The 288358-nt window shown below is 40.0% G+C and overlaps 3 protein-coding genes and 1 pseudogene across 4 annotated transcripts; 2 read left to right on the forward strand and 2 right to left on the reverse strand.

The window, feature by feature from the left end:
• Nucleotides 1-316: 316 nt before the first annotated feature.
• Nucleotides 317-20487, forward strand: TMEM263 (transmembrane protein 263). Its single transcript, XM_049884270.1, has 3 exons — nucleotides 317-596; nucleotides 8299-8368; nucleotides 12944-20487. Exons 2-3 carry the CDS (start codon nucleotides 8305-8307, stop codon nucleotides 13228-13230), a joined length of 351 nt encoding a protein of 116 aa, XP_049740227.1. The 5' UTR covers nucleotides 317-596; nucleotides 8299-8304; the 3' UTR covers nucleotides 13231-20487.
• Nucleotides 20488-20491: 4 nt separating this feature from the next.
• On the reverse strand, nucleotides 20492-31675 carry MTERF2 (mitochondrial transcription termination factor 2). The gene is made up of 2 exons (XM_049884269.1): nucleotides 31513-31675; nucleotides 20492-23425 (listed from the first exon to the last, which is right to left on the reverse strand). Exon 2 carries the CDS (start codon nucleotides 23363-23365, stop codon nucleotides 22214-22216), a length of 1152 nt encoding a protein of 383 aa, XP_049740226.1. The 5' UTR covers nucleotides 23366-23425; nucleotides 31513-31675; the 3' UTR covers nucleotides 20492-22213.
• Nucleotides 31676-36325: 4650 nt separating this feature from the next.
• On the reverse strand, nucleotides 36326-145043 carry CRY1 (cryptochrome circadian regulator 1). 2 transcript variants are annotated; one of them, XM_049884262.1, is made up of 13 exons: nucleotides 144014-145043; nucleotides 66957-67065; nucleotides 57907-58049; nucleotides 55397-55581; nucleotides 54896-54984; nucleotides 53622-53762; nucleotides 53231-53542; nucleotides 51708-51859; nucleotides 51246-51448; nucleotides 51044-51139; nucleotides 37903-37974; nucleotides 37723-37825; nucleotides 36326-36964 (listed from the first exon to the last, which is right to left on the reverse strand). In XM_049884262.1, coding segments are annotated over exons 1-13 (1764 nt in total). In that variant the 5' UTR covers nucleotides 144172-145043; the 3' UTR covers nucleotides 36326-36963. The 2 variants fall into 2 exon arrangements, with proteins under 2 accessions (XP_049740219.1, XP_049740218.1); XM_049884261.1 differs by having other exon boundaries at nucleotides 36327-36963; nucleotides 37718-37825.
• LOC126074805 (TLC domain-containing protein 3A-like) lies at nucleotides 123462-128307 on the forward strand (annotated as a pseudogene).
• Nucleotides 145044-288358: the final 143315 nt, after the last annotated feature.

The raw sequence follows: 288358 nt of genomic DNA on the forward strand, positions 1-288358 counted from the left end.
CAAGCTTCGAGAAGCCGCCGTGACTCTCGCGCAGGGGCCAAGGCCTGGGCCAAAACGTTCCCCGGCTTCACGCCCCTCGCTCGATCTGATTGGACAGTGGGGAAGGGGGTGGGGCGACCCCGGAAGACGACGCGTGCGCAGGGAGGCTGGGGGTGCCCGTGGAGGCACCCAGGGGGCGAAGGGGAGGGAGCTGGGCTCGGAGGAGTGGGGGGCGTCGCGCGTGCGCACGGGGGGAGGCGGTGGGCCGGAGGCTGCTGGGAGGGCTGGGCAGTTCGAGAAACCGGTGGGCGTGTGCGGGGTCCGGGTGTGCGAGTGCGCGTGCGCGTCGGAGCTGGAGCGTCGGAGCCGGAGCCGCGGGAGTAGGCGGGAGCTGAGGAGGCGGCGGAGGGGGCGGGTCGCTTGGGGCGCCACGTCCGCAGCCAGAGGCAGCCGCCGCCGCCGCCGCCAACGGAGTCTCCTGGCTCCACAGCCTGCGGAGGCGTCTCCTGAGTCCGCGACTACCGCCCCAGGCCGCCTCAGGCCGCCTCAGCCCTCGTTGGTGCTGCCCACTCCCTCCTCTCGGCCCCAGCCCCAGGCTCCGGCCCGCGGCCCCGGCGGTGAGTAAAGCCGACTAGGAAGGCGGGGGGCGCCGGCCGGGCTTCCTGCCCTCCTCTCTCTCCTTCTTCCGCCAACCTTCGTGCGCTGCGTCTCCTCGCTCCGCAGGCCTCGTGCCCTGAGCGGGGCCTTTTGGGGGAACTGAGCGGGAAAGGGGGGGCGGGGCGACTTTGGGGGCGGATGGAGGTTTGCTGGCGGGGCTACTCTTCTTCCCACGTCCCTGATCCCCCTGTCATGGTTTGGGACTGGGGGCTTCCTTGGAGCCTGACTTCGTAGCTCTTTCGGGGTCGGGGCTGGGGTCGGGTGTCAGGCGCCTGGAAGAGGAATGTAGCGGGGTGACTTGTGTTCTGGGCTTCCCCGGCCCGCTAACTCCTGACCTGTTGATAAGCCGCTCTCTTGGGCGCACAAGACTTGGCTCTCTGTGGACTTCCCAGGTGGGAAGGTCTTACCCCACTCCTACCCTGAACCTGAAAATGTGGGAATGGAGAGGACGCTGGTGGCACCAAGGGGCGACTGGGGAGCGCAGGAGCACTCATCAGTGCCATCCCTGTCTCCTCTGTCTAAATAAAAACTGCCTGCTCTGCACACGCAGCTCCAAGGCTGGTCCCCAGGCTCCCACTTCCAACCAGATCGCCTCTCCTAAACCCTTCTTACATAGACGTTCTCTCACTCCACGGAGTGGGGGTGCGCTGGGTGTACACCGTGCAGCCGAGGGAGGAGGTGCCAAGTTCAGCGCTAGCCATGGCTTCTCCCGGGTCATTTTCTGCCTATCCTGCCACGTCACTCCCTCTGCTAAAGAGGAAAAAAAAAAAAAAAAAAAAGACTTGCTAGTGCCTAAAGGGATCAGTTGGGGGAGAAAAGGCCTCCAGAAAGGGTTTAGAAACACCTAGAGAAAGAGAGTTATTGTTTATTTAGTACTCCCTCAGCTGTGAAACGATTTCAAGTGAACATTTGTGCAAATTTCAGATGAAGAGACGTTATTTGCTATTTATGAGTACTTACTATATACTGTTGTTTTATCCTTTAGAACTTCCATGGGTGCGCGTGCTTTTTAAAGGGCTGTCCAGGAATATTGATATTACCCAGCAGCTATATAGGGTGTGTGTGTGTGTGTGTGTACAGGCCTGTTTTTACAAAAAAAGAGAGAAGTAACCTTTAAAAACCCATATGCATCCTGTTTTGCTTTTTTGTACTTTCATTTCTTTAGCTTTTGTTACAGCAGATTTACCAGAAACCAAGTAAAAATTTTTCCACATATAGAAAACATTAAAAACATATATAGAAAAACGTTAGAAAAGTTAAAGTTGTTACCACATTAGACAAATAAATAATGCAGGTCGTGTGTGTGTGTGTGTGTGTGTGTGTTCTAGAGCTTTACCTTTTTTGTTTTTTTCAGTCACTGAATGTTTGCTGTTTCCCTACTGCCTGAAGATGCCTCACTGGATAATTTATAAACTCCTTCTGAGTGGGACCTTTGTTGTTACACTGAAAGCTCAGTGCCTAACAGAGTGTCCAACGCACCGTAGGGATGCAAATATGTGTTCAACTAATGAGGTACAATTTAGTGGAGATGGCTGGTATAGTGGTTCTCTGGTTTGACAGAGTGTTGTAATTCTGCTTAAGGTTTAAGGACAACATCTACAAATTGTCACTAGGTATGCACTTACAAGTTTTACTGGCAGATTACTTTTTCTTCCCTGTCCCAGAGCACTTCCCTGCCAGATTCAGTGCATTTCTCATTGTCTATTTGTTGATGTAATGTAGGTGCCATCTTTAAAAGCAGCCTTTTCAGGATGGTTAACTAAACCAAAAACCAAACTCGTTGCCATTGAGTCGATTCCAACTCATGGCGACCCTATAGGACGGAGTAGAACGGCCCAGTAGGGTTTCCAAGGAGTGGTCGGTGGATTCAAACTTCCAACCTGAATGCTTAACCACAACACCACTAGGGCTCTTTGTTGTTATTATTGTCAGGTGCTGTCGAGTCGGTTCCGACTCATAGTGACCCTATAGGACTGCTCCATAGGGTTCCCAAGGAGCGACTGGTGGATTTGAACTGCTGATCTTTTGGTTAGCAGCAGAGCTCTTAACCACTACACCACCAGGGCTCCACCAGGGCTCCTAAAGAAGCCTAAAAACAGTAAGCTGGTGTTTTCGTATACACTGCTTTTTGATGCAGGTGTGCATTGAAGCTCTATATAAATGTATTTTTAAACTCTGTAGTTTGGCAAAGAAGCAGAAACGTGAGGGAGGATGTGGCAAAGTTCCTATATATAGAAGACTTGGAAGAGTTTAACTAATTCATTTAGTCTTCTTTTCCTTACACAGGGAAATTGGCACTTACTGTTTAATAACAGGTATTTTGAAGAGGCTTTTAAAGTAAATTGGTGTGCACTGTATTTTGTAGTTAGGTTTTGTATAACTTGTTCGTGTTATTTAACTTCATTTGGCGTAAGGAGAGTGGTATCCACAGGCAAGTATGGGAGTTCTTTTCAGACTTGGTTTCAATTATGAATTAAAACTTTGTGTATAAGATGTTACTGAAATCCACAAACAACATTGATTCATCTGTTTTCCTTAAAAAAAAAAAAAAAAGCTCCCTAAATGCATTTGTTTACTTATTTCTATTAGTGGAATAAATTACCCTCTAGGGAATAGTTATTAGTCTTTGGTCAGTGTATTTGCCACCTGCGGTGGTTCAGTGGTTAAAAGCTTGGCTGCTAACCAAAAGGTCAGCAGTTCGAAACCCCAGCTGCTCCTCGGAAACCCTATGGGGCAGCTCTTTGTCGTACAGGGTCATTATGAGTTGGAACCAACTCTACTGCAATGGGTTTTTTATAGCTATGATGTAGGAGCTCTGGTGGTACAATGGTTAAGTGCTCGGCTGCTAACTGAAAGGTCAATGGTTCAGTCCCACCAGCGGCTCTGTGGGAAAAAAGATGTGGCAGTCTGCTTCCATAAAGATTTACAGCCTTGGAGACCCTGTGGGGTAGTTCTACACTGTCCTATAGGGTCGCTATGAGTTGGAATTGACTCGATGGCAGTGGGTTTTGTTTGGTGAAAAATGCTTAAAGTAACTGCTAATAAATTTGCAGTCGTGATAAATAGTCTACAGTTAAGCAGTTGTTCACAATTCAGTATTTTCTAAAAAACTCACTTTTAACTGATTTTATTTAGTACTGTAATTTGTTCACATATCAAGACAAAAAGGTAGGATTGATTTATGTCCGTAGAATAAGTTAAATCCTTGTGCTCATAGAAGATTTTTCTTTTGTTTTTATTACTTTCTTTAAGAATACATTTTATTAAAAACTTGTATGTGTTATGAGATCCTAGAAAGCAGATATTTTTTATTTTTTGAATGAATGATGTCACAAACTGTTAAGTGCCCGGCAAGTTTATTCCCACTGGATCGTAAACTTTGGCTTAGAGAAGAACTTGTATATGGTTAATCACACAGAAATCTCAAACCCTAACAGGGTACCTGGCACATAGCAGGGACTCAGGTATATGTTGAACTAATGTCTCAGTGAATTTAATGAAGATGATGCGTCTGATGCATCACTTAAGGGTCATACTTGAAAATTGTGATTTTGACACTTTTTTTTGTCTGTTTTTACTTGTCTCTGTGGGTGTACTTTTAAATTTTACTAGCAAGTTATTTACCTTTCCCAGTTTTAGGAGATAAGGGGTGAGTTTGTCTTCATGATTCCCAATTTAAGAGAACAGGCCTCCTGTAGTGATGGTAGTGAATAGGAGATGCTGTCGCAGGGGAAATGGGAGTTGGATGATATCAGGCTCGAAGCCAAGGTAAAGTCTCTGAGTTTTATTGTGAGCACAATAGGAAGCAGTTGGAGGATTTTAAACAGAGGAATGACATGGTTAAACTGAAGCGAGGGCAAGGATGGAAGCTCGGAGACCAGTTAAGAGATTTTGCAGTATTTTAAGTAAAAGATTATGATGGTTTATTAGACTGAAGTGGTGGCAGTACAGGTGGTCAGAAGTGGTCGTATTTTGGGTTTACTCAGACAACAGAATTTACTGATGATTATGTGAGGATATAAAAAAGAGCAAGTCAAGGCCGACTCCTAGTGTTTGGCCTGAGCGTTCGTTGAGATAGAAAAAACTGGCAAAGTTCAAACCAGCACTCCATTTCACTGGATTACTGAAGTAGCCATTTACTGGATTTAATCGCCGTCCATCCATCTGTTTTTGCTTTAGTTAGCTTCTTAAATCTCAGATCTGACAAATGGTACTCTGCTCAGAAATCCTTCATGGCTTTTCATTGTCTACCCACAGAAGGATGAAGTCAGTTCATACCTGGATTAATTTGCATATATTTTGTATGCTATTGTGATATAAAGCAGCTCTAATCTTTTAAAGTGGTGGTCTTTTTTTTAATTACAAGATACAGTGCGGAAAAATTAAAAGCTTTTTTTTTTTTTTCTTCTCCCTAAGAGATTCTGTATTAGGAGGAGAGGGTAAGACTTTTAGTAGGGATTTGTAGGCTAGGAACCAGAAAGGCAGTTTTGAAATGTATACAGTTACTATTGTAATCATATTTGTTTTTAAACTCCAGCTAAACCGTGCAAGATGTTAGTGTTCATATAATTTCACCATATTTCTGTATAGAGTATGGTAGCTTCTGTTGACTGGTTGATCAGGTAGCTGGGCTCCTGGATCTGTGTGTGTGTATATGGTATGTAGATACTGGGATTACAGTGTTGAACAAGTTAGACAAAGGTCCTTACCCTCTTGGAATTTCTAGAGGGGAAAGACAGTGGCTCGAAAATAGTCGTATACTGTTGTGGAATTTATTAAATAGGCTTCTAATCTTAGAGGTGGGGCCAGAATATCTTTAATGTATATTTTAAATTTCTGGACAGTGAGGATCTGATGAAGTTTTTGTTCTCAGCCATATAGTTTATGGTTGAGTTGGAATTCAGGCCCAGGCTTTCTGATCGCAGAGCCTTAACCACTATGCTGTATAATTTGTCATGATCTTACCATGATGATATATCAAAGAAAATCGAAATATGAGTGGAAGTAAATGTAACTTTCTAGTTTGAGGGAGTTTAAACGTTAAGACAAATCAGTCAAAAAAGAACTCCTTGTCTTAATAATGCACCAGCTGACACTTTTTTTTGGTCAGAGATTATATATTTTATTACTTTTTAAACCTTAAGTGTGTATGGGATGACAAACTAGACCAGGATAAGATACGTGCTCTTGAGCCAGAGTTTTCGACTGTTGTTGTTAGTTACTGTTGAGCCCATTTCAACTCATGGCAACCCCACATGGGCAGCGTAGAACTGCTTCACGGGGTTTTCAACTAGAGCAACTAAAAGATATTTACTAAACACATGGCATGTGCTGCTGGACTCCTGTGGAGTACAGTGAAGTCCCATTTTACACAGGATTTAGGTTTTAAAGACATTGCAAGATGAATTACATGAGTTAAAAATCACCCTTGAAAATCCGTACTTTCTCGTGACCTCTACCTCTACCAGTCTCATCCGTGCCACCAACATTTTTCGCCTGGATTACTGAAATAGTGTCCTGACAGGTCTTTATGCCTTTATGCTTGCCCTCTTACCTGTTTTCCTCAAGTAGCCGGAATGATCTTTTAAAAATGTAAATCAGAGCATGCTAGTCCCCTTTTGAATGCTTTTCGCTGACTTCCTGTCCCAGAGTAAGTGTCAGACTCTCCATTTGGATCTCCCTCTGACCTCCTCTCCTGCGCCCTTTAAAATGGGCCAGCCATACTCTTCGCTGTTTCTAGAACTCCCCAGGCAGGCCCCCACCTTGGCCTTTGCTCTTGCTGTTTCTTCTCCCTTGAGGGTCTTCACCCAGATGTCTTGTTTCCTTACCTCCTTTGAGATATCGCATCACGGACCTCACTACATCCTCTTTGCTGCCATCCCTCTTAGTGAATTGTTTTCTCTGTGGCATTTGGACATCATCTGACATATAGTATAAACCAATTGCCGTCAAGTCGAATTCCGACTCCTGCGCCCCTATAGGACAGCATAGAACTGCCTCATATGACTTCCAAGGCTGTAAATCTTTACGGAAGCCACGTCTTTCTCCCACGGAGTGGATGGTGTTTTTGAACTGCTGATCTTTACGTTAGCAGCTAAGTGCTTAACCTCTGTGCCATTAGGGCTCATCACAGTCTTTGTATATTTGTTTGGAGTCCCTGGGTGGTGCAGAGGGTTAACATGCTCAGTTGCTAACCCAAAGGTAGGAGGTTTGACTCCACCCAGGGGTACCTCAGAAGAAAGGCCTGGGGATCTATTTCTGAAAAATCAGCCATTGTAAACGCTATAGAGCACAGTTCTACCCTGATATTTATGAGGTTACCATGAGCCCGAGTCAGTGTCAACTGGTTGTATTTGTTTATTGTTTGTTTTCTCCCACTAGAGTGTCCATTACATGATTGTAGGGATTTTTTTTTGATCTGTATCGATCACTGTAACATCCTGTACACCCCAAAACATTGCCTGGTCCATATAGATACTCAGTGTTTGTTAATTAACGTATTGAAGTATTTGTCAAAAAATTAATCATTAGTTTTTACAATAGCCTTCTTAATCTCTGTTGTATATCGAGAAATAAAGTAACTTAGGCTTCAAGTTTATGTGACCAGGAGATACTAGATGATTGCTGGGATCACAGCCGTAGAGTTCTCCCAAGACAGTGTATGATAAAGAACACTTTTAGACTTTTTAATCTTAACTTAGTCAAGTGAATTTAAAACCAAATGTATTAAGACAGTAAAAGAAATTGAGAAAAGAAAGTTTAACCATATTTTCTTCATCTCAACATACCTTACTTAAAAACTAGTTGCCATGGAGTCAGTTTTGACTTATGGTGACCCTGGGAACTCTTGCTTCCTTCTTAAAAACAAAAAAACCAAACCCACTGCCATCAAGTCAATTCCAACTCCCAGTGACCCTATAGGACAGAGTAGAACTGCCCCATAGTGTTTCCTAGGCTGAAATCTTTATGGAAGTAGACTGCAACATCTTTTTCCCATGGAGTGGCTGGTGGATTCCAACCACAGACCTTCCAGTTAGCAGCTGAGCACTTCACCACTGTGCCACCAGGACTCCTTCCTTCTTAGGTGCCCTTATTATTTTATATAGAGGTAATCATAGAACATATTTTCTTTCATAGAAAATGTTTGAATTCTGTTGTTGATTCTGTTCCTAAAGGTCTAACTAAAAACAACAACAAAAAAGTCATCAGAACTCATCTCTCATTGATTCATGTTGGTGGTAATCATCTTCAGAGGTGAAGGATGTCATTTTTTTAGTTACGGTGTAGGCCCGTCTTTAAGCCTATTATGAAGTAAATTGTGATTAAGTTAACTAACATCCTGTAGGAGGACTCACTTAAAGTTGTAGCCAGCTAACCCCAGCCTTCCAATTCTCTTTCAATTAGTAATTTTCAGTTTAAGTTGAAGCTCTCTGCTTAATGTTTCAGCTCAGATTTTTATGTCCACTGGTGTAACTTAAAGTATTTCATAAATGCCACAATATGATCTAGAGAGAAATAAGATGAAGTAGCCTTTTGGTAGGTGTTTTAAAATGTTGTTTACCTGAATAAAGTTGATTAAGCCTTAAATCAGCTTGTGATAAAAGCTGGTCTCACAGGTTGAGGTTAAAGTGAAATATAAATTTTTTTTTTTTTTTTTTTAAGGAAATCATGGATCAGGCAGATAAAAACCAACAAGAAATCCCATCATACCTTAGTGATGAACCACCAGAAGGTAAGAATACATCTACAATAGTAAGAATGGAAAAAATATCCTGGTGAATTAAAGCTCCGATTGTTTTTATTAAATTTAAAGTAATGTAACTCATTTAACTTGTCAGTAACTATATTGCAGAAAATAATTGAAGATAAACATTTTAAGCCTGTAATAAGAAAACACAAATATCGATAACTATTTTATTGTATAAGATCTATTTTCCACCACTCTTTTATTCTTTTAAGGCCATTTCATGAGTAAGAGAGTATCCTTTTACTTGTGTAGGGTAGGGTAGGGAGGAAGGATGAACTATGTTTAGTTTTAATGTAGTGTGTATAAAAAAAATCACTTAAGATTTATTGATAAACTCATTATTCATTACAATATAGTTGTATTTCTATTTCTGCATGGTCTTGGGGTCTGCTTAATTTGTTTTTCTAAATTATAGTTCTCTTTCACTTTGAAAATTGTGACATCATGAATCATTTTATTCTTACCTTTACTTCAAAAAATACTTGGAAACACTAACTGCACACACAGTGTCCTGACTCTATATATAAGGTTATTACAGGCATTTTTATTTATGGTTTTGGTGTAGAATATTACTAACATTGATCCATATTGTGATCTCCTTGGAGAATTGCATGTTTATACAGGATAGTTATAAAACTGAAGAAAGAAATTGGGAAATAAGGTATGAAGTGGTTGACTGCTGGAAATAGGGTAGCAGACAGACTTAGGATGTCTCTGGGAAGAGGCTAGGGCTAGAAGTGGTGACTTTAGGTATTGGATTTTCTTCCTAGCTCTGTTACAGACTTGTATAAACTTTTCTTCATATACTTCTTCTTATGTTGGTAGGCAAAAATGAAATTGCTAGGAAACATACATAATGAAAAGTGCATACTTATGCCAAAAGAAGATGGAGGTAACTAATTAGGGTTTGTTTAGCTTTTTGGTTTTTGTGGAAATTTTTTTTTTTTTTTGGTGGAGGAAGAGCCTGGAATATTATTGGCTCAGCTCTTTTTCTTTATTTTTTTTTAGGACTAGAACCATGACGTTTTGAAAAGAAAAGTTAGGCCTCTTTGAGAAAGTTAACCAGGACTTTGTGAGAAAAAAGTGAGAAAAGTGATAAATAAAGGCTATCCAGGAGCATGATTGTCAACGAAGAGAACAAAGCCACAGGAATGTCTATATGTCAACCTGCTAAATAAAAATAATCTACAAAGCAGTTAATTTATATGGTGGTAATCATAAGGGGAGGTCCCTGGGTGGCACAAATGGTTGCGGTTGTCTACTAACCTAAAGGTTGGTGGTTCAAACCCACCAGTGATACCATGAAAAGAGAGGTAGGGTGACCTGCTTCCATAAAGTTTACAGCTAAGAATACCCTGTGGAGCAGTTCTGCTCTGTAATACATGGGGTCCCCATGAGCCGGACTCACAGCAATGGGTTTGGTTTGGTAGTCTGCAACTAAAGACATGAACGGCGTTAATATTCATCTGCTTAAAAAAAATTTTTTTTTTTTTATTAGGAATAGTTACTTGTCTTCATTAAATGCATGTACACAAAATTTGATATGACAGAATTTTATAAGTATTCAGCATGAGGCAGTTACCTTATTTCTCAAATCAGAATTTTCCCCCTTTTCCTTGTGCCATCGACCTGTATTAGAAAAGAATTACCAATTACATAATCCTTTCCATCATAATTTCATAATAGTTCAAATGTTTGCCTATATCTTCAGTCTAGTAATGCATCCTCAGCCATTTCCATTTTAAGATTTATATTAACTATGATTATTACTGAAATAATTTTAATAAGAAAATGTTTGGTTTTTATAAATCCAGCTATTTGTATGCATGTGTGTGCTCTTTCTGTGTACATGCACACACAAAGTTTTCCCACTTGTGATAGGATGTAAAATCTTCAAACAATGAAAAGAGAAAACTATCTTGGTAAATTTGTGCCTTATATATTAGAAAAACTCAATTTTCAGAATTTTTTCTTTTTGTATAGGATAGTCATATATTTATACATTTTTCGGGTTCAAAAAAATTTATTTATTTATTTTTAGATGAAAGCTTACAGAGCAAATTAGTTTCTCTTTAAACAATTAATACACATGTTTGTGACACTGGTTACCAACCCCACTATGTGTCACTACTCTCCCCTTCTCAATCTTGGGTTCCGCATTAGCGGCTTCCCTGTCTCCTCTTGCCTTCTTGTCTTTGCCCCTGCGCTGGTGTACCCCTTAGTTTTGTTTTATGGGCCTGTCTAATCTTCGGTTGAAGGGTTAACCTCAGGAGTGACTTGAGTACTGAGTCAGGATAGTCATATATTGACAGCATGGTCAAATGTTTTCAGTTTCCCACTGCTACCTTCTCTGGTAACCTCATTCTGCTATAATTACCAGTGGCTTCGGTGATCTTAGTTGGACTTATGTGTCCAAGAATTTACCTTTATTTGTGTGAGATTGTGTTTTCTCAGTGGTTAAAACCTGAATTGTATGGTTTACCAAATATTTTCCCATGAAGTTTAGAAAAACACCATTGTTCACTTGGTGTTGCCTAAGTCATTACATTATAAAGAGACAAAAGGCATGTGCTCATTTGAGGCTGGGACAAGCAAATTTTTATGAAATCTTTTGCCAGTCATTTTGTGCTTGAGTTTGAGGTTACGTGCCAGTTTGAGTGGTTCCTTTAAAAAAAAAAAAACCCACCAAATACAACAAAACACCCAAACAAATAAACCAAAGAGACTCAATGATTTAGATAAATCTGAATTTTTCATATTGATGTTACCTTTCTGTGGGGTATCTGTGGAGTTTTTTTTAAAATTAGATGCTTAAAGTAGACCGTGTTCCATAAGAATTACTGGGACAGTGATTTAAGAACTAATCTTACAGTTTGTCAGTACTTACTTACATCCAAATATAAATAATTTCAAGTAGGGAACAAGACTTTAAATGATGAATAGTTTTCCTATTTTCACATAGCATTATCTTTTTAAATTCATCATTAAGGAGCACATAGAGCAGAAACCCAAATATTTAAATCAATGGTTCTCAAACTTGTTGGTCTCAGGGCTCTTTTACACTCTAAAAAATAGAAGACCCCGAAGAGCTTGTACCTTTGTGGGTTATATTTAATATTTACTATATTAAGAATAAAAACTGAAAAGTTTACATATTTAGTTCATTTAAAAAACACACTAAACCCACTACAGTTAACATGACTGGCATATTTTTATGTAAAGTAACTATTTTCCAGGAAAAAAAAAATTGTCAGAAGGGTGGCATGGTTCTTATATTTTTGCAAATCTCTTTAATGTCTGGATTAATGAGAAGACAACTAGATCTCAAAGCTGCTCCTGCATTCGGTCTGTTTTGTTATCACATGTCACGTAGCCTCTGGAAAACTATTGTACACTTGTGACAGAATGAAATTGAAAAGGCAAAATGATATCTTAGTATTATTTTGGTAATAAATTTTACCTCGTGGAACCTCTGAAATGGTCTCATGGATTCCCAGAGGCCCCAGACCAGACCTTGAGAACCACTGCTCTCAATTAAAAGAGTTGTTTCAGTAATGACTGAATTTTTTTATATCAAGGAAATGAAGGCTAAATAATTTATCTTTTTATTCCTTCATGTTCCTCTTTTTAAAAATTGTGTTGAAATATATACATAACAAAATATTTGCCATTTTGACCATTTTTGTGTACAATTCAGTGACATTATGTTGTGCATCCGTCACTACTATCCAAATTTTTCATCACCCTTAAGCAATACCTCCCCATCTCGCTCTCCCACCCATCTCGGTGACTGCTAAGAAGCTTTGATCTCTGTGCATTTGCCTGTTCTGGATATTTCATATAAATTGGATCATGTAATATTTGTCCTTTTGTGTCTGAGTTATTTAACTCAGCATGTTTTCAAGGTTCATAATGTTGTATCGTGTAGCAGGTAGCAAAGCGTCCTTTCTCTTATGCCTGAATAATAATCCCATTTCATGTATATGCCACATTTTGTATTGGTCTACAAGTATCTGTTTGAGTCCCTGCTTTCAAATCCTTGGGGTATGTATGTAGGAGTGAAATTGCTGGGTAATATGGTAGTTCTAAGTTTAACTTTTTAAGGAGCCACCAAAATGTTTTCCACAGTGATAGTACCATTTTATGATCCCACAGCAGTGGATGAGGGTTCTGGTATCCCTACATCCTTGTCAACATTTGTTATTTTCCTTTTAGGATATAATATAAAGGTAGTTTATTAACAATTACAAAGGTACATCAAAGAAACATTTAAAATAGAATTCTGTTTTATAAAAGTTGTCTTCTCTGAAGCATTTCTTATAATACATACTCAGATATTTTAAAAGCGTGTGTACAACTGTAAATTGTTATGTATGTATTAACGGAAGAGCTATTCTTTTGATTTTATGTGATTGGCCTTATCAAATCAACCTGCTGATGGTTAGAAAGTCAGGTTACTTAGTGATTTGTAGTGCTCTTTTTATTTATTTAAAAAAATTTTTTCTGTAGTGCTTTTTAAAGTCTCGTATTTGACTTTCTCATAATATTTTCTTTCATTAGGTTCAATGAAGGATCACCCACAGCAGCAGCCAGGCATGTTGTCCCGTGTGACTGGAGGTATCTTCAGTGTTACAAAGGGAGCCGTTGGTGCCACCATTGGTGGTGTGGCTTGGATTGGTGGAAAGAGTCTGGAGGTGACCAAAACAGCTGTTACAACTGTACCTTCCATGGGAATAGGGCTGGTGAAAGGGGGCGTGTCTGCTGTGGCTGGAGGTGTTACAGCTGTTGGGTCTGCTGTTGTAAACAAAGTGCCCTTAACAGGAAAGAAAAAAGACAAATCGGACTAAAATTTGGAGATACATGTGATCTCCACAGCATTATGATGCCAGTGGCATTGAATTGCTAAATTATGGACTACAACCAAGTCACCTATTTTGGACGTTTATCTTCTAAACTGCTGTGTTGAAAGTATTGATGACTGGCATTCATCTAAAAAGAAGAGACCAATACTAGCACAGTGTATGAAGGTTTCTCATACTTAAACTCCAGCTTTTTATCTGGTAAAATGTTACATTTATTCACTTGTAACTGAAGATACGGTATGTTTGCATATTTACTATAAGTCTTTCGGTTTGACTAAAAATGTGAAAGTTGAATTCCGTGGGTGATCTTTACAGTTCCATATGTGTGATGTGCCAGGTAACTCGTCTGCCCCTTAAGAAGGGAACCTTGAACTACATAAACTATACCTTTGATGTGCCTAATAGTTTCAGATGTCTTAGTTTTTTTTTTATAACCATAGTTGATTAGGCCAAGGGGCCTTCTTTTCTTATTTAAGCTGGTAAAAGTAGAGGGAATTAGAGAGTTTTAAAAGATAAATGGCTTTATGATACCAAGTGCTAACCATCTTATGTTAGGTATGCATTCTGTTCATCTATAATTGATGCCTTACAAAAGAAAACATTTTTTTTAATACCCTGTATGTGTAGTTCTTAGAATTACCTATATGGATTCTTTTAAAGATTGCGAAATTAGTTTTCCCTCTTAAGAATCTCAGGAGTAGTGGGGTAAAGGCATTTCTTGCTGTCTGCGGCTAAGATAACGTTTAACTGTTGGTAGTTATAAGCAGATTGTACACTTCAACCTGGATTCATGCTCCATTGTTAATACACCTCCCAGTGCCTAAGGAATATTTCTTTACTGGTCAGAAGCTATGTGGGAAGAGTTTCATATTAAGAACAAATAATTAATAAATAATTTTAAGTTCTTAAGAATTACCTAAAGCATCCAAGACAGAAAAAAAATTCCTATTTTATATCTCCAGGATGGCGTAAATTGGTAAAAAACACAGTAAAAGCAACTACAAAATATGTGAGGACTATTTTATATGGAAGAAAAGGGGCTCCATAGATTAGTTTCAAATGTAAAATATGTATAAGTGCTTTCAAAAAGTTTATCTAGGTTTTTAAAATATAAGTGATCTTATATTTCTTAAAGGCAGTTGTAGATGTTGTACCAAGTCCGTTTCAGGAAATTGAGGTTTTTGATTGTGAGTGGAAGTGTGCGCCACGTCTCAGCATGTCTCATCATGTCTCATTCAGTCTCACAAAGTATGCTTAGCTCAAATTCATTTTTTTGTTTCATGTTCCATGTTCAATATTATAAAAATTTAACAACTGGCGTATATATTTGGCATTCCTCTTAAACAAAGGGTTATAATCCAAGCCTGAAAAATCGCAGAATTTTATACTTAATATGGAAATTTGCCTCCACTCCAAAGAGGGCAGTGGTGATGCAGTAATAAGTCAAGACAGCCTTCCTGACACAGCCACATTATAATGTGGACCCAGCAAATGGGTAAGAATATAACTGAATTTTTAAAAGCTTTCAAAATACCCACAGGGATTTTAAGGAATTCATTAAGGAGTTCTGTCTAGTTCATGAGGAATTAAATGGTCATTTGTTTCATGCAGTAGGATTTAAGGTTTATTTGTTGGTATATCTTGTCAAATGCCACAGTTAGCAAGGAGATTAAAAAAAAAAACTACAAAAATAATAGATGAACACTAAATAATGATCTAAATAATGGAATTGGAGAACTTGTTCCTAATTGGAAGAGATTATTGCTTCACTGCTAGTTTATATTTCTAATTTATCTTCTACAGTTAGGCTTTGCTTTGCTTGCATATTTATTTTAAACTTTGTCTTTAAAATTGCTCGAGTAAAAATGGTTGTAATTAATTTTTGCTACAGAAGAGCCACCTGTTACTTTATCTCATCAAGTTTCTTCTAAATTCTAAACTATAGCTTTGTTCCGGAGGGACTTTTGCAGTGAGGGCAGAGAACCGTTCAGATGTTTGCTTGGTTATAGAGGTTTCTGTTGAAATGAACTTGCCATTTGATGGTACGTACAGCTGCACACTTCATCCTTTCCCAGTTTATTTACGTAGACTAGCGGTTTGACCTGTTAAGCAGGACTACTTCACTTCAAAAAACTAAAAGTTGTTATATATACCTGGAGGCATCTACTATTCAACTTATCTTTTGAGTGGGTATTTGGCACAATGAGGATAAACACATGTGGACCCACTTAAATGACTGATCTAATAATGTTGACATTATGAATCCTGTACTTAGTGAAATGTCAGATGAAAATAACTGAATAATTTTTTTTGTTTTTGTATTTGTATTAAGGGGATAGGAAAAGAACACAGGAATCTGTTATAAAGCACTATGACCTGCAAAGATGAAATGTTTCATAAGGATCTAAGGAAATAAAGGACATTTTAAAACAGGGTAATCTTCTTAAAATTTTTAGTTACATAGCAGTTCAGAGAATCCTGTAGCCAAATAGAACAAACATGGCTAAACATCCCCAAATATGTATATTGGTGCCCTCATGACAGTGAAATACAAAAATATTTTACACTTTAATAAAGATTAAAAATGTAGATTTCTAGGTTTTACCTGAACTTGAATCTCTGTAGGGTGGGGCCCAGGACTTTGCATTTTAACAAGCTTTGCAGGTGATTCTTGTACACAGTGAAGTTTGAGAACTGATGGAGGAGCTATAAAATAGGGAGCACATCTCTCTGCCCAAGCTGCTGTGGAACCAACCTAGACTTCCCACACCAAAAGATTCAAAGGGATGGGGACTTGTAGGGGGAGGACGGAAAATTGTTATCTTTTGGGGCATCTACATACCTGCCAGGTACTGTCCATATAGTATCTAATGTAATCAATATGAAGGAAGTGCCTTTATTTCCTTTTTACAAATAAGGAACTGACTTTCAATGTTAGTTGAATTTCACATATCACTTTTGAATTAGTGTAAGTCACAGCCTCTCCAACTCATGTCCAGAAACAGAAGTGGAGCTACTTAATAACTACTATATACGCTGTTGACATTCAGGGCTGCCTGCATGCTTGATTTACCAGGCTAGAACTTGAGCTCGCTGGAAGTTTTCCAAATGTTCATATTTACTTGGAGAGCTAATTTACATTTTGCTACAGAAAGAGTTTAGTGTAATAACACATAAAACCTATGTGGGAAATAATTTGATTTTATTAGATAATTTTGTTAGAGCTGTTTTTCACAGGGAACATACAATTTGACTGTAGCATATTATGCCAGGATATCTCCCTGTCCTATGTTTTTAAAATTCTGTTTCATAATATCTGAGTGAGAATGTAAGAATGTTGGGAAAGTTAAAGCAGAACTATCTTAGAGGTTCAGGAGCTAAAATAAATGGAATGGAATCTGGCTTAAAAAAAAAAAATGTATACAGCATATTTGAGCATGAAGGTGGATTAAAACAATTAAAAAAAAAACTTTTAGATTGTTAGAAATGTATTTCTGTACCTCTGGTTCTCTGTGTCTGGACACGAGCAGCTGAATTTTGCAGTGGTACTAACTAGTCTCTATAAATTAATGGCCACAGATCACACACAGCCAGACATTCCTAATATTCCCTCTTACGTGTTCACTTTCTTACTTCTCAAAATGACTGTTTCATCCCTTCTAGCCCTTTTGCTATGCTTCCTCCCTTCCGTTCTTCAGTTCTTTTTGGGCGGTGTGGGAGCTGGGGGACAAGACAGCAACTCCCTGGCCTCTCGTACCACTCAGTCCAACAACCGCCTGTGTGTGTTTCCATGTTCTGTGCCTTCCCTCTTTACAGTGGACCAGGACCGCTATCTGGGCTCTTCTTCACTTCCCCGAGAATAGGCATCCTGCTGTTTTTCCATCTCTTACCAGTTTCTTTTGGGTCAGAACCATCAAGCACATAAGCATGTTCTAGTATTTGCTTTCTCCATTTCTCTGCTTCCCTCTGCAGCAAAAATTCTTGAAAAAGTTTGCAGCCTTATCTTTCTCTTCGGCTCACTCCAGTTGCCTTTCTACCTAGTCTATTCCACCAGAATTACCCAGTAAGGCCAACCGTGATTTATTCTTTGCCAGATCCCTTGGTTACATCTCTGTATTACAGTTTGCTGATGTGGCATGACTCAAAATGAGAAGAAACAGCTACAAACATCCCTTAACAACTAGAACATGGAATGTACAAAGTCTGAGTCTACGAAAACTGGAAATCATCAAAAAGTAAATGGAATTGCATAAACATCAATTTCCTAGGCATTAGTGAGCTGAAATGGACCGGGTATTGGCCATTTTGAATCAGACAATGATAGGTCTGCTATGCTGGGAATGACAAATTGGGGAATGGTGTTGCATTCGTCGTCAAAAAGAACATTTCAAGATCTATCCTGAAGTACAACATTGTGAGTGATAGGATATCACTACGCCTACAATGAACACCAGTTAATATGACTGTTATTCAAATATGCACTAAGGCCAAAGAAGAAGAAATTGAAGATTTTTACCAACTTCTGCAGTCTGAAATTGATCGAACATTGCAGTCAGGATGCATTGATAATTTCTAGTGACTGGAATGCGAAAGTTGGAAACAAAGAAGGATCAGTAGTTGGAAAGTATGGCCTTGGTGATAGAAACGATGTTGGAGATCGAATGATAGAATTTTGCAAAGACCAATGACTTCTTCATTCCAAATACTTTTTTTCAGCAACACGAATGATGACTGTACACATGGACCTCACCAGATGGCATACACAGGCATCAAATCAACTACATCTGTGGAAAGAGACAGTGGAAAAGCTCAGTATCATCAGAATAAGGCCAGGGGCGAACTGTGGAACAGACCAACAATGGCTCATATACAAGTTCAAGTTGAAGCTGAAGAAAATTAGAACAAGTCAACAAGAGCCAAAGCACAACCTTGAGGATATCCCACCTGAATTTAGAGACCATTTCAAGAGTAGATTTGATGAGTTGAACACTAATGACCAAAGACCAGATGATTTGTTGAATGACATCAAGGACACCATACATGAAGAAAGCAAAAAGTCATTAAAAAGACAGGAAAGAAAGACTAAAATGGATGTCAGAAGAGACTCTGAAACTTGCTCTTCAACGTCGAGTAGCTAAAGTGGATGGAGGAAATGATGACGTAAAAGAGCAGAAAAGAATTATTTCAAAGGGCACCTTAAGAAGACGAAGTAAAGTATTATAATGGCGTGTGCAAAGACCAAAAGGCAAGAACATGCTCTGCATTTCTCAAGCTAAAAGAACTGAAGAAAAAATGCAAGCCTAAAGTTGCAATACTGAAGAATTCTACAGAGAAAATACCAAATGAATGCAGGAAGCATCAAAAGAAGATGGAAGGAGTACACAGAGTCACTGTACCAAAAAGAATTGGTCGACATTCAACCATTTCAGGAGATAACATATGACCAGGAACCAATTGTACTGAAGGAAGAGGTCCAAATTGCATTGAAAAAGGGACTGGCAAAAACCAAGGCTCCAGGAATTGACGGAATAACAATTGAGATGTTTTAACAAACGGATGCAGTGCTGGAAGTGCTCAGTTTTCTATGTCAAGAAATTTGGAAGACAGCTACCTGGCCCACGGACTCGAAGAGATCCACATTTAGGCCTATCTCAAAGAAAGGTGATCCAGGGGAATTTGCAGATTATCAAACAATATCATTAATATCACAGGCAAGTAAAATTTTTGGAGATCATTCAAAAGCAGCTGCAGCAGTACATCGACAGGGAACTACCAGAAATTTAAGGCAGATTCAGAAGAGGACGTGGAGCCAGGGATATCACTGCTGATGTCAGATGGATCCTGGCTGAAAGCAGAGAATACCAGAAAGATGTTTACCTGTGTTTCAGTGACTATGCAAAAGCGTTTGCATGCATCTTATATTAGGGATAACATTTCAGAGAATGTGAATCCCAGAACACTTAATTATTGTGCTCGTGAAGAACCTGTACATAGATCAAGAGGCAGTTGTTTGAACAGAACAAGGGGATACTGCATGGATTAAAGTCAGGGAAGGTTTGTGTCAGGGTTGTATCCATACTTATTCAATCTGTATGCTGAGCAAATAATCTAAGAAGCTGGATTTGGTATTAGGATTGGAGGAAGACTCAAAACAACCTGTTAACGCAGATGACACGACCTTGCGTGCTGAAAGTGAAGAGGACTTGAAGCACTTACTAATGAAGATCAAAGACCACAGCCTTCAGTATGGATTACACCTCAACATAAAGAAAACAAAAATCCTCACCACTGGATGAATAAGCAACATCATGATAAATGGAGAAAAGACTGAAGTTGCCACAAATTTGATCTTACTTGAATTCACAATCAGCACCCATGGAAGCAGCAGTCAAGAAATCCAATGATGCACTGCATTGAGCAGATCTGCAAAAACCACTTTAAAGTGTTAAAAAGCAAAGATAGCACCTTGAAGACAAGGTGCGCCTGACTCAAACCATGGTTTTCAGTCGCCTTGTGTGCAGAAGCTGGACAATGAATAAGGAAGACTGAAGAAGAATTGATGCCTTTGAATTACGGTGTTGTCAAAGAATATTGAATATACCACAGACTGCCAAAAGAAAGAAACCTGTCTAGGAAGAAGCCCAGGCAGAATGCTCCTTAGAAGGTAGGATGGTGAGATGACTTCTCACATACTGTGGACATGTTATCAGGAAGTACCAGTCCCTGGAGAAGGACATGCTTGGTAGAGGGTCTGTGAAAAAGAGGAAGACCCTCAAGGAGAGGGATTGACACAGGGGCTCCAACAATGGGCTCAAGCAGAATGATTGTGAGGATGGCGCAGGGCTAGGCAGTATTTTATTCTGTTGTACTTAGGGTTGCTATGAGTCAGAAGTGACTTGATGGCACCTAACAACTGAATCCTAGTTGGCCTATCAGTGGCATTCACTGCTGACCACGCCCTCTTCTTGGCTGACTTTTTCCTCTGCTCAGCCTTTTCCAGGCGTGGGCAGCCACCCTACTTCAAATCTACATTCTTTTTTTCAGGCAGTGTCATCTAGATCCATGGCTTTAAATACCATAGAGATGCAGATGACTCCCAAATATATATCTCCAGTCCTGATTTCTCAATTCCAGACTTAGCCATTTGCTTGTCATCTCTACTTGTATGTCTAGTAGGCATGTCAAAATTGACATCTAAAATAGAAGTAAGGTGACCATATACCACAGAATGTACTCTAAATTGATACTTTAGAAATTAGTGTTAGCACCACTAATGTCTGGACAACCGGTAGAAACTACTTCTGTAAACCTTAAAGGCAATCCTACTTAAAGTCTCCAAGGGTTTCCCACTGCACTTACAAAGAGATCCTCCTCCTTAGATGGACCTGACGAGTTAGATGGCACAAGATGAGTTGAACCATGCTTAACTCATCTTGTGCCAGTCTCCTGCTCCAGTCCTACTGGCTAGCAGTTTTTCTTGAACAGTATCAGGTGACCTTGGGTAAATTATTTGCCCTCATTGTAGAAAAGTAAATAATGGTACTTAGCTCTTAGGATTATAAACCACTTACAACATATGCTTGGCACTTAGTAGGTGCTACATACAGGTATCTCTCACTATCCAAATTAAGTGACTGGGCAGATTTGTATCGAAAGGGCTACTTTATTTGCTGAATAGTGAGGACACTGCCTGCAGTATTCAGAATTTTTTCATTACTTAAAAGACCATGCACAAACAGTACACAGATGTTTGAGTGACAGTCAACTGTTTGCTTGTATTTGTTACAAAGTTCAGACTTTGAAGCTGAAAGTGAGCCAGTCTTTACCGGTAATGTTTACCTTGGAACAAGATTCAAAAACAGAAACTTGGAACTCTACCACTAGATTCAGTTCTATCACACATTTTCCCTTATAGGCAGACTTAGATGTTAAGCTTTCTGAAAAGCTATGTTTACTTCAAATGTGTATAAATTAGATAATTTCAAATTTAAGGAATTTTACACACGTTTTCATAAAATTCCCTAAATTTATTATTAGTACTCACTCTTTTTTGGCATGTTAGGTAGGGGGTGACTTCTCTTGTGCCAACTCATAAGCAATTATTCCTATTCACAAGGTTTGAAAAGGAGCCAGATCTTAGTAAACCTGGTCTCTGCCACTTTGCAGCTGAGTGACCTAAGCTTCAGTTTCCCCGTCTGTAACGCACATAGAAGCATTTTGTGATACACTGCTACGTAAGTACGCTCTAATCAAAGTCGTCCAGTAGAACGTATTTTTGGGTAATACTTGGTTCTCAAAGATACACATTTACTCCAATATTATAAGTTTGCACGTTTCCTTTGACACTTAGAGAATTCAGGTCATGGTGCAGTGATGTTTCAGGGCTGGTGGTGAGGAAGAAGACTGGGTGTGCATAGCAGCTGAAACGTCTTATGTAAGTAAAAATGTATTCATACTTTTAAGGGAGCATGCTTGTCAGTTTCTTAGATATTACTAACTTATATAAAACATCATAAGCCATTTAATAATAATAAAAAAAAAACCCAATGCTGTCGAGTTGATTCCGATTCATAGTGACCCCATAGGGTTTTCAAGGCTGTAAATCTCTATGGAAGCAGACTGCCACATCTTTATTCTGCGTAGTCGCTGGTGGTCTCGAACCTCTGAACCCTCAGTTAACAGTCAATTGCTTTAATCATTGCACCACCAGGGCTCCTTTTAATAGTACATTTAATAGTACATGTGTTCTTTAAACAGCTCAAGGTAAAGGTTACCAGCTTTATTTAAATGCAGTTACTTACGTTTTCAGATACAGTACCAGTGAGATTATTTAGAGCTAATTTAAATACAACTCCGAAGCTAAACAGGTCTGTACAATTATTGGTGCCTACAAACTGCCTAAACTGCTTAAGTTTTTGCTAATGTTTCACTTTGCACTGTTAAAAAGCAGCACCGTAAATCAGTTAAATTACTCTTCAACATTTAACGGTGCCACAGGGTTAAATAACGGCCTTCCTTTTTTAGCTTGAATTTTACCAAAGTTAGCCTCAAACTCTTTTTTTGTTCCATTTAGATGAGCTAGATGTCCATCCTTTATCCTATAGCCTAAAGAATTTAGTTTCTTTATCCTGTACTGTACTATCTGTGGTGTTAATTCAAGAACCATTGGCATCTCTCTTATCTGAGGTATGGTAATCCCTTCTCTCAGTAATCCCTGAATTCGTTCTTCCAAAACCGGAACAGAATAATATAAAAGAGCAGGGCATTTCAAAATTAATTGCTTTAGGTCCCAGTCTGTGCATTTAAAAGCTTGTTTAGAGAAGGAAATACTGTTCTGTATACTTCTTGGGCAAAGTTGAAAAAGGAATCCTTTGAGTTTGGACAGAAGTTGGAGAACTTCAGAGTTTGTGAAACCTTGCTCCTGGAGAAATTCCAGTGTTCCCTTTATAGATGCAGAAGAATTTAACAAAATAAATGGGTTTTGGCTTAACAATTTCAGTAGCCAAACTTTCATGTTGGCTTCAGAGCCACCTAAATTTAGATAACTTTCTTGGAGAATCCTTATCATTTGCTTATTCTTCTCAACAGGATTATGAAAAATATTAGGTGCGGTTGTTAAAAATCTGCTAATGATGACATTCTTGAGTCCCAACTCTTGAAAGAACTGAACATTCAGCTTCCGGTTTTCCTGGTCTTTAACAGTAAAGAAAGATTCTGGAAATTGTTCTATTAACTTAACTAACTCTTCATTTTTGCAGACCAACTGCCAGAGTTCTTTCTGGGTGTTAACAGCGGTTGGACTACAGACAATTGCTTCTGGGCAGTGTTCCAAAATGCTGGCTATAGCAGTTTCATCAGCTCCTAGTTCTTGTAAAATATTTACAATTTCTTCAACATAGGTGTCATCTTCCAAAAGTACCCATCCTTTTAGTCTGCGAATTTTCCTTACGTCAACCGAAAATTGATAGAGCTTTTCCAATGTTCTTTTATTTTCTTTGTTTGACTGTCTATCAGTTGTATAGGTGCAGCATGCTGTAAAAGGTCTGTATTTTGAAGTTTGTAACATCTTCCTGACAGAACACAGTCTGCAGGGCTGAGATCTCATCAATAACATCCACATCCTGCCTCTAGTCCACTGGCTGTTCCCACTGTCCTGGGATTCAGAATGTACTCATCCAACCTGCAAGAAAAAAAAATGTCGGTTTTATATAAGATGTGTCGCCATTTAGAATACATACACATACAAATGTGAGATGTGATTAGTTAAGGATGCATACAAAATGGATTTAAATTACCAAAGAGGAAAACTACTTGGGTGGAGTATTAAATATATCTTCTTAAAAATTTACTGAAGACTCCATCAGCCTCAGACCAGAACTAGATGGTGCCAGCTACCACCAGTGGCTGCCCTGACAGGGAACACAACAGAGAGTCCCTGACGAAGCAGGAGAAAAGTGTGGTGCAGAGCTCAAATTCACGTAAAAAGACCAGACTTAATGGTCTGAGGCTAGAAGAACCCCAGATGACGTGGCCCCTGGACGTTAAGCCAGAACTAAAACGATTCCCGAAGCCAACTCTTCGGACAAAGATTAGACTGGACTATAAAACAAAAAATTCTACTCGCGAAGAGTGTACTGCTCAGTTCAAATAGATACATGAGACTAATGGGCAGCTCCTGCCCAGAGGCGGGATGCGAAGTCGGAAAGGGACAGGAGCTGGTTGAATGGATAGGGAAAACCCGTGGTGGAAGCAGGGAGTGTGCTGTCACATTATAGAGATTGCAGCTGGGGTCACATAACAGTATGTGTATACATTTTTGTATGAGAAATTAACTTGAGCTGTAAATTTTCACCTAAAGCACAATTAAAAAAAAATCACTGAATTGTAATATCCAGTCTTCACAACTTAGACATCTTATAATTTAATTATCTGTTTGAGCTTTGCAGCAATCTTGTAGTTATCTGCATTTTACAGCTCATAAGAGGTCAAAGGCTCACAGATCTCAAACGTTCTTTTGACAGACTCCCTTTCCTACACTGTTTCGATTTCATTTAGGAGACATGTATTACATACACACACATAAAATCCAGAATGAGAGTCTTAGCCAGGTAAGATGGGAAATGCCACATGACTGGTCCAGGGGAAACTGCTCCACAGAGCCAGGGGAAATCAGGTTAGCTGTGGATAGTGAACATACCTTTAACATGGTCCAACCAGCCATCCTAGCTTGATAATCTTCAGGTGCCTTGAGAAAGCTAGACTGTGCCTACTGCATTATATCCTTTGCCACTAATTTCTTTTGTTTTTTGGTAGTGAAAACACACCCAGTTTTTTTGTTTTTTAACTATTAGTATCCAAAGAGTATTCTTAATGTGTTTCAGCCTTGCCACATAAGTGTTCAGTACTGGGCTGGCTAGTTAATTAACAGCCTTCCCTTATTATTTGTGCCTTTGAAGGGAAAACAAATACAGCCATTTCCAGTCTCGGCCTCTAATAATGCCCTTGCTATTATTTTGACAAATCAAATCAATGATTATAAGGAAAAGTAACGAGTACCAGCTTTCTCATTTTGGTTTATCATTTGTAATGACAGCTCACTGTTAGTGCCTGTGGAGACTAAAACCTCTGTAGACACAGATTCTATTTCTAGTGGCTCAACCAGAGTCTTCTTCAGATAATTTCTAATACCATTAGCCAAGATGACAATAATGAAGTATTTTTTAAAAAATTTGAAGACCATGAATTATAACAGGAAGAAGTATGTCTTAGTCATCCAGTGCTGCTATAAGTGAAATACCACAAGTGAATGGATTTAACAAGGAGAAGTTTATTTCTTTGCAGTAAAGTAGGCTAAAAGTCCAAATTCAAGGCATCAGCGTCAGGGGAAGGGGACATGACCTTAGTAAGGGTGTTGTAATCCTCTTTAACATAAAATTACAATCATAAAATGGAGGACAACCACACAATACTGGGGCTCATGGCCCAGCCAAATGGATACACACATTTTTGCGGGGGACATAATTCAATCCATGACAAGGTACAACAATGATGAAGAGCATGGGCAGATCCACGTATGAGCCTCTTGAACTGACCCCACAAGCTTGGGCTCCACGTGTATAGCACATGCTGAGGAAGAGTGTGGGCTCTGCAGCCAAAGTGCCCACACCCAGTCCTGGCTCTAACTCCTGGGTGATCTTGGGAAAGTTACTTAGCCTTTTTGTGCCTTGGATAAAATAAGATGGCTCACAGTTTGTGTTCAATAAATGTTAATAGCATCTATCTGTAAAATAGAACAGCATCTAGATCTTACAGGCATACTGTGAGGGTTAAAATGGCATGCTAAGTACTTTGCACAGTGCCTGGCGCACAGTAAGTACTCAATAAATGGCAGCCACTATTCAGAAATATCTAGATCTAAGTATCTTGTAGTATGACTTTAAATTTCACTTCAGACAGAAGTATATTACGAAGAGTAATTGAAAAATGTCCAAACTGTATTTTAAGTGGTTCAGTTTTCCTGTAAAAGCAATACATGCTTAAAACCAAAACAAAACCTGTTGCCATCTAGTCAATTCTGACTCATAGTGACCCTATAGGACAGAGAAGAACCGCCCCATAGAGTTTCCAAGGAGCGGCTGGTGGATTCGTACTGCTGACCTTTTGGTTAGCAGTTGAGGTCCTACCCACTATCCACCAGGGCTCCCATACCTGCTTACTGCAGAGAATTTGCCAAATGCTGAAAAGTATAAGGAAGCAGAAAAAGTCTCTCACAATCCTACCACTTAGAGACAACTGTTTAGATTGTGACTTAAATATTTTTTTTCTGTTTCTTTCCTCATTTATTATTATTTTCAAATACATGAAGTGGGGCTGCCTTATACATGAGAGTTAGGTTCTAAACTCAGCCTATAAAGTGAAAATTACATAGACTCAGAATTTTCCTTGAAAATCTCTTTAAGCAGACACCATGCTGGAGACGAACATACTGTGTCTTCCATTAAGTCCAACAACGAGGGGTTCCTTGCTGGAACAGACAGCAGTGTCTGGCTGAGCGTGAGATGAAGTAGTTCACTTGGATTGAGGGTTACGTTATACAAAATGACAGATCATTAAACATTAGAACCACACATTCACCGTGGTGAGACACTTAACGCTGACAGAGGCTCCTGCCAAATGAGGCGAAGGGAACAGCAGGTTGTCTCATTTCCTGTTTACACCATGGCGTACTATGATGTGGAGAGTCGGGTGAGTTGCCTGAACAATTAAACTACCTGTGGTGGTTTGTCTCTCTCTGATGAGTAAACACAGCTGACTGCAAAAATGAAAAGCACGAATGTTATGATTCCTCTGTAATTAACTCACATTACACATGATTTATTTTCTGCTGCTTTTCCTATATACAATAAATATCAAACCTTTCCATTAAAAACTCTGTAAACACTTAAAATGAGTGTGTGATATTACATGGGATGGATATACTATACAGTACTTGGGTAACTCATCCCCTAATACTGGGCATTTAGGCCATTGGTAATTTTTGCTCTATGCTAAATAGCTGTCCACACTTCCTATTATTTCCTTACGATAGATTCCTAGAAATCTATCCGGAGAGAATATGTGTGAACATTTTAAAGGCTGAGTTGCTAAATTTATTCTCCAGAAAAACTCAGTTGACATTTGCACAAGCAGAGTGAGTCCTTCTCTCGTCAGTTTTTATTTTGCTATGTGAAAAATGACACATCAATTTAATTTCATTTTCCTTTATTACTAGTGAGGGAGACTGAGCTTCTCTTAAACTATTTAGACCAACTTTAGTTCCTTTTGTGAATCTACTATTCCTGTCTTTGCCTTTTTAAAACTAATCTCTCTGCTTTTTAAAAACTGACCTGTGTAAACTTTTTATTAAGAAAAAATCTCATTTTGGGAAATTTCCTCAGTTCATTTTTAGGTGTTAATGGCATATAGTAGTTCTCCCTTACCAACGGTTTCAGTTACCCGGGGTCAACCGAGGTCTGAAAATGTTAAATGAGTATGTGATCTGAGGAAATCTTGCACCGTCTCGCTCCTTCATTCACATAACTTTTATTACAGTATATTGTTATAATTGTTCTATGTTGTTATTAATTATTGTTGTTAATGTCTTACTGTGGATAATTTATAAATTAAACTTTATCACCGGTATGTATGCAGAGGACAAAATATAGTATATGTAGGGTTTGGTACTCTGCGGTTTCAGGCATCCCCGGGGTGTCTTGGAATGTATCCCCCGTGTATAAGAGAAATTACTATATTTCCGCATAACAAAGTGGTTAATTTTAAATGGTCAAACTTTCCTTTTCTTTATGATTCCTACTACTTGTAGGCACCAGGTGATCAGATAATTTCGCCCATATTTCCTCCTATATTTTTGTTTGAATTTTAAAATTCAAACAAAAATATAACTTAACTGAAATTTCTGAGTATAAACTGAGAATCTAAATAGATTTTATCCATAGTTTAGCAATCTCAAAGCACCATTTTTTGAACAACCCTTTCCTTTCCCATGCTTGTGATGCCTCCTTTGTCATATATTAAATTTAGGTTTTATTTCTAGCTAGCCTCCTTTCCCACCCCCCTCACCAGTTTTCAATTCCTAGAATAAGCCAGGAAGCTCATTTCTGGCCTTTGCTGCAAACTTAGCTCCCTCTGCCCAGCATCCCAAAACATTTCTCTGGTCAGCTGACTCTTCCATTCACCCCATAACTATGCCAAATCATTGCAACTCTGACCTTTAACACCCTTCCTCAGTCTATCCTCTACTCTCAACCAATGCCTGTCCCTCTTAACCTGTTAAAAGAAAGGAGAGCAACTCATCATACCAAATATAAAACCACCCCTTCCCTCCAGGGGTAGATTTATTATTCCTGGGTAATCCCAATCCTGTGCTGACTTGCCAACCCCCTTGGCCTGACAACTCTAGGGCCATTCTTTCTCATGTAGTAGCTCCTTCAGCTACGTCCTTCTCTGACACTCCTACCCTTCACTTCAATGGCTCTTAAACGCTTTTAGGCCTCTTCCTTTAAAACAACCAGTCTCTCTCTTCCTCTCATTGCCCCTCCAACTGAAACCCTATCTTTTCCCTCCTCGCAGCTAATTCTTGCAGATCCTCTTCTCTCCACTTCTTCTCCTCCTACCTAAATAGCTCTCAGTAAGGACAACTTTAAATGTTGTCAGAACCAATGAATAGCTTTAGTTCTCATCTCTTTGACTCTTTGCAGTTTTCAGCACAGCTGACCACTTTCTTCTTGAAACACCTTATGTTTCTTCCAAGACATTCTACTCTCCTCCTTAGTTCTCCTCCTTCCTTTTTACACTTCTGGCCACCCTTTATTGGTCTCCTTTGCAAGCTCACCTTCTTCAAGGCTTGGTTCTAGACCCTCTCCTTATATTCTAGTCTCTCCCCAAAGATCTTGTCCTCATCCAGGTCTTCAGTTAATCTACCTGGGCTCCTCTCCAGCATCTTCTTAAAACGTGATCTTGTTAACTCTCTGCAATAAACTTTTCAATGGCACTTTAAGATAAAGACAAAAATTAAATTGAAACACAAAAATGCCTTACCATGGCCTACAAGACCTTGTCTGGGCTCTGCCACCACCCCAACCTCGCTGTCTCCCTCTCCCTACAACTAGCCATAAACACCTGCCTCCTTTCAACCCCTGGTGCTCCACCTATTCCCACCACATGGTCTCTGGAGATGTTTTCTATGCCTGAAACAACCATCTAGTTAACTCCTAAGGAGTCCTGGTAGCGTAGTGGTCAAGTGCTTGGATGCTGACTGAAAGGCTGGTGGTTCGAACCCACCCAGCAGCTCAGTGGGAGAAAGATCTGGGGATCTGCTCCCATGAAGACTACAGCCTAGAAAACCCTATAAGGCAGTTCTACTCTGTCACCTGGGGTTGAAACAACAGTTATCTCCCAGGGCTAAGTGTCACTTTCTCAGACCTTCAGGGATAAAGCCCCCATCCCCATTAGAGACTTTTCATGGAACCATGGTACACTCCTCTATACGATTTGTCATAGCTGCAGCTGTTCACATGTTGTGTATTTGTCTCACCTATTAGTTGGCTACCAATGGGCAGGGACTGTTGTCTTTTTGTTCACCATTGTTTTCCAATGAATGAATGAGTTGCTGCCCTACTCTTCACCTGGCTGGCATTACTGACTCTAGGAGGCATTCTTGGGCAGGTGATGGTCCTGTGTGTTCTCCCATAGCACTCTGTCCTTGACCCTACCGTAGCACTTATCCACTCTTTATTCATTCAGCGTTTTTTTTTTTTTTTAGCTTATACTATGTGTCAGGCATTATGTTGGTCACTATTAGCTTTTCTGCTAAAATCATACTTCCTGATCTTTCTTCGGCTCATAGACCCATCTGAGAACCTGATGAGAGCCACAGACTCTCATTCCAGAAAAAAACATCCACACTCACAACATTTTGCAAATGATTTCAGCAGGATTCAGGGACGCCCGGCAGCCCAGCCATGAACAACCTACCCTAGATTGCTCATGCTGGGAGGGCAAGAACTAAGTCCTGTTCTGTTTTATCCCCGGTGCCCAGCAAAGAACTTGGTCCACAGAGGAACAAAATCATGAACAAATTGTGGGCTATTGGAACTAGTCTGCCTGGGCTTAATTCCTGGACATTAGTTGTGGTGTGACTTGAGAAAGGTACTTCACCTTTCTGTGCCTCAGTATGATCATCAGGAAAATGGGGACACTAACTCACTGAGTGATGGTGCTGAGTTAACAATAATGCCATACTAACTTATTAAATCATTACAGAGCCCTTTTAAAGATGAGGAAAGAGATGCAGATAAGGTAACTTGCCCAAGGTCGCACAGCTAAGAAATGGTATATCTTAGTTTCAAATCCAACAGCCTGGCTCCAGAGCTCTGCTCTTAATCACTATGGTATACTGCCTAAAACATGTAAGGTGCTTATTAGAACAGTACGTGGCACTCAGTAAACATCACAACTATTATTCCAAAGAAAGCTAAAATCACATTTTGTTAAGAATAAGTTAGCTCAAGAATTCAGCTTAAAATATATATATATTTTTACAACTTTCCAAATGCACCATGGTTTTCCGATTTTACCTACATTTCCATGCATCCTACACAAAGATTCAAGAATGGCAGGATACATCTGCACGCACAAATAAGCAACAAATATCAAAACTCACTTGCTGGTGATAACTAACTTATAAACATATTACCTTCCCCTATATGTCCATTTCTTCTGTTGTTGTTATGTGCCGCTGAGTGGATGCCGACTCACAGCAACCCCATAGGACAGAGGAGAACTGCCCCATAGAGTTTTGGTGGCTGTTATGATGACAGATCACCAGATCTTTCTCTGAGCGCTGGGTGGGTTCCAACTGCAGACCTTTCAGCGAGCATTCAAGAGCTTCCCCCCTGTGCAATCTCTTCTAAACCAAACCCAAAACCAAACCCACTGCTGTTGAGTGAATTTCGACCCTATGAGGACAGATGAGAATTGCTCCAAGGAGTGGCTGGTGGATTCCAACTGCCGACCTTTTTGGTTAGCAGCCGAGTTCTTAACCACCGCGCCAGCAGGGCTCCTCATCTGTTCTACTAGACTCTAAGTTCTTTGAGGGCGGGACTATAGTTCCTCTTCACACCTGTATCCCACTAACCAAGAAAGCTCAATTTTTGTTTGTTCGCATGTTTCAGAGGAAAAAAAAATTAAAAAAAAATAATTTCTGCATTCCAGGACTAAAATAATAGGCACCTGGACTACTGGAAAGAGTTTAGCTTACAAACTTCACAAGACTCCGCTAAATACATGCCCTGTGCCCAACAGATAGTAAAGCTCTTGGTAAATGTTTGTTAAATCACCACGTGAGCTATTCTCTGATACGTCATGTTTCTTAAACATTTTAGCGGAGCAAAATCCACTTCTGCAATACGCACAATTTTCATCCTTAATTCAGTCTCCTCTACAGCATCATTAATTTTAACTATGTTCCTCTTTTATAACATGTACGATCAGCTGACAGATTCAAATTAGTCCCAATGTTTATGAGCAAGGAAAAACATGGGTCCAGGGCTCTCCGGGACCCCCCGAAAGGCAGTAATTATGCGGGGTCTTGGCTTTTCCAGAGCAACGTCCGACCGCGGCGCCCCGACGTCCGCCCCGTCCGGATGGCAGGCGAAGGGTGGCCCGCCCCGGCCCGCGGCCGCTCTGCGGGGGAGGAGAGATGCTCACCTACGGCGTCGGTCCGCGCAGGGCGCGGCGCGTCCCGGGGGCCTGGCTCCGTCCTCCCTCCCTCCCTCCTCCGGCGGAGGCTCCCGGCGGCCCGCAACGCCCGAGCGCCTGGGGTCCCGGTCCCCGCGCTCAGGAATTTCTCAGAGCCGCGCCGACCGGCGCCTCGCCGGCAGCCAATCAGGGCACAGGAAACGGGTGCGCGCGCGGAAACTCCCCCAGCGCAACCAATCAGGGCACAGGACACAGGGGACATGACCTTCGACGCCGCGGGGACGTGGCAGGGCTGGGCGACGGAGGCGAGCCAGCGTGGGAATCGGCTTTCCAGAAAGCAGCCTTTAGTGTCCGCACTGAGTGCCCCTAGCAATCCCTCATTCTTTCCTTCCCAGCGTTTTAGGCAACGTGGAGTTCCAGTCTCTGCGCCTCGGGGAATGTCACAAGCCCGTCAGGAAAAAGGTAGAAGGAACTGAGAAACCCTTTAACATACATTCAGCATTCCCAAAATAAACCAACAGGCACTGGGTTTTTGGGTTTTTTAAGACCAAATTTACAAAAAAAATGCAGTGAAAAACAAAACTTCTTTGGAATACAGGCAGCAACCCTCCTTCCCACCCCCAGCCGTCAGCGACAATGTCTGCTTCGCCTTTAAAAGCTTCTCTTTTCCCCTCCCTGCCGCTTTCACTTTTGTGGGTGTGTCATCCTGTCTTTTCTGATAAACTATGAACCCGACTCACAGGTTGGCGGTTGAATCCACCAGCCGCTCTGAGTAAATAGCTCCGCGATCTGCTCCCGTAAAGATTACAGACTAGCAAACCCTATGGGGGCAATTCTACTCTGTCCTATAGATAGGGTCGCTGAGTTGGAATCCACTTGATTGCACACCAGCACCAGCAGCACCACCGACGATGAGTCTTTACCAGAGCAGATCAAACAAAAAACCAAACTTGCCATCGAGTCGATTCTGACTCATAGCGACCCTATAGGACTGAGTAGAACTGTCTGGTGCGGCTGGTGGATTCTAACTGCCTACCTTTTGGTTAGCAGCCCAATGCTTAACCACGGAGCCACCAGAGCTCCACAGGAACAGATAGCCAGGTCTCTCCTCCTGGGAAGAAGCTGGTGGGTTCCTACCAAGGATCCTTCTGTTAGCAGCCAGCCAAACACTTAACTGTTGCACCACTAAACTGTTTATATTTCAATTATTACCTGTGATGCCCTACCTCAGAAAATAAACACCAGTTAATTTCTCCTGAAAGCCAGGGTCAATGTGTCTCATTTATTTTTATCCATCCAATCAACAAATATTAATGGCATGCCTATTAAGTGCCAAGCATGAGAAGCAGCAATGAGAAGACAACAGTGGAGGAGACTATGGAGAATAAGATACGTTCCCTGCCCTCATGGCACTTGGCTGGGGAGAAAGGCAACAACTAACATGATTAATCACAACTAGAGTTCTGTTTTCCAAGGACAAGGTGCCCTGACCCTGGCCTGGTTGCCCTGTGTTTGTGTGTGGGTTGGAATAAGGAAAGCTGTGGTTTACACAGGCTAGTATAGTGGTCCCTTCCTTTGGGTGTTCACAGTACATTTCTAACATGACCCTTAACACACAGCACTGTAATGCTTCTAGACTTCCCTCTCACCTTCTGAGGTGAGCTCCTTGTAGATACTGCTTAATTTATTTTGCTATGCACAATGCCTGGCACACATTAGGGACTCAGGAAATGTTAACCAAACCTTTGACTATTCTACCCAGCTTGTGCTCAACAGGCTTTGTTGAGAATGGAACGACACTCGCACTTTAACTGCCAAGAATAGCAGCAGGAATCCTGGCTCTTCATCTCAAGATCAACTCATCCTCCGGGATATCTATAATTAATTGAACAGTTAATATACAGGGCAGGTGGGTTCTAGTCCAGTAACCCTTATCCTTCTATGAAGTCACCCTTATAAAAACAATCTATTATTTATGGGCTTAAAACCGGCTTTTTCCTAAAATACAAGAATTTGGGGACTAACCAAAGTGTGTCACTTGCATTTAAGAAAAGTGAAGTAGGAGGAGGATACAGAAAAGAGATGGATGTCAGGGAATGTAAATTCAGGCCTCAGAGGTGCTGCCACAGTGATTAGGAGGGAGGGGAGCAGGGATGTGCACTAGAGAGCCTGTACCAGGGCTCCAGATAACCACTTGAGGAATGACAACTACATATGACCCTGTGCATTGTAATTGTGACCCTAATACCTCGCAGCATGTTTTCTCCTTTTCAAAACGGGCAATTGAGAGCTTGACGTAACTAACGCCACGATGATACTCTAAGTAACCTATAAGTTTTTTTGCTTGGTATTTTGTAGGCTCTCACTTTCAATGTCCTTTTTTATTACAGCAGCTGTAATGGTCTCTTTCCAAAGGGGTGTGGGGCCTTCTCGGCTCTTGCAGCTTTGGTCTCCCTCCTTTTCTTTGTTCTCTTGGGAGATGGCCTTCAGCCTGCAAGGCAGCATCTAGGAAGGCTGTCCAGGGCTTGGGTCTATAACATTCTCTCTTTCTTGCTCCTTATCTTGGTCAGAGTAAACTTGGCAGGCCAGTTCCACTAGCCAAGAGATTTTTATGTAAGTTTTTTTTTGCCTGTTACAAAAATACAGATTAGAGTCCAGATGTCTGGCATGCGTATCTTTAGTCTAATAGAGGGTTTCTTGTAATTGCCTTGTGATGTATACTCATCCAACCATCTGTGGGCTAAGTATGTGAAGACACTATGTAATCCTTGCCAAAACAATATATATACTCTTAATATAGAATGCCTTTTGGGACTCCATAAAGACAGCCTGTGTTGCTGCCAGACTGCCCGCTGGTGTCACCTCCTAATAAACCTTCTCTCTTTTTCTGACTTGGAGTACGTTTCAAGGGCTTGACTGTTCCAGGGCATGAACCCCAATTGGGTCACATAATCAAAACCGGAAACTGACCAACTCAGCTATGCCAATTGTATTAAATAAATGCTGCTCTCTGTTTTTTTCCATCCCAGGTATTTAAACAGTAGTACATTGCTAGAACCACACAATCAGAAAAAACTTTTGTGGATGGAGAAATGGGGGAAAGAAACTACCATTATGCACATTATCTACAAGAAATTTAAAAAATTACAAACATATGTTTGAAGCTGTGGGAAAACCCTAATGTTTCCAGTATGTAGGATGTATTAAAAATGATACTAATATCATTGTCTTTTATATCCCAAATTTACTATTTAAGTGAACATGAAAAACTTACGGACTTTTCATAGGTCCATTCAACTGATTTCCTCAGGTTTTCGAAGTTACTCAGCACAGTTTTTGGTAAGAGTTCAAGAAGTGTTTGCTGAACGAATAAAAGGTCTCAAATCCTTTAACCATCGATTCTCCTACCCTGGAGGGTTTTTAGGACACTAGCCTTTCTAGAGATGGTGAGAATACTGTATTCAAACATACTGTATCTGCTTAATTGATTTCTCTCTTTCCCTTTTAGTGCGGCTTCTTCACCATATTTTAGACCAAACTAAAAAAAGCTTAAAAAAACAAAAACACTACACACTTGTAAGTAACATAGCAGTGCCTATCCTGAAATGATTTTTATTAAAATGCTTATTTATTGACTCTATAACTGAACCTTCCCCCCACCCCATGGGGATGATAAATCCCAGGCCTATCAATTTTTCAAGTCTGTACATTATAATCAGGTTGAAAGAATAGGATGTCAATTGTAAATATTATGAAAAACAAAGTATTACTTCTTATTAACAGTGGTGAAAAAAGATAAGGCACAGTTTTTTCTTTTCTCAGTAATGGAATCTATTGATCATTGTTAATTCATTATCCAGTATGTCTAAAAAAATGTGTATCATCTAATGTTACCATTTCTGAATTTTTGACTCAAGTTCATCTTAACAGTTAATTTAAATACAAATGTCACACTGAATATCTGTTATCAGTGGAGATGGAAAAACAAAAAGCCACTGGCTATAATCTAGAATGCCAAGACAGTAGTAATGGGGTAATAATATTAGTAGTAACAATAATGGCACCTAATCAGAGCTGCTACATACAGCTACACAGACTGTGTACTGCACAATCTGGGGAGCTGTGTAACTTGGTGGTCCGGGAGCTAACATTTATCAAGTACCCTTCCACATGCCAGGCACTGTTATAGGCACTTTACACGGACCTGTACTAAGAAACAGGGTCTACTCTCATCAGCATTTTACAGATGAGAAACAGGAAGGCACAGAAAGTTAAGAATTTGCCCAAGATCTTAAAGCTAATGAGTGGCAGAGCTAGGTATTTGACTCTAGAGCCCATATTCTTAACTGTTATATTGTACTGCCTAACTCACAGTACGAGCCCTGTCACTTGAAAATATCACTGGATTTAAATCTCTCTTCCAGAAAATTTTACATTAAAAAAGTAAAAAGTATTTGGAAGACAATATTCTTATTTGGAGTAATTTTGAAAAATACAGTTTTTCTAAATACATCATAGCTATTCCTTCATTCAGAGCCCTGGTGGCACAGTGGTTAAGAGCTCAGCTGCTAACCAAAAGGTCGGCAGTTTGAATCTACACAGCCACTCCTTGGAAACCCTACAGAGCAGTTCTACTCTGTCCCACAGGGTCACTATGAGTCGGAATCGACTCAATGGCAACGTGTTATTCCTTCATTCAGAGTAGTGACTTGTGGTTTACACAATCTGTTTCTGGTAATTTATAATTACATCTCACATACCAATCAATGCTCTTCCATTTCCCAAAAAACAAACCAAGAAAGAAAAGATAAACCACTACCAAATACACAAAGATTCCATATTTGTACATACTTTAATAACAAGGTCACTTTAGCCGTAAACAAACAAACAGAGACAAGAACTTAACACGTGATTATTTTTACAAGTCTGGGTTAAAATAAGCATATATGAAGCTTTAAAACACAGTCTATGTCAACAGAGGCTACAACTACCAATTTTGATTACATATGTTTTCTAATATGTTATTATCAAAGGGTGCAAAGTTAGATCAAACAATGATGTCAAGAAAATTCTGTCCTAAAATTTTGACAGTCTTTTAAGAAAGTCTAAAAACCAACTATTTTCCTACATTGACTCACAAAACTATGATTTTATATCAGAATATCAGTTTGCAACTTTAACTTTTGCCATACATGAAAAATTATCAAAAATATATTGATGAGTCTATACTAATTGTGACTATTTATATTTACATTAACCAAATTCTTTTACTAAGTTCCTTATATACAAATCACCATTTGTCCTATGTGAAATCCATTAAAAAGTTAAAAACCACAGAATTGTCATTAGAAACAATGCATTTCAATGTAACTGGTTTCCATCAATGAATTAAACTGAAAAAGCACTGAACTCCCCACCAGTTTCAGCTGCGTCGGTATTCCTCCTGAATGTTTTCTGTGGCTTAAGGGGGAAACAAAACAAAACAAAACTAAGTAAAGCTTGATTGCAGGAAATTAGTAAAAATTTCAGGTGTGTTTACCAATCTGATCCTCAAGGAATTTACAATCTAAGTAGGCATAAAAAACTGATAAAAAATATAGTTTAAGATAACTGAAGAAATAAGAAGTCTTTAAAAACTGGCAAACGTACTGTATAAATATTTTTCATATTCATTTAATAACAAAATATTATCCCAAACCCAATTAAATCTGAATACAGGCATGAATTTTTTATACTTTTGAACAGTGCCAGCACTTTCAAAAATTTAGACTATTCTCAAACTGGGAAGAATTTAGAAGCATCACAGAAGATAAATGAAATTTAGAAACATTTATGAGGCAACATTTTGGGGCAAAGTTCACAAAGAGATTATATGAATCCCACTAAAATAAAAAGGCGGCTTTAACTGTTTTAGACCCATGGTCACAGGGTAAGAAAATGAAAAAGATACCTTTTTAAGAAAAAACTTGAGCACAAAATTAAAAGCTTTTCCAATTTAAAGATCATGGATTCGGGATGACCAGAAAACTGAGTGCAGCACTTTCTCCAGTCCAGGTCCACTTCTCTTGTCAATAACTACCTGGTTTTATAACAACTACTTAAAAATTTATGCCTCAGATTCTGTTTTGAAAATAGAGATTAATTTTATTTTGGAAATCATCTTAATTTACATTAACTGGACATAAAGCAAGAAATTAAGCTTTAAAACACTTACCTAATTAATTAGTGCTCTGCCGCTGGACTTTGGGACCCAGGGTCTGTGTCTCCTCATCTTGACTAGGACGCTTCCCACTGCTGACGCCAGTGCCTGTGGGACTTCTTCCTACACATTTAAAAATGTCCGTTTAATATAGAGAAGGTGAGAAGAATAGCAAGCATGCTCGAATGCTTCCTTCTTACCTTGCTTTAAAAGGTGAGCCTGCTGGCTGTCTCCATGCACATAATGTAAAATACCACTCCCTTGGGAACAACCTGAGGATTAAAAACACATAAAATAACTTCAACTACATGCCAACTTGTATGTAGTAAAACTTTATATTTGATTTTTAGTATTTACATTTAAGGTCATTTATGCTTTTAGGACTAAACCTCAATTCTCCATATAAACCAAAAACCACATGCCCAAACCAGGAAATTTAGGTTCATGGAAAGGTTGACAGTTCAAAGGCAAAAACACTGAAAATCATTTTCTAAAAAACATTTTACTGAATGACAACTATTAGAAACTGAACCATGAAGGCAAAAACAGGGGAAACAGTGAGATATACCTCCCGTTCCTTCCTTCTACAGTCTTCCTTCATAACCCCTTGGAGAAAAGGAATAAGCACCTGCCAGATAAGAGTTAGACAATGCAAATCCCATAGCTGGGAGGAGACACACACTATCTGGAAGTTTCCTAGCCTGATCAGTTACAGCAACCTTCCTAAAAGGAAATAATATAAAAGGAGAATGGGTTGGCTAGCACAGAAAAATAGGTTTTAGAGAAACATTTTTTGTCACTGTGTCCAGATTATGGGAAAATATGAGCATTCTAGTCCCCCAGAAAGGCCACCTCATGGCCTGGGAAAGTAGATGCCCCGGGTCAGGGATGAGGCCTTTTATCACTGGGAAGGGATCCCCCCACCATAACTTAATAACCTAGTGAGAGCGCTGCTGACCAATTGGCCTGTCACTAGCTTAGCCATTCACAAAACTTCCAAGTCCCCATATTCATGTGGCTTCAGAACCATCACAGGAGTTAAATTTCAGAGCACCGAGAGTATATAATAGGGGAGCCCTAGAGTGAAAGCAACTTGTTTTAAAAAGGTATTTCTTGTTTAAAATAAAAAAAGTTTTTTAAGGGCAAAAAGTTTATGTGATCACTTTTCCCTCTTGTTATGCTGTCAATAGCGCTAAAAGAATTTTTGACTTAAAAAATTCTGACTTAAACTTACTATGGGGGAAATATATCAAAAGGAAATATACCAAAGTTTCATTAGTGACTGTCTCTATTGGATAGAATTGTGGTGATTTCTGTTTTTCTTCTATTTTTTCTGAGTTTTCTAAATTCTCTATAGTGACCAGGTATTTTCTGAAACAGCTTTGTGGTATAATTTAACAAGCATAAAATTCACCCATTTTAAGTGTTCAATTCAATGATTTTTAGTAAATTTACAGAGTTGTGCAACCGTCAACACAATCCAGTCTCAGAACATCTCCATCAACCCCAAAAGATCCCTCATGTCCATCTGCATTCAATCCCTATTGCTACCCCAAGCATCAGGACACCAGTAACCTACTTTGTCTCTAAAGATTTACCTTTTCTAGACATTTCATATAAATGTGGTCTTTTGTATCTGGCTTCTGTTTTTGAGGTTCATCTATGTTGCAGCATGTATCAGTATTTCGTTCTCTTTTGTAGCTGAATAATATCTCACTGTATGACTATGCCACATTTTGTGTTCTGCTGCTAACCAAAAGGTTGGTAGTTCGAATCCACCAGCCACTCCTTGGAAATGCTATGGGGTGGTTCTACTCTTGTCCATAGAGTCACTATGAGTTGGAATTGACTCGACAGCCGTGGGTTTGGGTTTGGTTTTTGGTTATTCACCAGCTGATAAGATATATAAATTGTTTCTACTTTTTATGAGTAAAGCTGCAATGAACATTCATGTACAAGTGTCTGTGTAAACATATTTTCATTTCTCTTGGATAACCAAAAAACCAACCCCACTGCCATCAAGTCAATTTCGACATACAGCGACCCTATGGGACAGAGTAGAACTGCCCCACAGGGTTTCTACAAGTGGGTGGTGGATTCAAACCGCCAACCTTTTCGGTTAGCAGCTGATCTCTTAACCACTGCACCACCTAGGGATTCCGGATTCGCTAGGTGGTGCAAACTTGGTTGCTAACCAAAAGGTTGGTGGTTTGAGTCCACCCAGAGATACCTTGAGAGAAAGGCCTGGTGATGTACTTACAAAAAATCAGCCCGAGAAAACCTTATAGAGCACAGTGCTACTCTGACACACATGGGTTCACCATGAAATGGAATAAGCTCAACTTTTTTTTTTTATAATGGTTAAAACAGGAGGAGAAAAATGTAATTTGTACTGCAGAGATTAGGAATTTTCCAGACCTTTAGAAGTCTAAGAAAAGTAGTACAGAATCTTGCCCTTTGATGTGTCCTGTATTGTTGTTGTTTGTTGTTCACTGCTATTGCGTTGGTTCTAATTCATAGTGACCCTATGTACAACAGAACAAAACACTGCCTGGTCCTGTGCCATCCTCACAATCACTGTTATGCTTAACCCCACTGATGCAGCCACTGTGTCAATATATTTCATTGAGGGTCTTCCTCTTTTTTGATGACCCTCCGCTTTACTAAGCATGATGTCCTTCTCCAGGGACTGATCCCTCCTGATAACATGTCCAAAGTATGTGAGACGTGGTCACGCCATTTCGCTTCTAAGGAGCATTCTGGTCGTACTTCTTTCAAGACAGATTTGTTCGTTCTTTTGGCAGTCCGTGGTATATTCAATATTCTGCAACAACACCATAATTCAAAGGTGTCAATTCTTCTTTGGTCTTCCTTATTCATCATCCAGCTTTCACATGCATATGAGGCAGCTGAAAACACCATGGCTTGGGTCAGGCGCACCTTAGTCTTTAAGGTGACATATTTGCTTTTCAACACTTTGAAGAGGTCTTTGTAGCAGATTTACCCAATGCAATGAGTCTTTTGATTTCTTGACTGCTGCTTCCATGGCTGTTGATTGTGGATCCAAGGGAAATGAAATCCTTGACAACTTCAATCTTTCCTCCATTGATCATGATGTTGCTCATTGGTCCAGTTGTGAGGATTTTTGTTTTCTTTAAGTTGAGGTGTAATCCATACTGAAGGCTGTGGTCTTTGAGGCACTATAAAATAAAAGCCTACAAGTCTCGGGGAACATCTAGATCAACTGGCCTAACATAGTTCATAAAGAAAATGTTCTACATCCTCATTTGGTGAGTAGCGTCTGGGGTCTTAAAAGCTTAAGAGTGGCCATCTAAGATCATCTATTGATCCCATCCTGTCCAGAACAAAGGAGAATGGAAAAAACCAAAGACACAGGAAAATATTAGCCCATAGGACTAATGGACCACATGAACCACAGCCTCCACCAGTCTGAGCCCAGAAAAACTAGATGGTGCCCAGCTACCACCACTGACTGCTCTGACAGGGATCACAATAGACAGTCCTGGACAGAGCGGGAGAAAAACATTAAACAAGATTCAAATTCACAAAAAAGACCAGACTTGCTGGTCTGACAGACAGGAGGAACCCCTGAGACTGTGGCCCCTAATACCCTGTTAACTTAGAACTGAAGCCACTCCCGGAGTCCAACTTTCAACCAAAGATTTGACAGGCCTATAAAACAAACAATAATACATGTGAGGAATATGCTTTTAAGTTCAGTAAGTATACGAGACAAAATGGGTGTTACCTGCCCAAAAGCAAAGACAAAGGAAGGAAGGGACGGGAAAACAGGACAAATGGACATGGGGAACCAGGGGTAAAAAGGGGGAGAGTGCTGACACACTTTGGGGACTGCAACCAATGTCACAAAACAATTTGTGTATAAATTTTTGAATGAGAAACTAATCTGTGTTGTAAACTTTCACTTAAAACACAGTAAAATTAAGCACAGGGCATAAAGGAATATGCCTTAGAAGTAAATAAGTCCTTTCAAAAGGGGCAGAAACCTGAGAGGAGAAATGTTTAACAGCTTAGTCCAAATCCTACAGGTCTTTCCACAATTACTGCCATTTCCAGGTCTAGAATGCTCTTTTCCTCATCTGCCTACCCAAAGGCTACTCAAACTCATCATCCAAGAAAACTTCCCTAGTTCCTTCAGACCTCAGTGATCTTTCTTTTTTCTCCAAGTGCATGCAGAGAAAATACCTTAAAATGTATCCCTTTTTTTCACACCTCATTTAGATTGTAAGCTTTATGTGGCTTTTCTATCTTCTATGTCTTTTGAAAGCCTCAGAGTGAAAGTCTCAGAGTGCCTAGCTACACTGTGTTACAAATAGTTACATGATTAATTTTGAGATTTTTGAATTCTTCTATTATATATAAACTACCGTATGTTTATAAATTTGTGAAGAAAAAATTTTGCAACTTCAAATGAAGGATATGGAATAGACTGGAATAAGAAACAGTACGTGCCATCGTTGGCCATTAGCCAGGCATTTGAAAAGCCTGTTGCTTTCCATCCCTCTGCTGCCTGCCTCTTAGTGCTTCATAGAGCTCCTGCGCGTCCCACTCCTGCGTGGGCTGACAAGGGAGTCTGTGAGTTGAACAGGAGACTTGAAAGAACTTTTGAAATAATGCCTTGTTGGATTTTACTTCAAACTGTAGGAGACACTGAGAAAGAACATTTCTGAAGTATAGGTGTTATATTTGCAAAGAAGGCTCAGTGATACAGAGGAACAACATGAACTTTGAGGTTAGTCAGATGTGGGTCTGAACGTCAGCTAAACTCCCTAGTAACTATGGGGCTTTGGTTAAGTTACCTGACTTTTCCATGCTAATTTTTCCCGCCATGAAATGAGAATTTTACTACCACCTCAGAAGGTTATTATAAGAATGTGAGAAAGTTATTATGAGAAAGTACCATGAAAACATATTAAGAAATCTTCTAGTACCTAGCACAAGATAGGCAGTTGAAATGTGAGTGCCTTTATTCTTTTCTCCGTAAACTAATTCTTGGAGGATAAAATATATGCTCCCATAAGAATGCAGGATATTTCTGAATTCAAAAAAGTTCAATTTTTTAAAAGGTTTTATTCTTAATACCAATTTAGAACATCTGATTTTTTCTTAATAAGCATTCCTCGAATGCTGCCTTGTTTTTAACTAATTAATTAGCCTCATGCTATTTTTGCTTAGAGCCTTAGAAAACTGATATAATGATTTAACTTCCCAAAATACACTGCCTTCTTAGACATTATTAATATCACACGTACTAAGAACTTATGTGGTAACACAAAACCATCACAGACCAGACTTCGTAAGAAAAAAGTCATATGCAGAAGGACTAGAGGCCCCATGCCTGTGTATGACAAATCTTTTGGCTGTTTTCATAGGGCCACTGGCCTTCTTAACCAACCACGGGTGATGTGTACCTGAAGAAAGTAAAAACTAATATTGCTGTTGTTCAGTGACGTCGAGTGGTTCCGACTAATAGTGACCCTATATACAACAGAATGAAACACTGCCCGGTCCTGTGCCATCCTCACAATCATTGTTTTGTTTGAGCCCACTGTTGCAGACACTGTGTCAATGTCAATTCATCTTGAGAGTCTTTCCTCTCTTTTGCTAACTCTCTACTTTTTTTTCCCTTCTCCAGGGACTGGTCTTCAGTAATTAGTGTTCAGTGCATCAGAGATGGTCTCTAAATTCAGGTGGGATATAATCAAGGTCGTACTTTGGCTCTCATGGACTCGTTCTAATTTTCTTCAGCTTCAGGTTGAACTTGCATATGAGCAACTGATGGTCTGTTGTGTAACTGGACCCTGGACTTGTTCTGATGGATGATATTGAGCTTTTCCATCGTCTCTTTCCACAGATATAGTCAATTTGATTCCTGTGTATTCCCTCTGATGAGGTCCGTGTGTATAGACACTGTCTAGGTTGTTGAAAAAAGGTTATTTGCAATAAAGAAGTCATTGATCTTGCAAAATTATCATGTAATCTCCAGCACTGTTTCTATTACCAAGGTCATATTTTTCAACTACTGATCCTTTTTTGTTTCCAACTTTCACATTCTAATCACCAGTATTTACCAATGCATCCTGATCACATGTTTGATCAATTTCAGACTGCAGAAGTTGGTAAAAATCTTCAATTTCTTCATCTTTGGCCTTAGTGGTTTGTGTGTAAATTTGAGTAACAGTGGTATTAGCTGGTGTTCCTTGTAGGCATACGTACATTATCCTATCACTGACAGCACTGTACTTCTGGATAGATCTCAAAATGTTTTTTTTTGACAATGAACGCAACACCATTCCTCTTCAAGTTGTCATTTCCAGCATAGTAGACCATACGATTGTCCAGTTTGAAATGGACAATACCAATCCATTTCAGCTCACAATTCCTAGGATCTTGATGTTTATATGTTCCATTTCATTTTTTTTTTTACTATGCTTTAAGTGAAAGTTTACAAATCAAGTCAGTCTCTCATACAAAAATTCACATACATCTTGCTATATACTCCTAGTTGCTTTCCACCTAGTGAGACAGCATACTCCTTCCCTCCATTCTCACTTTTTGTGTCCATTCGGCCAGCTTCTGAACCCCTCTGCCCTCTCATCTCCCCTCCAGACAGGAGATATCCACATAGTCTCATGTGTCTACTTGATCCAAGAAACTCACTCTTCACCGGCATTATTTTCTATCCCATAGTCCAGTCCAATCCCTGTCTGAAGAGTTGGCTTGGGAATGGTTCCTGTATTGGGCTAACAGAAGGTTTCGGGGGCGGGGGAGGTGGGGACCATGACCTCCAGGGTCCTTCTAGTCTCAGTCAGACCATTAAGTCTGGTCTTTTTATAAAAATTTGGGGTCTGCATCCCACTGCTCTCCTGTTCCCACAGGGGTTCTCTGTTGTGTTCCCTGTCAGGGCAGTCATCCGTTGTAGCCAGGCACCATCCAGTTCTTCTGGTGTCAGGCTAATGTAATCTCTGGTTTATGTGGCCCTTTCTGTCTCTTGGGCTCATAATTACTTTGTGTCTTTGGTGTTCTTCACTCTCCTTTGCTCCAGGTGGGTTGAGACCAATTGATGAAACTTACATGGCCACTTGCTAGCGTTTAAGACCCCAGACGCCACTCTCCAAAGTGGGATGCTGAATGTTTTCTTAATAGATTTTTTTATGCCAATTGACTTAGATGTCCCTGAAACCATTGTTCCCCAAACCCCTGCCCCTGCTATGCTGGCCTTTGAAGCATTCAGTTTACTCAGGAAACTTCTTTGCTTTTGGCTTAGTCCAGTTGTGCTGACCTTTCCTGTATTATGTTGCCTTTCCCTTCACCTAAAATAGTTCTTATCTACTATCTAATTAGTGAATACCCCTCTCCCTTGCTCCCTCTTTCTCCACTCTCATAACCATCAAAGAATATTTTCTTCTCTGTTTAAAGTATTTCTCGAGTTCTTATAATAGTGGTCTCATACAATATTTGTGTCCTTTTGCAACTAATTTTACTCAGCATAATGCCTTCCAGATTCCTCCATGTTATGAAATCTTCCACAGATTCATCACTGTTCTTTATCGATGCATAGTATTCCACTGTGTGAATATACCATAATTTATTTATCCATTCATCCGTTGATGGGCACCTTGGTTGCTTCCATCTTTTTGCTATTGTAAACAGTGCTGCAACGAACATGGGTGTGCACAATATCTGTTCTTTTGGGGGCTCTTATTTCTCTAGGATATATTCCAAGGAGTGAGATTGCTGGATCATGTGGTAATTCTATTTATAGTTTTTTAATGAAGGGCCAAATCGATTTCCAAAGTGGTTATACCATTTCACATTCCCACCAGCAGTGTATAAGTGTTCCACTCTCTCCACGATTTATTATTTTCTGTTTTTTGGATTAATGCCAGCCTTGTTGAAGTGAGATGGAATCTCATTGCAATTTTGATTTGCATTTCTCTAATGGCTAATGATAGTGAGCATTTCTTCATGTATCTGTTAGCTTCCTGAATGTGTTCTTTAGTGAAGTGCCTGTTCATATCCTTTGCCCATTTTTGAATTGGGTTGTTTTGTAGTTGAGTTTTTATAGTATCATATAGATTTGAGAGATCAGCTGCTGATCGGAAATATCACAACTAAAAGCTTTTTCCCAGTCTGTATGTAATCTTTTTACTCTTTTAGTGAAGTCTTTGGATGATCATAGGTGTTTGATTTTAGGGGCTCCCAGTTGTCTAGTTTCTCTTCTGCATTGTTAGTAATGTTTTGTATACTGTTTATGCCATGTATTAGGGCTCTTAGTGTTGTCCCTATTTTTTCTTCCATGATTGTTATAGTTGTAGACTTTATATTTAGGTCTTTGATCCATTTTGAGCTGGTTTTTGTGCATGGTTTGAGGTATGGGTCTTGTTTCATTTTTTTGCAGATGGATATCCAGTTATGCCAGCACCATTTGTTAAAAAGGCTATCTTTTCCCCATTTAGCTGACTTTGGGCCTTTGTCAAGTATCAGCTGCTCATATGTGAATGGATTTATGTCTGGATTCTCAATTCGGTTCCACTGGTCTATGTATCTGTTGTGGTACCAGTACCAGGCTGTTTTGACTACTATGGCATTATAATAGGCTCTAAAATCAGGTAAAGTAAGGCCTCCCACTTTGTTCTTCTTCTTCAGTAATGCTTTACTTATCTGGGGCCTCTTGCCCTTCCATACGAAGTTGGTGATTTGTTTCTCCATCTCATTAAAAAATGTCATTGGAATTTGGATTGGAATTGCATTGTATCTATAGATGGCTTTTGGTAGAATAGACATTTTTGCAATGTTAAGTCATCCTATCCATGAGCAAGGTATGTTTTTCCACTTACGTAGGTCTCTTTTGGTTTTTTGCAGTAGTGTCTTGTAGTTTTCTTTGTATAGGCCTTTTACATCTCTGGTAAGATTTATTCCTAAGTATTTTATCTTCTTAGGGGCTACTGTAAATGGTATTGATTTGGTGATTTCCTCTTTGATGTTCTTTTTGCTGGTGTAGAGGAATCTAACTGATTTTTGTATGTTTATCTTGTATCCTGACATTCTGCTAAACTCTTCTATTAGTTTCAGTAGTTTTCTTGAGGGTTCTTCAGGGTTTTCTGTGTGTAAGATCATGTCATCTGCAAACAGAGATATTTTTACTTCTTCCTTACCAATCTGGATGTGCTGTATTTCTTAATCTAGCCTAACTGCTCTGGCTAGGACCTCCAGCACAATGTTGAATAAGAGTGATGATAAAGGGCATCCTTGTCTAGTTCCCGATCTCAAGGGGGAATGCTTTCAGACTCACTCCATTTAGGATGATGTTGGCTATTGGCCTTGTATAAATACGCTTTATTTTGTTGAGGAATTTTCCTCCTATTCCTATTTTGCTGAGAGTTTTTATCATTAATGGGTGTTGAACTTTGTCAAATGCCGTTTCTGCATTAATTGATAAGATCATGTGGTTCTTGTCTTTTGTTTTATTTATGTGATGGATTACATTGTTTTTCTAATGTTGAACCATCCCTGCATAGCTGGTATGAATCCCATTTGGTCATGGTGAATTATTTTTTTAATATGTTGTTCAATTGTATTGGCTAGAATTTTGTTGACAATTTCTGCATCAAAGTTCATGAGGGATATAGGTCTGTAATTTTCTTTTTCTGTGGTGTCTTTACCTGGTTTTGGTATCAGGGATATGCTGGCTTCATAGAATGAGTTTGGGAGTATTCCATTCTTTTCTATGCTCTGAAATACCTTTAGTAGTAGCAGTGTTAACTCTTCTCTGAAAGTTTCATAGAACTCTGCAGTGAAGCTGTCTGGGGTGCATCTTTTTTTTGTTGGGAATTTTTTGACTACCTTTTCAATCTCTTCTTTTGTTATGGGTTTATTTAGTTGTTCTACCTCTCATGAGGAACCTTTACATAGATCAAGAGGCAGTTGTTCGGACACAATAAGGGGAAACTGATTGGTTTAAAGTCAGGAAAGCTGTGCATCAGGGTTGTATTCTTTCACCATACCTATTCAATCTGTATGCTGGGCAAATAATGCGAGAAACTGGACTATATGAAGAAGAATGGGGCATCAGGATTGGAGGAAGACTCATTAACAACCTGTGTTACGCAGATGACACAACCTTCCTTGCTGAAAGTGAAAAGGACTTGAAGCACTTACTAATGAAGATCAAAGACCACAGCCCTCAGTACAGATTATACGTCAACATAAAGAAAACAAAAATCCTCAGAACTGGACCAATGAGCAACATCATGATAAACAGAGAGAAGACTGAAGTTTGTCAAGGATTTCATTTTACTTGTAACCACAATCAACACCCATGGAAGCAGCAGTCAAGAAATCAAAAGATGCGTCGCATTGGGTAAATCTGCTGCAAAGGACCTCTTTAAAGTGTTGAAGAGCAAAGATGTCACCTTGAAGACTAAGGTGCGCCTGACCCAAGCCAAGGTATTTTCAATTGCATCACATGCATTTGAAAGCTGGACAATGAATAAGGAAGACCAAAGAATTGACACCCTTGAATTATGGTGCTGACGAAGAATATTGAATACACCACGGACTGCAAAAAGAATGAGCGACTCTGTCTTAGAAGAAGCGCAACCAGAATACTCCTTAGAAGCAAAGATAGCGAGACTGCGTCTTACACACTTTGGACATGTTGTCAGGAGAAATCAGTCTCTGGAGAAGGACATCATGCTTGGCGAAGTACAGGGTCAGCGGAAAAGAGGAAGTCCCTCAACGAGGTGGATTGACACAGTGGCTGCAACAATGAGCTCAAGCATAACAACGATTGTAAGGATGGCGCAGGACCGGGCAGTGTTTTGTTCTGTTGTGCACAGGGTCACTATGAGTCACAACCGACTCAACGGCACCTAACAACGACAACCTCTGTTTGTATTGGTTTAGGTAGGTAGTGTGTTTCTAGGAATTAATCCATCTCTTCTAGGTTTCAAATTTGTTAGAGTACAATTTTTCATAGTCATCTGATATGATTAATTTCAGTTGGGTCTGTTGTAATATCGCCCACTTCATTTCTTATTCCAGTTATTTGCTTCCTCTCCTGTTTTTCTTTTGTCAGTTTGGCCAATGGTTTATCGATTTTCTTAATTTTTTCAAAGAACCAGCTTTTGGTCTTGTTAACTCTTTCAATTGTTTTTCTGTTTTCTATTTCATGTAATTCTGCTCTAATTTTTATTTTTTGCTTTCTTGTGGTGCCTGAGGGTTTTATTTGTTGCTTTCTTTCTATTTGTTCAAGTTGTAGGGATAATTCTTTGACTTTGGCCCTTTCTTCTTTTTGTATGTGTGCATTTATTGATATAAGTTGACCTCTGAGCACTGCTTTCTCCGTGTCCCAAACATTCTGATAGGAAGTGTTTTCATTCTTATTGGATTCTATGAATTTCTTCATTCCATCCTTGATGTCTTCTATACCCCAGTCGTTTCTGAGCAGGGTACTGTTCAGTTTCCAAGTGTTTGATTTCTTTTCCCTCGTTTTTCTGTTACTGATTTCTACTTTTATGGCCAGAGAAGATGCTTTGTAATATTTCGATGCTTTGGATTCTGCTAAGGCTTGCTTTATGACCTAATATGTGGCCTATTCTAGAGAATGTTTCATGTGCACTAGGAAAGGAAGTATACTCGGCTGCTGTTGGGTGGAGTGTTCTGTGTATGTCTATGAGGTCAAGTTGGTTGATTGTGGCACTTGGATCTTTTGTGTCTTTATCGAGCTTCTTTCTGGATGTCCTTTTCTTCACCAAAAGCGGTGCGTTGAAGTCTCCTACTAAAATTAGGGAGCTGTCTATCTCACTTTTCAATGCTGTTAGAGTTTGTTTTATCTATCTTGCAGCCTTGTCATTGGGTGCACAAATATTTAATATGGTTTTATCCTTCTGGTATACTGTCCCTTTAATCATTACATAGTGTCCTTCCTTAGCAAGACTGTCCTACAGTCTTAGAGAGACAGGGGTGATTGGTGTAGGTACCAGTATCTGGTTGCAGCCGCAGGTCACAACCTTAACAAGGCAGGTGGCTGACAACCGACGACCCCCCCAGTGTCTGTGAGGAAAGTGCGTCCCTTTTCCCTAAAGTATACAGGTGGGTGGGTTCTGCAGATGCACCATGGGCACCCAATGCTTTTGGTTGGGCAGACTAGGAGGTACCAGTTATCCCCGGACCCCTGCTGCGGGTGGCTGGGTTACCTGAGTGTAGCCACCACTCCTTAGGCCCACAGTACGCTGCCTGAGGAAACTGTGGCCGAACGGTACTGCCAGCCCGGCACAGTTGCTCCCGGGAATGGTGCCTGAGGGATCCTGGTGATTCCGGTCTGGTAACTCCTCTCCACTTCTGAACTGTCTCTTCCTGTCTCCGCCGCTCAGTCTGTTTTCTAACTTTGCCTTTGATGTTCAGGGCTCCTAGCTTGTCATAAATATAATTGTTTCACTTGTTTTTTCAGGTCTTTCTTTTAAGAGCGTTCACCAGAAGAGTCTGGCTCTTCCGCCATCTTGGCCCCACCTCCTCCATTTCATTTTTGACGATTTCCAATTTTCCTAGATACACACTTCATACAGTCCACGTTCTGATTAATGGGTGTTTGTGGCTGTTTCTTCTCATTTTGAGTCATGCCACATCAGCAAATGAAGGTCCCAAAAGCTTGACTCCATCCACATGATTAAGGTCGACTCTTTGAGAAGGCAGCTCTTCCCCAGGCACCGTTGGAGTGCCTTCCAACCTGAGGGACTTGTCTTCCGGCACTGTTATCAGACTATGTTCCGCTGCTATTCTTAAGGTTTTCACTGGCTCCTTCTTTTCAGAAGCAGACCTCCAAGTCCTTCTTCCTAATCTTAGTCTGGAAGCTCAGCTGAAACCCGTCCACTGTGGGTGACCCTGCTGGTATTTGAATACTGGTGGCATAGCGTCCAGCATCATAACAACATACAAGCCCCCACAGTATGACAAACTGACAGACACATGGGGGAAAAACAAGCCTTCTGGAAATATGAAATCTGAATTTCATTTTATCCTTTAAAAATTTGCTCTCTTCATTCAGTTTACAGTATCTCTAACTTGATGTAAATTCTACTATATGTAATGATGCTTTTCATCTCTAAAATGTCAGTAATGGATTAAGAAGATGTGTATGTATGTGTGTGTGAGCGTGTATGCATTTTTACCAAAATAACCTTGCATACTCATTTTACAGATAGACTTTCGAAAACATATTATTACAATGAAGTTCAATAAACAACATATCTGATTATCATTTGTGTGAGAAAGCACATAAAGTTCCTTTTCGCTTACTTCCACTGCTGTTACAACCTGGGGTGTTTTCTCCTGGAGAATAGCCCATGAGACCTCCATTTCCATTAGGATTAGAAGGCACTGATGCAAGAAGACCTAAAGGGAAAAAACATCCTATTAAATTATGATCAAGATAGAACTCAAGAATACATATATAACCAGCTGCCAAAGAAACACAGACTAAAGACAGTTACTGACATACCTAGTCCTCTGTATCGTGAAAGCTGCTGATATATTTGCTTCATCCTTTCAATATTCAAACGGCTTGCCTCAGCATGGTTCACCATTGGTTTAGGGTAATTAACTCCTATCAAACATTTGGCTACCTTCTGGATACCTTCTGGTGCATTCCAGGGATCATAGATATATTTTGCAGGGAAGCCTCTCAGGACAGGCAAATAACGCCTTTTAGGATAAGGAAGAAAAATCATTATTATAAGGTACTGTAAGCAAATTATAACAAACTACAGGGTCGCTATGAGTTGGAATTGACTTGATGGCATGGGGTTATTAGCTATGTACAACCAAAATCAAATCAGTATCATTAAAGTGATCTGTTTACCCTTCTCCTGCTGCCCATCAGGAATATTTTAAGTGTTGCTTAAACAGGAAAGCTCTTCCAGGATTTGCTATTCCAAACTGAATAACAATCACCCTTATTTACCTGATATAGTCTCCATTGGGATCTGTTCTTCTACCAAAACCAACAGGACAGTAGCAGTGAAAAAACTGTTGGAAAAAGGAACTACAAGACAGCCACATCCAACTTCCAGCATTTATGCTCCAATCTGCATCAAGGAGTAATTCTTCAAATACCTTAAGAAGTAACAGTAACGAATTAGTTTGCATACACATAATTTCAAAGCAAGCATTTTCAGGTCATCAAAGATCAAAAGTCAAGGCAAAGAAAATCTGGCACAGAATTCTAAAATATTCCAAGATTAGTTTCCTTGTCTATGTTCTGTTGCACAGAATTTTATAATAAGTCATTTTAAGGAAAGAAGCATATTGGTAATATGAGTAGATTTCTGAATAAAATTTACCTTTCTAACGTTTGCAGTGTTATGGGGTGAAGGGACAGGTAAAAATAATTACTCAAGTCACTGATTTAAAAAGAGTAAGATGGGATACAAAGAGATTTGAAAAAAAATTTGAAAAAAAAAAAACAATAAAACACTTTCAAGAAAGCAAAAATGCTACCAAATAAATAACATCAAAACTTAGAGGCTTGTACAGTGGCTACATAAGCCTACATTAAGGAGCACCCAAATATAAATGATCTTTAAAACTTTATTAGTGCCATATAGTTTAAATTTGGAATTCCTTGATCCAAAAAGGAAAACAGAATTAAAATAAACTATTTTTAATAAATTCATAAAGTGTGTGCTGTATTGCTATGTATCTACTTCATGTACAACTTTGTACCAGCAAATATAAGAGATGCAAAATAACACAGAATCAAGAAATGGTCCTCAGATAGGGAAAATTAATAATATAGCCAAGAGAGTAAAACACATACATAAGTCCTGTTACATATAACCCTAAGATGATGTTACAAAATGTAGCACGCTTCATTTTAAAACCAGAAAACCAAATCGTTGTGGTCAAGTCCATTTCGACTCCCAGCAACCTTACAGGAGAGTAGATTTCCAAGGCTGTAAATCTTTGTGGAAGCAGACCTCCAAATCTTCCTCCTGTGGAGCGGTTGGTGGGTTCAAACTACTGACTGTCTGGTTAGCAGCCCAGTGCGTAACCACTGCACCACTAGAAACGTTCCTAAAAAGCTGTGGTGGTAAAGTAAGGTGAAATGATTTATATTTAAATTTATAATAAGAATTCACTATTTTTAAGAACTCTTGGGCGAATCCTTCTTGGTGACAGAAATGATCACCTATGAAGATTTCTATCCAATAAGCCCAGAGTGTTAATCTTAGAGTTCCCTTGACGGGCTAGGCTGGTTTATGCCACTGAAATGACTTTAGGTTAATCAATTTAATCAGTTTTCAGCACTCTTCCTGTCTGACAGTACCATCATGTGCTGCAAAAATGTGGGAATTAAATGCTTTATCCACTAAAAAAACTAGACTATAAATGAATCTACATAATATACAACTTCTAGGATTTGTTTCAATAAGGTAGGATTCCTTCAAAATAAGACCGTGCTACATTAGCTAGAAGAACACTTACCTTCATTCCTTCTTCCCAACTAATCCACAGGTCACCTCGTGTCAAGAAGCAAGCAACTGCATGTCTGGCTAAATGGTGAATCCAACCCTCTTGACGAAGTTGTGTCATAATGGCATCAATCCAGGGAAAACCTGTTCGGCCTTCTGCCCATTTGGCTAATGCCTCAGGATTCTTATCCCAAGGAATCTGAACACAGATAGGGTTTCCTTCCATTTTATCAAAGCGTGGATTATTTGTTGCTGCTGTGTAGAAAAATTCACGCCATAATAGCTGCCCATAAAGAGAAAGGGGAGGGGAACTGTTCTTCTTTACCTAAGATTCAAAAGCAAAGTGTGATCAGGCAATTTTTAAAAACTTATTTTGAAAAATATGCTCTAGTTTTAGATAATACCTTTTTGTAGAGATCTGTTAATTTGAAGTAAAATAATCGACATGACAAACAACCAAATCGGAGATAAGGACTGAGTCCAGTAGGACTTGCAAGCAGGGAATTTGCATTCATACGAGGTCTTTCAAAGTTTGCCACCCAAGCCTGAAAACACACATAAAGAATTACATTAGCTAACTGCTTTTTCCATTTTACAAAAGTGGTCAAAATTGAAATTTGTTTTTAAAATTATGTAGTTCTTGGAGAATAAAATTTTATTATTATCCCAGCCACAAATGGCATATTTTAATACAAAATAAGAACGGATTAAAAAAAGTGTGCATTCTTTTGTTTCAGCCATCCCCGTATAGCACACAGCCATGTGAAACAAAACCCAAACCCACTGCCGTTGAGTCGATTCTGACTCATAGTGACCCTATAGGACAGAGTAAAACTGCCCCATAGTTTCCAAGGAGCAGTGGGTAGATTGGAATTGCTGACCTTCTAATTAGCAGCCATAGCACTTAACCACTACACCACCAGGGTTTCCCATGTGAAACAAGTTACCTTCAAATTCCCAACACAAGGCTGACAGTGCCTTCAGTCTGTCTCACTGACACTCTTACATCAGATGAGGTAAAAGTGAAAGAGAAGAACTCTATCCTAGCTTCAAAATTACAGTCATCAGATACCACATAGGTAGAAAGAAATAGATGGTATGGGTAGTAGCTAAAGGGGAAATAATTAGAAGGGGATGGTGTAGGGTACTTAAATGAGGAGATGAAGTTGTTCAGTTAGGTTTGCCTTTGACTTAAGGTGTTGGAGAAGAATGTTGAATATACAATGGACTTCCAGAAGAACACACAAATCTGTCTTGAAAGAAGTACAGCCAGAACACTCCTTAGAAGGATGGTGAGACTTCATCTCAAATACTTTGGATATGTTATCAGAAGGAACCAATCCCTGGAGGAGGATATCATGCCTGCTAACGTAGAAGGTCATTGAAAAAGAGGAAGACCCTTAACGAGATGGACTGAGACAGGGGCTGCAACAATGGGCTGAAGTATAAACGTGATTGTGAGGATGGCGCAGGACCAGGCAGTGTTTCATTCTATTGTATGTGGGGTTGCGTTGAGTTGGAACTAACTTGACAGCACCTAACAACAAGAACACAACTATTTCCCTCAGTTCGCCTTCTTCCCCAGTATAGTTTTTATTTCATTAAAAATAGTGAAACATTATCTTCAAAATGTCACTTTGGAAATATGAGCATGGCTATATTCTTTATATTATCTTACTTTTCTTTCCAAATGCCTTTCCAAACGTGTAAGTGCTTCAGTTTCTCCACCTGGCCACACTGCAGAGGGTAAGCCATCTGTATCAAAACCTAAAAAAAGAAAAAAAAATCATTCTTCTGGAGCTAAAATGATTTTTACTTAACTGCAATAATTGGGAAAACAAATTACTTTGCAGAAAAATTATGGGAGTAGCATAAAATTTATTTGAGGGCTCTGGATAGGCTCTCATATATAGAGTATTTGACATAAGTCTCTATTATTTAGGACCTACATCTTAGAACCTCCGCCTTAAGGTGATAATGATAGATCACATGTTTACAGAACACATGACTAAGGTACAGATTTAGCACTTCTTAGTTTTAGTTTAAGGGCGTCTTTTTTCTTTTTCTTCTTTTAGTATTTGGCTGTAAATACTTTACATGGCAGAAGCAGAAGTGGGCTTTTCTGAGTGATTTGTGATTTATTAACTCAAGTTCCACATTTATCACAGTTTACACTCACCAAGTTCTTCTAGTGACGGGACTCCATATTTCTCATCATGGTCATCAGACAGAGGAGTCGTGCACTTTCCTATTACTTCTGAAGTAATTGTCTCTACTGGTATCTCTAGTGGTTCCATTTTGCTGATGAGAGTCTGGAATCTTTTATAAGTTAGAGGCGGCTGTCCACCATTGAGTTCTATGATCCTATTATAAGAGTTAGTAAAATGCTGTTAGTATAAAAAAATAACAATATATCTTGGTTGATAAGCTCTGAAAGGCTTAAAATCAGAACATAAGTTTAATCACTTAAACTTCTAAGAGAATGTTAGCTTCTTATATGATGAGGCAACCGGTTCAAAATGATTAATGAGTCTAAAAATCACTCTCTTCATTTTCCAAACATCTAAGTATAAAAAACACACAGTATGCAAATACCAGAAACTTTTACGATAAAGGGTGTTAAGCACTTATGGGTGAAAAAACAACAAAGTGGTTAAATTTGCCTAAACGCAGAAACAAAAAATTAGGGACATGTAAAAAACATACTAGACTCAGGTCAAAGAATCTCTCAATCATCAATAAAAACAAAACCAGGCCAATAATTACACCAAGGAGCAATTAGCAGGTCTCATTTGTTAGGACTCTGTATTATTATAGTGACAATTACTTGCTAATTGCATTCATGCCTTCATCAGAGATGTCAACAAATGTATCTTGTGTCACACAAGTACTTAGGACATGTAAGTCCCCAAATTTCAAATTATTTAAATTTAAGCACCTTTTGTATTTACTAATGATCACTAATTGCCACAATTAATTCATATTTCAAAAGAATAATTAGCCTTGCCAATCATACTTTAGATTAGATGCTCTTTTGGAATAACTAACTATTCTTTTTCACTAAGGCCATTTACTAGCATCTGGGCTTAATAAAGAATTACTGGTAAAATCCAACCCTCTCATTTTATAGATGAGGAAATTGAAGTCTACCAGGAGTATTAACTTGGAAAAGGTCTCATAATGGGTAAATGGCAAATCAAGATTTTCTTTATCCAAAGCTATCATATGTTCATAATACCATGTAAAACTATCCATCAAATGTAGGTACAGAAAGTAATCACCATAAAAGCTATTCCTCTGCCTTTAGTGAATTTTGCTTTGGTGTGATATTTTGAATTTATACACAGAGTCATAATGAAATTTGTTGATTGCAGTAACACTGCAATGATACTGTTTCGGACACTGCTAATTAAGCAACACAGTTACAAAATGAGAACCTTTGGAAAAACATTTTCTATGTGTTACACTTTCACATGTATATATTCAAATTCAATACAGTGAACACTAATTTTGTGCTTAATACTGAGTCTTCCACTTAGAATCCACTGCTCGTATCCTGTTTTGTCTCCTTGCTATCAGTTCCCTAACGTTAAGCAAACTGGTAAACCAGAAGGCAAGTTTATTGTCAAAGGATATATAATTTCTAGCTTAATTTCAAGTAAGATCCTTGCCTTAATCAAATCATAACTTTTTGATACCTGGAAAAGTGGAATAAAATTAACTAGTTTGTCACGTTACTTATAGATTTAGCTTCATCAATTTGATGAAATATGTATACCCCATTCCCATTGCTGTCGAGCTGATTCCGACTCTTAGCAACCCTATAGGACAGAAGAGAACTGCTCCATAGAGTTTCCAAGGCTGTAAATCTTTACAGAAGCAGGCTGCCACATCTTTCTCCCGGGGAGCAGCCGCTGAGTTCTAAACTTGCAACCTTTTGGTTGGCAGCCAAGCAGCAACCAAGTGTTTTACCACTGTGCCACCAGGGCTCCTGAAATGTGTATATAAATAAAAAAAAAAATAATAATTTAAAAGGTACATGAATTATGAGATTCCGGCACTCCAAGAGTGACTGTATGCCGAAAGTTTTAATAAGTTAACAAACCTTATGAACTTCCAAAACTCGCTCATCGTATGTAATACTTCCTGAACTTAAATTTGACCACGAAATCTTTGGTTGATAAAGCATCACCAGGATCTGGGGTTCCAAGGAATATACGTTAGGAGCTATGGTATTATGTCATTGTTCAGAGGACCAGGTGTGCAAAGCAATATTATACACAATTTGCATCTGGATTTAAAATCCAGGTAGGGAGAAAAGATATATACATGTGAAATAAAATAACAGAAGACAATCATACAAAATATCAAGCCGGTTTATGGCTATATATCACATAAACTATAAAATGCTAAGAACCCAGAAAGGCAAACCACAGTAGGCTGTTAGACCTGTCAAGGAAAATTCTGACAGTCCAATTAACAGTTTTGAAAATGAAATGCTAAGTATTTTTATCTTTTGCACTATGCCTGTAATTTTGATGGGATGCCTGTCATTGGGTGTATAAAAATCAGAGCAGCTAAATTAAATGCTAAGGATTTGACATATGCTCATTTAATTTTCCCACAACTCTATGAAGTACATACTGTTCTTTTCATTTCACAGACTTAGTCCCAGATGTTAAAACTTACTTGTCCAGGTCATATAATGTATGTGAAATTCGTACAATGACCTCTACTCCAGCTTCTGTAGCCAGTTTCTTAATGGCTGCATCTCGTTCCTTTCCAAAGGGCTCAGAATCATACTCAATTGAAAGTTTAGTAATGTCCCATTCCTAAGAGTATGGGGCGAAAAAGTACATAAATTTTAATAATTTTTTTTCTGTCATAACAAAGGATGGTAAAAAGTGAAAAGTTCAAAATCTACGTATCAATGATTATACATAAATTAACCTTTTTTTAAAGTAATAGTTCATTGTGTTTTAGGTGAAAGTTTACACATAAATTTTGAATATGCAGAAACAAAATGTACATTTTATCAATTCAAAAATATGTATATACAAATGTGTACTTAATACATTCCAGGCACTGAGCTAGGCATTAGACCCTCTAGCAATCTGCTTAAAACCAGCTTCCTACACTAAATGTGTTTGTATAGCACTTTATTTTTTCAAATTACTTATACATACATTATCTCCTGTGATTCTCAAAACAACCCTCAGAGTCTGGCATGTCGGTTGGTATCGCCATTTTGGAGATAAGGTTATTTAAAAATTTCAGGATTTGCCCAGATTCACAGACAGCCAAAACTGGAATTTATGTGTCTGCTGACTCTAAGACCTGGTCCTTAACAACCTTTTGACCATTGACATGGTATAAGTTGCTCTGCTAAGGATACAAAGTATTTCATTTCTGAGTGTCAAAAAAATGTTAACTGGAAAATTTGGAGGTAGTAACCATAACAGCAGCTACTTACTGAGTGCCTGGTGCTATATTAATGTGTTCTTTACATATATCATCTCTTTATAGTGATTTTCATGAGGAGACTGTAACTTAAGGGAATTAAGTAATTTTCCAAGGAGCTAGTGAAGATTTTTTTAATTTTAAAATCTACTTTGATATCAAAGAATCCGTAATGTCTCCAAACCTTTACAGACTGGACAAAGGGTGTTCTGAATTTTTTTTCAAGCACTACTATAACCGTGCAGTATACATCTTTATGCATACATCTGAAACATTTTAGGGCATTTGTCCCATTATTTCCAGAAATAATTCCTTGAAAAAACAATCGATGGATCAAAGATAAGCACATTTAAAATTCTGATGCTGCTGAGTGCTTTCGAGTTGATTCCAACTCATAGCAACCCTATTGGACAGGATTTTCACAGAGTGGCTGGTGGATCTGAACTGCTGACCTTTCCGTTAGCAGCCTGAGCAATTAATCACTTCACCACCAGGGGTCTGACAGACACTGCCAAATTTTCCACCAGGTATCTTGTACCAATTTATGCCCCTGTCAGTAGTACCCTGGAGTGCTTGCTCCTCACACTCTTGGCAATAACATGTATTAGTGATCTTTTTAAATCTCTACTAAACTACCAGGAGAAAAATAGTATCTTATTGTTTTAGTTTTCCTTTCTTCAAAGTCTTGAAGAATGCACACCAAGCTCTTACTAGCTGTTACCTTGGAGGAATTTAATTTGGAAGTGTAAATAATTTTTGTTTTAATGCACTCTGCATTGTTCAGATTTGTTAGTACACGTAAACTTTTCAAAGTTAAAGATTAATTAAAATGAAAAGAGAAAGCATCATATTTGTTTTATAGTGAGGCAATACAGACTAGTAGTTAATAAACACAGAATCTAAAGTCAGACTTCTTGAGTTCAAAGGCTGGCTCGACTATTTAGGCAAGTTGCTAAACTCCCATACCTGTTTCCTAACCTATAAAAAGGTGATAATGTTAAGTGCTTAGAATAGTGTGTGTCTAGCACATAGTAAATGCTATGTTAAGTATCTGCTACAGTAAAATGAAACAAAACAAAAAAACAATATTAGGTTATTGGGTTGCTGAAGGGTTAAATGAGACAATGCATTTAAAGTGTTTAAGACAGAGCACAGTACATAGTAAGCCCTCGATAAATGACAGCTATTATTTTTACTTCTTGTTATTAGCTGCTGTCCAATCGACTCTGACTTACGGCGAACTAATGTACAAAAGAACAGAACGATCAACAACAACAAAATAAATAAAATTAAGGAAAAAAAAGAAGGAACAAAACGTTGCCTGGGCCTGCCTCATCTTCATAACTGTTGTTGTTAGGTGCTGTCCAGTTGGTTCTGACTCACAGCCACCCTGTGTACAACAGAACGAAACACTGCCCAGTTTTGTACCATCCTCACAATCATAGTTGTGTTTGAGCTCATTGTTGGAGCCACTGTGTCAATCCATCTTGTTGAGGGTTTTCCTCTCTTTTGCTGGCCCTCTACCAAGTATGATGTCTTTTTCCAAGAACTGGTTCCTCCTGATAACATGTCCAAAATACGTGAGATGAAGTCTCACCGTCCTCGCTTCTAAGGAGCATTCTGGCTGTACTTCTCCCAAGGCAGATTCATTTGTTCTCCTGGCAGTCCACGGTATATTCAATATTCTCCAACGACACCATAATTCAAAGGTGTCAATTCTTCTTCGGTCTTCCCTATTCACTGCCCAGCTTTCACATGCATATGAGGCAACTGAAAACCCCACGGCTTGGGTCAGGTGCACCTTGGTCCTTAGAGTGACATCTTTGCTTTTTAACACCTTAAACAGGTCTTTTACAGCAGATGTGTCCAACGCAATATGCTGTTTGATTTCTTGACTGCTGCTTCCAGGGTTGTTGATTGTGGATTCAAGTAAAATGAAATCCTTGACAACTTCAATCTTTTCTCTGTTTATCATAATGTTGCTTATTGGTCCAGTTGTGAGGATTTTTGTTTTCTTTATGTTGAGGTGTAATCCATAGTGAAGGCTGTAGTCTTTGGTCTTCATCAGTAAGTGCTTCAAGTCTTCCTCACTTTCAGCAAGCAAGGTTGTGTCACCTGCATAACGCAGGTTGTTACTAAGTCTGCCTCTAATCCTGATGCTGTATTTTTCTTCATATAGTTCAGCTTCTTGAATTATTTGCTCAACATACAGATTGAATAGGTAAGGTGAAGATACAACCCTGACACACACCTTTCCTGGCTTTAAACCATAGAGTATCTCCTTGTTCTGTTTGAAAGAGTGCCTCTTGATAAATGTACAGGTTCTTCATGAGCACAGCTAAGTGCTCTAGAATTCCCATTCTTCTCAATGTTATCCAAAATTTGTTATGATCCACAGAGTCGAATGCCTTAGCAAAGTCAGTAAAACACAGGTAAACATTTTTCTGGTTTTCTCTGCTTTTAGCCAGAACCCATGTGACATCAACAATGATATCCCTCGTTCCCTGTCCCCTCCTGAGTCCGTCTTGAATTTCTGGCAGTTCCCTGTCCATGTACTGCTGCAACTGCTTTTGGATGATCTTTAGTAAAAATTTACTTGCATGTGATATTAATGATGTTGTTCGATAATTCCACATTTGGTTAGATCCTCTTTCTTGGGAATAGGCATAAATAGGGATCTCTTCCAGTCGGTTGGCCAGGTAGCTGTCTTCCAAATTTCTTGGCATAGACAATTGAGCACTTCCAGTGCTGCATCCCTTTGTTGAAACATTTCAATTGGTATTCTGTCAGTTCCTGGAGCCTTGTTTTTCACCAATGCCCTCAGCGCAGCTTAGACCTCGTCCTTCAGTAACATAGGCTCCTGATCATATGATACCTCCTGAAATGGCTGAAAGTCGACCAATTCTTTTTGGTATAATAACTCTGTGTCTTTCTTCTATATTCTTTTTATGTGTCCTGCATCATTTAATATTTTCCCCATAGAATCCTTCAATACTGCAACTCAAGGTTTGAATTTTTTCTTCAGTTTTTTCAGCTTGAGAAATGCTGAGCATGCTCCTTCCCTTTTGGTTTTCTAACGCCAGGTCTTTGCACTTGTCTTTATAATGCTTTGTCTTTTCGAGCTATCCTTTGAAATCTTCTGTTCAGCTCTTTTACTTCATCATTTCTTTGTTTGCTTTAGCTACTCTATGTTCAAGAGCCAGTTTCAGAGTCTCTTGCGATATCCATTTTGGTCTTTTCTTTCTTTCCTGTCTTTTTAATGATCTCTTGCTTTCTTCACGTATGATGTCTTTCCACAACTCGTCTGGTCTTTGGTCATTAGTGTTCAACGGATCAAGTCTATTCTTGAGATAGTCTCTAAATTCAGGTGGAATATACTCAAGGTTGTAGCTCTAGTAGGCTAAATGTCCGAATTCAGGGCATCACCTCCAGGGCAAGACTTTTTCTCTCTCTGTCAGCTCTGGAGGAAAATTCTCATCATCAATCTTCCCCTGGTCTAGGAGCTTCTCCATGCAGGAACCTCAGGTCTAAAGGATGTGCTCTGCTCCTGGTGCTGCTTTCTTGGTGGTATGAGTTCCCCATGCTCCTAGTCCATCCAAATGGCGACTCCACCCTTTGAGACAAAGTCAGTTCTGTTTCCTCTGTTCCTTGTCTCTTCAGTTTCTGCTTCCTGGTTCCTTAGCCTCTTGGCCCGTAAGGCCTCACCGCCTGTGTATGCCCTGCTCAGTCAAGTGTTCTAAAGCTCTTCAATTCCACTGATAAGTACCCGGGGGCACCCCACTCTGCCAGGAAGCCTCCTGCCAAAGGCACTCAGCTCTCTTGCTTCATGGGTTAGCTCTTGCGCTGTCTTGTACTGGTCTCCTAGTTCGGCTGCTGCCATTTCTCTGCTGCTGCTTCTTGCCCTGTGCACCATCTCCAGTGTAACTACTCTCCTCATTTCCTTCTGAGACCTCTATCCATCCACAGTTGCAAAATCACTTCCACATTTTAGGTATCTGTTAGAGTAGCACCCCACTCTCAGTACCAAATGTCTTAGGCTGGGTTCTTTAGAAAGCAAAACCAGTAAAGCATATAAATATATATATAAAAAAAAAAAACAAAAAACAACTAATTCCAACTCATAGTGACCTTATAGGACAGAGTAGAACTGCCCCATAGGGTTTCCAAGGAGTGCCTGGTTGATTCAAACTGCTGACCTTTTGGTTAGCAGCCAAAGCTTTTAACCACTATGCATCCAGGGTTTCCAAACATATATATAGAGAGATTCATATTACAAAATGATTCATGTGGCTGTTGAGGCTGGAATGTTCCAAGTCCATGCGTTAGGACAGAGGCTTCTCCTAATTTATGTAGCTGCAAGGGCTGGCGAACCCAAGACCAACAGGTCAGAGAGCAGGGCTCTTGCTCACAGGCTGCAAAGACTGACATATCCCAAGATTGGCAGGCAAACTCCAGGTAAGCTGCTAGCTCAAGTCCAAAGAACCAGAGGTCACATGAACAGGAGCCAGCGCAGGATCCAGCTTGAGTAAAAGCCCATAAGACTTGCCAGAATGTCCACTTACATTCAGTGCAGGCCACACGCCCAAAGAAACTCTCTTTCAACTGACTGGCTACTTACAGCAGATCCCATTATAGAGGTGATCACAACGGCATACAACTGGCAAACCACTGAGAATCATGGCCCAGCCAAGTTGACACATAACCTTAACTAACACAGTCAGCTAATTATCTACTCTTTTTCTTGCGAGATTGCACTGGCTAGGACTTACAGTAAGTGGTCAAAATGAATATCCTTGCTTTGTTCTCTATCTTGGGTGGAAAACATTCAGTGATCCACTGTAAGGTATAATGTTAGTTGTGTTTTTTTGTAGACATCTTTTATAAACTGAGGGAAGTCTCTTTCTATTCCTAGTATTCTAAAAGTTCTTAAAAAAAAAACATGAATGGGTGTTGAATTTTGTCAAATGCTTTTTCTACATCTATTGAGGTAGTCGTAATTTTCTCCCTTTATTAATAGGACATAATACATTAACTGATTTTTTAAATGTTGAACCAACTTTGTATTCCTAGTATGATCCCCATTTGATCATGATATATCATTATTTTAAAATACTGCAAGATTCAATTTGTTAATATATTGTTAAGGATTTCTAGGTCTTTGTTTATGAGCAATATTGGGTTATACACTTTTTTTTTTTCTTAAAATTTATCAGGTTTTGGTATCAGGGTTATGCTGGTTTCATAAGAATGAGTTGGAAAGGGTTCCCAATCTCCTCCTTTGTTTTCTGAAAGTTTTATAATACTGGCATTATAATTCATGAGTGAAGTGATCTTAGGCCTGGAGTTTTATTTATGGAAGGAAAAGCTTCTGATTACAAATTCAATTCCTTTAGAGATATAGGGATATTCGGAGCCCTGGTGGTACAGTTGTCAAGAACTCGGCTGCTAACCAAAAGGTCAGCAGTTTGAATCTGCCAGCAGCTCCTTGGAAACCCTATGGGCAGTTCTATTTTGTCCTATAGGGTCGCTATACAGTCAGAATCGACTCAATGGCAATGGGTTTGTTTTTTTTTGTTTATAGGGATGTTCAGTCTTTCTTCTTATGAGAGTTTTAGTAACTTGTGTTTTTCCATTTCACCTAAGTTTGCAGAACTTATTTGCCTTATGGTTTTTATAGTATCCTTTATCATCCTTTTAAGGTCTGGGGACTCTCTAGTGATATTTCCTTTTTTTTATTCCTGATATAGATAATTTGTGTTTTTCTCCCTCTTTTGCCCTCATCAGTATTGCTTGGAATTTATCAACTTTGTTAATCTTTTCAAAGAAGCAGTTTCAGTTTCATTGACTGAATCAATCAGGGTTCAGTCAGGAGATAGAAACCACATCAGCAATTTGAACAGGAAAAATTTTAACGTAGTAAAGCTTAATTATTAGCTATTAAAAGGTGGTTGACAATGGCAAGGGGTAAAACAGAAGCCAAGGCTATACTGTCCAATATGGTAGCCACTACCCACATGTGGCTTCTGAGCACTTCAAATGTGACTAGTCTGAGTTGAGCTGTGTTGTCAGGTATAGAATATACACTGCATTTCAAAGACTTCATAAGAAAAAAAAGTAAAATATCTTATCAGCAATTTTATATTGATTATGTGCTGAAATATTTTAAATGCACTGGTTAAATAAAATATATTATTAAAATGAATTTCACCTGTTTCATTTTACTTTTTTTAAATGTGGCTATTAGAAAATTTAAAATTACATATGGGCTTCTGTTGGATGGTACTACTCTGAAGAGTCCAAAATAGCCAACACCATCTCTAAGTGGAGGAGATATAAGCAAGGAATGAATTCAGTACTCAGAGCGCTCCCTTCCTCCCCACTGCTGAGATTCACACCTATACTGGCAGAATTTAACTAAGTTACATGGAAAAGTTCTAAGTAGGATTCATCTCAGAAAAAATGACAAAGGTTTATCGGACATACGTGTGTATATATTTGTGTGTACATAAAAAATCTGACATCAATCTTAAACATACTTGATATAAATCAAGCACAATGAATGAGTGCTATAGAGGGGAGAAGATATCTACTAGAGGAGACATTAGTATCAGAGTGACTGCCAATCATCCCAATAAACTAAAGGTACCTCTATCAAGTCTAAACCCCAGCTTACCTCTAATGTGGGTGATGACAGGATTAATTATCTATTAAAAATTCTCACTATTTGTTGCACTTAAAATAATAAAACTAGAAACACTAATTTGAGTCAGTCAGCTAGTTACTGACAAAAGGAACATGCTCCCTCAGAGAAACTGGGTGTATGAGGGTTAGGAGTGGGAGGGTGGCCTGCTTGTTATTGTATATACTTTTGGACTGTTTTGATTTCTTTGTTTTACTTATACCAAATGGATTTAGATTTATCCACACACACACACTCTTAAATTTCTGAGTTGCTAATAAATTCTTGCCACTGTTTCCGATACGCTTTCTGATCAGAATTTTTCCATGTACCTAAGCTAAATTATGACTATAAGTAGCTGCAGTAGTGAACGAATTTTAATAAAAGAGAAGTTTTCACAAGCAAGTGTGATCCATTAGCTAAACCTTAAACATTAACCAAAAAACCCCACTGCCATCTCATAGCCACCCCACAGGGTTCCAAGGCTGTAAACCTCTATGGAAGCAAACTGCCACATCTTTCTCCCATGGAACTGCTAGTGACTTTGAATAGCCAAACTTTCAGTTAGCAGCTGACCACTTTAACCACTGGCTTCTTCTAAACCCATGGAAAAAGGAACTGGTCATCATTGGAAAACAGAAATATTGCAATTATAACAATTTGATGGCTCAAACAGTTTCAAGAAAAAGCAGATATACAGTTAGGAATTCTAATGGTAGCCAACAGGAAGACCTAAGTATAAAGGACAGTTTAGACACTTGACTTCTGATCTGAGCACTTCCATGAGGTAGGTGTATGACCTTGGGTAACCCATTTAATCTATCTAGGTCTAATTTTTTCATACACAAAAAAGGGGAAGGCTAGGAGATTTTTAAGAAGCTATCAAGTTAAAAAACAAAACAAAACAACTACAGTTTTATATTAACGACGGCATGCCAATCATTACAATCCTTTGACCCAGAGAGTCCTCATCTAAGAATTATCCCACAAATATGCTGGCACATGTGAGCAAGGATACATTTATGTGGTCAAGGATGTTCACTGGCAGCAACATTTGTATTAACAAAGGGCCTGGGGAAAAATAATAGATATTCAATAGAAAGTCAGTTAAAGAAACTACGGTAAATCTACACAATGGAATACTATGGAGACGGAAGAAGTTAACTTGTGTTGATATGGAAAAATCTCTAAAATACACGGTTATGTGAACAAAGCAAGGCACAGAGTGGTGTACGTAATGTGAGATTCAATGGCAATGAGCTTTCATTGTGGTTTTAAAAAAAAGGGACTGTATATATATATATACATACACAAATGTTTTTTATACAAAGGATATTTCTAATGGATACACAAGAAACTGTGTAGGATTTGGTTGCTTCTAGAAGGGGGACTAATGGTTAAGGTAGACATAAAATTTAAATTTTCATCATAAATAATTTTTTCACTGTCTTTTACCATGTTTATTTAAAAATTTGCCACATTTAATTTAAAAATTCTTTAAAAAATTCGCCACATTTTAGATTACCCCAAATGCCTTATTTACAAATGTTATTTTCTCTGACAAAAAATTATTATTTTTTGCTAAGGTTTTTTAAATTACCTTGAAAAGCCTGGGAAACACATCTGCTGGTTGTCCACGAATCACAAACAAACGAGAGTTTAATTTTCGCAGATTAGCATCAAGATCCTCAAGACACTGAAGCAAAAATCTAGAGAAAATAAAATATTAAAACACTTAAAAACATCTATTTGGAAGATATAGAAAGTACCGCAAAATTGTGGCATTCCAAAAGTTGAGACAGCAACCCAACATCTTCCTTTTATCATCTTTTCTTTTACTGGTATATAAAAATTCCTGCTTCCAGAAACCATACTTAAAAATTAAAAAAAATTACTGTGCAAGTTTCCCAATATTTGAATGTGGTTCCTAAATTTAAAAATCACAAGTTTTCATTAAATGACTATTAGCAAAAGTTTGTTTTGATCATAAAAATTATGGAGAAAAATAGCAAAGCCATTAAATAACTTGTCCTTTTGTTTAAACCTGATGAAATGAAGTTCACATAGAAAGTCCACAATAAAAAATCTAGAACTTTGTTAGAAAAAAAATTGAAACATCCCATTGAATCACTCTGGCCAAGTGAGTAACTTAAGAATTTTAGTACTTGGTGATACCGTAAACATCTAAGAGAGAGAAAATATAATACCCACTTTTCAGCTTATAATTTAAAGAAAAAGAAATAATAAATAGATGTTAAAAAAAAAAAAAAAGTCTGTTGCCATCAAGTTGATTCTGACTCACAGCAACCTACAGGATAGAGCAGAACTGCTCCATTGGGTTTCCAAGGAGCGGCTAGTGGATTTGAACTGCCAACCTTTTGATTAGCAGCCGTAGTTCTTCATCACTGCATCATTACAAACCAAAACCAAACCCGTTGCCACTGAGTTGATTCCGACTCACAGTCACCTTACAGGACAGAGTAGAACTGCCACATAGGGTTTCCAAGGAGTGGCTGGTGGATTTGAACTGCTGACCTTTTGGTTAGCGGCCAAGCACTAATTTTCTGAGTGTAGAGAATACCACATCATTCAACAAGTTTCATGGAGCACGTGGGAATACAGATTTTTTCAATGAAATAAGTACTAACAAGGCTTACACATGATAAGTATCTGGGGGAAATTAAGAGGCAGTGCTGGATGATGTCTTACTGTGAAGAAATGGAGCATTCAAGAGCTAAAATGAAAGACATGCCACCCCTAAAAGGTTCAATCTCGTTGTCTCATGCTAACTTTCTCTACTATTTCATCTAAATTCTGTTCCACTTTTTATGTTCTGTTCTTAAGGTTAATATTTGTCAGGCCTTTCCACAGGCTATGTGCTCTTTGAGAACAGTGACTATGTCTTAATTGTGAGGAGGAGTGGTTAGGGTCAGGGAAAGGCATATTCCATAACTGCAATGTCTGATATGGTAACCACTAGCCACACACAGCCATTTAAATTTAGATTTAAATTAATTAAAATTAAGTCAGTTGCTCAGTCACACTAGTCACATTTCAAATCCTAAACAATCATATATTACTAGTGGCTACCATACTGAGCAGCACAGATATAAAACATTTCCATCACTGCAGAAAGGCTTATTGAACAGCACTGTCTAGGAGGTTGTTCAGTCTAGATCATTCTACCAAAAGTCTTGTTAATTTTTTTTAACAACTGTAATTATTAGTGACATCAGTATACCTAGTCAAGCTTGAAAGTCTTTCCCTGTTAGGAGTTACCATCTCTATTGCTTGGGGAATCACACAGTTATCTATACTCCTGAGGATGTTACAGATATCTCACCATTTCACCTTAGGAAGTCTCACAATTGCCTTTACACAAATAAGGGGAAAACAAAACAAAAACACCTTTTCTATTTCCACATTTATATTTATCACATCACCATTCTGCGTTGGCTTGGACTCACCTCCTAAACATTTCCACGTGCCCCCAATCCACCACTACCATTGTACAAGTACTTTAGGGGTAAGATTTTTGTTGTTGTCATTGTTATAACAATGTTAGAACAACTAAGTTTCATAAAATTATCCACAACTATGAATAATTTATCATGTCTAGAGACAGCACTGGGCGGGGGGGGGGAGTGACAAACATTTACTGGGAAGGATCTTGCTTTACGTATTTGCTTGGCAAGAACATTTTTTTTTTTTTTTTTTAAATCTGACTACACTGTAGTGCCACAATGGTTAAGAGCTTGGCTGCTAACCAAAAGGTCAGCAGTTCAAATTCACTAGCTGCTCCTTGGAAACCCTACAAGGCAGTTTCACTCTGTCCTATAGGGTCGCCATGAGTCGGGATCAACTAGACGGACATGGGTATGGTACACTATAGTAGTCAGATAAAAAATTAATAACTTGAACAAACAAGCAATTCTAAGCTTCCTTATATTTAAACAGCACTAAACTAAAATGACCTGAGGGGAAATCTAGGGCAGAGGAAACCCCGAAGTCTCTTTTGTACCACTGGTTTCAGCATCTTCTGTACCAGAGCTGATAGTGAGCGAGCGGCAGGAGTTCTCCATATTAAAAGTTTTGGTGGAAATGTTTCTATGTAATACAAACAGCTCAATGATGGAAAATAAGATGGGAAAAGACAAAAACTAAATGTCCCGATTAACTGATAAAATGAAAATTAAGTTTGAGTTAATTAATAATTGACCCTGTTATGTTTTCCTTTCCTGTTCATAGAATGAATAAGCAATCTTAGTGCTTTTCAACAAACACCCTATGTTTACTGAAAACAAACAAAAATAAAGAATATGAACTGAAGTACTGTGTTATAATGGGAAGTTTTGCTACCTAAATAGAATTTTGTTTTGGCACTCCATGAAACAAAGGAATAGAAGCTGCATTTAATTATGGTGTTTTTTCTTCCACAGACGTTATTGATGGTATTTTTCTTCCATTGTTGTTGTTGTGTACCCTACCCTGTGGTCAATTTCTACTCTTAATTACCCCCATGGGACTCTATAGAGTAGAACTCACCTATAGGGTTTCCTAGGTTGTAATCTTTACGGAAGCAGATTGCCACACCTTTCTTGGAGCGGCTGGTGGTTTCAAACCACTAACCTTTTAATTGGCAGCCCAGGGCTTAGCCATTATGCGACCAGATGTTATCGTTTACATCTCTATGATTTCACATAAAAATGACAAAAGTACAGTGGACTCAAGTACAGGTACTTTGTACTCAAACATTTTAATTAAAAGCAAAAAAGATTTGTGAAGAAAGAGAAGGAGAACACGTGTTGTCCAACGGAACAGACTGTCCTTTGCACTATGACTTTTAAAGCTGTATGCATATATTAGTTTGATAAAATAAAATTTAAATACATTTATTTATGCTTATATGCACACACGAAAATATCTGAAAGGATACTTACCGAACTATTAATAATAGTTGCCCTCATGACTGGGAGTTTGTAGTTGAGAATGAAGAAGAGAGAAACATACATTTTTATTTGTTTCCTAAAAACGTTTAAAATAATTTGTATACATTCCTTCTAAGTAGAACAAAAATGAGATATACCGTACCTACTGTAAACCTGGTTTTTTACATGGTGAATATTTTTTGCAAGGCAGTAAACATTTTTTAAACATAGTTCTGTGGCATCAATTTGCATGGTTCCATACTATTCCATTGCATAGATGCCCTGTAATTTAACAAGTCTATCAACCCATTACTATCCTTCAATCAATCCTGAAAAGTCCTGTCTAATTTCCTCATCAGTAAAATTGGAAAGTAATTGGACTTATTTCATGGATTGTTGCAAGAATTAAAAAAAAAAAATATATGTGAAGCTCTTAGAACAGTGCCTGGCTTATAGTACACGCTATTATGTAAGTGTTATTATTTTTTAGTCCCCTTCTTCTTACCACTTCTGTTTGTGACAATAATTTTAGTCCTTGTTATCCCTTGCTTGTTTTATTGCAATGCCTTAAAATAGCTCTGCCTATCAACAGTCTGTCTCCACTCTAATCCATCTTATATAATATCAAAATCTTCCTGAGGCACACTCTCCTGAACAAAGGTCTCTAAAGACTCATTCCCTACAGAATAAAGAATAATTATTTTGCTTGGCCACTAACGTAGGGTTCTAGGTTCATTTCCTACCACTCCCCCTTCTGCCTGCCAAACCAAACTACTTCTCTTTCCCCCACATATTTAATCTCTAAGAATTTGTTCCACGCTATTCCCTCTACCTGGAATGCCTTTCCCAATTCTCATCTCTTCAAGTTCACATCCTACTGACCTTTAGTCTTCCAGCTGAAAGCAATTTTTCTATCCACTGAACTGTCATAGGACATTAGAGAAACTTCCAGTTGTACCTCATATTAAGGCTTATATATGTCTTACATTGCCTCCTGATGGATTTCAAAATGAAGAAGTCTGTATCTGATTCCTAACTAGACAATTTTCTTAACTTTGGTTTCTACATTTGAAAAACAAATCTCATCATGTGCCTTGTACAATTGTTGAAGATTAGAAATAGGATAAAATCACCTACTAGGGTTGTCTTGTATGGCTGTCAAAAGGCTTAGAAACAGCGTAAAATTACCTAATAGAGTCTCCAGCTCTTGGCAGATATTCATGAAGCAGATGTTATTATTATTCTCCATTGAGAATAATTTGTGTTTTTTTTTAAGTGACATGTACTTCTACATGTCACTTGGCATGTCTACTTGGCATGACACCATGAGACAATGAATTGGCTGAATGCCTACACCTATCACAAAATCGCCTTAAACTCATAACTTCATTTGAATGTGACAATGAACTAAGGCTCACAGTGATAAGGAAAGTATGAATATATATATTCATGTATAAGTGGATACTGTGCGGTTTAAAGTCTGGCAAGGTGTGCGTAAGGGTTGTATCTTTTCACCATACTTATTCAATCTGTATGCTGAGCAAATAATCTGAGAAGCTAGACTATATGACGAAGAACATGGCATCAGGATTGGAGGAAGACTCATTAACAACCTGTATTATACAGATGATACAACCTTGCTTGCTGAAACTGAAGAAGGCTTGAAGCACTTATTGATGAAGACCAAAGACTACAGCCTTCGCTATGGATTATGCCTCAACATGAAGAAAACAAAAATCCTCACAACTGCATCAATAAGCAACATCATGATAAATGGAGAAAGACTGAAGTTATCAAGGATTTCATTTTACTTGGATCCACAATCAACACACATGGAAGGAGCTGTCAAGAAATCAAAAGGTGCACTGCATTGGGCAAATATGCTGCCAAAGGCCTCTTTAAAATGTTAAAAAGCAAAGATGTCACCTTGAAGACTAAGGTGCACCTGACCCAAGCCATGGTGTTTTCAACTGCCTCCTATGCATGCCAAAGCTGGACAATGAATAAGGAAGATCGGAGAATTATTGATGTCTTTGAATTATGGTGTTGGTGAAGAATATGGAATATAGCATGGACTGCCAAAAGAATGAAAAATTCTATCTTGGAAGTACAGCCAGAATTCTCCTTAGAAGTAAGAATGACGAGACTTCATCTCACATACTTTGCACATGTTATCTGGAGGGATCAATCCCTGGAGAAAGACAACATGCTTGGTAAAGTAGAGGGTCAGCGAAAAAGAGGAAGACCCTCAACGAGATGGACTGACACAGTAGCTGCAACAATGGGCTTAAGCATAAAAACGATTGTGAAGATGATGCAGTACCGGGCAGTGTTTTGTTCTGTTGTGCACCGGGTTGCTATGAGTTTGGACTGACTCAATGGCACCTAACAACAACGACAACATTTATATACACACACACACACACACCCCAAAGGAAACCCTGGTGGCGTAGTGGTTAAGTGCTATGGCTGCCAACCAAAGGGGTCGGCAGTTCAAATCCGCCAGGAGCTCCTTGGGGCAGTTCTACTCTGTCCTGTAGGGTTGCTATGAGTCAGAATCGACTCGACGGCACTGGGATTTTTTTTGTTTTTTTTTTTATATACCAAACCAAAAACCAAAACCCAGTGCTGTCGAGTCGATTCCAACTCATAGCGACCCTACAAGACAGAGTAGAACTGCCCCATAGAGTTTCCAAGGAGCACCTGGTAGATTCGAACTGCTGACCTTTTGTTTGGCAGCCGTAGCACTTAACCACTACGCCACCAGGGTTTCCATATATACATATATATATAAAACTAGGAACAGAGCAATTGAGAACCTGAATCAACTCATCTCTAAATACGTAATTCTTTCTTGAAAGATCTTCTCAATATTTATAAAAATAGGAAGTTAATACCATAAAACAAAAAATTCCAACATCTCAAATTCAAAGCATCAACTCACTGACAGGTGTGATTTCTTTTTGTGCTGAGTGAATAAAGTTATTTGAAAACCTGCTATGCAAAGTCTAACCTTTCATCCTTTAGCCTCAACTGAGAAGAGAGATCTTCAAGAGTTCAGCTTCAGTGTGTTCCAGCAAACACACTAATTTTAACCTTTATGAGTGAGAATCAACTCAACAGCACACAATAACAACAACATATTACAAATACATATGTCTTAGAACAGGCATTGAGTATTGGATAAATGATTTCACCTATGCTACTGACAATATATAGGGTATACGTTTTTACCAGGAACATATTTTTAGAGCTTCTCCAATTCGACATAGATACTGTTCTCATAAACCTACATACACCTATTTGAAGGCTCAGTTAATAATGCCATTAACTACATACAACAGACTGGTTTTTAAACAGGACAAATGACAGTAACACTCACTACATCCCTTTGCATAATTGTACTCCCAGCACAGAAACACAGCTCTTATGCTATTTAATTACAACACTGATTGCACTACTTTAAACTGAAGAGGCATTGGGCGAGAAAATACGTATCTTCACTTTAAACGTTTTTAGAATTTTTTCTCTTCTAGAGATCACTACCTTATTGGTAGCTTAAAAAAAAGTAACACGGAGCAAGCTTCCTCATACCGTTTCCAAAAGATGATTTCAACATGAATCAACAGAAATAGTTTCTTAAAGTAGGTCATTGCCATGGCAACCAGAGAGTGGTTTGGTGTACTCCAGTCACAATGACCTACTTTACAGCCTGTGCTAGAACAGCTTATATAACTAGATTTTCTACTTCTGTCTATAAAATAGTCTAAAAAAGGCAATGGTAAGATACAACATAATCCTACTGCTGCTGAAAACAAAGCATTAAAAATTAACAAGTATCTTTACCAGAATAAAGCCATCTGCTTCTGCACTTCAGTTTATAAAAAATACACATGCGCAATGAAAATTTCACACTTCAAATAAACCAAACAATTCATCGCTGACCTTAAACAACTAGTGTAAAGAATATAAACTAAGACCATTAAAACCATGTGGAGAATATTTCTTCTATTCTTTGCACGAAATAACAACAGAATTAGATTAAAAAATCAAACAGTTAAGTTTTGGCTATACTACCATAAAGGAGTCCCGATGGTGCAGACGGTTAAGTGCTTGGCTGTGAACCAAAAGGTTTGTGGTTCAAACCCACACAGCGGCTCCTCAGGAGAAAAACCTGCAGATCTGCTCCCATAAAGATTACAGCAAAGAAAAGCCCACAGGGCAGTTCTACTCTGTCACATGGGGTCGCCATGAGTCAGAATCAACTCGACAGCACCCAACAACAACTATCATAAAGAAAAAAAAGTGGAGATTCTCAATCATTAACCATAGTTTATAGAGTTTCATTATAAATTAAAAAATTGTAAATAGAAATTTCCCTCTACAAATTGAATAAAGTTTATATATACTACTTTTCTGGTTTGGAACAAAGGTTTCACGCTTTCATCAAACTTAACCACTATTCATATTATCAGAGTATTTGTGATAAAAATTTTCCCTGAAGAGAACAGTTAGTATTCAATCAAGTATATATTTTGAAAAGCAAATTTTGCATTTTGACAGGTTCTAACGGTCATACGGTCATAAATCACTGGCTCTATACTCTGTTGCTTACTACTGCAAATATTTTGTAACGCCCTCTTTTAAATCCTGATATGAAAATTCATAGATAATTTATTCATATGTGAAATTTTTAAATATTAATTTTCTGCTATATACAGGAGAAATGAGAGCGAGGTAATTTATATTTTACAAAAAGTAACATGACTTCTGTATGTAAATACCTGGGCGTGTCACCAGAGGACAACAAATCAGTTGATGCCTACACCTACACACAGAACCATGTTAAATTCAACACCTACAAAAACAGACTGACACGGTTGTGTTTGCTGGTCACTCAAGCACCGTAAGTCATACTGCCTTTGGTAGCGTGATTTTCTGAAATGTTGAGCAAAACTTTGCAATGTTCTGAACAAAACAAAGCACAATGCTTACTTGATTTATATAGGTGATAAACGCACTCCAGTAACAGTACATTTTAAAATTGTCCATAAAATACCCAGTATTTATACATAAAAATGGTCTTAGGCTCTAGATTCAGAAAATTATGAGTAAGTTTTTCACTTACATGAAATCTCTGGTAAAAGAGATATGAGTTATGTGGGACGTGGAATAATTATTTATTTTTAGGGACACTATCGTCATCTTGGGAGTTCCTGGGTGGTGCAAATGATTAACGTGCTCAGCTGCTTACCAAAAGTTTGGAGGTTTGAGTGTACCCAGAGGCACCTCAGAATAAAGGCCTGGCTATCTACATCTAAAAAAAATCAGTCACTGAAAACCCTATGGAACACAGTTCTGCTCTGACACACTTGGGGTTGCCATAAGTCAGCACCAACTGGATAGCAACTGTTTTTTTTTTTTTAATCTCCATTCTTGAAACCAAAGAAAAACAAAACAAAACAAACCCGTTACCGTCGCGTCAATTCTGACTCATAGCAACCCTATAGGACAGAGCAGAGCTGCCCCATAGGGTTTCCAAGGAGCAGCTGGTGGATTTGAACTGCTGACCTTTTGGTTAGCAGCCTGAGCTCTTAATCACTGTGCCACCAGGGCTCCAAGTTCTTGGCTCCTCCTAATTCCACTAACAATTCCCAATCATTGTGATAACCAAAAATGACTCCCTAAATTTCTAAAACACTTTTTAAGGGGATATATTTTTCATTATTTATATAATTTCATTCACTGATCTAGGTTCCAGTACTGAGAGGGCTTAAAATCTAGAAAGGTACTTGAACGTGTACATGATGTACATGATGTACATGAATATAACAAAATCTGTTATGGTAGAGGAAACCCTGGTGGCCTAGTGATTAAGAGCTACGGCTGCTAACCAAAAGGTCAGCAGTTCGAATCCATCAGGCGCTCCTTGGCAACTCTATGGGGCAGTTCTACTCTGTCTTACAGGTTCGCTATGAGTTGGAATTGACTGCAACAGGTTTGTTTGTTTTTTGGTTATGGTAAAATGCAACATGTAAGAGACACACGGATCATTAACGTGCTGTGAAAAATCAGGAGAAATCACTTCTGGATTTTTTCCTTGGGATAGTGAGGAAATTAGGCAAAATTTCAAGGATGTCATTATAGAGAGAGGCCTTGGTGCATTACTATGATTTTAATAGCTGGTGAGATGAGGGAGAATGATTGGCCACCGGACTGTAACCTCCTTAAAGACTGGGAATAGGCCCTATTCACCGCATCCCAGTGCCTAGACAACGACTGACATATAGGAGGAGTTTCAGTAAGTATTTAATGACCAACCTTATCAGTAAATTAATGAAAGCAAGAAAAAGAGATATTAAAGACTTGATTCAATAGTCAATGGAGAAACAAGAAAGGTAAAGGGGAGAGAACATTTTCTGGCTGTCTTTTTTGCTATGTACTTTAAAAACGATGCATATGAAACTCATCAAGGAGAAGTATGTTTTCTAAGGTAAATCAGCTAAGCAATCAAGTAAGAATTTTAATCTGGATGTAGCTTACTCCAAACCTGTGCTCTTTGCATTGTTATCATGTGACTTCCTATGCCGCTGCCGTCCAGTCAGCCCCCAACTAGGGGGACCCCACGTGTTACAGAATAGCACTGCTCCATAGGGTTTTCTTGGCTTTAGTCTTTACAGTCTTACAGTAGCAGTTCACCATGCCTTTCTTCCGGAGAGCTGCTGGGTGGGTTTGAACTGCCAACCTTTAGGTTAGCAGCCCATCACAAATCACTTATGCCACCCAGGCTCCTCTACGTAATAATCTAAAATGTTTTAGGAAAACTAATCTGATAGCTTTAAGGACATAAAGATGACTGGAACATAGTTTTTGCACTCAAGGTGGAGGACAGGAATGTGTTAGTTAAAACAGAATAGATTAACTTATACTGTAAGTTAATACTGTAAGTTACAAATAATCTCTATGTCTTAAAATAATAAAATTTGCTTCTCACTCATGCTCTACTGCAGATCAGCTAAGGCATTTCTGTTCACATTCACTCAGTCAGGCGCCAAACATGACTTCAAGAAGACAAGAAAGCATAAACTTCCTCCAAGGAGGAACACTGAATGATGTTAAACAGTAATAACATTTACCATAATATGTTAGCCAATATCAACATATATGTACCATGGGTGAATTCGTAGCCTTGGTGGCACGCTGGTTAAGTGTTTGGCTGCTAACCAAAGGATCAGCTGTTCAAATCTACCAGCCGCTCCTTGGAAACCCTATGGGGCAGTTCTACTCCGTCTTATGGGGTCACTATGAGTTGGAATCAACTCGAAGGCAATGGGTCAATGGGTTTTTTGGGTGAATTTTATAATAAAGGGATATTATGGCAGTACAGAAGAATCCTAACTCAAGGTGGGGGGGGGGTCAGGAGAAGACACAAGGAAGAAAACATTTGAGCCAATCAATAGGAAACATTGCAATGAATACTTTATCTAGAAGAAAAAATAGGAAAGGGCAATCAAAACCAAATAAAGGAAACACATAAAAAGTAGTGTGTGTGTTGTGGGGGATTGGGAGTATGACTACAGTTATCATACCTTCTATACTAAGATGTGTATTCCCAATCCGAATTTTAATATTTCAAAATACACTCAAAATCAATGTCAAAAGGAATCTGCCAGCAACTTCTGACATATGTTGCATTATGCTGCCCTAATAACTGTTGTGTGCCATGGAGTCCATCCTGACTCATAGTGACCCTATATGACAGAGTAGAACTGCTCAACAGGGATTCCTAGGCCGTAATATTTATGGGAGCGGATTGCCAGGTCTTTTCTTCTGAGAAGTGGATGGTGATTTTGAACCACCAACCTTTTGGTTAATAGCTGAGCACTTAACCATTGTGCTACCAGGGCTCCTTAGGATTTCTGTAGAGCCTTGGTAACCCTGAGCTTCATCCAGGTTGGAGAGGACAGGAGATAAAACCCAAACTCCAACCAAGGTGAGAAAGCTAATTACAGACCCTCAAAATAAAGCCTGTATGTATAAGACACAAATCTTAAGTCACAGAATCAGACAAGGAGACTGCCCATGTCTATGCAGTTTGAGTTGAAATATAGATGGAAAGAGAAAAACGGTAAGTTTACAGTGGAGAAACTTGGCCAACACTTTAACCACACGATCAAAGTATCATGTATGATGTGGTAAAAAGAGTACTTCTGATATTTCCCCCAAAAGTCTATAACTATGAGAAAACATCAGTTAAGCCCAAATTGAAGGCCATTCTCCAAATACTTGACCAGTACTCAAAACTGTCAAGGTCATGAAAAACAGGGAAAGCCTGAGAAACAATAATAGACTAGAGGAGATTAAAAAGGCATACAACTAAATGCAACGTGGTATCCTGGGTGGGATCCTGGAACAGAAGAGGAACTTTAGTGGATATCTGAGTAAAGTCTGGACTTCAGTTAGTAGTATGGTTTCTGAGTTTTGATGAATGTGCCATGGTAACGTAAAATGTTAAACTTAGTGGAAACTGGGTAAGGAGTATACAGGAACTCTATGTCTTTTCTTTGCAAATCTTTTGAAAATCCAAAATTATTCAAAAATAAAATATTAAAAAAAGAAAAAGAAAGAAATCCTCCCTGAGAATGCATATCATCAATGGAGACTAGGGGAACTTACATGGTACCAAGCACCTCAAATGTAACATTGCATTTGAAGTGGTGCCAGGTTGGTTGAGACCTGAGATATGTTTACAAAAATCATAAATCCTTTCTGGATGCTCAATTTCAACCCATGCCTCAAAGAATTTCCACAAAAAAAAGTTCCACCAGAAATCAACAATGATGGACTTTATCAATAAAGTGAAGAGACAACCTACAGATTGGGGGAAAATTTTGAGGAACCATATATCTAATAAGGGTCTAGTCTAATATCTAAAAAATATATAAAGCTTCTACAACTTAACAACAAAATGATAAACAACCAATCAAAAAATAGGCAAAAGGCTTAAACAGACATTTCACCAGAGGATATTCAAATGGCAAACAAGCACATGAAAAGATGCTCAACATCATTAGCCATTAGAGAGCTGCAAATCAAAACTACAATGAGATGCCACTTCACCCCTATTAGTAGAATGGCAATGATAAAAAACAAAACCACCCAGAAAACAGGTGCTGGTGAGGTTATGGAGAAAGAGGAACGCTTATCCATTGCTGGTGGGAATATAAAATGTATAGTCACTGTGAGAAACAGTTTGGTGGTTCTTCAAAAAGCCAAACATGGGACTACCATGTGACCCAAAAATTCTAATCCTAGGTATACACCCAGAAGTAGTGAAGCCAGGAATGCAAACAGAAACCTGTACACCAATTTCACTGCAGTACTTTCACAATAAGCAAAGGTGGAAAATAATCAATCAATCAATCATAAAATACACAGGAAACAAGAACTTAATTTTACCTGCAGAATGAAACACATGAAAATGACCAAGAATTTTCCAAAACTTATGAAAGATAACAACTTATCAATTCAAGAAGCTCAATGAATCCCAAGCTAGGTAAGAAAGAAGAGAGAGATAATAGGGCAGAGGATAAGGGGTGATATGGGGAGGGGAGAGGTAAAGACAGAAACGAAAAAATAAAAATAGAAATATAGAGAAGACAAGGGCGAGTCAAAGAGAAAGCTCACCCCTAGAAAAATCATATTAAAACTCACAAAACCGAAGACAAAGAGATAACCTATAAGCAGTCAGAGAACATAGTACCCAACAATTGAAGAATATTTATCCTTTCAAGTACATACGAAAACTAACCCTGAATTATGCAGTAACACTGTAGTTACCAAATTTAAAGAAATTAGTATCATTCATATATTTTGAAATAAAAAAATACCTTTCTAAACAACTTATAGGACAAAGAACATCATAAGCAAATTTTATAAAATACATCAACTGAATAATAATGCAACTAACGTGTATTTAGAAGGAAACTGAGAGGTGTAAATTAGAAAAGACAGCTTGAAATTAAGTAGAAAGGCAGCATAATACATGCTAAAAAAGCAGAAACAAGGAAATAATAAAAAACAAACCAAACCTGATGCAGTCAAGTCGATTCTGACTCATAGTGATCCTATAGGACAGAGTAGAACTGCCCCATAGTTTCCAAAAGGCAGTTGTTCAAACAGAACAAAGGGGATACTGCACGGTTTAAAGTCTGGAAAGGTGTGCATCAGGGTTGTGTTTTCACCATACACATTCGATCTGTATGCTGAGCAAACAATCTGAGAAACTGGACTATATGAAGAAGAATACAGCATCAGGACTGGAGGAAGACTTGTTAACAACCTCCGATATACAGACGACAAAACTGTGCCTGCTGAAGTGAGGAGGACTTGAAGTACTTACCCATGAAGATCAAAGACTACAGCCTTCAGTATGGTTTGTATTTTAACATAAAGAAAACAAAAATCCTCACAACTGGACTAAGAAGCAACATCATGGTAAATGGAGAAAAGACTGAAGTCACCAAGGATTATCATTTTAGACTGAACAGGTATGGTGAAAGGATACAACCGTGACACACACCTTTCCTGATTTTAAACTATGCAGTATCCCCTTGCTCTGTCTGAATGACTGCCATGGTATTTTCAGTTGCCTCGTATGCATGTGAAAGCTAGACAATGAATAAGAAAGAGCAAAGAAAAATCAATGCATTTGAATTACGGTGCTGGCAAACAACACTGAATACACCATGGACTGCCTGAAGGAACAAATCAGTCTTGGAAGAAGTACAGACAGAATGTTCCTCAGAAGCGAAGATGTTGAGAGCTCGTCTCACGTACTTTGGACGTGTGATCAGAAGGGACCTGTCCCTGGAGAAGGACATCATGCTTGGTAAAGTAGAGGATCAGCGAAAAAGAGGAAGACCCTCAACGAGATGGACTGACACAATGGGTTACAACAACGGACTCCAACACATACAGCAACGATTGTCAGGATGGGGTGGGACCGGGCAGCGTTTCATTCAGCTGCACATAGATAGGGTTGCTATGAGTTGGAACCGACTTGACGGCACCTAACAACAACAACTTCTGGAATCAATTTACATTAATACCATCTATGAAATGCATGCCTCCCTGATCTCAACATAACAGAAAGCTATTTATAACCTAGAAATCTTTTTAATCCTGTCTAATTTTAGAAACCATTGCAGTTCGACTATACCAGGTTAGGCCAAAATCAAATATGAGATGTACTTCTAGGCTTTAAGGGATTTACATACAACTAAAAAAAAAAAAAAATTTTTTTTTTCAATAAAATCTGTCCATGTTTTCAAAGGCATGCTGTTTCAGATCTATGTGCAATACTTTTCTGTAGTCTAACAGCCCTATCTGAAATTTCTCTCCTCCAGAAAGAGACTAATAATGCTGAAAAATTATTGTTGTAATGTATGACCTAACACATGTACCTTATTCAGGTCTGTCTGAGGTTTGGCCAATGGTTAAGATCTTTCCCATACTGACGTTACTGCCACAAATGATAGCAACATAATGCAATGTATCCATGTATCTATCCACCAAATATTGATTTATGAAGTGCCTACTCTGGACTAGACATTGTTCTTGGCACTGGGGATAAAGTAGAGAACAAAATAAAGTCAGGAAGTTTGCATGTTAGATGATATGATCTTAGTGATAATGTCTGCAAACATTTATAGAATATATACACTGCCCCAATTACTTTATACATATGCTCAACAACCCTTTAATATAGATTTCTTCACCATTTTAAAAAAAGGAAATTGAGGCATAGAGAGGTTAACTTGCCCAAGGATTCACAAATGGTATAAAAGAGGCAGAGCCAGGATTTTAAACCCAGGTAGCCTGGCTCCAGAGTTCAAGCTCTTTAACCAATATACTATATTTTCAGAGGTGATCATGTCTATGGAGAAAATGAAAACATGGTTGCAGGATATTGGAGGGGGGTATAATTGTACAAACTTTTCTGTCCCATGTGTCACTGTATCTTTATACTGTTCACCTGTCCTCCCTCCCTCCCTTCCTTCCATCAGTCATTCCATCTATCTTTCCTTTTTTCTACCATCTATACATTTATCCTTCTTTGCAGGACTAGGCAGTCTTTCATTCTGTTGTGCACAGGGTAGCTATAAGTTGGAAATGACTGAACGACATCTAACAACAACAACATAATTTTATATAGAGTGGCCATGGACAGATTCATTGATATCCTACTGCCTCTTCAACATCTCCCTCTGGAGATCCCTCAAACTTTCTCCTCTCACAGTTTTCGAATCTCAGTTAAAGATGATTCTATCCTTCAAGTTACTCAGGCTAAAAATTCATCTGTTTGGCCAAGATAGGATAGCTTATGCTGCCGTAAAATAACCCCAAAATCAGTGACATGACACAACAAAGGTTTTTATTTTGCTCATACGGAGTCCACAGCAGCTCCGGGATATCCAAGGTAGTTATCCTCTACACAGTAACTTTACTATCCCAGCTGATTTGACCTTGTGGCCCTGTAGTTTCATCATAAGGCCTTCTCCACAGCAGGGGAAAAACAGGAGAAGTATGCTGGGGCTTTGTGCTGCCTTAGCCCAACACTTCCTCACACAATTTACTGGCCAGAACTAGCCACATGGCCTTGCCAAACTGCAAAGGGAGCTAGGAGTGAAATATGTCATATGCCCAGGTAAGAAAGAAGAACTGTGTATTGGTGGACACTAGTAATATCCACCTATCATCCTTGATCCCTCTTTCTTTCACACCCCACATCTAAAACTCTTGACAAACCTTATCAGCTCTACCTTTAAAGTATATCTAGAATCTGACTTACTTACTACCTTCACCTCTAACACTCTGGTTCAGTTCTCCATCATTTCTCATCTAGATCACTGCACTGGCGTTCTATCTGATTTCACTGCTTCCATCCTATGGGGCAGTTCTACTCTATCCTACAGGGTTGCTATGAGTCGAAATTGACTCCACAGCAACGTTTTTTTTTTTTTTAAGTCCTTGCCTCCACTGCTCCGTAGTCTAATCTTCACCCAGATGCCAAATGTCATGTCACCTCTCTAAACAAATCCTCCAATCACAACAGCTTCCCATTCCATTCAAAGTAAAAAAACAAAGTCCTTAAAATGGCTCTAAAGAATGATTAGGGGAACCATATCCTACTACTAAGCCCCTCATTTTGTTCTAGTCACACACCCTTCTCACGACCCCTTCAACATGCCAGAAATGCTCCTACCTCAGTGCCTTGGCACAAGCTGTCTTTGTTCAAATGCCATCTTCTCAGTGAGGCCCTAACTACCCTATTTAAAACTGATCTTCCCCCCATTGCTGGCCCTTGACATTCCTGATCCTCCTTCCTTGCTATATTTTTCTCTTTAGTGTCATCATCTTACATGCTATATATATTTTATTTATTTATTTTCTGTCCCCACCTCTACCCAGAATATAAGCTCCATAACAGTGACATTTTTGTCTTTTTTGTTCACTGCATTCAGTAATCTTTTTAAGTGAATGAATGAAGATGGCATGTGAGCAGAAAAGGACACCTAAGTTAGTAAACAACCTATGCATATACCTGAGCAAGAGAGTATCACATAAAATGCAAAGGCCCACGCACATGAGATGTTGTACTTGTTTGAGGGGGAAAAAAGAGGCTAATACGCTTGGAGGTCAATTAGTAACGGAAAATAATAATTAAAAAACAACGGTAAAGATGTATTGGGAGTCAAATTACACGTCGCCATGTAAGCCATTATAGGGACTTTTGAGCAGAAGTGGAACATGATGTGACTTAGTTTTTAAAAGTATCACTGACTGTGGGGCGCATAAAATGGGTATCAGGCAAAGGGCAGAAATAAGAAGACAAGTTTAGGAGGCTACTGTAGTTCCCCAGGGGAAAGATAATAGTAGCATGGGCAAGAGCACTAATAGTGAAGATGAGAATAACAGCTGCAGTCTGGATAGGCATTCAAAAGGTAATATAGCAAAGGAAGTGTCATTACTAATCTGAAGTCCAAGGTAAAGGTCTGGGTTGAAGATATAAAACTGGGAGTCATCAGTACACAGGTGGTATGGATTTAAACTAACAAGGTTAGATATAAGAAAAGGACTGATGGAAGGAATGACCTTCACTTTGAAGGGACAGAAAGAATGATAGATTGAAAAGCAGAAAGAAGGCTGAATAAAGGGTAAATGTATAGATGATAGGAGAGAAGAAAAGATAGGTGAAATGACTGTTGGAAGGAAGGGAGGGAGGAAGGACAGATGAACCGGATAAAGACGCAATGACACACAGGACAGAGAAGGTTGCACAATACAGAGAAGAAAGGGCAAAGAGCGACAGTGTAGGGTGTAAGATGGTAAGAGAGTCAGGAACAAAAAGAAGGAGGTAGGAAGGACTAGACGACAAAACCAAAATTTTAGAATCCTTAGTCTGACACGATTTTCAGCAATATATTAAAAGTCGATTTTATTTAAACACTGCCTTAAAAACCCTATGGAGCAGTTCCATTTTGCACACGTGCAGTTGCCATGAGTCTGAACTGACTTGATGGCAACAACAGCAAAGTGAGTTCTGAACCTGTCATGGACCTCAAACACAATGCATACTTGATTTAATATTTGAAAATGAGACATGTCTCCTGACTTTATGGATGCTACATAACTGGAGAAGGACACCACGCTTGGCAAAGTTACAGGGTCAGTGGAAAAGAGGAGGACCCTCAATGAGGAGGATTGACACAGTGGCTGCAACAATGTCCTCAGGCATAACAATGATTGTAAGGAGGGCACAGGACCAGGCAGTGTTTTGTTCTGTTGTGCATAGGGTCGCTATGAGTCAGAACTGACTTGATGACACTTAACAACAATATATAACTATATCATGGAACATGGTCTATGTTCAGAGAGAGAAATGTAAGAGGTGAAGCTAAATGAACCCAAGGTATTAACCCAAAATTTCTTATTTGGCAAAAAGACTCATCTAAATTCACATTAATTTTTACTACTTTGAGATATTTTTGCATCGATTATTAGTACTCCAATAACATACAGAGCTGCATATTCTGAGGTACTTTCTTTCATTTATACAACCAATATTTTGGTATCTACTTGGGATACAACGTATAAATCCAGAATTCCAGTCCTTGGTTCTCCACGGTTTAATGAGATTAAGATATGCTAATAATACAGTAATCATATTGTAGTATTCAAATCCATAGTGTTAAAGGAACATATAACAGAAAGCAACCACACTGAGAAAGATTGCTAGGAAAATGGTCTACCTCTATGCCTCCCATTTGGGCCATCCAAGTAAAAGCCTTGGACCCAGAACATTCTCTGATAAGTTGGCTGGGACTTGGGTCACCTCTTCTCTCGTAGTTCCTTCTCATTATCAGAGAAGGCTTCTCCCTGTTCTGGGCACAGAGGAGCTTTTCTACCTCTTGCATATGTGTAGGTACCATACCGTACCTGGCCTATCCCACTTCTATCTATTCCTGGCAGGGAAGGAATAGGATCTCTGTGCTGAACTGCTCATATACAGGATGAGCCTGCTGGCCATGGGAGGCCAGTGCCCACTAGTGAAGCTGATCTCACTGGCTCTTTTCTATGTGAGTGAAGTGTTTACTCATGCACTGACAGACCACATTCCTGGTCTTCTGCTGGCTCCTACAAACCCTGGCATGACAAAGATCCCTAAGGTATTACAAAGACGATGACTGATTTGAGGCTTTTTGTATCTGTCACAGCACTGTGTGGCAGCAGCTTAAGTCTGTCTTTAAGTATCTTTTAACTTCTCAGGTTGAATTACACTAGCATGTAATTTATACCTCCCTGATCCCCAAATCCCATAAAGGTATTTAAAATCTAGGACTTTTACTAGTCCATCTGTATTTTTAGAAATCAGTGGTTGTGTCTCAATGAAGATAGGCCAAAATCATGTACAAAATCTACTTCTAGGCTTTAGAGGATTAATATGGAACTAAATTTAGTCTATCTAACACGTGTATAAAAGAAAATGATAGAGCTATGTATACTGCTTTTCTGATAATGTTCCTGATGGAAAATTATCTTTTCCCAATAATGCTAATTTTAATCTAGGTATAATTCATGTTTTACAGAGGCTTTCACAGGGACTGTCAAGAAAAAAAAAAAAATTATAAAGGATGATTCAAGCACCTAGATCTTGGTTTCTAAATATCCTTCTCCATTACGACAAGCTAAGGCTCTATAAAGCCATAGATGATTCTAGCGCTGGGGCAGAGGAGGAGCAGGGAGTTATCTCATGATGCCAGAAAGTAAGAAAGTGCTTAAGAAAAACAAGATGAGTGGATGTCAAAGGTGCCAAAGCTGGATAGTAATGGTTATAACCCAAAGAATAAAATAAAATAAAGAATACTTTTATAAGTAAATACTTGGAATAACTTTTCATTGCAAAAGAATTCCAATAGAAGAAATAAGAGAAATAGAAAATCAGCATTTTAATACCACAGTAATAGCTGTTTCAGGTAAGATCCACTGATGAACACTAAAATTAGTGGGTGAAAGTTTAAGGAGAAACAGGATATCTGCATTGTTCCAAAGTATCTCCTAAGATATATTTATTAATTACAAAGGAAAAATTTTACAGTGCAGAATCCTGGCAGACACTACTTAAAACATGTGACCAAGCTTAGTATCACCAGGAATACAACATACTGAATGAAAGGATGAAGTAAAAAAGCTGAACAGAAGATTCCAAAGGTCAGCTTGAGAAGACAAACTACTACAGTGACATGTTCAAAGACCTAGAGTTAAAAAACCAAAAGGGAAGAACACACTCAGCATTTCTCAAGCTGAAAGAGCTGAAGAAAAAAATTCAAGCCTTGAGTTGCAATACTGAAGGATTCTATGGGGAAAATATTAAACAACATGGGAAGCATCAAAAACAGATTGAAGGACTACATAGCATCGCTGTATCAAAAAGAATTGGCTGACTTTCAAACATTTTGGGAGGTAGCATATAATCAGGAACCGACGGTAATGAAGGAAGAAGTTCAAGCTGCACTGAAGGCACAGGCAAACAACAAGACTCCAGGAACTGACCAATTGAGAGGTTTCAACAAATGGATGCAACGCTTAAGCGCTCACTCATCTATGCCAAGAAATTTGGAAGATGTCTACCTGGCCAATTGACTCAAAAGATCCATATTTATGCCTATTCCCAAGAAAGGTGATCTCACCAAATATGGAAATTATCAAACAATATCATTAATATCACACAGAAGTAAAATTTTGCTGAAGATCATTCAAAAGCGATTGCATCAGTACATTCACAGAGAACTGCACAGAAGTTCAAGCTAGATTCAGAAGAGGACGTGGATATCATAGCTGGTGTCAGATAGACCCTGGCTGAAAGCAGAGAATACCAGAAAGATGTTTACCTGCGTTCTTTACTGACTATGCAAAGGCATTTGACTGTGTAGATCTTAAATTATGAATAACATTGCGAAGAATGGGAATTTCAGAACACACAATTGTGCTTGTGAGGCACCTGTACATAGATCAACAGAACAAGGGGATATTTTGTGGTTTAAAGTCAGGAAAGGTGTGCGTCAGGGTTGTATCCTTTCACCATACTTATTTAATCTGTATGCTGAGCAAATGATCCGAGAAGCTGGACTATATGAAAAAGAATGGGGCATCAGGATTGGAGAAAGACTCATTAACAATCTGTGTTATGCAGATGAAACAACCTTGCTTGCTGAAAGTGAAGAGAAATTGAAGCACTTACTGATGAAGATCAAACACCACAGCCTTCTATATGGATTATACCTCAACATAAAGAAAACAAAAATCCTCATAATTGGACCAATAAGCAACATCATGATAAATGGAGAAAAGACTGAAATTGTCCAGGATTTCATTTTCTTTGGATCCACAATCAACACCCATGGAAGCAGCAGTCAAGAAATCAAATGATGCATTGCACTGGGCAAATCTGCTGCAAAAGACCTCTTTAAAGTGTTAAAAAGCAAAGATATTACCTCGAAGACTAAAGTGCACCTGACCCAAGCCACAGGTGTTTTCAATCGCATCATATGCACGGGAAAGCTGGACAGCGAATAAGGGAGACAGGAGAAGAACTGATGCCTTTGAATTATGGTGTTGGTGAAGACTACTGAATGTACCACAGACTGCCAACAGAACGAACAAATCTGTCTTCGAAGATGTACAACCAGAAACCTCCTTAGAAGCAAGGATGGTGAGACTACATCTCACATACTTTGGACAAGTTATCAGGAGGGATCAGTCCCTGGAGAAGGGTATTATGCTTGGTAAAGTAAAGACGGATTGACACAATGGCTGCAACAATGGGCTCAAGCATAACAATGACTGTGAGGATGGCACAGGACAGGGCAGTGTTTCATTCTGTTGTAAACGGGGTCGCTATGAGTCGGAACTGACTTGACAGCACCTAATGACAACAACAACAATAAAAAGACATTAATACCAGGTACCCCTGATGTGATGTGCTGAAAAGGGTACACCATCTCTGCAGTATTCTTCTCCAAAATGCATAACTTTAAGAGTTAGAAAACATGAGATAAACTCAAACTGAGGCATATTCTACACAATACCTGACCAGTGCATGAAAGACAAGAAAAGGCTGAGAAATTGTTACTCATCAGAACTAGGGAAACGTGACAACTACCTGTAGTATGGGGTTCTTTTTTTTTTTTTTTTAATTTTTATTGAGCTTCAATCAAGTCAGTCTGTCACATATAAGTTTATATACACCTTACTCCATACTCCCACTTGCTCTCCCCCTAATGAGTCAGCCCTTCCAGTCTCTCCTTTCGTGATAATTTTGCCAGCTTCCAACCCTCTCTACCCTCCCATCCCTCCTCCAGACAGGAGATGCCAACACAGTCTCAAGTGTCCACCTGATACAAATAGCTCACTCTTCATCAGCATCTCTCTCCTACCCACTGTCCAGTCCCTTCCATGTCTGAAGAGCTGTCTTCGGGAATGGTTCCCGTCCTGGGCCAACAGAAGGTTTGGGGACCATGACTGCTGGGATTCCTCTAGTCTCAGTCAGACCATTAAGTATGGTCTTTTTGTGAGAATTTGGGGTCTGCATCCCACTGATCTCCTGCTCCCTCAGGGGTTCTCTGTTGTGCTCCCTGTCAGGGCAGTCATCGGTTGTGGCTGAGCATCATCTAGTTCTTCTGGTCTCAGGATGATGTAAGTCTCTGGTTCATGTGGCCCTTTCTATCTCTTGGGCTCATAGTTATCATGTGACCTTGGTGTTCTGCATTCTCCTTTGATCCAGCTTGGTTGAGACCAATTGGTGCATCTTAGATGGCTGCTTGTTAGCTTTTAAGACCCCAGATGCCACAGTTCAAAGTGGGATGCAGAATGTTTTCATAATAGAATTATTTTGCCAATTGACTTAGAAGTCCCCTTAAACCATGGTCCCCAAACCCTCGCCCTTGCTCCGCTGACCTTCAAAGCATTCAGTTTATCCCAGAAACTTCTTTGCTTTTGGTCCAGTCCAGTTGAGCTGACCTTCCATGTATTGAGTATTGTCCTTCCCTTCACCTAAAGTAGTTCTTATCTACTAACTAATCAGTAAAAAACCCTCTCCCACCCTCCCTCCCTCCCCCCCCCCCCGTTAACCACAAAAGTATGTGTTCTTCTCAGTTTATACTATTTCTCAACATCTTATAATAGCGGTCTTATACAATATTTGTCCTTTTGCCTCTGACTCATTTCACTCAGCATAATGCCTTCCAGGTTCCTCCATGTTATGAAATGTTTCACAGATTCGTCACTGTTCTTTATCGATGCGTAGTATTCCATTGTGTGAATATACCACAATTTACTTAACCATTCATCCGTAGATGGACACCTTGGTTGGTTCCAGCTTTTTGCTATTGTAAACAGAGCTGCAATAAACATGGGTATGCATATATCTGTTTGTGTGAAGGCTCTTATTTCTCTAGGGTATATTCCGAGGAGTGGGATTTCTGGGTTGTATGGTAGTTCTATTTCTAACTGTTTAAGATAACGCCAGATAGATTTCCAAAGTGGTTGTACCATTTGACATTCCCACCAGCAGTGTATAAGAGTTCCAATCTCTCCGCAGCCTCTCCAACATTTATTATTTTGTGTTTTTTGGATTAATGGCAGCCTTGTTGGAGTGAGATGGAATCTCATCGTAGTTTTAATTTGCATTTTTCTAATGGCTAATGATCCAGAGCATTTTCTCATGTATCTGTTAGCTGCCTGAGTATCTTCTTTAGTGAAGGGCATGTTCATATCCTTTGCCCACTTCTTGATTGGGTTGTTTGTCTTTTTGTGGTTGAGTTTTGACAGAATCATATAGATTTAAGAGATCAGGCGCTGGTCGGAGATGTCATAGCTGAAAATTCTTTCCGTATGGGGTTCTGAATTGGATCTTGGGACAGAAAAAAGACCTTAGTGGAAAAACTGGTAAAATACAAATAGTCTGTAGTTAGTACCAATGTTAATTTCTCAGTTTTGATAACTGTACTATGGCTATGTAAGATGTTAATATTAAGACATGATGAGTGAAGGGCGTATAGAACTCTGCATTAGTTTTGCAACTCTCTTGTATGTCTACAATTTTTTCAAAAAATAACAACAAATAAATACATGAATCAGAGCGTCCACAAATAAACAGGTTTGGGAAGTTCTGTTTCTCTAATCAATGTTACTCCTTCATGCTAACCACTTGAACAGTTCAATACATTCATTCACTTAAATAAATACCTGGGGGCCTACAATGTGCCAGGCATATTAAGTATTAGAGAAAAATAGAGCATGAGAGGTGGTGGAGGGACTGCTATTTCATGGGGTGATAAGAGAAGAGTTCGTTAATAAGATGATACTGAGCGAAGTTCTTTAGTCAGGTAGTGAATCATGTGCACGTTTGGGGAAGGGAACAGCAAGTGCAAGGGTCCAGATATTCAATGGTGTGCTTGAGGAACAAGATGGCCAGTATGGCTGCAGCATAGTGAGGGAGAGGAAGAGGGTAAAAAATAAGGTTGGGGAAGGAAATCATTTAGGGTCTTTGGCTGCTAATGAAAGAGTCGGCAGTTCGAATCTACCAGGCGCTTCTTGGAAACTCTATGGGGCAGTTCTACCCTGCTGGAATTGACTCGATGGCAATTGGATTCTTTTTTTTTTTTTTTGGTCATCGTAAGGGTCTTAGCTATTATAAGTGAAATGGAAAGCAACTGGAAGGTTGTGAGAAGATTGAAGGGTTTAGCAGAATCATTTTGACCGTGTAAAGAACTAGGGTGGGGGTAGGGTGAAGGCAGAGAGATCCATTAAGAAATTATAGCAGTTATCCAGGTGAGAGGTGATGATGGTTCAGGCCAGGCTACTATCAATGAAGGGGATGAGAAATTATTTGATTCTGGATATATTTTAAAAGTATTACCTACAGGATCACCTAATGGATTGGATGTGAGATACAAGAAAAAGAGGGGATACAGGAAGAACAACTTTCGGGATTTTGTGGCTTTTTGTTTTATTCTGTTTGTTTTACGGGTAAAAATGAAGCGTTCGATTTTAATTTTTTGTTCGTATTTATTATTCCCTCCTTTGACTTTATTTTTCTGATTTTTTTCTTAGACATAGATGCTTAGAACACAGATTTTTCAGTCTCTCTTTTTTTCAACTACATGCTTTCAGGACTATAAGTGTCCATCCAAATACTGTTTTAGCCATATCCCACAAATTTTGATATGCCTTTTGTATTATCATTTAGTTCAAAATATTTTAAATTTTCCACTGTGATTTCTTGGGTGATTTATAAGTATATTGCTTGATTATCAATATATGGAGGTTTTATTATCTTTTTGTTATTAATTCCTAGCTTATTCCACAGTCATCAGAGAACGTCCTGTTATCCCTGTGTTTTGACATTTTGAGACTTGTTTTATGACCCAGAATACAATTAATTTCGTAAAATTTTTGATGTGCCCATGAAAAGAATGCGTATTCTGCAGGTGTTAGATAAAATGCTCTAAGTAAATTTGTTGTTAATTAAGGTTGTTAATTGTATTGTTCCAATCTTCTACAACACCACTGATTAACAACCTTAACTAACAACAAATTCACATAGAACATTTGTCCTGGAGAAGGACATCATGATTGGTAAAGCAGAGAGTCAGTGAAAAAGAGGAAGACCCTCAATGAGATGGACTGACACAATGACTGCAAAAAGGGGCTTAAGCATAACAATTGTGAGGATGGTGCAGGACTGGGCAGTGTTTCTTTCTGTTCTACACAGGGTTGCTATGAGTCGGAACCAACTTGACGGCACCTAACAACAACGTGAATCAACTTAAGGTTGTTAATTGTATTGTTCCAATCTTCGACAACGCCACTGATTTTTGGTCGGCTTGCTCTATTAGTTTCTGAAAGACATGTATTACTGTCTGTCTGTATTATGGACTTTTCTATTTCTTCTTTTTAGTTCTGTAAGTTTTTGGTTTATGTATTTTGAGGCTGTTTTGTATATACAAATTTAGAATTGCTACATTTTCCTGGGAAATTGTCCATTTTATCATTGTGAAATGACCCTTTTTACCTCTAATAATAATGCTTCTTGACTTATACTCTCTACTTTAACTGATACTGGTAAAGCCATGCCAGCTTTCTTTCTATTAGTGTATGCATGGTATACCTCTGTCCATCCTTTAAAATTCAACCTTCCTACATCCTCATAATAAGGTGTGTTTCTTATAAACAGCGTATTTTAAGTTGAACCAAATGAAACTGCTGATACTAAGAATGTTTTGATATTAAGATAAAAAACATAAGTTTTATATAGCTAACCTAGTAGTTGGTTTTATTTATTTTTTAACCCATTCTAGCAATCTTTGTTGAATTTTGAATAACAGTCGTATTAACTGGTCTTCCTTGTAGGCATATGGATATTATCCTATCACTGACAGTGCTGTACTTCAGGAAAGATCAAGTTGCAATAGTGAAGGGTTCCATGGGGAAAATATTAAATGACGCAGGAAGAAGATGGAAGGAATACACAGTCATTATACCAAAAAGAATTAGTCAATATTCAACCATTTCAAGAGGTGGCATATGATCAGGAACCAATGGTACTGAAGGAAGAAGCATTGAAAGCATTGGCGAAAAACAAGGCTCCAGGAATTGATGGAATGTAAGTTGAGATGTTTCAACAAACACATGCAGTGCTGGAGGTGCTCACTCGTCTATGCCAAGAAATATGGAAGACAGCTTCCTGGCCAACTGACTGGAAGAGATCCATATTTATACCTATTCCCAAGAAAGGTGATCTAACTGAATGTGGAAATTACAGAATAATATCATTAATATCACACGCAAGCAAAATTTTGCTGAAGATCATTCAAAAATAATTGCAGCAGTATATCAACAGGGAACTGCCAGAAATTCAAGCTGGATTCAGAAGAGGACATGGAACCAGGGATATCACTGCTGATATCACATGGATCCTGGCTGAAAGCAGAGAACACCAGAAGGATGTTTACCTGTGTTTTATTGACTATGCAAAGGCATTCGACTGTGTGGATCATAACAAACTATGGATAACATTGCAAAGAATGGGAATTCCAGAACACTTAATTGTGCTCATGAGGAACCTTTACATAGATCAAGAGGCAGTTGTTCGGACAGAACAAGGGGATACTGATTGGTTTAAAATCAGGAAAGGTGTGCGTCAGGGTTGTATTCTTTCACCATACCTATTTAATCGGCATGCTGAACAAATAATCCAAGAAGCTGGACTATATGAAGAAGAACGGGGCATCAGGATTGGAGGAAGACTCATTAACAACCTGCGTTATGCAGATGACACAACCTTGCTTGCTGAAAGTGAAGAGGACTTGAAGCACTTACTAATGAAGATCAAAGACCACAGCCTTCAGTATGGATTGCACCTCAACATAAAGAAAACAAAAATCCTCACAACTGGACCAATGAGCAGCGTCATGATAAACAGAGAAAAGACTGAAGTTGTCAAGGATTTCATTTTACTTGGATCCACAATCAACAGCCATGCAAGCAGCAGTCAAGAAATCAAAAGACACATTGCATTGGGTAAATCTGCTGCAAAGACCTCTTCAAAGTGTTGAAGAGCAAGGATGTCACCCTGAAGAGTAAGATGTACCTGACCCAAGCCATGGTATTTTCAATCACATCATATGCATGTGAAAGCTGGACAATGAATAAGGAAGACCGAAGAGAGGTGATGCCTTTGAATTGTGGTGTTGACGAAGAATATTGAATATACCATAGGTAGGGCCAAAAGAATGAACAAATCTGTCTTGGAAGAAGTGCGGCCAGAATGCTCCTTAGAGGCAAGGATGGCGAGACTGCGTCTTACATACTTTGGACATGTTGTCAGGAGGGATGAGTCCCTGGAGAAAGACATCATGCTTGGCAGAGTACAGGGTCAGCGGAAAAGAGGAAGACTCTCAACCAGGTGGACTGACACAATGGCTGCAACAATGAGTTCAAGCATAACAACGATTCTAAGGATGGCGCATGACCGGACAGTGTTTCGTTCTGTTGTGCATAGGGTCCCTGTGAGTCAGAAACGACTTGACGGCACCTAACAACAACAACAACAAGCAATCTTTGTTAATTGGGGAATTTGGTCTACTTATTGTTAAGCTAACAGAACTACCAATATAAAAAAAAAAAACTTACCAACTTAATATTTGTCCCATTTGTTCTGTCTTCTTTTAAATTATTTTTTAAAGCATTTTCTTCTGTTCTTAGACTGTTGTAATTCCTTTTATTATTCTTTAAGAGTTTACCTAGAAATCACAACATACATCCTTGAATTCTTATATAAAGTAGTTTAATATAAATTAGTACTTTTATACCTTATTGGCTTGACCTTTCACCAGTTTTAAGAAAATCTCAGTTGCTACGTTTTTAAACATTACTTCCAGACCATTTTCTGTCTCCTCTTTCGGGGATTTCAATACAATATACCAGACCCTCTCTATCATATGCCATATGTCTCTCATATTCTTTTCTTTCTTATTTTATTGTCTCTCTGTATTTCAGAGTCTGGCTATTACCTTCTGAACTATATTCCAGTACACTAACCCTCTCCTCAGCTACAGCTAAACTGCTGTTAACACTACACATTGACATATTAATCTCAGTGATGTATTTTTCATTTTTAGCACTTCCATTTGATTATTTTTATAGTTTTCTGTCAAAATTCTCTGTCTTATCCAACTTCTTAAAAATATTAATCACAGTTGTTTTCAGGTTCACAATCAATAACTCTACTATCTGGATCTCCTATGTGTGTCTGTTTCTAGTTGTCTTTTTCTTTGGTTTTCAATTATTTCTTCCCTTTTACTATGCCTGGTTATTTTTAGTTGAGTGCCAGATATGCGTGATACACTAGGCTCCAGATGATATCTTTTTTTTAGAGAGAATTAACTTTGCTTGTGGCAGGCTTCTAAGATAGAGCAGATCTCATTAATCTAACTGAGCTGACTTAATGCTGAAATTCAATACAGGTTATTTTATTCACCCCACTCCTAGAATGTTGCCCTTCAGGGGTTCCAACCAAAAGTTGGGAGTATTTTCCAAGGCCCTTCTTCTCTGGCAGGCCCTGAACACCAACTTTTTTTCTTCTAGCCAATCTTCTCATTTTCAGAATGCAAAGGGAAACCATTTTCCCTTTCCACCCTGGGTTCTCAGTGTCCATTCAGTTTTCAGTTTTTCTGTCCTTTCCTGCCTTCTCAGCTTTGCTTTTGGGCAGGTGTTGCCCATTTGGTCTTGTATACTTGATTGAACTGAGAAGTACATTCCTCACATGTGTTACTGTTTGTTTTAGAGGCCTGTCTAATCTCTGGCTGGGCAGTTCTACTCTGTCCTACAGGGTCGTTATGGGTCAGATATCAACTCGATGGCAATGGTTTTTAATCTTTGGCTGAAAAGTAGACTTCAGGAGTAGCTTCAGTTCTGAATTAGCAGGGTGTCTGGGGTCATAGTCTCAGGGGTTCCTCAGGTCTCTGTCAGGCCAGTAAGTCTGGTCTTTTTTTGTGAATTGCAATTTTGTTCTACATTTTTCTCTCACTCTGCCTAGGACTCTCTATTGTGATCCCCGACAGAGTGGTCAGTGGTGGCAGCTGGGCACCATCTAGTTCTTCTGGACTCATGCTGGTGGAAGCTGTGGTTCTTGTGGTCCATTAGTCCTTTGGCCTTATATCTTCCTTGTGTCTTTGGTTTTCTTCATTCTCCTTTGCTCCGAACGCGCTGGGACTAACAGATGTATCCTAGATGGCTGCTTGCAAGGTTTTAAGAACCCAGATGCTATTCACCAAAGTAAGATGTAGAATATTTTCTTTATGAACTATGTTATGCCAACTGACCTACAAGTCCTTTGAGACCATTGTCCCCAGTCCTCAGCCCCAGTAACTTGGTTCCTCAAGATGTATGGATGTGTCTAGGAAGCTTCTATGACTTTGCCGTGGTCAAGTTGTGCAGATTTCCCCTATATTGTGTGTTATCTTTTCTTTCACCAAAGTTAACAATTGTCTACTATCTAGTTAGTGAATTTCCCCTCCCTAGTATCCACCAAAGATTGTTTTTTTCTGTGTGTAAACCTTTTCTAGTGGTTTTATAATAGTGGTCTCATACATTATCTGTCCTTTTGTGATTGACTTATTTCACTCAGGATAATGCCCTCCAGATTCATCCACGTGTGAGATGTTTCGAGGATTCATCACTGTTCTTTAAAGTTGCATAGAGTTCCACTGTGCATATGTATCATAATTTTGTTCAACCATTCATCTGTTGATAGGCACTTAGGTTATTTCCATCTTTCTGCCATTGTGAATAATGCTGCAATGAACATGAGTGTGCATGTCGATTTGTGTGATGGTTCTTATTTCTCTAAGAAATATTCCCAGGAGTGGGACTGCTGGATCATATGGTATTTCTGGCTTTTTAAGGAGGTTCCGTATTGGTTTCCATAGTGTTTGGACCATTTTACATTCCCACCAGCAGTACATTAAGAGTTTCAATCTCTCCTCAACCTCTCCAACATCTGTCATTTTTTTTTTTTTTCTGCCAGTAATGTTGGGGTGAAGATGGTATCTCATTGTAGTTTTCATCTGGATTTCTCTAATGGCTAAGAAGGAGAATTGACACCTTTGAATTGTGGTGTTGGTGAAGAATATTGAATACACCATGGAATGCCAAAAGGACAAACAAATCTGTCTTGGAAGAAGTACAACCAGAATGCTCCTTAGAGGCAAGGATGGCAAGACTATATCTCACATACTTTTACATGCTGTCAGGAGGGATCAGCCCCTGGGGAAGGACATAATGCTTGGTAAAGCAGAGGATCAATGAAAAAGAGGAAGACCCTCAATGAGATGGATTGACACAGTGGCTGTAACAATGGGCTCAAGCATAGCAATAGTTGTGAGGATGGTGCAGGACCGAGCAGTGTTTCGTTCTGTTGTGCACAGGGTCGGGGTCACTATGAGTCAGAACTGACTCAACGGCACCTAACAACAACAAATGGCTAATGATTGGGAGCATTTCTTCATGTGCCTGTTAGCCACCTGAATGTCTTTGGTGAAGTGTCTGTTCATATCCTTTGCCCATTTTTTAATTGGATTATTTGTCTTTTTGTTGTTGAGGTGTTGAAGCAATTCTATAGATTTTAGGGATTAGAACCTTGTTGGATATGCCGTAGCCAAAATTTTTTTTTCTCAATCTGTAGGTTCTCTTTTTACTCTTTTGGTGAAGTCTTTTGATGAGCATTTTAAGTGTTTAATTTTTAGGAGCTCCCAGTTATCTAGTTTATCTTCTGCTTGTGCACTGTTATAGTTTATATTGTTATTTATGCCATGTATTAGTGACCCTAGCATTGTCCTTATTTTTTTCTTACATGTTCTTTATTGATTTAGATTTTATATTTAGGTCTTTGATCTTTGTTTTTTAATTAATTTTTATTGTGCTTTAAGCGAAAGTTTACAAGTCTCTCATACAAAAATTTATATACACCTTGCTATACACTCCTAATTGCTCTCCCCCTAACGAGACAGCACACTCCTTCCCTCCACTCTCTCTCTTCGTGTCCATTCAGGCAGCTTCTGGCCCCCTCTGCCCTCTCATCTTCCCTCCAGACAGAAGATGCCAACATAGTCTCATGTGTTTACTTGATCCAAGAAGCTCATTCTTCACCAGTATCATTTTCCAACCCACATTCCAGCCCAATCCCTGTCTGAAGAGTTGGCTTTGGGAATGGTTCCTGTCTTGGGCTAACAGAAGGTCTGGGGACCAGGACCTCCAGGGTTCTTCTAGTCCCAGTCTGACCATTAAGTCTGGTCTTTTTACAAGAATTTGGGGTCTGCATCCCACTGCTCTCCTGCTCCCTCGGGGGCTCTCTGTTTTGTTCCCTGTCAGGGCAGTCATCAGTTGTGGCTGGGCACCATCTAGTTCTTCTGGTCTCAGGCTGATGTAGTCTCTAGTTTATGAAGTCCTTTCTGCCTCAGGCTCGTAATTACCTTGTGTCTTTGATGTTCTTCATTCTTCCTTGCTCCAGGTGGGTTGAGACCAATTGATGCATCTTAGATAGCCGCTTGGTAGCATTTAAGACTCTAGACGCCACTCTCCAAGGTGGAATGCAGAATGTCTTTGACCATTTTGAGTTAGTTTTTGTGTATGGTGTGAGGTATGGGTACTGTTTAATTTTTTTACAGATGGACATCCAGTTTTGTCAGCACTATTTGTTAAAAAGACTGTCTTTTCCCTATTTAACGGACTTTGGTCCTTTCTCAAAGATCAGCTGACCGTACCCACTGCCATCAAGTCGATTCCGACTCATAGCGACCCTATAGGACAGAGTAAAACTAACCTGTAGAGTTTCCAAGGAGTGCCTGGTGGATTCAAACTGCTGACCTTTTGCTTAGAAGCCACAGCAGTCAACCACTACACCACCAGGGTTTCAGCTGACTGTAGGTGGATGAATTTACACTGGGGTTTCTGATACTGTTCGACTGGTCTAGGTGTCTGTTGTACCAGTACCAGGCTGTTTTAACTACTGTGGCTGTACGGTAAGACCCAAGATCAGGCAGTGTGTGGCCTCCTACTTCGTTCTTTTTCTTCATTAATGCTTTCCTCATCTGAGGCCTCTTTCCATATAAAGTTGGTGATTAATATTTCTATCTCGTTAAAGAATGCTATTGGTATTTGGATTGGGACTGACATTTTCTTGAGATACAAAAATACAGAATCCCCATCCTTGAAGTTTCTCAAATTTAATAAAAATAAGACATGCAGATAAATTGCAAAATTGTATTATTAAAGTGCATGGCGTCAGTGAACAGAAGAGCCAAAAGAATCTTGTCAAGCAGGCCACAAAGCTTCAGAAAGATGTTTAATATAAGCCTTTCAGTATCACAGTATTCTACTTTGTGATAACAGTGCAAGCTGATCTTTAACAGAAGTATCACGTATCTTCTAGAATTGAATTACACTAGTATAAGTCTATTAACTTATGCTGCCCTGATTTCAAAAAATCACACAGAGGTATATGTAATCTAGGCTTCTTACTAACCATTGTCTATTTTTAGAGAGCCTCGCATTGTTATCCCAAAAAGACAGGCAAAATCAGGCAGAAAATCTACTCTGGGTCTTCAACGGATTTATGTGGAATTAAATAAAATCTGTCAAACATTTATATAAAGGCAAACTGCCTGAGAGTTATAATTATTTTCTGTAGTCACATAGCCTAAAAGAAATTTCTCTCCTCAAAAATTTATTAAAAGATGATGAAAACTATTGATTTTTCTGATTTACAAGTTATATTACACACGACTATTCCAAGATTGTCAGAGGCTTTGATTTTCAGTGGTAACCTGACAGGACTTCCAGAAAAGAAATCACGAAGGTCATAGAAGGTGAACTACATTATCCTGATAGAATTGTGACTTTTTCCCAACATGACAGTACTTCACCACAATGACAGTCTATTGAACAATGCTATTTGATTATTTATTTAATCAACAAATATTTACTGAGAACCAATTATGTATTAGGTTTTGTAATAATAGATGTTAGGAATATAGCTGTGATATTAAAGACAAAAATATCTACCACTGTGTAACTTACATTATGGAAGGGGGTGTGGAGACAGAACAGTAAGAAAAAAAGTATATACATCATATGGTAATAAGTGAATAATAGAAGGTTAATGAGGAAATAAGGATCTCGGGAGGAGCCCTGGTGGTGCAAAGGTTAAGTGCTTGGCTGCTAACTGAGAGGATGGCAGTATGAACCTACACAATGACTCCTCTGGAGAAAGACCTAGCAAAATGCTCTGATACAGGTTATAGCCTAGGAAATTCTATGGGACAGTTCTACTCTGTCATATGGGGTCACTATGAATTGAAATGGATTCAATGACACTTAACAAACATACAGGGGGTAAAGAAGCCCTGGTGGTGCAGTGTTAGCTCGGCTGCTAACCAAAAGGTCAGCAGTTTAAATCCACCAACTGCTCCTTGGAAACCCTCTAGGGCAATTTTTTTTTTTTTTTTATGAGCCGGAATTGACTTGACGGCAACGAGTTTGGTTTTTTTTTTGGTTTGCTAAAGGAATAACCAAAAAACCAAATTGTGATGGTTGAGATTGTGTGTCAACTTGGCTGGGCCATGATTCTCAGTGTTTTGGCAGTTGTATAATGTTGTGATCACTTCCCTGTAGAAATCTGATAGTGATCACCCCCATGATGGAATCTGCTGAGTGGTACCGGTAGGGATGGGGCCTGTGGTAACTCACGGCCCCCTCAACCTTTATCTCTCCACCCTCTGCCTACTTCCTTCCTGCTCACCTTGCCAAGGTTGTTGGCTTGTTCTGGATCCAGCAGCTGCCTCTTGTCTGACCTCTGGTTCTTGGAACTTGAGCTAGCACCTTACCTGTCTATCTTGGGATTCATGGATCCTCACAGCCTGCGAGCAAGAGTCCTGCCCTCCAACCTACTGATCTTGGGTTCGCCAGCCCCTGCAGCTATGTGAAATCAGGAGAAACCTTGAGGTCTTGCCTACCGACCTTGGGATTCTGCGACCTTCACAGCCTGTGAGCAGGAGCCCTGCTCTCTGACCTGCTGATCTTGGGTTCACCAGCTTCTATGGCTCTGTGAGCTGGGAAAGGCCTCTATCGTGATCCAGGGACTTGGAACATTCCAACCTCTACAATCATGTGAGCTGTTTCCTTGATATAAATTTCTCTCTATAAATATTTATACGCTTTACTGGTTTTGCTTCTCTAGAGATCCCAGCCTAAGACACAAACCCATTGCCATCAAGTCGATTCTGACTCATAGCAACCTTATAGGACAAAGCAGAAATGCCCCATAGGGTTTCCAAAGCTGTCAACCTTCATGGAAGCAGACTGCCACATTTTCCTCCTGCAGAGCGGCTGGTGGGTTTGAACTGCTGACCTTTTGGATGGCAGCCGAACATTTAACCACTATGCCACCAGGGCCCCTAAAGGAATAGAGATAGCTATTTTATATGAGACTGTCAGGGAAATCCTCAGCGATAACATAACATTTGTGCAAAGCCCTAAAGGGAAGTGAGGGAGCAAGCTATGCTAGTAGAAAAAACATTCTGTAAAGAGGCAACAGCAAGCGTATAATCCAGATGCAGAATACACATAGCATTAAAAATATATATGTATACATACACTAAAGAGACCAGCATTCCTGTGGCACAGAGAATAAACTGCAGAATTGTAGGAAATTAGGATACAAAGTTATTAAATTACAATTTCTGTGATGTTTTGTGAACTATTGTAAGGACTTTGTCTTTTGCTCTAGATGTAAGTCATTAGGGGATTGATCTCATGATTTAAAAGGATCATAACAGGCTGTGATCATTGAGGTTGTATATCAACTTGGCTGGGCCATGATTCTCAGTGGTTTGGCAGTTACGATGTAGTTTGGCAGTTGTGTGATGATGTGATCACTTCCATGATGTGACCTGATATGTGATCATCTCCATGATGGATCTGCTATGAGTAGTCAATCAGTTGAAAGGGAGTTTCCTTGGGGGTGTGGACTATGCCCAATATAGGTGTACTTTCTGGCAAGGCTTGCAGGCTTTTGCTCACTTTGGATCCTGCAGCTGCTCATGTTAGCCTGATCTCTGGTTCACGGGACTTGAGCAAGCAGCTTAACTGCCGTCTTGTCAGCCAATCTTGGAATTTGTCGGTCTCTGCAGCCCGTAAGCAAGTGCCCTGCTGTCTGACCTGCCGATCCTGGGTTCAGCTGATCCAGTGGTGCTTGAAGGGTCAGTGGCAGATACAGATTCTGTTAGGAGTCTTTGGCAGGCTCCTATTGGTGAATCACAGTGCAGACCCTTAGGATTTTGAAGCAAAGCCTTGCCATCCTCTGCAGAGAACTACTTTCCTTTTGAGAAACATTTTTTGGCTTGTTACTGGGCCTTAGTAGAGACTGAACGCTTAATCACGGGCCACGAAGTCACCATACAGCCTAAGCTGCCCAGCATAAACTGGGTGTTGTCTGACCCAAACAGCCATACAACTGGATGTGCAGAGAGTATTCCATCGTTAAATCGAAGTGGTATAAATAAGACTGGGTCTGAGCAGGACCTGAAGGCACAAGTAAGATGCATGAGGAAGTGGCCCAAACATCCATGGTCTCCACTCCTGTAACACTGCCTTCCATCTCCCAGTCTATACCTGTGGCCTCATGGGGAGTTCCTTATGATCTGTTGACTGAGGAAGAGCAAACTTGTGCCTTGTTTACAGATGGTTCTGAGCGATATGCAGGCACCGCTTGAAAGTGGACAGTGGCAGCACTATAGCCCCTTTCTGGGACCTCCCTGAAGGACAGTGGCAGAGGGAGATCCTCCCAATGGGCAGAACTTCAAGCAGTGCTCCTGGTTGTTCACTTTGCTTGGAAGGGGAAATAGTCAGGTGTGTGAATGTAAACATTCATAGTCTGCAGCCAATGGTTTGGCTGGATGGTCATGGACCTGGAAGGAACTTGATTGGAAAATTGGAAATAACGATTTATGGGGAAGAGGTGTGTGGATAAACCTCTCTGAATGGACAGGTGAAGATATTTGTGTCTCATGTGAATGCTCACCAAAGGGTGACCTCAGCAGAGGAGGATTTTAATATAATCAAGTGGATAGGATGACACGTTCTGTGGAAACCAGTCATGCCCTTTCCGTAGCCACTCCCATCATTGCCCAATGGGCTCATGAACAAAGCGGTCATGGTGACAGGGATGGACATTATGCATGGGCTCAATAACATGGACTTCCACTCACTGAAGTTGACTTGGCTACAGCCACTCCTGAGTGCCCGATATGCCAGGAGGAGAGACAAATGCTGACTTCTCAATATAACACCATTCCTCAAGGTGATCAGCCAGCAACCTGCTGGCAGGTTGATTACACTGGACCACTTCCATCATGGAAAGGGCAGTGTTTCGTTCTTAACTGGAAGAGACACCTACTCTGGATATGGATTTGTCATCCTTGCATGCAATGCTTTTGCCAAAACTATCATCTGTGGACTTAGAGAATGCCTTATTCACCAAGATGGTATCCCACAGCATTGCCTCAGATCAAGAGACTCATTTCACAGTAAATGAAGTGTGGCAACGGCCCCATGCTCATAGAATTCACTGGTCTTACTATGTTCCCCATCGTCCTGAAGCAGTAGGTTTGACAGAACAATGGGATGGCCTTCTAAAGACATGATTATGGTGCCAGCTAGGTGGCAATACCTTGCAGGGTTGGGGCAATGTTCTCCAGGAGACTGTATAGCTTTAAATTAGTGTCCAATATATGGTGACATTTCTTCCATAGCCAGGATTCATGGGTCCAGGAATTAGGCAGCGGAAACGGGAATGGCACTACTCACTATTACCCCTAGTGACCCACTCACAAAATTTTTGCTTCCTGTCCCCGCAACTCTACGCTCTGTGGGTCTACACGCCTTACTTCCAAAGGGAGGAATGCTCCCACCTAGAAACACATCACTGACTCCACTGACCTGAAAGTTAAGAATGCCACCTGGCCACTTTGGGCTCCTTATGCCTCTGGATCAACAGGCAAAGAAGAGAGTTACCATATTGGCTGGTGTTATCGATCCTGATTACCAAGAGGAAATTGGACTGATATTATATAATGGAGGTAAAGAAGAATAATCTGGAATGCAGGAAATCCCTTAGGGTGTCTCTTAGCACTGCCACGCCCTTTATTAACATCAATGGAAATCTACAGCAACCCAACTCTGACATGACTATTAATGGCCCAGACCCTTCAGGAATGAAGGTTTGGGCCACCCCACCAGGCAAAGAACCACGACCTGCTGAGGTGCTTGCTGTACGGAATGGGTGGTGGAATAAGGTAGCTCCAAATACCAGTTACAACCACATAACCAGCTGTAGAAATGAGGACTGCAACTGTTATGAGTATTTGTGCCCTATATGTGTACATCAAAATATTTCCGTCTTCTTCACTTATAAAATATAAGATGCAAACAGGGTTAGTGCATATTTGGTTGTACGTGTGTTTGTTGTATCATGTTAGATGTGTGTATGGCTTTATAATTGTCTTCATTCAGATATTATGTATGGTTTAAGGAGATGTGTACAGGTGCCAAATTGACAAGGGTGGGCTGTGATTGTTATTAAGGTTGTGTGTCAACTTGGTTAGGCCACGATTCTCAGTCTGACCTGCTGATCTTGGGTTTGCCAGCCCCTGTGGCTACATGAATCAGGAGAAGCCTCCAGCCTGGCCAGTGGACTTGGGACATTCCAGCCTCTACAACCACATGAGCAATTTCCTTGATATAAATTTCTCTCTATATATATTCATATGCTTTATCAGCTTTGCTTCTCTAGAGAACCCAGCCTAATACACAGGCTAAAGGGGGTAAAAGGTAGAAAAAATGAAACCAAAAAGTTAGCTACTACAATATTCTAGGTGGTGGCTTGGACCAAGGTAGTCGCTGTGGATGTAGTGAGAAATGGTCGAGCTTGGCTATATTGTTATGGTAGAGTGAGTATAATTAGTATGCTTAAAGTAAAAAACACAAACAAAAGCAAGCAAGCAAAAACATAAAAAATAAAAATCTGGTAATAAAAAACAGAAGGTCTAAAAAAGAACCAATGAAAACTGTACATTTGAAGAATATAGGAATTGAAAACTTAATGGTTAGATACAGCTAAAAAGACAATTAATGAACTAGAATGTTCATATGAGGAAATTTTACAGAATGAAATGTAGAAAGACAGAGGTGGCAAATATGATGTAAAAAGATGTAGAGAGTGGAATAAAAAGGTCTAATCCATGCCCAAATGGAGTTCCAAAATTAGGAAGGAAAATGAGGTAAGGACAATATTTAGAAAAGTTATAGCTAATGATTTTTCAGAACCGATGATAGATACTAATATAAAAATTGAAAAAGTCCAACAAATCCCAAGAAGAATAAAAATAAACACACATCTAGATTTATCACAAAAAAACTGCAGACTATATCAAAGAAGAACATTCAAAATTAGACAAAAAGCAACTTATTACACTCAAAAGTGTAACGCTAGGAATGACATCTAATGGTAACTATACTTCCAATGTGCTGAGAAAAAGGAACTGTCTATCTATAATTCTAAACCCAGTGTAAATACCTTTCAAGAATAAGGACAGAAGGTATTTTCTGAAAACTTGAACTTGCCACCAGCAGTCTTTCACTATAGAGAATTCTAAAGAATATATGTGAAATAACAGAAAAGAGTTTCTATACAGAAGGTCCAATATGTTAGGAAGAATAAAGAACACAGGAAGATATAAATATGTAGGTAAACAAACAATGGCCTTATTAAATCACAATAATATATTTTGTTTCTTTATAAAAGAAAAAACAGGACAGAATTAGAATATGTCAGGGGAGTCTAACTGGAGTTGAAGGGTTCTAAGGTCCTTGTATTATCCAATGAAAGAGTAGTTAACAATTAACTTTAGACACTGATCAGTGTGCCTGTGGTAATTTCTACTCTAAACACTAAAAGAGTAGTTAAAAATAATGTTTAATTTCTAAGCTGGTAAAAAGAAATTAATGAAATTTAAAATATCATCTTATAAGAAAATATAACAGGTGGGACAAAAAGAAAACAACAACAACAAAAAGATGTTAGATACAAATTCAAATATACCGGTAATCAGAATTAAATGCAAGCAGGCTAAAGAAAGGCTTCAATTAAAGAATAAAAACTGTCAGACCATTAAGTGTTAAAAGAGACATCTAGAATAAAAGGATCCAAAAGGATGGAAAAAAACAAAAAGATTACAAAAAAGTTCACCATAAAAATACCAATGAAAACTGCTGTAGCTATAACTATAAACACAATGGAGTTTAAAAGAAAAAAAATAAACTATAAGGAGGTCATATTCAAGATGGTAAATGCTTTAATTTACCAGGAAAACATAATAATTATAAATTTTACACATACATCCCATACTTCTTAATGATAAAAGCTAAAAACTCCAATTCAACAGAACTTATGTCTCATAGTCTCAAAATACACTAAGAAGTAACAGAACTTCAACGAGAGACAGATTCCTGACTTAATGGGGCGGAAGGGGGGAATGTTTAACACTCCTCTGATAATAATTGAGATAAAATGCAGACCAAAAATGAATAAGGATGTAGAAGATTTTGACAGCACATTAACAACCTTGACCTAATGGAAAAACAAAGAATACTCCACCTAATAATAACAGCAGTATACACTGCTGGAAAAGTAGTATACACAATGAACATTGTTTTAAAACTGATCGTATATTGGGCCACAAAAAAATCTAATCAAATTTCAAATTGAAATAATACAAAGCATAGTTTCTGACTTGATGCATTTAAACTAAAAATTAATACTGAAAACATAATTAGAAAACTTCTTATGTTTGGAAATAAATAAAACATTTCTAAATAACATGGGCCAAAGGAAAAAAATCATAATAAAAATTAGAAAATATTTTGAACTGAAAAATAAAAATATCACATCACACAAACTTGTGGGCTATAGTTCCAGTAGCAATTAGAGAGCTATTTATATACCTAAAAGCTTACATTATTGAAAAAAAAGGCTAAAAATTAATAGGTTAAGCATGCACCTCAAGAAGTTAAGAGTAAGAAAAAGCAGAAGAAATAAAAATACCAAGAGATATTAATAAAATAGAATACAAACCTACAATAGAGAAGATCAATAAAGCCAAAAGTTGGTTCTCTGAAAAGATAAAATGATGATGAAATTCAACGAAACAAAAAGGGAGACAACACAAATAAGCATTACCAAGAATTTAAAAAAGTGAAATAATGACAGATGCTATAGGCATTTAAATGACGCACGCACAAAATAAGTTAAATACATTTTAATTTCTAGTAATGGCCAAGGTTATTTAGACTAAACTTCCCACTAAAAACAAAAATATGGATTAAGATGTTGTGGGTTGAAATGTGTCCCCTTAAAATATGTGCTGGAATCCTAACCCTTATACCTGCGGATATAATCCTGTTTGGGAATACGGCTTTCTTTGTTATGTCAACGAGACCACAGCTGTGTAGTGTGCGTCCTGAACCTAATTGCTTCTGAGTTATAAAGAGCTGCACAGACACAGAGACAAGGAAGCACAAATTGGGGGGTGCAGGGAGGAGATGGAAGGGAACAGATGCTCCGTGAAGATCACCAAGGAAACAAGGAACGCCAGAGCTATAAATAGAAGCTGAGAAAGGATTTTTCCCCAAAGCCCTCAGAGAGCTTTCCTCTCTATAGCTGGTCCCTTGAATTTGGACTTCCAGCATCCTGAACTGTGAGAAAATAAATTTCCGTTCTTTAAAGGCACCCACTTGTGATATTTCTGTTACAGCAGCACTAGATAACTAAGACAGATATATAAAATATTTACCTAAAAGCAGCTAGATATGAGAAGAAAATAAGGGATTACCAAAACCAAAAGTAGAACACATAATCAACTTGTCCCTAAGAGGACATGAACAGCAGTTTTGATAGCTTCATGATGCAAGGCAATCAGAAGTCAAAGTCCAGGACTGACCCAAGACAGTCTGAAAGAAGACATGTCAAAACATTAAGCCAAGAGGCCAAAATGCTACGCATCCTTTAGGGAGAGAGTGAAACCCTTTGCCATCGAGTCGATTCCCACTCATCGCAGCCCTATGAGTTGAGAGAACCAGAAATAAAATCCTCCCACCACCCCTCCCCAGGTTGCCTTGACACTTGGCAGCAAAAGAAGGAAAAAATAAAACAAAAGGAAGAGAATCTATAAATTGCAAGCACTGGCCAGCCCTGGAGTGGATTTACAGCCCAAATTCACATCACCAGGATGGTCCATGAAACTTCGAACCACGAACTTCAAGTGTCCCTGGAGTGGTAACGACTCTAATGCTACCAACGAGCAAGTTCAAATTCTCTCTGGAGAAAGCCACCCTTATCCTTAGCCTCAGGAAAATCCCGAAAATAATTTTTTAAAGACAATGAGAAAAATCCCAAAAGCTGCTGGGGGTGGGGGGGTGGCGATGGTAAGGGGGGGAAGAGGGGTGAGTTGGAAAAGACAGATTACTTTTAAAGAAGCAATAACTCTCAACAAAAAACAATGGAAACCAGAGGACAATATTTTCAATGGACTGGGAAGAAAATGACCAATCTAAAATTCTATACCCATAAAAATAACTTCCAAGAATTAAGATAAAAATGTAGACATATTTCAATAAAAGATGAGTCTGTCTCTAAAACATTTTTCTAAAGGAAATTCTAAATAATAGATTTCAGGCACCAATAAAGGGATTCCACATGACTGTCTAAAAATGAAGAGAAAAGAAAGCACATACATAGGAAAATCTAAGTGAATTTTGACTTTATAAAATAATACTGAAATAATGCCATGTGGAATTAAAAAAAAAAAAGAATTAAAACACACAGCAAAAATTTAAGTGAAGAGAATATCAGTTGCCAGCCATCGAGTTGATTCTGATTCACGGCCACTCTATATGTTTCACAATAGAACTGTACTCCATATGGTTTTCAACGGCTGAGGTGCAGCTAGAGGGACTCGAACCACCAACCTTTCAGTTAGTAGCTGAGCTCATTAGCTATCTGCGAGACTGGTTCAAGTGTTTCTAGGCCCCCTGTATTATGCAGGAGGAAGGCAAAAAGTATGAATTTACTTTAGACTTTAAAAATTAAGTATACATCATCTTACCATTCTCTATTTTTTCACTTTAAGAGTCACCAGACATTTTATATTTTTGGCATTTGATAATATTAAACCACATATACAAAGCTCTTGTTGTTGTTGTTGTTAGGTGCCATCAAGTTGGTTCCAACTCATATAGAGACCCTACGGACAACAGAAAGAAACACTGCTCGGTCCTGCGCCATCCTCACAATCACTGCCATTTTTAAGCCCACTGTTGCAGCCACTGTGTCAATTCATCTCATTGAAGGTCGTCTTCTTTTTTGCTGACCCTCTACTATATCCGGGATGACGTCCTTCTCCAGGGATTGGTTCCTCTTAATAATAGGTCCAAAGTATGCGAGATGAAATCTCACCATGCTTGCTTCTAAGGAGCATTCCAGCTGTACTTCTTCCAAGACAGATTTATTCATTCTTCTGGTAGTCCATAGTATATGCAATATTCTTCGGCAACACCATAATTCAAATGCGTCAATAATTCTTTGGTTTTTCTTTTTCATTGTCTAGCTTTCACATGCATATGAAGCAATTCAAAATACCATGGCTTGGGTCAGTAGTATCCTTGTCATCAAAATGACATCTTTGCTTTTTGACACTTTAAAGAGGTCTTTTGCAGCAGATTTGCCCAATGCAACATGTTGTTTGATATCCTGGCTGCTGCTTCCATGGGCGTTGACTGTGTGTGGATACAAATAAAATGATATCCTTGAAAACTTCAATCTTTCCTCCATTTATCATGATGTTGCTTATTGGTCCAGTTGTGAGGGTTTTTGTTTTCTTTATATTGAGGCGTAATCCATACTGAAGGCTGTAGTCGTTGATCTTCATCAGTAAGTGCTTCAAGGCCTCTTCACTTGCAGCAAGGAAGATTGTGTCATCTGCATATTATAGGTTGTGAATGAGTCTTCCTCCAATTCTGATGCTGCAACTCTTCTTCATATATATATATGTGTGTGTATATATATATATATAACACAGTTACCACATGGATTGCATTTAACATCCTAAATTTATTACAATTTCATTTGAATTTATACCCACATAACTTCAAAAACACATGAAAACTTTGCTCCTATACAGCTCCATTTCCCTTCTCCCTAAATAATGTTGTTATAGAAAAAAAATAACATCTTTATGCACTGTGTGCCCAATTACATATTTATAATTACTTTTTATGCATTTGTTTTTTAAATCATAAAGGACATAAAAAGTGGAGGGAGTTACAAATCAAGAACACTGTAACACTGGCTTTTAGGTAGCTCATGCAGTTACTTTTACTGGAGATCTTTATTTCTTCATATAGTATTGTGTTACTTTCTACAGCCATTTCAACCTGAACAACTCCTTTTAGCTTTTTTTTTTTTTTGTAGGGCAGGTCTAATTGCAACAAACTCCCTCAGTTTTTATTTATCTGGGAATGTCTTAATTTGGCCCTCATTCTTCTTGTTGATTTTGTCTTTGTTGTTGATTTGTGACTTTGAAGACTCCAAGTACTATAGGGTAGAACTGCTCCGTAAGGTTTTCTTGGCTGCAATCTTTATGCAAGCAGATTGTTAGGCCTGTTTCATCTGCAGTACCACTGTGTGGGTTCAAACCACCAACCTTTTGGTTATCAGCTGAGTACAAGACATCTGTGTCTCTCAGGGACCTTTGGGTCCTCATTTCTGAAGGGCAGTTTTTCCAGATACAGAATTCTTGGTTGACTTTTTTTTTTTTTCCTTTACTTGAAATATATCATCCCACATCTTCCAGCTTCCTTGATTTCTGATAATAAACCAGTTGTTAATCTTATTGGTGATCCCTTGTATGTGATGAGTCACTTCTCTCACATGCTGCTTTTATGATTCTTTGTTTTTCAATAATTTGATTATAATGTATCTCAGTGTGGATCTCTTTTGAGTTTATCTTACTCGAATACGTACATTCATGTCTTTCGTCAAATTTGTAAAATTTTCAGCCACTGTATCTTCAAATATTCGCTCTTCTCCTTTCTCTCTTATCTCCTTCTGGGTCTTCCATAATGCACATGTTGGTCTGCTTGATGGTGTTTCACAGGTCCTTTAGGTTCTGTTCACTTTTCTTCATTCTTTTTTCCTCAGACTGGATAATTTCAGTTGTCCTCTCTTGAAGTTCACTGATCTTTCTTCTGCCTGTTCATATCTGCTGTTGAACTTCTCTGTAAATATTCATTTCAGTTATTGCACTTTTCTCCTCCAGGAATTTGTTAGATTCCTTTCTATCTCTTTCTTATGTTATTTTGTTCAGACATCATTTTCCCTTTGTTCTTTGTCCATGTTTTCTTTTGGATCTTTAACATAATTAAGACAGTTATTTTAAAGCTTTGTCTAGTAAGTCCACTGTGTGAGCTATCCTCAGGGATGGTTTTTGCCACTTAATTTTGTTCCTCTGAATGGGCCATTCTTTTCTTCTTTCTTTGTATGCTTTGCTATTTTTTACTGAAAATAGTAATTCTGGAAATCAGATTTTCCCCATTCCCCAGGGTTTGCTGCTCTTTGTTCAATTACTGAAGGCTGCAGAATTCCATTGGTTTAATGATTTTCCCAAACTTTCTGCAAAGACTGTATTCCTGGTGTGTTGTCACAGAAGCCTCTGTTCCTTTAACTTGCGTTCATTGAGAGCTTTTAAAGACTTGCTTGAGCCAGAAGCCAAAAAACAACAACAAAAGCACCTTTCCAGTCTTTTCAACTGGTTCTGTGCTAGGGTACTCCTTTAACACTTAGTCAGAGTTACACTAAGCCTCTAGCTTCTCAGATTATATGCTCAGTATACAAACTGAGTAAGTTCGGTGAAAAGATACAAACCTGATGCACACCCTTCCTAATTGTAAACCATGCAGTATCCCCTTGTTCTGTTCAAACGACTGCCTCTTGGTCTACATACAGGCTTTTCATAAGCACAATTAAGTGTTCTGGAATTCCAATTCTTCGTAATGTTATCCATAATTTTTTATGATCCACCTAATCAAATACCTTTGCACAGTCAATAAAACACAGGTAAATATCTTTCTGGTATTCTCTGCTTTCAACCTAGATTCATCTGACATCAGCAATGATATCCCTCATTCCACGTCCTTTTCTGAATCTAGCTTGAATTTCTGGCAGTTCCCTGTTAATGTACTGCTGCAACCATTTTTTAATTATATGAAGAACATGGCATCAAGACTGGAGGAAGATTAATTAAAAACCTGCAGTATGCAATTATACAACCTTGCTTGCTGAAAGTGAAGAGGCCTTGAAGCACTTACGGATGAAAATCAAAGAATACAGCCCAGTATGGGTTACACTTCAACATAAAGAAAACAAAAATCCTCACAAGTGGACCAATAAACAACAAAATGATAAATGGAGAAAATATTAAGGTTGTCAAGATTTCATTCTACTTGGCTCCATAGTCAACGTCCATGGAAGCAGCAGTCAAGAAATCAAACCATGTATTGCATTGGGCAAATCTACTGCAAAAGACCTCTTTAAAGTCTTAAAAGCAAAGATGCTGCTTTCATGGCTAAGGCATGCCTGACCCAAGCCATGGTATTCTCAATTCCCTCATATGCATGTTGATAGCTGGACAATGAAAAAGGAAGACCAAAGAACTGTCGCCTCTGAATTATGGTGTTGGCAATGAATATTGCACATACCACGGACAGCCAGAAGAATGAACAAACATGTCTTGGAAGAAGTACAGCCAGGATGCTCCTTAGAAACGGCGATGGAGAGACTTCGTCTCACATACTTTGAACATGTTATCAGGAGGGACCAGGCTCTGAAGAAGGATATCATACTTGGTAAAGTAGAAGGCCCTCAAAGAGCTAGAGTGACACAGTGGCTATAAAAATGGGCTCAAAGACAGCAACGATTGTGAGGATGGTGCAGGACCGGGCAGTTTTTTTTTTTTTTTCTGTTGTATATGAGGTGCTATGAGTTGGAACTGACTCAATGGCACCTAACAACAACAACACTATCAGCCCAGGCTTAGAACTTTCTCATGTCGCTTCTAACGATATGTCTTGCTTTGGGTATGCACACGGCTTTCTACGTTCCTCTGTGTATATGGGTGACTTTCAATGCCCTAATTTCCCAAAGAAACTCTCCCCTTCCCCCCAGCTTTTCCTCTCAGACTTTAAGCAGTCTATTCATCTCCCAATGGTACTCCTTTGTTTCAACAAGTTATGGGTTGATTATTCACCTTACAGTGTTTCTGAGCAATGCCTGCTACTTTTCCCCTAGGAGTGAGTTCTGATACAGGTGAAACAGAGACAAGTGCCTTTCATCAGTCCTTCAAGCAGCCACCAGACAGGTTAGAACAGACAACCTCAACAATGTGCAGATAAGATCTACTCTGCTCCCTCAGGAACCAGGGACCAGGGTCCCACACTAGAACACAGATTGCCATCTTCACTCTGGCTGTTAAGCCCAGGAGAGTGTGGGACACAGGTAAGCCAACAAGGCACAAAGCTTTCCTACTGTTTTCAAGTTGCCTTCTTCTTGATTCAGTGTTGTCTTGGTTGTGGTAAATCTTTGACTGTTTTTCAGAGTTCTGAAAAAGCCCCTTCTGACAGCTTCTGCTTGTTTTTCTACGTTTTTGTAGGGGGATGTGCGTTTGGAGCTGCCTACTCCACCATCTTACTGACTTTTTTTTTTTTACTCCAGGATTTTACTGACATAACCTCTTACTGCTGTTTTTGTTTAGAAGTTCTTAATTTAAATGAAATTCAATTTATCAATTTTTTCCCTTATAGTTAGAGCTGTTTTTGGGTGCCCTGTTTAAGAAATCCTTGCCAAATCTAAATGCATGGAGATTCTCTCCTACATTTTATTCTAAAAGCGTTACTGGTTTACCTTTTACATTTGGATCTAAAACTGATTTTTGTGTTAAGGAGCCCCGGTGGCACAGTGGTTAAAGCACTAGGCTGCTAATCGGCAGGTCAGCAGTTCGAACCTACCAGCGGCTCCATGGGAGAAAGATGCGTCAGTCTGCTTCTGTAAAGATTTACAGCCTTATAAACCCTATGGGGTGGTTCATAAAAACTGGTTCATAAGCACCTGAAATTCTGTTTTACATTTTCCCCTTTTTGATCAGCATTCTTCTATGGTATCTTTGATCAAAATATTCAGTGATGGTAGCTGGGCACCATCCAGTTCTTCTGGTCTCACGGCAAAGGAGGCAGCTGTTCACTGAAGCAGCTGGCCACACATTCCTTATCCTCCTCTTAGTTCTACTTCTCCCTCTGTTGTGCCAGGTAAATAGAGGGCAGTTGTTGTGCCTTGGATGGCCACTTGCAAGTTTAGGACCCTGGGCACTATTCAATGAACTAGGAGATAGAAGAGAAGCACTGAACATGTTATTAGGCCAATTAACTGGGGTGTCCAATGAAACCATGACCATAAACCTCCAACCAAGGAACCAAATCCCAAGAGGCGTTTGCTTGTACAAACGCAGCCTCAGCAGCTACATTTTTCCCCCGTTGTTATAAATTTATCTATTATACAACTTTTGCCAATTCAAATTTTTACAGATACGCAACTTATTAACAGCAATTAAAATAATCAGCTGTACAATACCCTTAATCAATGTGATTTTTCCATCATTATAAACTCCACTTCTCCCCCTCCTTTCCACCCATGGTAATCACTTATAAACTTTGGTCTCTATACATCTGCCTTTTCTTGTCTTTTTATAGAACTTACATTATACAATACTTGTCCTTTTGTGATTGGCTTATTTCGCTCAGCATAGTATCTTCAAGCTCCATCCATACTGTAGCATGTATCAGGATTTCATTTCTCCTACTAGCTGAGTAGTATTTCATTGCATGTATGTACCACATTTTGTTTATCCATTCATCTGCTGATGGGCACGTTGGCTGTTCCCACCTTTTGGCTATTGTGAACAGTGCTGCAATGAACACTGGTGTACAAGTTTCTTTTTGAGTTTCTGCTTTCAAGAATTTTAGGTATATACCTAGGAATGGAATTGTTGCATCACATGGTAGTTCTATTTTTAGTTTTCTGAGGAAAAACCACATTGTTTTCCACAATGGCTATGCCATTTTGCATTCCCACCAGCAGATAAGAGTTCCAATTTCCCCACATCCTCGCCAGTATTTGTTATTTTCTTTTCTTCTTTTTTTAAAAATCTTGGCCATCCTTGTTGTGCTGTTGTTATGTGCTGCTGAGTCAATTCTGACTCACAGCGACCCTACAGGACAGAGTAGAACTGCCCCATAGGGTTTCGAAGGAACGGCTGGTGGATTCGAACTGCCGACCTTTTGGTTAGCAACCTGAGCTTTTAACAACTTCGCCATGACGCCATCCTAGGGGGAGTGAAATGATATTCTATTGCAATTTGGATTTGCATCTCTCTGATGGCTAATGATGCTGAATATCTTTTCACGTGTTTAGTGGCTATTTGAATGCCCTTTTTGGTGAAATGTCTATTCAATTCCTTTGCCCATTTTATGATTGGGTTGTCTTCTTGTCATTCAGCTGCTAAAGTTTTATATGTATTCTGGTTACTAGATCCTTGTCAGATATATGGTTTCTAAAAATATTCTACTAGTCAGTAGCTTGTCTTTTTACTTTTTTGGTAAAATCTTTAGATGAATAAGAGTTTTTAATTTTTATAAGGTCCTATTTATTTATTTTGTCTTTTGCCGTTTGGGTTTTTGTTGCTTTGTAAGATAATCCACTGTTGAAAGCTAGGCCTGACAGTGTTGCCCCTGCTTCTTGTTCTAAGAATTTTACGGTTTTAGTATGTACATTTAGGTTCTTAAACCATTTTGAATTTGTTTTTGTATATGGTGTGAGGCACGGATTCTGTTTCATTTTCCTGCATGTGGAAATCCAATTTTCCCAGCATCATTTATTGAAGAGACTCTTCATTCCCCATCGAATGGGGTTAGCATCCTTGTTGAAAATCAGTGACCTGATCTGAGAGCTAAGGGTATGCATTTAGATTCAAAATTGCCCTCAGCAAGTGTACAATTGGACAACAAGTCAAATGAAAAAGACCTGGAGGCTTCAGTTAACTCTAAGCTTGTCATGAGATCTCAGTGGTATCTGCCAATTTACCTGGTCTTGGTCTACAAATAGTAGATTAAAAAAAACAAACCAAACGCAGTGTCACTGAGTTGATTCCGACGCATGGAGATTCCCGGTATTACACAGCAGAAGCGCTCCACACGGTTTTCACAGCTATAACCTCTACGGAAACAGATCACCAGGACTTTCTTCTGTGATGCTGCTGCTGGGTGGGTTCAAACCCCCAACCTTTAGGTTGGTAGTTTAGTGTTAACTATCTGCATTACTCATGGACCTGCTTGGTAAAACAGAGCGAAGAACAGGAAATCCCTCAATAAGATGCACTGACACAGTGCTGTAACAAGGGGCTCAAATATGGCAACGACTGTGAGGATGGTGCAGGATTGGACAAAATTTTGTTCAGCTGAACATGGGGTCACTGTGAGTTGGGATCAACTCGACAGCACCTAACAACAACAAACATTTTTAACAAATATGTATGGTATAAATGGTACCATGCAGACCGAATATAATCTTTAGAGATCAAATTTAATCTGGATCAGAGTTAACAGCTCTAGACTCTATTTTTTAAATTAGATGTAAATAAAAGAACAAAGTATTATTAATACTATATGCAGTGATAATACATAAGACAATTTTCTGAGTATAATTTCCCATAGTGCTAAGTATTTTCCATTATCTCACTTAATTCTCAGCAATTCTTTGAGACAGGTGGTGGTATTTAAAAAATAAACAATCTCAGAAAAGTTAAATAACCTACCCAGGTCACACACGTAGTTAATAAGTAAATAGTGGAGCCAGGAGTTGAACACAGGTCCACCTGAACACAAACTATAACCTTTTAACTCTTTCTTCAGTGTTTAACTTTCTGTTATCTATGAATTTAATGAGTATTTAAATTACTTATGGACCACTAAACCAAAAAAACTAGTTGCCGCTGAGTCAATTCTGACAAATAGCAACCCTACAGGACGGAGCAGAACTGCTCCAAAGAGCTTCCAAGGAGTGGCTGGTTGATTCGAACCACCAATCTTCTGGTTAACAGCTGTAGCTTGCCATGGCTCTTAAGCACTGCACCGCTAGGCTCTGACTATGGACTACTAACTTCAGGCAAATTAATAAAAAATGTAATGCTTAATAAAAGATGAACATACTTTCATTAATATTAATAATGAGAGCTTCCTATCACTAAGAGGGATGCTACTATTATCAATATTTTACCAAGGTCTCTTTACTATACTCAGTCATGGGTAATTACTTTAGGCACTCAAAAACTAATTCAATGAACCCCCAATAAAGCTGAATGAAGGCTGGATGCTTCAACTTGAGAGAGAGACGGTGATAAACGGACTCCTAATCAAATCTTTAGTTGCTTTTAGTCTTTAGAAAATATTTCTTCAAATTCTATTGCTATATACAAACATGCACATTTTTCTGTAAATATATCCACTACTATGACATTAATTTCTTTCTCCAAAGAAACGAGCAAAATCATTAAGCAGCAGGAAAAATCAAACTTGTCCATCAAGCCATTTTTATTACAATTTTTACAAATCCTGCTATCTTCAACATTAAAAATCGTATTTTGGCCCTAAATAATTGTTTCAGGCCATTCAAGTAACTAAAACAGCACTGAGATATGCAGCTTAATAAGCAAGCCACTAGCAGTCACAGGTAACTTTTTATTGGCGTAAGTGTAGTGAAGAAATGTTTTATTTTAGCTTCAATTTCAAAAACTCATATGAATGCCTTTCCTCTTTACAGTATTCTTCAGAGTAGAAAAACAACATCTTGACTCTAGACCTTTTCAGCAAGTTAAAAAGATTTTCAGTTGGTGACTATAGTTTATTCATATTCACAGTTTGTACTATTCATAACGAATCAAGATTAGGAAGCAAAATGACGACTACCAACTATTCTTTCTGAATAAAACAATGTCAGCAGTGACATTAAAGCACAGATTATTTTATTCTGTTATTACTCACAACACAGTTTTTTCTTTGATGCTCAAAGTTGATACTCTGTCAGTACTGATATAACACATTTTTCCAGTCTAAAAAGTGTCACAAAAAAGTCATTAAACTAAAAACCTCTTTCTGTGTTTTCAGTAATAAAAAAAGCAAGTTTTCTGGCACTTCTCTCTCATTGTGGTACCACGCAGCTTTTACACCGCACACTGGTGGTTTCATATTCAAGCTAGTACTCAACAGTAGTGACACTTTCACACCTTACGCCATTGATACGTGATATCTGACAGCATCATATGATAAAAGAATACTGTCAATAGTACATCTCAATAGCATTACTGCTAAGTCTACACTCTTTTTGGAAATAGTGTGGCAGTATTTCCCTAACTCACAAAAATATTGCTATGCTTATTGTTTTTTTCAGTTTAAAATCTATCATTTGTTGCTTTGACATTGGTTATACCAGAATATAGTATATTATAATACATTATTTAATTTTACACAAAATTTTATTTAGTTACTTTCAAGTTAAAATACCAATGTATCCTGGCATTTTCTTTCTTTCTAATGTAAATAAATTTGAGAACCCAATTTTAGAAAACAAAATTCTGGCAGCACTGAGGAAGATCTTGGATTATGGAGAATTAAGAGTTCAGTTAGGAATCTATTAGTCTAAGAAAGAAATGCAATGCAAAAAAGTAGACAAATTTAAGGCTGCTTTAGAGGGAAAACCAATAGGAATTTATGACTAAGTAGATGAAGCCAGGAGGGGGGCCAGGGGAAGGGCACCTTCAAGAATGGTGCTAAGATTCTAGCTTGGGAGCTGAGAGAATGTGCCACTAACCAAAGAATTATTTTTATTTTAAGCGTTCTCAACTGAGGTGTCAATTACTGACAAATAAAAGGGCTCGAACGCAGGGGAGAACTATGTACTTCTCATTGATGTGTTCTTCTCTGTGCTTTCCTCTCTCACTATTCAAGAGTAAAGTTTAGGAAAGTTTTTTAATGCTGCCATGGAGATGGAAAAGAAAACACAACAGGCTAGAGGGTACATAGTTCAGAGCAAAATCGAGGCCACCAGGCTAATGGTGCCCATAACCAGTCCTTAACTAGGGTTCATCAGAACCATACTGGGGTAGGGGAAATACGGGTTTGCAAAATAAGCCTCCTAAGCTCCAGGCCAGAGAATTCCTATTTCGTAGACCTGCAGTGGAAACTAAGGATATACTTTTTCTTTTTTTTTAAGTTCCCTGGCTATACTGACCAGAAAAGCGCTATGAGGCACTTTCTGGGGTAATGGAAATGTTCTATCATGACTGGGGTGGTGATACAGATTTATCAAAACTGATCAGTTTGTACACTTAGAATCTGTTAATTTCACTCGATATATATAAATTTTATCTCAATTTAAAACAAGTTCCCTCGCTGATCCTGATGTGTACTCCTGTTAAGAACTTATACTATTCGTAGGAATACATCCTAGAGAAAAATAAGAGCTGTCACAAGAACAGACATATGCACACTCATGTTCACTGCAGCATTATTCACAATAGCAAAAAAGAGGGAAATAACCCAAGTGCATATCAACTGATGAATGGATAAACATTATGGCACCTTCCTACAATGGAATACTACACAATGATGAAGAACAAGGATGAATCGGCAAAACATCTCACAACACTGATGAATCTGGAGGGCATTATGCTGAGTGAAATAAGTCAATCACAAAAGGACAAACATTGTACAAGACTTAAAAAAAAGACTACTGTTATAAAAACTCAAGGAAAGGTTTATACGCACAAAAAAAAACCAATCTTTGATACTAGGTAGGGGAGTGCTGGGGAGGGGAAATCACTAACTAGATAGTAGACAAGTATTAACTTTGGCCAAGGGAAAGACAACACACAATAAAGGGGAAGTCGGCACAACTTGACATGGCAAAATCATAGAAGCTTCCTAGATACAGCCAAAACACCTTGAGGGACCGAGTTACCAAGGCTAAGAGCTGGAGACTATGGTCTCAGGGGACATTTAGGCCAACTGGCATACCATAGCTTATAAAGAAAATGTTCCACATCCTACTTTGGTGAGTGGTGTCTGGGGTCTTAAAAGCTTGCAAGCGGCCATCTAAGATACATCTACTGGTCCCATCCTGTCCAGAGCAAAGGACAATGAAGAAAACCAAAGATACAAGGAAAATATTAGTCCAAAGAACAAATGGACCATATGAACCACAGCCTCTACCAGCCTGAGCCCAGAAGAACTAGATGGTGGCCGGCTACTACCACCAAGCATTCTGACAGAGATCACAACAGAGGGTCCTGGACAGAGCTGGAGAAAAATGTAGAACAAAATTCTGGCTCACACAAAAAAAGACCAGACTTACTAGCTGACAGAGACCAGAGAAACCCTGAGAGTGTGGCCACCTGTATATTTGCCATTTATGTTCCTGAAAAAGGTATTTTGCAATGCAGAAGTCATTGGTTTTGCAAAATTCTATCATGCAATCTCGGGCATTGTTTCTATGACTAAGGCCATATTTTCCAACTATGGATCCTTCTTCTTTGCTTCCCATTTTTATACTTAACAAATTAGTTCTCATAGGAAAACTACAAAGTAATCATACTTGCGAACAGAGACACCAAAGTTTATATAAAAATATGCATACATATTTACACATATATGCATTTGTATGTTCATATTTTTAGACTATTAACAGTGGTGTGTTTCTGCATTGCAGAGACATTCTTTATATTGTTTGAATTATTTACAATGATTATGTTTTTCATCAGGAAAAAACTCACATTTTGTAAATAAAATAGCTTAGAAACAGGCATCAAAATATAAAAATTTAGTCTATGATTAAGATAACATTTCAGTTGGGGAAATGATTTAATAAATAGTATTAGAATAACTGACCACCACTTTTTAAGGAAAAAAGGTTCACACCATATGTCAATATAATTTCTAAACAGAATGAAGATTTTAATACATAAATGAAAATAGAAATGTAGTAGAAAAAAATATATACAAGCAATATAACATCTTTGGGTGGAAAAGGCCTTTCTAAGTTTACCATCAATGATGTTGTTGTTAGGTGCTGTTGAGTCAGTTTGACTCATAGTGACCGTATATACAACAGAATGAAACACTGCCCAGTCCTGCACCATCCTCAAAATCATTGCTATGTCTGAGCCCATGTTGCAGCTACCGTGTCAATCCATCTTGTTGAGGGTCTTCCTCTTTTTTGCTGACCCTCTAACTTTACCAAGCAGTCATCAATGGCAGATACCATAAAATTTAAACACAAAAAAGTTTAACATATTTTTTCAAAAATCATAGACTGTTTATTCCCTTCTGTCATCTCATATGCCCCACTTTCAGTAATCTCATCCATTTCCCTAATTTTAATGATCACTTTTCAAAAGACTATTTCTAATTATATATATACATGTATTACCCAACTTCTCTTACTAGCTTTAGTCCCTGCCAACCAATTTTACCTGGGTATCTTCCTGTTACCCTCGATACACCTAAAACCAATCTTATCATCCTAACATACAAACTAGTTTCTCTGGCTTTGTTATGTCTTCCTTCCTGGGATCTCAAAACTTGGAGTTATCTTTGTCTCTTCCTTTTCCAAGACCTCCCGTATTTATCACTAGACCCAGAAGACTCTTCCTTTTCAGTACCTCCCGTTCATTCAACCTTTCCTTTCTGCTACTACTAAATCACCCGAAATCATGACCCTTGTTAAAAAATAATAAAACCAATTTAAAAAAAAAGATATTTTAACTCCAAAATTTGAATCTGACCACTCAGCTAATAAAAGGACTGGCTACCACATTCTCTAGCACATGTATGCTTAAAAAAAAAAAAAAAAAAATTACAGCACAGTAATTTAATATTGTCAGTCTATTATAGCCTTTTAACTTCCACTTCCCTGTTATCACTTAAAATAGCAAAATAAACAAAACCACAAATGTTATTAAGATCTTTAGTTTGTTGTTGCTGCTGCTACTGAGGGCTAGATCTGGGATAAGATAAGACTGGCAAAAGTAACTCGATTAAATAAAATCCCCTTTTAAAAATAGCATATTTCTTTCTTTCATCTCTACAAAACCCTAATATCCAATTTTAATAAATATGTAATTTAAGCCAAATAAAAATGTGAGAATGAACTTTAAAACATAAAATTTTAAAAGCCTGTAATGTTTTATATTACTAATAATTATTTTTGCTATTATCATTACAGAAACCACAGTTTCAGAGCTAGAAGAGACCTTAGTGAACACAGCGAAACATCTAATGACCTCTACTTTATCAATATGCTTAAATAACCAAAAGTCCTCCATACCTTTTGTAAAACTACATGGCTAATTTCAACTGGAGAAAAGTAGGCGAGTCTTTCTAATATATCTGAACATTCCTGTTTCAATCAGTTAAATTCTAGGTATATATCAAGAATCATCTGTGTTTCTCAAACCTGTTTATGCCAGCTGAACTTCATACTGAAGGAGCCCTGATGGTGCAGTGGTTAAATTAAGGTTAAGTTAAGGCTGCTAAGTGAAAGGTTGGTGGTTAAAACCCTCATCCCCGCTGTTGGCTCTGTGGGAGGAAGACCCGGAGATGTGCTCCTGTAAAGATTACAGCCTAGAAAACCCTAAGCAACAGTTCTACTCCATTTCATGGAGCATTATGAGTAGAAATGGGCTCAATGGCACCTAACAACAACACAAACTTATTAAAAAACAAAGAGTTTTTATGAAAACTAAATTGGCTATTTCAAAAAGATCTGGTGAGGAGGTAGGGCCAAGATGGCAGAATGGTAAGATGCTTCCTGTCGTCCCACTTACAACAAAAACCCCAAAAAAACAAGTGAATTGGATATACATGATGATCTAGGAACTCTAAGCACTAAAGACAAAGGTGAAGAATCAGACTGAACGACAGGTAGAGGGAGAGACAATTCCACAACAGCAGAAATGGGGAATGATGGATTACAGGATCAGCAGTGTCCTGCTAGCTGAATTAGGTTAGCATAGTGCACACAGGCTGAGGCACGCAGCAACATCCCAAGCTGAAACCCACCCCATCTGGTGCAACCAAGCAGCGGTGAATCTGAACGCACCTCCAGAACCAAACAGGAGTGACACCAGATGTGCAAAAGTTAAGTACAAGCTCCCAACCCACCACGCGAGCACACCATAACCCTTCCCCCACCAGAGCTTGGGCATAGGAGTGCTCCCTTCTCCTCACCTATCCCCCTTCCCTCTCCAACACCAGTCCTGTGGCATTCAACACCACCACACCCCTTAAGCCAGGAACTCATGGCCCAGTCCAGAGGCACCCATTCTTTCACCCAGCTACTGGAATAGGGGGTTTATGGACTTGCAGCACCCTTCACCCCCACCAATCACCCACGCCAGTGCCTTGCTGGCTGACCCATGATGGCACACCCTCATTAGGCTAAAATGGGCAAGATACCCACCTGAAACCCGTTTTCACCCGCAGCAGCCAAGCTGGAGCTGCAATTTGTGGCATTTGATATTGTCCAACCCCCTAAGAAGGGGCCTCAGGGCCGACGGTACCATCCACGACAGGGGCCTGAGAATTAGTGGCGACCCCCAACAGTACCAGGCACCCAAGCTGGCTGCACTACCACCCCCATCCCCAACAACGTGCTCTAGCAGACAGGGGCATGCCCTCCATCCAGGTACCCAGGGGCAGCTGACAGCCTCCTGCCTTGCCCCTCATATTGCCCCCAACTATAACCAGAGAACTGTGCCTCCTCCAAACAGCCCCATGCAGCCCTGCCCAGCCAGTACTGCAGGTGAGAGTCTCCGCATAACACATTCAGTGACTGAGAACCCACGCACCTATGCCTGACCAACCAGTAAGCAGCAGAGCACACACACACAACACCCAACTCAATGACCAAGGAAGAACACCCCCGCACCCTTGGCCAGGTGATCAGTAGGACAGATCCGTCACCTCACCAAATAACACCGCCTACATCTTTAGCACCCCTGCAAGAATAATGAACAGACTTCTGGGCTCACACATCCAGTAGCTGCTGCAACCACTTGGAGACAGGAGGTGAGAGCTTCAATGAGGTGAGATTAACAACCAGAGTAGCACACAGGCCCAGCCTACCTGGACATATCAAAACAAAACAAACCAAAAATTCAGGATGCATTAAACAAAAACACAATAAACAAATAACTTATTGATGCCTTGAAGACAACAGTCAATATCAAATCACGTAAAGAAGCAGGACAAGATGGCTCCTAAAAGCGATCAAAATAAAGAATGAGAAAATCTCCTGGAGAAAGATAAGGCAATGGAACTACCTGACAAAAAATTTCAAAAGACTAAAATACAGAGCTCTCCAAGAAATCAAGAAGGAGATCAGGCAAAACACAGGCCAAATCAAGGAACACGCAGACAAAGCAATAAAAGAATTCAAGAACACAATACAAAAACAAAATGATAGAATACACAAGCTGCTAGAAACTATACAAAAACAACTAGAAAGCCAAAACATTAAAAATAAAATTTCAGAATTAGACAACTCAATTGAAGGTTATAGGAGCAGAATTGAGACAATGGAAGTCAGAATTAGTGAGACTGAAAATAAGTTCCTTGACACTAATTTGTTTGAGGAAAAATCAGAAAAAAGAATGAAGAAAAATGAAGAAAGTTTAAGAATTATGTGGGATACTATCAAGGAAAAACCTTTGACTGATAAAAGTACCAGAACAGGGGCGGGGCAATAGAAAACACAGAGAGAATTGTTGAAGATTTGCTGGCAGAAATATTCCCTAGTATCGTGAAAGAAGATATCTATCCAAGAGGGTCAACAAACTCCATACAGGCTAGACCCCAAAAGAAAGTCACCAAGGCATATCACAATCAAATTTTCCAAAACTGAAAAACAAAGAATCCTAAGAGTAGTGAGGGATAAAGGAAAGTCACCTACAAAGAAGCACCAGTAAGACTAAACTCTGATTACTCAGCAGAAACCATGCAAGTGAGAAGGCAATGGGATGACATATATAAAGCCTTGAAGGGAAAAAACTGCCAGCCAAGAATTATACATCCAGCAAAATTGTCTCTCAAATATGATGGCAAAATTAGCTCACTTCCAGATAAGCAGAAATTAAAGAATTACATAAAAACCAGACCAAATTACAAGAAATATTAAAGGGAATCCATTGGCTAGAGAACCAACACTAGATAACAACTCAAGACCAGGACACAGGACAGATCAACCAGATACCAACCCAGACAGGGGATTTACAAAACAAATCAAAGCTAAAATACTAAAAACAGGGAACCAGAGACACCAATATGTAAGTAACAACAATGTCAAAACAAAAAAGAGAGAATTAACAGTGTAGTCATAGAACTTCCATATGGAGAGGAAGTCAAGGCAATATCAAGAAGTAAAAGACTAGTTTAAACTTAGAAAAATAAAGGTAAATTTCAAGGTAACCACAAAGGAAGTTAATAAACCTACTCATCAAAATAAAAAAGAAAAACATAACCCAGTGTCGTCGAGTCGATTCCAACTCACAGCGACCCTACAGCATAAAGACTCAGTAAATATAAAATCAACAATAATTAAACAGATGAAAATACATAAACAAAAATAACTCAGTGCAGAAACTTAAGTGGAACAAAGAAACCAACAACACCACACACACAAAAAACTACAGCAGTAAACTCATAAATAATTACACTGGATACAAATGGCCTAAATGCACCAGTAAAAAGACAGAGTGGTAGAATGGATAAAAAAAACACAATCCATCTATATGCTGTCTACAAGAGACACACCTTAGATACAAAGACATAAACGAACTAAAACTCAAGGACAAGAAAAAATATATCAAGCAAACAATAACCAAAAAAGAGCAGGAGTGGCAATATTAACCTCTGATAAAATAGACTTCAATGCAAAATCCACCTTAAAGGATAAGGAAGGACACTATATAATGATTAAAGGGTCAATACACCAGGAGGACAGAGTGATAATACATACACACCGAATAACAGGGCTCCAAAATACATAAAACAAACTCTAATAGCATTGAAAAGAGAAATAGACAGCTCCACAATTATAGTAGGAGACATTAACATACCACTTTCGGTTAAGGACTGAACATCTAGAAAGAAACTCAATAAAAATACAGAAGATCTAAATGCCAGAATCAACCAACTCGACCTCAGACATATACAGAACACTCAACAGCAGCAATATACATGGAACCTTCTCCAGAATAGACCGCATATTAGGCCACAAAGCAAGTCTTAACAAAATTCAAAACATCAAAATAATACAAAGCATCTTCTCTGATCATAATGCCATAAAAGTAGAAATCAACAACAGAACAGCAAGGAAAAAAAATCAAATACGTGGAAACTGAACACCACCTTGCTTAAAAACTACTGGGTAGTAGAAATCAAGGATGGAATAAAAAAATTCATAGAATCCAATGAGAATGAAAATACATTTCAGGAGCCACACTGAGGCTCTGGGCCAGCGCCTGGTGGCTCCAGAGTCGCAGCGGGCTGGGGTAGAGGTGGAGGTTGGAGGGTAGAAACAGGGACGGGCAGGCCATGCCGGTCCCCAATCCGAGCAGAGCCCACCTGAACCACATTGAGTGGCGCCGAGCGAGGTGGCTGGATCCCTGAGCACCCACGCTGCTGATGCTGGCCTGGGGGTCACTCTTCTTCCCACGGCTCTTCACGCTCTTCACCTGGTGGCTACACTGCTTGTGGCCCAAAAGAACAACACTGGTTTCTTCAGCGCAAGCTGTGCGGGCCACCGGGTCAGGGATCATCACTATCCGCTCCTGCAAAGATGTGATCACTGACAGGCACTGGCTTGCTTGAGAATATGTCTGGTTTTTGAATCCATACATGATCTATGACTACTACGCCATGGACCTCTGTGAATGGTACAAAACCAAGGATGAGAACCACAGATACTCCCTTACCACTTTTCAAAACTTCATAAGTCAAAACCACCTCATGATCACACACCATGCAGTCATTCTGTTTGCCCTTGTACCTGTTGTGCAGAGGCTTAGGAGAGACCTGGGGGACTTCTTTGTTGGCTCAATCTTCACGGCAGAACTGAGTACTCATTTTGTGTCACTGGGCAGAGTTCTGATTCAGCTAAAGTAGCAGCACACCCTCTGTCCAAGCTGGACATAGTCCTCACCCTGGCCACCTTCCTTTCCTGTCAGATCCTTCTTTCCCTTTCATGTATTGGTCCTACGGCCGAAACCAGGGACTAAGCCTGTTCCAAGTGTCATTCCATATCCCTTCCCGCTGCAATGTGGCCAATGCCTTCCTCATCACTCCCCAGATCTACTGTTCTCACTGCTGTGCAGGAACGCAGCCTGGCTCTTTGATGCTCCCCAAGCCAAAAATGATGGTTAAGTGCTCCCAGGAGTTAGGCAGTGACAGTGCCTCCTCACACTAGCTGCCTTCTCCGCTCAGTATTCTGTAGACCAAATTGTGCCCTGGATGGCCTCAGCTTTTGGGGTATTCATAAGCAGACAGTTTTGTGTTTCCTAAACAATGTTCATATTAACCTTCTTCTTCTAACCTGCCCCTTTTGCAAAAGCACTTTTTTCTTAGTAACAACTAACAGATCCTGTCAGACCTCCACTAGCAGCAAGGTGGTTTTAACGCAAGCTCAAGGATTCTTCCTTGGGTCCTATCTCAAGGGCTCTGGCAGGTAGCAGAAGCAGGGAGTGTGGTGTAGACAGACCAGGGTGATAAGTATCTAGCACCCACCTGGGCCCTACATATTGGCATCAGCCTCCCACCTATACAACCAACCACTCAGAGCAAGTACCCGCACATATGTACCAGGCCAGCAGAAGCAATAATGACTTGGTTCTTGAAGTACTATCTTCTTGGGATGTTGGTCTGGAAAAATCACTGTGGGTAGGTAGTTTTTATCGTTTACTAAAAGTGATGACCTATTGGTTCTTCTGCATCATACTTTCATCCGTGCGCCAACATTGAAGTCTCATGTCTTCTAACTTCTAGTCAGAAGTCTCACTGGGGGGCAGACAGGCAGGGATGGGAACCTGAAACACTTGATAGGTAGATATGCCAAATGGTCAGTACAATCTTTATGGTGTACAAGTGCCAAACTTGTGAGCATGTTACGAACAGTCACAAACACTACTCCTTTTTCAGTGTGTCCCCTCAGGCCTATTCTCCCCATATCTACATGTCTAAGACTTTCTCATGAAAACTATAGGGGCAGGTGGAATGATGGCATCAGTAGCTACTTACTGGGTAGTGCTACTTTCTGACACTGTCCTTTTCATACGAAGTGGAAATTGACTTCTATACTCCAGACCATGAGATGTCTCATCAAGACTGCAGAGTTTCCACAAGGCCTCCTGATAGGCCAGAGCTTGTGATCCAAAGCCCATTCCTATATGAGTGTACATGCCTTTTAATCACAGAAGGGTGGAGAGCAAGAGTGCAGACAGCCCTGGTCAAATTATGCCTTGTAGACTGACTACCTTCTTCCTAAGGAGTCATCTGTTGCCCTTTACCCACCATTAGCAAATAGGATCCTCTGGTGCCAACATTAATTATTCCTTATTAAGTAGGATGGGCTTCAGAAACTGCTACCATGAAGTTTTTTCCAAGCAGTAGTGAAAACTAGAATTTTTAAGGTGTCTTTTAATTCACTGTTGTCCATGAACTTTCATGAATACTGAATATGTAAAAGTGTTTCAAATTTTGACTATTTCAGTTGTTAATGGGTGCCATTTAAAAAATGTTAAATGCTGTCATTTTTCTGTTTTGTTTACTATCACATCTTTATAATTCATTCCTCTGGTGATTAAATTGGACTAATATTTCCCAACTTACTCTCATTTGTGAAATATACAATACTGACTTCCGAAAAAGAGAAAAAATGCACACATCTTACCAAAACCTTTGGGACACAGCAAAAGCAGTTCTGAGAGACTGATCGATAGCAATACATGCACACACCAAAAAAGATGGACCAAAATCAAAACATTAACACTACAGCTCAAACAAATAGCAAGAGAGCAGCAAAAGAAGCCCTCAGGCACCAGAAGAAAGAAAATAATAAAGATTAGAGCAGAAATAAGTGAAATAGAGAACCAAAAAAACAATTAAAATAATCAACAAGACCAAAAGTTGGATCTTTGAAAAGATCAACAAAATCGGCAAACCACTGGCCAAACTGACAAAAGAAAAGCAGATGAGGAAGCAGATAACCCGAATAAGAACTGAGACGGGAGATATCACAACAGACCCAACTGAAATAAAAAGGATCACAACAGAATACTATAAAAATTATACTCCAACAAATCTGAAAACCTAGACGCAATGGACACATAGTTCTAGAAAAACACTACCTACCTAACCTAACACAAACTGATGTAGAGAAACTAAACAACCCATAACAAAGAAAAGATTTAAGAGGCAATAAAAAAAAACTTCCAACAACAACAAAAAAAAGCCCTGGCCTGGATGGCTTCACTAGATTCTACCAGACTTTCAGTGAAGAGATAATGCCAACACTACTCAAGCTATTTCAGACCATAGAAAAGGAAGGGATACTCCTGAACTCGTTCTATGAAGCCAACGTAACTCTGATACCAAGCCAGGTAAGGACACCACAAAAAAAGACAACAACAGACCAATATCCCTCACGAAAACAGACACAAAAATCCTCAACAAAATTCTAGTCAACAGAATTTAACAGCATATCAAAAAAAACAAAACAAAACAAAACAAAAAACATCATGGCTAAGTGGGATTCATACCAGGTATGCAGGGATGGTTCAGTATTAGAAAAGGAATCAAGATTACCTTGATTACCACTACAAAACAAAACAAAAAAATCACATGATCATATTAATCGACACAGAAAAGGCATCCGACAAAGTCCAACACCCATTCATGATAAAAACTCTCAGCAAAATAAGAAAAGAACGGAAATTTCTCAACAAAATAAAGGGCAGTTATACAAAAGCAACAGCCAACATCATTCCACAGAGAGACTTTCTGAAAGCATTCTCCATGAGAATGGGAACCAAACAAGGATGCCCTTTATCACCACTCTTATTCCATATTGTACTGGAAGACCTAGCTAGAACAGTAAGGCAAGAAAAATAAAGGGCATCCAAATTTGGTAAGAGAGAGTTTAAAACAATTTCTATTTGCAGATAATATGATCTTATACACAGAAAATCCCAAAGAATCTACAAGAAAATTATTGGAGCTGATAGAAGATTTCAGCAAAGTATCAGGATACAAGATAAACATACAAAAATCAGACGGATTCCTCTACATCAACAAGAGAACTTTGAAAAGGAAATCACCAAATCAACACCATTTACAATAGCCCCCAAGAAGATAGAGTACTTAGGAATAAATCTAACCAGGGACATAAAAGATGGATACAAAGAAAACTACAAAACACTTCCACAAGAAACCAAGAGAGACCTACGTAAGTGGAAAAACATACCATGCTCATGGATAGGTAGACTCAGTATTGTGAAAATATCAATTCTACCCAAAGTGATCTACAGATACAAGGCAATCCCAATCCAAATTCCAAACAGCATTCTTTAATGATACAGAGAAACAAATCACCAACTTTATGTGGATAAGGAAGAGGCCCTAGAGAAGTAAAGCATTAATGAAGAAGAACAAAGTGGGAGGTCTCACACTACCTGACTTTAGAATCTACTATACTGCCACAGTAGTCAAAACAGCCCTGTAGTGGTACAACAACAGACACACAGACCAATGGAACAGAATTGAGAATCCAGATGTAAATCCATCCGTCTATGAGCAGTTGACATTTAACCAAGGATCAAAGTCCATTAAATGGGGAAAAGATATGCTCTTTAACAAATGGTTCCGGCAAAATTGGATGTTCGTCTGTTAAAAAAAAGGAACAAGATCCATACCTCACACCATATACAAAAACTAACTCAAAATGGATCAGAGATTTAAATATAAAATCTAAAACAATAAAGATAATGAAACGAAAAACAGGGACAATGCTAGGGGCCCTAACACATGGCATAAATAGCATACAAACCATAACTCACAATGTGCAAACACCAAAAGAGAAACTAGATAACTGGGAGCCCTTAAAACTTAAATATTTATGCTCATCAAAAGACTTCATCAAAAGAGTAAAAACAGAACATACAGACGGAAAAAATTTTCGGTTATGACATATCCAACAAGCGTCTTACCTCTAAAATCTACAAAATACTTCAACACCTCAATAACAAAAAGACAAATAATCCAATTAAAAAATGGGCAAAGGATATGAACAGACACTTCACTAAAGAAGGCATTCAGGTGGCCAACAAACACATGAGGAAATATTCACGATCATTAGCCAACAGAGAAGAGCAAATAAAAACTATAATGAGATACCATCTCACCCTGACAATACTGGCGCTAATCCAAAAAACACAAAATAACAAATGTTGGAGAGGTTGCAGGGAGATTGGAACTCTTATGCACTGCTGGTAGGAATGTAAAATGATACAACCACTTTGGAAAGTGATACGGCACTTGCTTAAAAAGCTAGAAATAAGAAATACCATATGACCCAGCAATCCCATTTCTTGGAATATACCCTAGGCAAATAAGAGCCATCACACGAATAGACATATGCACATCCATGTTCACTGCAGCATTATTCACAATAGCAAAAAAATGGAAACAACCTAAGTACCTATCAACAGATGAATGGATAAACAAGTATGGTACATTTACACAATGGAACACTGTGCATTGATAAAGAGCAATGATGAATCCCTGAAACATCTCACAACATGGATGAATCTGGAGGGCGGTATGCTGAGTGAAGTCAGTCAGTCCCAAAATGACAAATATTGTATGAGACCACTATTTTAAGAACTTAAGAAAAGGTTTACATACAATAAAAAACATTCTTTGATGGTTAAGAGGGTTGAGGGGGGAGGGGAAATCACTAACTAGATAGTAGACAAGTGTCAACTTTGGTGAAAGGAAAGACAATACACAACATAGGGGAAATCAGCACAACTGTACAAAAGAAAAAACACAGAAGTTTTCTAGACACAACCAAACACTCTGAGTTTGAGTAGCTGGGGCTAGGGACCATAGACTCAGGGGACATCTAGGTCAACTGGCATAACATAGTTTACAAAGAAAACATTCTATATCCCATTTTGGTGAATAGCATCTGGGGTTGTAAAAGTTTGCAAGTAGCCATCTAAGATACATCTATTGGTCCCATCCTGTCCAGAACAAAGGAGAAAGAAGAAAACCAAGGATACCAGGTAAATATTTGCCCAAAGGACTAAAAGACCACATGAATCAGAGACTCCATCAGCCTGATGCCAGAAGAACTAGATGGTGCCCAGCTACCACTAATCACTACTCTGATAGGGATCACAACAAAGAGTCCCGGACAGAACAGGAGAAAAATGTAGAATAGAATTCAAATTCACGAAAAAAGACCACACTTACTGGTCTGACAGACACAGGAGGAACCCCTAAGAATATGGCCTCTGGACAGTGTGATAATTCAAAACTGAAACCACTGCCAAAGCCCACTTTTCAGACAAAGATTAGACAGGCCTGTAAAACAAAAATAACACATGTGAGGAACATGCTTCTTAGTTCAACAAACATATGAGACCAAATGGGCAACTCCTGTTCAAAAGCAAGATGAGAAGGCAGGAAGGGACAAGAACTGGATAAACGGACACAGGCAACCTGGGGTGGAAAGCGGGAGCATGCTGTCACATTGTGGGGATTGCAACCAGTGTCACAAAAGAATATGTGTATAAATTTTTGAATGAGAGATTCACCTGAGCTGTAAACTTTCAGCTAAAGCACAACAAATTTAAAAACAGAAATTAAAAACTTTTGTGCCTCAGAGGTTGCTATCAAGGAAGTGAAAAGAGAACGGGAGAAAATATTTGCAAATCATATATCTTATAAGGGACTGCTGTTGTTGTGCCAATTCCAAGTCATGGCAACCCCAAGTGTGTAGAGTAGAACTGCTCCCTAGGGTTCTCAAGGCTGCGAGTTTTCAGAAGCAGGCTGCCAGAACTGTCTTCCTAGATGCCTCCAAGTGGTTAAGTTCGAACTACCAACCTTTCGGCTGCTGATCTGGCCTCTGGTATCTGGGGATGAGAGAATACCACTTCCCAACGAGGATGGAGAAGTGGGAAGGTGAGGAATGAATCCATTTCCAGGTGAGAACTGAATTCAGGCTGATTCTCATCACTCAGTTAACAATGAAGGTGGGGTTTGCCCACCATTTTCCTTGCTTAGTGAAGTTCACCACTCTGATTATAAATCTATCTGTTTTGTCTTTAATTCTGTTAAGTTTCGCTTTATGTAACTCAAGGCTATGTTCTGACATTCTCTTGTATTTTGACACCTATCTTTATTAAGGGTTTCTTGTTGTTGTTGTCGTTAGGCGCCGTCAAGTCTGTCTGGACTCATAGTGACCCTATGCACAACAGAACAAAACACTGCCCAGTCCTGAGCCATCCTTACAATTGTTGTTATGCTTCAACTCATTGTTGCAGCCACTGTGTCAATTTGCCTGGTTGAGGGTCTTCCTCTTTTCCGCTGACCTGTACTGTGCCAAGCATGATGTCCTTCTCCAGGGACTCATCCCTTCTGACAACATGTCCAAAGTATGTAAGATGCAGTCTCACCATCCTTGCCTCTAAGAAGCATTCTGGTCGTACTTCCTCCAAGACAGATTTGTTCATTCTTTTGGCAGTCCACGGTATATTCAATATTCTTCGCCAACACCACAATTCAAAGGCCTCAAATCTTCTTCGGTCTTCCTTATTCATTGTCCAGCTTCACATGCATATGATGTGAGTGAAAATACCACGGCTTGGGTCAGGCGCACCTTAGTCTTCAGGGTGACATCTTTGCTCTTCAACACTTTAAAGAGGTCCTTTGTAGCACATCTGCCCAATGTAATGTATCTTTTGATTTCTTGACTGCTGCTTCCATGGCTGTTGATTGTGGATCCAAGGAAAATGAAATCCTTGACAACTTCAATCTTTTCTCCGTTTATCATGATGTTGCTCATTGGTCCAGTTGTGAGGATTTTTGTTTTCTTTATGTTGAGGTGCAATCCATACTGAAAGCTGTGGTCTTTGATCTCCATGAGTAAGTGCTTCAAGTCCTCTTCACTTTCAGCAAGCAAGGTTGTGTCATCTGCGTAACGCAGGTTGTTAATGAGTCTTCTTCCAATCCTGACACCCATTCTTCTTCATATAGTCCAGCTTCTCATATTATTTGTTCAGCATACAGATTAAATAGCTATTAAAAGAATACAACCCTGACGCACACCTTTCCTGACTTTAAACCAATCAGCATTCCCTTGTTCTGTCTGAACAACTGCCTCTTGATTTATGTAAAGGTTCCTCATGAGCACAATTAAGTGTTCTGAAATTCCCATTCTTCACAGTGTTATCCATAGTTTGTTATGATCCACACAGTCGAATGCCTTTGCATAGTCAATAAAACACAGGTAAACATCCTTCTGGTATTCTCTGCTTTCAGCTAGGATCCATCTGACAACAGCAATGATATCCCTGGTTCCACGTCCTCTTCTGAAACCAGCCTGAATTTCTGGCAGCTCCCTGTCGATATACTGCTGCAGCCATTTTTGAATGATCTTCAGTAAAATTTTGCTTGCGTGTGATATTAATGATATTGTTCTATAATTTCCGCATTTGGTTGGATCACCTTTCTTGGGAATAGGCATAAATATGGATCTCTTCCAGTCAGTTGGCCAGGAAGCCGTCTTCCATATTTCTTGACATAGACGAGTGAGCACCTCCAGCGCGCTGCATCTGTTTGTTGAAACATCTCAATTGATATTCCATCAATTCCTGGAGCCTTGTTTTTCACCAATGCCCTCAGAGCAGCTTGGACTTCTTCCTTCAGTACCATCAGTTCCTGATCATATGCCACCTTTTGTAATGGTTGAATATCGACAAATTCTTTTCGGTACAATGACTCTGCGTATTCCTTCCATCTTCTTTTGATGCTTCCTGTGGCATGACTCAAAATGAGAAGAAACAGCTGCAAACATCCTTTAATAATCGGAACCTGGAATTTATGAAGCATGAATCTAGGAAAATTGGAAATCGTCAGAAATGAAATGGAACTCATAAACATCAATATCCTAGGCATTAGTGAGCTGAAATGGACTGGTATTGGCCACTTTGAATCAGACAATCATATAGTCTACTGTGCTGGGACTGACAACTTGAAGAGGAATGGTGTTGCATTCATTATCAAAAAGAATGTTTCAAGATCTATCCTGAAGTACAACGCTGTCAGTGATAATATCCATATGCCTACAAGGAACACCAGTTGATACGACTATTATTTAAATTTATGCACCAACCACTAGGGCCAAAGATGAAGAAACAGAAGATTTTTATCAGCTGCTACAGTTTGAAATTGATCAAACATGCAATCAAGATGCATTGATAATTACTGGAGATTGGAATGTGAAATTTGGAAACAAAGAAGAAGGATCAGTAGTTGGAAAATATGGTCTTGGTGATAGAAACAATGCCGGAGATCGAATGATAGAATTTTGCAAGACCAACGACTTCTTCATTGCAAATACCATCTTTCACCAACATAAGCCGCAGCTATACACGTGGACCTCGCCAGATGGAACACACAGAAATCAAATTGACTACATCTGTGGAAAGAGATGATGGAAAAGCTCAATATCATCGGTCAGAACAAGGCCAGGGGCCGACTGTGGAACAGACCATCAACTGCTCATATGCAAGTTCAAGCTGAAACTGAAGAAAATCAGAGCAAGTCCACAAGAGCCAAAATATGACCTTGAGTATATCCCACCTGAATTTAGAGACCATCTCAAGAATACATTTGATGCACTGAACACTAGTGACCGCAGACCAGACGAGTTGTGGAATGACATCAAGGACATCATTCATGAAGAAAGCAAGAGGTCACTGAAAAGACAGGAAAGAAAGAAAAGACCAAGGTGGATGTTAGAGGAGACTCTGAAACTTGCTCTTGAGCATCGAGCAGCTAAAGAAAAAGGAAGAATTGATGAAGTAAAAGAACTGAACAGAAGACTTCAAAGGGCCTCTCGAGAAGACAAAGCATTATAATGACATGTGCAAAGAGCTGGAGATGAAAACCAAAAGGCAAGAACACGCTTGGTGTTTCTCAAGCTGAAAGAACTGATTAAGGGTTTACCCCATTATAATAACTAAAAATCTCTTTACCTCCAAAAAAAAAAAAAAAAAAAAAGATCTGGTAAAAGGTGAGTCATTAATACATATATATACATATTCTGTCTAATTTAATAAGTTGTTGGTAAGACAGCTTAAATACGAAAAATATAAAAATCTAATGAAATTTTGTACTCAAGTTTGCTTCACAAGGTCTTGAAGGTTTCAGTCAACTTTAAAGAAAATGGAAGACAGTATCGGACTACAGATATAATTCATGCATAAAAGCCAACATGAAACCCCATCAGCAAAATCAGCATAACAATATTCATTTATACACACAATCCAGAAGTACACACTGAACACCTACCCTATGCCAGGTGTTGTCCTAAGGCAGCAATTCTCAAGCTTTTTGGTCTCACGATCCTTGACTCTCTTAAAAATTATTATATATCCCCAAAGAGTTTCTGTTTTATGGGTAATATCTATCAATATTTACCATATAAGAAATTAAACACTCAAACCAAACCTGTTGCCATCAAATCAATGCCAATTAAAGCTGAAAAAATTTTAAAACATAAGATTACACCAGCACACACACCATTAGCCAACACAGTAATGTTATCACATATATAATTTCTGGGAAACTGCACGGTACACATGTGTGATAATGACAGTGAGAAAGTCAAATAACATCTTAGTATTATTGTGAAAAGTTTTGATTTCATGGATGCTCTGAAAGTCTCAGGGACCCAGTGTCCCTAGACCACCTACTGAGAACCATTGTTATAGGTCTGAGGAACCAATAATAATATACACACAGATCTCTCTCTGGGTGTAATTCAGTGATAGAACAAAACAAAAAAGTAAATCAATAAATATATGATGTCAGGGAGTGACAAATGCCATGGACAATAAAATAGGATAAAGGGAAAGAGAGTGACAAGTGAGAGAGGTGGGTAGGAGCGGACATTGAAGGAACTTGCAATGCCAAGGTTTGAGGGAATAAGGTTCCAGATGGAAGGAACAGAAAACGCAAAGACCCTTGAAGCCACTGGAGGCTTATGAGCATGGGAATGACTTGATCTAATTAAGGTTTTAAAAATAACACTCTGGATTCCACATGAAACACAGACTGGGAGGGCAAGTGCAAAAACGGAAGTAGAGAAGTGAGGAGGCTATTGCAGCAGTCCTGCAAGAAGTGGTGGTGGCTTAGAGAGTACAGTAGCAGGGGGCGGGGGGTTAGATTTGAACAGATATGGGAGTTATTTTGAAGTGAAAGCCATAAGAAGGAAGGAGTAGACATGGAGTGTGAGGGAAAAAAAGAACATGAATTCTCCTCAGTCTTTTTCACCAGTTCCTATACATCTTAAATACATTATTGCCCAAAGCTTTGATTTGGGCCTTATTCCATCTAATCTCGTTCAATCATGCTTCATCTATTACTTCGCATATCCACAACTCTCATCTCCACAATCTCTAGAATTAAACTTCTATTTTCTCCATTATCTATCTATGTTGGTATCTTAAAAGTACCCCAAATTCAGCAATCACCTAAACTTCTTTATCTAAATATGGCCTGTTCTTGAGTTCTCTAACTTAATGTCTTATTGTTTCTCCAATCACCTCAACTATCCACTTCAGCTCAGCAATCGCTCTCTTACATGTTCCTCTTTCTCATGGTCTTTTTCCTAGTTCAAGCCTGTATTATCTTCCACCTGCTATCATCCACTTAGCTGCCAAAGTTATATTTCCCTAACCAGGGGCCAAAGCGTTACTGATTTGGTCCCACTTTCTGATCTCAACTCTCATATAATAGACATCTATTTTTTTTTTTTTATTGTTTTAGGGCACCTACTTACTTCCTACTCATTCTACTTCAGTTCATTCTAGCTGATTCTACCAATAAGGCACACAACTTAAGCTCAGACAATAAGATGCTCACAATGATTAGTACAGGTATTAATCCCCAACAGAGCCACTGAAGTGCTATAAGAATTTTGCTGAGACGTCTTGGGCAGAGGCTTAGGCTTTTTTTTTACTGCTGTAACTGCCATTGCCATTGCTATCTTTTACCACCAGATAACAGCCTCTCTCAGACGACAACGCAGAAGAAATAAAGTTCAATGAATGAAATGAAACGGTACAATCTGTGAAATGGGAAATAATGAAGACTTTGATTCATTCAATCAAAAATTTATTTTGCATTCCTATTCATGGCAGGCACTATTCTTGATGCTGGGGATTCAACACTGAATAAAACAGAAAAAGCCCCTGCCCTCATGGAGCTTCCAGTCTAATGGTAGTAAAGAGATGATAAAATATGTCAGGTGGTGGTAAGTGCACTGAAGAGAAATAAAGCAGGGTGTGAGAACATGCGCTTAAAGGAAATGAGGAAAACAAGCTACGCAGATACCTGGGGGAAGAGCCCTGTTTGTAATATCTGTAATGTCTAATACAGTGTTTGTATGAATTAGGTATTTGATAAATATCTTCTAAATTATTATATTAATTAAATATATTATACTATATTAATTTAATAAATTACAATAATTAATTGTAAATAATGGCACAGGATATTCTTGGGGAAACCACAGAGTAATAATTCTTATTCATATAAGAGAAAATCTTGACACACAAGGTAAGATGTTTACTATACTTCTCCAAACCATAGTGAATTACAGTAGATAAGTATTTTCATTTTTTATTAGTAACCTACAAAATTATCTTTGAACTAGACCTACCCAATGGAGTACATATTTGTGATGAGGAGTCCCTGGTTGGTACAGTTAACACACTTGGCTACTAGCCTAAAGGTTGGAGGTTTGAATCCACCCAGAGGCATCTCGGAAGAAAGGCCTGGAGAGGTACTTCCAGAAAATTAACCACTGAAGCCCTATAGGGTCACCATAAGTTGAAATCAACTTGATGGTGGCTGGTTTTACTGGTTTTTATGACTACATGAAGACCATACCAATATTTACAATACAAATGGTGCCAGTAAATGCTAAGAGCCATGTGAAAACCAATACCAAAAAATGAATGAAGATGTTCAGAAATCTGTTAACATCCCAGTCATGGTGATCAAGAAAGGTACTAAGGAAAAAGGCATTTGCGCCAAGGTTTTAAGGGATAAGGAGAATTTTTTTTTTTTTTTAGCATACAAATCAAAAGTTTTTAGTATACTCACAGAGTATACAACCATCAGCACAATCAATTCTAGAACATTTTCATCACCTCAAAAAAGGAACTCTGTTTCCCATAACTACCACACCCCTCCCCTAGTCCTCTCATCCTTCCCAGCCATAAGTAACCAGTAAGCTACTTTCTGTCTATATTTGCCCATTCCGGACATTTCACATAAATGGAATCATATAATGTGTGTTTTTTGACTGGTTTTTCACTTAGCGTAATGTTTTCAAGGTTCACTCATGTTGTAACATGTATCAGTACTTCATTCCTTTTTAAGGCCAAATAATATTCCACTGGATATATATGTATCACATTTTGTTAATCCATTCATTAATTGATGGGCATTTGGGTCCTTTCCACCTTTTGGCTATTATGAATAAAGCTGCTACGAACATTTGTGTTCAAGTGCTTGTGTGGTAGAATTTTAACAGGAGACAAGAAATGAAATATTTTAAATCATTCTATCTCAAAGATTAAATGAGTTTTCATAAAGTTACGCTTATTCAAGTCAAAAGACATTGTCCTTGAAAAAAAATTTTAATGTTAAACCATCCTCTTTAAATGATACATTGGCAATAGCAAAAGGTAGTTTGTTAATGTACTTAATTGCTTTTTTTTTTTTTGCTTTTCTGTTAAATCCAAAAATACAAGAAACATAGTTGACTGAAGGGAATGGCATGAACAAAGGAAAGGAGACAGAAACATGCAAGATGTCTTCATAGCAACATGCAAGCCTCAAATGATAGACAGGTGATGGCTGTGCTTGAGATGGACTGGCCAGGAATTGAGCTTGGGTCTCGAAGTATGGAAGGTAAGAATTCTACCAGTGCACTACCACTGCCCTCAAGGAAAACTACAGCACACCCCCTTCCCCCAGTGTTGAGATCACATTTCAGCAGGAGATGAGATACATAGGTCAAAAGATCTTAAATGCGAGGCTAAGGAGTTGGGGCTTTATCCTACAGTCAACAGAGAAAGTAATACAGTTCTTTAAATATGAAATTGACTCCAAGATGTCACTTCATTCAACAAACAGTAAATGAGCTACTACTACATGAAAAGCACTGAATTTGGTACTACAAAAACAGACTGAATTAAACTTCATTCTTGCTCTTTTAGAACTTAGTCTTCAGTGGAAGAAAACTGTCTCTATTCATTACCTACATCTTCACCCATCTTTTAGAATGGATAATATATACTACTAAAAAAGGTCATTTTTAAAAGGGAAATAGGGGGCTATTCTTGTGCTTAGCAGTTTTAATTCATCCATCATTTGACAATGTTAATTGCTGGGTGTACAAAGGTAAGCAAGATATAACCCTTATCCTACAGAAGCTTACAGTCTAAACCCGTTGCCGTCAAGTGGATTCCAACTCATAGTGACCCTATAGGACAGAGTAGAACTGCCCCATAGAGTTTCCAAGGAGCGCCTGGCAGATTCCAACTGCCGACCTCTTGGTTAGCAGCCGTAGCACTTAACCACTATGCCACCAGGTTTCTACTTACAGTCTAGAGTCTATAAACTTATAAAGTTCTCCAGAAGAAACTAACAACAGGCATTTAGGCAGATATTATTTACCTATGGCTCCTAACTTAATAGCAAAAAGCAAACAAGCGCTAGCTACTACTCACTATTTTAATCATTTTACATGTTAACCAATTTATCCTCATAACAACCTTATGAGAAAGGAATTACTATATTATTGTAAGATATTATTATTAATACACTATATTAATTTTATCATCTTTTTCCAGGATCACCGTTTAATGATGTAATTTCTGCTAATGAAAAACTGTTGTACATATGGTTGCTGTTTCATTCCCATCAGCACACAAACATATTGTAACTTCTCTCATTTAGAAAAAGTCCTCTTGACTTCACATCCCCTCACACCATTTCTCTCTCTGATTCTCTTAGAGCAAAACCCCTTGAAATCAAGAGCTGTCTATGTGAGTTGTCTCCAACTCCTCTCAACAACTTCTCACCACATCACCATTATCACCATGGACCAAGCCATTATCGTCGCTCACCTGGATGAGTGCAACAGCTCCTAACTGGTCTCCCGGCTTTTTGTCCACCTCTACCCCTTTACCCTCAGTTCAGTCTATTCTCAGAACCACAGCCAGAGAAATTGTTTTCAATCTTAAGTCAGATGACATCACTTCTCTGCTCACAACCCTGCAATTATTCCTATTTCACCCAGAGTAAAAGCCCAAATCTTAACAACTGTCTACAAAGTTCTACTCAATTGGTCCTATCATATCTCTGGCTTCTTCTCCTACTACTTTTCCCCTCACTTATTCTGTTCTGAAATCATATTGGCTTCTTCTGCTGTTCCTCAAAGGTCACATTTCCACCTCAGGGCCTTTTCCTTTAGTGTTCCCTCTGCCTGGAATGCTCTTCCCCCTGGATATTCATATTTCATCACCTCTTTTTGGAAACCCTGGTGGCGTAGTGGTTAAGTGCTACGGCTGCTAACCAAAAAGGTCGGCAATTCGAATCCACCAGGCGCTCCTTGGAAACTCACGGGGCAGTTCTACTCTGTCCTGTAGGGTCGCTATGAGTTGGAATCGACTTGATGGCCGTGGGTTTGGGTGTTTTTGGGTTCAAGTGTTTGCTCAAATGCCACCTTTGAGCGAACCTGTGAGCTTTTCCCTGATCACATTTTAAATTGCATCCCCAACTCCGTATTCCTTAAACCTTTTCTCTGCTCTGTTTTTCTCCACGACACTTACCATCACCTAAAATACTATGTATTTTATTTCCAGGGACATAAACTCAAAGAGGACAGAAATTTTAGTCTATTTTTCTTACTGTTATACCGCTAGCATTTAAAGCAGTACCTGGCGTATGACAGGTGATCAATAATGTTTGCATGAATTATTTCATGTCTATCAGGGAGCCTAACAAATCACCTAGCCTGGTATTCCAGGAAAAGATCATCAAGCTTCTCTAAGATTTCTCCCAGTTCTCTGATCCCTAGAAGGATTATACTTCGCCTAGAAAGAAAAAGTGTGCTTTGTCTCCTCAGCCACAAGGAGGAGTTGGGAGGAGCTGAGCAAAGGAAACGAGAAAATGCTGCTTCCTTGCTTTTCCTATGGTTGCCTCAAGGTGGAAGAAAACTGGACTTGAAAACCCTGGTGGCGTAGTGGTTAAGTGCTACCGCTGCTAACCAAAAGGTCGGCAGTTCAAATCCATCTGGATGTTCTTGAAAACTCTGTTGGGCAGCTCTACCCGTCCTATAGGGTCACTATTAGTCAGATTGGACTAGACAACAATAGGTTTTTTTTTTTTTTTTTGGTTTGGTAGTTTAAAGGAATGATTTTCTCAATACTAACAGCTACCTTGGAGCCCTGGTGGTGCAGTGGTTAACAGCTCGGCTGCTAACCAAAAGGTCAGCAGTTCGAATCCACCAGCCGCTCCTTGGAAACCCTATGGGGCAGTTCTACCCCGTCCAATAGGGTCGCTATAAGTCGGATTCGACTCGACAGCAACGGGTTTTTTTTGTTGTCGTTGTTATTTACCTATATTCACACAAACGTAAATATTAAAAGCCACAATCCTTTCGAACACCACACAGAGGGCAACGAAATCAACCCACAGGCCATTAAGGATGAAAAGAGTGTTTCTTTAGCTCCACCACTAAGAATTCTCCATAAATTCGAGGGCAGAGCTTCTATTACCACTCACAGCTGAAGGCCAAGGGGTCCCAGCTGGTCAACACTCTCTAGCCAATTCCCCTGGATGTTTACATGAAACAGCTACAGTTCTTAAACGTTACAAGCAAGGCGCTCCCAGGGCTAAATTTCTCAGACTTGGCCGATCGCAGAGAAGGTCCTGAGTGACCAAACACACATTAACGCCACTCGGGGGATGGACTCACCGCCACCTGTTGATCCCCACGTTAGACGAGCCGGCGAACCAGGGGTCGAGGATGTAGACGCAGCGGATGGTGTCGGCGCCCTGAATGCACTCCTTCAGGGCGGGGTTGTCGTGCAGCCGGAGCCCCTTTCGGAACCAGTGCACGGCGTTCACCCCCATCCCGGCGGCCAGCGGGTCAGCGCCGAGTTCCTCCAGAGAGAATTTCAAGCAAGCAAGGTCCGGCTCATAGCCGACCCCTTCGCTTCCAGGAGAATCGCCAAGCCCAAGGAGTAAGAAAGGGCGGCAGAGGGGGGACAGGAAAAAATGAATCCGAGGAGGGGACGTGCGAAGGAGAGGGCGCTGGAGGCGCAGTTGGAAGATGAATGGAGGCTGCCCAGCCCGGGTGTGACGCCCTTTAGGACCCGGCGCAGGCCTCAACCGCCTGGAGGAGACGCATAACTTCGACGGCCTCGGAACCCCCGAGGGTGAGCAAGTTCCAGGAGCGCGAGCCGCCACGACGGCCCGAGAAGGCAAAGGCGGCCCCAGAAGGTTCGTCACGGAAGCCTCGCCCCACCAAGGCTGCCCTCGAGGAGAAAACGGCCCGGCGCAGGTGAGTCACCCAGAGAAATGAGAGAGGATTCGGCCACTGTCAGGAACTCTGCCTCGCGGCCCGGGACAAACGAACGAGGACGAAGGCGGTGGTCGAGGACGCTGGACGGTTGCCGGCCAGTGACCAGTCCCGAGGCTGCCCGGGTGATTCCGCCGCCGCCGCCGCCGACGCGTCAGCGGCCTCGGCCCCGCCCCCGGCTCCTCATTGGCGAGCACACTCCCCACGTGACCACCGGCACCTCACGTTTCTGAAGTGTGTTTACTACACCGGCTCTGGCTGAGGAATCTTCTCGTGTTTCGATCACTTCCGGAGAGCAGCAGCAGCTCCAGACTGTAGATCCTCGCCCCAGTGCTGGGATCCCTGCCTCTGGCCCTTTCCTCGGCCGTCTGGTCGCGGTCCCCACAGGCGCCAGCGATGACCACAGGCCCCATGTGAGGGAAGGCTTGGCTCCGCCCCCGGGGGCCGTGAGCGGCCACTATTGGCTGAGGCTCGCTGAGGCCCGGATGAGCACGGGGATGCGGGGAGCTCGCGGGCACGCGCTCAGCACTGGGAGGCGCGCGTGCGCTCTCTCTGCGTCCCTGCGGTCTGGAGCGCGCAGGGCGATTCCTTCCGTAGGGCGGTGGGAGGCCGGGAAGGCGGCCCTCTGGGAGTCAACCGTGAAGCCTGGCCAGGAGAAGGGGAGATTGGGGTGGAAGCAGGAGTTTGGGAGGCTCCACTTAGACTTCCAGCCCAAACCATGTGCTTCGGTCCAGCTTTGGTCGGAGAGCCCTGCTTTGGCGTGTCTATAACTGGCGCTCCTACCATTCTGTGCGTCTGTGGCGCGGTACGCTTGGACTCCGACAGTGATGTGTCGATTTACCTGTTCCTGATGCGGCCCTTGCCTGCCTTTGTAGAGATAATGGACTGTGGGCCATGTCATTTCTTGAACACATGATGGCCTTGTATTCATTCAACAATTACTTACTGAGAGCCTGTTATGTGCCAGACATTTTCAAGGCTCAGGGGGCGGGGGGTACAAGAGAGAATACCAGAAAAACCCAAATCGCTTGCCATTGATTGGATTCCTGCTCATGGTGACCCCACGTGTGTCAGTAGAACTGTGCTCCGTAAAAGAGACAAAAACCACAGCCCTCCTGAAGCCTGCAATCTGTGACTCCTAACTTGTGAGGTTGCTATTCTTTTTGTCTCTATAAAAATATCCTTTGGAACCTGCTGCTTACTATAACCAACTTTGAGCTACCTAGTGTATTTCTACACATCCCTTTAGACTCAGATGAAGTGTTACCTAATTTGTGAAATTATTTCTGACTCCCAGGGTGGGTTTAGGGCCTCCCCCTCAGCCCTCCACACATGTGTCTGATACATCACTTAATACACTGTAAAACCTAAACCTAGTGTGGTGTAGTGTTTAAGTGCTATGGCTGGTAACCAAAGGGCCGGCAGTTCGAATCCACCAGGTGCTCCTTGGAAACTCTATGGGGCAGTTCTGCCCTGTCGTATAGGGTCACTATGAGTCAGAATTGACTCGACAGCACTGGGCTGGTTCAGATCCTTGGAAACACTGTGGGGCAGTTCTACTCTGTCCTGTAGTGTTGCTATGAGTTGGAATCAACTCAACTGCAAGGGGTTTGGTGTTTGGTTTTACTGTAGTACCTAAGGCTCTTGGGTGGCCCAAACGTTTTGAGGTTGGCCACGAACCAAAAGGATGCCAGTTCAAACCCACCCAGTGGTGCCTTGAAAGAAAGGCCTGACGATCAGCTTCTGTAAAGATTCCAAACCAAACCAAAAAATCAAACCCAGTGTTATAGAACAGAGTAGAGCTGACCCGTAGGGCTTCCAAGGAGCAGCTGGTGGATTTGAACTGCCAATCTTTTGATTAGCAGCCAAGCTTTTAACCACTGCACCACCACCACCACACACACCACATACATTGCTGTTGAGTCAATTCGGACTTATAGCAACCCTATAGGACAGGGTATAACTGCCCCATAGGGTTTACAAGGAGCTCCTGATGGATTTGAACTGCCAACCTTTTGGTTTGCAGCCATAGCTCTTAGTCACTACACCACCAGGGTTTCTACTACACCACCAGGGCTCTGTAAAGATTAAAAAAAAAGAAAAACCAAACCTATTGCTGTTGAGTCCGGCCCATAGCGACCCTATAGGACAGAGAAGAATCGCCCCATAGAGTTTCCAAAGAGTGCCTGGTTGATTTGAACTGCCGACCTTTTTGGTTAGCAGACATAGCTCTTAATCACTACACCACCAGGGTTTCCATAAAGATTAGGGCCAAGGAAACCCTATGGAGCTTATTTCTCTGTAGCACATGGGGAAGCCATGTGTTGAAACTGACTTGTCAGCCATGGATTTGGGTTTTTTTTTTTTTTTTTTGGTATTCTCTACTGTATCCTCAGCATGTTGTACCTAGTAGGAAGACAGTGCTCAGTAATATAGTGTCTCTGACTCCATTAAAGTTTGACTTCCTAAGGGCAAGGTTTCTGTCTAGTTCATCTTTTTGCATCATCAACACCTAGTCCAGACCCTGACGTTTATACACTAAAATGTTTGTTGAATGAATGAATGTATATTGTTTGCCACCAGTTTGGGTGGCAAGGTTAAAAGGAAGAAGGAAATGGCAATAAAGTAAATTAAGTCATCTAAAAAGCCAATATGTCTAAACACTCTTCCCTACCCCTGTTGCCACGGGGAGGGTATATCATCCTTTCTTTGCTTTCTGTTGTCGTTGGGCGCCATTGAGTCGGTTCTGACCCATAGTGACCCTGTGTGCAACAGAACAATAACATTGCTTGGTCCTACACCATCCTAACAATTGTTGCAGCATTTGAACCTATTGTTGCAGCCGGTGTGTCAATCCATCTCATTGAGGGTCTTCCTCTTTTTTGTTGACCTCTACTTTACCAAGCCCTGATGGCATAGTGGTTAAGAGCTTGGCTGCTAACCAAAAAGTTAGCAGTTCAGATCCAACAGCCACCCCTTGGAAACCCTATGGGGCAGTTGTACTCTGCCCTGTAGGGTCATTATGAATCAGAATTGACTCGACAGCAATGGGTTTGGTGTTTTTGGTTCCTACTTTATCAAGCATGATGTCCTTCAAGGACTGGTCTCTCCTGATAACATGTACAAAGTATGTGAGACAAAGTCTCACCATCCTCCCTTCTAGGGAACATTCTGGCTGTACTTCTTCCAAAGTTTATTCATTCTTCTGGCAGTCCATGTTTTGTTGTTGCTGTTGGGTGCTGTTGGGTTGGTTCCTACTCATAGGAATGAGACACTGCCCGGTCTTGCACTATCCTCACAGTCATTGCTATGTTTGGGCCCATTGTTGCAGCCACTGTGTCAGTCCCTCTCACTGAGGGTCTTCCTCTTTTTTGCTGACCCTCTACTTTACCAAGCATGATGTCCTTTTCCAGGAACTGGTCCCTCCTGATAACATGTCCAAAGTATGTGAGATGAACTCTAGCCATCCTTGCTTCTAAGCACCATTTTGGCTGTAGTTCTTCTAAGACAGGTTTTTTTTGTTCTTCTGGCAGTCCTTGGTATTTTCAATATTTTTTGCCAACACTGTAATTCAAGGGCATCATTTCTTCTTGTCTCCTTTATTCATTGTTCAGCTTTTGCATGTATATGAGGTGATTGAAAATACCATGGCTTGGGTCATGTCCTCAAAGTGACATCTTTGCTTTTTATTGCTTTGAAGAGGTCTTTTGCAATTTGCCCAGTGCAATACATTGTTTCATTTCTTGACTGCTGCTTCCATGGACATTGATTGTGGCGCTGAGTTAAAAGAAATCCTTGACAACTTTAAAATATTTTCTCCATTTATCATGATGTTGCTTATTGGCCCACTTGTGAGGATTTTTGTTTTCTTTATGTTGAGGTGTAATCCATACTGAAGGCTGTAGTCTCTGATCTTCGTCAGTAAGTGCTTCAAGTTCTCTTGCTTTCAGCAAGCAAAGTTGTGCCTTCAGCGTATCACAGGTTGTTAATGAGTCTTCCTCCAATCCCGCTGCCATGTTCTTCTTCATATAGTCCAGCTTCTCAGATTATTTGCCAGCATACAGGTTGAATAAGTACAGTGAAAGGATACAACCCTGATACCAGGGATGGACTACCCAATAAGCAAGGTAAACACGTGCTGAGGGCAACAAGAAACAGAGGCACCATTTGCCCAAAGCAAAGACCTATAGATGCCAAGCAGACGGGACACAGGAAGAGTGACCACTGCAGTGGAAGGGAACTGGCAGGGAACTAAATGAAATTGACAAAAGCTACAGTTCATCTCATTCCACTAAAATGGCATACATCACCTTTGCTTTCAATCGCAAATGTTATAGTCACGTTTAAAAAGAAATTACATCATAGATAGCTGAGACACACACATGTGTAATGTGTATATATAACTCATATATCCCTTTGGAATGTGTGAATAAGCAGAGGAGGAGGCACCACAGATTATCCGTGTTTAGGGTCCTCACATGCCTTAATCTGGCCCTGCCTGCTGCACACCTTTCCTGATTTTAAACCATGTAGTATCCTCTTGTTCTGTTTGAATGACCGCCTCTTGGTCATTCATGAGCATGATTAAGTGTTTTGGAATTCCCATTCTTTGAAATCTTATCCATTTTTGTTATTATCTACACAGTCAGATGCCTTTGTTTTATAGAAGAATATTTAAAATTATATGCAGTCATGTGCTGTATAACATCCATTTGGGCAATGTCCGACTGCATATGCATTCATGGCCCCATAAGGGTTTTTTTTTTTTTTAAGGGAAAGCAGCTCTCCTTTTGTTTATTATTTCCTCCTAATGGTTTTAAAGACCCCAGACTCCCAGAGTAAATGAGCTGGAGAGCTCCAGGGTGCATCTCAATCCCAGAAGAGCTTCCTCCTTCATCTCCTTCCCCTCCTCCTGGCCATTCACAGGCCCAGCAGCCACGCAGCTGTTCGCTCCCAGCAAACCTGCTGAGGCTGCTTTGCTCCTGGTCCAGGTGGCTGTAGCAGCTGCACCAGCAGAGTGGGGCAGCCAGGGTCTGCCACTGCCAGCCATGCACCAGGCACCTGCACAGCTGCTCCCTGCCTGGTCCCCACAGCCACTTCTCCCTGCTGCTGTGCACCCCTCCCCCCGCTGCCCTGCCCTGTGCCTGGAGGTGTGCAAAGCCTCAATCTGACTGCTAGCGCAGCCCCCACCTGGCCCCCAGTCGCACATCCGTGGGCCTCCTGTACCCAGTGAATACAGCTGTTGGGTTTTGTTGGGCTGGCAGGCAGCCTTGGGGCTGCAGGCTGGGCTGCTCCTGCTCCTTAGGTGGGTGGAAGAGCGGGCAGAGCTGGGTTCCTAATCCGGGGCTGCCTGCTTGTAACATGGTGTTCACACAACGTCCAAATTGCCTAACATCCTATTTCACAGAATGTATTCTGGATGTTAAGCAATGCATGACTGTATAGGAAAACCCTTTGTTTACTAGAAAGTATTAAACATTAATGATTTTTATCGATGAGGGTATGGGACATACCTGTACCCTCCCTTGAATTGCCTCATTCTTTAGGGTTTATTGTACTTTTAAAAATACAATGTTTTCTGTTTCATTTTAGGCAGTTTGCAAGTAAGCACATTGTGTCTGAGCTTAAGAATTACTTTCAAGAATCCAAATGAAACCATGGGAGGTAGAGAGACTATTGATCCATGTAGAATTGACTTATGTTTGTGGATCGTTCATTCAATAAAGGCCCCTTTTTTTTTAAACAGAGCTGTATGTGGGTATGTGCATGTAACTTTCATTTAGAAATAAATGCACTAGTTTATTATAAAAGTTTCAGTACTGTCAACTGTGCATTCCTCAAAGACTGAAGGTTTTTTGGCATATGGATGATTACTTTATCTTTGTTTTGGTGGAATGTTGCCATATACTTACAGCTGCGACTTACTGAGAACCTGCACATGTGCCAGGCACTTTACGTAGGTTACTATTAATCCTCAAAACAATCTTATGAGGTAGTTTAATTATTATTATTTCGTAATTCATTTTACTGGGATCCACAATCAACGTCTGTGGAAGTTGCTGTCAAGAAATCAAACAATGTATTGCATTGGGCAAATCTGCTGCAAAAGACCTCTTTAAAGTGTTAAAAAGCAAAGATGTTACTTTGAGGACTAAGGTGCACCTTACCCAAGCCATGGTATTTTCAATCACCTCATATGCACGCAAAAGCTGGACAACGAATAAGGAAGACTGAAGAATTGATGCCTTCGAATTATGGTGTTGGCAAAGAATACTGACTATACCATGAATACACAAGAACGAACAAATCTGTCTTGGAAGAAGTACAAGCCAAAATGCTCCTTAGAAGCAAGGATGGCAAGACTTTGTCTCACTTGCTTTGGACACATGATCAGGAGGGACCAGTCCCTGGAGAAGGACATCATATTTGGTAAAGTAGAGGGTCAGTAAAAAAGAAAAAGACCCTCAATGAGATGGATTAATACTGTGGCTGCCACAATGGGCTCAAAAATACTAGTGATTGTAAGGATGGTGCAGGACCGGGCAGTGTTTCATTCTGTTGTACATCGGGTTGCTCTGAGTTGGAACCGACTCCATGGCCTCTAACAACAACAACAACAATGATAATTTACGCCCACTTTGCTGATAAACTAAAGCTCAGAAATACAAATAAGTAGTAAAACCAGGATGAAAAATCAAGACTATTTCTGAATCCAAAGCTCTTTCCTTGTTATATACTATCCCTCACTGACCCTTTTCCCTTCTTTTTCAGAGTGAACATTTACGTATGAAGGAGGGAAGAAATAAGAAATGGAGTACTGTCAGGAATCTCTTGTGAAATTCTGGTTGGCTCCAACATCATGGTAGTGGTAGAAAGAGCATGAGACTAAGAGAAAGAGTTTGAGTTATATCTGAGCTCTCCATTAATTAGTGATGATCTTGAACAAGTCATCTAGGCTTTCTTGGCCTGCTTACTTCATCTAATAAAATGAGGAGGTTGAACTGGAGGACTTCTAAGTTCCCTATAAAAACCCATTGCTGTCTAGTGAATTCGAACTCATAGTGGCTCCATAGGATAGAGTGGATAGAACTGCCCCATAGGGTTTCCAAGGAGCCGCTGGTGGAGTCGAACTGCCGAGCTTTTGGTTAGCAGCCGTAGCTCATAACCACTATACCACCAGGGCTCCAAGTTTCCTATACAATTTTAAAATTCTAGGACCCTACGAATACAACCCTGCTATGGGCTCAAAAATGTCTGAAGAGCCCTGTTAAACATTTTTTACCTGCCAACCGTGTTAGAAAAATCAATATCTGTTTGATTTCATGAGCACCCCAGATAAAAGTGTGTCATTCTCTAAATTAAAATCTGTATCCTCTCTTGACCCCATCTTGTAGAGGTGATTTTTGGCATGTGCTATCAACCGTAAATAATGAGGGAGTAGACAGCCTGCATCAGGCCCAGTCAGCCTTGATTTGGTGTTAATGTTGGGCTGTTAGCCCTTAGCTGAGTGCCCTCGCCCCACACTGGAATTTGAGGGATTCAATTTAAATGTGTTTAAGGGTAATTTTTTAAAGGCAAACTTATGACTCTTTCATGAATATAAAATGAACACATGCCAAAGATTTCATTCCACTCATTAATTCATGAGGCAACGAGAAAGTTACAAGGGATTAAAAAGTCTCCAAAAAGCAGATATATATGTATATATAAGCCATCAAGAAGGTTAAATGAATTTGCTTATTATACACAAAACTATTTTTTTCCACAGAGGGATAAGCCCAAAAACCAAACCCACTGCCAGTGAGTCGACAAGGACTCAGCAATCCTAAAAGACAGAGTAGAACTGCTTCCTTGGGTTTTCAAGGCTATAGATCTTTACGGAAGCAGAATGCCACATCTTTTTCCAGCGGCCAGCTGGAGGGTTGGAACCGCTGACCTTATGGTTGCAGCTGAGTGCTTTAACCACTGCGCCACCGGGGCGCTTTCGCTGCTCAAGGAACTTCCAAAATTCCTGGAAAGTAAAGAAGTTGCCTAGTGCCACCTGGTGGCTGGTACAAGAAGTACAAGTGATTCCCCTGTAATTACTCACTGGAATTCCTGACTCATAGTGACCCTGTGGCACAGGGTAGAACCGACAGCACTGGAGTTGGGATTTGGTTTCCAAGGCTGTAATCTCTACCGGAGCGGACTGCCACATCTCTCTCCTGCGGAGCAGCTGGTGGGTTCCAACCAAGGGTTCGAACCACCGACCTTCTGGTTAGCAGCTGAGCGCTTAACCACCGTGCCACCAGGGCTCCTTTCTAAAGACAGAGGACACGGGTGACTCAAGACAGGAAAAAAACCTGCGATGAATCATTGGTAGTCTATGCAATTCTGTACTGTATTCAGCTGTGTGCATCTAGCCATCCAGCTGTTGTTGCTTAGCAGAACAAAACAACATAGTGAATGAAATTGTGTGTGAACCAACACAGCTTTTTCCTTATGCTGACATCATTCCTAACAATCACAGGTAAGTTAATTTGCATATCAGAAATACCTGCTGTTGTAGAATAGCCTGTAACTCACTTTCCCTTCCTAACGCTCAAGGGGATTCCGATCCAGCTGGCACTCTGCATTCAATTCCCACCAACCCCCTTCTTGCTCCCACAATTCCTCTAGGCCTTTAGTCTTCACAACTTATTTCCACCTCAGGTAAGCTCCTTCTCGTTCTTACTTAGTTGATATAAATCTCAGTCCAAAAAGCCAGGTGTAGAAGAAAAAATGTTTTCTGCAAATCAACTTAATGAGATTTGGGCATTTTACCGAGTTTTATACTTCAATAAAAAGTCTATATATGCCCGTTTTGAAGTCTTCAAAAATTTTCATTTAACTCCTCATTAAACCTGTTTTTTCTCAAATGCTAACCTTCAAGACATCATTTCTTCTTTAATTGTAGAGATTAGAGCTCCAATGTCATTTCGGTTCCATATTATAGTTCCTGAGGCACAATTATGTGCTGTACCTGTGCTACCAGTTTCCGGAGTCAGTTCCACTCACGGCGACCCCATGTGTGTCAAAGAACTGTGCTCCATAGTTTTCAGTGGCTGGATTTTCAGATGTAGATTGCCAGGCCTTTCTTCTGAGGCACCTCTGGGTGGAGTTGAACTGCTAAGTTTTTAGTTAGTAGCCAAACACAGGAAGCCCTGGTGGTGAAGTGGTTAAGTGCTATGGCTGCTAACCAAGAGGTCGGCAGTTCAAATCTGCCAGGTGCTCCTTGGAAACTGCATGGGACAGTTCTACCCTGCCCTATAGGGCTGCTATGAGTTGGAATTGACTCGACAGCAATGGAGTTTTTTGGGTTTGGGCCAAACACTTTCACCATTTGCACAACCCGGGGACTCCATACCTGTGCTCAAACCAAAACCAAACCAAACCCATTGTCATTGCCTCACTTTTGACTCATAGCCTGTAGGATAGAGTAGAACTGCCCCATAGGGTTTCCAGGGAACAGCTGGTGGATTCAAACTGCTGACCTTCTGGTTAGTAGCCTAGCTCTTAACCACTGCACCACCAAGGCTCCACACCTGTGCTAGGTGTTGGGAATTTAATAGCAAACACAGCCCTTGCCTTGGTGGGGCCCTGTGGGGAAGAAAACACTGAAACACAACTGGGATGTGTTGTCCTACCCAAGAGGAAATCCAGGAGCTTATAAAAGAAGCATTAACCCAAAGTGGAACTGATACTAAGGCCTGAAGGATAATGATGTGGGAGGGAGACAGCACAGAGACCTGTCAAGACAGGAGAACCACCAAGGGTAAAGGCCTTACATTGAGAATAACAGGAACTGAAAAAAGGCCCCTGAGGAGTGCAGAGAGCAAAGTAGGTAGCAGTAGAAAAGAGTCTAGAGGCATAGGCAATCAGATTAAGCAGGCCAGCCGAGGCCAAATTTGAGAAACGAATTTACTGGTAGAAAAGTGTCATCAATGGTTATCAGCGGCTCTCGGGGCTGCCTACTAAGACAGCACTAGAGAGCAAAATCTACATTCCCTCTGCAGTGGCTTATCTATGAAAAATGGCGCCAAGGCAGTTAGTTTCAAATTGATGAATGATCTCTCACAGCTGGTGAGGGAAACTGGGATGGCCACTAGAAACTGCTCATTAGCGCCCCTCCTCAAGCAGCACCCAGGGCATGTGCCCTAGCTGCCATACCTTATTTATGCCTCTTTTTGAATATCAGAGTGTTGGAAGTAAATCATTCCATGGAGCAGTGAGATGAGAACCTACCCCTCCTGTCCTTCCTCTCTGGGAGGAGAGGGTAGGTGGACATTATAGCAAATTGAGGTTATAGCCAATTGGAATTGGGGAGTTGAGGAGTTATGGCACCGGCGTTCCATGCCTTCGACCACTGTTACTGTTATGCCTCTCCTCCCACGCACCTGTTCTCAGTGCCCAGCCAGCAGCCAGCTCCTTTCTTCTCCCATTACACAAATGGCCACCGTCTTCCCTTTGAAGACTGGCTTCTTCCCCATTGCTGCTTAAAAGCGAATGCAGCCTCACACTGATTCTGGATGCATACTCATAACCATCAGTAAAACCTTAATACAGTACACATAGCAAAGATGAAAATTGGAAAATAATGCCCAAGTCAATGAGGCCGTAAAATCATCAGTTGAATACAATTAACGTGGTGAAGCAACATGGGGCAAGGGGAGGGTTGCAGACTCAAACCGGGGCAAAAAATTAAATAATGGCGTAACTTCATCCCAGACTGAGCATTTGCAAAACCAACCACTTCCACTGGAAAGCTTTTGACTTCAAGTCCCCAGCTGGAGTAAGTGACTAATATCTTTTTAAAAGTTGAATGCATCCTTTTTTGGTGCTGGAAAAATCACCCTGGAATTTAGATCCTGCCTTAGGCCAAAAATATCTGGCAAGAAATCAGCCTGACTTGCTTGGAATAGGAACATCAACTCATTCTGAGATGATATAACTATTCCCTGAGTTGTAGTGTGTACCTGTATTTTTAGCCTTGGGAGAATGTTGAATTAAATGTAGAAAAATCAAGAAACCAAACCGACAGCCTTAACCCTTTTCTATTGAATTGAGGAATAATCTGTATATTAGGGACTTACAGTAGTTATAATGTTTCAAATAATTGAGTCTATGAGACTAGCTGGAGATTAGCCTTCTGATTCCAACTTGAAATGCGTAACAGAGTAATTGACTTTAGATTCCCGATTTATTGCTGAAGGATGTAAGAGGATTGTACGATGTGTGAACAGTATAGTATTGGAGTGTTTAAGAAATTAATATTTATAAATTTAATTTAGCCTGTAAGTACTTGAGAATATTTTGCTTGTCAGGGTAGGTGATTAATGTACTTAAAAACAGAAAATTGAATATGTTAAATTTATGAATGCAGCTTAAAATGTTTAAGGGAAATTTAATTAAACTAAGCTTGTAAACGGAAACCCTGGTGGCGTAGTGGTTAAGAGAAGCTTGTGAACCAAACTGGCTATTGAAGGGAGTTTAGTTTGTTCAATTTGAGAATATTAATCAAAGCCCTCTTGACTGTGATTATTAAAAATGTACTAGACTTATTAATAGGATAATGAGATTTATATGTTGAACTTAAAGGCTTAAGGAAAACTCAGTTTTAAATTTTTATAACTTTAATACATTGTTTTAAAATAATCTTTTCTGTACATATTCTTACCCCTTGCGATTCCCACCCAATGGATAACAAACTCACCAGAAAAGTCTTTTCCTTTTTTTTTTTCCTCAAGAGCTTTACTATTAGCAAGATTGGGGGGAAAAAAAAAGAGAGAGAAAAAGTTTACAGTTCCTTGCTGCAATAAAATCCAACAGTTCAGGAGAAAAAAAATGGGAGGGTAGAGAGGGAAGGGAAGGAGCCCTGGTGGCGCAATGGTTAAGTGCTCAACTGCTAACTAAAAGATCAGTGGTTCAAACCCACCAGGGGTCCACAGGAGTAAAGACCTGGCAATCTGCTCCCAAAAAGATTACAGCCTAGAAAATCATGTGGGGCAATTCTACTCCATCACATGGGGTCACTATAAGTTAAAATTGACTCAACGGCACACAACAACAACAGAGAGGGAAGGAAGAGTCCTGGGTGGTACAAACAGTTAATGTACTAGGCTGCTAACTGAAAGGTTGGAGGTTCGAGTCCACCCAGAAGTGTGCCAGAAGAGAGACCTGGCGATCTATTTCTGAAGAATCAGTGATCGAAAACCCTGTGGAGCACAGTTCTACTCAGACACAAATGGGGTTGCCATGAATTAGTGTCAACTCCCAACTGGGAAGAGAGCTTCTGAGAGTATGAAACTGATTCAGCTGGATCAGCTTTTCCTACAGGACCTTTTATGTATAACAAACACATATTTATTGTATGTAAGGAGCCCTGGTGGCACAGTGGTTAAAGCGCTCAACTACTAACCGAAAGGTTGGTTATTCGAAGCCATCAGCCACTCCACAGGAGAAAGATGTGGCAGTCTCCTTCCGTAAAAATTTACAGCATTGGAAACTCTATGGGGCAGTTCTACTTTGTCCTATAGGGTCATTTATCAGTTGGAATCAACTTGATGGCAGTGGGTTTAGAGTGTATGAAAAGGAGCCCTGATAGCTCAGTAGTTAAAGTGCTTGGCTGCTAACCAAAGGGTTGGTGGTTTGAACCCACCAGCCGCTTTGTGGGAGAAAGATGTGGCAGTCTGCTTCCCTAAAGATTACAGCCTTGGAAACCCTATGGGGCAGTTCTACTCTCTCCTATAGGGTCACTGTGGGTCAGAATTGACTCGATGGCAATGGGTTTGGTTTGGTTTTTGGATAGAATCATGGAAAGAAAAAAAATTACGGAAAAACTGAGGAAATCTGAATAAAATATGAACTTTAGTAATAATGTATCAATCAGTAATGTTTCAATGGTCACTGGTAATAATATGGTTCATTAATTGTAACAAACGTGTCATACTAATTTAAGATGCTACCAATAGGGGAAACTGTGGGGGGGGAGAGGGTGGTGAAGGCATATAGGAACTGTCTGTACTATCTGCTCAGTATTTCTGTAAATTTAAAATTCTTTTAAAAAATAAAGCCTATTAGTAATAATAGACTTTGTAACTTTGAGGAATAAGGTACGCCTGCCCCAAGCCATGGTATTTTTAATCACCTCATATGCCTGTGAAAGCTGAACAATGAATAAGGAAGACCAAGGAAGAATTGATGCATTTGAATTATGGTGTTGGCAAAGAATATTGAATATACCATGGACTGCCAGAAGAATGAACAAATCAGTCTTGGAAGAAATATAGCCAGAATGCTCCTTAGAAGCAAGGAAGGCAAGATTTCATTTCAGGTACTTTGTACGTGATAGCGGGAGGGGTCAGTCCCTGGAGAAGTGCATTATGCTTGATAAAGCAGAGGGTCAGCAAAAGAGAGGAAGACCCTCAGTGAGATGGCTTCACACAGTGGCTGCAACAATGTGCCTGAAACATAGCAACCGTTTTGAGGATGGCACAGGACCAGGCAGTGTTTCATTCTGTTGTACACAGGGTTGCTATGAATCGGAACCAACCAGATGGCAGCTAACAACAACAACATTAATAATAATAATAATTAAAAAAAAATCAGGAGACTGGTAACATGTAGAGTGTGAACTGGGTTGAGATTGGGCCAGGAGAGGTGAAGAGGCTACTGAGGTGACTCCCAAAGACCTAGTAGTTACATAGGTGCTTGTTGTTATTGTTGTTAGGTGCCGTCGAGTCGGTTCCGACTCATAGCGACCCTATGCACAACAGAACAAAACACTGCCTGGTCCTGAACCATCCTTACAATCGTTGTTATGCTCGAGCTCATTGTTGCAGCCACTGTGTCAATCCACCTCGTTGAGCGTCTTCCTCTTTTCCACTGACCCTATACTCTGCCAAGCATGATGTCTTTCTCCAGGGACTGATCCCTCCTGACAACATGTCCAAAGTATGTAAGATGCAGTCTCGCCATCCTTGCCTCTAAGGAGCATTCTGGCCACACTTCTTCCAAGACAGGTTTGTTCGTTCTTTTGGCAGTCCATGGTATATTCAATATTCACATGCATATGATGTGATTGAAAATACCGTGGCTTGGGTCAGGCGCACCTTAGTCTTCAGGGTGACATCTTTGCTCTTCAACACTTGGAAGAGGCCCTTTGCAGCAGATTTACCCAATGCAATACGTCTTTTGACTTCTTGACTGCTGCTTCCATGGCTGTTGATTGTAGATCCTAGTGAAATGAAATCCTTGATAACTTCAGTCTTTTCTCCGTTTATCACGATGTTGCTCATTGGTCCAGTTGTGAGGATTTTTGTTTTCTTTATGTTGAAGTGTCATCCATACTGAAGGCTGTGGTCTTCGATCGTCATTAGTAAGTGCTTCAAGTCCCCTTCACTTTCAGCAAGCAAGGTTATGTCATCTGCATAACGCAGGTTGTTAATGAGTCTTCCTCCAATCCTGATGCCCCGTTCTTCTTCATATAATCCAGCTTCTTGGATTATCTGTTCAGCATACAGATTAAATAGGTATGGTGAAAGAATACAACCCTGATGCACACCTTTCCTGACTTTATACCAATCAGTATCCCCTTGTTCTGTCCGAACAACTGCCTCTTGATTTATGTAAAGGTTCCTCATGAGCACAATTAAGTGTTCTGGAATTCCCATTCTTCGCAGTGTTATCCCTAGTTTGTTATGATCCACACAGTTGAATGCCTTTGCGTAGTCAATAAAACACAGGTAAACATCCTTCTGCTTTCAGCTAGGATCCATCTGACATCAGCAATGATATTCCTGGTTCCACGTCCTCTTCTGAAACCGGCCTGAATTTCTGGCAGTTCCCTGTCGGTATACTGCTGCAGCCGTTTTTGAATGATCTTCAGCAAAATTTTGCTTGTGTGTGGTTTTAATGATATGGTTCTATAATTTCCACATTCAGTCGGATCACCTTTCTTGGGAATAGGCATAAATACGGATCTCTTCCAGTCAGTTGGCCAGGAAGCTGTCTTCCACATTTCTTGGCATAGACAAGTGAGTACCTCCAGTGCTGCATCTGTTTGTTGAAACATCTCAGTTGATATTCCATCAATTCCTGGAGCCTTGTTTTTCACCAATGCCTTCAGAGCAGCTTGGACTTCTCCCTTCAGTACCACTGGTTCCTGATCATATGCCACCTCTTGAAATGGTTGAACATCGACTAATTCTTTTTGGTATAATGACTCTGTGTATTCCTTCCACCTTCTTTTGATGCTTCCTGTGTCGTTTAATATTTTCCGCATGGAATCCTTCACTAGTGCAACTCGAGGCTTGAATTTTTTCTTCAGTTCTTTCATCTTGAGAAATGCCAAGCGTGTTCATTCCTTTTGGTTTCCCATCTCCAGCTCTTTGCACATGTATTGTAATACTTTACTTTTTCTTCTGGAGAGGCCTTTTGAAATCTTCTGTTCAGTTCTTTTACTTCATCAATTCTTCCTTTTGCTTTAGCTGCTCGATGCTCAAAAGCAACTTTAAGAGTCTCCTCTGACATCCATCTTGGTTTTTTCTTTCTTTCCTGTCTTTTCAACGACCTCTTGCTTTCTTCATGGATGATGCCCTTGATGTCATTCCACAACCCGTCTGGTCTTCGGTCACTAGTGTTCAATGCGTCAAATCTATTCTTGAGATGGTCTCTAAATTCAGGTGGGATATACTCAAGGTCATATTTTGGCTCTTGTGGACTTGCTCTGATTTCTGAAGAAAATCAGAGCAAGTCCACGAGAGCCATAGATGCTTACCTTATAATAATTCATTAGGGTATACATTTATCCCATGAGGTTTTCAATATATGTGGTCTGATTTTTCTTACAATAACAAGTTAAAAATAAGCTAAAAAAATTAATTTCATCTGACTTTGTTTTTCTTCAAATGTGTCTATTGAAAAATTTGGTGTCCCTGGGTGGTGCGAACAGTTAAGTGTTCAGCTGCTAACCAAAAGATTGGATGTTCAAGCCTATTCAGAGGTACCTCGGAAGAAGAGTCTGGAAATCTACTTCTAAGAAATTATCCATTGAAAACCCTATGAAGCACAATTCTTTCCTGACACACATAGGGTTTCCATGAGTCAGAATTGACTGGATGGCCACTGGTATGGTATGTGTCTTAGTCACCTAATGCCGCCATAACAGAAATACCACAAGTGGATGGCTTTAAGAGAGAGAAATTTATTTTCTCACTGCCTGGTAGGCTAGAAGTCCAAATTCAAGGTGTCAGCTCCAGGGGAAGGCTTTCTCTGTTGGCTCTGGAGGAAGGTACTTGTCAACAGTGTTCCCCTGGACTAGGAGCTTCTGGGTGCAGGAACTCTGGGCTCAAAGGATGCCCTCTGCTCCTGGTGCTTCTTTCTTGGTGGTATGAGGTCCCCACTCTCTGCTTGCTTCTCTTTCCTTTTATCTTTTATAATATAAAAGGTGGTTCAGGCCACACCCCAGGGCAACTCCCTTTACATTGGATCAGGGATGTGACCTTAGTAAGGGTGTTACATCCCACCCTTCTCCTCTTTAACCACAGGCACAGATTATGATTTATAACACATAGGGAAATCACAAAATAGGGCACAAACACACAATACTGGGAATCATGGCCTAACCAAGTTGACAGATATTTTGGGGGGACACAACTTAATCGATGACAGTATGATATTGAAAAATTCAAATTATGTACATGACTGTTGTTGTCATTGTTAGGTGCCGTCAAGTCAATTTTTGACTCACAGCAACCCAGTGGAACGGAGTAGAACTGCCCCATAGGGTTTTCTAGGCTGTCGTCTTTACAGGAGCAGAGCTCTTGCAGAGCCGGTGGGTTAAAACTGCCAATCTTTTGATTAACAGCCGAGCCCTGAAGTGTTGAGTCACCAGAGCTCCTTGTATTTGACTTGCATTATATTTTTAATGGAGAGCTCTGCTTTGAAAGTGTCCTGTGTCAGAATATTGTTGCATTTTGCCTTTGAGTGAACCTTTCATGCAAGGTGCTTGTCAGACTCTCAAAGGGCAGGGAGCAGGGACTCCACTGGGATTACAGTGACTGGTTGTATGCCTTTATGTGCTTGCTAATAATAAATGACTTTCAACAGGCAGGTTTAAAGAAAAAAAGTAGAAAGAAACAGATAAAATTAATGTTTTAAGTTTATTTTAATCTTTTTATTGTAAGAAAAGTAAAGCCTCAGATATTGAAAATGCCTTAATGAGTTATTTTAAGGTGTTGTTGTTAGGTACCATCAGTCGGTTCTGACTCATATCAACCCTACGCACAACAGAATGAAACACTGCCCGGTCCTGTGCAATCCTCACAATTGTTGCTAAGCTTGAGCCCATTTTTGCAGCCACTGTGTCAATCCATTTCCTTGAAGGTTTTCCTCTTTTTCATCCACCCTCTACTTTTTTTTTTTTTTTTTTCTACTTTACCAAGCATGATGTCCTTCACCGGGGACTGATCCCTCCGAATAACATCTCCAAAGTATGTGAGACGTAGTCTCACCATCCTTGCTTCTAAGGAGGATTCTGGTTGTATTCTTCCAATACAGATTTGTTCCTTCTTTTGGCAGTCCATGGTATATATTCAATATTCTTCACCAATACCACAATTCAAAGGTGTCAATTCTTCTTCAGTCTTACTTATTCATTGTTCAGCTTTCACATGCATATGAGGCTATTGAAAACACCATGGCTTGGGTCAGGTGCCCCTTAGTCTTCAAGGTGACATCTTTGTTTTTCAACACTTTAAAGAGGTCTTTTGTAGCTGATTTGCCCAATGCGATGAGTCTTTTGAGTTCTCGACTGCTGCTTCCATGTCTGTTGATTGTGGATCCAAGTAAAATGAAACCCTTGACAATCTCAAACTTTTCTCCATTTATCATGATGTTGCTTATTGGTCCAGTTGTGAGGATTTTTGCTTTCTTTTATGTTGAGGTATAATCCACACTGAAGGCTGTGCTCTTTGATCTTCATCAGTAAGTGCTTCAAGTCCTCTTTACTTTCAGCAAGCAAGGTTGTGTCATCTTCTGAAACTATATCAGACAATGTTTGGCTGCTATTCATAAGGTTTTCACTGGCTACTTCTTTTCAGAAGTAAGTAGACTGCTGAGTCCTTCTTCCTAGTCTGTCTTAGTCTTGAAGCTCGGCTGAAACCTGTCTGCCATGGGTGACGCTGCTGGTATCTGAATACCGGTAGCATAGCTTCCAGCATCACAGCAACACACAAGCCCCCACAGTATGGCAAACTGGCAGACGCATGGGGAATGTTATTAGCTAAAATAAATGATTATTCATGTTGCTTTCATTGTATGAGCCCACCTGTACTGAGGTTGTGCAGAGAAGACATATATGTCCCTCTCATCCTGAGGGGCTACTGATACTTACCAAAGAACCAGACATGGAGGACAGATATTGATTTAGGTCAGTTTGCAACAGAGAGGACAAGCTCAATCTCCAAAGTCTCTACAAAAGGCCTGGAAATGAGCTGGTAGAGAGAAAGAGAGGGAAAAAGAGAGAGACCCTATTGATGCTAAAGAATGCTCGGTCCCAGTAGGGGGTCACTGCAGAAAGTAGCATAGATCAGGTTCCCTTGGTCATGGGTGCCTCAGTAGAAGCCAGCATGGAAAGAGGACCATGCCCAAAGATCAGCTGAGCTTTACCTTTTTTTTTTTCTTTATAATAGATGAATTTTATTGCATCTTAAAAATATCACCAATAGATCTTAGGAATCATTCAGCCTTGTTACCGTAGCTGGACAACTCTTAGATCTTACTCATCAGCTTGTTCCTTTTTCAGAGACACAGATGGTGTTGTTGTTGTTGTTAGGTGCCACCAAGTTTGTTACAATTCATAATAATCCAATGCATAACAGAACAAAACACTGCCCAGTCCTGCACCATCCCCACAATTATTGTTATGTTTGAGCCCATCTGTATCGAGGTTGTGCAGAGAAGTATTCTGGAATTCCCATTCTTCACAATGTTATCCATAATTTGTTATGATCCACACAGTTGAATGCCTTTGCATAGTCAATAAAACACAGGTAAATATCTGTCTTAGTTATCTAGTGCTGGTATAACAAAAATACCACAAGTTGATGGCTGTTGGTTCAACAAACAGAAGTTTATTCTCTCACAGGCTAGTAGGCTAGAAGTTCGAATTCAGTGTTCCAGCTCCAGGAAAAGGCTTTCTCTCTGTGTCGGCCCTGGAGGAAATTCTTTGTCATCAATCTTTCCCTGGTCTGAGAGATTCTTCTCACAGGATCCCCAGGTTCAAAGGATGCACTCTGCTCCTGGCACTGCTTTCTTGGTGGTATGAAGTCTCCCATGTCTCTCTGCTCACTTTTCTCTTTTATATCTCAGAAGAGATTGATTTAAGACACAACGTAATCTTGTAGATTGAGGCCTTTCTCATTAACATAATTGCCCCTAATTCCACCTCATTAACATCATAAAGGTAGGGTTTACAACACACAGGAAAATCACATCAGATGACAAAATGGTGGACAATCACACAATACTGGGAATCACGACCTACCAAGTTCACGGATGTTTTGGGAGACACAATTCAGCCTATGACATTTCGCCCTTTGGCCCCCCAAAATTCATGTCCTTGCCACATGTAAAACATATTCACCCCATCAACACCTTTCTGGTATTCTCTCCTTTCAGCCAAGATACATCTGACGTTGGCAATGATATCCCTTGTTCCACGTCCTCTTCTGGATCTGGCTTGAATTTCTGGCAGTTCCCTGTTAATGTACTGCTGTAACCACTTTTGAATGATCTTCAGCAAAATATTACTTATGTGTGATACTAATAATATTGTTTGGTAATTTCCATGTCCTGTTGGATCACATCTCTTTGGAATAGGCACAAGTAAGTTGGTTGGCCAGGTAACTGTCTTACAAATTTCTTGGGAGAGATGAGTGAGCACTTGCAGTGTTGCGTCTGTTTGTTGAAACATCTCAATTGTATCCCATCAGTTCCTGGAGCTTTGTTTTTCACCATTCCCTTCAGTGCAGCTTGGACTTCTTTCTTCAGTACTGCTGGATCCTGATCATATGCTACCTCCTGAAATAGCTGAACGTTGACCAATTCTTTTTGGTACAGTGACTATGTATTCCTTCCATCTTCTTTTGATACTTCCTGCGTCATTCAGTATTTTACCCATTGAATCTTTCAATATTGCAACTTGAAGCTTGAATTTTTCTTCAGTTCTTTCAGCTTGAGAAACGCTGACTGTGTTTTTCCTTTTTGGTTTTCAAACTCCAGGTGTTCACTCATTTTATTATAATACTTTACTGTCTTCTTGAGCTGCCCTTTGAAATCTTCTGTTCAGCTCTTTTCCTTCATCATTTCTTCCATGTGCTTTAGTTACTCTACATTCAAGAGGAAGTTTCAGTGTCTCTTTTGACATTGAATTTGGTCTTTTCTGTCTTTTTAGCGACCTTTTGTTTTCTTCATGTATGATGTCTTTGATGTCATCCCACAACTCATCTGGTCTTTGGTCATTAAAGTTCAATGCGTCAAATCTGTTGTTGAGATGGTCTCTTAATTCAGGTGGGATATACTCAAGGTCATGTTTGGCTTTTGTGGATTTGTTTAATTTTCTTCAGCTTCAGCTCGAACTTGCATGTGAGTAATTGATAATCGATTCTGCAGTTGGCCCCTGGCTTTGTTCTGACTGATGATATTGAAGCTTCCTCGTTGTCTCTTTCTATACATGTAGTCAATTTGCTTCCTGTGTATTCCATCAGGTGAGGTTCATGTATGTAGTTGCCATTTATGCTCTTGAAAAAAGGCATTTGCCATTAATAAGTCATTGGTCTTGCAAAATTCTATCATGCAATTTCTGGCATCATTTCTATTACCAAGGCCATATTTTCCAACTACTAATCCTTCTTTGTTTCCAGCTTCCATATCCCAATCACCAGTAATTATCAATGCATCTTGATTGCATGTTTGATCAATTTCAGATGGCAGAAGTTGGTAAAAATCTCCAATTTCTTCCTCTTTGGCATTAGTGGTTGGTACATAAATTTGAATAATAGTCATATTAACTGGTCTCCTTTGTTGGTGTATGGATATTATCCTATCACTGGCAGTGTTGTACTTCAGGATAGATCTTGAAATGTTCTTTTTGACAATGAACATGAAACCATTCTTGTTCAATTTGTCATCCTTGTCATAGTAGATCACAAAATTGTCTGATTCAAAATGGCCAATACCAGTCCATTTCAGCTCACTAATGCCTAGGATATAGATCTTTATGAATTCCATTTCATTTTTGACAACTTCAAAATTTCCTAGATTTATACTTCGTACACTCCATGTTCTGATTATTAACGGATATTTACCACTGTTTCATCTCATTTTGAGATGTACCACATCAACGAATGAAGGTACCAAAAGCTGGATTCCCTCCATGTCATTAAGATCAACTCTATTTTAAGGAGGCAGCTCTTCCCCAGTTGTCTTTCGAGTGTCTTCCAACCTGAGGGGCTCATCTTCCTGCACTATATCAGGCAAATTTCTGCTGATATTCATAAGGTTTTCACTGGCCAATTTTCCAGAAGTAGACCACCAGGTCCTTCTTCCTAGTTTGTCTTAGTCTGGAAGCTCCAGTGAAACCTGTTAACCATGGGTGATCCTGCTGGTATTTGAAATACAGGTGGCATAACTTCCAGCGTTACAGCAACATACAAATCCCCACGGTATGACAAACTGACAGACGAGTGATGGTTACAACCCATATCATATAGGAAATACTTGCTCTCTGGAGGAACATTGCCTTGGCTACTGCTTCAGCAGGTTCCAACATGTCAACCACTTTCTCTTCAGGCAACCTCTGATGGTTAGTAAATCCTGCTATATTGGTATTCTAATCTGCAAAGTATAAAGGTTTTCTTTTGTTCGAGCCACTTTTTAAAAATGTAATAGCTGCTGTACCATCTTGTTTGAACATCCTGTGTAAGCACATGACAAGGCAATTCTAAAATCCCTTGTCTGCCTTGTGGTTTGTCTTTGATTGAAGAAAAATGATGAAAGTGGCCCATTATCTTTGTACTTACAGTCAGTAATTCTCTTTAGAATGTTGTGTGCTAATTGGTTTTTAAAAACATGAGGCCTAAATGGAATTAACTAACTGAAAACTAAATAAACTTTTAAATTTTTTAAAGTTATTTTATTTATTGTTATGAATGCCAGAACGTCAAATAGTGCCTCAGAGATTAGGATTATGTTATAATCTAATCTCTATGGTTCTATCTTGTGCTCTTTTTAAATTTTTACAAAGCTTTGTTGACTCAGAAAGAATATATTTGTCCTAAAGTTATCTAGTTAACGCTGTCCCTATTTATATATTAAAGATTTCTTATTTTTTTATGACATGAAGAGCTTTCACAATCATCATTATTTTAGCACTTCACTCTTGCAAATTAAAAATATACATTTGTACATTAACTGATAGAATTCAAAACCCAAAGCACACAAATATTTTTTTTACTCTGAGTTACATGTAAAATGTTTACCTATATTTGAAAAAAAAAAAAAAAACCTGTATTTGAAAGTACATATTCTGATGTTAATGACCCTGAATTACATGCCCTTGTTCTATTATTGACGTTGTTATGCTGATTAGATTTGACTGTACTTTGTAATCACTTGCTCATTGATAATATGCAAGTTCAGGGAGGCTGGACAGGACTTTAAAGTTGGCATTCTGCTGCTCAGCCTTCCAAAGATCAAAGCTGATGCCTCAAAATAGATTTTGGCCAAACATCAAGGCTGAAGCTACACTTTGGTGTAATCCTTGTTGTTGTTGGTAGCTGCTGTCAGACTGAGTTCACCCCCAACTCATGGGGACCCCATTCAGGGGAAGATCTGGGAGCTCTGTTGAAACCTGTTTAGGATCATAGTAACACAGCAAGCCTTCACTGACAGAAGGGTTGTGACTACTCCTGAAGTACATTGGCCAGAAACTTGTATCTCCCGCATGGAGATGAGAATTCTACCACTGAAGCACCTGGTTCCCAGGAAATAGTGATAGAAGTCCAGGTATTTTAGGCTGGAAGCAAATGGGCTACAATAGGAGAAAAGGTTCAAGGAAGAATGTTAGAAAGAATTCAATGTTTTTTTTTTTTGTAGTTAGGTCAGGAATAGGATTGGGTAATCAGAGCTCTAGGACTCTCTTGCCAGTTGAGGGAAGCTTTGATTGGTGCTATCTTTTATGAAATGTCTGCAAAAATCACACCAATGCTAGGCACTCTCTGTCTTCAGCCCAGATGTTTGCTAACTTGGTGGGCTCTTTTAGTGAGTAGCCATACCTCAGCCTGTCCCTTACTCTCATCAGTGGCCACAGTTATTTCCAGAAGACACTCAAAGTTGTGACCGACATCTTTTCTTTCAGTTGGTTTCACGTATCCATGGACACTGTCTATGCAGCTGCTTGGAAGAGACCACCACTGCTACCACCTAGCATGGAAGGGCCCAGGACCCTGCCAAGGATACTGGCTCTGGGTACTCTCACAGCTTCCCACTCCTGGGGAGCCTAAGCAGTGTTTGCCAAGGGTTTGGGCAGTGTGGTGGAGTTGGTGGGTGGGCATAATTTCTTCCTCGATGTCTTCCAAAGCAGCTTTGCTTAAAAAAAAAAAAAAAATTAAGCAACCCCCAAAAACCAAACCCATTGTTGTTGAGTTGATTCCAACTCATAGTTTAGGTCCAGAGCCTCTCAAATCTCTCTCCACCCTTCTCTCTGTCTCTCTCTCTCTTTTTAAAATTTTATCGTGATAAAATATACATAACAAAATATTGGCAATTTCAACAATTTTTTTTTCGTTTTTGTGCTTTAAGTGAAAGTTTACAAATCAAGTCAGTCTTTCATATAAAAACTTATACACACCTTGCTATGTACTCCTAACTGCTCTTTCCCCAAGGAGATAGCACACTCGTCCTCTCCACCCTGTATTCCCGGTGTCCATTCAACCAGCTCTTGTTCCTTTCTGCCTTCTCATCTTGCCTCCAGACAGGAGATGCCAACATAGTCTCCTGTGTCTACTTGATCCAAGAAGCTCACTCCTCACCAGTATCATTTTCTGTCTTATAGTTCAGTCCAATCCCTGTCTGAAGAGTTGGCTTTGGGAATGGTTCCAGTCTTGGGCTAACAGAGGGTCTGGGGACCATGACCTCCGGGGTCCCTCTAGTCTCAGCCAGACCATTAAGTCTGGTCTTTTTTTGAGAATTTGAGGTCTGCATCCCACTGTTCTCCTGCTCCGTCAGGGATTCTCTGTTGTTTTCCCTGTCAGGGCAGTCATCGGTTGTAGCCAGGCACCATCCAGTTCTTCTGGTGTCAAGCTAATGTAATCTCTGGTTTATGTGGCCCTTTCTGTCTTTTGGGCTCATAATTACCTTGTGTCTTTGGTGTTCTTCATTCTCCTTTGCTCCATCCAGGTGGATTGAGATCAACTGATACATCTTAGATGGCCACTTGCTAGCATTTAAGACCCCAGGTGCCACTCTCCAAAGTGGGATGCAGGATGTTTTCTTAACAGCTTTTATTATGCCAATGGACTTAGAAGTTCCCTGAAACCATGGTCCCCAGGCCCCCATCCCTGCTATTCTGGCCTTCGAAGCATTTGCTTGTATTCAGGCAACTTCTTTGCTTTTGGTTTAGTCCAGTTGTGCTGACCTCCCCTGTATTGTATGTTGTCTTTCCCTTCATCTAAAATAGTTCTTGTCTACTATCTAATTAGTGTCAACCATTTTTAAGTAACCAATCAGTGACGTTAATTACATCCACCATATTGTGCAACCATCACCTCTATCCACTTACAAATGTTTTTCATCATCTTCAACAGAAACTCAGAACTTCTTAAGCAATAACTCCCATTCCCTGCCCCCCTCCCCCAGCCCCTGATAACCAATATTCTTTTGTCTCTGTGCATTTGCCCATTCTAGATATTTCATATAAGTGGAATCATACTAAATTTATCCTTTTGTTTCAGATTTATTTCACTCAGCACAATGTTTTGAAGGTTCATCCATGTCATGGCATGTATCAGGACTTCATTTTTCTAAATGGTCGAATAACATTCCATTGTATAGATATGCCACATTTTTTTTATCCTTAAATCTCTCTTAAATAGCCCCATCTACCTCTTAACTCCTCTCTCCTTGGGACCTCAAAACTAGACACTGTTTTATCACTTTTCTGGTTTCTTCTACTAGTCAGCCCTTCCCCTCATCCCTCCCTCTTCTCTCAATTAAACAAACAACGGAATCTGTTCTGACTGATCCCAACCCCATGTGTGTCAGAGTAGAACTGTCTTGAAAAAGGTTAGAAAAATAACGTTCTTCTGCCCCAAATATGTTAATTCTGGAGTGAGGCAAACTTGAGATCAAATTCCAAGTCTCCTACTTTCTGGCTGTATGGACCTGGGTAAGTTGCTTAACCTCTCTTTGCCTCAGTTTCCTCATCTATAAAGTGGAGATATGAGTAGTACCTACTTGGTGGGATTGTTAAAGTTAATACATGTAAAGTGCTTGGCACGTGGTAAGTACTTAACGTAGGTTGGCTATTATTATTCAAGGAGCCTTATTGGTGCAGTGGTTAAAGAACTCAGCTGCTAACCAAAAGGTCAGTGGTTTGAACCCACCAGCTGCTCCACAGGAGAAAGATGTGGCAGTCTGCTTCTGTAAAGATTACAGCATTGGAAACCCTGTGGGGAAGTTCTACTTTGTCCTAGGGTTGCTATGAGTTGGAATTGGCTCAATGGCAAGGGGCTTTATTATCACTGTTGTTGTTTTTCTTCTTAATTATTGTTAGCTAAGAGGTAAGGCTCTGGTTTGAGATAGACCTTGGTTTGAATTTCAGGTCTCCCATTTACTTAACTTTTCTGTGCCTCAGTTTTCTCATCTGTAAAATGGGGAGATAACATAGCAATACCACCTAACCTCATAGAGGTACTGTAAGAATTTAATGAAATAATGTAGGTGCATGGTACAGAATGAGTACAGCGACGTTGTTGTTGTTGTTAGGTGCAATCGAGTCAATTTTTGACTCATATCGACCCATGTGACAGAGCAGAACTGCCCCATAGGGTTTTCTAGGCTGTAATCTTTATGGGAGCAGATTGTCAGGTCTTTCTCCTGTGGAGCTGATGGTGGGTTTGAACTGCTAATGTTTTGTTTAGTAAATGAGCGCTTAACTTTTGCACACCAGGGATCCTTCTGGAAACATTAGTGCTCTATAAAAATATTTACTGTTGTCTATAAGTTAAATCTCAAGAAAAATCTGTTGGCTGGGCAATCACAAACTAAACTTATAAAGCTGATGAAACATGTAATCTAGGCCCAGTGCCTGCCTAGCCTTGCCATGATTTTCTTCTCCTACTTTCTGGCTGTATGGACCTGGGCAAGTTACTTAACCTCTCTTTGCCTCAGTTTCCTCATCTATAAAGAGGAGATATGAATAGTACCTACTCGGTGGGATTGTTAAAGTTAATACATGTAAAGTGTTGGCTATTATTATTCAAGGAGCCCCCTTCCCTGGGTGTTCATCCGTATCATCCTCCTTGCCCTCCCCTGATCAAAACCCACTCCCAGGACAGGCTTAGAGAATAAATTTTAGTCCATGAGACACCTCTCTCAAGGGTATTTGCATCTTAAACCTTATCTTGAGTGGCAAAACAAAGCTTTAGCTACTGTTTCAGGAATTTCAGGCATCAACAAGCAGGTAAGTCTATCTCTCAAGCAGTTGGCTTCTTCAGTACTCTTGATATTTCAGTATTTTAGTGACAGCCCAGGGAGAAGGCCAGGCTTGAACAGAGTAGTAATTCAAAGTCAAGTGGATAACATGTCAGTTAGGAATTGTGTTCAGCTGCTAATAGCAGAGACCCAACCATAACCAAGTGGGAGTTCCTTCTCTTACATACAAGAAGCCTGTAGTTAAACAATCCACAGCAGTCCTGTTTTTTTTTTTTTAATATGTAATTTATTTTATTTTATTTTTGTTGTTGAGAATATACACAGCACACCACATACCAATTCAACAGTTTCTACGTGTACAATTTCATGACATTTATTAGATCCTTTAAGTTGTGCACACATCCTCTCTTCCTTTTGTGAGTTGTTCCTCCCCCATTAACATTAACTTACTGTGCCCTAAGATTCCTATCTAATCTTTCGAGTTACTGTTGTCAGTTTGATCCCATATAGACAGATCTTAGAAGAGCACAATGCTCAAGACAGACATTCTTTCTAGTTACGCTAAACTATTGTTTGGTTTTAAGAAGACTTCAGGGGCTATTTTTGGTTTAAGGTTTAAAGATTATCTCAGGGCAATAGTTTCAGGGGGCTCATCCAGCCTCCATGCCTCCAGGAAGTCTGGATTCCATGAGAACATGAAATTTTGTTTTGTGTCTTTTCTGTTTTGGTCAATTTTCTTCTATAGAATTTTTGATCAAAATGTTCAGTAATGGTAGCTGGGCCATACAGCTTTTATTTCTCTTCAACCATTAGACTGAAGATGATTAAGAATCTTCTGATAGTTTTAGGTGATGAGAAAGACAACACACAATACAGGCGAGGTCAGCACAACTGGACTAAACGAAAAGCAAAGAAGTTTCTGGAATAAACTGAATGCTTCGAAGGCCAGCGTAGCAGGGGTGGGGGTTTGGGGACCATGGTTTCAGGGGACATCTAAGTCAATTAGCATAATAAAATCTATTAAGAAAACATTCTGCATCCCACGTTGGAGAGAGGCATCAGGGGTCTTAAACACTAGCAAGTGGCCATCTAAGATGCACCAATTGGTCTCAATCCACCTGGATCAAAGGAGAATGAAGAACACCAAAGACACAAGGTAATTATGAGCCCAAGGGACAGAAAGGGCCACATAAACCAGTGACTACATCAGCCTGAGATCAGAAGAGCTAGGTGGTGCCTGGCTACAACTACAACCGATCACTGCCCTGACAGAGAACGCAACAGAGAACCCCTGAGGGAGCAGGAGAGCAGTGGGATGCAGACCCCAAATTCTAATAAAAAGACCAGACTTAATGGTCTGACTGGGACTAGAAGTACCCAGGTGGTTCTGGTCCCCAGACCTTCTGCTGGCCCAGGACAGGAACCATACCCTAAGCCAACTCTTCAGACAGGGATTGGGCTGGACAATTGGTTGGAGAGGGATGTTGGTGAGGAGTGAGCTTCTTGGATCTAGTGGACACTTGAGACTATGTTGGCATCTCCTCCCTGGAGGGGAGATGAGAGGATAGAGGGGACTAGAAGCTGGTGAAATTGACACAAAAAGAGAGAGTGGAGGGAGAGAGAGGGCTGTCTCAGGAGGAGAGCAATTGGGAGTATGTAGCAAGGTGTATATAAGTTTTTGTGTGAGAGGCTGACTTGATTTGTAAACTTTCACTTAAAGCACAATAAAAATTAAGAAAAAGAATCTTCTGAAAACAATGACAAATACACATAAATACATATGTACAGTTTTGCTTACCATTTATGAGCTTTTGAAAACTCCTTGAATTTCCCGCATCAGCCATAGGTTATTCGTTCCTGCTATTTTTGCAATTAGCGTACTGTTATCCTCCATTACACTGTTCATACTGTGAGTAGAGGTTGTTTTGTTTACTATTATGTCCCAGTGACTAGCACAGTGCTTGACATATAATAAGCCTTTGATAAAAATTTATTAAATGAATAAACAAGCTAATCCGGAATTAGAATGGAAGGCCAGGGTCCAAAATTGAAAGAACAAGTTTGAGTTAGTAGAGGTCAGCTATACTCGTTAGAAGCATGTGATGGAAATACGTTGTTGTTGCTGTTAGCTGGCATCGAGTTGCTTCCGACTCATAGCAACCCCACATATAGCAGAACGAAATACTGCCGGTACTGTGTCATCCTCACACATTGCTATGTTTGAGCCCATTGTTGCAGGCCCTGTGTCAATCCATCTCCTTGAAGGTCTTCCTGTTTTTCACTGACTCTCTACCAACCATGATGTCCTTCTCCAGAGACTGGTTCCTCCTGATAACGCGTCCAATGTATGTGAGACGAGGTCTCACATCCTCACTTTCAAGGAGCACTATGGCTATACTTCTTCCAAGACAGACTTGTTCGTTCTTCTGGCAGTCCATGGTATATTAGATATTCTTCTCCAATACCGAAAGAAATCAATTTTTTTTTTTTTTTTAATATACAGAGAATCTTTTATTTTGAATGATCTAGTAACACAGATGTTATCATCTAAGTCTTCTTAATTACATCCTGTGATGGAAAAAGACCAAAACTGTCTGTAAACCTTTTTTTTTTTTAAATTTTTATTGTACTTCAGGTGAAAGTTCACAAATCAAGTCAGTCTCTCATACAAAACCTGATATACACCTTGCTATATGAAACCCTGGTGGCGTAGTGGTTAAGTGCTACTGCTGCTAACCAAAAAGGTCGGCAGTTCGAATCCACCAGGCACTCCTTGGAAACTCTATGGGGCAGTTCTACTCTGTCCTGTAGGGTTGCTATGAGTCAGAATTGACTCAATGGCAATGCGTTATATACTTCCAGCTGCTCTCCCCCTAATGAGACAGCACACTCCTTCTCTCCACCCTGTATTCCGTGTCCATTCAGCCAGCTTCTGTCCCCCTCGGCCTTCACATCTCCCCTCCAGACAGTTGCTGCACACATAGTCTCATGTGTCCACTTGACCCAAGAAGCTCACTCTTCACCAGCATCACTCTCTGTCTTATATTCCAGTCCAATCCCTGTCTGAAGAGCCAACCCCAGGAATGGTTCCCATCCTGGGCCAACAGAAAGCCTGGGGATCATGACCTCTAGGGTCCTTCTAGTCTCCGACTACCAAGCCTGGTCCTTTTACAAGAATTTGAGGTCTGCATCCCACTGCTCTCCTGCTCCCCCAGGGATTCTCTGCCGTGCTCCCCATCATGGCAGTCATTGGTTGTAGCTGGGTACCATCCAGTTCCCAGTCTCAGGCTGATGCAGTCTCCAATTCATGTGGCCCACTCTGACTCGTGGGCTCATACTTACCATGTGTCCTTGGTGTTCTCCACTCTCCCTTGCTCCATGTGGGTTGAGACCAACCGATGCATCTTAGATGGCCGCTTGCTAGCGTTTAAGACCCCAGACTCCACTCTCCAAAATGGGATGCAGAATATTGTCTTAATAGATTTTATTATGCCAATTGACCTAGATGTTGCCTGAAACCATGGTCCCCAAACCCTAGTCCCTGCTACGGTGGCCTTCGAAGTGTTCAGTTTATTCGGGAAACTTCTTTGCTTTTGGTTTAGTCCAGTTGTGCTGACCTCTCCTATATTCTGTGTTGTCCTTCCCTTCACCTAAATTAGTTCTTGTCTACTATCTAATTAGTAAACCCACCTCTCCCTCCGTTCCTCCCTCCCCCCATCATAACCATCAAAGAATACTTTCTTCTCTGTTTAAGCTATTTCTTGAGTTCTTATAATAGTGGTCTCATACAATATTTGTCCTTTTGCAACCGAATAATTTCACTCAGGATAATACCCTCCAGATTCCTCCATGTTATGAAATGTTTCACAGATCCATTGTTGTTGAAAGAATCAATTCTTCTTTGGTCTTCCTTATTCATTGTTCAGCTCTCATATGCGTATGTGGTGACTGAAAATATCATGGCTTGGGTCGGGCACACCTTAGTCCTTAAAGGACATCTTTGCTTTTCAACACTTTAAAGAGGTCTTTTGCAGTACATTTGCCCAATGCAATACACTGTTTGATTTCTTGACTGGTGTTTCCATGGGCGTTGATTGTGGATCCAAATAAAATGAAATCCTTGACAACTTCAATCTTTTCTCCATTTATCACAATGTTGCTTATTGGCTCAGCTGTGAGGATTTTTGTTTTCTTTGTGTTGAGGTGTAATTCATACTGAAGGTTGTAGTCTCTGATCTTCATCAGTAAGTGCTTCAGGTCCTCTTCACTTTCAGCAGGCAAAGTTTTGTCATCTGCATATCACATGCAGGTTGTTAATGAGTCTTCCTCCAATCCTGATGCCCCATTCTTCTTCATATAGTCCAGCTTCTTGAATTATTTGCTCAGCATACAGTTTGAATAAGTATGTGAAAGGATACAACTTTACACATACCTTTACTGATTTTAAACCATGCGTATCCCATTGTTTTATTTGAACAACTGCCTCTTGGTCTCTGTACAGGTTCTGCACGAGCACAATTAAGTGTTCTGGAATTCCCATTCTTCTCAATGTTATCCATAATGTGTTATGGTCCACACAGTCAAATGCCTTTGCATAGTCGATAAAACACATCAGGATCCATCTGACATCAGCAATGATATTCCTGGTTCTATGTCGTTTTCTGAATGTGGCTTGAATTTCTGGCAGTTCCCTGTTGGTACATTGCTGCAATTGTTTTTGAATAATCTTCAGCAAAATATTAATACTAAGTCGACAAAGTCCTTGGAGATTATTTGCCTCTCTGTAAAGCCCTTTGCACAGAAAAATGTTTGGACAGGTTGAAGTTATCCTATAAATTGATATAAGTGAAATGGTTTCTTTGCCAGCTCTTCTTTGAGGGTTCGAAGTCAGAACTGTCAGCCTGGCAATGATTGCTCCTATTTTCCATTGTACCTCTCTGACAGCAACACTAGGTAAAAACAAACAAACAATAAAACACTTGCTGTCAAATCCATTCTGACACACGATGACCCCATGTGTGCCAGAGTAGAACTGTGTTCCATAGGGTTTTCAGTGATTGACTTTTTGTATAGTAGATTGCTAGACCTTTCTTCCAAAGTGCCTCTGTCTTATGGATAAATTGTGTCCCCCTAAAATATGTGTTGTAAATCCTAACACTCCTTGGAAACTCTATGGGGCAGTTCTACTCTGTCCTACAGGGTAGCTATGAGTCGGAATCTACTCGAAGGCACTGGGGGTTTTTTGGGTTATGCTTATGGAGGTAATCCTATTTGCGAATAGGACTTTCTTTGTTATGTTAATGAGGCCATGTCAGTGTAGGGTGTGTCTTAACAATCACTTTTGAGATATAAAAGAGCAAATTAGGCAGAAAACCAAGCAAGCACAGATGGGGGAAGTCAGATGCCAGGCCATGTAAAGATCACTAAAGAACCAAGGAACAGAAGCTGAAAAAAGAGACAAGGACCTTCCTTCAGAGCTGACAGAGAGAGAAAAAACCTTGCCCTAGAACTGGTGCCCTGAATTTGGGCTTATAGCCTCTTAAAAGCTATGAGAAAATAAATTTTTGTTCTTTAAAGCCACCCGTTTGTGGTATTTTTGTTATACCGGCATTAGATAACTAAGATACTCTGGGTGGACTCAAACCACCAACCTTTGGGTTAGCAATCGAGTACTTAACCATTGCCCATTCAGGGTGAGAGCCCAATAACGGCTGACAGACTGGGACAAATGAATGGGCACTGGCAGGGAGCAAGGGTATGTGCCATGGCATGAGTTTTCTGTTTGAGAACCAGCCTCTCCTGCATACACAGAACCACCAGCAGGTGTCAGGCCTGATCTCTGTTGTGAACTTGCTGTCTACTTATTAGTTAATTATTTTCATAACACAATGTTTTTCCACATTGTAACATGCTTTGTACCATGCAGGGCACATTTTTTTCTGTCTTCCATGATCAAGGCAGGTATGATGTACTTTGTTTATTTATACAAAAGATTTGTGGCATGCCCACCTTGTGCTCCCTGCTGAGACTACAGTGGTGAACAAAACAGACACAGCTCCTGCCCTATTGAAGAATTCTACAGGGGAGGACAGTTAATTCAATGAGTTACTTCTAAAATTTATTATTTGGGTTACGCTAGCTAAAGTACATGGCCCTAGGAGAGCAAGTGAAAGAAATACTGTATCTTTATGCAAATAACAAGCACATTCTGTGTTTGTTTGCTAACAGCTCCCTCCTGCCATGAGGTGTTTTCGTGTCACTATGTCAATTTTTGCTGTAAAAAAAAAAAAAAAAAAAAATTGGTGTAACAGTGCTTATGAAAATACCTTGTAGGGGCAGAGAACAGTTGCCAAATAAATGCAGAAGGCGTGGGTTATTTGCATAAAAATACAGTAGCCCGAATGTAGCTAAATAGCTGGGAAAGGTCTTCCAGGGAAGCAAGATTTAACTGAATGAGATAAATGAGTTATGTAGACCAAGAACCAAGGGTAGAACTTGAAGTTTACCTTTATCGAATCTTTGTTCTTTTAATGAGAGAAGTGAAGAGAAAGTAGGTGTTAAACATATAGGTTCTAAGCTAGAGACTTCCTGGAGTCTAATTCTCCTTGTAATTTAAAACTAACACTCCAGTTTCCTCAGCTATACAATGGGGACAGTAACAATACTGGATTTATAGGGTTATCATGAGGGTTAAATGAATTAATTCATGTAAGTGCCTGGCACAGAGTAAACACTCAATAAATATTGGCCCTTCTTGTTATTTACTGAAATATTCTGCAATACCCTTTGCGCCTCAATTGTTTTTCAGATTAAAAGATTCTCTACCAATGATACCCTCTGTGGCTCAATTGTTTTTCAGATCAAAAAATTCTCTACCGATGTTATAGGAGCCACCTAACAGAACTGTGCACACGCAATGGACTCTAGTATGCTGTTTCGTTTCTGAAGTACAACTATCTTTTGGCTTTGATTGTTGTGTAGGTGCCTTGTATAGACTGTACATGTGAACCTAGGCAAGTTTCTCGTGACAACAACATGAGGTGGACATCTCCGAGCCACATGAAATAGTTATGGATCACATAATATAATGTTTTTTTCCTTGTCTCATACAGGATCCCATAGACAACACGGCCACATCGATAGAAACAGAACTCTTGGACCCTAAGATAGCAAATCACAAACTCCCTTCAAAGTTGATGTACAGAAGATCTTTGTAGCGTTTTATAGTATTAAGTCAGTTTTAATTGCACCTTTTGTCCTCATTTGACAATACAGCCCCTTCACTGTCAGGGCAGCACAGTATCTTAAGTCAAGCAACTTTCCTTGACTGTTTTGTGAAGATCTTTGTGGTTACATGTTGAGGGTGCTTTGAAGTCTCTTTCCAATATAAAACTAAAAGAAAAGATAAAACCAAACCCATTGCTGTCAAGTTGATTCTGACTCATAGAGACCCTATAGGACACAGTAGAACTGCCCTCATAGTGTTGCCAAGGAGTGGCTGGTAGATTTGAACTGCTGAACTTTTGGTTAGCAGCTGGACTGTTAACCACTATGCCATCAGGGCTCCCTTTCCGATACTGTTGTTAGGTGCTGTTGAGTGGATTCCAACTCATAGCGACCCTATGTACAACAGAATGAAACAGTGCCTGGTCCTGTGCCATCCTCACAATCATTGTTATGTTTGAGCCCATTGTTGCAGCCACTGTGTCAATCCATCTCATTGGGGGTCTTCCTCTTTTTCACTGACCCTCTACTCTACCAAGTATGATGTCCTTCTCCAGGAACTGGTCCCTCCTGATAATATGTCCAAAGTATGGGAGACAAAGTCTCCCCATCCTTGCTTCTAATGAGCACTCTGGCTGTACTTCTCCCAATATAGGGAGCACTAAAAAAGATGTACAGGGCATAAGTAAATGGTCTCAAGTTGTTGTAAAGAGACCTGGTAGTGCAATGGTTAAGCCCTCAACTGCTAACTAAAAGGTTGGCAGTTTGAACCCACCAGCCACTCCAAGGGAGAAAAGACCTAGCGATCTGCTTCAGTAAAGATTTACAGCATTGGAAACCCCGTGGGGGCAGTTCTACTCTGTCCTATAGGGTTGCTATGAGTTGATATCCACTCACTGGCACACAACAACAGGCCGTTGTAGAGACTGGAAGCAAAAAAGTGCAAACTATACAAATAGATTGTACAGAAAAAGAAAAAAAACCTCTGAAGAGTACAACTTTTTTTTTTTAATAACTTTTATTAAGCTTCAAGTGAACGTTTACAAATCCAATCAGTCTGTCACATATAAGTTTACATACATCTCACTCCCCACTCCCACTTACTCTCCCCCTCTTGAGTCAGCCCTTTCAGTCTCTCCTTTCTTGACAATCTTGCCTGCTTCCCTCTCTCTCTATCCTCCCATCCCCCCTCCAGACAAGAGCTGCCAACACAATCTCAAGTGTCCACCTGATACAATTAGCTCACTCCTCATCAGCGTCTCTCGCCCACCCGCCGACCAGTCCCTTTCATTTCTGATGAGTTGTCTTCGGGGATGGTTCCTGTCCTGTGTCAACTGAAGGTCTGGGGAGCATGGCCGCCGGGATTCCTCCAGTCTCAGTCAGACCATTAAGTTTGGTCTTTTTATGAGAATTTGGGGTCTGCATCCCACTGATCTCCTGCTCCCTCAGGGGTCTTCCGCTGTGCTCCCTGTCAGGGCAGTCATCGATTGTGGCCGGGCACCAACTAGTTCTTCTGGTCTCAGGATGATGTAGGTCTCTGGTCCATGTGGCCCCCCCTGTCTCTTGGGCTCTTAGATGTCGTATGGCCTTGGTGTTCTTCATTTTCCTTTGCTCCAGGTGGGCTAAGACCAATTGCTGCATCTTAGATGGCCGCTTCTTAGCATTTAAGACCCCAGACGCCACATTTCAAAGTGGGATGCAGAATGATTTCATAATAGAATTATTTTGCCAATTGACTTAGAAGTCCCCGCAAACCATGTTCCCCAGACCCCCGCGCTTGCTCCGCTGAGCTTTGAAGCATTCATTTTATCCCGGAAACTTCTTTGCTTTTGGTCCAGTCCAATTGAGCTGACCTTCCATGTATTGAGTGTTGTCTTTCCCTTCACCTAAAGCAGTTCTTATCTACTGATTAATCAATAAAAAACCCTCTCCCACCCTCCCTCCCCTCCTCGTAACCACAAAAGTATGTGTTCTTCTCAGGTTTACTATTTCTCAAGATCTTATAATAGTGGTCTTATACAATATTTGTCCTTTTGCCTCTGACTCATTTCGCTCAGCATAATGCCTTCCAGGTTCCTCCATGTTATGAAATGTTTCAGAGATTCGTCACTGTTCTTTATCGATACGTGGTATTCCATTGTGTGAATATACCACAATTTATTTACCCATTCATCCGTTGATGGACATCTTGGTTGCTTCCAACTTTTTGCTATTGTAAACAGAGCTGCAATAAACATGGGTGTGCATATATCTGTTTGTATGAAGGCTCTTGTATCTCTAGGGTATATTCCTAGGAGTGGGATTTCTGGGTTGTATGGTAGTTCTATTTCTAACTGTTTAAGATAACGCCAGATAGATTTCCAAAGTGGTTGTACCATTTGACATTCCCACCAGCAGTGTATGAGAGTTCCAATCTCTCCGCAGCCTCTCCAACATTTATTATTTTGTGTTTTTTGGATTAATGCCAGCCTTGCTGGTGTGAGATGGAATCTCATCGTAGTTTTAATTTGCATTTCTCTAATGGCTAAAGATCGAGAGCATTTTCTCATGTATCTGTTGGCTGCCTGAATATCTTCTTTAGTGAAATGTGTGTTCATATCTTTTGCCCACTTCTTGATTGGGTTGTTTGTCTTTTTGTGGTTGAGTTTTGACAGAATCATGTAGATTTTAGAGATCAGGCGCTGGTCGGAGATGTCATAGCTGAAAATTCTTTCCCAGTCTGTAGGTGGTCTTTTTACTCTTTTGGTGAAGTCTTTAGATGAGCATAGGTGTTTGATTTTTAGGAGCTCCCAGTTATTGGGTTTCTCTTCGTCATTTTTGGTAATGTTTTGTATTCTGTTTATACCTTGTATTAGGGCTCCTAGGGTTGTCCCAATTTTTTCTTCCATGATCTTTATCGTTTTAGTCTTTATGTTTAGGTCTTTGATCCACTTGGAGTTAGTTTTTGTGCATGGTGTGAGGTATGGGTCCTGTTTCATTTTTTTGCAAATGGATATCCAGTTATGCCAGCACCATTTGTTAAAAAGGCTATCTTTTCCCCAGTTAATTGACACTGCTCCTTTGTCAAATATCAGCTGCTCATACGTGGATGGATCTATGTCTGGGTTCTCAATTCTGTTCCATTGGTCTATGTGTCCGTTGTTGTACCAATACCAGGCTGTTTTGACTACTGTGGCTGTATAATAGGTTCTGAAGTCAGGTAAGGTGAGGCCTCCCACTTTCTTCTTCTTTTTCAGTAGTGCTTTGCTTATCCGGGGCTTCTTTCCCTTCCATATGAAATTGGTGATTTGTTTCTCTATCCCCTTAAAATATGACATTGGAATTTGGATCGGAAGTGCGTTAAATGTATAGATGGCTTTTGGTAGAATAGACATTTTTACTATGTTAAGTCTTCCTATCCATGAGCAAGGTATGTTTTTCCACTTAAGAATGTCCTTTTGAATTTCTTGTAGTAGAGCTTTGTAGTTTTCTTTGTATAGGTCTTTTACATCCTTGGTAAGATTTATTCCTAAGTATCTTATCTTCTTGGGGGCTACTGTGAATGGTATTGATTTGGTTATTTCCTCTTCGGTGTTCTTTTTGTTGATGTAGAGGAATCCAAGTGATTTTTGTATGTTTATTTTATAACCTGAGACTCTGCCAAACTCTTCTATTAGTTTCAGTAGTTTTCTGGAGGATTCCTTAGGGTTTTCTGTGTATATAATCATGTCATCTGCAAATAGTGATAACTTTACTTCTTCCTTGCCAATCCGGATACCTTTTATTTCTTTGTCTAGCCTAATTGCCCTGGCTAAGACTTCCAACACGATGTTGAATAAGAGCGGTGATAAAGGGCATCCTTGTCTGGTTCCCGTTCTCAAGGGAAATGCTTTCAGGTTCTCTCCATTTAGAGTGATATTGGCTGTTGGCTTTGCATAGATGCCCTTTATTATGTTGAGGAATTTTCCTTCAATTCCTATTTTGGTAAGAGTTTTTATCATGAATGGGTGTTGGACTTTGTCAAATGCCTTTTCTGCATCAATTGATAAGATCATGTGGTTTTTGTCTTTTGTTTTATTTATGTGATGGATTACATTAATGGTTTTTCTGATATTAGACCAGCCTTGCATACCTGGTATAAATCCCACTTGATCAGGGTGAATTATTTTTTTGATGTGTGTTGGATTCTATTGGCTAGAATTTTGTTGAGGATTTTTGCATCAATGTTCATGAGGGATATAGGTCTATAATTTTCTTTTTTTGTAATGTCTTTACCTGGTTTTGGTATCAGGGAGATGGTGGCTTCATAGAATGAGTTGGGTAGTATTCCGTCATTTTCTATGCTTTGGAATACCTTTAGTAGTAGTGGTGTTAACTCTTCTCTGAAAGTTTGGTAGAACTCTGCAGTGAAGCCGTCCGGGCCAGGGCTTTTTTTTGTTGGGAGTTTTTTGATTACCGTTTCAACCTCTTTTTTTGTTATGGGTCTATTTAGTTGTTCTACTTCTGAATGTGTTAGTTTAGGTAGGTAGTGTTTTTCCAGGAATTCATCCATTTCTTCTAGGTTTTCAAATTTGTTAGAGTACAATTTTTCATAATAATCTGAAATGATTCTTTTAATTTCATTTGGTTCTGTTGTGATGTGGTCCTTCTCATTTCTTATTCGGGTTATTTGTTTCCTTTCCTGTATTTCTTTAGTCAGTCTAGCCAATGGTTTATCAATTTTGTTAATTTTTTCAAAGAACCAGCTTTTGGCTTTGTTAATTCTTTCGATTGTTTTTCTGTTCTCTAATTCATTTAGTTCAGCTCTAATTTTTATTATTTGTTTTCTTCTGGTGCCTGATGGATTCCTTTGTTGCTCAGTTTCTATTTGTTCAAGTTGTAGGGGCAGTTCTCTGATTTTGGCTCTTTCTTCTTTTTGTATGTGTGCATTTATTGATCTAAATTGGCCTCTGAGCACTGCTTTTGCTGTGTCCCAGAGGTTTTGATAGGAAGTATTTTCATTCTCGTTGCTTTCTATGAATTTCCTTATTCCCTCCTTGATGTCTTCTATAACCCAGTCTTTTTTCAGGAGGGTATTGTTCATTTTCCAAGTATTTGATTTCTTTTCCCTAGTTTTTCTGTTATTGATTTCTAGTTTTATTGCCTTGTGGTCTGAGAAGATGCTTTGTAATATTTCGATGTTTTGGACTCTGCAAAGGTTTGTTTTATGACCTAGTATGTGGTCTATTCTAGAGAATGTTCCATGTGCGCTAGAAAAAAAAGTATAATTTGCAGCAGTTGGGTGGAGAGTTCTGTATAAGTCAATGAGGTCAAGTTGGTTGATTGTTGTAATTAGATCTTCCGTGTCTCTGTTGAGCTTCTTACTGGATGTCCTGTCCTTCACCAAAAGTGGTGTGTTGAAGTCTCCTACTATAATTGTGGAGGTATCTATCTCGCTTTTCAATTCTGTTAAAATTTGATTTATGTATCTTGCAGCCCTGTGATTGGGTGCGTAAATATTTAATATGGTTATGTCTTCCTGATCAATTGTCCCTTTTATCATTATATAGTGTCCTTCTTTATCCTTTGTGGTGGATTTAAGTCTAAAGTCTATTTTGTCAGAAATTAATATTGCTACTCTTCTTTTTTGCTTATTGTTTGCTTGATATACTTTTTTCCATCCTTTGAGTTTTAGTTTGTTTGTGTCTCTAAGTCTCAGGTGTGTCTCTTGTAGGCAGCATATAGATGGATCGTGTTTCTTTATCCAGTCTGTGACTCTCTGTCTCTTTATTGGTGCATTTAGTCCATTTACATTCAGGGTAATTATAGATAAATAAGTTTTTAGTGCTGTCATTTTGATGCCTTTTTATGTGTGTTGTTGACAATTTCATTTTTCCACATACTTTTTTGTGTTGAGGCGTTTTTCTTAGTAAATTGTGAGATCCTCATTTTCATAGTGCTTGACTTTATGTTAGTTGAGTCGTTACGTTTTTCTTGGTTTTTATCTTGAGTTATAGAGTTGTTATACCTTTTTGTGGTTACCTTATTATTTACCCCTATTTTTCTAAGTAAAAACCTAACTTGTATTGTTCTATATCGCCTTGTATCACTCTCCATATGGCAGTTCAATGCCTCCTGTATTTAGTCCCTCTTTTTGATTATTGTGATCTTTTGCCTATTGACTTCCATGATTCCCTGTTATGTGTATTTTTTTTTTTAATTAGTCTTAATTTGTTTGTTTTTGTGATTTCCCTATTTGAGTTGATATCAGGACGTTCTGTTTTGTGACCTTGTGTTGTGCTGATATCTTATATTATTGGTTCTCTGACCAAACAATATCCTTTAGTATTTCTTGTAGCTTTGGTTTGGTTTTTGCAAATTCTCTAAACTTGTGTTTGTCTGTAAATATCTTAATTTCACCTTCATATTTCAGAGAGAGTTTTGCTGGATATATGATCCTTGGCTGGCAGTTTTTCTCCTTCAGTGTTCTGTATATGTCGTCCCATTCCCTTCTTGCCTGCATGGTTTCTGCTGAGTAGTCAGAACATATTCTTATTGATTCTCCCTTGAAGGAAACCTTTCTTTTCTCCCTGGCTGCTTTTAAAATTTTCTGTTTATCTTTGGTTTTGGTGAGTTTGATGATAATATGTCTTGGTGTTTTTCTTTTTGTATCAATCTTAAATGGGGTTCGATGAGCATCTTGGATAGCTATCCTTTCGTCTTTCATGATGTCAGGGAAGTTTTCTGTCAGGAGTTCTTCAACTATTTTCTCTGTGTTTTCTGTCCCCCCTCCCTGTTCTAGGACTCCAATCACCCGCAGGTTATCCTTCTTGATAGAGTCCCACATAATTCTTAGGGTTTCTTCATTTTTTTAAATTCTTTTATCTGATTTTTTTTCAGCTATGTTGGTGTTGATTCCCTGGTCCTCCAGATGTCCCAGTCTGCATTCTAATTGCTCGAGTCTGCTCCTCTGACTTCCTATTGCGTTGTCTAATTCTGTAATTTTATTGTTAATCTTTTGGATTTCTACATGTTATCTCTCTATGGATTCTTGCAACTTATTAATTTTTCCAGTATGTTCTTGAATAATCTTTTTGAGTTCTTCAACAGTTTTATCAGTGTGTTCCTTGGCTTTTTCTGCAGTTATCCTAATTTCATTTGTGATATCATTAAGCATTCTGTAAATTAGTTTTTTATATTCTGTATCTGATAATTCCAAGATTGTATCTTCATTTGGGAAAGGTTTTGATTCTTTTGTTTGGGGGGTTGGAGAAGCTGTCATGGTCTGCTTCTTTAAGTGGTTTGATATGGATTGTTGTCTCCGAGCCATCACTGGGAAACTAGTTTTTCCAGAAAATCCGCTGCGTCCAGTCCAAATCCCTGCGGGACGGTTCCCCGGCTCGGATGCTGCTCTTTCTGCTCCAAGACCAGTCACTGCCTCCCGGGGACTTCTCCTACCGGCTGCGTCCCACGCTGCCCGTGGAACCGGCTGGTCCCCCTCCTGGGGTTAGTTCAGGGGGGTGGAGCAGCTCTCTGTGCTTGTACCGTACCTGACTGGTGCGCTGGCTCCAGGCTCTGGAAACAATCGCTGCTTGCCAGTATTAGTTCGTTCTCCGTCTCTAAATCTGTGTTTGTTGTTCAGGGTTCGTAGATTGTTATGTATGTGATCGATTCACTTGTTTTTCCGTGTCTTTGTTGTAAGAGGGATCCGAGGTAGCGTCTGCCTAGTCCGCCATCTTGGCTCCGCCCCCCAAGAGTAGAACTTTTAAATTGCAAATTATTTCTGTTTTCCAAAATTATACTCCAGAATATCAGCCAAATGCCCACGTGAGTTTCCAGTATTGTAAATTTAGTTTTCTAACTTGCCTGTTATCTAGTTCATAGCAATCTTTTTGATTTTTAAAGTATTCCAGAACTTTCTTTATAGCTATTGAAAAAAAAAATAAACTGATAGATTCTGTCTCACTTTTATTCACACCTACACACAGATATACAGAAAAAATACTGTTAGATATTACTACTCATGGTTCTATTTGGGTGCTGGGACTAAGAGAAACCTTTGTTTTTGTTGTTATAGTTTTTCCACATATAATATTAGTTCATAATAAATATGTATGGTGGTGTTTCCCTAAGTGGACCTGGAAAACCGTTCTCAACTCTAAGCAATTCCATTTGAATATAACCTATTTTAAGACAAAACAAAGACAATCAGAAAAGTTAGCTGGTAAAAGAAATATTAAGTTTTACTGGAAAAGTCCCTCAGTTCTTCTATGTTTTGCTTGCCAAGGGTTAATATACAATATCTACAACTTGCCTTTATATAGTTTTTAAGGGTCTTGCTCTTGGATTGAGTCGTTATTGAAATGGACTTAAATTTTCGGGAAAAGATAATAATACTGCTCAGCAGGCTAGCTGCCTTCAGACTGGCTACGTTAACTCTACCTATCCCAGCCTACCCAAAAACTCAATAAAACCTGGTGGAGTAAGACAAGTCATAAATTTGATTTCTATATTCAAAATCACTTCCATTCTCAGCTGACCTCACGTTGCCTGTCTGATTTGATCACAGGTCATTTTCCCACCTGTTTTACTCAGCAATTTGAAAGGTACAACGTGTTGGTTACAATCTGATCCTTGGGGAATATTTGCTCATTTTACAAGCAGCTCCTCAATTTGACATAAGTCAATCCAATGGGCAGTTACTCCTCAGGGAAGCCAATGCTAAACCCTCAGAGTGGTCCCAGCCTTGCCCCGAGGCGCCCGACAAAGCCTGCCTAGAGCCCCACACCTCCGTCATGCTCTGCTTTCCCCTCAACCCCACTTTAAGCCAAACCTTGAATAACAGTCTACAAGGAAGCCTTTGTGCTCTGAAATGTTCTATTTATGGTCGCTCTAATGTAGGGGAAAATACTCAACCTAAAGATTGGATGGAAATGCTTTTCTCAGCCTCAGAATAATCATTTTTATAATCATTGTATTACTAAACATTGTTTCTATCACTCGGAACTTTAAAACTCCTTTTTAAAGCAACAGATCTCATTGATTTTAATTTTAGAGCTGAAAAGGACTGGGATACCCTAGTGATTATAGCTAGTAAATGAAGAAACGGAGGTCCGAAGAGAACCTACTGGACTAGCCTCAAGTCCTGTGGTTAGTTCTTAACAGAGCTGAGATAAAAACCTTAGGTCTTCTGATTTCCAACCCAGTGCCCTCTCTACTGCCTCATTTTGCCCTTCTAATCTCCCCTTCTCAACATTGGTGAATCACTACTTGGCTAATCATCAGTGTTGATGTCTTAGTTATCTAGTGCTGCTATAGCAAAAATGCCACAAGAAGATGGGTTCAATAAAGAGAAATGTATTCTCTCACAGTCCAGTAGGCTAGAAATCTGAATTCAGGGTGCCGGCTCCAGGGGAAGGCTTTCTCTTTCTGTCAGCTCTGGAGGAAGGTCCTTGTCATCAGTCTTCCCTTGGTCTGGGAGCATCTCAGTGCAGGAGCCTTATATCCAAAGGATGCACTCTTCTCCCAGCACTGCTTTCTTGGTGGTATGAGGTCCCCCCTCTCTGCTCACTTCCCTTTCTTTTTTATCTGTTTAGATATAAAAGGTGGTGTAGGCCGTACCCCAGAGAAACTCCCTTTACATTGTATCAGGGATATGACCCCAGTAAGAGTGTTACAAACCCACCCTAATCCTCTTTAACATGAAATTACAATCACAAAATGGAGAACAACCACACAGTTCTGGGAATCATGGCCTAACCAAGTTGACACATATCTTGGGGGGACACAATTCAATCCATGACAGTTGGTATCATTACTATTAATAATGATTTCTATCACTAGAGGTCACTGTGAGTCGGAATCGACACAACAGCACACAACCATCACCACCACTTACTGAGTCCTTATTAGGTGCCTGGTGCTTACACCACACTCGCTCCTGACAGCAGCCTGGTGGGGCAGTGCTCTTATTACCGCCTTTTATAGCTGAGAAAATTGAGCCCCAAACAGCATAAGTAATTTACCCAGCATTTTTTTTTTTTTTAAATAACAGTGAGTAAAAGACAGGGCCAAGATTTAAATTCCTCTCTTTCTGGCCTCAGAACCCAAGTTTTTAAGTGTTTAGTACCATCCCTGGATCAGTATCTTCTTCTCTTGGGAAGAAGTATAAAATTACGTTTTGAAGGCTTTTGGCCTTGGAGGAGTCCCTAGGTGGTACATACGGTTAATGTGCTCAGCTGCCAACCTAACGTTGCAGGTTAAATCAGAAAGGACTGGTGATCTACTTCTGAAAAACTAACCATTGAAAACCTTGCGGAGCTCAGTTCTACTCTGACACACATGGGGTCATCATGAGTTAGAGCTGACTCAATAGCACCTGTTTTTTTCTTGACCTTGAAGGCTTAAGTTATCCCACCTATTACGAATAGCATCATCATTAGGTCCTAAGATCTCATTAAAATCATCTTTCCTCCAAAAAACAACAAAGTCAGAAAATCCTTTAAAAATAAGACCCATTTCGTCCTTCAGCAACTAACCCCCTGAAGTCTATCTTACACTAAATTCTGCTCATGGTGGGATGGGGTAGTAGCAAAACCACAATGGGCTGGGTCCAAGAAATGATTTCCAGCACCCCTAGAGTGGTATTTGTTAAGAACAACGTTTAACAAGCTGGGGATGGCTGGACTGAGGACTCTGGGAAAGACAAGGATGTGGGGCCCATCTGGGGCCCAACAGACCCAGACAGGCATAACACATCATAAATAACCTCTACACAGGCCTCACTGCCAGCCCGAAATGGCTTTGAATGTAGTTGGTTTGTTTTTAAAGAGGGTGTGAGCTAACGGCTGTCATTTAAAATTGCCCAGAACCCACATCACGAGAACAGATGAACCCAGATTTAAAACAAGATCAGTCAGAGGTTGAGCTTACTGAAGCAAGACATTATGGACTGATTATTTTGCTTTAGAAAAGAATTACCCATGCAACTCCTTAAAGCAGGGAGATTCTTAACTGCAATTAAAATTTACATTTGGTCAACACACTCAGATTTGGTCAACACACAAGACCTTTCAGGAAAATGCTTGTTTGATTAAGCAAGGGATACTTATAAAGAAAAAGAGTAAATGAAAGGTTCAGGTCTTTCTTACAAATACTGAATAAGGATGGCACAACTGTCTTCCTTATGAATATTTAAGTTGTGACATAAGCTGCTCTATGGAGATTTTTTTCCCCCTATATTTCCTGACACTCTTTCCTGTTACATACTTATTAAAGCACAGGATTAGGAAGAGATACCACAACCTTGGAGAGCATATTTTATCTGCTGCTGAAAAGCCTTTGTCAGCAGATGGCACTCTAAGAATGAGATTACCATGCTGTAAAACACAACCAAATCCCTTGGCTGGATTCCCACTCATAGCAACCCTGTAGGACAGAGTAGAACTGCCCCATAGCGTTTCCAAGGCTACAGCAGAAGCAAACTGCCACATCTTTCTCCCATGTTGCTGCTGGTGGGTTCGAACTACCCACTTTTTGGTTAGCAGCCAAGTGCTTAACCATTGAGCCTCCAGGACTCCTTACCATACTATAACCAAAAAAATCCATTGCTGTTGAGTGAATTCTGACTCATAGGACAGAGTAGAACTGTTCCACAGGGTTTCCAAGGAGTGGCTGGTGGATTCAAACTGCTGACCTTGTGATTAGCAGCCCAGCTTTTAACCACTTTGCCACCAGGGCTTCTACCATACCGTAGGGACAATGAATTCAGGCTAGTAAACAAAATTTCACTGAGAGTCTCCTCCACCCTTTCTGGGGAATCTTCTCGAAGGGAACAGCTTTGCCCTGCACCCTTAGAGGGCCCCTCTTTCTGAGCTGTCCAGCTCTGCATCTGCTGTTTGAGTATAACAAGGCCTACAATGTATCATTTTTAGACTCACAGACTATGAAGGCTAGAAGGGACCTCTTATGTAATGGCTTAGCTTACAGCCTCTTAGTTTTGGAATCACAGAGTCTGTAAAGCTTGGAGGAACCTTAGACATCACCTTCAACCTTCTCATTTTTTTTATGAGGAAGTTGAGACTCTGAAATTAAGGACTTACCCCCCGCCCCCGCAAGGTCACCCAGTTCATTCTTAGTTCAGCCAGAACAAGACCCTAGGGGCTTGTTCCAAGTCCAGTGCTTTCCATTTCATTGGTGATAATGTGGGGCATAGTGGAGAGTGAAATGATACCAGCGAGGTATGGGGAGACCATAGCCTGCTTAGTAGGAGCAGGGGTTGAGGGCAGGAAGAACTCATTGACATTGGTAAGGGAAGCTAAACATTTTCTTCTATTCTTTATACTCATGATAGTCACTCTAGCAGGACTGATTACAAACGTCAAATACAAAGTCTTTCTTTCCAAGCTAAATTTTCTCAGATGTCTTATCTCTGCCAACCAAACCACCATTTTCCCCATTACCTAGATTCAAAACCCTAGGGTCCCTATTGGCTACTCCCTTTATCATGGAGTCAACATATGCCTGGGAACATTCTAGGTACTAGAATACAGAAGTGAAAAAAATAGACATAAACCCCTGCTCTCATGAAAGAAACACAATAGGTAGAATAAATAAGCATGTTAGTAAGGGGTGCTAAGGAGAAAAAAAAAAAAAAAAGCCGGAAAGGATATGAAGCGTGAGAGAGGGAACGAAAACTAGGTCAGGAAAGCTTCATTGAGGAAGTAACTTTTGAGCTAAAGCTGAAGGAAGGGAGGGTGCTAGTGGTGAAGAGCTATCCAGAGGAAGAGCATTTCAGGCAAAGGAAACAGCGGGTGCAAAGGCCTAAGGCAAGAGTGGGTCTGGAATTTTGGAAGGGCAAGAAGGCCAATAGATTATTTCTTAAACTGTTACCAAGTGCAGTTTTTTAAAATTAACGTGCCCTCCTTCTCTCCCATTCATTCCTATTGTCATCTCCTTATGACGGGTTCCCAAACCTGATTTCTTAAAATTCTCATCTAACTGGTCTCTTCACCTTTAGCCTCTGTTCCAGGCTGCCCACCACTGCCAGATCTTTCCAGAAAAATGTGACATTTGAGACATGACAACTATATGTGATGCGGTACCATGGATTGGATCCTAGGGGGGAAAAACATTAATAGAAAAAACTGCTGAAATCCAAATAATGTCTGGAGTTTATTTAATAACTACTAGTGTACCTATCCCCCACACATCTGTCAGCTTGTCGTATTGTGGGGGCTTGTGTGTTGCTGTGATGCTGGAAGCTATACCACTTGTATGCAAATACCAGCAGGGTCACCCACAGTGGACAGTTTTCAGCTGAGCTTCCAGACTAAGTTCAAAATAGGTAGAAGGACCTGGTGGTCTACTTCTGAAAAAAATTAGCCAGTGAAAACCTTATGAATAGCAGCAGAACATTGTCTGATATAGTGCCAGAAGATGAGCCCCTCAGGATGGAAGGCACCCGAAATACTACTGAGGAAGAGCTGCTTCCTCAAAGTAGAGTCCAGCTTAACCATGTGGATGGAGTCAAGCTTCTGGGACCTTCATTTGCTGATGTGGCAAGACTCAAAATGAGAAGAAACAGCTGTGAACATCCATTAATAATTGGAACCTGGAATGTAAAAAGTATGAATCTAGGAAAATTGGAAATCATCAAAAATGAAATGGAGCACATAGACATAGTAGATATCCTAGGCATTAGTGAGCTGAAATGGACTGGTATTGGCCATTTTGAATCTATGCCAGGAATGACAACTTCAAGAGGAATGGACTTGCATTAACCATCAAAAAGAACATTTCAAGGTCTATTCTGAAGTACAGTGCTGTCAGTGCTAGGATAATATCCATATGCCTACAAGGAAGACCAGTTAATATGACTATTATTCAAATTTGTGTACCAACCATAAGGCCAAAGATGAAGCAATTGAAGATTTCTACCAACTTCTGCAGTCTGAAATTGATCAAACATGCAATCGGGATGCATTGGTAATTACTGGTGATTGGAATGCGAAAGTTGGAAACAAGGAAGAAGGATCAGTAGTTGGAAAATATGGTGTTGGTGATAGAAATGATGCTGGAGATCACATGATTGAATTTTACAAGACCAATGACTTCTTCACTGCAAATAGCTTTTTTTCACCAACATAAACAGCGGCTATACACATGGACCTCACGAGATGGAATACACAGGAGTCAAATCAACTACATCTGTGGAAAGAGACAAGGGAAAAGCTCAATATCATCAGTCAGAAAAAAGCCAGGTACTGAGTGTGGATCAGACTATCAACTACTCATACACAAGTTCACGTCGAAAGTGAAGAAAATTAGAACAAGTCGACTAGGGCCAAAATATGACCTTGAGTACGTCCCACCTGAATTTAGAGACCATCTCGAGAATAGATCTGACGTGTTGAACACTAATGACCGAAGACCAGATGAGTTGTGGGATGACATCAAGGACATCATACATGAAGAAAGCAAGATGTCATTAAAAAGACAAGAGAGAAAGACCTAAATGGATGTCAGAAGAGACTCTGAAACTTGCATTTGAACATCGAGTAGCTGAAGCAAAAGGAAAAAATGATGAAGTAAAAGGGCTGAACGGAAGATTTCAAAGGGCAGCTCAAGAAGACAAAGTATTATGATGACACGTGCAAAGAGCTGGAAATAGAAAACCAAAAGGGAAGAACACGCTCAGCATTTCTCAAGCTGAAAGAACTGAAGAAAAATTCAAGCTTATAGTTGCAATACTGAAGAATTCTACAGTGACAATATTAAATGATGCAGGAAGCGTCAAAAGAAGATGGAAGGAATACACAGAGTTACTATACCAAAAAGAACTGGTTGACGTTCAACTATTTCAGGAGGTAACATATGATCAGGAACTGATGGTACTGAAGGAAGAAGTCCAAGTTGCACTGAAGGGAATAGTGAAAAACCAGGCTCCAGGTACTGACAGAACACCAATTGAGATGTTTCAACAAACAGATGCAGCACTGGAAGTGCTCAGTTGTCTAGGCCAAGAAATTTGGAAGACTGCTACCTGGCCAACTGTCTGGAAGAGATCCATATTTATGCCTATTCCCAAGAAAGGTGATCCAACCAAGTGTGAAAATTATTGAACAATATCATTAACATCATACGAATGCAAAATTTTGCTGAAGATCATTCAAAAGTGGCTGCAGCAGTATGTCGACAGGGAACTGCCAGAGGTTCAAGCTGGATTTAGAAGAGGACATGGAACCAGGGATATCATTGCTAATGTCAGATGGATCCTGGCTGAAAGCAGAATACCAGAAAGATGTTTACTTGTGTTTTATTGACTATGCTAACGCATTCGACTGTGTGAATCTTAGCAAGTTATGGATAACATTGCGGAGAATGGGGGTTCCAGAACACTTAATTGTGCTCATGAGGAATCTGTACATGGATCAAGAGGCAGTCATTGGAACAGAACAAGGGGATACTGCATAGTTTGAAGTCAGGAAAGGTGTGCGTCAGGGTTGTATCCTTTCACCATACCTATTCAATCTATATGCTGAGCAAACGATATGAGAAGCTGGACTATATGAAGAAGAATGGGGCATCAAGGTTGGAGGAAGACTCATTAGCAAACTGAGTTACGCAATGACACAACCTTCCTTGCTGGGAGTGAGGAGGACTTGAAGTACTTACTGATAAAGATCAAATACCACAGCCTTCAGTATGGATTACACCTCAACATTAAAGAAAGTTAAAAGTCCTCACAACTGAACCAATAAGCAACATCATGATAAACGGAGAAAAGATTGAGGTTGTCAAGGATTTCATTTTACTTGGATCAACAATCAATACCCACAGAAGCAGCAGTCAAGAAATCAAAAGACGCATTGCATTGGGCAAGTCTGCTGCAAAAGACCTCTTTAAAGTGTGGAAAAGCAAAGATATCATCTTGAGGACTAAGGTGCGCCTGATCTAAACCATGGTGTTTTCAATCATCTCATATGCATGTGAAAGCTGGACAATGAATAAGGAAGACCAAACAAGAATTGAGGCCTTTGAATTGTGGCATTGGTGAAGAATATTGAATATACCATGGACGGCCAAAAGAACACACAAATGTCTTGGAAGAAGTACAACCAGAATGCTCCTTGGAAGCAAAGATAGCGAGACTGCGTCTTACATATTTTGGACATGTTGCCAGGACAGATAAGTCCCTGGAGAAGGACATCATGCTTGGTAGAGGGTCAGTGAAAAGAAGACCCTCAATGAAATGGATTGACACAGTGGCCGCAACAATGGGCTCAAGCATAGCAACAATTGTGAGGATTGGGCAGGGCTGGGTAGTGTTTCATTCTGTTTTGCATGGGGTTGCTATGGGTCAGAACCGACTCAGTGGCACTTAACAACAACAACAACAGTGTACCCATGGAGCCCTGGTGGCACAGTGGTTAAGAGATAGAGCTGCTAACGAAAAGGTTGGCAGTTTGAATCCATCAGCCACTCACTCCTTGAAAACCCTATGGGGCAGTTTGACTCTGGGTCGATATTTTTTTAACGTACCTATGTTGGTTTCTTAGTTGCGATACATATGTTAACAACAGGGAAATCTGGGCTAGGGGTGTATAGGAACTCTGTACTATCTTTGTAACTTTTCTGTAGCTCTAAAGTTATTCCAAGATAATGAAGTTTATTTTTAAAAATGCTGTTATTGCTATCTCACTCACCTGGTCTAGAATCTTGAATGATTCCCTAGTGCTACTTTTTAGCCTAGAATTTAAAGAGACCTATAGATAGCCACAGAACCCTGGTGGCACAGTGGTTAAGAGCTCGGCTGTTAACCAAAAGGTTGGCAGTTCCAATCCACCAGCTGCTCCTTGGGAGCCCTATGGGGCATTTCTACTCTGTCCTACAGGTTCGCCAAGAGTTTGATTCGACTTAACGGTAGTATGTCTTTTTGGTTATAGATAGTCAGGAGTACCTGGATGGCACAAATGGTTGCGCACTCAGCTACTAACTGAAAAGTTGGCAGTTTGAGTCCACCCAGAGGTGCCTCAGAAGGAAGTCCTGGCCTTTCTATTTCTGAAAGATCATAGCCATTGAAAACCCCATGGAGCACAGTTCTACTCTGACCCACGGGGTCGCCATGAGTTGGCATTGACTTGATGACCACTGTGTTTTTTTTTTTTTTTTTTTAATAGTCAGACAGTCATTCAATGAGTATGTTTTGGATCATCTAAAGTGTCCCAGACACTGCTAAACACAGCGTGGTGAGCAAGATTGACATGGTCTCCCCCTCAGGCAATTTATAGCTTGGTGGGGGACTTTGGCAAGTAAACAATCTGTCGAATTACAAGATGATGGATGCTGGATGGAGGATAGAAATGGTACTAAATGAAATGGGAACCCATGGGAGACATTAGGAAGACATCCTGGTAGTAGTGATGTCAAAGCTGAAACTGAACAGATGAGTAGGAGCAAGTCAGAGTCAGGGAGTTGGGAGAGGTGGAGAGAGAAGGGATAGGGAGAAAGTTCTAGCAAGCAGTAAAGACTTACTCTTCCCTAAAGCTCGATTTTCTGAGGATGGCGAGACTTCATCTCAAGTACTTTGGACATGATATCAGAAGGGACCAATTCAAGGAGAAGGACATCATGCTTGGTAAGGTAGTGGGTCAGCGAAAGAAAGGAAGACCCTCAATGAAATGGGCTGACACAGTGACTGCAACAATGGGATCAAGCACAACAATGATTGTGAGGATGGCACGGGACCTGGCAATGTTTCATTCTGTTGTACATAGGGTTGCTATGAGTCGGAACAGACTCCAAGGCACCTAACAACAACATATTTTTGGTTATAATCCCATTTGGGAATTTTTTTTTTGTTGTTGTTGTTGTTATGTTAAGAGGCCATATGGAGACCATATTACTGTATGGTGTGTTTTAAGTCAGCTACCTTTGAGATAGAAAAATAACAGATTAGGACAGAAGAAAAAAGAGATGGGGGAAGAGAGGTGCTAAGGCACAGGAATGTTGCCTAGGAGCAGAAGCTCAAAGGAGACAAGGACCTTCCTCCAGAGCTGACAGAGAGAGAAAGCCTCCCCCTAGAGCCAGCACCCTGAATTTGGACTTCAAGCTTTCTAAACTGTGAGAAAATAAATTTCTGTTTGTTAAAGCCACCCATTTGGTATTTCTGTTATGGCAGTGCTAGGTAACATAGACAACGTGCTCGTTCCCTGTTTTGAACTCCTATGAAGTTGTAGACTACATCTTTTTTTGCTACTTAATTATCCTCTGATTAGTTAGTTATCTATCTTTGCCTTGAGTTGTGTTGCCACAATGCTGTTGTGGGGCACAGAAGGTAGGAGCTGTGTCCTACCCACCTGTGTACACAGTACTTGCATGTTGCTGTGCTGGGTATCCCATAACAAGAGGGGCAGCTTCCTCATCTGCAAAATGAAATTAAGAGCATCTGCTTCTTAGGAGAGTTGTAAGGGTTATTTGAGCTACTGTAACTAAAACCCTGAGCTCGGGATCTGGCTCCAGGTAACTATTTCGTAAAAGGCAATAGTGATGTTGTTGTTACCGGAAAGAACATTGGACTTCTAGCTCAGCTTTTGGTTCTGCTACTTATTAGTTTTGTGGTCTTGGACAGGTTATCCAACAAGGCTCTTGGGCTTCTCTTTTCTCATCGGAAAAATGGGATAATAATAGCCAACCTCACACTCTGATTTTGAGGTTAAAAATTTTAACGATGTGTGCGAAAGCAGTTCTTTGAAGGTCTCGTTACATTTGGGTATAATAAACATTAAGCAGTTTAACTTTTCCCAAGTCCTCTTTCCAACTGTTATATGGTGTATTCCTGGGTATACAGGTCCCCTGGGTAGGGCTCCCTTGGTGATCTCTTGGACAGATTTAGTAACTTTCTAGCTAATTTTGGTGATGTGAGCAGTCTTGTTTCAGAGTTAAGACACAGTTCTGTTTATTTTCAAGCGCAACAGAGTTTTGTTCCCAGACTCCTTCCCCCACCATCCCTGGTCGCAGGGCGGATCACTCTCTCTGTAGCCCTAGGAGCTTAGAGTAGAGGACCAGAGATGGATCTCAGATAACTGCCCTGCCACCTCTTCCCTGAATTATTGTGCAAATGAGGGCAGGGAGGGAGGCCTAGAGAGGCAGAGAAACTTTTCTGTAATTACCCACAAGGGGGCAGTGCAAGGGAAGCTTCTCTGTCTTCTCTACAGCCAGTTCTGTGTGGTACTATCTGATGCTACTGACCTCTGCTGGAGTGGTGGTCTCTCTGCAGGAGGTGTGTGTGGTTTTTCTTGGGGTGGTGTTCAGTCTCATCCTCTGTCAGTGTGGACCCTTCCTCTGTTTGGCATCGCATCACTTGGACTGCTCAGAGATTCCTGATCTTCTGCTTACCTTGGTATTGCTCTGCCTAGTGGAGCCACAGAAATTTCTAAGCTTTTCTTCTGAACTCTCTGAAGGACACAGAGAACTGGGATGGAGTGAGGGTTGTCCTCATCTTCTTCCCAACCACACCACACTGCACCATGAATGCTTCCAGCCCTGTGGGTCTGGCCACTCCACCAAAACATCCATCTTCAAAAATAGTCAAGTGAGCTCCAGTCTACTTCCAGATAGCCCCAAATCTAAAGCTGCACCCATTGGCCACCCACTTTCATTTCCTGTGGTGGTGAGAGGAATGAAAAATTGATGGGGCATTCCTGGGTTTCCACAGTGCTCTCCAAGAGCTCTGTCATCACTATCTGTTTAGACACAGCTGGATAGTGGGCCCAGTGGGTACTGCAGCTCAGCAAAAAAAAAACCCTAGGGAAAGGGGAGTTCTTTTTCTGATAAGCACCCCTATATGGTGTGGGCAGGAGGTGGTTTGAAGGAATGGGGAATCAAGAGACCCTAGGTTTTGGGGTTTGGGCACCTGGATGGATGACAGGAGAGACTGGGAAAGGAGTAGATTTTCAGGGGGAAATCAAGAATTCTTTCTTGGACTTGTTATATTTGAGATATTGGGCAGGTAGTTGAGTAAATGAGTTTGGAGTTTGGTTGGAGGTGTTGTGGCTAGAGACGAAAACTTAGAAGCCATCTTAGAATTGAGAATATAGATAGAGAGGAGTGGGAATGAGCAGAGGAGGAGGATCCAATAGAGGAAACTGAGAGGAAGTCTCCAATGAGGCCAATGAGAATATTGAGGAGAGAGTGCTATCATGCAAAACAAGAACAAAGAGAGTTTCAAGGAGTAAAGGGTGTTAACAGGTCTGATACCTCAGAGACGTCAAATGATATTGGGATTTAGCAACATAACAATATTAGACTTACCAACATTATTAAAGTTGTTTGAGTAGAAATTCGGATATGAGGAAGTAGAGATCCCCGTGATAGAAAATTATTCTTACTTGGATGGCCTCTTTGATGTTCACCACCCTCATGCCTTTCTTTCATGCATTTCCTAAACATTTCTTCCTTACTTCTGGCTCTACCAACATTACTGAAATGCTGGATTTAGAGGCTTAGAAAAGTAAGCCACCCAACATGAATAACGGTTGAATTGCAGAGAAGGAACTTGGAACTGGTGTATCTAACTCCAAAGTCCATATCCTTAACTACTCTATAGTATTAAGCACGTTCGTAAACGTCTTCCCCAATCTAAAAGTATATTATGAGCATTTTCTCTTAACATTAAAAACTCATAAGCATCATTTTTGTGATTGTCTAACAAGCAGTTGTATGACCTTTTTGGCTATGGAAAACAGCACACGATCAATTTTTGTCTGGCCTTCTGATTGTTTATTTAGAATTACCTTTGGAATGAAATTTTTGGGTAAAGGTATGAACATTTCTAAGGCTCTTTATTCTTAAGGTCAGGTTTTTTTCCATTGTTGTTGTTAGGTGCCTTTGAGTCAGCTGCAATTCATAATGACCCCGTGTGTAGCAGAATGAAACATGCCCCGTCCTGTGCCACCCTCACAATTGTTGCTGTGTTTGAGCCCCTTGTTGCAGACACTGTGTCAATCCATCTCATTGAGGGTCTTCCTCTCTTTCACTGACCCTCTGCTTTACCAAGCATGACGTCCTTCTCCAGGGATTGATACTTCCTGAAAACTTGTCCAAAGTAAGTAAGACAAAGTCTTGTCATCCTCGCTCCTGAGGAGCATTCTGGCTATACTTCCTCCAACTTCTTAATTTAGGCCCTTCTCATCGAAGAGATTGTATGATTTGTGAGGACAGTCACTGTAAAAACGGCCTCGCAGAGGCATCTGACTTCCTCTAACTTCACAAAGGGGAGAGAGAATCATTCTCAGCATTGACAGCTTAAGGCTGATTGCTATGAAGTGGAGGTCAGACATGCCTCTTCTCTGCAACCTTTTACCAGTTCTGACACCAGCAGTCCCTCCCAAAGCACTCTCTACTTCTCTGCTGGGTTTGATGATTCACTGCAGCAGCCACACAGAACTCACAGACCATATTCACAGTTATGGGGTTTATTGGGGAAGTAACAGGTTATTTAACAGGTTATATTCAGGATACTGTTCTTTGACCAGGACAGTCTCTTCTCAGCTGTGCCTACAAGCAGGCCTCTCTTTGGCCCTTGGCCCCTTGAGGCACCCCACTCTCCCAGTGAGTCTTGGCCTGAAAGTGCTCAGCTCTCTCGTCTGTGAGCCAGGAAGTGTACCACACTGTCTCCTGCCTGTCTCCTGGTTCTGCTGCTTCTGATGCTGCCGTTTCTCTGCCGCTGCTTCTTGCCATCTTGCCATCTCCAGTGTTAAAGCTCTCTCTTTCTGTCTCCTGGGCAGGGCCAGATTACCCAATAAGCAAAGTACGCACTAGCCCAGTTGTCCCTTTGCACTAATCTGCAGTGCACAATGTCACCTGTCACCCATCACGTCAAAGATGTGGTGAAAACCACGTGAAATTTCTCACCACAGATTAGCAAGTATATACAATTAAGCCTGTGTGTACTTTGCTCAGTGCAAGCCTGTGCATACCACACATTCTGGTTAATCTGCTCCTGCTCCTGGATCTATGAGGGTCTCAGTGCAGGAATCCCAGGTCGAAAGGATATACTCTGCTCCCATCTATCCTTCTTGGTGGCAGTCAGGTCACCCTCTGCTCTGGGATTGGCTCTCCTTTAAGCCTAGCAGGATAACAAAACTGACCAATCCCCTCGTTAGGGTTCCATACACCATATTTGCATGGTCCCACGCCCAAAGGAGTGCCATGCGCCTTATTTGTATTATTAGCAAGCTGTCCAATCCCATTGGTGGGCCACAAATGCCTTATTTGCATAGTCCCACCCAACCATTTTGTGGGAGTTACAAAACCATGGTGAGAAAGGCCATATAAAAGTGATCCATCGCACCACAGTCAACATTTCTAAATTTCCAAGTCCTCTGCAGCACAGGTTCTGCATACATCTCAGAATACAGTAAATAGTTGAATTGGTTGCAATGATTGGAGTGGTTGAAATTGGTTAATTTACGGTGCCTTATTTTTTTTTTATCTTGTGAGAAGAATGAGACCCAGGTGAATAATGACTGGACAAGATGCAGGGACTATTCAGTTCAGCCAGCTTTTGATCTATGTAATCAAGTAAGGGGAAAAGTGTGCACAAAAAACCAGAAATATGTGAAATGTGAACAGGGGCTAGCTCTGGATGGAAGCCACAGCAGGCACTCTTGGTTGGCTACTCCTATCCCCGTATCCCAGCCCCCAACTCCCAGTCCCCATCCATGATGTCCTTAACCCATCTACAGGCCAGATTCTTCACCATCTTCCAGCCAGGTGTGTGGTCATGTGACACAACTCAGTCCAAAGAGATGGGAGCAAAGTCTGCTTGACAGGACTTTCAGAAATGTTCTGGATTCTTGATTTTAAAGGATCAGATTTGCCTGGCGTGCGTTTTCATTTCTTCTCCCTCCTATCTATGCAGAGGGTACAGCAGCCTTCTTGAGGCCAGGAGAGGCCAAGTGTGAGGACAAAATTCAATGTGTTAAGGCTGCGAAATACTAATAACAACAATTGCAATAACACAACACTTTCCTATTTCCTTTGATGTGCACTATGCCAGCAGTTTCCAAATATTAAACTATTAATTCTTTCAACAGGCTTAGGAGGTGGGGGCTGTTATTTTCATCTCTGCTTTACATATAAGGAAACTGAAGAACAGAGAGGTTAAGTAACTTTCCCAATGTCACACAGCTAATACGCAGCAGAGCCAAGATTTGAACCCAGACCACGTGGTGCCTAGTTTCTCTGCACCTAACTGCTGTGCCATACAGCCTGTCTAGATAAATAGTTGGGATTCTTGGTGGCATTTCTGAGTAGCTACACCTTCTCTAGACTGCTTATATTTAAAAATAAAAAGTAAATCTCTAATTTGGTTGTATTTCTTATCATGTTTGAAAAACAAACCTCTATTTGTTTAAGCCACGATTATTCAGGTTTTCTGCAGCATGTAGCAGAGTACAGTGCTGGTATTGAAGTCATACAGTAGCTAATGCCCCAAATTACTTTTTGTGGCTTTGTTGTACACCCTCCTCCTCCCCACTACCTGATTAGAGTGTTAGCTCAATGAGAACAGGTGAAGCAGGGACCTACAGTAATCTTGTGAATTATTGTATCGTTGTACCATAGCACATTGCCTGGTGCATATTAAATCCTCAATAAATATGTTTTGAATAAATGACTGAATAAGTCAATAAATAAATGACAGCTAAGACTGCAATACATTTAGTCTCCTGGTCATGCTTAGCAACTTAGCATTACCCTAATTTGCATTCTCTGTGTATAGGCTAGCTGAGAGAGAGGCTAGGCATTCTGAGTATCGTGGTCATGTCAGTCCCCCCTAGTGCAGAAAATCTATTATGAATAAAGCACCAAGTCCATGAACTATTGAGAGGTCAGTAAACTCCTGGGTTTCTTGTTTCCATTGCAATCCTTGTTACCTTTTAACCCTGTCTTTAGCTACCAGTTTTCTTACTTTCTTTTCATTCTATACCACCTCTATCATCAGTTTATCCTTCTGATTTATATATCTCATATATGCTGTTTTCTTCTTCCTTGTCTCTCCTTATTTCCCTGGATATTCTGCAGGGTTCATTCCACTTCTGATAGAGTGATTTCTCTAAGGTATAGAGAACTGTTTGCTACCATATAATGTACCCTACTTTTGCCAACCTCACCACTCATTTCAATTTCCTGGGGTGATTTATCCAGCAATCAGACCATTTCCTAAAATTGGCTTTGCAGAAAGGCTTAATATGTTTGTCCTGCCCCTTCAGGGACTGGTCCTGATTATTATCCAGAGAAGCTCACGTCTCCATTTTGTTGATTCTTCGCTTGGGCCAGATCAGCCACGTGAGCCATATTGTTTAATACTATATTGAGCCATTACTTCCCATAGTAACAGGCAATATGAGGAGGAGCCATGTGCCTCCTCCATAAGCAGGAAGGGATTCTGCTCCTTCCCTTTGAAATGCCTTGGTTTCTCTCCCTGGAATGCAGTGAAGAGAGTGCTAAAAATCAGGTGACCTGGAGTCTTGGTTCACCTCTACTCCAGACGTTGGTCTTGGGCAAGTACCTGACCCACTTTGAGCTTCAGTTTCTTTATTCCAAGACAGTCGAATTCAGTGAACCCTAAGATATCATCTAGCCCTGTAATTTCTGATCTTACGAACAAGAAATCACAAAATAACTTTAGAAAATCAATAATACGAAGGCAACCCTCACTCATTTATCAGGAAAAAGGCTCAGATTTTCCCTATAAACATTCATAAGACTAATCAGATTCAATCTCATGGGTCGAGTTCAGGAAAATAGACATTCAGGATCATATAATAGGTAACGTTAGGAATATAGGATTCAAGGTTAGGCTAATGTCGGGAATCAAGAACAAAGGAGTCAAGTCCACCCAGTGACATGGTTGAGGCACAAGGGAAAGAGATTGTAAGAGGTGAAATATTTTTGTGTTTTTCCTCATTCCGCTGTTTGTGCTCTTTCTTGACCTATACTCTCTGCTCTCCTTCCTCTCCTCCAACAAATATAATTTTAAAAATTATGACTAAGACTAGCACATATTCTTTGTAGGGAATTTGTAAAATAACAATGGTATATGTTTTCTTATTCTTTTCTCACAATCATATTCTGGTATGTTCAGTCTTCCTGGCCTATAGCAACTTAATGAGCAGGTAGCTACAGTTGCTGTGGCCCCAGGCCAATGTCCACATGTCACAGGGTGAATGAGCCCGTCACTCTCTACTCCAGGGTTCTTTCCAGTGATGCCAATAAGTAGAGCAGGTGGGATAACAAAAATATACACCCATATGATTTCTTATCTAGATGGACTCCACCTGAAGTCAATAAAAGAAATGAGGATACCATGTGGAACTCAGAAGTTCTTGAGTACTCACGCCCAATATAAGCCGTTTATACATATCTCAAGGAGTATTGGTGGCACAGTGGTTAAATGCTCAGCTTCTAACTGGAAGGTTGGAAGTTCAAAATCACTAGTGGCTTCGAGGGAGAAAGATGTGGCAATCTGCTTCTGTAATGATTACAGCCTTGGAAACCCTATGGGGGCAGTTCTTCATTGTCCTATAGGGTCACTAGGAGTCGTAATCAACTCAGTGGCACACAACAACAGCATACATAACTCACATGTGTTCCCTTTGCTACACAAATCACTCCTAGGCCCTCCCTGACCTCCTAAGGTGGAGACAGTTAAAATCATACATGGCTTCCTTCACTTGTTGTTAGGGACCGTCGGGTCGGTTCTGACTCATAGTGATCCTATGCACAACAGAACGAAACACTGCCTGGTTCTGAACCATCCTTACAATTGTTGTTGTACTTGAGCCCATTGTTGCAGCCACTGTGTCAATCCACCTCCTTGAGGGTCTTCCTCTTTTTCGCTGACCCTGTACTTTGCCAAGCATGATGTCCTTCTCCAGGGACTGATCCCTCCTGACAACATGTCCAAAGTATGTAAGACGCAGTCTCGCCATCCTTCCTTCTAAGGAGCATTCTGGTTGTACTTCTTCCAAGACAGATTTGTTTGTTCTTTTGGCAGTCCACGGGTATATTCAATATTCTTCGGCAACACAATTCAAAGGCATCAATTCTTTGGTCTTCCTTATTCATTGTCCAGTTTTCCCATGCATATGAGGTGATTGAAAACACCATGGCTTAAGTCAGGCAGGCGCGCCTTAGTCTTCAAGGTGACATCTTTGCTTTTTAACACTTTAAAGAGGTCTTTTGCGGCAGATTTGCCCAATGCAACGCGTCTTTTGATTTCATGGGTTTTGATTGTGGATCCAAGTAAAATGAAATCCTTTACAACTTCAATCTTTTCCCCATTTATCATGCTGTTGCTTATTAGTCCAGTTTGTGAGGATTTTTAACTTTCTTTTTAACTCTAGTGTTGAGGTGCAATCCATACTGAAGGCTGTGGTCTTTGATCTTCATTAGTAAGTGCTTCAAGTCCTCCTCACTTTCAGCAAGCAAGGTTGTGTCATCTGCATAACACAGGTTGTTAATGAGTCTTCCTCCAACCCTGATGCCCCGTTCTTCTTCATGTAGTCCAGCTTCTTGGATTATTTGTTCAGCATACAGACTGAATAGGTATGGTGAAAGAATACAACCCTGACGCACACCTTTCCTGACTTTAATCAGTATCCCCTTGTTCTGTCTGAACAACTGCCTCTTGATTTATGTACAGTTTCCTCATGAGCACAATTAAGTGCTCTGTAACTCCCATTCTTCACAATGTTATCCATAATTTGTTACAATCCAGACAGTCAAATACCTTTGCGTAGTCAATAAAATGCAGGTAAACACCCTTCTGGTATTCTCTGCTTTCAGCTAGGACCCACCTGATAACAGCAATGATATCCCTGGTTGTTCCATGTCCTCTTCTGAAACCGGCCTGAATATCTGGCAGTTCCCTGTCAATATACTGCTGCAATTATTTTTGAATGATCTTCAGCAAAATTTTGCTTGTGTGTGATATTAATTATATTGTTCTATAATTTCCTCATTCAGTTGGATCACCTTTCTTGGGAATAGGCATAAATATGGATCTTTTCCAGTCAGTTGTCCAGGAAGCTGTCTTCCATATTTCTTGGCAGAGACAAGTGAGCACTTCCAGGGCTGCATCCGTTTGTTGAAACATCTCAATTGATATTCTGTCAGTTTCTGGAGCCTTGTTTTTTGCCAATGCCTTCAGTGAAGATTGGACTTCTTCCTTCAGTACCATCGGTTCCTGATCATATGCCACCTCTTGAAATGGTTGAACATCGACTAATTCTTTTTAGTGTAATGACTCTGTGTATTCCTTCTATCTTCTTTTGATGCTTCCTGGAAAGAGATGATGGAAAAGCTCAATATTATCAGTCAGAACAAGGCCAGGGGCTGACTGTGGAACAGATCATCAATTGCTCATATGCAAGTTCCAGCTGAAACTGAAGAAAATCAGAGCAAGTCTACAAGAGCCAAAATACAACCTTGAGTATACCTCACCTGAATTTAGAGACCATCTCAAGAATAGATTTTGACACGTTGAACACTAATGACCGAAGACCAGGCAAGTTGTGGAATGACATCGAGGAAATCATACACGAAGAAAGCAAGAGGTCATTGAAAAGACAGGAAAAAAAGAAAAGATGAAGATGCATGTCAGAGGAGACTCTGAAACTTGCTCTCGAATGTTGAGCGGCTAAAGCTAAAGGAAGAAATGATGAAGTAAAAGAATCGAACAGAAAATTTCAAAAGGAGGTTCTAGAAGACAAAGTGCAAAGAGCTGGAGAGAGAAAACCAAAAGGGAAGAAGACACTTGGCATTTTTCAAGCTGAAAGAACTGAAAAATTTAAGCCCTTTACTTATTTGCATAGATTTTTTTTTATCATGAGGTAAAGACCCTATAACTGAAGTGAGGGTGCCCGTGGTCAGGCTTGCTTACAGAAATCCCCTAAGCAGACAAAAACAAAACCTTTGGCCTTAATGTGCAGGTGCAGATAATGGAAGTTTACCCCAGTGTAGAATTTCAAGGCCTGGAACATGGACCTTCAGCTTAGATGACCTGCTTGGCTAAGAAGCAGAATTGCTGCCTTTTATGGTAATATTGGTTGTTTCTGCCATGGCTGGGGGTTGTAGAAGGCATTGGACCTACGATTCTGTGCTTCTCTGATTTGGCAGACACTTTACTCAACCTGCGTTAACATAAGGTGCACATCTCTGAAGTAAGAGAGAACAGGGGACCCAAGTCTACTCTCCTGCACCCTTGTCTTATTAATATTCTTTGCGCTACTTCAGGAGTAATCCTAAGTAAAAGGAATTTGGAGCTGAGTCTCAGGTGTCATCTCACCAGTGTAGAACTCAGACCAAACTTTATGGACTGGCCAAGCACAAGTGGTAATGCCAACTACTACAATGGTCAGCCTCATATAGGCTGTCTGCTCCATTTGGTCAAATTCCAGCTGACCTTGGCTACCTTGCCTTCATGTTCATGAGGATGCAAGTATTTTGTAGCTTCCAGTTTCTGTTTCCCTGCTTCGTCTGTTTCCATAAGGTCTTTATGTCCCGTACACATTGCCTTGAATGCATAGGGTCCATCTCTACTCTTTATTCCTGAATCCTTTCCTATCTCTAATATGATGGATTCCTCCTCTGATCAACACTGTTTACTCAACAGTGTAAAGAAAAGCAGGGAAATCACCTCTAACTTTACTATCTAGACATGGCCCCTATTTGTATACTGGCTTGGGCAACAAGGTGAATGCCAGTGCCACTTATTTAGATTGGAAAATCAGTGGAGAAGCAAGTTTTAGGCATGGGTATTGGGATGTGGGGAAAACCAAGAGTTTGATTTTGGACAAGTTTGAGATGCTTAGTGGCTATCTAAGGGCAGAAGTAGAGTAAGTAGTTTGATATAGGTGTCTGGAGTTCAGGGGAGAAACCCAAGTTGAAGATAAAATTTGAAAGTCATCAGTACATAAAAACTTATTGCCATTGAGTTGATTCTGACTCATAGCAAACTTATAGGGCAGAGTAGAACTGCCCCATAGGGTTTCGAAGGAGCAGCTGGTGGATTCTAACTGCTGATCTTTTAGTTAGCAGCCAAGCTCTTAACCACTGTCCCATCAGGGTTCCATCAGTACATAGATGAAATTTAAAGCCACCAGGAGGATAAGATCACTAACGGAGTATAAAAATAAAAATAGAGACCAGAGGGCTGATGTCTGGGACACGACAATATTTAGAAATAGGAAAGATGAGGAGGAATCTGCAAAAAAGACTGAGAAGAAGTGAACAGGGAGGTAAGGGGACAAGAAAGAGTTGAGTTTCAGAAGGAAGAATTTCAAGAGGATGTAAGTTATTAACCACGTCAAACACTGCTGATAAGGTTGGGAAAGATAAGGACTGAGAACTGATCAAGGGACTTGGTGTTGAAAGGCACTAGTGAATTGATAAGAGCAATTTTGGTGGAGCAGAGCCTGATTGTAGGAGAGTCCAGAAAGAATGAGAGGAAGGAAAGTGGTGGCAGTGAGTCTAGATCACTCTTTATAGAAGTTTTGAATAAAAAGGGTGGGTGTGGTTTGGAGGCAGGGCTTTGAACTGGTTCCTTCCAGTTCATATCCTGGCTGAGAATTTGTATTTCTAACAAGGTTCTCAAAACCCCAAACTCCTTGCTGTTGAGCTGATTCCAACTCATAGAGACCCTATAGGACTGAGTAGAACTGTCCCATATGGTTTCTAAGGAGCAGCTGGGGGATGGGGATTTGAACTGCCAACCTTTTGGTTAGCAGCTAAGCTCTTAACCACTGCACCACCAGGGCTCCAACAAGGTACCAGGTGATGCTAATGCTGCTGGTTAGGGAGTAGAAACCAATTCTGAGAACAACTAGTAGAGCAGTGGTTCTTAAAATTTATTACACTTAGGAATCACCTGGGGTATCTTGTTAAAATGTAGATTCTGATTCAGTCTGACCGATGTCCTGGTTGGAGGAGGATGTGTCTGGTCAAGAGAGGATTTCTTTTCTTTCTTTGTGTTGTTGACAGTTTTTTTTTTTTTTTCCACTTAATCTTCTGTGCTGAGTGGTTTTTCTTTCTGTATTTTCTTTTCCTCTTTTTCGTTGTTGTTGCTTTTGTATTTGTTACGTCTTTATGTTTTTATTGTACTTTATTTTGATCTGTAGGATTGTTAGTTTGCTTTGTGGTCACCTTGATATTTACCCCTATTTTTCTAAGTTTAAACCAATCTTTTATTTCTTTATATTGCCTTGACTTCCTCTCCATATGAAAGATCTATGACTACATTTTTTAGTCCCTCTTTTTTGTTTTAATGTTGTTATCTTTCACATAATGATGTCTCTGTTTCCCTGTTTTGAGCATTTTAGCTTTGACTTATTTTTGTGATTTCCCTATATGGGTTGATATCTGGCTACTGTGTCTTGCGTTCTAGTCTTGGGTTATTATCTGATGTTATGGATTTTCTAACCAGAGGACTCCCTTTAGTAGTTCTTGTAATTTTGGTTTGGTTTTTGCAAATTCCCTAAACTTCTGTTTATCTGGAAATGTCCTAATTTTGCCTTCGTAACTGAGAGATGGAAACCCTGGTGGCATAGTGGTTAAGTGCTACAGCTGCTAACCAAAGGGTCGGCAATTCGAATCTGCCAGGTGCTCCTTGGAAACTCTATGGGGCAGTTCCACTCTGTCCTACAGGGTTGCTATGAGTCGGAATCGACTCGACGGCACTGGGTTTGGTTGGTTTTTGGTAACTGAGAGACAGTTTTGCTGGATATATAATTCTTGGCTGGCAATTCTTCTCCTTCAAGCCTTTGTATATGTCATCCCGTTGCCTTCTTGCCTGCATGGTTTCTGCTGAGTAGTCCAAGATTAGTCTTATTGACTCCCCTTCATAGGTGACTTTTCATTTATCCCTAGCTGCTCTTAAAATTCTCTCTGCTCTTAAAATTCTCTCTTTCTCTTTGGTTTTGGCAAATTTGATTATAATATGTCTTGGTGACTTTCTTTTGGGATCTACCTTGCGTGGGGTTCGATGACCATCTTGGATAAATATCTTCTCATCTTTCATGATCTCAGGGAGTTTTTCTGCCAAAAAATCTTTAACAATTCCCTCTGTTTTTTTCTGTTATCCTCCCCTGTTCTGGTACTCTAATCATTTGTAGATTATTCCTCTTGATAGAGTCCCACTTAATTCTTAGGGTTTCTTCATTTTTTAAAATTCTTTTATCTGATTTTCCTCAAGTATGTTGGTGTCAAGTGCTTTATTAAGTCTCACTAATTCTGATTTCTATTGTCTGAGTTCTGCTCCCATGACTTTCTATTGAGTTGTCTGATTCTGAAATTTTATTATCAGTCTTCTGAATTTCTGATTGTTGTCTCTCTGTGAATTCTTGCAGCCTATTAAATTTGTCATTATATTCTTCTCTAATCTTCTTAAGTTCCTCTAATGCTTTGTTTGTGTGTTCCTTGGCTTGTTCTATGTTTTGCCTGATCTCCTTCTTGATCTACTAAAGAGTTCTATATATTAATGTTTTGTATTGTACCTCTGGTAATTCCAAGAAGTTCTCTTCATCCAGAAGATTTCTTGAGTCTTTTTTTGAGAGCTGGCTGAAGCCATCATGGTCTGCCTCTTTATGTGATTTGATATTGACTTTTGTCTCTAAGCCATCAAAAAGTTATTGTATTTATTTATTTTATGTTTGCTTACTATGTCCTAGCTTCTTGTTTTGTTTTGATATGCCCAAATAGGCTGTTTGAGTAAGCTCATTTGATTATTGGAGTCTTTGAAGCTCTAAAGTCCTGTCACCAGGTGTTTAGAGCTGTTGCTAGGTATATTAGCACAGGAGTCCATTTACTTTTCTTGTATGGATTTAGCTCAGGTCTCCAGGTAGTCGGTCACCAAGTGTGTGGTGCAGGCTCTCACCCACAGTCTTAGAAAAGCAGGGGTGGTTGGTGTAGGCATAGGTATCTGGCTGCAGTAGGGGGTCATGTGCTGAGCAAGGCAGGGGGCAGACAACTGCCCCCGAGTGTCTGTAGGGAAAATGCATCCCTGTTCCCTAGAGCACGTAGGTGGGTGGGTTTTGCAGTCAGACTATGGGCACCCAATGCTGTTGGCTGTAAGGACTGGGAAGCAGCATTTATCCCTGGACCCATGTCAAGGTTGGCTATGTGGTGTGGATGGAGCCACCAGTCATCAGGCCCTTGATGTGGATAGGTGAGGACCCTGCTTAATAGGCAGAGCAGTGTCAAATGTCATGAACATGCCTCCCCACCGTACAGCTGAAACATTTGAAATTAGACTTCAGGTATATACCCTGTTTTACTGCGCTAATGAAGGCCTATGCTGTTGAAATGGGCCCACACAGGTCTATGCAGGGGTGAAAGGCATTCAAAGTCTGTGGATCCCTTAAGCCTGTGCCTAGGCAAAGGAGGTGTTTCTGCCCTGAGTTTCCAGCTTAGGGGAGCTGGCAGAATATTTTTTCCCAGTTTGTTAATTTGTTCCCTCTCCAAGGCTGGGAGAATGGCTCAGAACGTGTGACAAGTCCTACTTTCGGACCAGTGAAAGCAGATATCACTGAAGCCAGCTCAGAACCCAGTGCAGAGAGGGGAGAGAGTCACGTAAATGGGAAAGACTCTTTTCCCAAAGAGGTGTTTTTAGATATGCATGGTAGATTAGATGCACATACTTATCTTTTGACGATTGAGTGCAGTGTTTTGCTGACTCTGGAGGCGTGAGCAGTCTCTCTGCTGCTCGGTCTCGCCCGATGTGGAAAATGCATCCCGAATGCCACTGCTCACCTCATGACTCTCGTGCCAAGTGGATCCAGGTCGTGGGACATTGATTCCTGCCAGGTTAGGTCTGGCAACTCCTCATTGCTTCTGAACTGTCTTTCCCTCCCCCTGCCACTCAGTCTGACTCTTAACTGTCACATAGACAATTAAAGAGTCATATGGAATCAATTGTCATATAGAATCGATTCACTCATATTTTGGGTCTTTATTGGAAGAGGGATCACTACTCTGCCATCTTGGCCATGTCTCCAAAGACTTCTTTTCAAATGGAAGATATTTCACGGCAGGTTTGAATGCTAATAATGACAATATAGTAGAAAAAGAAAAAACTGATGAGTCAGGAGAGAGGGGGAATAATTACTACAGAAGTGAAGTCTTGGAGTAGGTAAGAGCAAGTGGACCCAGTGCCCAAGTGGGGAAGTTTTCCTTAAATAAAAGAATGGCCAGATTATCCATTCTAACTGGAGAGAAAATAAAGCGTATGGGCAGAGAAGCTTGTAGGTTGTAGATTTGGTCATGGAAACATGGGAAACCCTCTTCTGATTACTTCTGGTAGTGAAATGAAAAGTAAGATCATCAGCTGAGAGCAATGGAGTGTTTCTAAACACAGCCTCAGAGACTTGTCTTCCCCAAGGTGTTGAGAGTTTGAGAAAAGAGAAGATTTGAAATTGTCATTTAGAATAGCAGAAGAGCAAGTGAACTATGGAAATGTAATAGGATGACTGAGAAGCATTAAAATTCTACTTGATCTAAATGGTCAAAATTTAGAGTGAGACCACTCAGTATTGTTGTTTCTTTTTCTCCATTCACTTTCAGTCGCACAGGGAAAGGTGAGGCATAGGTGGACAGCAGAACTAACCACAGCTGTGGTTTTGCTAAATGAGTTTCACAAAGCCAAAAGAGGTAAGGGAATTGAGCATGTATACAAGAGGGTGATTGGAATGATTAACTATGTAACATAAACTGGGTAAGGATGAACAAGAGGACATCAAGGGAGCGAGGAACAGTGCAAAAGTGCTGGGCTCACTAGGATTGGAGGTCTTCCTGGGATTAAAGGATGATTGGAGTTATTATTAGAAGGAGTGAGCTGGAAAGAAAGAAGATAGTAGCTGGAGAGTAGGGAGGTAGAAACTGAGATTATGGAGGGGTTACAGTTATTTTTTATAGTTATTAATAATGATGTGATCTGGGGAGTACCATTCAAAGTGTGGGCCTTGAAGTGGCAGAATCAGCTTTGCCTGGAAACTTGTTAGAAATGTAAAGTCTCTAGCTCCGACTCAGACCTACAAAATCAGAATCTGCTGGCATAGGGCCCTGGGATTTGTGTTTTTTTTCCAGGAGTAAGGTTATGAGCCAGTGGTATTGGTTATCTTGTTCCATAACCTTTCTTCAGCCAGATTGGGAGAAACATAGATGAAAGAAAAAAAAAAAAAAAGAGAGCATGTGAGAAGTGGACTGACATAATTTGAGTTTAGGGCCCCTGAAGTGGGCTCCACTCTGAGAAACAATAAATCCCTCTTTTCACATATTGGTGCCAGTTCTGATTCTGTCACTTGAAACCAAAGACCCCTGACTAATACAACATTTGCAATATTAGTTTTTCAAACTAATATACTATATCATGAGCATTTGCTCATGTCTCTATCTTTAAAAACATGACTTTTTATGGCTCGTAATACTGTATTCCATTTATAGGTACACCATAGTGTCACAGAATGAATTATGTTACCCAAAAATACATATTGTAAATCCTAACCTTTGTGCCTGTAGTTATAATCCCATTTGGAATGGGTTGTGTCTGTTATGTTAGTACACAGGATTAGTGTAAGTTGTATCTTGAGTTAATCTCTTTAGAAATATACAAGACATCAAACAAGCAAGCAGACAGATATTGGGGAAGAGAGATGCCAAGCTACATGAAGATCATCCAGAAGAAGCTCAGAAGAGACAAGGACCTTCTCCCAGAACCAACAGAGAGAGAAAGCCTTCCCCTAGATCTGGTGCCCTGATTTCAAACTTCTAGTCTCTGAAACGGTGAGAAAAAAAAAAATTCTGTTTGTTAAAGCCATCCACTTGTGGTATTTCTGTTATAGCAACACTAGATAACTAAGACAGAATTCGGTACTGAGTGTGGGGTGCTGTTCTAACAGATACCTAAAATGTGGAAGTGGTTTTGGAATTGAGTAATGGGAGGGGCTGGAAGAGTTTTAAGGTGCTTAATGGAAAAAGCCTAGATTGTCTTGAAGAAACTGTTGGTAGAATTATGGATGTCAAAGGCAATTTTGATGAAGGCTCAGAAGGAAGTGAGGAGAGCTGTAGAGAAAGTTTCTATTGTCTCGGAGAATACATATGGCTCCAGCAACAGAATGCTGCTGGAAATGTGGACATTAAATGTGCTTCTGGTGCGGCTTTAAAAGAAAATGATGAACATGTGACTGGACAATGGAGGAAGGGCAATGTTTTTTATGCAGTGGCAAAGAATTTGTTTGAATTATGTTCAAATATTTGGCAGAAGGTAGAACTTGTAAGTGATGAACTTGAATATTTTGCTGAGGAGACTTTTAAGTAAGATCTAAGCTTCTCCTTCTTGCTTACAGTAAAATGCAAGAGGAAAAAGATGGACTTAAAAAATGAACAGTGCAAAATGAAAACAAAACTTAAAGATTTGGAAAATTTTCTTGTACAAACTAAGAACACATGTCCAAGAATTTTCACCAAGGACATGGCTATGCAACCTCTTGTTAAAGAGGTTAAGCCTGTGACTGATGGATCTAACCAACTACCACAGAAGAAAACCCAATAGTTTAGATTGAAGGGGACAGAGAAAGAAGGGAAGGAAAGGAAAGAACGCTGTCCGTCTCTTGGAATTCTACAGGAAGTAAACAGGCCAACGGAGCTACGTCTGTTGTCCTCCAAGAAAAGAAAAGGAACATACCTGAAGCAGCTCAGAGATCAGCAGAACTGTTGAAAAGAGCACAGAAGGAAGGGCTTTCTCAGTTTCAAAAGGTGGTGCCTCAGCCTCCTAGGTTAAAAGACACAGATCTTTGCCAACACAGTTCTAGAATGCAGGACTGCTGTTCATCAGTGCCAGGGGTTGGGGCCGCTGTCCAAATCTGAGGGAGTAGGGCTGCCATGCTCAAGGGGCAGAAGAATGGGGTTTGCTGGGGCCGAGGGCTGGGGTGTTGTCATTCAGATGGACTAGGAGAATGGGGTCACCCAAACTGAGGGAGCACAGTTGCCATCCAGTGGGCCTGGAAGGTAGAGCTGAAGCCCAGAGCCAAGGAGCCTCCAGGGGGCATGGCCAAAACCCAGAGTCTGGAGGGCAGGGCCCTTGGCCAGATGATCTCAGAAAAGAGAGGATTATTTCCAAGCCTTGTAAAATAATGTAATTAGTTTTGCTGGGTTTTGGATTTGCTTGGTGTCTGTTACCCCTTCTTTCCCTCCAATTTCTCCCATTTGTAATGGAAATGTCTACCTTGTGCCTATTCTACTGTTGTACTTTGGAAGCAGATAACTTGTATTCTAGATTTCACAGGTTCACAGATGAAGAATAATTTTGCCCCAGGATGGAATATGCCTAAAGTCTCACCCGTATTTGATCTAGATACTTCAGAAGATGAGATTTTGGACTTGGAGTTGATTTAAGATTTTGTGATGATGTGAAGGGGTAAATGTGTTTTGCATGAGGCAAGGACATGAGTTTTTGGGGGCCAAAGGGTGGAATGTTATGGATTGAATTATGTTCCCTGGAACTACGTGTTATAAATTCTAACCTCTATGTCTGTGGTTATAATCCCATTTGGAAGTGGGTGGTCTTTGTTATGTTAATAAGTCAGGATTAGTGTAGGGTGTATCTTGAGTCAATCTCTTTTGAGATTGTCTTTGTTAGCTAGTGCTACTATAACAGATATACCAGAAGTGGATGGTTTTAACAAACGGAAATTTATTCTCTCACAGTTTAGGAAACTAGAAGTCTGAAATTAGGACACTGGGTCTAGGGGAAGGCTTTCTCTCTCTCTGTTGGCTCTGGACGAAGGTCCTTGTCTCTTCTGAGCTTCTGCTCCTGGGTGATCTTCATGTGGCTTGACATCTCCTCCCATCTCTGCTTCTCTCGCTTCCTTGTTTAATCTCATCTCTTTTATATCTCAAAAATCATTGACTCAGGATATACCCTACAGTAATCCTGACTCATTAACATAATAAAGACAACCCAGTCCCCAATGGGTTTATAACCATAGGCATAGAGGTTAGGATTTACAACACATATTTTTGGGTGACACAATTCAATCTATAACAGAGACAGAAAAGAGATTAAACATGTGAGCAGAGCAGAAATGGATGTTGGTGAAGAATACTGAAGTGCCATGGAGTGCCACAAGAAGGAATAAATCTGTCTTGGAAGAATGCTCTTTAAAAGCAAGGATGGCTTTTTGTCTCACATACTTTGGATATGTTATCAGGAGGGACCATTTCCTGAAGGATATCATGCTTGGTAAAGTAGAGGGTCAGTGAAAGAGAAGAGGACCTTCAATGAGTTGGAATGACACAGTGGCTGTAACAATGGGTTCAACATATCAAGGATTGTGAGGATAGTACAGAGCTGGGCAGTGTTTCATTCTATTGTACATAGTTGTGCTGACTCAAAGGACCTAACAACAGCACCAATGAAGCAATGGAGCCATTTTGGGGGGCAGGCCATTATTTTGATTCCTTTATTGTAGTTGGGTGAGCCACATGACCTCCATTCTTCTAAATTTGTAAAATAAGGAGAATAATGGATATCACTACCCCTTGGTGTGTAGCTGACACTTATAAGAGTGGCTGCATGTATGTAATGTTTGCTTTTAACAGTGAGTAGGGCATTGGATAAGTGCATGGCATTATGCATCATTTATTTTATGGCTTTTCACTGGGTTAAATACTGAGGGGTTTTGAAAAAGTTTAGAAAAAATAACATTCCTCCTCCCAAAATTCATTAATTCTGGAGTGAGGCAAACTTGGGATAATATTCCAGGTCTCCCACTTTCTAGCTATATGGACCATGGGCAAATTGCTTAGATTTCTCATCTATAAAGTGGAGCTATAAATAGTACCTACTTCATGGGATTGTTAAAGTTAATATATGTAAAATCTTGGCACATGATAAGTGCTTAATATAGGTTGGCTATTATTTATTCAAGGAGCCCTGTTGGTACAGTGGTTAAAGCACTCGGCTGCTAACCAAAAGATCGGTGATTCAAACTCACAGGCTGTTTTGCAGGTGAAAGATGTGGTAGCCTACTTCCATAAATATTTATAGCCTTGGAATCCCTATGGGGCAGTTCTACTCTGTCCTATAGGGCCACTATGACTTGGAATTGACTCAATGGCAATGGGTTTTATTATTATTATTATAGTTATTATTATTAATTATCATTTCTTTTTTTTTTTTAAGAGCTAAGTTTCTGATTTGAGATAGACCTTGGTTCAAATTTCAGGTCTCCCATTTACTTAACCTCTCTGTGCCTCAGCTTCCTCATCTGTAAAATGGGAAGATAACATAACAATACCACCTAAGTTCATAGGAACCTTGTAAGAATTTAATGAAATAATTAAGTAACGTGCATGGTTCACTGTGGTGGCTTGTGTGTTGCTGTGATGCTGGAAGCTATGACACAGGTTTTTCAAATACCAGCAGGCCATTCACAGTGGAAAAGTTTCAGCAGAGTGTTCAGACTAAGACAGACTAGGAAGAAAGATTTGGCAGTCTACTTCTGAAAAAATTGGCCAGTGAAAATCTTTTGAATAGTAGTGGAACACTGTCTGATATAGTGCTGGAAGAGGAGCCTCTCAGGTTGGAAGGCATTCAAAATGTAACAATGGGCTCAAACATAGCAATGATTGTGAGGATGGCACAGGACTGGGCAGTGTTTCATTCTGTTGTACGTAGGGTCACTATGAGTCAGAACTGACTTCATGGCACCTAACAACACATCAACAACAAAATGCACGGTACAGAATGAGTACTCTGTAAATGTTGTTATTGTTAGATGCCATCTAGTTGTTGAAATCTCAAGAAAAATCTGTCAGCTGGGCGAAAAACAAACTAAACTTACAAAACTGATAAAATATGTAATCTAGGCAAAGTACCTGCCTAGCTCTGCCATGATCCCTTCCCTTTGATGTCCCCTCTTCCCCAGGTGTTCATCCATATCATACTCCTTGCCCTCCCCTGATCAAAACCCACTCCTAGGACAGGTTTAGAGAATAAATTTTAGTCCATGAGACACCTCTTTCAAGAATATTTACATCTTAAACCTTATCCTGAGTGGCAAAACAAAGCTCTAGCTACTGTTTCAGGAATTTCAGGCATCAACAAGCAGGTAGGTCTATCTGTCAAGCAGCTGGCTTCTTTGGTGCTCTTGATATTTCAGTATTTTAGTGACAGTCTAGGGAGAAGGCCAGCCTAAACAGAATAGTAATTCAAAGCCAGGTGTATAAGATAACATGTCAGTTAGAAATTGTGTTCAGCTGCTCATAGCAGAGACCCAACCATAACCAAGTAGGAGTTCCTTCTCTTACATACAAGAAGCCTGCAGTTAAACAATCCAGAGAAGTCCTCGTATCTTTTTTTATATAATTTATTTATTTTGCTGAGAATATATACAACAAAAAACCGTATACCAATTCAACAGTTCCTACATGCACAATTTTGTGACACTGATTACATCCTTCCAGTTGTACAACCATTCTTACCCTCTTTTTCTGAGTTGTTCTTCCCTCATTAACATAAACTCACGGCCCCTTAATTTTCCGATCTAATCTTTTCAGTCAGTTGGATCCCATATAGATAGATCTTAAGAGAGGATGATACTCAAGGCAGATATTCTTTACTAGTCAAGCTAAACTAGTTAGTTTTAAGAATACTTTAGGGGCTATTTTTGGTTTAAGGTTTAAAGATTATCTCAGGGCAATAGTTTCAGGGGTCCATCCAGTCTCCATGGCTCCAGAAAGTCTGGATTCCATGAGAATGTAAAATTCTGTTCTGCATTTTCCCCTTTTTGATCAGGATCCTTCTATAGAATCTTTGATCAAAATGTTCAGTAATGGTAGCCTGGCACCATCCAGTTCTTCTGGTCTTATGGCAGAGGAGGCAGTTGTTCACGGAGGCAATTAGCCATGTATCAATTTCTTCTTCCTATTCCTGACTATCCTTTTTCCTCTATTGCTGCAGGTGAATAGAGATCAGTTGTGCCTTGAGTGCCTGTTTGCAAGCTTTTAAGACTCCAGGCACTTTGTAATGAACTAGGAGGTGGAACAGAAGTACTAAATACATTATTAGGGCCATAACTGGGGTGTCCCATGAAACCATAACCCTAAACCTCCAAACCAAGGAAACAAATCTCATGAGATGTTTGGTTGTAAATAAGCAGCCTCAGCAGCTACTCTTTTTTATTTTTGTCATTTTTGTAAAAATATCTATCACACAACTTTTGCCAATTCAACTTTGAACAGGTGTACAACTTATTGACAGCAATTAAAATAATCGGCTGTTCAACCCTACCCCTGATGGCCTGGTATCTTTTTTATGGCATCAAGGACCCAGGCATATTTTCCGCCCTGCCATGTAACTCAGCACATAACTCCATTCTCAAAGTAGCTTCTTGACCCCAATATGGCTACTGGAGGTCCAACCATCATATCCACTTTCTAGAAAGGAAGAAGAGTAAGGGTGAAAGACAAAAGGGATGCCCCACCCTGCTGAGTCAGCCTTCTTTAAAAAACTCTCCTGAAACTTCTACCCAAAGACTTCCATTTACATCTCCCTAGCTGCAAGGGAGGCTGGGAAAAGTAGATTTTAGCTGAACACGTTGCTGCCCTGAGTAAAATCAGAGTTCTGTTACTGATGAAGAAAGAAAAATGGATAATGGGTAGATAAGTGGCTGTCTCTTGCACAGATAATATTTCTCATAAAGAAGCTGCCTGTTTTGTTTTTCAGGGCTGAGTATATAGACAAATGCTAATTCACATGTCAGAGTTAGGCCATCACCAAAAAATAAGTGCTTTTCCCCCAGCAGATTAGTTTTCTTCAGCCAGATTAGAGGTGCAAATCATAGCAGACAGAAAAAAAGGGCATTGTCGTTTTTCTCCTCAATTCCTTTAACTTCACTCTCAGTAATTTTACTTGCAATTTGGCTTTTAAACTTATTATTTCCCTGAAAATGCTGCTATCAGGGTCTCCATTGACCTCTCAATTGCAATATTCAAGGGATCCACTTCAGCATTTAGCTTTCTTGAACATACTTACTTTTGACACCAGTGACCACTCCCTTGGTCTTAAAATACGATGATTCCTAGTTCTCTTTCAACTCTTTATGGTCTCACTGTGCAGGCACTCTTTCCTTTTCTGGCCCCAGGGTTCTACCCCAAACCCTTCTTCTCTTCTTTCTCTGACACACTTCTTGAGTAATGCCAGTCATTCCAATGACTATACGCTAATTATGCTGCATCTGTATTTCCAGCCCAAACTTCTCACTTGAAATCCTGAATTACATATTTAAGGGCTAATGGGGCATCTACACTTACAAGACTCACTTAAGTTCAAAACTGAGCTCATCATCTTTTCCGTCAATTCTATTCCTCCCAACCACTCCTGAAACTCAACTGGAAACTTGTAAATCACCCTTTTTCTTGTCCTTACTCCCACAACCAGCTTATCTCAAAATCCTTATGGTTTTAATTTCTTTTATATCTCAAGACTCTGTCCCCTTCTAACCACTTTTCTTTCCATCACTCAGGCTCAGACTTGTGCTTTTTCTCACATGGACTTTTGCATTGTCTTTGGTCTTCTCCATCTCAGATACGTTCTTCCCACTATGGACAGAGTTTCCTTGTTAAATGTAAACATTACTTTGTCATTTCCATGATTAAAGCCTGACTATGGCTCCCAACTGGAAACCCTGGTGGCGTAGTGGTTAAGTACTATGGCTGCTAACCAAAGAGTTGGCAGTTCGAATCTGCCAGGTGCTCCTTGGAAACTCTATGGGGCAGTTCTACTCTATCCTATAGGGTCGCTATGAGTCGGAATCGACTCGACAGCACTGGGTTTGGTCTGGTTTTGGTTATGGCTCCCAGTTAGCCAAAGATGAAGTCCAAACCTTTAGCACGGCACACAGGAATGCTAATGCTATGATTCCATTTGCTTCTCTTGCCTGAACTCTGAACTCATCTCCCTTGAATTTTTGTTGTTGTTGTTGTTTTTACCTTAAAACCTATAATCTGAAGTCATACGTCTATCAAATGGTTTAATTCATTCATTATACAAATGTTTATTGACCCCCTACTGTTCTGGGAACTCATTGTCCTCGGAGTCAGTATGAATCAGAATCAAATCAATGGCAATGGTTTTTTTTTTTTTTTTAGTGAATGTTCTGGACATGATGGATACAGTGGTGAATAAAATAAAGTTCCTGCCCTCCTGGAGCTTCCATTCTGTTGGGTGGTGGTGTGGTGGAAGGCAATAAACAAGTAATATTTCAGGTGGTGACAAACGTCATAAAGAAAATTAAAGAGGGATAGAGATCACTGTGGGGAGGTTGTTATTTTAGATAGGTTGGTCAGGGAAGGGCTCTGTAATGAGGTGGCTTTTGAACAGAAATCTGAAAACAGTAAGAGAGGGAGCCATGAGAATACCTGAGGGAAAAGCATTCTGGGCAGAGGTGGCAGCGTTTCCAAAGGTGTTGAGAAAGGAGTGTGTCTGGCAAGAGCAACAAGGAGGCCAGTTTGGCTGGAGTAGAGTGAGCAAGGGAAACAGTGATTAAAGATGAGATCAGAGAAGGAGAAGAGGAACCAGATCACATAGGAGCATAAGGCCATAGGAAGGACTTAGATTGCTTTGAGTGAGATAGGAAGTCACTGGGAGTTTTGAGTAGAGGGGGCACATGATACGATAACGGACCTCTCCTGATGCAGTATGTGAAATACATGCTATAGAGGGCAAGTGTGAAAGCAGAGATGCCAGCTGGAGACCATGAAAATAATCCAGGCAATGGATAATGGCGCCTTGGATTAGTATGGTTGCAATGGAGATGTTAAGAAGTGGTCAGATTTTGGTTATAATCTGAAGATAGAGCTGACAGAATTTGCTGAAGAATAGGATGTGGAATAATAAAACCAAATCCAGTGCCATCGAGTCGATTCCGACTGGCACTATTAAAACCATGGAAGCTCTGGTGGCATAGTGGTTAAGTGCCACTGCTGCTAACCAAAAGGTTGGCAGTTCGAATCCACTAGGCGTTCCTTGGAAACTCTACGGGGCAATTCTACTCTGTCCTATAGGGTCACTATGAGTAGGAATCGACTTGACGGCAATGGGTTTGATTTTTTTTGTTTGTTTGTTTTATTAAAACCACAATTATGAAGACTCTGTGAAAATATGGATGCATATTTACGATAGAAGGTTAAGCGAAAAGAGTAGAATTCAAAACACTATATCCCTGAAGAATACAAGTCTGTAAAATACAAATGGCAATATGCCCAAATATATGTATATAAATGGATGGTAATATGCCAAAATGATAATAATTCTAGGATAAGTAAATAAAAATTTTTTATCTGCCTTAAATTAAAGTGTAACACTGACAAAACGTTAGCTAGGTAGGTAGATAGCTGCTGTCGAGTTGACTCTCACTCATGGTGACCGTATGTACAACAGAATGAAATGTTGCCCGATCCTGCATCATCCTCACAATTGCTGGCATATTTGAGTCTATCATTTCAGTTATTGTGCCAATTGATCTCAAAAAGGGTTTTCCTCACCCTCGCTGGCTTTCTACTTCATCAAACATGATGTCCTCTTCCAGTGATTGATCCCTTTTGATAACTTGTCCAAAGCAAGCTGGTCAGACATTGTTCTGTTGTGATGCATAGAGTTTTCACTGGCTGATTTTTTGGAAGTAGATTGCCAGGACTTTCCATCTAGAATGTCTTAGTCTGGAAACTCTGCTGAAACTTGCCCACCATGGGTGACACTGCTGGTATTTGAAATACTGGTGGCATAGCTTCCAGTATCATAGCGACATGCAAGCCACCACAATATGAGAAACTGACAGACAGATGGTACCCTCAAAAGGTTAGCATGCCCTTCTTGGGATTTGGCTATCATATAACTTCACAAATTAGCTCTCTTAGTTTCAGTGCTTAAGAAATGAAATCATAGAATTTAGATATGGACAGGGCCTTGGAGATCACTTAGTACTATCCTCTCCTGTTACAAGTGACAGAACTGAAGCCCCCAAATGCTAACGGGGTTCCATAAGGTCACAGCTAATTACAAGCAGAGCCCAACCTAAAACACAGATTAAGTCCACTAAAAAAACCCACTGCTGTCGAGTCGATTCCGACTCAGCGACCCTATAGGACAGAGTAGAACTGCCCTGTAGAGTTTCCAAGGAGCACCTGGTGGATTTGAACTGCCGACCTCTTGGTTAACAGCCAAGTAGGTAGCACTTACCTACTACACTACCAGGGTTTCCCTAAGTCCATTAGTGCATGTAAATCCTTCCACTTAATTTTATTTTCTGCTTTTGAAATTATCCTAGAAATGTGTTTCTTATAGTTTACTGAACCCCTCTTTCTTGGTGGTTTATTCAAAATTACTGTCCTCACACAGACTTGTTTGCATGCAAATTGTACCCTGTTTTCGAAGCCAAGATGAAGTAAACATCTTTTCGTCTAAAATGCTTTGCACAATCCTAATATTAGAACTTCACATGCAGAAACTCGGTAAATCCCATATGTGCATAACAAATGCTTACTCTACATTTTTTCAGGGTCTTTGATTTATTCAGCAGGGCAAGTTATTAATAACTCTGTAGCATTGGGTGAGATAGAGTTACTTGTCATAATAAATTTGAGTCTGGAAGTAAGTCAAGTCAAAAAAGGGAAAATCTGACAGCCCCCTGCCCCAGATCTTACATTTATTAGATTCCCATCAATGTCACATTCCTATGACTGAGGTATTTGGGAAAATACTACAGAAGAATTGGAGAGAAACCCTCAGTAGGATTGGTTACACATCTTTTAGAGGAATTCAGATTCTCCAGAGAGGTATTCTGAAGAGGATGCAGGGTCACTACCCTGTAGGGTCACTACCCACATTATTGAATTTATGATATTGAGGTAGTACTAGGTAGAAGAAAGAGCTTTGGGTTGGAACTCTTGGCCGTGTTCTACCACCAGTGTGACCTTGAATAGTTTACTCGTTCAGTCTCGCATGTCTAACGCTGACATTCAGTGTATAAATATTTATTGAGCTCCTCCTATGTCACAGGTGGTAGCAGACACTGTGAGAGGCCCACCAAATATAAATCCCCCTTCTTCTTTGCTCATAAAGCCCTGATTTTGTTTGGGGAGGCAATGTGCTTAGCTAAATGCTCTCTTTCACAGCCTCCCTTGCAGCTACAGTTGGCCATGTGACATAGTTCTGGCCAATGAGACAGAAGCAGAAGATTGCTAGGGATTTACATGGGGCTCAGATGTTCCTGGAATTTAGAGAAGACTTGATTTCTTCCTATAAGAAATTAAAAATCTGGTTTGAATTGTGTCCCCCCCCCCCCAAATATGTGTTGAAAATCCTAACCCTGTGGTGGAGCCCTGGTGGTACAGTGGTTAAGCCTTTGGCTGCTAACCAAAAGGTTGGCAATTTCAATCCACCCACTCCTCCCTGGAAGCCCTATGGGGCAGTTCTACTCAGTCCTATAGGGTTGCTATGAGTCGGAATCGACTTAACGGCAATGGGTTTGGTCTGGTTTTGGTTTATACCTGTGTTATAATCCCACTTGGGAATGGATTATCTTAGTTATGTTAATGAGGCAGTATTAATGTAGGGTGTGTCTTAAATCAATCTCTTGAGATATAAGAAAGCAGATTAAGCAAGCAGCAAAAAACCAGAGATGGGGGAAGATAGATACCATGTCATGTGAAGGCAACCAAGGTGCCAAGAAGGAGAAGCTGAAAAGAGACAAAGGCCTTCCCCCAGAGTGAACGAAGAGAGAGAGCCTTCCCCTAGAGCTGCCACTCTGAATTCGGACTTCTATCCTCCTAAACTGTGAGAAAATAAGTTTCTCTGTGTTAAAGCCACTCACTTTGGGTGTTTGTGCTAAGCAGTACTAGGTAACTAAGACACTGGTTCTATCACCCACAAATTCTATGGTGGAATAAAGGGCACCTCACTCAGCCTGCGAGGGAGAAGAGAAAGTCAGGGAAAGCATTATAGAGGAGGTGATGCTTAAACTGGGTCAGGAAATATCTCCGGGCATCTGTTTCCTCATTTATAAAATAACAGGAATGAACGAGATCTGCTATTTATGCCTTGAGTTTTTTTTTTTTTTTAAGCATGGTGATTTAAAAAACTCTGCTTACAAATAACGGAAGAAATTTAAAACAACAAAAATCCACATTCTATAACTTGATTGCTTTGGAATAACAAACAGGGCACTTGGTTATGGTTTTTTTTTTGGTGCATATGAGAAATTCAACAGTTTCAAGGTGAAGCTACAGCCCAGGGCAAAAAATGAAGCTTTTCTGTAAACCATGGCCCTAAAATGTTCCAAAGTTATTTCTACTAATTTGTTTTTGGACTGCCTTTTTTTTTTTTTTTTTTTAATCATTCTTCCTTGGGCAAAAGAAAATTGTAAAAATTCCAAACAATAAAGAGAACTGCATTCCAGTTAATAGAGGTGAGAGAGAGTGGAAGGGAGTGAACCTGATCATCTGAGAGAAAAGGCGCTAGGAAATGAACTTGACAACACCATGACCAGAGAGAACGATCTCAAAAGACAAATGCAACTTGACTCCCTTTTACTGGAGACATGAACTAATTTTGTCTAATGCTTTATAGTGAACAAAGTGTTTCTATGTCCCTTATCTTATTTGATCCTCACAACAACCCCAACCGGGAGGCATTATTAATATCCTCCTTCACTGGTGACAGACAAGAGAGCTGATGGGATCTGCCAAGGTCAGACAGCATAAACAAGTGTGGTAGGACTTGGGCTCAAATACTCCAAATGCCATATTCTTCCTATAATTCAAGAATTGCCTCAAGCTGAAATTTAACAAAGAGAAAATAATTTGGATGCTCTTTAAAAACAAAAACATCAGTGCAGATGTTTCCTACACAAAATGGTTAAACCACAAAATCTTAGTGAGGCAGCTAGTAGACAATTTTCTATCCCAGTCTTTTATTCTGGCTACTATAATTTGAAGCCAAGGGTAGGGTATTTGAAAGTGTGATTACAGGAAGTAACTACAGAGTAAAGGGCCTTACGTTAGTATAGTATAGAATAGAATAGAATAGTATAGTATGTCATTATTGTTAGCTGCCACTGAATCAATTCTGATTTGTGGTAACCCCATGTGTGCAGAGTAGAACTGCTCCATAGGGTTTTTAAGGGTGTGACGTCTTGAAAGCAGATCACTAGGCCTTTCATCTGAGGTATCTGGGTGGACTTGAACTGCCAAGCTTCCAGGTAGTAGCTGAGCACTTAACTGTTTCTGCCACCCAGTTGATATGGTATGGAATAACATAGTATAGTATAGCATAGCATAGCACAGCATAGCACAGCATGGCACAGCACAGCACAGCATAGTAATAGTAATAGTACAGTATAAAAAAAAAACAGTACAGGTAGTCCCCAACTTTTGACGTATTCAAGTTATGACAAACTGCACTTAAGGCTGTCTTTTTTTTTTTGTACACCTTATCATTAGTAATATGTACTACACACAACGTTGCAGCATGTAATTTGCTGATGTTATCCTTCTCAGATGTTCCTCATAGATGCTCGATGTTATAATTTACTGTTCAAAACACTGCTGTATAGCAGGCTATGGCCTGGTCTACAATGAAGTTGGTATCGGTGTCAGGAGTTGTAACGGGTAGGAAATTGGGCAGTGATCAACTCTAATGAGATATGACAATTGAACTGTGCCCATGCCCGACAGCTATTACAACTCCAACTTCATTTTCATGACACTAATGCTGATTCCATTGTAGAGCAGGCCTATAATGTGGTCTTAATCAGCATTTCGTACCATCAGAAGAATCGATTGCTAATTTGGAGCTGAGTTGTTCAAGTTTCTCACACTGTAACACCGGAGCTGCTTATGCACCCAATAATATGTCTAGCAAAAGAAGTCATGCCACTGAAAATTCTAATCCAAAAATGAAGGTAAGGAAGTCTCTAGACATGAATATAAAGATGAAGATCATTGAGGCCTATGATAATGGAAAGAAAGTTGGCAAAACAGCACGTGAGGAAGGACTGTCTCATTCGACCATTCTGGGAATCATTAAGGATAAGAATAAGATTTTGGAGGCAGTTAAAGGAGTAATTGGCATAAAATCAACAATTTTAACAAAGACACAAGGGCCAATCCACAAGATGGAGAAGGTGTTGATGATTTGGATAGAAGACCAAATACACAAGAGGATTCCTATGAGTTTACTGAGAATTCACATGAAAGCAAGCAGCCTTTTAGGAAACCTGAAGGAATAGCAAGGAGAAGACTGCTGAGAGTACCTCAAGGCCACCAAGGGCTGGTTTCATCGCTTCAAACATAGATTTGGCTTACATAATACACGTATCACTGGAGAAGTAGGAATAACTGGTGTTGAAGCTGCTGAAAAATTGAACGATAGGCTGGATAAGATAACACAAGATGAGGAATATTCCACCACAGCAGATTATGGAATGTTTCCAACCTCAAAGACAAATCAAGATCAGATTTATAAAGGTGATAATAATAAAAACTAAAAAAAAAAAAAAAAAAAAAAAAGAGGTATTCAACTTATGTCAGAACGAACTTATAATGGAGTCATTGGAATGGAGCGCTGTTGAAAGTCAAGGGCTACCTGTGTAGTATTAGTGTAGTCTAGCTGCTATAACAAAGAACCAAGAGCTCGTAACATAATTAAGATTTGTTTCTCACTTTCACAATGTGGAAGTTCCTGGTCTGTCAGCTCTCTTAAGTGGCTTTCCTGCATGTGGTGATTTAGGGACTTAAGATCTTTTCATCTTGTGACACCACCATCTTCATTTATGGCCCCCATCACATCAGATACCTGTCACTTTTGTTCTCATTCTGTTGGCCATAACTAGCCAACAGACTCCCATCTAGAAGAAAGTGGGGCTGGGAAATGTAGTCTCTGGCTGGACAGCTGCTTCCCAGAACCAAGTCTACCTAATGGAAGGGAAACATGAATCTTGGGCAGCAGCTGTCTCCGCCTTTGGCCTCAAAGCAATTGGGCATGTGGTTGTTTTTATTCCACTGAAAGCTAGAAAGGTGTACAAAACCTGTTACATTGCAGCAATGTAGAAAAAAGGCATTTTGTGGAAAGGAGGTATATTTGTAGAACTGGAGGAGAGTTACCCTGGCAGCATTGGCGCAGATCTAAGTGATAGCTAAGAGAAACAGAAGTAGATAGAGCCAGAGAAATGTTGTTGGGAAGACTCTGTACTTTGACAATGTGTTGCTGATGACCATTTAACCTGTTGCCTGTCAAATCAGTTTTGACTCATGGTGACCCATGTGCATCAGAGTAGAACTGCGCTCCATAGGGTTTTCAGTAGCTGGTTTTCTCAGAAGTAGATCACCAGGCCCTTCTTCTGAGGTGCCTCTGGGTGCACATGAACTGCAACTTTTCAGTTAGCACCAGAGCATGTTAACTGGTTGTGCTACCTAGTGACTCTAGTTACCATTTAGTGCCTACTTTATGTGGTAAGGATCCCCTGGGTGGTGCAAATGGTTAACACACTTGGCTGCTCACCAAAAGGAGGTTTGAGTTTGCCCAGCATTGCCTCGGAAGAAAGGCCCGGTGATCTACTTCTGAAAAGTCAGCCACTGAAAACCCTGTAGAGCACAGTTCTACTCTCACACGCATGGGGTTGCCATGTGTTGGAATCGACTTGACGGTGATTAGTTTTATGTGGTGGGGTTAGAAGCAAAAAGCCATTTAGGTCATGCACCGGCAATCTTCTGTGGCTCCTTCTAGATTCACTCTTCACCCTTTCCCACTCTGCTCTCTCCCCTCAGAGGATTCCCTGTTTGGTCTTCATTAAAGACCTCCCTTGCCCTCTGGATTCCAGCTGGGCTTAGCTCCAGTAGGAATTTATGAAAGGGAGGAGAGAATATTAGAGATTTATGTCCCTGGCTCCATTCCTACAAGGTAGCCTTGGGCTTGCTATGTCCCTCTATAGAAAGCTACCACTTCTTTCAAGCTCCATGCTCTACACCACCCTCTCTCCTTCCAGGTTATGGTGACCTCTCTCCCCCTGGGTCCCTTTGGGCATAGGGTGGTAATGTTCTGCTGTTGCTAGCCCAGAGCTTCTGCACCATCTCTTGTGATCCTAGATCCCTCTCATCCTTTTGTTCTTAGTTCATTTATGAATACTTTATTCTAATTTGACATTGCCATTTGTTATCATTTGTTGCTTTTTCTCTTTTATCTGTTAGCATTATGTTTTCAGCCCCAAGTAGCAGGCCAGTGAACTAAAAGAATCCCTTTTTATTGTTAGCATTTTTCACAAGCCTTAGAGAGTCAGGGCTCTAGCCTCCCAGACGTTATTCTTTCAGGGCCTTGCTCGTCTTTGTATGTTCAGTCTTGACTGTGTGTCCCTCATTCCCCCTTCCTGTACATGCCCTTTGAAAATTTCAGCTCATCAGCACAGTCCCCACCCAATCACATGTCCCCCTTTTTACTCCCTGGATCTTCTAAAAGAGGAAATTGCTAACAAGGCAAGTGAAGGAATCATCAAATGTTTTGCTTTTTTCAGAATTAGAAGAGTTCCATCAGATATCCAAAAAGCTGCATTAGGAAGAATCCAGTATGGGAGATAAAAGCTTGTTTGAAAATTTCCTGTGTTACCAGAGGAATCCAGATACCCTGGATACCTGACTTCCACTGTTCTTTGCCCAATTCTTTTTCTCTCCAATTATTTTAGAAGTCTGCAATTTATTTATTTAGTTTCACCTATTTCTATCCCAGGTCCAAGCTGAGTCATCTCTCTCCCCCAATTCCCTTGACTCTCCAAGGAAGATTTTGTTTGATTTCCAGTTTCTGCTCCCAGCCTACGCGTCTTTCATCTTGCCCATCTGAGAAGCAACTTTCTTCTAACCTTGACCATTACAGAACCTAGTCTTCTTTTACAACTTCCTCTACTTTTTATTTTCTTGAACTGAGAGGCAGTGCAGCAGAGTGGTAAACAGAGGGGCTTTTGTGTCAGATAGGGCTGAGATTGAGTCCTGGTTCTGCCACTTTCTAGATTAAGTGACCTTGGTGAGGTTACTTAACCTAATTCTCACTTTCTTCATTTGTAAAATGGAGTTAATCAAGGTTCTCAGCTCAGAGGATTATTTTGAGGATTAAATGAGAAAATGAATGTACAATGTGTAGCACCTAGTGAGCACCCAATACACGTTGATCATTTTTATTATAACCCTCTCTATGTCATCCAAATACCAGGTTCTAGATTTTATCTATTGTTCAAGGTGGGCCTTGAAGTCTTTATGTTCCTTCGGGAAGACCCTAGAAGTGTTCGTCTTTGTTCATGGCCAACTGATGCCCATAAATTAGTTCTGGCTATTGCTCTGGATAGAGCAGAATCACTTAAAATACATTATACAAAAATCAGACTCAACCAGCATTTAGGGGACTACCTTATAAATGCCAGATATCATGTCAGAAAATGCTCGTACACTTTCTACAGAAGAGGTTACTACCTAACTCCAGGATCAGACACAGGCAGTGAATTACTTTGTATTGTATAAAACCTGTAAGCAATCTCCAACTCTTTTATTCCCTATCCTGGCTTGACTTTCAACTTGTTCTAGTTATCTGATCATAGGAGATCTTTTCTGGGAAAATGGCAGTTAACGAAAAAGCAACTGTACACCCATAACATTTAGATGAGAACAGATCACTTTAAAGTCACCTGTTTTTAGTATTCTTTTACTCATCAAAAGACAACACTTATTTTGAATGAAGATAATTTTAAAAAGCTTTTTTATGGTCATTTGTTTCTTGATAAAGCCATGCATTTGTTTGGGCTTTATTTATTCTCTAACTCTTCTGTTCCTGTAGACTTATGCCAGCTCTTTTCCTTCCTCCATAGAGACCTGGCCCAATTTTCTTTTTTTCTATGGGCATTCCAATTTACATTTCATCTCTTTATGCTGTGCTTGTCGCCTGGTTGATATATCTACGTTTAGCTAACTTCAATTGTTTTTCTCCCTTTTAAACTTTTCTTATCTCTTCATGTATTCCAGGACAGTTGCTTCCCCCCCCCCCCCTTGAAATGTTACTTAATACTCCCATAATTTTGGAGCTAGAAGGCCTCTCAAAGTCATTTACTTTGTATCAGTTAGGGGTGTTCTTGGCTGTAAGTAATAGGATATGCAAATAAAGTGATTCAAACAATAGAAGTGTACTTTTTTATGTAAAACCAAGACGGAAACAGCTTGTCCCAGGGTTGTGTCAAAGGTTCCACAATATCAGTGAGGACTCCAGTTCTTCTAATCTTTCTGTGCTGCCATCTTTAGTGTGCTTGCAATATTTCCCTTCAAAGTTCTAGGCAAGCTGCAGCAGCTCAAATTATCATAGTCTCAAATTTCAGCATCCAAAGAAGAAGGAAGTGGGTAGATTCTCCTTATGAATCTATTTTATCTTATATCTCATTGACCATAACCTGAGTATAAGACTGTTGTTGTTGTTGGGTGCTGTTGAGTCAGCTCCAACTCCTACTGACTCCAGATATAACAGAATGAAATGTCGCCCGACCTGCATCATTCTCACAATAGTAGGTATGTTTGAGCTCATTGTTACAGTCACTATGTCAATCCATCTTGTTGAAGGTCTTCCTCTTTTTCGTGGGCCCTCTACTTTGCCAAGCATGATGTCCTTCTCCAGGGACTGGTCTCTTCTGATAACAGGTTCAAAGTATGGAAGACGAAGTTTTGCCATCCTCGTTTCTAAGGAGCATTCTGTCTACTCTTAGTCTAATCACTCTCAAACAAGAGTTGCCATGATTGGCTTAAAGCAATCGTAATCACATCTCAACAATTCCTACCTATAAACAATTGGGTTTCTCTTAACCAGAAAGAAGGTGAAAGGTCTGTTGGATAGGCACTTGGTCTTCATGTGCCTTCCTCCACCACCATTTATAGAGGAGAAACCTGAGGTCCACTGAGGTGAAGGGCTTTGATAAAGACCATAAACACAAAAAGTGTCAAAGTCAAGATTAAACCCCTGGTCTTATGGTTTAGAATTAAGTCCTCCATTCCATGATTTCTAAAGTAACCTTTTAACTGTAAAAGCTCTGGGGAATAAATAGAAGTTGGGGGAGTGGGGAAGTCAAAGGGAATTTCTTTTCCTGTTCCTGTGTCCAGACTTGGAGGGCGATGGACTTCTCATGTCCAAATTTGGGGAGTTCATTCATTCGTTCAACACTAAATATGTGTTAGTAAAAAATAATAGTAAATATCTACCCTCCTACAATATGTTAGGAAGGAATAGTGTTAGGTACTAGGGATATAGTTCATTTGGTTCACTTTCATAATTGCCTTCCCAAATATTAAATGGAAATCTAGAGGTCAAAACCAAACCAAACCCACCGCCATCGAGTCGACTCCGACTGAATTATAGAAATCATTGTAGTTGGGGACAGAGATAACCTAGACATTTCTCAAAGCCTGTTTTATTTTCCTCTTCCTAGTCATGTAGATAGACTACATTCCCAGCCCCCTTTGAAATTAGATTGAACCATGTGACTGAGATCTAGCCAATGGGTCATGGGCAAAAGTAATGTATGCCATTTCCAAGCCTGACTATAACACCCTTTACACATTGAAAGGGACTTCAACGTTAAAGCAGGGCCATTTCTGCTCATCATTTTACTGTAGTTTGGGTGGTCAAACAGTACCTCCACTTTTTCCCCTTTAGCTTTATATGGTTCAGAAAATTAATAAATTTGGGGATAATCTTGAACTCTCATAACTTTTCAACTCTTTCTAGATTCCTTCTAGTAAATGGCTTCATTTTGTTTTATTTCAGCTTCTTTAAAATTGGTAAAGGTTTTTCTTTTTTCTTATGAAACAGAATTCAACTTCTCCATCCAGATGGGAAGGTCTGTAAGTAACAACCTTGTTAGTGGAGGTTCAAGCCCTCTCTGAGAAAGTAGAGAAGGAGTTCTAGCCTCAGATCAGAGGTTGCACTTAGTTGTTTAATTTCTTTCTAGTCTTGAGATTTTATGTTCTCAAGCATTCACCCTGTGTCTGCCTCCTACCACCAACAACTCAATGAGGAGAGGAAAGAAGTAGAAACAAGTCAGAAAATAAATCTAAGCCTTTTTAAGTTGTAAGCTACTCGCTTGTAAAATGGGGATAGCAAACCCAACTTCATTGGGTTGGAGTGAAGATTAAATAAGATAAATGCTAAGATGCTCCTAAGACCTATCCTGTACTAAAAAAAAGGAGCTTAAAAATATTATTTCAATTACTTTTGTTGTTGTTGTTGAGTGACACCAGAGTGCAGAAGTTAAGACTATGGACTTTGGAGCCACACTATCTGTATTTAAATCCCTGCTCAGCCATTTACTAGTCTTGTCACTTTGGATAAGTCACTCAATATCTCATTGCCTTCATCTGTAAAATGACAATAAAGATACCATCAGCTTCACAAAGTTGGTGTGAGAATTGAGTTCACCCACTGAAAGTGCTTAGAACAGTGCCTGGCATATTTAAGCTCCCCAAAATGTTAGTTGTTGGGTGTAGTAGTTTCCCTGGTTTAGTTAGGTCTCTTTCTCGTGTTCAAAAGATAGCATGGCACCAAATAGACATCATGACTTGATACAGACCAAGTGACATTGGCACTTTTAAGCTCTCCCTGTTAGGAAATGGGAAAATCTCTGTCTGGGTTTTCTGCATGCAGTTTACTTTTGCCATATGTCATATAAGTCTCTGTCCAGTGCTTGGAATAAACAACAGGTCCATAATCATGCATTTAAAATTCTATAATGCCCTTTCTGATTTTACGAATATATAATATATCCATATGAAATGTTTTATTTTTCTATTTCATGTGTTCTAGTATTCAAAAGTATTAAGTCATTTCTAAAAGCCACCTAATATTTATTTGAACAAAAAACACATTATCATAAATGCTGGGGAAAATACGAATTGTAAACTTTTGAGAATTTAATATACCGTGAGGTGCTTCTAATTTTTACTTCTCTCAAGTTCAACAGGTGCCATAACTTTTCTGAGTTAGTGATTCATTGCTAGCTATTGGCTGCACACAAAACATCTCATAAGTTCTGAAGATTGAATAACAGTCTTAATCAATATTTCATCAAAAGGAATAAAAACGTTGAAAAGGTAACCAAATCAGTGGCCTATCTAGCATATGGAAAGGCGATCCAACTTCTAGGGCATTTATAACTGATTTGGATGTAAAAGGAAGACAAACTACAATAGCTTTTGAATCTTTTGAAAAGACAATAGAAATCAATTCCATAAGTCTTCGCAATTTGTTCGAACAACACGCGGAATCACAATCTCAAGCTAATCTGCTGTACATTTCATTAAAGGCTGGGTTGTCTGCAGAAGCTAAACTAATGAAGAGTGTGTATATATATATGTATATATATATATATATATATATATATATATATAAACTTGCTGCCATTGAGTTGATTTCAATTCATAGTGACCCTATAGGACAAAGTAGAACTGCCACATAGGGTTTCCAAGGAGTGGCTGGTGGATCTGAACTGCCAACCATTTGGTTAGCAGCTGAGCTCTTAACTCCTGTGCTACCAGGGCTATATATATATATGTATGTATAAAATGATTCATCTTGAGGAAATGGCAATAAGTGTTTAATGTGCTTACCCTGGTGGCTTAGTGGTTAAGAGCTATGGCTGCTAACCAAAAGGTCAGCAGTTAAAATCCACCAGGCGCTCCTTGGAAACCATATGAAGCAGTTCTACTCTGTTCTATAGGGCCGCTATGAGTTGGAACCGACTCAATGACAACAGGTTTGGTTTTATCTTCTAAGGAGACCGAAGAAGAATTGGTGCCTTTGAATTATGGTGATGGCAAAGAATATTGAATACCCCATGGATTGCCAGAAGAATGAACAAATCTGTCTTAGAAGAACTACAGCCAGAAAGCTCCTTAGAAGCAAGGATGGCGGAACTTTGTCTGACATACTTTAGAACATGTTATCAGGAGGGACCAGTCCATGGAGAAGTACATCATGCTTGGTAAAGTAGAGGGTCAGCAACACAGTGGCTGCAACAATAAGCTCAAGCATAGCAACAATTGTGAGGATGGCAGGACTGAGCAGTGTTTCGTTCTGTTGTACATAGGGTAGCCATGAGGCAGAACCAACTCACCAGCACCTAACAACATAACATCTTCTTTAATGGAGTCCCTGGGTGGTACAAGTAGTTAATGCTGTTGGCAGCTAACTAAAAGATTGGAGGCTTGAGTTTACCCAGAGGCACCTTGGAAGAAAGGTCTGGCCATCTACTTCTGAAAACTCAGCCATTGAAAACCTTATGGAACACAGTTCTCTCTGACACACATAGGGTTGCCACAAGTCAGTTATCTTCTCTAATCCTCACAACAACTCTAGGACACAAATATGAGTATTATCCCCATTTTACAGATGTAGGAACTGAGGCACACAACAGTCAGGTCGATAGTGGAACTGGGATGTGAACCCAGGCTGTCTGGTGGTCTGACCAGTGTGCTATACTGGCCCTAGAAATTTCTTCCTTAAATGATTCCTTTGTGAATTATGTGAGAGTGTTTATTCTGACCGCCCATTTACTCCATCACTACGAGCGTTTGAAGCTAGGGACCAAGCCTTACTCATTTTTGCATCTCCATTTTCTAGCACAGTGGCTGGCAGGTAATAAGCTTTCAGTAAAAAATGTCTGTTGGACAGACCTCTACTAAAATGTGAACAATGCTGGGAGGGGTGTGCTAGACAGCTGCAGCCTCAGCCAGTTCTCTCCCACCCCCCATTATTTTTTCTCCCAGTCAATCTCTCTCATGCCTTATCAGTGCCTCACTGTTCAAGAGTTTCCCAGGATGTGGATTTTTATAACTAAAGATTATAAATAATAGTCACAGAAATGGATTTTACCTGGCTCTGCCCTGGCCTATGAAATAATTCTAGAGCAGCTGTGAATGGGTGGCCAGAAAGAAAAGAGGGTCTTATTTATCAGTTAGGTGAACTGGAAAGTATGTACACATATAGTGTGCACACACAGACACAGATGTATACTTTTATACACAAAAAGAAACAAAGCAAAAGATTTTTCACATTTCTCCTGTGTTAACCACAGTATGTTGTTTTAGCTTACTGTAGTGATTATTTGCTCCACAGAAGATGACTATTTTGGTTTTTGCTAAAGTGTAGCTTGTTCTACAGTAGGGAAATACAAAAAGACAAAGTTTCCGAAAGGGGTATTTTTGTCATGTAACAGAGCACCAGGGTATGGAAGAAAGAGCGCCAACGTGGGGGTCAAGACTCCTGCATTTATGTCCCCCTCTACCTTGAACAAATGGTTACATTGGGGGCAAGTCCTCTTTCTGAGTTTCAGATTCTTTCTTGAGATCATTACTCATATATAAAAAAATATTTAGGAAGTAACACTTGTCCTCTCTTTTCTGCTCCATAATCTGACCACCATCTCACTAGAATGTTCCTTAGAAGCGAGGATGTCAACGCTTACTTGCTTACTTTGGACACGTCGTCAGAAATGATAGATCCCTAGAGAAAGATACCATGTTTGGTAAAGTACAGGGTCAGCGAAAATTAGGGAAACCCTTAAAAAATGGGATCGAAACAATAGGCTCAACAAAGGGCTGAAACATATCAAAGATCATGGAGGTGGCACAGGACTGGGAAATGTTTTGTTCTGTTATATATAAGGTCTTCATGAGTTGGAGTCGACTGGATGGCAACTAACAAGAACAACGTGACCTACAGTAGCCCTTAGAAATTAAGAACGCAGACTTTGCTACTTACTAGCTATGACTTCAAGGACCCCTGTTGGCACAAGGGTTAAGTACTCGGCTGCTAACTAAAAAGTTGTGGTTTGAACCCACCAGCTGCTCTGTGGGAGAAAAAGACCTGGTGATCTGCTCCCATAAAGATTAAAAAACCGAAACCAAACCTGTTGCCGTTGAGTCGATTCTGACTCATGGTGACCTTATAGGACAGAGTAGAACTGCTCCATAGGGTTTCCAAGGAGGCTGGTGGATTTGAACTGCTGAACTTTATGATTAGCAGCTGAACTCTTAACCACTATGGCACCACAATAGCCAAAAGGTGGAAACAACCTAAATGTTCATCTACATGTGATTGGACAAACAAAACCTGGTACATACAAACAATAGAGTACTGCTCTACCATAAAGAGAAATGAAGTCCTGACACATGCTATGGCATGGAAGAACCTTGAAAACATCATGCTGGGTGAAATAAGTAAGTCACAAAAGGACAAACATTGTATGATCCCACTTACTTGAAAATATATTGTTGTTGTTCAGTGCTGTTGAGTTGGCTCCTACTCATAGCGACCCTATGTGCAACAGAACAAAACACTGCCCAGTCCTGCACCATCCTCACGATCGTTGTTATGCTTGAGTCCATTGTTGCAGCCACTGTGTCAATCCACCTCATTGAGGGTTTTGCTTTTCTTCACTGACTCTCTACTTTACCAAGCATGATGTCCTTCTCCAGGGACTGATCCCTCCTGACAACTTGTCCAAAGTATGTGAGGTATAGTCTCACCATCTTTGTTTATAAGGAGCATTCTGGTTGTATTTCTTCCAAGACAGATTTGTTCACTGTTTTAGCAGTCCATGGTATATTCAATATTCTTCGCCAACACCACAATGCAAAGGCATCAATTCTTCATCAGTCTACTTTACTCATCGTCCAGCTTTCACATATATAGGAGGTGACTGAAAACACCATGGCTTGGGTTAGGTGCACCTTAGTCTTCAAGGTGACATCTTTGCTTTTCAACACTTTAAAGAGGTCCTTTGCAGCAGATTTACCCAATGCAATGTGTCTTTTGATTTCTTGACTGCTGCTCCCATGTGTGTTGATTGTGGATCCAAGTAAAATGAAATCCTTGACAACTTCAATCTTTTCCCCATTTATCATGATGTTGCTCATTGGTCCAGTTGTGAGGATTTTTGTTTTCTTTATGTTGAAGTGCAATCCATACTGAAGGCTGTGATCTTTGATCTTCATCAGTAAGTGCTTCAAGTTCTCTTCACCTTCAGTAAGCAAGGTTGTGTCATCTGCATAAGGCAGGTTGTTAATGAGTCTTCCTCCGATCCTGAGGTCCTGTTCTTCTTCATTTAGTCCAGCTTCTTGGATTATTTGCTCAGCATACAGATTGAATAGGTATGGTGAAAGAATACAACCCTTACGCACACCTTTCCTGACTTTTAACCATGTAGTATCCCTTTGTTCTGTATATGAAATACATAGAATAGGCAAATGCATGGAGACCAAAGTCTGTTAGTGGTTACCAGTTGTATAAGGGAGGCAGAAAGAAGAGCCATTGCTTGGGAGGCACTAAGCTGCTGTTGAGGGTGATGGAAAAATTCAGAAACGGATAGTGGTGATGGTTACACAACATGATATAAGTAATTAACGACACTGAATTGTACCTGTAAAAAATGTTGAAATGGCAAAATTTGATACGTATATATGTACTTTGCTTCACTTGCTTCGGACACATTATCAGAAGGGACCAGTTCCTGGAAAAGGACATCATGCTTTGGTAAAGTAAAGGTTCAGTGACAAAGAAGAAGAGCCTCAAAGAGATGGATTGACACAGTGGCCGCAACAAGGGGCTCAAACACACCTATTATTGTGAGGATGGTGCAACACCAGGCAACGTTTCGTTCTGTTGTACATTGGGTCGCTACGAGCCAGAGGTGACCTGATAGCACCTAACAACCGCAACACCAATAACGTATACTCACCAAAAAAAAAAAAAAAAAAATCAACAAACTAAAAACCCAGTGTGCTGGACCGTATGGCAGGAAAGGGATAGGAGATATAAAGTAAAGAACCCAGTTCTCGACTTTGAGGAGGTAGGATGTATAAAACATTAAACAAAGAAAGAGCCAAGCCAATCTGAATGGGGAGCAGAGGGGCACAGAGAGCAGTGATATCTGGATTCAGAGTGGCGAAAGAGCCCCTCACACTGACGTGGTCAATGAAGGCCTCGCAGAGACGGTGGGAGAGGGGCGGCTGGGCCTTCATGTTTTTGAGTGACGGGAAGAAAGATGATGAGATTTCCAGGTGAGGACGTAATGGGCTTTCCAAGATCAGTACACAGACTGCTTTGATGGAGCAGAGGCCTTTTAATAAAACATAAGTGGGGCAAAGGCCTGTCTAGTTTCCTTCTCAGGGAATAGAAATCAATAGTAATTTTTTTCTTTCTGCACAAAATTCTAAATCTGAAATTTACTTCAGTGAAGGGCTGGCTTTGTATGGCGGACTGTGTGGGTATGGCTCAAGTGCCTAAATATCTGCACCCTCCCGTGGCGTGCGTGTCACTTATGGAACCAACGCTGACCAGCTTTGGGCAGAGGGACAGTAACTTCCTCACAAGAGGCACTGCCAGCTGTCCACTGGAGCAGGCCCTTCAGGTGAACAGAGAATTTGGGTGCAGAGCACTGGAAGGTGAGTCTTTTCTGCTAGACCTCCTTTACCAGCTTGCCTTATTCTCTGTGGTTTGGATCCACGATTGGGGGTCACCTAGAGTCCTAGAGCCTGGAAGTATTCTATTAAGCAGGTTGTCAGTCTGTTTGCTGAGCCTCATGGTTTGCTGAGATTCTATAATGGGGTGAATCATTAAGAAAAAACAAAACACTAGCTATGTTAGCATCTGCTTTCCTCACACATCCCCAGGAAACAAGGCCAGCACTGGATTTCTAAAGACCCACTGGAAGGAACTGTGGTGGTGACAGGAAACACTTTTGGGCAGGGAACGCGAGAGTGGCCACACCTGAGAGGAAGTTTGAGCATTATACAAGATTGAAAGCAGTGTGGAGATGGGGGCCAGAGGCTAATGTCCTAAAGAACACCCCAGATGGGAGGATGGTTGCAGGATGCCATGCCCATGTGCCATGGGGAACTCTCCTGGGAGGGTTTCTGGGTCCACCTGCAGAGCAGCACCCACAAGATAAAAGGTAGAGACCATGGTTCAGCACTGAGCTTGGGCTCAGAGGTCTATGAGGCAATTGGGCCAACAGTGTGTGCTTCGAATTTACTCATTCAGTATTCAACACATATATGCCTACTGTGTGCCAGGCACAATCCTAAGCTTTGAAATTTTTAAGCATGGTTATGATCATTTACACATTGTAAGGTGAGTATCACTATGCCATTTTACAAATGAGAAAACTCAGGCTCAGATAAGTGTCTTGGCCAAGGTGATACAGCTGTAAGCAGCCATCTAGGATCAAAAACCTGGTATGACTGACTTCAAGGCCAATATTCTGTTTTTTTTTTTTCACTCTTTAAAAAAAAATTTTTTTTAAATAATTTTCATTGTGCTTTAAGTGAAAGTTACAGATCAAGTCAGTCTGTCACATATTAGCTTATATACACCTTACTACATACTCCCATTTACTCTCCCCCTAATCAGTCAGCCTACTCCCTTCTTCCAGTCTCTCCTTTCATGACCATTTTGCCAGTTTCTAAACCTCTCTACCCTCCCATCTCCCCTCCAGACAGGAGATGCCAATACAGTCTCAAGTGTCCACCTGATACAAGTAACTCATTCTTCATCAGCATCTCTCTCCAACCCATTGTCCAGTCCCTTCCATGTCTGATGAGTAGTCTTCCGGAATGGTTCCTGTCCTGGGCCAACAGATGGTTTGGGGACCATGACCGCCGGGATTCTTCTAGTCTCTGTCAGACCATTAAGTATGGTCTTTTTATGAGAATTTGGGGTCTGCATCCCACTGTTCTCCTGCTCCCTCAGGGGCTCTCTGTTGTGCTCCCTGTCAGGGCAGTCATCGGTTGTGGCCGGGCACCATCTAGTTCTTCTGGTCTCAGGATGATGTAAGTCTCTAGTTCATGTGGCCCTTTCTGTCTCGGGCTGATAGTTATCGTGTGACCTTGGTGTTCATCATTCTCTTTTGATCCAGGTGGGATGAGACCAATAGATGCATCTTAGATGGCCGCTTGTTAGTATTTAAGACCCCAGAAGCCACAGTTCAAAGTGGGATGCAGAATGTTTTCATAATAGAGTCTATTATGCCAATTGACTTAGAAGTCCCCTTAAGCCATAGTCCCCAAACCCCCGCCCTTGCTCCGCTGACCTTCGAAGCATTCAGTTTATCCCGGAAACTTCGTTGGTTTTGGTCCAGTCTAATTGAGCTGACCTTCCCTGTATTGAGTATTGTCCTTCCCAAAGTAGTTCTTATCTACTAACTAATCAGTAAATAACCCTCTGCCACCCTCCCTTCCTCCCCCCTCTCGTAACCACAAAAGAATGTGTTCTTCTCAGTTTATACTATTTCTCAAGAACTTATAATAGTGGTCTTATACAGTATTGGTCCTTTTGCATCTGACTAATTTCACTCAGCATAATGCCTTCCAGGTTCCTCCATGTTATGAAATGTTCCACAGATTTGTCACTGTTCTTTATCAATGCGTAGTATTCCATTGTGTGAATGTACCATAATTTATTTAATCATTCATCTATCGATGGACACCTTGGTTGCTTCCAGCTTTTTGCTATTGTAAACAGTGCAACAATAAACATGGGTGTGCATATATCTGTTCGTGTAAAGGCTCTTATTTCTCTAGGGTATAATCCGAGAAGTGGGATTTCTGGGTTGTATGGTAGTTCTATTTCTAACTTTTTAAGAAAACGCCAGATAGATTTCCAAAGTGGTTGTACCATTTTACATTCCCACCAGCAGTGTATAAGAGTTCCAATCTCTCCGCAGCCTCTCCAACAGTTATTATTTTGTGTTTTTTGGATTAATGCCAGCCTTGTTGGCGTGAGATGGAATCTCATGGTAGTTTCAATGTGCATTTCTCTAATGGCTAATGATCGAGAGCATTTTCTCACGTGTCTGTTAGCTGCCTGCATATCTTCTTTAGTGAAATGTGTGTTCATATCCTTTGCCCACTTCTTGATTGGGTTGTTTGTCTTTTTGTGGTTGAGTTTTAACAGAATCATATAGATTTTAGAGATCAGGCGCTGGTCAGAGATGTCATAGCTGAAAATTTTTTCCCAATCTGTAGGTGGTCTTTTTACGCTTTTGGTGAAGTCTTTAGATGAGCACAGGTGTTTGATTTTTAGGAGCTCCCAGTTATCGGGTTTCTCTTCATCATTTTTGGTAATGTTTTGTATTCTGTTTATGCCTTGTATTAGGGCTCCTAACGTTGTGCCTATTTTTTCTTCCATGATCTTTATCGTTTTAGTCTTTATGTTTAGGTCTTTGATCCACTTGGAGTTAGTTTTTGTGTATGGTGTGAGGTATGGGTCCTGTTTCATTCTTTTGCAAATGGATATCCAGTTATGCCAGCACCATTTGTTAAAAAGACTATCTTTTCCCCAATTAACCGACACTGGGCCTTTGTCAAATATCAGTTGCTCATATGTGGATGGATTTATATCTGGGTTCTCAATTCTGTTCCATTGGTCTATGTGTCTGTTGTTGTACCAATACCAGGCTGTTTTGACTACTGTGGTTGTATAATATGTTCTAAAATCAGGTAGAGTGAGGCCTCCCACTTTCTTCTTCTTTTTCAGTAATGCTTTACTTATCCGGGGCTTCTTTCCCTTCCGTATGAAGTTGGTGATTTGTTTCTCCATCACATTAAAAAATGTCATTGGAATTTGGATCGGAAGTGCATTGTATGTATAGATGGCTTTTGGTAGAATAGACATTTTTACTATGTTAAGTCTTCCTATCCATGAGCAAGGTATGTTTTCCCACTTATGTAGGTCCCTTTTAGTTTCTTGCACTAGTACTTCGTAGTTTTCTTTGTATAGGTGTTTTACACCTTTGGTAAGATTTATTCCTAAGTATTTTATCTTCTTGGGGGCTACTGTGAATGGTATTGATTTGGTGATTTCCTCTTCGATGTTCTTTTTGTTGGTGTTGAGGAATCCAAGCGATTTTTGTATGTTTGTCTTGTAACCTGAGACTCTGCTGAACTCTTCTATTAGTTTCAGAAGTTTTCTGGAGGATTCGTTAGGGTTTTCTGTGTATAAGATCATGCCATCTACAAATACAGATAATTTTACTTCTTCCTTGCCAATCTGAATGCCCTTTATTTCTTTGTCTAGCCTAATTGCTCTGGCTAGGACCTCTAGCACAATGTTGAATAAGAGCAGTGATAAAGGGCATCCTTGTCTAGTGCCCGTTCTCAAGGGAAATGCTTTCAGGCTCTCTCCATTTAGAATGATGTTGGCTGTTGGTTTTGTATAGATGTCCTTTATTATGTTGAGGAATTTTCCTTCAATTCCTATTTTGCTGAGAGTTTTTATCCTGAGTGTATGTTGGACTTTGTCAAATGCCTTTTCTGCATCAATTGATAAGATCCTGTAGTTTTTGTCTTTTATTTACATGGTGGATTACATTAATGGTTTTTCTAGTATTAAACCAGCCTTGCATACCTGGTATAAATCCCACTTGGTGGTAGTGGTGGATTATTTTTTTGATATGTTGTTGAATTCTATTGGCTATAATTTTGTTGAGGATTTTTGCATCTATGTTCATGAGGGATATAGGTCTGTAATTTTCTTTTTTTGTGGTTTCTTTACCTGGTTTTGGTAGCAGGGATATGGTGGCTTCATAGAATGAGTTAGGTAGTATTCCATCATTTTCTATGCTTTGAAATACCTTTAGTAGTAGTGGTGTTAACTCTTCTCTGAAAGTTTGGTAGAACTCTGCAGTGAAACCATCCGGGCCAGGGCTTTTTTTTGTTGGGAGTTTTTTCTTTACCTTTTCAATCTCTTTTTTTGTTAGGGGTCTATTTAGTTGTTCTACTTCTGATTGTGTTAGTTTAGGTAGGTAGTGTGTTTCTAGGAATTCATCCATTTCTTCTAGGTTTGCAAATTTGTTAGGGTATAATTTTTCGTAATAATCTGATATGATTCTTTTATTTTTACTTGGGTCTGTTGTGATATGGCCCATCTCGTCTCTTATTCAGGTTATTTTTTTCCTTTCCTGTATTTCTTTAGTCAGTCTGGCCAATGGTTTATCAATTTTGTTAATTTTTTCAGAGAACCAGCCTTTGGCTTTGTTAATTCTTTCAATTGTTTTTCTGTTCTCTATTTCATTTAGTTCAGCTCTAATTTTTATTATTTGTTTCCTTCTGGTGCCTGTTGGATTCTTTTGTTGCTCTCTTTCTATTTGTTCAAGTTGTAGGGAGAGTTCTCTGATTTTGGCTCTTTCTTCTTTATGTATGTGTGCATTTATTGATATAAATTGACCTCTGAGCACTGCTTTTGCTGTGTCTCAGAGGTTTTGATAGGAAGTGTTTTCATTCTCATTGCATTCTATGAATTTCTTTATTGCCTCCTTAATGTCTTCTATAACCCAGTCTTTTTTGAGCAGGGTATTGCTCAGTTTCCAAGTATTTGATTTCTTTTCCCTGATTTTTCTGTTATTGATTTCCACTTTTATGGGCTTGTGGTCTGAGTAGGTGCTTTGTAATAATTTGATGTTTTGGATTCTGCAAAGTTTTGTTTTATGACCTAATATGTGATCTATTCTAGAGAATGTTCCATGTGCACTAGAAAAAAAAGTATACTTTGCAGCTGTTGACAGGTGGAGTGTTTTGTATAGGTCTATGAGGTCAAGTTGCTTGATTGTAACAATTAGGTCTTCTATGTCTCTATTGAGCTTCTTACTGGAAGTCCTATCCTTCTCCAAAAGTGGTGTTGAAGTCTCCTACTAAAATCGTGGAGGTGTCTATCTCACTTTTCAGTTCTGTTAAAGTTTACGTATCTTGCAGCCCTGTCATTGGGTGCATAAATATTTAATATGGTTATGTCTTCCTGATCAATTGTCCCTTTAATCATTATGTAGTGTCCTTCTTTGTCCTTTGTGGTGGATTTAACTTTGAAGTCTATTTTGTCAGAAATTAATATTTTTTGATTATTGTTTGCTTGATATATTTTTTTCCATCCTTTGAGTTTTAGTTTGTTTGTGTCTATAAGTCTAAGGTGTATCTCTTGTACGCAGCATATAGACAGATCATGTTTCTTTATCCAGTCTGAGACTCTCTGTCTCTTTATTGGTGCATTTAGTCCATTTACATTCAGTGTAATTATAGATAAGTATTTTTATGAATTTAGTGCTCTCATTTTGATGCCTTTTTGTGTGTGTTGTTGACAATTTCATTTTTCCACTTATTTTTTTGTGCTGAGATGTTTTTCTTTGTAAATTGTGTGTTCCTCATTTTCATAGTAGTTGAATTTATGTTTGCTGAGTTGTTATGTTTTTCTTGGTTTTTATTTTGAGTTAAAGAATTGTTAGACCTCTTTGTGGTTACCTTAATATTTACCCCTAATTTTCTAAGTAAAAACCTAACTTGTATCGTCCTATATCGCCTTGTTTTCCTCTCCGTATGACAGTTCTATGCCGCCTGTATTTAGTCCCTCTTTTTGATTATTGTGATCTTTTACACAATGATTCCCTGTTTTGAGCATTTTTTCTTTTTAAAATTAATCTTAATTTGTTTTTGTGATTTCCTTATTTCAGTTGATATCAGGATGTTCTGTTCTGTGACCTTGTGTTGTGTTGTTATCTGATGTTATTGATTTTCTGACCAATTTCCTTTAGTATTTCTTATAGCTTTGGTTTGGTTTTTGCAAATTCTCTAAGCTTGTGTTTATCTGTAAATGTTTTAATTTTGCCTTCATATTTTAGAGAGTTTTACTGGATAAGTGATCCTTGGCTGGCAGTTTTTCTCCTTCAGTGCTCTATATATGTCATCCCATTGCCTTCTTGACTGCATGGTTTCTGCTGAGTAGTCTGAACTTATTGATTCTCGTTTGTAGGAGACCTTTCTTTTATCCCTGGCTGCTTTTAAAATTTTCTCTTTATCTTTGGTTTTGGCTAGTTTGATGATAATATGTCTTGGTGATTTTGTTTTTGGGTCAATCTTATATTGGTTTCGATGAGCATCTTGAATAGATATCGTTTTATCTTTCATGATGTCAGGGAAGTTTTCTGCCAACAGATCTTCAACTATTCTCTCTGTATTTTCTGTTATCCCTCCTTTTTTGGAACTCCAATCACATGCAAGTTATTCTTCTTGATAGAGCCCCACATAATTCTTAGGGTTTCTTCATTTTTTAAAATTCTTTTATCTGATTTTTCTTCAACTATTTTGGTGTCAATTGCTTTATCCTCCAGCTCCCCCACTCTGCATTCCAGTTCCTCTGACTTCCTACTGAGTTGTCTAATTCTGTAATTTTACCGTTAATCTTTTGGATTTCTGAATGCTGTCTCTCTATGGATTCTTGTAGCTTATTAATTTTTCCACTATGTTCTTAAATAATCTTTTTGATTTCTTCAACTGCTTCATCAGTGTGTTCCTTGGCTTTTTCTGTAGATTGCCTTATTTCATTTTTGAGGTCATCCCTGATGTCTTAAAGCATTCTGTAAATTAGTTGTTTATATTCTGCATCTGGCAATTGCAGGATTGTATCTTCACGTGGGAAAGATTTTGGTTCTTTAATATGGGGAGTTGTAGAAGGAATCATGGTCTGCTTCTTTATGTGGTTTGATATTGACTGCTGTTTCCGAGCCATCTATAAGATATTGTAATGATTTATTTTATATTTGCTCACTGAGTCTTATCTTGTTTTGGTTTCTTTCAATATACGTAGATGGGCTACTAGATTGTGCTGTCTTGATTGTTATAGCCTTTGAATCACTTATGTCCTTTTACCAGCTGGTTTGGGCTGTTACCAGAAATATAAGCCTAAGAGTCCATTCACTATTCTTGAGTAGAATCTGATTTTGGGTCACCAAGTGTGTGGGGTAGACTGTCACCTATTCGCTTAGAGGAGTAGTGGCGATAGTTGTGTGCACCAGATTCTAGTAGCAGCAGGGGGTCACATTCCGGGGGGGCAGGATGCTGACAGGCTTCCCCCAAGTGCCAGTGAGGTAGGCGTTTCTCTATTCCTAAAGCACTTTGATGGGTGGGCTCTGGAGCTGTACCTTAGGCACCAAATGCATGTACCTCTACAGATTGGTAGATGTCACTATCCTCAGATCCCTATGGCAGGAGGTTAGGTGGTCTGGGTGGAGCTTCAGCCCTCAGTTCCCTGTTGTGGGCCATTGAGGGCTCTGTTTAATAGGTAGAGATATCAGACCTGGGAAACTTGTCTTTCCAGTAATCCGCTAAAACAATTACAGTCAGATCCCTATCAGAATTGCCTTTGCATTATAATAGCCACCTTGTTCCCTGTAGGGATGAAAGCCCAAGACTGTGGATCTCATATGCTTGACTGGAGCTGGTTCTGTATTTTTAGTCTAATTTCGGGAAGTCAGGGAAGGATTCTCGTTCCCTGGGTTTTTTGTAGCTGCTTCTCTCAGGCCAGGAGAATAGGTTAGGAAAAGACAAAAGAAACAAACAAACAAAAAAACCACAGAGCACTTCACTCTCTGGTCCAGGAAATTCCAATATTGATGAAGCTGCCTGGGAAGGGGAAGGGAGGGATCAGATAGATAGAAGAGAGTAGCACCCAGGAATATAGACAAAGTTACTTATCTTGCTTGGTGAGGACTGTTTTATCTGAGATTCCCGAGGGGCGGGTAGCCTGTGTGCATTGGCTGGGTCGAGATTGCCCCCAGGGGTCAGGCCCGCATCCTGTGCTTGTGCTGTCTAAGAAGCTGTGGTCAGTTCCTCCGCTCCCAGTCCAAAGCCAAGCGCCATGGTTCCCTGGCTGGGATGCTGCACTCCCAGCTCCAAAACCAGTTGCTGCCTCCCAGTGACTTCTCCACCTGTCAGCCGCGTCGCTGCGCAGCCTACGTGCACTGGCTGGGCTTCCCCCACGGTCACTTCAGGGGGCTAGGGCTGCGTCCCATGTTTGCGCCGTCTCAGGATGCCGTGCTTAGTTTCCCTGCGCCCAGTCCAAAACCCGGTGCCAAGGTTTTCTAACTTGGATGCTGGCTCCAGTCTCCGAAAACAGTCGCTGCTTCCCTGTGGTTGCTTATTGGTTCTCTCGTTAGCTCTGTTAGTGTGCAGTCTGCTTGTGCTGGCTGAGTTTGTACGGAGGTTACCCCAGGAGTTAGGGCTGTGTCCTGTGCCTGCCCTGCCTCAGCAAGCTGCTATCAGCCCCGCCACTCGGCACCAGGGAACCGTGAGGGCTCAAGGCTATAGAGTGGGTCGCGGGTTCCAGAAGTGGTCGCTGGTTCAGGGCGCAGCTTTTCGCTCACCTGTCACTCAGGTCAACTCTTTAAATCTGTGTTTGATGGTCAGGGTTCGTAGATTGTCATGTATGTGATTGATTCACTTGTTTTTCTGAGTCTTTGTTGCAAGAGGGATCCGAGGTAGCATCTACTTAGTCAGCCATCTTGGCCCCGCCTCCAAAAAATTTTTTTTTATTGTACTTTAGATGAAGGTTTTTACAGAACAAACTAGTTTCTCATTAAACAGTACACACATTGTTTTGCGGCATTGGTTAACAATACCACGACATGTCAACGCTCTCCCTTCTTAACCCTGGGTTCCCCGTTACCAGCTTTCCTGTCCCCCCCTGCCTTCTAGTCCTTGCCCCTGGGCTGGTGTGTCCCTTTAGTCTTGTTTTGTTTTATGGGCCTGTCCAATCTTTGGATAAAGGGTAAGCCTCAGGAGTGACTTCATTACTGAGCTGAGAGGGTGTGTGGGGGCCATACCCTCAGGGTTTCTCTAGTTTCTGTCAGGCCAGCAAGCCTGGTCATTTTTTGTGAGTTAGAATTTTTTTCTACATTTTTCTCCAGCTCTGTCTGGAACCCTCTATTGTGATCCCTGTCAGAACAGTCAGTGGTGGTGGCCGGGTGCCGTCTAGTTGTACTAGACTCAATCTGGTGGAGGCCACGGTAGATATGGTCCATTAGTCCTTTGGACTAATCTTCCCCTTGTATCTTTAGTTTTCTTCATTATTCCTTGCTCCAGAATGGGTGAGACCAGTGGAGTATCCTGGATGGCCTCTTACAGGTTTTTAAGACCCCAGACACTACTCACCAAAGTAGAATGTAGGACATTTTCTTTATAAACTATGTTATGTCAATTGAGCTAGACGTTCCTGAGACCATGGTTCCCACAGTTCTCAGCCCAGCAATTCGGTCCCTCAGGGAGTTTGGATGTGTCTATGGAGCTTCCACAACCTTGGCAAGGCCAATATTCTTAAGAGCCCTAGTGGCACAGTGGTTAAGAGCTCAGCTGCTAACTAAAAGGTCAGCAGTTTGAATCCACTAACTGCTCCTTAGAAACCCTATAGGGTAGTTCTACTCTGTCCTATAGGGTTGCTATGAGTTGGAATCGACTCGACAGCAATGGGTTAGGACCTGTCTTTCAGTTAGTCTGGACTCCTGGGCTTACTTTGCTGACTCCTGAAGCACTAGTTTTGCATGCCTCCCAAAACCCTTCTCGATAGTGGGTTATGCTCAAAGACTGGCTCTCATAAAAAGGAAAAAAAAAAAAAAAAGGCAGGTTATGTAGAAAAAGTGCGCTGATTTCCATGGTGTAAATATTCCCACCATGGCAGGCTTCAAGCTACCATCAGTTTGACAGCTACCTTGAAACATTCCTGAATATTTAACAGTCAGCCCTCATGAGCCAGTGTTAGCAGTACCAGCACATGGCTGCTTCTATGCCTTTGAGCTCTAAGGGCCTTGCAGCCTGCTTGTCTGCCTGGTCTTTGGAATCTGACCACCAAAGTTCCAGTTAGGTCAACATGCAACCTTGAGTGTTCTGATTAATTGAGGGTTTTAACCTGTAATACTAACTCAAAAAACCATGTTTTTGGTGGGGGGGAGGGGTAAGACATGCCTATAAAACCTGATGTTTCATGGATCACAGAAATAGAAGCAAAGTCATATTAAAGAAATGCACCAAATTTGTATGCATCTTCCTCATTTACCTCTAAGTAATAGTTAACATACTTTTAAGCTTATTCCAGAAATGTTAGTTATAAGCCAGTGACCATATAATAGGAGATGAAGTTGACAGAAGCCAGACTTCCCTCAGCACAGTATTTCTCAAACTAGGATCTACACGTTCTATCAGGATTTCAAAATATAATACGTATTTTCCATGGCAACCTTGAAAAACTTTAGCATTTGTGAAGATAAAACTTCTCTTTGTGCATGAAGATTTTGCAATTCACAGCAAAATAAGGTGTTAGTTTCTTATAGGGAATCAATTCTTGGGGAGAGGAGAGCAAGATATTTTCTCTTTAAAATGGGTGTGTATATGGGGACAGCGATGGTTCAGTAGTAGAATGCTTGCCTTCCATGCAGGAGACCTGGGTTCAATTCCCAGCCAAGGTACCTGATGCCCAGCGACCACCCATCTGTCAGTAGAGGCTTGCATGTTGCTCTGATGCTGAACAGGTTTCAATGGAGCTTCCAGACAAAAACAGACTAGGAAGAAAGACCTGGCAATCTGTTCTAAAAATCAGCCAGTGAAAACCCTATGGATCACAACGGTCCAACCCTCTTGTGCATAGGGTTGCCATGAGTCAGAGGCTGACTGGATGGCAGCTAACAATAAAAAAAAGTTAATTATGAATGAGAAACCCTGTTCCATTCCTTAGAATCTGATCGTCTTAAAAAAAAAAATCCATCCTTCCATACCCACCCTTCCCTATTGTCTCCAGACTTTTTTTCCCTGATTCTTTGCAGCTTTATTCAGCTTCTTTTGTTTTCATACAAAGAGGCAACTGGTGACAACACCCAGCCCTCGCTATGTGACAGACCAGTGACAGCAGGCTAAATTGGCAATCTGTAATCTTCCAACCAATTTCACGTGGTTCACCAGAGCAGGGTGATCTGTGGGAATAGTATTTCCTAGCTGCTAATGACCAACTTCATTATCATGCTGCCCTAAGCTAACATTTTGCCTTTGGCTTATAACGGGAGTCATTAGATTCTAGAAAATTCTGTCTCTGTCCTGTTTCTAAATTTGATTTCTGGAGAATCAGAGAGAAAACAACTTCTGAGTTCTGTGTATAAAAAGCAAATGTCTGGATGAAATGAGAACTTGCCTCACCTCCTCGCTGCCTGTGCCCAGCCCCTGATTCTACTGGAAGAATCCAGGCTCCAGATGGACGGTGGAAGCACAAGCTCACTGCTCTAGTATGCTTGGAGCTTTCCATAGGAAATTAGCAAGAAACACTGACATTCTTTCCCTCTTCTTCTTTCCACTCTTCACTTCCCCCTGTAATGAAACTGCTTAAGCTTAGCACTTTAGCTCTCTCATGGGGGCAAAAGTGTTTTGACGATTTCATTCTCTTGTGACCCTCAGATCAAAAAGAAAAGTCTCTTCTCTCCTTCACTTGCTTATTCCAAAAAGTGCTTCTCATCAAAGCTATTGTATTTCACTGAAGACGCAACTTTCTGAAACAAGATGTCCTGAAATGACAGTTCAAAGATGCATCCTTTCAAAACCGCCAAAGTGATACTTTAAAAAGAACCCAATCACATTGTAAGTGGATGCCATCCTATATTCAACAAAATAATTGTGGCACAATCAAATCGCAGGTTGCTAATGCCTCAGACATAAAATCATTCAATGAATCAAAATGAGGGTCAAATCTTCCCTAAGTGGTCATTCTTTTGTTTAATGTGTGTGTTTCTTCTCCACAATGAACCCAGTAATGGAAGGTTTAAGTGGAAACGTTTGGTAGCAATTTAAAAATATTGATGAAGTGTTTTTGAGAGCACAGCAGTTACCATGCACTTCAGAGACACAATTTGATCAACTTCAGCAAATGCATGGCCTACAAGGCTCTGTGACAGGTGACATGGCACATGGATAGATGGTCCCTGCTCTCAGAGAGTTTGTAATCTACAGCCGAAGAGAAACAAGTATAGAAATAACCAGTACACAGACAATTGCCCATTTAACATATTTCCTGGCCTCCTCCCATGGGCCAGGGGTCTTGCTAAGATGATTGAGACACAGTGATGAGCCAAGGAGAACTGGCACTTCTTTTAATAAAAGGAGAATGCAAAGGGTTAAAATTTATTCCTTTAATATTTATTGAGCGTCTACTATACGCCAGCTACTGTTCTTGGAGCTGTGGATATGGCAGTGAACAAAACGAAGTCCCTGTTCTCATGGAAATTATGTTCTATTGGAAAGAGAGAAAATAAATAAGGATATAAAAAAATTTTTTTTTCTTATACATAATATAATTTCAGGTAGTGGGAAGCGCTGTGAAGAAAATAGAGCAGGGTAAGTGGATTAAAGGTGAAGATGGGAGAGTATACTCCAGAAAAAGTGGTAAGGGAAAACCTCTCTAGGAAGAACTTGATCAGAAACCTGGTGGGAGGAAGGAGAGGACCTGCAAATCTCTTAGGAAATCAGGGCTTTGAACTGGTTTATTTTGGTTTGGATCCCTGCTGAGAATGTGTATTTACCCCCCAGATATACTGAATCAGACTTTACATTTTAACAAGATCTGCAGATGATTCTGATGGCTCCCCAAATGCTTCTTATGGATCCATGAGAATCACCTGGGGATTTTGTTAAACTGTAGATTCTGATTCAGTGTATCTGGTGGTGGGGGGTGGGGGGGGGCGGGGGAGGGCGGGGCAGGGCGGAATGCAAGTTTTCAGCAGGGGTCCGAACCGAACCAAACCAGTTCAAAGCCCTGTAGGAAAGGGAATCCCAGGTAGAGGGAATAACAGATGCAAAGGCCCTGAGGTGAGAAGGAGCCAGAAAGTCAGTATGGCTGGAATAGCGTGAACCAGGGGAGAGGGGAACCCAGGATGTAGCCAGAAGCCAGATTGTGTGAGGCCTCCAAGACTATGGTAAGTAAGGACTTTAGGTATTGTTTCAAGTGTAATGGGAAGTCAGTGAAGGGTCTTCAGCAGAGAAATGAAGATATCTACCATTTCAAAAACAACCCTACAAAAGAAAAAAGAAAAAAACTACTCTGGCAACTATGTAGGGACTAGGCTAAGTGTGTGGGGGAATGGCCAAGGGAGGAAGGCAGGAGGAAGCCAAGTTAAGAAGCTCAGTGGTTTGCCTCTCTCATCAGGGGATCTCAGAAAAGAGGTATCTTAAAACTGAGGTGCAACAAGTTATAGCATGCACATGAGAAACAGATACTTTCAATGAAAACCCAAAACCAAATCCATTGCTCTTGAGTCAATTTCAACTCATAGCAACCCTCTAGGACAGAGTAGAACTGCCCCATAGAGCTTCCAAGGAGCACCTGGTGGATTTGAACTGTTGACCTTTTGGTTAGCAGCCATACCACTTAACCACTACGCCACCAGCGTTTCCGACATACCTCCAATAAGACGACTTTTTTTATGGGAAGTGTAGCACGTTAGCTGGACCATGAGTCACGGGCTGTAGCTCAGGAGACAGAGCTGGGTTGAAAGGTACAATGCAAATCAAGATCAGAGATGGAGAACAATATCGTGGTTGGGGAACCAGGGAGTGGTTCAATGTGGCTAAACACAGAATGGGTATGAGGGGTAGTGGAAGATGAGGCTAGAAAGAGACATTGAGGCTGTCTCTTAGAGGGCCTTGAATGCCCTGCTTAAGAGTTTGCATTTAATTCTGTGGGCAATGGGAAACCACTGAAGGTTTTTGAGCAGAAGAATGACATAATCAAGAATATCTTAGGAAGATGATTTTGGCAGCATCAAGTCAGATCTGCAAAGGGGGTGAAATTGAAAGCTGGCAACTAGTTAGGAAGCTAGTACAGATGTTTGGTTCAGCGTTAAGGAGAGCCTATGCTAAGATTGTGGAATAGGCAAAGCTGAAACGCGGGGAAGAACTGACAGGACTCTAGAGGATGTTCTGGGTGAGAGGGTGAAAGAAGTTTGAAGTGAGTGACAGGCTCGTGATACCATTAAATGAAGCAGGGCACTTAGCAGAAGAGCAGGTTCACCAGGGAAGGTGATGAGCTCTCTTTCGACTCAACGGCTATAAACAGGACACATCCAATGAGGCATGCATGCGGAGAGTCCACCAGTGGCCGAGATTTGGATCGAGGGTACTGGAGTACAGTTACGGCCAGAGGGGTGGCTTTGGTCATCGCATGCAGAGAAAGCTCAGATGGAGAGGAGCTTTTAAGGAAGAGAAGGAGGGAGGAAAAGAAGGCAGCCATGGCAGACTCTTGGAGAGCTACCTGTACCTGGGAGGAGGAAATGTAGACGCTGAGGAACAGCCAGGCAGGAAACACGTGACCCCAGGAGGGGAAATGTGAAAAATTGGTAGAAATTTTGAAAATGATTCCTGCCTGCAAAAATCACCTGGGCAACTGGTCGACAACTACCTTAAAGCAAAGGTGAAAGGACAAGGTCACAGGGAAACCAGATTCCTGGAAATGAAACATCCAGAATGGAATTAATGGGAACACTGACACCTTGTGAAAAACGTAACCAGTGTCACTTAACAATTGTGTAGTAATTGTTAGATGGGATCCTAATTTGCTGTGTGAACTTTCACTGAAAACATAATAAAAGGTTAGTTTTAAGAAGGCACCTAAATACTTGTAGATGTGTGAAGTGACATATGCACGGTTTTGTTTTTTTTTAAATTGCAAACATGGTTTGTAATAGCAGAAGAATGAAAGCAACTTAAATGTTTACTCCTAAAGTGCTGGTTAAATAAAAGTATGGCACATCTCTGCCACGGAGTATTATATAGTCATGAAAAGGATGAAAAGGATCTTTATGTATTGATATGGCATGATCTCCAAGATACATTGTCAACTGAAATATGCAGGGTTCAAAACAATGTGTCCACTGCGCTACCTGTTTGTAAAAAGTGAGGAAAAGTAGATTTGTTTTTGGATACATGCACGAACTGTCTCTGCCAGGCTAGGCAAGGAACTGATAACATCGGATGTCTTTGGGGAAGAAAACCGGGTGGCTGAAGGACATACATGGGAAGAACACAAGTGGATGCCCTTGTATCTTTTAAAATGTAAACCATGTGAATATTTTATCTATATAGAAATTGAAATAAAATTAAAAGGCTAAATTTATTGAATGTACATTATGTGCCAAACACAATTCTAAGTGCTTTACAGCATTAATTCACTTAATTCTCACAACAAACTATGAATCAGGTATTATTAAGGTCCCTGTTTCACAGTGAGGAAACTGAGGCACAGACAAGCCATATAGCCAGTAATGATGGATCTGGCACTTGAATTCATGCAGTCTGGGTCCAAAGCCTATGCTTTTAAACACTACAAATGTGAAACATTTGGTTTACTGTGGGTGGCTCTGATCCAGGGCTGGCTGACTACTTATGAAGGTGAAGGGTAATTAGCTAAGCAGCTCAGACAGGCTCCCTGTAGAATTAGGACTGGAGTATTCCAAGTGGATTGGCCAGTTGGTAGTGATAGAGTGACGGGGAAGCAGGGACAACCTGAGAGTTAGACTGTGCTGAGTGTGAAGAATACACAGACACAGGAGGGGATCCAGAGCACGCTTTGATGCCTGAAGCTTCCCAGTTCCAATTCCAGGCATGTGTGTCCTTATAACAGAAACCCTCACACACACGGGCACACACTCTTTTCTTAAAACACAGCCTGAGTGAGCCTCTGCCCCTTGCAATCGAAAGAACCTAAGTCACACGTCTTCTGATCAAGGCAGAGCTTTCTAGGACTTGGATAGTCAACATTTCCTATATATCGTCCCGTAAAAGCCAAGAGAGATTTCCAGAATCAGGATCATTCCCATCAGGGTCTTTAGATATAAGTGGTTGCCTCCCTATTAAGATACCCCTTCTCCTGCATTTGACTACTAGCCAAAAGGTTGGCAGCTCAAACCCACGTAGCAGTTGCTGCAAAAGAAAGACCTGGAGATCTGCTTCCATAAAGGTTATAGCCAAGAAAATCATAAGGAGCAGTTCTTCTTTGTAACACGGGGGATCAACCTCAGTCAGAACTGACTTGGCAGCGACAGGTTTGGTTTTGGTTTTGGCTCTCCCAAATGACAGAGCCCCTAGCCTGTCTGGGACATAATGACCTGAATGTGATGCTGAAATTCCTCTAGAACAAGATCACAGCACACTCAGACCAATTCCTTAATCTAAGATCTTCCTGAGTATGAAGAGCCAGGTGAAGAGGTGCTCCTGAACTCAAAGCTTTTGAGTATTTACCCAGGGAAGAAATGCCCCACTCTGTTCTGAATTTGTCTTTCCAAAGTCCCCCTGCTAAATCACTTCTTTATTGCTTACTGTCTTAGCTTTCTAGTACTGCTGTAACACAAATAGCACAAGTGGTGGCTTTAAAGAACAGAAATCTATTGTCTCATAGTTCTAGAGGCTAAAAGTCCAAATCAGGGTCTCAGCTATGTCAATCCCTTCCTTATAGGTAGTCCCAGGCATTTCTTAGTTCCTTGACTTGTAGACAGTCCTCACATGGCATGTCTTTCCCCCATGTGTATGTACCTCTGTGTCTAATGTACTCTTTTTATAACTCAGAAGTGATTAGATTTAAAACCCACCCTACTCTGATATGAGCTAATTAACAGACAAACAAAAAAAACCCCATCAAACTAGTTACTGTTGCACCATCTCCAACTTATGGCAACGTCATGGATGTCAGAGTAGAACTGTGTGGGCTTCAAAGGGTTTTCAATGGTGATTTTTCTGAAGTAGATTGCCTGGCCTTTCTTCCAAGATGCTTTTTGGTTAGCAGCTGAGCTCTTAATCATTTGAACCACTCCCAGCGTAAGGACAAAGAGGGATGGTTTATCAACAGAAGACACCAGAACAGGACCTGGAACATTATTAAGAGCAAAGGAACTTGCTCGCTCTTCTCTCTCTCTCTCTGGAGCCACGTGGTAGCATGCCTTTGCATCTCTCTGAGGATGAGTTTTATTCTCCCCTGTGTGTAGACTGGCTGTTTGTTTTTCTAAGTATCAGCAGCAGTAGATGACCACCCACAGCTCCCAAGTTCACATGTCCTTGTTTCAAGTGATCAGCTGAGTCCGATGAGCATCTCTGAGCTACAAATTCAAATTCCCAGGAGATGGACCATGATTCATCCAGCTTAGGACAGTAGTCTACCTCTTATCTATCTGACCCTGGATGGCAGGTTCACTGTCCCATATGGTTGCCAGGCCCCGTCTTTGTGGATCAGAGGGGGCAATTCTCAGAAATGGGTTCTGGGTTGGACACACTGTGGTTACCCATAGAACAGCACCTATCACACTTCCTGGAAAAGTTTCTCTATAATGCCTCCTCTACTAGACTGTGGGCCCTCTGGGGGGCCCATCTCTATAGCTCCAGTACCAAGCACAGTGTCTGCTACATTGTGGGTACTTGACAAGGATTCCTTGAATGAGTAAGCACTTATTCATTTTCTTCCATAAGTAAATGATAAGGAAAGCCCCTCTTTATGAACCTTTTAATAAAACACTACAAAACATTAACTAAAACTACCACAACAAACCACACACAGACATAAATGGTGGGCATCCTGAGGCATATCTTGGAAAGGGCATACTTTCATTGGGGAGAAAACAAAACAAAACAAACATAAAACTTGAAAAGTGCTTTGCTTAAAAAGTTACTAAGAGTGGAAAATTTTTCTTTCTAAGGCAATCACTGTCAGTAATGGGCAGTGCAACTACTACATATGAAAATGCTGGTGTCAGACCTCATTACGGAAGATGATTCAAGACTTTACTTGGCATTGCCACATTCTAAAATTAGAACTTCTTTATATATATATATATATATAAACCCACAGAGACCGCAGTCTAGGAAAGAGGGCTGCTCGCCATCAATCTCCTGGGCTCAGACTTTAGTGTTGAACCCCTGCTCATGTAAGAGACTCCCTAATGTGAGGTCAGAACAGCCATAGACGTTCAAAATGAACACAGTATTAAAGCACTTTATCTGATGGTTCCCCATCTTGTCAAGAATAAGAACTTTTCATTTTATTATTTGTTTGTTTTTGCAGGTTACTTGATTTTTGCATATAAGTTTGTACATAAGCCCGCAAAGGCAAAACACAGAAAATTTAGCTTAATATCAACTTTATCAGAAAGCTCCAGAAAGAAGGACTGAAAATCCAAGAAGTGTGTCTCTGTAGTGGCATCACTAGTGTTGGTGTCATCCAGGGCAGTAACTCATGGTGTCACCCCCCCACCCCACCTTGGACCTCTTTCTGTACCAGACCATACAGAATCCTTAGTAATGTTTTTTATACTAAGGTTACTCATAAATTGTAAATTCTGTACATCACTCTTTCTCTTTCTTTAATTACTACTTCATTCTCAAAAAAGTTATTGATAAAATTTTTTTTTTTTTTTTTTATTGATAGAGGCTCACAAATACTAATTACCACAACATGGTAGCTACCACACCAGAAAATCTGACAAAATCTGACTATAAAAACACCTGCAGCAACAGAAACACCTACATGTGCTTTGTAGCGTGTGCAGACAAAACCACGTGATTCGAAGAGTATTGTAATCGGGTAATAATGACAGCTCTGACCAGGGTGCATTCCAAGGTTTGAAAAGTAAATTAGCATAGAGTTTCAGCCTTGTAGGTATATTGATACACGCATATTGATACATGGGCTTACGAAAAATGTTTTTGTTGTTATAACTAACTAGAGGGATATTTTTATAAAAAATTAACAAATTCCTGCTGAAACACCGCACAAAAATTTTATAGACAATTATTTTGTTGTCTCCCCCTCTGACAGTGTCACTTGGTGCAGTCCGTACCCGCCCATCCTCCCTAGCGATGCCACTGTGTCTCTGAATTTTTTCTTACCTCCTCCACTCCCAAACCATTTTTTTTTTTTTCTCCCAGTAGAAGACCTTCAGCAGCAGGCCGATGCTGTGAATGGACTTCTTGCAATGTTCGGAGTCTGTTACGGGAGACATTTACAGACTCCAAATATTGCAAAAAGTCCTTTTACAGCATCCAGACCGCCTCTTAGAATCAAGGATGGTTAAGATTTCCTTACTTTGGATACATTATCAGGGAAGACCAATCTCTAGAAAAGGGCATCATGTTTGGTAGAGTACTAATGAAAACAAGGGAAACTCTCAATGAGCTAGATTGATACAATAGCCCAAACAATGGATTCAAACATACCAAAGATCATAAAGATAGCGCAGGACCGGGTGATGTTTGGTTTTGTTATACAGGTTGCCTTGAGCTGGAGCCAACACCTACTCACAGCAAAGAACAACAACAGCATGGGAGACTCTTGAGGAAACCTCATACATAGAATTTATAACTCTATGACACCACCTTGTAACATTGTTTTCTTCTCACAGGAAGCCAGTGGAGTTTATGAACTATAACTACTGTTATACAAAATATTCCAAAGTTTCTGTGTCCTTTCTAAGAGCTGGGTTGCAGACTTTGGTGAGAGAGGACAACAGTGACATGGGCGGATTTTCTGTTATAGTTCCCTTTGTTTAAGTAGAATACTAAAAACAAAAGAATGAAAGATCTACAACTACATGCAATGATGGGGCTGAATCTCACAAACACAATGCTGAGAGAAAGAAGAAAAACACAAAGAAGTACACACTGTCTAATTCCAATCACATGAAGTACAAAAGCAGGTAAAACTATTCTGTGGTGTTAGAAGTCAGAATAATGGCTACCCTTGGGGGAGGGACCAAACTCCTTGCAGTGGAGTAAATTCTGGCTCACGGCAACCCCGTGTGTTACAGACTAGAACTCCTCCATAGGCTTTTCTTGGCTGTAATCTTTATGGAAGCAGATTACCAAGTCTTTCTTCTGGGCCATTGGGTGGGTTTGAAAGGTCAACCTTTAAGTTACTAGACAAGTACAAACCATTTGCACCACCCAGGAACCTTCACCCTTGCAGAGAGGGTGGGTAGTGATTTCAAGAAGCATGAAGAGGGCTTCTGGAGTGCTGGTGGTGCTCTGATTCTTGACCTGGATGCTGGTTACGTGGATGATTTCAATTTATGAAAGCTCATCCAGCCATTCACTTAGGATATGTGAACTTTTCTCTACGTGTGTTATGCTTCAATAAAAAACTTTTTTAAAGCCCTCTTTGTTTAGAAATTTCACTTGTTTATTCTTTTGATTTATGCTTCTCTAAAATAGTAGAGAAAAGCAAATCTGTCAATGTCTTAAGTAAGGCAAAAGAAGCCTGTAATTGAATATATCACCATGGGCCTTGATTACACCTTGTCTCTATGATTGAGAAACTATATAATGGGTAAAAGCCACAGTGTATTCAATATTTTTAATTGAACCGATATGTTTATCTCACAACAGCATCTATATATGTTTGAAGAATATTTGCACATAAATGTCCCAGGCATTATGTATTTGTTTACAAATTATGTTTGCCTGCCACATGAATTCATACCTTGCAATAATTGTATGGACACCCTATAGTCACAGGAGCCCTGGTGGTGTAGTGGTTAAGAGCTTGGCTGCTAACCAAAAGGTTGGCAGTTTGAATCCATCAGCTGCTCCTTGGAAACCTTGTGGGGCAGTTCTACCCTGTTCTATAAGGTCGGTATGAGCCGGAATCGACTCGACAGCACACAACAGCAACAACAACAACATTGTCACAGGATGGAGCATTACTCGTCTAAACCCTGCAGGGAGTAATGTACAGTGATTCAGAGCATGGAATATGAAGCCGAAATTCCTGGGTTGGAATTCCAGACTCTGCCATTTTCTCGGTATATGACATTGATGTGTGTCTCAGCTTTTCCACCTGTAAAATGGAATGGCATCTAACTCATAGGGTTGTTGTATTTAGATGAGTTAATACATGTGAAACACTTAGAAACTGTAGGTTTCTGCTATATGGTAATTAGACCAGCTGATTGTAAGTATTTATAAGTATTAGCTATTATTATCACCAGAGTCTGCAAGTGTGTGGTCATTGCCAGAGTGAGAGCCCAAGGCTGGTAGCTGCCCTGCCCTGCTCCTGATTGGAGCAGGTGTTGCGGTACAGATGATATGGGGGAAGGTAATCATCTGCAAGGAGTCCTAGTGGCACAGTGGTTACGAGCTTGAATGCTAACAAAAATTTGGCAGTTTGAATCCACCAGTTGCTCCTTGAAAACCCTATGGGTCAGTTCTACTCTGTCCTATAAGGTCTCTATGAGTTGTAATTGACTTGACAGCAATGGGCCTTTTTTTTTTTTTTGGTGGGGGAAGTTAATCATCTGCAAAACAATGTCTTGTTGGATTCTGTCTTTCTGGGAAAACATCCTGCTAAGTGGGACTTGTCCCATGGGCATCATCACACAGACTGGCCATCTGGGGATCTGGCCGGAACCACTTATTTCACAGAAAGGACTTCAGAGGCTTTCATTTCCTTCCACAAATCTGGAGTAGAAGGGGCACGAACAGCCAGAAGCCTTTGGGAAGTCATGTCCCTGTCCCTGGGGATTTGGGTCCAAGCACCACAGAGCATCACATCTGGGTCTTTAGAGTCACACAGGCTTTAGAGGTGGGGCCAATGTCCTTATGCCATGATGGGGGCTGAGAGGGCCTCAAGAATCACCCACAAAGACAGATTAAAAAAATTCCTTATCATCAGGGCAAAAAGAAATTGTACTCTGTCCGGCACTGGGAACCTGGTCTGGGGCATCACCCCTGGGATCTCAGTCAGGCTTTCGCAGGAAATGAACTGGAAGCTTCCACTCCTGCTTCTTAAAGCCACCTAGGCAAATTAGAGAGGACCTTAGGCATGGGCTTGCACCTGAGGAAGCCCCAGTTACACAGCGAGGCGCTGCTATTTACCCAGATGGAAAGCCAGCCCTGTGTAGTGTGGCAACACTGGTCCACAGAGTTTGGGGGACTGACTAGGAGGGGTGGGGGCAAGGCTTCCATGAAACTCAGTACTATTGCAGTTGCTCTCAAAATGCTCTAAGGCCTTTCACAAGAAGGTCTGTGACCTCTAAAATGTCCCTTCACCTTTTAAACTTGTTCCCTCCAATACAGTGATATAATGACTGACTAGCTTCAGGGTCTGCTCTTAGCAAAACTATGGTGTACCCAGCCAAAATTTGGGACCTGATCTCTCCTCTCCTCCTTCTCCTCTTCCTTTCTCTCTCAATTCCTGGCACCCCATTCCCTCTCAAAAAGGATCGGATAAAACTCATTTCAGGCTCAATGACTGGAAAAGCTGAAACCGTGGACCTTCCCAGATATATTTGTGTGTACAGGGAGGTATGAGGCAGGGTGGGGCATTTTAAGCACCAGTTGGGTGAGGAAATTCTAAGTAATACAGTGGGAAAGTCTTGGCCCCGGGGTCATAGAACTATATTTACGCTATTCTGTAACCATGAGCTGCTTACTTCATCTCTGTGTGCCTTAGTTTTTTCGTCTGTAGAATGGGGGCCTACATCATTGGATGATGAGAAGATCAAATGAGTTATTACATGTAAAGTGCCAAGAGTAGAGGATGTCACATGGAAAATAATGAATGTGAGTTGTTGTTTTTATTCCAGTCTTTACTAATCAAGTGACCTTTGGCCAGTCATTTGCTCTCTCTGGACCTCAAACAAAGAGACAATAGGGGGGTGGTTCTTTAGGTTCCTTCTAGCTTAAATATGTCAAGTTCATGGTTTTTAACAAGAAGTCCCTTCAAATGCTCCAAAAATTTTATCATGGTGATTTTCTTAAACTACATTTAAGGATGGATCTGGCTGGTTAGATCTCATTGATATTTGAATATATATTACGAATACATCTATAATACACGCCTACTATGTAAAACTTTTATCCAGACTTACTGTGAGCTCTGAGCACTTTACATGTCTTAACTCATGTGATGGTCACAACAGCCGCATGGTATTAATATTACCTCCAATTTATAGATGAGAAACAGGCACCCAGAAGTTAAGTAACTTGCCTAAGGTCATGCAGCTGGTATGTGGTGATTTAAACTCAGCAGTGTGGTTCTAGAATCCTTGCTTTTGCCAAATGCTGCTCAGACACCTTGTCTTCTAGTAGCTTCACTTAATGCAAGTCATCTTGGTACTTCTTGTGCACTGGACTTCCTTCCCTCTTCCTAGAAATCCTTCTGTATTTCCCTTCTCTAAAACCAATCAGAACTGGGTGCTGCAATATTACCTGTTGTCAGATATGATGTAAAGAGGAAGAATGATAGTTTCTGGTCATAACAGAACCCCAGAGATACATCCTGGAGAAGAAAATTGGGAACTGTTTAAATCCTTGACACTGAAAGTGAAGAAAATTAAATCGTTTAAAAGTGAAAATTATTCCCATGATGTATTTCAGCCAAATAATTAAAATGTACTTAATTAATTACACTTCAAGATCCTCCTTGCTCTGTTTTGCAGGGCTCTCCTTTTTTTCCAAGGTTAAATAAGGACAAGCTTTTGAGGCAGCATTGAATTCCATGTCAAGAAAAGACTTACAAGGCTGGTTAGGCTAAGATTCCCATCCGAAAGAATTGCCCAGCCAAGCAATTAAGTCACCTTCAGAAGTTACTGACTTGCAGCTGACCTTTGTGGAAGCTAGAGCCACAGTTATTATAACTCATGGGTTTGATTTTTGAAAGATCAAACTCCCCTTCCACGAAAAAAAAAAAAAAATGTATCCAGCACTTGAAACTTGGAAATAGCACCAAACTAGGTCCCTCTCTTCAGAATTGCTGCAAATGTTTTCCCATCAGGTTGATCTTACTGTGTGTCCCATCTTTCAAAACCAAAGCCTAGGTAATCTAATCAAAGCGATTTGCTTTGCCTTTGATTGGATTCTCAGGATAATTGCCTCCACCTTCTGCAATGTGTTTTGGAAACGCAAATTTTCCCAGGTTGTAAAGCATTAGTTACTGTTAGAAGGAGTGTTGGGCAGTGCAAATGGTTAACAAGCACAGATGCTATGGAGCTTTGAGTCTACCCAGATGTGCCTTGGGAGAAAGTCCTGATGATCTAATTAAAAAAAAAAATCAGCCATGTAAAACCATAAGGAGCACAATTCCACTCTGATCCACGTGGGGTCTCCATGAGTTGGAATCAACTCAATAGCAAATGGCTTTATTTGAAGGAGGCTTAGCAGGCCACATCATGCCTCCCATTGTTTCAAAGACTTTTAGATCAGAGAAAGACCTCAAAGACCAACAAATCATACTTTGTAACTTTATAGAAGCTCAGAGCCACTGAAGGATTTTAAGCAGAGTTGGGCTAACAGGGCTGTCCTTGGGCCTCCTCGTTGAGCTCACTTATTAAATCTGTGGGTGATAGGAAGGAAGGAGAAACAGTCAATACCTTCAGGGTTCAGAGAGACCACTAAAGGTTGGAACAATGGGCCCAAACCGACGTGATAAAACCCAACAAAGAGTGATAACAAAGTGCTGCTTCTCGCTGTAGGACCAGCGAGAATCTCTAATAACTTGAGGATGTGGGGCAGGGGAGGAGGCCTGACTGGCTGTAATTTCCGTATGAGCCTACAGAGACAGATGTTAAAAAACCAGGTTCAATTCTATTACGGTACGGTGTCATTGTGTCAGAATATGTACAGAGAAAAGTCTGGAAGGACAAACAAAATTGTTTATGGTAGTTATCTTTGGGCATAAGAACTGAAAGGGAGAGGAATATAGTTTTTACTTTATACTTATTGTATTGTTTGACTTTTTTATTGTACTTTAGATGAAGATTCACGGAACAAACTAGCTTCTCAATAAATAGTACATATATTATTCGATGACACTGGTTAACAACCCCACAACATGTTGACACTTTCTCTTCTTGGCCTTGGGTTCCCTACTACTAGCTTTCCTGTCCCTTCCTGCCTTCCTGTCCCTGCCACTGGACTGGTGTGCCCCTTTAGTCTCGTTTTGTTTTATGGGCCTATCTAATCATTGATGAAGGGTGAACCTCAGGAGTGACTTCATTACTGAGCTAAAGGGGTGTCTGGGGGCCATACTCTCGGGGTTTCTCCAGTCTCTGTCAGGCCAGAGATACGTCTGGTCATTTTTTATGAGTTAGAATTTTGTTCTACGTTTTTTTCCAGCTCTGTCTGGAGCCCTCTATTGTGATCCCTGTCAGAGCAGTCAATGGTGGTAGCTGGGCACCATCTAGTTTTACTGGACTCAGTCTGGTGGAGGCTGTGGTAGTTGTGGACCAATCCTTTGGAACCATCTTCCTCTTGTGTCTTTAGTTTTCTTCATTCTCCCTTGCTCCCAAAGGGGTGAGACAAGTGGAGTACCTTAAATGGCTGCTCACAGGCTTTTAAGACTCCAGACGCTACTCACCAAAGTATATGTAGAACATTTTCTTTATAAACTATGTTATGTCAATTGAGCTAGATGTTCCTCCAGACTATGGTCCCCACAGCCCTCAGCCCAGTAATTTGGTCCCTCAGGGAGTTCAGATGTGTCTATAGAGCTTCCATGACCTTGCCATGCACAAGTTGTGCTGGCTTCCCCAGTGCTATGTACTGTCTTACCCTTCACCAAAGTTACCACTCATCTATTTAGTGTTTTTCCATCCCCACCCCTCCCCTCCCTCATAACCATCAAAGATTGTTTTTTTTTGTGTGTAAACCTTTTCATGAGTTTTTATAGTAGTGGTCTTATACAATATTTGTCCTTTCGTGATTGACTTATTTCACTCAGTGTAATGCCCTCCAGATTCATCCATGTCGTGAGATGCTTCACAGATTCATCATTGTTCTTTATCATTGTGTAGTACTCCATTGTGTGTATGTACCACAGTTTGTTTATCCATTCATCAGTTGATGGGCGTCTAGGTTGTTTCCATCTTTTTGCTATTGTGAACAATGCTGCAATGAACATGGGTGTGCATGTGTCTATTCGTGTGACGGCTCTTATTTCTCTAGGTTATATTCCTATGAGTGGGATTGTTGGATCATATGGTATTTCTATTTCTAGCTTTCTAAGGAAGTGCCATATCGTTTTCCAAAATGGTTGTACAATTTTGCACTCCCACCGGCAGTGCATAAGAGTTCCAGCCTCCGCACATCTCCAACATTTGTTATTTTCTGTTTTTTTTGATTTGTGCCAGTAATTTCAGGGTGAGATGGTATCTCACTGTGGTTTTGATCTGTATTTCTCTAACGGCTAGAGATTGTGAGCATTTCCTCATGTGTCTGTTGGCTGCTTGAATGTCTTGGTGAAGTGTCTGTTCATTTCCTTTGGCCATTTTTTTTTTTTTATTAACTTTTATTAAGCTTCAAGTGAACATTTACAAATCCAATCAGTCTGTCACATATAAGTTTACATACATCTTACTCCATACTCCCACTTGCTCTCCCCCTATTGAGTCAGCCCTTTCAGTCTCTCCCTTCGTGACAATTTTGCCAGCTTTCCTCTCTCTCTATCCTCCCATCCCCCCTCCAGACAAGAGTTGCCAACACACTCTCAAGTGACCACCTGATATAATTAGCTCACTCTTCATCAGCATCTCTCTCCCACCCGCTGACCAGTCCCTTTCATGTCTGATGAGTTGTCTTTGCGGATGGTTCCCGTCCTGTGCCAACAGAAGGTCTGGGGAACATGGCTGCTGGGATTCCTCTAGTCTCAGTCAGACCATTAAATATGGTCTTTTTATGAGAATTTGGGGTCTGCATCCCACTGATCTCCAGCTCCCTCAGGGGTTCTCTGTTGTGCTCCCTGTCAGGGCAGTCATCGATTGTGGCCGGGCACCAACTAGTTCTTCTGGTCTCAGGATGATGTAGGTCTCTGGTTCATGTGGCCCTTTCTGTCTCTTGGGCTCTTAGTTGTCGTGTGACCTTGGTGTTCTTCATTTTCCTTTGCTCCAGGTGGGTTGAGACCAATTGATGCATCTTAGATGGCCGCTTCTTAGCATTTAAGACCCCAGATGCCACATTTCAAAGTGGGGTGCAGAATGTTTTCATAATAGAATTATTTTGCCAATTGACTTAGAAGTCCCCTCAAACCATGTTCCCCAGACCCCCGCCCCTGCTCCGCTGACCTTTGAAGCATTCATTTTATCCCGGAAACTTCTTTGCTTTTGGTCCAGTCCAATTGAGCTGACCTTCCATGTATTGAGTGTTGTCTTTCCCTTCACCCAAAGCAGTTCTTATCTACTGATTAATCAGTAAAAAACCCTCTCCCTCCCTCCCCCCTTTGTAACCACAAAAGTATGTGTTCTTCTCAGTTTTTACTATTTCTCAAGATCTTATAATAGTGGTCTTATACAATATATGTCCTTTTGCCTCTGACTAATTTCACTCAGCATAATGCCTTCCAGGTTCCTCCATGTTATGAAATGTTTCACAGATTCGTCACTGTTCTTTATCGATGCGTAGTATTCCATTGTGTGAATATACCACAATTTATTTACCCATTCATCTGTTGATGGACACCTTGGTTGCTTCCAGCTTTTTGCTATTGTAAACAGAGCTGCAATAAACATGGGTGTGCATATATCTGTTTGTGTGAAGGCTCTTGTATCTCTAGGGTATATTCCGAGGAGTGGGATTTCTGGGTTGTATGGTAGTTCTATTTCTAACTGTTTAAGATAACGCCAGATAGATTTCCAAAGTGGTTGTACCATTTTACACTCCCACCAGCAGTGTATAAGAGTTCCAATCTCTCTGCAGCCTCTCCAACATTTATTATTTTGTGTTTTTTGGATTAATGCCAGCCTTGTTGATGTGAGATGGAATCTCATCGTAGTTTTAATTTACATTTCTCTAATGGCTAATGATCGAGAGCATTTTCTCATGTATCTGTTGGCTGCCTGAATATCTTCTTTAGTGAAATGTGTGTTCATATCCTTTGCCCACTTCTTGATTGGGTTGTTTGTCTTTTTGTGGTTGAGTTTTGACAGAATCATGTAGATTTTAGAGATCAGGCGCTGGTCTGAGATGTCATAGCTGAAAATTCTTTCCCAGTCTGTAGGTGGTATTTTTACTGTTTTGGTGAAGTCTTTTGATGAGCATAGGTGTTTGATTTTTAGGAGCTCCCAGTTATCGGGTTTCTTTTCATCATTTTTGGTAATGTTTTGTATTCTGTTTATGCCTTGTATTAGGGCTCCTAGGGTTGTCCCTATTTTTTCTTCCATGATCTTTATCGTTTTAGTCTTTATGTTTAGGTCTTTGATCCACTTGGAGTTAGTGTTTGGCATGGTGTGAGGTATGGGTCCTGCTTCATTCTTTTGCAAATGGATATCCAGTTATGCCAGCACCATTTGTTAAAAAGACTATCTTTTCCCCAATTAACTGACACTGGGCCTTTGTCAAATATCCGCTGCTCATATGTGGATGGATTTATATCTGGGTTCTCAATTCTGTTCCATTGGTCTATGTGCCTGTTGTTGTAGCAGTACCAGGCTGTTTTGACTACTGTGGCTGTATAATAGGTTCTGAAATCAGGTAGAGTGAGGCCTCCCACTTTCTTCTTCTTTTTCAGTAATGCTTTGCTTATCCGGGGCTTCTTTCCCTTCCATATGAAATTGGTGATTTGTTTCTCTATCCCCTTAAAATATGACATTGGAATTTGGATCGGAAGTGCGTTATATGTATAGATGGCTTTTGGTAGAATAGACATTTTTACTATGTTAAGTCTTCCTATCCATGAGCAAGGTATGTTTTTCCACTTAAGAATGTCCTTTTGAATTTCTTGTAGTAGAGCTTTGTAGTTTTCTTTGTATAGGTCTTTTACATCTTTGGTAAGATTTATTCCTAAGTATCTTATCTTCTTGGGGGCTACTGTGAATGGTATTGATTTGGTTATTTCCTCTTCGGTGTTCTTTTTGTTGATGTAGAGGAATCCAAGTGATTTTTGTATGTTTATTTTATAACCTGAGACTCTGCCAAACTCTTCTATTAGTTTCAATAGTTTTCTGGAGGATTCCTTAGGGTTTTCTGTGTATATAATCATGTCATCTGCAAATAGTGATAACTTTACTTCCTCCTTGCCAATCTGGATACCTTTTATTTCTTTGTCTAGCCTAATTGCCCTGGCTAGGATTTCAAGTACGATGTTGAATAAGAGCGGTGATGAAGGGCATCCTCATCTGGTTCCCATTCTCAAGGGAAATGTTTTCAGGTTCTCTCCATTTAGAGTGATATTGGCTGTTGGCTTTGCATAGATGCCCTTTATTATGTTGAGGAATTTTCCTTCAGTTCCTATTTTGGTAAGAGTTTTTATCATAAATGGGTGTTGGACTTTGTCAAATGCCTTTTCTGCATCAATTGATAAGATCATGTGGTTTTTATCTTTTGTTTTATTTATGTGATGGATTACATTAATGGTTTTTCTGATATCAAACCAGCCTTGCATACCTGGTATAAATCCCACTTGATCATGGTGAATTATTTTTTTGATGTGTTGTTGGATTCTATTGGCTAGAATCTTGTTGAGGATTTTTGCATCTATGTTCATGAGGGATATAGGTCTATAATTTTCGTTTTCTGTAATGTCTTTACCTGGTTTTGGTATCAGGGAGATGGTGGCTTCATAGAATGAGTTGGGTAGTATTCCGTCATTTTCTATGCTTTGAAATACCTTCAGTAGTAGTGGTGTTAACTCTTCTCTGAAAGTTTGGTAGAACTCTGCAGTGAAGCCGTCCGGGCCAGGGCTTTTTTTGGTGGAAGTTTTTTGATTACCGTTTCAACCTCTTTTTTTGTTATGGGTCTATTTAGTTGTTCTACTTCTGAATGTGTTAGTTTAGGTAGGTAGTGTTTTTCCAGGAATTCATCCATTTCTTCTAGGTTTTCAAATTTGTTAGAGTACAATTTTTCATAATAATCTGAAATGATTCTTTTAATTTCATTTGGTTCTGTTGTGATGTGGTCCTTCTCGTTTCTTATTCGGGTTATTTGTTTCCTTTCCTGTATTTCTTTAGTCAGTCTAGCCAATGGTTTATCAATTTTGTTAATTTTTTCGAAGAACCAGCTTTTGACTTTGTTAATTCTTTCAATTGTTTTTCTGTTCTCTAATTCATTTAGTTCAGCTCTAATTTTTATTATTTGTTTTCTTCTGGTGCCTGATGGGTTCTTTTGTTGCTCACTTTCTATTTCTTCAAGTTGTCGGGACAGTTCTCTGCTTTTGGCTCTTTCTTCTTTTTGTATGTGTGCATTTATCGATATAAATTGGCCTCTGAGCACTGCTTTTGCTGTGTCCCAGAGGTTTTGATAGGAAGTATTTTCATTCTCTTTGCATTCTGTGAATTTCCTTATTCCCTCCTTGATGTCTTTTATAACCCAGTCTTTTTTCAGGAGGGTATTGTTCATTTTCCAAGTATTTGATTTCTTTTCCCTAGTTTTTCTGTTATTGATTTCTAGTTTTATTGCCTTGTGGTCTGAGAAGATGCTTTGTAATAATATTTCGATGTTTTGGACTCTGCAAAGGTTTGTTTTATGACCTAATATGTGGTCTATTCTAGAGAATGTTCCATGTGCGCTAGAAAAAAAAGTATACTTTGCAGCAGTTGGGGGGAGAGTTCTGCATAAGTCTATGAGGTCAAGTTGGTTGATTGTTGTAAGTAGGTCTTCCGTGTCTCTATTGAGCTTCTTACTGGATGTCCTGTCCTTCTCTGAAAGTGGTGTGTTGAAGTCTCCTACTATAATTGTGGAGGTGTCTATCTCACTTTTCAATTCTGTTAAAATTTGATTTATGTATCTTGCAGCCCTGTCATTGGGTGCATAAATATTTAATATGGTTATGTCTTCCTGATCAATTGTCCCTTTTATCATTATATAGTGTCCTTCTTTATCCTTTGTGGTGGATTTAAGTCTAAAGTCTATTTTGTCAGAAATTAATATTGCTACTCCTCTTCTTTTTTTGCTTATTGTTTGCTTGATATGTTTTTTTCTATCCTTTGAGTTTTAGTTTGTTTGTGTCTCTAAGTCTAAGGTGTGTCTCTTGTAGGCAGCATATAGATGGATCGTGTTTCTTTATCCAGTCCGTGACTCTCTGTCTCTTTATTGGTGCATTTAGTCCATTTACATTCAGGGTAATTATAGATAAATAAGTTTTTAGTGCTGTCATTTTGATGCCTTTTCATGTGTGTTGTTGGCAATTTCGTTTTTCCACATACTTTTTTGTGCTGAGACGTTTTTCTTAGTAAATTGTGAGATCCTTATTTTCATAGTGTTTGACTTTATGTTAGTTGAGTCCTTACGTTTTTCTTGGCTTTTATCTTCAGTTATGGAGTTGTTATACCTTTTTGTGGTTACCTTATTATTTACCCCTATTTTTCTAAGTAAAAACCTAACTTGTATCGTTCTATATCGCCTTGTATCACTCTCCATTTGGCAGTTCAATGCCTCCTGTATTTAGTCCCTCTTTTTGATTATTGTGATCTTTTACCTGTTGACTTCCATGATTCCCTGTTATGTGTATTATTATTATTTTTTTAAATTAATCTTAATTTGTTTGTTTTTGTGATTTCCCTGTTTGAGTTGGTATCAGGACATTCTGTGTTGTGACCTTGTATTGTGCTGGTATCTGATATTATTGGTTTTCTGACCAGACAATATCCTTTAGTATTTCTTGTAGCTTTGGTTTGGTTTTTGCAAATTCTCTAAACTTGTGTTTGTCTGTAAATATCTTAATTTCACCTTCATATTTCAGAGAGAATTTTGCTGGATATATGATCCTTGGCTGGCAGTTTTTCTCCTTCAGTGGTCTGTATATGTCGTCCCATTCTCTTCTTGCCTGCATGGTTTCTGCTGAGTAGTCTGAACTTATTCTTATTGATTCTCCCTTGAAGGAAACCTTTCTTTTCTCCCTGGCTGCTTTTAAAATTTTCTGTTTATCTTTGGTTTTGGCGAGTTTGATGATAATATGTCTTGGTGTTTTTCTTTTTGTATCAATCTTAAATGGGGTTCGATGAGCATCTTGGATAGATATCCTTTCGTCTTTCATGATGTCAGGGAAGTTTTCTGTCAGGAGTTCTTCAACTCTTTTCTCTGTGTTTTCTGTCCCCCCTCCCTGTTCTGGAACTCCAGTCACCCACAAGTTATTCTTCTTGATAGAGTCCCACATGATTCTTAGGGTTTCTTCATTTTTTTTTAATTCTTTTATCTGATTTTTTTTCAGCTATGTTGGTGTTGATTCCCTGGTCCTCCAGATGTCCCAGTCTGCATTCTAATTGCTCGAGTCTGCTCCTCTGACTTCCTATTGCGTTGTCTAATTCTGTAATTTTATTGTTAATCTTTTGGATTTCTACATGCTGTCTCTCTATGGATTCTTGCAACTTATTAATTTTTCCACTATGTTCTTGAATAATCTTTTTGAGTTCTTCAACAGTTTTATCAGTGTGTTCCTTGGCTTTTTCTGCAGTTTGCCTTATTTCGTTTGTGATGTCTTGAAGCATTCTGTAAATTAGTTTTTTATATTCTGTATCTGATAATTCCAGGATTGTATCTTCATTTGGGAAAGATTTTGATTCTTTTGTTTGGGGGGTTGGAGAAGCTATCATGGTCTGCTTCTTTATGTGGTTTGATATGGACTACTGTCTCCGAGCCATCACTGGGAAACTAGTTTTTCCAGAAAATCCGCTGACTGGTACGCTGGCTCCAGGCTCTGAAAAAAATCGCTGCCTCCCCGTATTTGTTCGTTCTCCGTCTCTAAATCTGTGTTTGTTGTTCAGGGTTCGTAGATTGTTATGTATGTGATCAATTCACTTGTTTTTCTGAGTCTTTGTTGCAAGAGGGATCCACGGTAGCGTACACCTAGTCCACCATCTTGGCCCCGCCTGGCCATTTTTTAATTGGATTGTCTGTCTTTTTGTTGTAGAGATGTTGAATATTCTTATAGATTTTAGAGATTAGGTCTTTGTTGGATTTGTCATAGCCAGATTTTTTTTCCTAGTTTGTAGGTTCTCTTTTTACTTTTTTTGGTGAAGTCTTTTGATGAGCATAAGTGTTTAATTTTTAGAAGATTCCGGTTATCTAGCTCATCTTCTGGAGTTTGTGTGTTGTTAGTTATGGTTTGCACCCTGTTAATGCCCTGTATTAGGGCCTCTAGTGTTGATCCTATTTTTCCTTCTATGATCTTTACAGTTTTTGGCTTAATATTTAGGTCTTTGATCCATTTTGAATTAGTTTTTGTATATGGTGTGAGGTATGGGTCGTGTTTCATTCTTTTACAGATGGACATCCAGTTTTGCCAGCACTACTTGTTAAAAAGACTGTCTTTTCCCCGTTTGATGGACCTTGGGCCCTTGCCAATCCTAGTTGGTTGCAGTGTGTTATTTTTTTGATATGACGCTGAATTCTATTGGCTAGAATTTTTTTGAGAATTTTTGTATCTATATTCATGAGGGATATTGGTCTGTTATTCTCTTTTTTTGTGGTGTCTTTGCCTGGTTTTGGTATCAGGGCATTAGTGGCTTCATAGAATGAATTCAGAAGTATCCCTTCCTTTTCTATGTTCCCTAATAGTTTGAACAGTAATGGCCTAAGCTCTTCTCTGAATGTTTAGTAGGATTCTCCAGTGAAACCATTTGCACCAGGGCTTTTTTTTGTTGTTTTGGGAGTTTCTTAATTACCTTTTCAACCTCTTCTCTTGTTATGGGTCTGTTCAAATTTTCAGCATCATTTTGTGTTAGTTTGGGTAGGTAGTGTGTTTCTAGAAATGTGTCCATTTCCTCTAGGTTTTCAAATTTGTTGGAGTATAGTTTTTGATAATGTTTTATGGTCCTTTTTATTTCAACCGAGTCTGTCATAACGTCCCCCATTTTGTTTCTTATTTAGGTTATTTGCATCCTCTCCTGTTTTTCTTTTGTCAGTTTGGTCAGTGGTTTGTCAATTTTGTTGATCCTTTCAAAGAACCAACTTTTGGTTTTGCTGATATTTTGTATTGCTTTTCTATTCTGTATTTCATTTATTTCTGCTCTGATCTTTATTATTTCCTTTCTTCTGGTGGCTGTGGGCTTCTTTTGCTGTCGTCTTTCTGTTTGTTCAAGTTGTGAAGCTAATGTTTTGATTTTGTTCCTTTGTTCTTTTTTGATGTGTGCATCTATTGCTATAAGTTGACCTCTGAGGACTGTCTTTGCTGTGTCCCAAAGGTTTTGGTATGATGTGTTGTCATTCTCGTTTGGTTCTAGGAATTTTTTGATTCCATCTCTGATTTCTTCTATTACCCAGTGGTTTTTAAGCAGAGTGTTATTTAGTTTCCATGTAATTGATTTCTTTTCCTTACTCTTCCTGTGGTTAATCTCTATTTTGATGGCATTATGATTGGAGAAGATACTTTGTATTATCTCAATGTTTTGGATTTTGTTGAGGGTTGCTTTTTGGCCTAAGATGTGATCTTTTCTGTAGAATATTCCATGTGTGTTGGAAAAGAATCTGTACTTTGCAGCCATTAGGTAAAGTGTTCTATATATGTCTATGAGGTCAAGTTGGTTTATTGTGTCCTTTAGATCTTTCGTATCTTTCTTGAGTTTCTTTCTAGATGTTCTGTCCTTTACCAAGAGTGGTGTGTTTGAGTCTCCTACAATTATTGTTGAACTGCCAATTTCTCTTTTCAGTGCTGTTAGAGTTTTTTTAAATGTATTTTGGAGTTTGTCATTGGGTGCATAGATATCTATTACGGTTATGTCTTCATGATGAGTCATTCCTTTAATCACCATATAGCGTTCTTCTTTGTCTTTTATGGTGGATTTTGTTTTAGAATCTTTTGTATTTGAGATTACTATTGCCACTCCTGCTGTTTTTTATAGCTGTTTGCTTGATATATATTTTTTCCATCCTTCGATTTTTAATATTTTTACATCTTTGTTTCTAAGGTGTATCTCTAGTAGACAGCATATTGACGGATCCTGGTTTTTTAGCCCATTCTATCATTCCCTGTCTCTTTATGGGTACATTTGGCCATTTATTTTCAGTGTAATTATTGATAGGTGTGAGTTTATTGCTGTCATTTTGTAGTGCATTTTTTTTTTTTTTGGTGGTTCTAACATTTTCTTTTTTCCTCTTACTCTTCTGTGCTGAATTCCTTTTGTTTGTGGATTTTTTTTTTCTTCATTTTTGTAGATTTTGTTTTTACTAAGAGTTTATGTTTTTCTTCTTTATTTTGATGAGTAGGTTTGTTAACTTTCTTTATGGTTACTTTGAAATTTACCCTATCTTCCAGTATCACGTAGATTTTAGAGATCAGACGCTGATCAGCTTTGTCATAACCAAAAACTTTTCCTCCGTCTGTAGGTAATCTTTTTACTCTTTTGGTGACATCTTTGGATGAGCATAAGTGTTTCATTTTTAGGAGCTCCCAGTTATCTAGTTTCTCTTATGGCGTTTGTGCACTGTTAGTAATATTTTGTATACTGTGTATGCCATGTATTAGGGCTCCTAGCGTTGTCTTTAGTTTTTCTTCCATGATCTTTATCGTTTTAGATTTTATATTTAGGTCTTTGATCCATTTTGAGTTAGTTTTTGTGCATGTTGTGAGATATGGGTCGTTTCATTTTTTTTTTGAAGATGGATATCCAGTTATGCCAGCACTGTTTGTTAAAGAGACTGTCTTTTCCTCACTTAACTCACTGACTTTGGGCCTTTGTCAAATATCAGCTGTTCATATGTGGATGGATTTATGTCTGGATTCTCAATTCTGTTCCATTGGTCTATGCATCTGTTGTTGTACCAGTAACAGGCTGTTTTAACTATTGTGGTGGTATAATATGTTCTAAAATCAGGTAATGTGAGGCCTCCCGCTTCGCTCCTCTTTCTGGGTAATGCTTTACTTATCCAGGACCTCTTCCCTTTCCATATGAAGTTGGTGATTTGTTTTTCCATCTCACTAAAAAATGTCATTGGAATTTGGATTGGAATTGCATTGTATCTATAGATTGCTTTGGGTAGAATAGACATTTTCACGATATTGAGTCTTCCTATCCATGAGCAAGGTATGTTTTTGCACTTATATAGGCCTCATTTGGTTTCTTGCACTACTGTCTTGTAGTTTTCTTTGTGTAGGTCTTTTACGTCTCCGGTTAGATTTATTCCTAAGTATTTGGGGGCTATTGTAAATGGTATTGATTTGGTGATTTCCTGTTCGACGTTCTTTTTATTGATGTAGAGGAATCCAACTGATTTTTTGTATGTTTTTCTTGTATCTGGTTACTCTGCTGAACTCTTTCATTAGTTTCAGCAGTTTTCTTGTGGATTCCTTAGGTCTTTCTGTGTAAAAGCTCATGGCATCTGCAAATAGAGATACTTTTACTTCTTCCTTACCAATTTGGATGCACTGTTTTTCTTTACCTAGCCTAATTGCTCACGCTAAGACCTCCAGCACAATGTTGAATAAGAGTAGAGATAAAGGGCATCCTTGTCACGTTCTTTTTCTCAAGGGGAATGCTTTCAGACTCTCTCCATTTAGGATGATGTTGGCTGTTGGCTTTGTATAAATGCCCTTTATTTTGTTGAGGAATTTCCCTTCTATTCTTATTTTGCTGAGTGTTTTTTTTTTTTTAATCATGAATTGGTGTTGGACTTTGACAAATGCCTTTTCTGCATCAATTGATAAGATCACGTGGTTCTTGTCATTTGTTTTATTTATATGATGGATTACATTGATTGTTTTTCTAATGTTGAACCATCCCTGCATACCTGGTGTGAATCCCACTTGGTCATGGTGATATATTTTTTTGATATATTGTTGAATTCTATTGGCTGGAATTTTATTGAGGATTTTTGCATCGAAGTTCATGAGGAATATAAGCCTGTAATTTTCTTTTTTTGTGGTATCTTTACCTGATTTTGGTATCAGGGATATGCTGGCTTCATAGAACGAGTTTGGGAGTATTCCGTCCTTTTCTATGCTCTGAAATATCTTTAGTAGTAGTGGTGTTAACTCTTTTCTGAAAGTTTGGTGGAACTCTCCAGTGAAGCCATCAGTGCCAGGGCTTTTTTTTGTTGGGAGTTCTTTAATTACCTTTTCAATCCCTTGTTGGAAACCCTGGTGGCATAGTGGTGAAGTGCTATGTCTGCTAACCAAACAGTCAGCAGTTCAAATCCACCAGGCACTCCTTGGAAACTCTATGGGGCAGTTCTACTCTGTCCTATAGGGCCGCTATGAGTCAGAATCGACTTGATACCAGTGGGTTTGGTTTTTTGGGTCACGGGTTTATTTAGTTGTTCTACCTCTATTTGTGTTAGTTTAGGTAGATAGTGTGTTTCTAGAAATTTGTTCGTTTCTTCTAGGTTTTCAAATTTGTTAGAGTACAATTTTTCATAGTATTCTATTATGATTCTTTTAATTTCATTTGGGTCTTTTGTGCTATCACCCATCTCATTTCTTATCTGGGCTATTTGCTTCCTCTCCTGTTTTTCTTTTGTCAGTTTGGCCAATGGTTCATCAATTTAGTTGGTCTTTTCAAAGAACCAGCTTTTGGTCTTGTTACTCTTTCAATTGTTTTTCCGTTCTCTGTTTCATTTAATTCTGCTCTAATTTTTATTATTTGCTTTCTTCTGGTGCTCAAGAGTTTCTTTTGTTGCTCACTTTCTACTTGTTCAAGTTGTGGGGATAATTCTTTGATTTTGGCCCTGACTTCTTTTTGGATGTGTGCCTTTATTGTTATAAATTGACTTCTAAGCACTGCTTTAGCTGTGTCCCAAAATCTGGTAGGAAGTGCTTTCATTCTTATTGGATTCTATGAATTTCTTTATTGCATCCCTAATTTCTTCTATAACCCAGTAGTTTTTGAGCAAGGTGTTATTTAGTTTCTAAGTGTTTGATTTCTTTTCCTTGCTTTTTCTGTTATTGACTTATACTTCTGTGCCCTTATGGTCAGAGAAGATGCGTGCTAATATTTCGATGTTTTGGATTCTGTTAAGGCTTGCTTTATGACCTAATATGTGGTGTCTTCTGGAGAATGTTCCATGTGCACTAGAAAAGAAAGCATACTAGGTTGTTGTTGGGTGGAGTGTCCTATATATGTCTATGAGGTCAAATTGGTTGAGTGTATTGGCATTTAGATCTTCTGTGTCTTTATGGAGCTTCTTTCTGGTTGTTCTGTCTTTCACTGAAAGTGGTTTGTTGAAGTCTCCTCCCATTATTGGGAAGCTCTCTATCTTGCTTTTCAACAGTGTCATAGTTTGTTTTATGAATCTTGAAGCCCTGTTGTTGTGTGCATAAATATTTGATATGGTTAGTGGGTTTATGGGTATATCTTTCTGGTATATTGACCTTTTAATCATTATATAGTGTCCTTTCTAATCCTTTGTGGTGGATTTAACTTTAAAGTCTATTTCGTCAGAAATTAATATTGCCACTCCTGCTCTTCTTTGATTGTAGTTTGCTTGATATGTATTTTCTCCATCCTTTGAATTTTAGTTTGTGTCTTTACATCTAAGATGTGTTTCTTGTAGGCAGCATATAGGTGGATCAGTTTTTAAATCCATTCTGCCACTCTCTGTTTCTTTATTGGTGTGTTTAGTCCATTTACATTCAGTGTGATTATGGATAGGTATGAGTTTAGTGCTGTCATTTTGATGTATTTTTGTGTGTGTTGTTGACAGTTTCTTTTTCCCACATAATTTTTTGTGCTGAGTAGTTTCTCTTTGTATATTGTCTTTTCTTGTTTTCATTGTTGTTGATTTTGTTGTTGCTGAGGCTTTATGTTTGTCTTGTATTTTATTTTGATGTGTAGGATTGTTAGTCTCCTTTGTGGTTACCTTAATATTTATCCCTATTTTTCTAAGCTTAAACCAAACTTTTATCTGTTCATATCGTCTTGACTTCCTTTCCATATGAAAGAGCTGTGACTACATTTTTTAAATCCCTCTTTATTGATTTAATGTTGTCATCTTTTATACAATGACATCTCTGTTTCCCAGTTTAGAGTGTTTTTCATCTTGATTTATTTTTGTGATTTCCGTTTGTGGGTTGATATCTGGTTACTCTGTCCTGTGTTCTAGTCTTGGATTGATACCTGATGTTATTGATTTTCTAACCAGAGGGTTCCCTTTAGTACTTATAGTTTTGGTTTGGTTTCGCAAATTCCCTAAACTTCTGTTTATCTGGAAATGTCCTAATTTTAACTTCATTTTGAGAGACAGTTTTGTTGGATATATGATTCTTGGCTGGCAATTTTTTTCCTTCAGTGATTTTTATATGTCTTCCCATTGCCTTCGTGCTTGCATGGTTTCTGCTGAGTAGTCTAAGCTTAGTCTTATTGACTCTCCTTTGTAGGCGACTTTTTGTTTAGCCCTAGCTGCTCTTAAAATTCTCTCTTTATCTTTGGTTTTGGCAAGTTTGATTATAATATGTCTTGGTGACTTTCTTTTGGGATCTACCTTCTGTGGGGTTCGATGGGCATCTTGGATGGATATCTTCTCATCTTTCATGACATCAGGGAAGTTTTCTGCCAACAAATATTCAACAATTCTCCCTGTATTTTTTGTTTTCCCTCTCTGTTCTGGTACTCTAATCACTTGTAGGTTATTTCTCTCGATAGAGTCCCACATGCTTCTTAGGATTTCTTCATTTTTTAAAAGCCTTTTATCTGATTTTTTTTCAAATATATTGGTGCCAAGTGTTTTATTTTTAATCTCACTAATTCTGACTTGCATATCCTCAGTAGTGCTCCTCTGACTTTCTACTGAGTTGTCTAATCCTGAAATTTTATTGTTAATCTTCTCAATTTCTGTCTGGTGTCTCTCTTTGGATTCTTGCAACCTATTAAATTTTTCATTATGCTTTTGAATAACCATCTTAATTTCCTCCACTGCTTTATCTGTGTTTCCTTGGCTTGTTCTCTGTTTTGCCTGAACTCCTTCCTGATCCCTTGAAGACTCCTTCCTGATCTCTTGAAGACTCCTGTATATTAATTTTTTGTATTCTTCTTCTGGTAATTCCAGGAAGACACCTTCATCCAGAAGGAGCTGGTTGAAGTGATCAAGATCGGCTTCTTTATGTGATTTGATATTGACCATTGTCTTCGAGCCATCAATATGTTATTGTATTAACTTATTTTATGTTTGCTTACTGTGTCCTTGTTTCTTGGTTTAATTTGTTTTGATATGCCCAAATAGTCTGCTTGTGTAAGTTAGTTTGACTGCTGGTGCCTTTGAAGCTCTAATGTCTTGTCACCAGATGGCTAGAGCTGTTATCAGGTATATGAGCCCAGGAGTCCATTTGCTTTTCTTGTATGGATTCAGCTCAGGTATACAGGTAGTCATTCACCAAGTGTGTGGTGCAGGTTCTCACCTACAGTTTTAGAGGAGCAGGGGTGATAGGTGTAGGCACAGGTATCTAGCTGCAACAGGGGGTCACACTCTAAGCAAGGTGGGGCCTGATAACTGTCCCCCAAATGTCCTTTAGGAAAGCACGTCCCTGTTCCCTAGAGCACACAGGTGGGTGGCCTCTGCAGCTGGACCATGGGTACCCAGTTCAATTAGCTCTAGGGACTGGGATGCACCGCTTATACTTGGACCCCTGTTGCAGGCGGCTAGGTTGTGTGGTGGACTCACCAATCCTCAGGCCCCTGATATGGGTAGGTGAGGACTCTACTTAATAGGCAGATTAGTGTCAAACGTCAAAACCCACCTCTCCCCCATATAGCTGAAACAGTTGAAGTCAGACCTCAGGCACACACACTGTTGCACTGTGCCAAGGTGGGCCTAAGCTGCTAAAATGGGTCCATACATGCCCTTGCAGGGATGAAAGGCATTCAAAGTCTGTGGGCCACTTGTAGCTGTCCACAAAAAAAGGAGCTGCTTCTACCCTGAGTTCCCAGCTTAGGGGAATGATCAGATTATTTTTTCCCCATTTGTTAATGGTTTCTTCTCCAAGGCCGGGAGAGTGGCTCAGGACACACAGCAGGACCTATTTCAGGCCCAAGGAAAGTGACCACCACTGAAGCTGGCTTGGGGGCTGTAGCAGAGAGAGGAGGGATCTTATAAATGGGAGAGAGTTCTTTTGAAAGTGGTGCTTTTTGGCCCACATGGTAAATTAGATGCAAGTATTTATCTTTTACCAAAAGAGTTCTTCACTGATTCTGGAGGTGTGAGTAGGCTCTGTGCCACTGAATCTCACCTGCTGTGGAAAACGCATCCTGAATGCTACCACCAGCCTCACCATGGTCACATCACGGGATCAGGCCTGCGGGGCATCGGTTCCCGCTGAGTCAGGTCTAGCAACTCCTCGCTGCTTTTGAACCATCTCTCCCTCCCCCTTCCGCTCAGTCTGATTTCTTAACTTTGCCTTTGATATTCAGGGCTCTTAGCTTATCATATATATAATTGAGTCAGTTGTGTTTTTTTGGTCTTTGTTGTAAGAGGGACCACCGGAAGTGTCTGACTACTCTGCCATCTTGGCCCCGCCTCCAAGGCTATGTAATCTTTATGGAAGCAGACTGCCACATCTTTCTCCTGCAGAGCAACTGGTGGGTTCAGACTGCTGACCTTTTGGCAGCCTCAGAGTGCTTAAATGCTGCATCACCAGGGTGCTTTGTATCTGTGATACCTGGTTCCTAAAAGGCATTATGAGATGTTGAAAACACTCGAGTATATATTTCAATGTCTGGAGCATTTGTATTTCAAAAGAGGCACTTTATGCTTTTATTTTTGCTGTGTTTAATGCTGCAGTTTTTGCTTTAAATCCAGCAACAGAGTTGACCAATTTATATTAAGCCTTTTACCTAAGCAGAACATTGGCTTGCACATACTCAAATCCAAATTAATGTCTAAATCTGAAAAAAGAAGATCACCTTTTTAGAGAACCAAGCTCCATGGGCAGAGAAAGTAGGCCAAGCACCTACAGAACAAACAGTTGGAAGTGATTCACCATATCTTTTAACTTTTGTTACTTGCTACCAGCACTGAAATAAATCTATTTGTACCAACACCTATTATTTCGCCACTTCCATTGAAGGTCAGCATTCACACGATACAGAAGATTTGGGATAGGACTTACTGATAATGATTAATTCTCATGGAAAGTTTAAGTTTGGGTTCTGACTCTTCCTAGCTATGTAACTTTACAATGGCCTCAAACTTTCTGAAGCTCAGGTCTTATTTTTCAGTCTCTAAAATGGGAATGATAAGTGTAACTTTGCCAACCTCTTAACTTGTGATTCCGTTTTTTTCCCCCAACCTATACAATACAGCAATAGGGTAAAATTGTACAATACAATAGAGTACATTAGGGATATCTACCTCATAGTTTTTATGAAGACTAAATAAAGAATAGACACATATATAATATAATGTAATATATCACACCATGTAACTATTAATATATATTAATTACTAATGTATATAATATTTAATTACTGATATATACAAATTACTAATGTATATATAACATTTATACAATATATCATATCATGTAAATACTAATATATGCTAATTACTAATGTATATATAATATTGAAGGATTCTACAGGTAAAAAATTGAACCATGTAGGAAGCTGGACTATATGAAGAAGAATGGGGCATCAGGATTGGAAGAAGACTCATTAACAACCTGAGTTACACAGATGACACAACCTTACTTGCTGAAAGTGAAGAGGACTTGAAGCACTCACTGATGAAGATCAAAGACCACAGCCTTCAGCATGGATTACACCTCAACATAAAGGAAACAAAAATCTCACAACTGGACCAATGAGCAACATCATGATAAACGGAGAAAAGAGTGAAGTTGTCAAGAGTTTCATTTTACTTGGATCCACAATCAACAGCCATGAAAGCAGCAGTCAAGAAATCAAAAGATGCATTGCGTTGGGTAAATCTGCTGCTGCTGCTGCAAAAAAAAAAAAATCTGCTGCAAAGGGCTTCTGTAAAGTGTTGAAGAGGAAAGATGTCACCTTGAAGACTAAGGTGTGCCTGACCCAAGCCATGGTATTTTCAATTGCATCATATGCATGTGAAAGCTGGACAATGAATAAGGAAGACCAAAGAAGAATTGACGCCTTTGAATTGTGGTGTTGGAGAAGAATATTGAATATACCATGGACTGCCAAAAGAATGAGCAAATATGTCTTAGACGAAGTACAACCAGAATGCTCATTAGAAGCAAGGATGGCGAGACTGCGTCTTACATAGTTTGGACATGTTGTCAGGAGGGACCAGTCCTTGGGGAAGGACATCATCCTTGGCAGAGAACAGGGTCAGCAGAAAAGAGGAAGACCCTCAACGAGGTGGATTGACACAGTGGCTGCAACGATGAGCTCAAGCATAACAATGATTGTGAGGATGGCTCAGGACTGGGCAGTGTTTCGTTCTGTTGTGCATAGGGTAGCTATGAGTCAGAACTGACTTGGCGACACCTAACAACAACAACAACAACAACAACAGAGAAATAAGAACTAGAAAGATCACTCATAATCCCATCATCCAAATGTAATTTTGGTATAGCCTTCCAGAGTAATTTTTATGTATGTGCATGTGTTTATTTTTTTAATGAAATCATTCTAATAGAGTGATATAACCTCATTTTTTTGCTTAACAGTGTTCTTGGACTTTTTTTGTCATTAACATATTTTCATATATATATGTATATATAAAAAACACTTCCTACTAGGTGAATGAACCTCAAAAAAAATTATGATTAAGTGAAAGTAGCCAAAAAAAAGATATTGTGAATTATATGAAATATAGAAATACAGATATTCTATATATGCTATAAACACAATAATAATAGTGTTATAATTATCACCTTAGACTATCTTATGTCTTATAAAGAAATTAAGAGAAAAAAACCTTTATACAGAGTTTAATATGTATTCACGTACTTACCATTTACTTCTGTTTTTTATGAATTCAAGTTAGTATCTGGTGTCATTTCCTTTCAACTTGAAAGACATTAGTATTTCCTCTAAGGCAGGTCTCCTGGCAACACATTCCCTCAATATTTGTTTATCTATGAATAGCTTTATTTTGTCTTCATTTTTGAAGGATAGCTTTGAGAATTCTTGGGTTTTTTTTTTAGCACTTTGAAATGTCATTCCACTGCCTTCTCCCCTCCATTGTTTCTTATGAGAAGTCAGCAATTAATTGTACTGGTGTTACTCTGCTCATGTTTCTCTTGATGCCTTCAAGATTTTCTCTTTGTCTTAGGTCTTCAGTAGTCTGACTATTATGTGTTCTGTGAGTATCTTTTTGTTTTACCCTATTTGGAGTTTGTTAAACTTTTTAGATCTATAGATTAATGCATGCAGGGCCCCAGTCGGCCAGGAATGTGTCAAGACCTTACCTAGCCCTCTATGGTTCTCTCTTTTCCAGGATCTTCTTGTTAAATTTATGGCTAGTCTCCTGTTCTGACACTTGCCCCAACCAGGAATGTGATTTCAAACTAGAACTGTGTGTTTTCCCTATTTGTTTCCTATCAAGTTTGGTATTTTGACTGAAAACATTGTGCAGCATGAGTTTTCCTCCTTCTGTACCAAGACAAGTCAGTTCCTCCTTTCAGTGAAGCTACTGATTTTCATAGGCTGCCCTACCCTGACAGCACTACTGTGCTAACTGAGCCGGGTGGAAGAATTGGAATAGCTCCAGGCAAGCATGCCACAGACTCCCGTGGTTTTTACCCAAAGTTCAGCAGTTTTTCATGAATAAATACTTCTCAATTTTTTTGTTTGCCTTTGATAATTTCCAGAGCCCTAATATGATCATTTTTAAATAAGTTTAGCCAGCTTTATAGTTGTTTTGTGGGAAGAAAATTTTCCAAACTCTTCTTTCTGCCCTAGCCAGAAGTTCTGCTCATGCATGCATTTTAAATATTTTGACACATACAGCTAAGTTGCCTTCCTGAAAACTAATTTCTGCTCCCATCAGTAGTATGACAGTGCCAATATCCCCATAATTTTTTTTCAGGATTGGGTAATATCATTACATAAACCATTCTAATTTATAGATAAAAATCTTATCACTTTGTAGGTTTAATTCAAATCTTTAATTACTACTACTTCAAGGTGCTTACTTGAGATAGGAAGAGATCATATTGTATGTATGAACAGTCCATGAATATAAATTTTTTCTGTAGAAATGCAATGCATGTATTACTGTCTTTCAACACTTAAAGTCTGACCACAAACAAAAATAGTTGCTACCGTCCTTGCTTTCAAGATGCTTAGGATAAGCCCAGAAAGACCCTTGCCTTATATATGGAGGACTCAGGGCTTAATGCATGTATCATACTCACTTTCAGGAAATATTAGTGATGATATTCCAGCAAACCAATCTGTAAGGTTAGAATAATATTTCAGTAAATACAGAATCTGAAGAATTTGTCAGGAAATTGGGGGAGAAGAGATAAACACTCCACCTGACAATTTGGTATTTGCAGACCAGTTCTAATATGAATTTAATATTTGAGAGTGCCAAGATAAGAGTTCTATGACAATGTCCTAAGAATTTCCAGGAATGATGTATGAGCTTCAGCATTTCCTTTCAGGGGAACCAGAGTATAAGAAGAAAAACCCATCGAAAATCCTATGACATCCAGGAGATAAGGCCATAGACTTGTTTTTCTCTGTACAGATATTCTCTGTACACATACTGTTTTTCTCTATACAGATATTCTCTGTACACAGTCATTGTAGAAAATTTAGAAAACTCATCTACGCAAAGAGAACATAACTTCCTCTTATCACCTCACCACATAAAAATAATTATTGTTACGAGTTTGTGTATACCCTTCTTGATTTCATATAGGGGAATCAGAGATATTTTCCTCCACACGAATTTTTTTTTTTTTAAGCTCTGATACTTTTTAAAAAAACTTTTGAAATCACCTCAGTTGGGAGAGGAGGCCACCATTGCCCAAGGAGAAGTCAGAACAGTGGAATCTGAGCAAAGACATAAGAATCAGTTTTAAAGAGCCATGAGATAAGAAGCTAGTGGGGAAATAACCCACAACTAGAGAAAGGGACTTTTAATCCCTGGGAAGACAATACTAACGCTGTGTGTGTGTGAGGGGGAGGGTTTGGGACAAAGAACCACAAGAGTGGGCTAAAGCAGTAGTTTTCAAACTACCTGTAGTGACAGACCAGTTTTAAATTTCCAGTCCATCCTGGACTGAGGTTTTTGTGAAATACAAAATTACACATTCGGATATTTCAGCGATACCAAATTGCTGTAAGTTACTCTGAATTTCTATACTCATTATAGACTCGTAACAAGCAGTTTACAGGCCAGCACAGGTCCCTGGATCTCACTTTGAGTAGACTGTACTAAACTACTTACATTGTTACAGCAACAATTTAGATCTCAATAGGGATAAAGATAGTGGTGTGCTGGTAAATGTTTAAAATCTAGTTCTCTAAGGATAAAGAGCCCTGGTTTGTAACCTTTACCAATTTCCATGGTGTAAATAGCTCACCATGACATATTTCAAGCTACTGGTGAAGCCACTGAGTGTGCAGTAGAGAAGAGGTATGCACAAGTTTCTGCAGCACACCATTGTATAAAGAAACCTACAAATGGGTCTTAAGTTAAGGGCAACCACCATAAAGACAAAAATAGAATATATAACTTTTAAACCAGGAGAAGAAAACTCAACCTATCCAATGGAAAGCAGAAAAAGGATTATAGACATTTATGGACATTTGGTATGAATGGAATCATATATTCATTATGTGGTCTTTTGTGACTGGCTTGTTTCACTTAGCATAATGTTTCAAGGTTTATTCATGTTGTAGTATATATCAGTACGTACTTCATTCCTTTTTATTGCCAAATAATACTTCATTATAGAGATATACCACATTTTGTTTATCCATTCATCGGTTGAGGAACATTTAGGTTGTTTCCACTTTTGGGGTATCATGAATAATGCTATGAACATTTGTGTATGAGTTTTAGTGGATATATGCTTTCATTTCTCTTGAGTACATACCTAGGGGTGAAATTGATGAGTCAAATGGTAACTCTATGTTTAAACATTTAAGGAGCTGCTAGACTGTTTCTCAAAATGGCTGCACCATTTTACTGTCTCACTGGAACTGTGTGAAGGTTTGTGTTGGTTATCTAGTACTGTTATAACTGAAATACCACAAGGGAATGGCTTTAACAAAGCAAACTGTATTTTCTCACAGTAAAGTAGGCTAAAAGTCCAAATTCAGGGCGTCACCTCTAGGGGAAGCCTTTCTGTCTCTGTTGGCTTTCTTGTCAATCTTTCCCTGGACTAGGAGCTTCGCCTCGCAGGGACCCTGTGTCCAAAGGATGCACTATGCTCCTGGCACTGCTTTCTTGGTGGTATGAGGTCCCCCTGTCTGCTCGCTTCCCTTTCCTTTTCATCTCTTGAGAGATAAAAGGTGATGCAAGCCTCACCCCAGGGAAACTCCCTTTATATTGAATCGGGTATGTGACCTGGGTAAGGGTGTTACAATTCCACCCCAATCCTCTTTTACATAAAATTAGAATCACAAAATGGAGGACAACCACACAATATTGGGAATCACAGCCCAGCCAAATTGATACACACATTTTGGGGGGGACATAATTCAATCCATGACAAGGTTCTAATTTTTCCACATCCTCACCACCACTTATTGTCTTTTTTTTTTATAATTTATTTTATTTTTTGTTGTTGAAAATATACATAGCAGAATATACACCAATTCAACAATTTCCGCATGTACAATTCAGTGACATTGATTATATTCTTCAAGTTGTACAGCCTTTCTCACCCTCCTTTTCCAAATTGTTCCTCCTCCATTAGCATAAACTCACTGCCCCCTAAATTTCTTGCCTAATCTTTCGAGTTACTGTTGTCAATTTGATCTCATATAGATAGTTCTTAAAAGAGCACAATGCTTGAGGCAGGCATTCTTTATTAGTTAAGTTAAATATTGTTTGGTTTTAAGAAGACTTGAGGAAATATTTTGGGTTTAAGGTTTATCTTTTTGATGACAGCCATCCTAGTGGTTGTGAAGTGATGTCTCATTGTGGCCTTGATTTGCATTTCCCTGATGACTAATGATGTTGAGCATCTTTTTATGAGCTTATTGACATTTGTATATGTTCTTTGGAGAAAGTCTATTCAGACTCGTTCATTATTAAATAGTAGGAGTTCTTTGTATATTCTAGATACAAGTTTCTTATCAGATATATGATTTGCAAATATTTTCTCCCATCTTGTGGGCTGTCTTTTCATGATGTACATGTCATTTTTTTTTTTATCTACAAAACAACACTGGATAAGTCTTGAGCTGAGCACTGGTAAATCTTAAGCATGGATGGTTTGTGAGTATTTAGAAAATACAGAGAGTATTTGGAGCTAATATGGGTTTGCTGAGAATAAGAACTAACATCATTCCATTTTGCTCTTATACCCTTCTTTTCCTTTGGTTGTTTTTTTCTTATTAAAAATAGTGCCTCCTCTTACTATGAATATTAATATACCTCCTGCAAGAAGCAGATATCATAAGGAAGAATATTCTAATAGCAAACCTGGAATGGACTGTCTTCTTAGGTGGTGAGCTTCTAACACTCTAAATACCAATATTAGGCCGATGGCCTGACCATCAGTTAAGGTTGTTGTAGAAGAAAACCCCAAATTGATATATATGGCTTCCAAGATCCTTTCCTATTCTAAGTTTCTAGTCATTCATGCATTCATTCATCTTGTCTCTGTTTCAAGAAAAATTTTAGGAATCTTATGAGGTTTCATAAAATATCATAAGAGAATGAGAATTAGAAGAAGTGAGAAAGAGGAAAAACAAGCAAGAAGTGCTGTAAAATGAAGTCAGGAGTGAGGCAAATACAAAAGTGCCTGTCTTACCAGTCTCTGTGTTGCTTGGTGTAAAGCCAAAAATTTGGCACTGAGCTTTCCAGCAGTCTAGGCCAAGGGGGAGACCTGATCAACTGCATGATTTACAG

Source organism: Elephas maximus, chromosome 4 (assembly GCF_024166365.1).
Source record: "Elephas maximus indicus isolate mEleMax1 chromosome 4, mEleMax1 primary haplotype, whole genome shotgun sequence".
NCBI lineage: Eukaryota > Metazoa > Chordata > Mammalia > Proboscidea > Elephantidae > Elephas > Elephas maximus.

Excerpts from the sequence above, each read along its gene's own strand:
- MTERF2 (XM_049884269.1), bottom strand. The coding sequence starts at position 23,365 with ATGTGGATGTTATTGATGAGATCTCAGCCCTGCAGACTGTGTTCTGTC.
- CRY1 (XM_049884262.1), bottom strand. The coding sequence starts at position 144,171 with ATGGGGGTGAACGCCGTGCACTGGTTCCGAAAGGGGCTCCGGCTGCAC. Across the intron at positions 51,449-51,707 it reads CCCAATGGAGACTATATCAG|GCGTTATTTGCCTGTCCTGA; the intron begins GTAAATAAGGGT and ends TTATCCTAAAAG. Across the intron at positions 37,826-37,902 it reads GGCTCACCTTTTAAAGCAAG|GAAGAAGTCCCACAGGCACT; the intron begins GTAAGAAGGAAG and ends TTAAATGTGTAG.
- TMEM263 (XM_049884270.1), top strand. The coding sequence starts at position 8,305 with ATGGATCAGGCAGATAAAAACCAACAAGAAATCCCATCATACCTTAGT. Across the intron at positions 8,369-12,943 it reads TAGTGATGAACCACCAGAAG|GTTCAATGAAGGATCACCCA; the intron begins GTAAGAATACAT and ends TTCTTTCATTAG.